General features: G+C 45.8%; 2 protein-coding genes and 1 pseudogene across 2 annotated transcripts; 2 read left to right on the forward strand and 1 right to left on the reverse strand.

Moving 5' to 3' along the window:
• Window positions 1-91334: 91334 nt before the first annotated feature.
• On the forward strand, window positions 91335-219877 carry FRMPD3 (FERM and PDZ domain containing 3). Its single transcript, XM_058536461.1, is given in 16 exon segments — window positions 91335-91382; window positions 91744-92274; window positions 161532-161634; window positions 165276-165321; window positions 175127-175231; window positions 179720-179827; window positions 182451-182582; window positions 184047-184166; window positions 190237-190373; window positions 190709-190835; window positions 192954-193043; window positions 194774-194953; window positions 204829-204973; window positions 213571-214392; window positions 215963-217638; window positions 217640-219877. Coding segments are annotated over 11 exon segments (4890 nt in total). The 5' UTR covers window positions 91335-91382; window positions 91744-92274; window positions 161532-161634; window positions 165276-165321; window positions 175127-175231; window positions 179720-179722; the 3' UTR covers window positions 218996-219877.
• Window positions 219878-233969: 14092 nt separating this feature from the next.
• PRPS1 (phosphoribosyl pyrophosphate synthetase 1) lies at window positions 233970-255333 on the forward strand. Its single transcript, XM_058536462.1, has 7 exons — window positions 233970-234210; window positions 245128-245311; window positions 246430-246528; window positions 248251-248375; window positions 251003-251176; window positions 253174-253333; window positions 254232-255333. The coding sequence occupies exons 1-7, from the start codon at window positions 234089-234091 to the stop codon at window positions 254322-254324; spliced, it is 957 nt and encodes a 318-aa protein (XP_058392445.1). The 5' UTR covers window positions 233970-234088; the 3' UTR covers window positions 254325-255333.
• Window positions 242908-243764, reverse strand: LOC131401307 (large ribosomal subunit protein uL22-like; annotated as a pseudogene).
• Window positions 255334-288358: the final 33025 nt, after the last annotated feature.

Consider the following 288358-nt stretch of genomic DNA (forward strand, 5'->3'; position numbering starts at 1 on the left):
GGCCATATGGTGCAGCCCTGCCTCTGGACAAGTCCTCCCAGGACCAGAGACTCCTGACCTTCAATCCTACCCAGCACAGCCCCTAAAGCAGTGGTTCTCAAAGTGTGGTCCTCATTACTACTGACCTTAGAGAAATAGAAAGGATTATAAGGAATACTATGAACAACTGTGTGCCAATAAATTATATGACTTACATGAAATGGACAAATTTGTAGACCTAAACTACTGCAGCTGACTCAGAACAAAGAGATAATCTGAATAGACCTATAACAAGTGAAGAGATTTAAGAGATTGAATTAGTCATTCAAAAACAACTCACAAAGGAAAGCCCAGTAAGAGATGGTTTCACTGGTGAATTCTATCAAACATTTACAGAAGAATTAACACTAATTCTTCATAAACTCTTCCAAAAACAGAAGAGGAGGAAGCACTACCCAACTCCGTCTATGAGGCCAGCATTACCCTGATACCAAAACAAGACAAAGACAGCACAAGAGAACTACAGACTGATATCTCTTATGAATATGGATGCAAAAATACAGAACAAAATACTAGCAACGTAAATCTAGCAAAACGTAAAAAAAATTAGATACCATGGGGGCCGGCCCGGTGGTGTAGCTGTTAAGTGCGCACGCTCTGCTTTGGCAGCCCGGAGTTCACAGGTTCGGATCCTGGGTGCGGACCTACACATTGCTTATCAAGCCATGCTGCGGCGGCATCCCATATAAAGTAGAGGAAGATGGGAACGGATGCTAGCCCAGGGCCAATCTCCCTCACCAAAAAGAGGAGGATTGGCATCAGATGTTAGCTCAGGGCTAATCTTTCTCACGCACACACACACAAAAAATTAGATACCATGACAAAGTGAGACTTACCTCAGGGATGTAAGGTTGGTTTAATATCTGAAAATCAATTAATGCAACAAACCATATCAATAGAATAAAAACTAAAAACCAAATGATCATCTCAATAGACAAAGAAAAAGCATTTGAAAAAATCCAACACCTTTTCATGGTAAAAATACTCAACATACTAGTAAGAGAAAGGAACTTCCTCAATCCGATTAAAGGCATTTACAAAACACTCACAGCTGACATCATGCTTAATGGTGAAAGACTAATGCTTTCCCCCAAAGATCAGGAACAAGACAAGGATGTCCACTCTCATCACTTCTATTCAACATTGTACTGGACATTCTGGCCAGGACAATTAGGCAAGAAATAAAAGGCATTCATATTGGAAAGGAAGAGGTGAAAACTACCTTTATTTGCAGATGACATGCTCTTACATATAGACAATCCTAAAGAATACACATACACACACACACACACACACACACATACTCTGTTAGAGCTAATAAATGAATTCAGCAAAGTTGAAGGATACAAGATCAATATATAAAAGTCAATTGTATTTCTAAACACGAGAACAATCTGAAAAGGAAATTAAGAAAATCCATTTACAATAACATTTAAAAAATACTTAGGAATAAATTTTAAAAAGAAGTGCAAAACTTCTTCTCTGGACACTAGTAGACATTGTTGAAAGGTATTAAAGAAGCTCTAAATAAATAGCAAAACATCCCATGTTCATGGATTGGAAAACAATCTTGTTAAGACAGCAATACTCCCCAAACTGATCTACAGATTCAACACAATCCCTATCAGAATCTTAGCTGACTTCTTTGTAGAAATTGACAAGCTGATTCTAAAATTCATATGGAATTGCAAGGGATCCAGAATGGCCAAAACAATCTTGAAATGGAAGAACAAACTAGAAGAACTTACACTCTCTGATTTCAAAGTGTGGTCCCCAGACCAACAGCATCAGTATCACCCGGGAACATGTTAGAAACACAAGTTCTCAGGCCCCACCCCAGACCTACTACAGGTGATTCTGATACAGGCTCAAGTTTGAGAATCACCACTGGCTTAACTGCAAACTAGAATAACAATACAGGATGAACTTAATTTGCTTTTTCAACCTCCCCATTCTCTGGATACTTCTTTCTTCCTTACTACACAGAAGATAAAAAGACAAAATCATATTGATGGGGAAGATATATAAAGCCCTGCTTCCTAATTAGAGGGAACTCCCTTTCTACTTTAGTCTTTGGATTTGTCTGTTCTGACCAGTCATTTCGAATGGGACCTGTGGCTAGTCTAACTTGATTTGCACTTGATACTTATTTCTCCAATGGTTGTTGCTACTGGTAAAAGCTTTGGCACACAAAAAAGAACATTTGGGATACAATATGAATAAGTGTTTTGAGCAGAGATTTAGTTTCATTACAGCCACTGGCATGGTGTGTTTTACAGCTCTTATTTTAGTTCCAGTTGTGAAGACTCAGGGAAGGCAAACAGATTTCAGAAAATAAATAAAGAAAATAAAGGACAGGGGGAGGGGGAGAGATATACTCCTCAACTGGCAGATCAAGGCCAGAGAGCTAAATTAGTCAGGCAGTTTTATAGCAAGGGAAACAGGGAAACACAGTACTGGAGCATAATTAAGCTGTGGTGCCCTCACCGGGGAAGGAGGGGGCTGGGGGACAGCAGGGCTGGCTTCGGGCCTGGATAGGAGAGACGAGGGGCGGGAAGGAGCTCTGTGGGAGAAGCCCAGAGGGCATATCAGGGCTCAGGGCTCAGGGCTCAGGCCTAAGGCCCGTGGCATGGACCGCTACAGGACTTCCCTTCCCAGCCAGAGTGATGGCTCCATGAAAAGCTTGCTGGGAGAGGAGTTGGCACTCACCTGGTACCTGCTGGTCCCAGGGAGCTAGAAGGAACCAAGTGTTAAATGAGCCCCCTGTTCTCCCTCCCAGAGCTCTCACGCCTCCTCAGGGCACCAACCAGGCCTGCACGCAGCTCTCTCTCTTCCCAGTTAGAGGGAACATGGCCCCTCTCCTCCAGCTCAATGCCAGGCGTAAGGCCTTCCTACGGAAAGCCACTCTCCTTCCTGGGCTTTGTTGGCTTTTAAATGAACTCTTTCTCCTTCTTTCTCTTCTCAGGGTCTTGTCAGGGGCCTGAGTGGGCTTGCCCTGGGACTGATGCCTTGGTCAGCACAGAGCATATGTGCTCCATGATTTCATTTTCCCATCGTGACAAATCTGGGCAGCCCGCCTCCTGGCTCCTACCTGACAAGAATCCCAGAGCATCTCAGGGGGAAGGAGAGGGAAGCTCCAGCTCCCTGGAGGGATGGGAAGCGGGGACCTATGGCGGGGGGCGGGCGCTCCAGACCAGGCAGAAGTGAGCTCACTGTTAGCTCCCAAAAGCAGACTCTCCCTGGGAGAGCTCTTGGTGCCAGCTGGCCACAGAGCCAGTCTCCAGCTGTGAGTCAAGGAGATGTGTTCCCTGGGGTCAGAGGAAGAAGGCATCTATGCACAAAGGACTAGACGAGTAGCTCGTTAGCTCACCCAGGTAGGGTTAGTCCCAAGTGTGTGTGGGTGTCAAGGGGCACTTACATCATAAGATCTGCGGGTGCTTCAAAATAGGCCAAAATGCTAAAATTCTCACCATTGGAGTTTACCCTTTGGATTAGGCATTGAGAACTTCGCTTAAAGTGCACTATCTGGGAGAAGTAACAATTGTTTCCCAAACTTCTCAGCAAGAATTAGTAAATTAGGTTAGTGGGCAGGTTCTCTTGGCCCCTCCCATGAAACAGAACCTTGAAAAGTACTCCTCTGCATGGACACATTCTTGAGATAAGAGAAACACTGGGTGTGGATGAGGGGGTGTGGACTAGAAAACGTAGCCGTGGAAGGGGGAGACAAATCAGAAGTTTTTCAGGGATGGATGTAAGGAGTGTGGTGCCCTAAAGTAGGAGGCGTGGGCAAGGGAGCTGGCAGGCAAGTTGTCAAAGGCAAGCCGTTTTCCATGGGAGAGTGGAACAAACATGGAAGGCCTCAAACGGCCTGAGTTCTAGCCTGGCTGCTCCACTTAAGCGCTCTATGAATTTGGGTAACTTAACCGTTCTGGGCCTCGGTTTCCTCATTTGCCAGAAGGGTATGCCAATCCCTGTTCTACCTGCCCCATAGGGTTGTTGTGAGACTCAGATAAAAAAAAAAACGAATAACAAAAGTTTCTGTAAACTATACAATGCAATATGAATGAAAGGACTATAATTATTTTATTTCACAATCTTGTCTAGGGCTTTCTCTTATCGAAAGTGAATATGAAAATGAGCAATTCCAGACTGTAAAGTATGAGACTAAGTGTGACTTTCTCACCTGGTTTTTGGTAGGGATGAGCCATGTCTATTAATGCTTCAGGGTCTAAGGTTCCAGAATTCTCCAGCTTTACCTCCTGATAGCCTCTCCTTTCTCCAGCCAAGCCCCAGCACTGTTTCTAGGTCTGGGGCTTTTTGAGAGTCTTTCAGTGGAGGGCTCAGATTTAATATTTGCAGGAACCTATAAGCCCACTCTCACCCATTTCCCTCCTGCCACAGCCCCCTGCTAAAAAGACCTCTTCTTTGCGTTTAGCACATGACCTTGTCGATATTCTCAGCCTAGATTTTTAAGAGTTTTCTGGAAAATTGGGAGGCTAACTCCTTTAGGTCACTGGGTCACACAACTCCAGGAGGCACTGTTTATATCATAGGCCAGAGTGTGAATGGCATCCCCTGGATTTGTGCAACAGGATCACCCCACTTGCAGTATCTAGTCACCTCCCGACCCCAGCCTGCCCCTCTTTAACTCACTAACTTCTACTTCTTCAGGACTGAGCACTTCATCTTCTGCTTCTCTGGGAAGCTGCTCTGGCTGCCAAGGCCAGTTGAGATACCCCTCCTCTGCTTGCATAGTTCCCTGTGCCTTCCTCTGCCAGAGCACTGATCACTGTACTGAATTATCTGGCTACCAGTCTTTCTCTGCCACTAGACGATATGCTCTTTAAGGGCAAGAACTATGCCTCCCTCTCTGTCTCTATTGCCAACTTCTCCTTCTGGGCCTGGTCAATAGTATGCATTGAGTAAATAGTTGCTTAATGAACTAGCACTCTGGGATGTGGAGAATTGTACAGCTTGAGAACTCGGGTAGTGTAGCTATGATTTCCTTGCCTTACCCCCAAAGGACACTGTGCTTACTTAATTACTTGTGTTACGGGGTGAGGGGGTTCAAACAGATGTTGTAAACAGCTCACTTAGCAAAGGACAGTGATTAGGGTTTTCTTTTATTAACTAAATAGATAGCACCCAAGTGGAATATTAAAAGCCAGATGGCACAACTTTCATTCTGTGTATATGCAGAAGCAAAGCACTAAAGTGCCAGCATTGTCCTGTTTAACCTTAAGTCCAGTCTCAAAAGATACTCTCTACCCACTTCTGGGTCGAGGCAAATGCATTGAGTCACGTAGGCCTAAGCTCCCAGGGTAGGTGAACAAGGCCCTGTGTGACTCAATGCATTTGCCTCCACTCCACACCCATTTCCCTCCTACCCTAGTGGGGAGAAAGTCAAGGGTAATGGAAGATGAGGTCTGTTATGGGCTGAATTGTATCCCCCCAAAATTCATATGTTGAAGCCCTAACCCCCAATACCTCAGAATGTGACTGTATATGGAGATAGGGCCTTCAAAGAGGTAATGAAGTTAAAATGAGGCCATTAGGGTAGGCCCTAATCCAATCGGACTGGTGTCCTCATAAGAAGAGGAAATTTGGACACACAAAAGAGACACCAGGGGCGTACATGCACAGAGGGACAACCATGTGAAGAGGCAGCAAGAGGGCAGCCATCTGCAAGTGAAGGAGAGAGGCCTCAGAGGAAACCGACCCCGCCTACACCGTGACCTTGGACTTCCAGCCTCCAGAACAGTGAGACAATAATTTTCTGTTGCTTAAGCCAGCCAGTCTGTGGTATTTTGTTACGGTAGCCCTAGCAAACTAAGACAGGGACCAATCATTGGCAAAACTTGGGTTCCAGTTCAGCTTTGGGATGCTGGGGTAACCTCAGACCCATTCCTGAGCCTGAATCATCTGGGCCTCTGACATGGAGCTTGACCAGAGTTGTGCTTCTCTCCATAGCTTCACCCCGGACCCAACGTCCAATCCTCTTAGTTGAATTTATTTATCTTTCTCCTCCTTTATTCCATTACTTCTTCACTCACTGATTCAACAGTTGCGGAAGTGCTACAAGTGATGTAGCACCTTGCCCTCAAGGAACTTAATGTCTTATAAAGGATACATATCTACCCTGTAAAGTTAGAGATGAAGTAGGTGTGTGGAATCACTTCTAGCTGGGGTGATTGGACTGGTCAGTGGGGAAGGAGGAACATTAGTCTGCGTAGAGAAGGATCTGAGACTTCCAATGCAATGTGACGTAGCAGTTAAGAGCTTAGACTCTAAAGCCACTCTGGCCTGGGTGTTGCAGTTAAGAGGACAGGCTCTAAGACTAAACAGTCTGGGCTCAAATCTGGTAATTACTAGCTATAAGACCTAAAGTTACTAAACCCCTCTGTTCCTCAGTGTCCCTATCTGTAAAATGGGGCTATCTAGTAATACCTATCTCATGGGGTTATATTAAGATTAGGTAAGTTACACACAAAACTCTTAGAATAGTGCTTGGCACATAGTAATCACCACATAAATTTTACTGTTATAGAATTTAGTGATAAGAGACCTAAGTTTCACTCTGTCACTTACTGGGTATGTATCCTATGGCTAATAAGTTCTGCCCCAGCTGGTTGCCTTTCTATCTGACAAGGTGCTTGGGAAGATCAAGTGACAATATCAACATTTAAGGGTGTTGGAAACTGGGGGGGGGGGTATTATTGTTGTTATGATTGAGTTGAAGGATGGTGAAGATTTAATATGGAAGCTGCCATTCACTGAGCACTTAAGCATATACCAGGAGCCAGGCTATGTATATATGTGGGAAGCAGAAGAGGCAGACACTCCCTCTTCTAGTTCCCTGGCTCCTAGAGCACAGGCACATGGCAGATGCTTGACCATGCTGATGTTCCTGCCCAGAACTTCACATGGTCAGAATCTTGAGGGAGTATCAAAAAGACAGAGGGAGGTTAGGAGTCCAAACGTGGTGCCAGTGGCATGGTGGCATCACCAGTGGCATTTGAGCTAGACTCAGATGTGAGCTAGTTGGGGGTCACCCTGCCCAGCTTCCCCAGGTCCCCGACCATTTTCTGAACTGGATCGCCGTCTTTCAGTTGATTCTGTGAGCAACCTGCTATCCTATCAATAAATCCCTCTTCTGAACATAACCAGAGTTGGTTTTTGTTGTTTGCAATAAGAGGCACTGAATAATACTTTTTAAAAAATTATGGGGCCGGCCCCGTGGCTTAGTGGTTAAGTGCGTGCGCTCCGCTGCTGGCGGCCCGGGTTCGGATCCTGGGCGCGCACTGACGTACCGCTTCTCCGGCCATGCTGAGGCTGCGTCCCACATACAGCAACTAGAAGGATGTGCAGCTATGATGTACAACTATCTACCGGGGCTTTGGGGGAAAAATAAATAAAAAATTAAAAAAAAATAAAATAATTAAAAAAAAATTATGTATTTCTCCCAACAGCCCAAATGGAATTGTTTTTATCACCATTTACTGATAAGGAAACTGAAGCTTAGGAGAGGCAATATAACTCGCCCAATATCACACTGATAGTAAAGGACAGGGGCTGGACTTGACTCTGAGTATGGACTTAGCAGCACTTACCACTGCCGTGTCCTGGGGGAGAAATTGGAGAAAAGCATTCCAGGTGGAAGGAATCCCCCAGTCAAGCCTAGATGTAGGAATGTATAAGGGGAGGTTCAGAGAATCGTGAGTTTCTAGATTGGTAGGAATAAAAGGTTCATGCTGGAGATGGTAAGAAACAAAATTGGAAAGAGAGCTTGGGATCAGCAGTGTGAATTCCGTTTGTTGGACATTATGGAGCTACTGAAGACTTTAGGCTGTAGGAGGCAACTGTGTTATGTATTAGCCTGAGTGTGAGGTGATAGGAACTTCACTGGAGAAGGGCAGAGAGAAATTTTATAGAATGATTAGGCAAGTCTTGACTAATTAATATTAATTAGTGAGGAAGAACCTGGTGACTGAGAGGCTATTGACGCCCTTGACAAAAATGGGAGATCCTGGCCTGCGTGTGGTTTGGGGATGACAGGAGAATGGAGGAGCAGTCTGTCCAGAGAAAGGGCCTTCTTTCTGCTTCTGCTAGGATTGGCCTTCCTCGAGTCCAGGCCACACTGTCATAATTTCTAACCTTTCAGTCTCTTATTTCAAAGCCCTTGCCATTTGTCTTTTGTCTATGTGGTTTAAAATCCAAGACGCCTGGGATTGGTTGATAGGACTCTGGCTTCATTTTGGGAACCGCACCATTACCCACAGATGTGTGAAGCAATGGCTTATTTGAAAAGTGGAATCCTGGCCAGTTGGAGGCAGTCACCTCTCTGGGCCCACACGGCCTAGTTATGGTTATTAATAACTGATGGCTCTCCCATCTCTGGTTCCAGCAGCCCAGCAGGACCTCATCCTCTTACAGTCTGCTGCCCTTTTGCTACAGCTGTCAGCAGTGACCCAGCTGACAGTCCTTTAGCCTGCATTTCCAGCTATCTCCAGGGCTTCTTGTGCCCAGCCCTTGACACAGATCTGCCAGCTTTTGTGATTCTAGGAGAGGGGAAAAGGAGATGAGCCAGGTTCCAGCCCTCTGGCTAGTTTCTCTGAGTTAGGTCAAAGTAAAGTTGATTTTGACCCAGTACAGTGGTTCATTCTCCCTCTCTCTCTCTCTCTCACTCTCTCTCTCTCTCTCTCTCTCTCTCTCTCTCACTCTCTCTCTCTCTCTCTCTCTCTCTCTCTCTCTCTCGCTCTCCCTCCCTCCCTCTCCCCCCACCCCCATCTTCTCTATCTTCCCTCCCTTTTCCTCTCCTTCTCTCCCTCTCATTTGTCTCACAGCCTACTTATTATTGCCTCAGCTTTCTTTTCCCCTTCTTCTTTCATGCATTCAAAAAAAATGTTAACCCCTACTGAGTGCCAGGACCTATGCCAGCTGTTGAAAATATAGATATGAATAAGACACAGGCTCTGCCCTCTAAAGAGCAATACGGGGAAAATATACAATGATAGAAATAAGACCAGGACATAACGAGAACATATTCAGATTGGAAATGAGTGAGAAGACAGGGAAAGTTTCCCCGAGGAAGTTACACCTGAACAGAATCTGAATTATCCTGGCAGAGGTCAGGTCAATTATCCTGGGAGAAAAGAATGAAAGGAGGGTATTCCAAGGAGAGGAGGTCAGCAGAAGCAAAGGCATAGAGGTGAGAAGCAGCATTCTGTGTGGAGGAAATAAGCAATGTGGTGATGCTGGGATGTAAAATGAAAGGCAAGTCGTGGAAGCAGATAAGCTGGAGCAGAAGGAAAAGCAGGGCCTTGTATGTTATTTTAAGAGCTTAGTCTTTATCCGGTAGACAATAGAGAGTCGTACAAAGGCCATAAAACAGGGAAGAGGAATGGTCGTGGATGTTTTCAGAAATATAGATCACTCTATCAGCAGAGTGAGGAATGGGTTATAGAGGGACAAGACCAGAAAAGGGGAACCCAGTTGGGAGGCTGTTGCTGCCATCCAAGTGAAAGATGTTGGTGGCTTAATCTGTAGCAGTGAGTGTGAAAAGGAGAGGACAGAATTAAGGAAAAACTTTGGAGATAAATAGGCAGGGTTTGTGATCGATTGGATATGGATGATATATGTAAAGGAGATTTCAAAATGATAGATCTCTAACTTGGGTAGCTATGTGGATAGTAATAATAATAACAGCAATAAAAATAGTGGTACCATCAACTATGATAGAAAATTCAGAAAGTAGTGCTGGTTTAGAGGAAAATGAAGATTTCCCCTTTTGGACATGTTGAGTTTAAGGTGCCTATGGAGCATACAAGAGGTGACACCTAGCAGACATTTTGAAATTTTAATGTTTAAATTTTAATGTTTAAATCCGTGGGGAGAGTCTGTGCTAGAGACTTAGATTTGAGATTATATGGGGGCTATTTGTCATGGCCTGCCATGATCACACCACTTCTAAGGAAACTTGCTGCATCTACTGACTGCTGTCCAAGCAGCCATAATTTGTTCTGCATGATTCATTCTATCTACTCCCCGCACCTGCCTTAGCTGCAGCCAATGGAACTGAGTAGGCCCCTGACCCAAGTGCAGCCAGAGACTTATGACCTATGGCCTGGTGAAACAGATAAGTTGGGTTAATTAGAATCTCTCTCTCAAGATTTTGAACTAAGAACTTACAGAGACTCCAGGCCAGTTAACATTGGGAGTTAAAGCTAGAAGGTTGTAGAAAATTGGGATGTGGCAAGCTAAGGCTATTTGAAGCTGAACTAAGAAGGGGGTGGAAGCAACAGGTAAGCAGAGGATGTTGAGTGGTAGAAAGAGAATAACAGAATAGACACTGGAGAAAAGGATACAAAGAGAGAGCCAGAGAAAGTGAGCATGTGGCCCAACAAAAAGACGGAGGGACTTGCCCCTTCTTGAAGCTGCTTCACTACCTGATAGAGTTCCCATCTCGGTCTATGTGTAGCCTCAAATCAAAGCCCAACCATCTGAGGATAATTTGAATGAGGGTTTTTTCCCCCAACCAAAAGAGGAGTTACCAGCATGAGAATGAATGAGATCACGCAGAGAGAAACTAGCACATGATAAAAGCAGTGGGCTAAGGACAACAGTGGAGAATAGCAACAGTGAAGGGGCAAGTGGAGGAAGTGGAGTCCACACACATACAGAGGGATGAACACGGGATACTACTAGGAGAACAGGGGGCCAGGGAAGCCAAGAGAGCTTGTTTGTTTGTTTTTTTAAAGAGGGAGTGATCAGAAATGTCAAAAACTGCAGAGAGATTTGATAAGGACTGAGCAGTGCCCGTTGGGTTGGCAATAAGCAGGTGACTGGTGATTTTAGTGAGAGTACTCAGTAGAGCGGTAGGGGAGGGACAGAAGCCAGACTTCAGTTGATTGAGAAGTGAATGCAAAGTAAAAATGTGGAGATAGCAAATGTAGAATACTTTTCTGAGAGAATTAGATGAGGAGGAGAGGAAAAGAGGCTGAACGGTAGCTAAAGTGGACCAAGAGCCAGAAAAAGGTTTGGGTTTGTTTTTGCTTTGTTTCATTTTGTTTTGTTTTTTACAAGAGAGCCTTGAAATTTTAGGCTGAGAAGAAGAACCAAGTTGAGAGGGAAATAAAGAAGGTAAGGGAGAGAGGGGTCATCTGACAGAGTAAGGTCTTGGAGGAAGCAGGAGGGGTAGGTCCAAGCCCTAGCTAAAGGTGTTGGCCTTAAACAGGAATAGGGCAACTAACCCTCTGAAACTGGAGGAGAAGAAAGGAGGGATGGATGTGGATGGAGAGGGGATGTAGTTGGTGGGGGAGTGAGAAGTTGGAGAGATCCATCCTGATGGCCTCAATTTTCTCAATAAGGTCGGAAGCAAAGTTTTCCGACAAGAGTGAGGCAAATGGGGTCAAGAAAAGAGGTTGAGGTGGGTAGTGAAAAGTTTGGAGAAGTCATTAAGAGGAATGTGAGAAGGATTGGACCAAGGACAAGTGACAGGCCTGATGAGTGGGGCTGCAGGCCTAGCTGAAGAGACTGGACGTTTGTAGGGACAATAGTCTCCAGAGTTGTGGGATTTGCCTCCAGCAGTGCTTAGCTGTTCAAGTGCAGGATCAGAGAAGGTAGTGTTGTGCTGTTCCCCAATTGGGGTTTGATTGGTAGGGTGTAGCAGAAGGATGGGGTACCATCAAAGGGCAGGTGATGCTAGAGAGAGGGGTTCAGGTGCTCAGCCATGGGGTCCTGCTTGGTAGAAAAGGAAGGGACACCAAGAAGGGACTAACAGACTGGGAGAATGGAGGGATTATGAGACTGAAGGACTCTGTGAGGTGGAATAGCAAGTGTTAGAAGGCTGGGAGGCAGCCTTCCCTCTGTTTCACACAGAGGGAAACAGCCCAGCCTGTTCCAGGAACTGTTCATAGTCCTATTGGCCGGATTGTGGGACAATACTGGAGACCTGGAGAGAGAGGAGGCCAGAGAGGTAAGCAGGGCTTGGCACAGGGAGGCCTCAAGTGCCACTATTTAAGTTGAATATTGCAGAAGAGGCAGAAGCAAGGCAAGCTTACAAAGGTAGTTTTACAAAGTGAATTATGGAAAGAAATAGACCTCTGGAGTCCTGCTGGGTCTTTCCCTGAATTCTCGTACTCTGTTCTGATGATTTCTAAGGTTACTTTCTGATTCTAAAATCTGTGGTACAAATCATCCCCTCCTTCTTCCTATATAAAATCTGGGTGGTAGGAAAGTTAGATTAATTCTTAACCCAAGGAGAGCCAGTCTGTTGAAAGAGCCCTCAGTTTGGCATCTGGAACCCTGGATTCTAGTCCCAGATCTACCACCAACTAGCAGTTTGTGTGCACCTCCATCTCTCTGGGCTTCTTTTTCGTTACTTATAACAAGAGAGAAATATTACCTGTCCTGCCTATTTCGTAAGGTTTTGAGGATGAAATGAAGTGGTAGATGTCAGTGTGCTCTGTCAAGTTAAAAGTGTATGGTGAACAGGATAGATGGTTATTACAGGTGTCTCACCAGGTTTGCTTTGTGTCTTTTCTTCACAAACTTTTGATATCAGGGTCTAGCTCCTGCTTCCTTCCCTCATTCCCAGTCCTCACATGCCTGCCAGATCCCCCAGATGTCAGGTTGGTGCTGGTGGGAGCCAAAGAAACAGTCTCAGCAGCTCTATCTGGGATGATGAGCTGAGAAATCAAAGGCTCTTTCTTTGCCAAGGAAAGAGTTTTCTTTGCTTTTTCCCTCCTCTCTAATAAATCTGTCTGACTCCATCGTTCCATGACGAGGCTGATTGGCCTTGCCCTTGGGATGTGCCAGCTCAGCATGGGAGAGGGAGATGCTGCAAGATGTGATGCCTCCCTTCTCAATACATGTTTAATTCATTGCTGCAAAGACTTGGATAAGTAAAACACTAAGCTCCCTCCAACCCGGCTTCCTGGAGAGAGGGATTCCAACAGCTTTTAAAGGAAATGTCAAACAGTTAAGAGTTCAGGCTTCAGGCGGTTTAATGCTTTATAATGTTTTGGAGTGAATGTCTCATGGATTTGTAATGCTTGGGGTTGTTTAGAATTGAAAATAACTGATCAGTTTGTCAATCTGATGAACATGAGACAACCACAGTCAACTCTGGAGAAAGCTGAATACATTTTATTCATTGCCTTATAGCTTCTTCCCCACCAAACGTTTTAGCTGAGTTACTAATTAATCAATCAATATGAATTAGGCACCAAGTGTATGCTCAGCTCTATGCAGGGTACCATGAAGGTCGTACCAAAACAAACAAAAACAAAATAAATATTTCATATTTAATTCATATGGGCTGAATTGTGCACCTGCTCATTCATATTTGAACCCCTAACCTCTAATACCTCAGAATGCAACTGATAAGGTCTTTAAAGAGATAATTAAGTTCAAATGGGATCATTAGGGTGGGCCTTCATCCAATACGACTGGTATCCTTATAAGAAGAAGAGATTAGGACACAGAGACACCACATACATAGATGCACAGAGAGACGACCCTGTGAACACACAGCCAGAAGGGGGCTATTTGCAAGCCAAGGAGAGAGACCTCAGAAGAAACTAACCCTGCAGACACCTTAATCTTGAACTTCTGGCCTCTAGAACTGTGAGAAAATACATTTCTGTTGTTTAAGCCACCCAGTCTGTGGTATTTTGTTATAGCATCCCTAGCTGACTAATACACATACTGTTGTAGAGCTTGTAGAAAGATAAAAAAACAAAACAAAACAAAACACATGTAACTCTTTACTTATGCCTGTAATGTCTGGGAGGGTGCATAGATATAGTCTTTTCCCAGAAAGCCTTTTCTATCACCAATCACAATTAAAATATGGAGCTCAAACGATGGTATAAAAAATTTCTTGACTTTTCCCAAACTTCAGGTCCTCTACCAGGCCACACATAGGGCATCTGGAAGGAGTATCTGGGATCCCTTCTCTCTATAATTTTGCTTCCTCTTCTCCTCTTCCACAGACTCCTGGGTCTTCTTCTAGCCTGCTTCTTAGCACCAAATTCCTGGCTCTAAAGGATCTCTCAGAGATCCTTCAGGTCCTATGGGTTACTTAAAGAGACCTCCTGTCAGTAGTTCTCAGACTTCAGAACCATGAGGGGTGCCAAATGAAAATGCAGATTCAAGGACCTCACCATTAATAATTCAAGTTCAGTAGATCTGAGCAGGGCCTAGAAATCTACACTTAAAATTTTTCACTGTGAGATATGCACACAAAGAGTGTATATGATACATATGTATAACATGAAGAATCATAATGAAATGAACACCCATGTACCAACCACCGAGCTTTAAAAGTAGAACATTTCTTTGTGTACACCTCCCCAATTCCATTCCTCTCTTCCTCCAAGAAGCAAGCACTTTACTGAAATTTATGTTAATTACTTCTTTGCTTTTATTACCGTTTTCCACATATGATTGTATCCTTGAACAAGAAAATCCTGTTTAGCTTGCTTGTTTGAGGACTTTATATAATGGTGTCATACTATTTATATTCTTCGGCAACTTGCTTTTATCACTCAACATTGCTTTTGAGATTCATTCACGTTGATGTATTTAGTTGTACTTTAGTCTTTTTCGCAGCTATGCAGTATTCCGTTGTATGAATACATCACAATTTATCTATCCATTCGTCTGTGCATGGTCATTTGAGTTGTTTCTAGTTTTTGTTTGTTTGTTTGTTTTGCTATTATAAATAACACTGCCATAAACATTCTTATATAAGTTTTTTGGCTCAGAGAAATCTTCATTTTTGGGCCAGCCTGGTGGCGTAGCGGTTAAGTTCACACGTTCCACTTCGGCGGCCCAGGGTTTGCCGGTTCAGATCCTGGGCGCAGACCTACTCACTGCTCATCAAGCCATGCTGAGGTGGCGTCCCACATAGAAGAACTAGAAGGACCTACAACTAGGATATACAACTATGTACTGGGGCTATGGGGCAAAAAAGAAAAAGAAGAAGATTGGCAATAGATGTTAGCTCAAGGCCACTTTTCCTCAAAAAAAAAAAAAGATGTGGTTAAAGAGATACCTGAATTTCACTTTAAAAAAAGAAAAGAAAAGAAGTCTTCATTTTTTTAACCAGCTTTCCTGATTGTGTCTGATGTAAGTGGTCCAAGAAACACTGTCTTTGCTCCTTCATGTTCTTCAGAGTGATACATGTACAACGTAAACCTCTCTTGCTAGTACTGCCTTCATCTTGAATCATGACTCTAGTGCTTTATTTTGGAGGAGGAAAAAAACTCTGAATCTTTACTTTTATTTGCAAAAAGCCCACTCTTAGCAAGAGGGTAAGGTGCAAGGAAAGAAAAGGGAGAGTGGAGAAAGTGGGAAGAAACTTCCATATGTCTCATGTATTGCATTGGAGTAGAAGACCATATGTAACAAGTGTTTAACTATGTGGTACAGATTATAAGTATATGGATACTTACATATAGATATTCAGAGACAGCAATCAACTCTAGCCACAAAATAGGTGTCAACTTATTCATTCACTAATAAAAAAATCAAGGTAGATTGAAATAGTTAGAAAAGGCTTCCCAAAGGAAATGAGTCAAGAGCTGGGCTTTGAAGGATGGGCAAGCTGGAAATTGGGATGAGATGTGAAGAGGGTGTCAGTTGATGGCTAGAGTTTGCTTGAGAGAGAGAAAGCTAGAGGGACTGTGAGGCAAATCAGAAATGTAAATGGCTAGACTAGAGTGGAGTGGAGTGGGGTGGGGTGTTAAAAACTGCAAATCCAGCCCAACAAAGGAATGGCAAATCTAGTTCAGTTTTAGGAAAGCACTGAGATCCCAGGGGGATCCTATCTAGGGGAACTGAGGAAGAGGGCACAGCTTTGGAAGTACAGGGTGGAGATAATGAGAATATCAGAATCTGGGTACTCTGTAGAAAATAAAGCATGAAAAAGTGATCATAGGGTCAAGGATCCAGGAGAACAGGACTGGCAGAAATAAGGAGGGAAATAATTCAGCTCTAGTATAGGGTTCCTCACAGATGTCAAAGCCTTCTCCTTGCTCTTCTAGACATTAAAGTGTCTATCAATACCTTCTCTATTCTACATACAACCCTCTACTGTCAATCTTCATTCTCAACTGAAAACCTCACTTCCCACCCCACTGAGAAAAGAGAATGAATCAATTGGGAACTCCCTTACCTTCCCACCACCACATCTACCCACCTGCCTCTATCCATACCCTTGCTTTCTGATATGTTGAATGAACTGTCTCCTGTTAAAGGCCATTCCTTCCACTTGTGCACTGGATCCCGTCTGAATCAGTTAGGATTAGGTTCCTCTGAGAGAAACAGGGGTCCAAAACAATAGTGGCTTAAACAAGAGAGTTCATTTCTCTAACGCATAAAGAATAGAGGTAGGTAGTCCAGAGTTGATATGACCCTGCTCCATGAAATCTTCAGAAACCCAGGTTCCTCTCATCTCACCACATCCCTTGGGTGTGGCCCTTGTCCTCAAGGTCCAAAATGGTAGCTTGAGTTCTGGCCATTGCATCCAAATTTCAGGCAGCTGGATGGAAGAAGAGACAAAAGATGGGACAAAGGGCATCTGCCAACTGTCTTTCGAAGAAGGTTCCCAAGAGCTGTCACATGACACTTCTGGTTACATCTTATTGGCCAGAGATAGTTACATAGCCACATCTAGCACTAAGGAAGGCTGGGAAGTATAATCTTTATTCTAGTAAGTCATGATGACAGCTATGAATTACGGATTTTTATTTTTATTGTGGAAGAAGAGAGGACAAATATTGGAGGATAGCTAGAAATCGTTGCCACACCATCACTTCTCCTCCTTTTAAGGACTTTTGCCCTCTCTACTAAATAATTCTTAACAGCACACAAACTTGAGTTAGCATTTACTATCCCCAAATTAAACTCTTTCCTGACCCTACTATCCCTCCAGCTACTTCTCCACATTTCTGTACCCATTAACTGCAAACATTCTTGAAAGAATTGTCTACTCATGCAATTCTCTTCTTCCTCACCTCCTATTATTCTTCAATCTGCTCCAGTCTGGCTTCCATATCCATCAATCCATACCAAAATCAGTCTTGTCAAGATCCCCAGAGACTTCTATGTTGCTAAAACCAATGATCACATTTCTGTCCTGATTTTATTAGCCTTCTCATTAGCATTTGACATAGATGATCACTCTCTATTTCTTTGCAACTTTTCCCCTTTGGCTTTGTTAATACCATATTTTTACCAATCTTTACTTCTCAATGTCCTTTACCTTAACTCTAAATATTGGAATTATCCATAATTTGTCTTGAGCCCTCTCTTATCTCTTTCATATCACTCCTTAGGTGCTTTCGTCAGTTCCCGTGGCTCTCTAAATATCATCTTTATGCTGATGACTCCCAGTGAAGACCCTAAAAGGACTCTAAACTTCAGATTCATATATAGACCTGCCCATTTACAATCACTGCTTGGACGTATATTAGACATCTCTAACATGACACATGTAAAATAGACCCCTTGCATCCTCCTCCCACCCAATCTGTTCTTTCCTCATCATTTATCTCTTAGAAAATGACATTAACATATGTCAGAAACCTGGGAGTCATTGATTCCTCCTTCTCTCTCACTCCTCAAATTCAATACATCAGAAAATCCTGACCATTCTACATCCAATATGAATTGCTAATTCATCCACTTCTCCCACCTCCGCTACTACCAGAGTCCAAGGGAAACTCATCTCTTGCCCAAACTGTAAGGTAAGGTAATCTTTTAAACATGAAAATTAAATCATGTCACTATCCTGATTAAAACCCTCTGCTGGCTTCCCATCACACTTAAAATAAAATTCAAACTCCTACATGATATGGCCCCATGGTCTGGATGACTCTGTTCTATTTTCATTTCTCCTACTCTTTTGCCATCAACTTGCTATGCTCCATCCATACTGGCCTTCTGTATTTGCATTATGTGTCAAGCTCTTTCTGGCCTCAGAACTCTTTCATTTGTACTTCCCTCCACCTGAAATTCTTTTCCATGGGTTCTTCACATGTCTGGCTCCTTTTCCACTTTTAAATCTTGAATCAAATGTTACTTCCTCATAGAAGTGTTCCCTAACTACCCTATCTAAAGTAGTTCCTTCTTACTATTTTCTATCAGATTTTCTTCAATGGTTTTTTTCGTCATGTGCAAGTCCATGAGGTCAGAGACCTTGTCTTTCTTATTTACCATTGTACCCCAGCACCTAGCATAGTTCTTGGCACTATGACTGTCACCAGGCTCAATAGACACTCAACAACTATTTGTTGAAATGATGAATTAATGAATGGGAGTTATCTGAATCCCCTCTTAGTGATTGAGAGGGGAGGAGGGAAGCACTGGAGAAGAAGTGAAGTTGGATGGGCCAGCAGGGCTGCCAGTCCAAGACTGGAGCCAGAGTTGGGGTCCTGAAGGGGCAGTTAGAGGAAATGCTGTGCACATATATTTGAGCCAAGACTTTGAGGAAGAATGGAACCACTAGATGGCAAGAGGAAGATTGTAAAAGAGGATAGAGCCAAGAGTCAGAGGCAAAATGGAAACCTAACTATAAAAGGAGTGAGTGGGCTGAGAGCAAATGAGAAGAGCCCTAGACAACTGTCAAGAAGATTACTGGAGAGAGAGAAGTTTCTGCCCAACGACAAGCAAAAGGACTGACTAAAAGCTGAGAGCTCGAATGAGGCTGAAGACCATGTCAACAATCTGCAAACTTGGGTGATCTTCTCCAGCAGTCCTCGGGAGCAGAAAAGGTAGATTATAGGACTGACTTTGGGTGGAGGCTTATAGGGTAGTTGCAGCAAAGTCCAACAACAAGTATTGAAGGAGTAGAGAGCTGGTGAAGTGGAATCTTATAGTCTAAGAACGGAAATTGGAGTTTAGAGTTTCAGTGATAGAGCAGTTTTGGGTGATGACAAGGTCCACAGTGTGGCTAAGCCAATGGCTCATATGGAGCAGAGCTAAAGATAACTTGAGATGAAGGAGTCAAGAAGTCAAGACTTCCATATGGGGCCCTCAGGCTAATGACAGGATTTGGGGTAGGGGGGAGTACCAGAATCTCCCACGGATCTGGCGTAGTAACCAGGATGCCAATAAATGATAACAGTGAGGAGGCTAGAGACTAAATGTTGTGAGGATCAAAGAAAGAAGAAATGTTGCACGAGAGTGAAAGGGCACTAGGAAAATGCTGGTGGTGTCTCTTGCTCTCAGGCTTTTGGAGAGAGAACAATTCTCACAGGAGAGGGGCCCAGGAGAGATGTTTTAGTTTGGATTATTCCCAAATCAGACTCTGAGATAAGGATTCCAGCATAAGTAGTCTGTTTGGGAGGTGATCACAGAAAATACCCATAAAGGAGTGGAGGAGTGAGACAGGGAAGGGAAGAAAGCCAATAAAGGGATGTGTTATAAAGCGGATTAACACTGTGGGTAACTGGAGTTTAATCACGCGGGGAAATTCTAGGAAGTGGTCTGGAACATGCAGCTCAGAGTTATCATACCTGAGGGATAACCTACCCCTGCCAGTCATTGATTCAGAGCTGTCCTAGGGAGTTGTTCACCCCCTGGCACTTCTGGGGCTTCCTGTGTGTGCAGGCAAAGAGGGCTCTGGGGGCCGGAGTAAAACCTCCAGGCAAAGAGACACAGAAGCTGGCAGCTGGAAGTCAGGCTGGTACGGACAGAAATGGTAAGAACCCGGGAGATGTGAGTGGAGCACCAACAGTATCTGCCGCACGAAGCAATGTGCAAGCAGGGGGGCAGGATTCAGTCAGGGCAAAGAAGTGGAGAGACCATTCTGTAAAGAGGGTGAGAGTGAAAGACTTAATTTACTTTAGAATGAACATTTTAAAAATAGTTGTATTGGGGGCCGGCCCCATGGCTTACTGGGTAAGTGCACGCGCTCCGCTACTGGCGGCCTGGGTTCGGATCCCGGGCGTGCACCAACACACTGCTTGTCCGGCCATGCTGAGGCGGCATCCCACATACAGCAACTAGAAGGATGTGCAACTATGACATACAACTACCTACTGGGGCTTTGGGGAGAAAAAGGGAAAACAAGGAGGAGGATTGTCAATAGACGTTAGCTCAGGGCCGGTCTTCCTCAGCAAAAAGAGGAGAATTGGCATGGATGTTAGCTCAGGCATGATCTTCCTCATACACACACACAAAAATAGTTGTATTAATTCTTTACTTCAGTGTGCAAATTTCTCAATACCTTATAATCCTCAAACCATATTCAAATTTCCCCAATTATTCCAGAAATGTCCTTTATAGCTGGTTTGTCCAAATCAGGATGCAGTCTCAAATCATGCATTCATCTTGTAATGTTTCTTAAATCTCTTGAACTCAAGAATACTCTTTTTAAATTTCATGTTTTATTGAATTATCGAATAAATCGAGCCAGTTGTTCTGAAGAATGTCCTACTTTTCGGATTTGTCTCAGTACTTGTTTGTGGTGTTATTTTGCTTGTTCCTCAATCTCCTGTATTTCCTGTAAACTGGACGTTAGATCTAAAGGCTTGATCCATTCAAGTTAAATATCACTGGCTAGAATACATCAACATGGCATTGAGTCACATACTGCAGCACATCAGGAGATGCTGTCTGGTTGCTCCGCTGGTGGTAATGCTGTGGTTGACCACTGCATCAGCATGATGGCAGTCAGATCCACTGTTGAATTAAATTTGCCTCCTGATGCCCAGACTGTGGGCTGTTACTTTGGCACTATACATATGTCCAGCTCCCCATCAACTATTCACCGAATAGTTTTAATCCCACTTGACAATTCTTGTCTGAATCAATGAATTCATGACAGGCTTAAAAATGATTTTCTAACTCTATCACTTCATCTGTATTTACTAGCTGGTATGCTTTAGGAAAGTAGAACTTCCCTCATTCAACCAGGGCAGCCTAGTACAGCAGGTAAGAGCGTGGACTTGGAGCCAGACTGTGTGAATTTGAATCCTGGTCCCACCACTTGCTGGCTGTATGACTAACTCACTTAACATCTTGGTGCCTCAATTTCCTTATCTGTAAAATATGGTTACCATGAGAATTAAATGAGGTAATATCAGTAAAGCAATCAGAATAAGGCCCGGTGCATGGTAAGTGCTAGGTAAGCATTAAATAAATAAAAAGTAAAACTATGGCTATTTAATTATACTGAAATATAGTTCCTACTGGACAGGCAGGATAAATGCTTAATTCTTTCCCTTTAATTATCAAATCTCAAAGTAAGGATTTGGTTTAATAGCTACCATGAGGGGTGACAAATGAGCGGAATGAACATTAAAGAGTTCAGGGAAAGATTTGGGAGGGAGGGGAGCTGGGAGAAGAGCCCAGAATGAGGACATGCAGAGCAGTATGGGGCTGGGAGAAGGAGAGCACTGGAACTAGCCTTCCCCACCTTTTTTCTCCACTTTACAGAGCCTCAGTCAAAATCACACAGGGCCAGGCAACTAAAGGAAGCAGGAAACAGAGCTCCTGTTTAAAGGATAGGTGCCTGGCCATTCACACACATCTGCAACGGACATTGGTACTTTCTCTTCATTGGCGGTTATGATAATACTATTGCACTGTTTTAATATAATATACATTATATATAATACAAAATAATAATAGAAGTTTTCTATTTCACCATACAAAACTTGGAATAAAATAAAAAACTTATTTTAGCCCTATGTCTTGATCAGCCTACATTTGGGGATCTCCTCAAAAATGAACCAAGACAGGGCTGGCTTCATGAGTGTTGGTACCTGTGTAGTCACTTGAGGCCCCATGCTCACTAAAGCCCAGGCTTGGTTTAATGCTTTGCTGTCACCATCTTGAAATTCTTAATAATTTTTGAACAAAAGCCCCACATTGAGCCAGCCCCAGTGGCCTAGTGGTTCAGTTCGGCTTGCTCCGCTTTGGCGGCCTAGATTCAGTTCCTGGGCGTGGACCTACACCACTTATCTGTCAGTGGCCATACTGTCATGGCGGCTCACATACAAAAGGAGGAAGATTGGCAACAGATGTTAGCTCAGGGCGAATCTTCTTCAGCAAAAAAAAATATATATATATCAATGGAGTGAGACAAAAAAAAAAAGAATACAAAGGCCCCACATTTTCGTTTTGCACTGAGCTCTGCAAATTTATGTAGCCAGTCCTCTTCCTAGGGCCTCTCTGGGCCCCTGACCCTGACCCCAAGCCAGTGGCCAGCCTGCACCCTGCAGAACAGCATAGATAGATAGCCCTTTGCATTTCTAAGTTCTCTCCTTTTTAACTCTTGGGCTGCTCCAAGCCTTGCTCTTCTCACTGGCAACTTTTTGATTTGGTTGCCTGCGTGGATTGTTCCTGTCTTGGTTCCCTCCTGGGGTTCCTTTTCCTCTTCAGAACCATTGATGGAATGCATTTCTCTGTAGGCAGTGCTCCCTCCCCCACCCCCAGAAACACACTTTTACCAGAACTGTGAGGATTGTCTGTCTTGTCCTCTGTCCCCTCAGTCTCAGATTTCTCTGTATTGCTTGTTGCTTGTTGCTAAAATAAAACACATGGCCAAAAGAAGAAAAGAAACCACCTCGGCTCTACGAGGCAAGCATTTTATCGATGTGTGGACCAGCTCAGCTCTGAGGGTCTGGGACAGTTGAATACAGGTGGGGGCTGAGTTGGAAGAGAAGGGAAGCAAAAAGCGGAAGCTCCGAAAACGGTGAGATTATCCAGTTCTGTCTCTGTCTCTCAGTAGGAGCTGCCTCCATCTTTATGCTGCCAGGCAGACAATGAGGGGCTAATTCTTAAGGAGCTCCAGGGAAGGCCACGTCATGGGGTTTTTAATTATAAAAGACTTAAGATATTCTGCCCATTTACAGTTCATTTCTTGTCACCAAACACCTTTCCACAAATGATCAATATAACTTTTTTAACACACTGAACTCTACTCTTCATCCTTTCCCCACCTATTGTCCCCTAGCCTGTATTTCCTATATGCTTTTCCTGCTCTGGTTCCTTGCTATACCTAAATATTATACATCAGCACTCTCCCATTCGGATGAGGCTTTATGGCTAAGTTCATGCCTTTTGCCCCTCATCCTCTGGTTTACTCTCTTTCCTTACCATGAGAACAAAGATGTTTTCATTAGGGCTGGGATAACCCTCAACAGTGTATTTCGTGTGTTCATTTTACTTGCTTTACGTAAAGAGATGATTGAATAATAGGAAAAGTAGTAGTAGTAGTAGTAGTCGTAGTAGTAGTAATATTGAGTGCCTCCTATGTGCGTGGCACCATGCATGCATTGCTAATCCTAATGACAACACTGTGATTTGGGTTTTATTGTTCCCATTTTACAGACAAGAAAACTGAGGCTTACAAGTCAAGGGAACTTGCCCAAAGTAGTTACCTTTTAAATGACAAAACTGAGATGCTAATGCCACTCTATTGACACCAATGCTCGGTTACCACACTGCCTCAGCCTCCTCTCTGTTGAAAAGAGAGGGAGCATAGATAGCATCCTCTTTTGTTTTAACAAGGCCCCATTAGCCGAGTAGCCATAGCATTCCCGCTCTTTATGTACATGCGGACACCAAGTGCTGGGGTGCCCCCCACATGTGCACCCTTCTTTCTATCATGTCATATATTTGCTTCACTAGCTGCTTGTTATGTAAGATGTTCCACGTGACATCTCTGCTTTGCCCTCTTTCTTACATTCCCTGAAGCCTCTTAAAGATCTTTTTAATGCCCTCATCCCCTCATCCATCAATTTCTCTTTGATGGGCCTAGCTTTCCTTTGATATTTCTCTGTACATAACTTTCCTGCCCTTCCTTCTAAGTTTTTGACCTTTTTATTTCCCACTACCTCTTCTTTGTCATGCCCTTTCCCCAGGTCACCCTTTCCCGATACCCTACAACCTGCATTCAGTGACACGGGCTCCTCTTATTCGTTTTTCAGTGTTGGCAGAAGGAATTTGAAGCCTGCTCCCAAGTTGTCCTCTTCTGGTATCTTACTTTGAAACGCAAAAGCATTACATTGTAAATCAATTCTGCATTGATCAAGGCTGGCTCCCATCCGCACTGCCTGGCTGCGACCTCTGAATGCTCAAACTGTGAGTTTTCTTCTGTGCTCACTCTATTGTTGCACAAGGCCAAGAAAAGGTCCTCATCAATGAAGCTGCACACCCTGTTGGCAGGAGTCAGGCAGAAAAGCTGGCAGCCGAAACTTGCTCAGTTCTACCTTGCTTTTCTAATGATAACTTTAACCTTTCTAATTTGCTTCCTGTTTTATTTCCCTATTCCTATTGCATCTTACTCTTCTCCTAGGTGCACTCAGAGAATTCTTATCCCTCACATTTACATTTTTTTCTCTCCTTTTCTTCTGTTCTGCTCGCTTATCCCTTTGGTTTGACTCGCACCTCAGTCTATTTGGATTATTCTTTTAATAGCTTTAAATAATTCAACAAGCACTTATGGAGTGCCCATGATGTGTCAGCTCATAAACTAAGGGCTAGCACCTGCCCTCGAGGAGTTCAGTATTTCAGTGTGTGTTAAATACTTGTGTAACTCCAAGGTGGAAGGGAGAGAGTGATTGGGACAGCCTGTTAGTTGGTCACCCATATACATGGAGATCAGAACAATGTACAAAACAGCCTTTACTCCCAGTTTAAATCACATATTCCAACGAATATGAGTCAATAGGGCATGTCCATTTTCGAGTGGCTCTTACCATTCCACTCATTCTGAGTTCCTCAGTGAGTACAAGACCTTTGTTCTAGACTATTTGGAGCACTCCTCCCTCTTGCAGTCAGTGGGGAAACCTCGCCTGCCTCCTCTCCCCCCTCCCCCTTGACCTCTGAGACTTCCTTTTCTGATGTGACTGTCTAGATTGGGTAGTCAGTCATTGTCAGTCATTCGGCTCCATCCAGTTCCAAAGCAGAATGGTGATAAGGAAGTCCCTCCAGTCCTGTGGGTGGAGGGGATGGGGAGAGAAGAGTCCAAAGACTGGCCTGAGGGTGGAATATCTTTGAGAAAGCTGAACATTCCACACTGCCAATATTGACATTCTCTTAGCATGCCTTTGGTGGATTATGATGCTAAAAGAGTCTCTGCCCCTTTACCTACCTTGATTTACAGTAACAAAACTCCCTCCAATTAATATAGCTTGAATTTTTGCCAGGCCCTGGGGAGTTAATGAGAAAGGAGAAAAGAAATGTATTTACTCTCCTTCAATTATTGCCAGTGTGAAGTGCTCTGCACGAGTGTGTTTGGGACTCTCCTTGCTTCTCAGGAACCCCTGCTTTCCATCCTAACACTTTGCACCCCTTTGTTTGACACGTAGTCCCTTTCTGCAGACTTCTTCACATCTCCACATAGAGGTCTAGTAGGCATCTCAAATTTAACAAGTCCCAGACTAAACTCATGGTTTCCCCTATCCCGGATGGAACCCGTGCCTCTCCCATTCTTCCCCATCTCAATAAATGACATCCCAATTGACCTCGTTGCTCAGGTCAAAACACTTGTGGAGTCAGCCTTGACCATCTCTCACACTCTGCCTCCAAGCCATCAGCAAATTCTATTAGCTTTAGCTGGCTTCGCCTTTAAAATATATGCTGAATCCACCTACTTTTCACTGCCTCCGTTGGTGCCACCCTAGTTGACACCACCATCATCTCTCACCAGGACTAGTACAATAGTCTCTTGTCTGGTCTCCCTGCTTCTCCTCTCATCCTCTACAGTCCATTGTCTATACTACAGCCAGAGGGATGCTTGTAAAAGATCAATCTGATACTGTCAATCCCCAGATCGAAACACTCTAATGGCTTCCCATCACAATTCAGAACAAATACAAAGTTCTCACCTGGACCTCCAAGGCTTCCTACACCTTGGCCCTTGGCTACCTCTCTGGTCTAATTTCTTACCACTCTTCCTTTAACTTGCCTTACTTCACTGGCCTCCTTTGCTGGTTTTTGAACATGTCAAGCACCCATAGGCCTTTGCACTTTTTGTCCCCCTAGCCTAAAACAATTTTCTCCCAAATATCCACATGAGTCACATCCTCACTTCATTCAGAACTATTCACTCCTTGGAGGGCCTTCCCAGACTATACCGCCTAAAATAGCCCCATACTCCATAACTTCCTATCTTATTAACCTGCTCTATTTTTCTTTGTAATACTGTTGAGATAATATTATACATGTAATCATTTGTTTGTTATCTATTTCTCATCAGAATGCAAGCTTCACAAGGGCTGAAATGTTATCTGTTTTATTCACTTCTATATTCTCAGCTCCTAGAACAGTGTCTGGCACATAGTAAGAGCTCAGTAAATATTTGTTAAATGAGTGAATGGTTATGTGGAAGGGGGCTAACTTGGCTGCCTAAATTGGATTCACCCTAGGATTCACGTATGTCTTGTGTCTGTCTGGAGGGTCTAGGACGTGAGTCCACCGGGCAACTATTTGTTTAGAAGCCCAAGGACCTTCTCAGGAAAGATCTCATCCTAATGGAAGAAATAATGAACATATAAGGTTCCTCTTAGACCTCAGGATTGAAGAAAAGGGAAGATTTTGAGTATAGCTTTCAGTTTATAATTAATTGAGACATTTTAAAATAAGAAATAACAGAAACCTAACTTAACCCACCTTAAGCAGAAAAAAAAGGACTGTATTGGTTCAAAAGGTAGGAACGAGAGGCTCAAAGGAACAAGGGTTGGGGACTCAACATTGTCAGAACTTTCTGTATCTATATTTCATCTCTGCTTGTCTCTGCTTCTCTTTCCCCATTTATCTCACCCTCTCCTGTTGTGTTCTGCTCTTCTCCATATTGCAGGAAAGGTGGTGGCCAGCAGCCACAGCTTAGCAAAGAGAACTTCTGTCTCGCAGAGTCCATGGATCTATCCCAGGGGACATTTCTGATTGGCCTTTTTTGGTCATGTGCCCATCATTTGGTCCAATCACTGTTGCTAGAAGAATGGATGTTCTGTGATTGGCTAAGTCTAGTTCACATACTTACCCCTGAGGCCAGGAAGAGAGTCTACAACCAGTTGAAGGGGAGTGGGAAAACTTGCTGGGAAGACCAAAACCCAAATAATTATTATAATAATAGCAACAACAACAAAAAAAGAAATACCTACCAGAGGCCACTACCCTGGTTATCTTCTGATCCAGTTCCAAGGACTCATACCTGAGTCCTAAGTAGAGAGGGCTTTGTAAGATTAAGTACCAATTTAAAGGACTGTTTCACTAAAATCTCTGTGGGGCATTGAGTAAACAGGCCACATCAGAAGCATTGGCCTTAGTAGTTTCAGTTGGGTGGGAGGCAGCTTTATGACAGCAGCAGCAGCCACCTCAATGCATCAATGGCTTTGTTATGGGCATCAGAAGCTTGGCAGCAGATTATCACCCCAGGGAGCTAGAGAAGGAAAAGAGGAAATAGTGGAAGCCACTGGGGAGGTAAAAGGATTCTGTTAATGAACCTATGTGACAGACCTCTGGGAGACTCGCAGAAATAGTTGAGTTAGTGAAAGGCTTTGAAGAGGGGCAAATATAGGCAGGGGCAGAGTCAGAGAAATTGCTTTTTATGATTATCTTGTGAACTTGATTTTACTTCCAGCCTGTTTCCCAGGTCAGAAGAATGTCCACTGACTACAGAAATGCAAGGAACAGGGGCAGTAGATCGCCCAATGATGCCCCATCCCCCAGAGGCCCTAGCACTGTGCTGAAGTCACAAACATCTGTGAAACTCCACCTCTCTCTGAGAAGCTTCAAAACAGTACAGAGTGTAGATGGGTCCCACTTCCAGGATCCACTGGCACACCCTGGCTGAGCTATGGTGTGGACCCATCTAGCTGTTCTGATTCAGAAGATATTTTTCCCACTCTGATTTTATCTCCACCTATTTCCCTCTTCTTGGCTTGAAGCCCAGCCACAGGCCAACACCATCATTAAACTGGGATTCTCCTGACACCACCTTCTGCCTGGTTTGGATCTCTGCAGGTTCACTCTTGCCTATCTATTCAGACTCCAGACCTTGTCTCTGTCCTCCAGTTTGGCTTTACACCCTGTATTCAGACCTTGGCTTCACCCTCATAACTCAAGGTAACTAGCTCCCTGGTCATTCCTTCTAGCTTCCCTATTCACCTGCTGGCCCAGCCTGGCTGCGAGTCCTGGCTTGCGTTGTTTGGCAGCCACCCATGACCTAGCATTGACAGTGTCCTTCCACCTTACTCCTCTTGTCACTTGAATTGCTTTCTCTACCCACCCTGAGAATATAATGATGCCGCTCACGTTGATACATAACGTCTTCATATTTCAGCAGCTTGTCTGGCTGAAGGAACCTTCATAACCTCCCCTGGCAATCCATTACACTGTCTAATCATGCTGATAGTCAAAGTTCTTCCTTCTGTCATACCATTTAGTAGAAGCATGAGTGCTGCTGAACAATAATCATTCTAAATGTCACCCGCCTGGGAGAGATGAGCACAGTGATCCTCAGGGTATGTACTATTTGGAATGTGCCCAGAATGTAGAAACACCTGTTTGAGATAGAAACAATGGTCCCCTGAACACATGCCATTGATAGGCCCTGGGAACTATAATGGTTACCCCCAGAGCTTACTGGGATAAAATGAGGAACTAATGGGGTGACTTTGTGGCTCCTGGGCAATTGAGGCTCTTGAGGAAGAAATCCTCAAACCAGAAGTGGAGGAAGGCACTCTTCCGTGAGTTGGATGGAGGCAGTGAGACTGCCCGATTACTGCAGCTTGTAATATCCGGTCCAGTGCCTGGCAGAATAGATCCCCATTCATTCATTTTTACTTCTCTCCATTTCAACTGTCACTGCCTGCCCTGCTCAAGTCCGGGCACCCAACTCCTTCTGCCTAGACAACTGCAATGGCTCCTATCTGGTTTCTCTGCCATCACTCTTGCTCCCTTCCATTTTATGTTGCTAACAGCAGTAAAGAAAGATCACAGAGTGATCTTTTAAAAATGTAAATCAGATCACGTCACTCTCCTGCTTAAAACCCTTCAAAAGCTTCTCATTTCACTTAGAATAAAATCCAAACTCCTTCCCACGGTTCGTAAGGTCCTCCAGGATCAGGCCTCTACCCACCTCTCAGACCTTTTCTGGGGCTACTGTCTCCCTTGCTCACTCTGCTCTAGACACACTGAATTTATTTCATTTTCTCCTGTGTGCTGAGCTCGTCCTTTTCTTGAGAGTCTTTACATACGTGGTTTCCTTTGCCTAGAATGCTCTTTCCTAGACTTTTCTCAAGGCTGGATCCTTTTCAGTTTTTAGTTCTCAGCTAAAATGTCACCTCCTTAGAGAGGCTTTCCCTGCCCACCCTTGCTAAAGAAATTCTCTCCCCTACTGTTTATTTCCTTCTTTAGCACTTGTCACAATTGCAATTGGTTGATGTGTCTATTTATTTATTCAAAGTCAATCTTCCTCACTAGAATGTAAGTTCCAAGAGGGCAACATCATGCTATCTGCAGCTTTAGCACAGTACTTGGCACATTATAGGCATTCAATAAATATATGTTGAATTCGTGTTTTTAATAGTAAGTTCTCAATGCATAATGTTTAAATGAATGAACGGGTAAAAAGTGGAGAGCATCTCATGGACATTAAAAAGAAAATAAAGGAATATTATCAACAGCTCTATGCCCACCAGTTTGATAACTTAGATGAAATGGACCAATTCCTTCAAAGACACAGCTACCAAAAATTCATATAAGGAGAAACAGATAACCTGAAAAGGGCTATATTGACTAAAGAAATCAAATCAATAATTAATAACCTTCCAAAAGAGAAAGCAACAGGCCCAGATAGTTTCACTGGTGAATTCTACCAAACACTTAAAGAAGAAATGATATCAGTTCTCTACAATGTGTTTCAGAAAATAGAAGCAGAGGAAAACTTTCCTAACTTGTCCTATAAGGCTAGCATTACCCTAATATTAAATGCAAACAGACATTACAAGAAAGGAAAACTACAAACCACTATCTCTCATGAACAGAGATGCAAAGATCTTCCCAATTGTGATGTATAGATTCAACTCAATCCCAATCAGAATCCCAGAGAGTTACTTTGTGAATATTGACAAACTGATTCTAAAGTTTATATGGAAAGGCATAAGAAGACCCAGAATAACCAACACTATATTGAAGAAGAAGAAAAAGGGCAAAGTCGGAAGACTAACACTGTCCAACTTCAAAATTTACAGTAATCAAGATGGTGTGTATTGCAAAAGAACGGACAAGTAGACCAATATAACAGAATAAAGCACCCAGAAATAGACCCACACAAATATAGTCAACTAATCTTTGACAAAAGATAAGGGCAAATCAACGGAAAAAGGATAGTCTTTGCAACAAATGGTGCTGGAACAACTGAACATCCACAAGAAAAAAAAAAGTGAATCTAGACACTGACTTTATACTTTTCATAAAAATTAACTTAAAATGAATAGACCTAAATGTAAAATGCAAAACTATAAAACTTCTAGAAGATAACATAAGAGAAAATCTAGGTGACCTTGGGTTTTGTGATGACTTTTTAGAGACAAAACCAAAAGCATGGCCCATGCAAGAAAAAAATGGTAAGTTGGACTTCATTGAATTAAAAATGTTTTCTCTGTAAAAGACACTGTTAAGAGAATGAAAAGACAAGCCACAGACTGGGAGAAAATATTTGCAAAATGCATATTAGATAAAGGACTGATATTCAAATATAAAAGAACTCTTAACACTCAACAATAAGAAAACCACCCAATTAAAAAATGGGTGAAAGATCTAAAAAGACACCTCACCAAAGGAGATATACAGATGGAAAATTAGCATATAAAAAGATTCTCAACATCATATGTCAGTAGGGAATTGCAAATTAAAACAACAATGAGATACCACTGACTACACACTTATTAGAATGGTTAAAACCCAAAATGTTAACACCATCAAACGCTGGCAAGGAGGGTGTGTGGAGCAACAGGAATTCTCATTCATTGCTTGTGGGAAGACAAACTAGTACAGCCACTTTGGATGGCAATTTGGGAATTTCTCACAAAGCTAAACATAGTCTTACCACACAATCCGGCAACCACACTCCTTAGTATTTTCCAAATGAGTTGAAAACTTATGTCCACGTAAAAACCTGCACACGATGTTTATTGCAGCCTTATTCATATTGCCCAAACTTAGAAGCAACCAAGATATATTTCAATTGGTAAACAGATAAACAAACTGTGGTACATCCAGACAATGGAATATTATTCAGCAATGAAAAGAAATGAGACACAAAGTCACGAAAAGACATGGATATCACTTAAATACATATCTCTAAATGAAAGAAGTCAGTCTAAAAAGGCTACATACTGCACAATTCCAACTATATCACATTCTAGAAAAGGCAAAACTGTAGAGAGTAGAAACATTAGTGGTTGTCAAGGGCTGGGGGTGAGGGGGAGGCATGAATAGGTGGAGCACAAGGGATTTTTAGGACAGTGAAACTATTTTGCATGATACTGTAATGGTGGATACATGACATTATAGATTTGTCAAAACCCACAGAACTGTACAACACAAAGAGTGAACGCTGATGTAAACTATGGACTTTAATTAATGATAATGTATCCTTATTGGTTCGTCGATTGTAACTAATGTACCACACTAATTCAAGATGTTAATAATAGAGGCAACTGTGTGTGGAGGGAGAGGGGGTATATGGGAACTCTCGTGATCTCTGCTCAATTTTTCTGTAAACCTAAAACCACTCTAAAAGATAGCCTATTAATTTTAAAAAGTGGAGGAAATGTGTAAGAAATAGTTCTGGAAGGCGCGAGTGAAGAGACAGAAGCTCCTGGCATTGCACAGGAGGTGGAGGTTGATGGTTAAAGGGACAGTTAGGCTCCAAAAGAGCCGCAAAAACCCTCTTCTCACTAAAACCTGCAGCATGTGCTGGGCTCCCCACTGGTCTTAACCCCAGTTGGATTTCAGGCTTTACACAGCAGCTGAATCTCATTGGGACAGTCTCAGACAGGCACAGGAACCCCTCGGCCCCTCACAACTGCTCCTCTTTCTTCCACTAAAGTCCCGCTAAACTGTTATTTAACAGTTTGATTCAGTCTATTGAAGAAATTTCCCCTATAATAATTCTATTTTTATAGTCCTCCCGAATGGAAGGAGGGAAAGGAGAGAGGGAGGGAGAGAGAAAGGGAGGGAGGGAGGGAGGAAGGAAGGAAGGAAGGAAGGGAGGAAGGCAGGAAGGAAGGAAGGAAGAGAGAAGAAAAACAACTAATGAAGATCTAGAGTTCATTTTACAGCTACCTTTGGTGGAGTACATCCATTCCATTAAAGTGTGGGATATTTACATGTCTCTTGATTCATACCTTTCTGTCTTATTGGAAAAAGATATGGCAAACACATTAACACTGCAGTTTGAGCGACTGGTTCTATGTGTTCTCCCTATCAGAACTATTTGTAATTACCTAGGGATTCTTGGAGTCACATGCTAAGAAGAAATTAAACTCATGGGAGAATTCCAGGCACTAGTGAGTGGTGGGGCCAGTGGGGGAAATTTTCCCCCAGGTTTTTTGCTCAATCTCGTCTTCTAGGCCACAGGAAATCGAGGAACAATAGAAGGAGAAGCTCAGACAGGCTCAATTTCAAGAGTTTCTGTTGTGCTTAATTGGTTATAATTCTGACAGATTGGTTTAGGAGGGAGACAAGTCACATAGGCCAGATAGGAGGGGATGAGACCTAGTTCCGGTCCCACAGCCCTGAGAGAGTTGTATGGGGAGGAAGCTGTCTGCTCTTGGCTGCTGAGGCCCCACCAGAATTGAGGAGGTGACTGGAATTGCAAAGCTGGAAGGCTCTGCTAGGAGAAAGGCAACTGAGTGAGCTGTTTATTCAACAGGCACTAAAAATGAAGTTTGGCACCTCATTTGAGATATTCCAGCAGAGTGAAGGAAGCTGATTCATTTTTTTTCAAATAAAACTTAATCGTTGTACTATTTATTTAATAGTGAGATAATAACATCTTATGTTTATGAACTGTCTTACAGCCTGAGAGAGTCCACACCACTTTACACACTTCAAAATCTGAGAGAAGCTAGATAGGGACCGTGTCTTCCACCATCTCAGGGGCTGGGGCAAGGGTGGGGTGGGATTAGCTCAGGCAGTAGCAGTGGCTGTACAACAACAGACACTTCCTTAATTAGCTTCACAGTCTCTTTAGCCCAGGACTCTTGTCCCTAATGGGCAGGGCTACCATGAAGGGTTGGGCAGGCTGTTCAATGCATGACACTCAGGTGAGGAAGCAGGTAGAAGCTGACGCCTAACCTAAGGTCCACTCACCAAGCCGAGCACCCTGTGAGAGCCTGTCTGCATCTGCCTAGGGGAAGGGATAGCGTTTTTCTCATTCACAGAAAGAAGTGTTTCTAATTCTAATTAATGAAACATTTAATTCTGTGTATTGTCTAGCTGTGGCCCCGATGAAGGGGTCTCTAGGTGTGTGTTGTGAGAGAAGTGGGCTGCCTTTGATAGCCCAACCTCCATGGCAAGATAGTGTGGTAGAGGCAAAGTAAAGAGCCATTCTGACGTGAAATAGCTGTGCGACTCAAGTAACCCACTCATTCATATCCCCAGGCCTCCATTTCCTCATCTGAAAATGGGAGAGTTGCAGTAGCTGACTTTTGAGGAGGGCTGCTGAGATGCACAACTCCAGGAGGCACCATTCGCATTGTCTCTGAAGAACCTTGAGCTCTGATCTGACTCTGTAGGCCTGACTGGATGATGGCAGGGCTAACAGTTCCCCTGTTAGTGTGTTTAAGCCAAATGCTGCCACTTGCTTTAGGTTCTCTCACATTTGGAGGCCAGTGTGTCTTGCTCCCCACTTTCTTTGTACGCAGTACTCATCCCTTCTATAACCCCCCCACACACATGGTTTACCCTGTTGTGCTGTACATAAATTTGTAATATTTTTCTCACTTATTTATGTCCCTTATTAGACTGTGATCTCTTCAAGAGCAAGATGGGTTCTTTTTCTTAACCATCTTTGCATGTGTGCCCTCTGCCCACCCTCCAAGCCCTACACACAAAGAGTTTATGTGGTTCCTCTAGCTAATTAGAGGCTTTTAAGCCTGTTTGGTTCCTCTCTCTCTAAAACTTAACTTTGAAGAAACAGATTTGGGATGGGGGTGGGGGTTACTTGGGAGACCATTAAGAATCAAGCATTTCCCATCTAGTCCCTTCTTTGGCTTCAGGAGGCCCCATTCTGATGCCCCCTCACTGCAGAGGTGGGGGGAGGGGCTGTAGAGGTAGAGATCAGCTGATCCCTAAAGTCTCTTCTGTTTCCGGCTTCCTATGAAAACATCCTAGTTGCCCTCAGTAACCAGCTATGCATAAATTTATGAAAGCATCTAACCCTTTTCAAAAGGTATTTATACATACTTTCAGCTTACACTAGCTCTTGAGGATAATGAATTCCATACATTTGTTTCATGTTGCATAAAGTCACATTTATTTCTGTTTTTATAAACATACCTCTTTCAAAACCTCAAGTGGGCTCTGATAGAGTCTTCTACGTTTCATGACCGCACCTGCATTCCCTATCTCTGTGGGCCTCCCCCAGCTTTGCTGCGTCTCCCTGCATAGAGAATTCAGAGGCAGGTGTTCTTTGTGCAAGGGGAGGAACAGGTCTTACCTGAACACGCTCAGAATTTAGTTGCCTGCCTTGACCACAGCGGTAGGTGGCTATTTGGCTTTAAAAAAAAAAATCCTCTGTGACAGAATTCTTCTGTCAGCCTTTGCCAGTCGTTCCTCCCCAAATTCTTCCCTCTCAGCCAGCATTGAAGTGGGTTTTGAAAAGTTTTGAAAAACACACCCCAAATAAGCTAGGTAACGCTCATGGATCTTGGAAGGGTCTTTGGCTGCATTCCAAGAACTCTCAACTCTTGGGAGATGGTGTTTTCTCCTGGGATCCTAGAGAAGCATGGAGCCTAGGGAATAGCAAGAAGATCATCCACGATCCAGAAAGGATTCCACATTAGAATATGTACAGTTGGCAAGGCTGCTACAAAGAAAAGAGAGTGCTCTGAAGAAAAGAGAACCAGGCTGCTAGACAGAGGACTTGTGCCTGGTGATGAGCAACACTATTGGATTGCTAGGTGGTTATTACCTCAGTTTTTCCATCTGTGTTATGGGAAAGTATGAGGATAAATGATACCACAAAAAATGAATAGTTATTTATAATCCCAACCTCCTTTTAAAAAGGGTGGCTACTGGGGCATGGAAGAAAGGTTCTTAATTCTGTTGAGGCCTTGATGGATTGACCTGCTAGATGCTCTGTCTAATAGAGGGAAAAGAAATTGCACAACAGATAGGAACACAATCTAGGAGGGAGGAGGGTAAAAAGAGCAGAGAAGGGAGGAGAGGGAGAAGAACGCAAGGGAGCTGGCAGAAGTCTCCATGCTGTGATCCCCCTCTCTGAGGCCCTCCCCAAAAAACAGTAAAGTATACTGAGACTTGCTGAATACTGGAGATGAGTATATTTCTTGTGAAAATCAAAGAAAGGACTGAGGTTGTACCTGGCATCCCAAGGGAAACAAAAACAGCGTGCACAGATGCAGAAATTGGAAGCAGAGTAGGGAGCAAAGGAAAAGCAGCCCTCCAGAACTGCTTCCCTGGCACTGAGCTTCCATTGCACTGAGCTGCCCCTTGGGGCCTGCAGTGTCCTTTCCTGCCAGGAGCCTGTAGTTAGAGCTATCTACTTAGTCAGATTTCCCTAACCTGAAGTCTCTGGAAAGAGAGCCTGAGGTCCCATTCCCTTTCTTCCAGCAGCACCCCTCCTCCCCCACACACACCTGGAGCTCTGCTTAAGGGGAGGGGCTGGAGAGATATCAGGCAAAAGATCCTGTAATATCCTTTCTCTTGCACACAAGTGCATGCTGGCCTGCATTTACTTAACTAAGGGAAGCCACTCAAAGGATTTTTTTGCCACAATAAAATGAAATGAAATCAAAATAAAATAAAATAAATAAAAATCTGCAACCGGAGGTGGCATGTACATTTGGCTCCAATAACTTTTAAACGCCCACCTCACAAGCCCCCAAACCTCTAGGCTTGCCGATTTTGAGGCACCTCTCCCTTGGACCCATCTTTTCACCTACAGATTTGGTTAGTGCTGGGGGGCCGGGGGAGGCAGGATAGATGGATCAGCATTTATGAGGAGACCCCCATCCTGCTCCCTGGAACAAACAGACCCCTGAGAATCAGGCAGAATCTGCTGCTGCACTGAGCTCAAGATCTGGGCCCGGTGGGCCTGCTGACCTCTGTTTTCTCAGGGGCTGTGAGTCAGGTTCACTGGCAGCATTTCTTCACGCAAAGTCTGAGACATTAAAATTATGTAGTGCAGCCATTCCTATTACAGAAATCAAAAGGGAAGGGCAGTCTCAAGTAGGAAGGAGACAACAACAGCCTCAGCAGCCTGCCCTTCCCCTCCTCTCTTCCACTCTCCATCTGTCTCTCTTCTACTTCCACAGGCTTTCCCTAGAATCCTGAAACTAGATGGATGCTGTCACCCCCACACCTGGCCTCTGACAACCCAGTGTTTTCCTATTTAAGCTGGAAAGTCGTGGACAAATCCCTCAGTTCAGCAGAGATAAGGTTGGAATTAGAAATCAAGTGCAAATGCATAGAAATGGAGGGGTTTACAGCACAGGCATCTTTGGCCGAAGCCACAAAATCTATTCAGAGCTTATAGGCCACTGGGCCCCGGTTCCTTTTCCTCACTAAAGCTTTGCTTTGCACAAAGGGTGAATGCTAGGCCAAGCCACTCAGACTTCCAGCCCAAAAGACTTTAGTTTGTGCAGCAGGAATTACACAGGGAAAAGAGAAGGCCCACACAGAAAAGAGGTAAGGACACATATATATATGATCCCTAAGCAATATATCCACTCTATATCCACTGTAAATGAGCCGTAGTACCTTGTGATCTTAATGACCAGTTGAACTGGGAAATATTGTTCATTCTGACAGTTAAGGACCCAGTTGACTCAACTGGTTTGACTCTGTCCCTCAGCCTGTGTGCCATCTGGTTCACCCTTGGATTGGCTGATGGATGAGCATCATCATAGTTCCTTGGCCAGTTTTCAGTTTTGAGCTTTACCTCTACAGCAGAAGGTTTAATCTGCTCAGAAAGGGTTTGTTTTTGGCTTTTGAGACAGCCGTACTTCACTCCTCTGAGAATTATAGGTTGTTTCAGAAATGGGAGCTTCAAAGAAAGCTCTTATTGGATCCGTAGTTGGGCCACTCCTGGAACTGTTTGTTTCATCTGATCCATCATTCTGCTTGTTATCACCTACACTGATAGGAAACATCACCTGGAACTGAAATTTATAGGCCCCTTGCCCATCATCCAAAGTGCTAGATCCTGTTTTCTGGAAGCCAATGTCTACTGATATTTGCAATATTGAGGCATGCACACAAGATGCATAAATGCTGTTGGCCTACTGAAAATAGCCAGCCCCGAGTTCAGGGCTGATATGAGCCTGAAGAAGGTACTGGCTGTAACATGTCTACATAAAGGAAACCTAACACATAGTCATGGCTCAAAAATGAGCCGTGCAGGGGCCAGCCCGGTGGCGTAGTGGTTAAGTTCACATGTTCCACTTTGGCAGCCCGGAGTTCACAGGTTCGGATCCCAGGCGCAGACAGACACACTGCTTGGCAGGCCATGCTGTGAGGGGGCCCATATAAAGTAGAGCAAGATGGGCACAGATGTTAGCCCACGGCCAATCTTCCTCAGCAAAAAAGAGGAGGATTGGCAACGGAAATTAGCTCAGGCTAGTCTTCCTCATAAAGAAAAAAAACAGCCGTGCAGAACTAAGAGCTGTTGCCACATTTTAGTGTGTAAAAATCCCACGATCACTGAGGAAGAGGGAAACCAAGGTGAGTTCAGTGTGTCTCCTGAGAAACTAGTAGACAGACGTGTCTCTGAAATCTGCCTTCAGCCTCTCATGTGAATCAGGCAATAGCATAAGTGACCAGCAGGGAGGACAGTGTCAGATTAGGGGTAGAAGCTTGGGATTGCTGTGAGACTGCCTGGGTTCAAAACCCCCTTGAAACGCTTTCCAAGATTTCTTTTAGAAATTAAAGAAGGGAGTAAGGTTATGTCTCTCTTACTTATTTAACTTACTAAACCTCTTTGAGTCTCCATTTTCTCATTCATAAAATGGGCACAGTAATAGTACCTGTTGGGAGTTTCAAAGATAACGCATGTGAATATTTAGCATAGTTCCTGGCACACTGTGAGAGTTCAGTAAACGCTAGTTGTTATTGTTTACAGGATTCAGGGAACCCGTGAATCCATCACAGGTTTTGGGCCCTGCTTCTAATTCCAAAGAGTCTGACTCTTTAGGCTTTTAGAATCCAAACATAAGCTGATATCTCCCAATATGGAAATACAGTGCCCAGTCACCACGGGGCTAGATTTTCAAGTCAGAACTGGGGATATGTTAGTTAAGGTTCTCCAGAGAAACAGAACCAATAGGATATAGATACATAGATATAAATATAAACAGGTATAGATATCGATAGAAATTTAGTATAAGTAATTGTCTTATACAATTTTGGAGGCTGAGAAGTCCCAAGACCTACAGTCAGCAATCTAGAGAGCTGATGGTGTAGTTCTTGTTTGAGTCCAAAGACCTGAGAACCATGAGAGCTGATGGTGTAAATTCCAGTCCAAAACACAGCGGGCTCGAGACCCAAGAAGCGTCAATGTATCAGTGTGAGTCCAAAGACAGGAAAAGACGAGTGCCCTAACTCAACCATCAGGCAGGAGGAGTTCCCTCTCACTCAACTTTTTTGTTCCATTCCGGCTTTCAGTTGATTGGATGAACCCCACCCACATTAGGGAGGAGAATCTTCTTTACTCAGTCTGCCAGTTTAAATATTATGCTCATCTAGAAACACCCCCACAAACAAAACCAGAATAATTGACCAAATGTCTGGGTACTCTGTGGCCCAGTCATAAAATTAACCACCATAGGGGACATATGCTAAACTCTCACTAGCCAAAGTATAGTCTGTGGACCAGCAGCACTGCCACCCCCAGAAAGCCTGTTAGAAATGCAGAACCTCAGGCCCCACCCTGGACCTGCTGAATCAGAATCTGCGTTTTAACAAGATCCTCAGGTGATTCATATGCACATTAATACTTGAGAAGTGGTGAGATAAAACATTAAAAGCTACAGTTCTTGAAGTATCATCCTTGAAGAACCAGTAGCAATGGCATCACCTGTGAGTTTTTATAGATGCAGATTCATAGGCCCTACCTCAACTGAACTGAATAAGAATCTATGGGAAATAAGCCTAGGAAACTGACTGTTAACAAGCAAGTTAAAGTTTGAGAACCACTGAGTTACAAATAGGTTCCTTTCTCTATAAGGGTCAAATGACCTGAGGTCTGAAGACTAGGACATTCTTTCAGACCAATTGACTTGGTACTCTTAAGCTGATGGATTTGAATCCACCCTTATTCTCTTCTCTGAGCTTTTTCATGCTTATGACCTTCTTGCTAGTCACTTGTTTGGTGGGATACCGCCATGATGTCTTGCTGGATATCCCAGATGGTCCAACTTCCCATCAGACTCTAAGCTCTGCAGCCACCATTCCCACCTCACAGAGATGACCAGTCTCCACAAGGGATTTCCAACCTGGCCAAGGAAGGGTATTGGAGTCAGTGCTGGAAGGAGAAATGTATCTGGTATAGACATTTGATAGGAGCTGAGAGGATTCTAAGACTCTCTAACCTCTCAACTCAAGATAAATGATGCTCCTCCAAACACACACATGCACACACAGACACAAAATGGTTGTCTGTCCTCTGAATAAAACTGAACGGGTTGATTGTGACCCCAGCCCCTCCTACGCATATCCAGGTGTAATTCTATTAGCAGAGTTCATTCTGTCTCCTGTCTCTTTGGAGAAGAAGAGACCAACTTGAGTGACCTAGAAATGCCTGGATCTGGGGTTCCCTTTTTATTGGCCTGTAAAAGATACAGGACTTGGCAAGACTGAGAATTTTTCAAAGACTTTATTGGGTGTTTTGTTTTGTTTTGTTTTGTGAGGAAGATTAGCCCTGAGCTAACATCAGATGCCAATCCTCCTCTTTTTTCTGAGGAAGGTTGGCCCTGGGCTAATATCCGTTCCCATCTTCCTCTACTTTATATGGGATGCCACCACAGCGTGGCTTGACAAACAGTGCGTTGGTGTGCGACTGGGATCCAAACCTGCGAACCCTGGGCCGCCCAAACAGGAGTGCGTGCACTTAACAGCTGTGCCACCGGGCCAGCCCCGACGTTATTGTTTTAAGAATATAAAATATTGCTGTTGTTTGTGGGGAGTTGCTTAGAAATTGCCCTGATACATTTTTGACAACTGGTGTATGTAAATGTGTGTGTACGTATTTACATGTGTATATACCTATTTGTGTGTGTGTATTTCTTTAAGAATATTCATAATTTGCACTGTGAGTTAGTTTTTTCTGTTATGCATTCTCTTTAGGCCTTGGGAACTGTGAAAATCGAATAGTAATTTTAAAGCCACTGTTAGGCCCATAGGGTCATTAAATAAGTGGGAGAGGAATAGTGAATGTTTCCCCAAAGTTTGTGACAAATGTACCAGTTTACTGTGGGGAGATCTCAGGGGCACCAAGAAGCTGGCTAATCCCTCTGCCAATAGGTTTTGATCTCTACTAAAATTCAAATACTCCTGGGCTTTCACTCTTTAGTTATCAAAAACTCATATTTCAGAATGAATATATAAATCCATCCTTCAACAACTTTTTTTGCAGAGAAAGATTGGTCCTGAGTTAACATCTGTTGCCAATATTCCTCTTTTTTTTCCCTCCCCAAAGTCCCAGTGCATGGTTGTATATCCTAGTTGTAAGTCATACTATGTCTTCTCTGTGAGCCGCTGCCACAGCATGGCAACTGACAGACAGGTGGTGTGGTTCCATGACTGGAAAACGAACCTACCAAAGCAGTGAAAACACCATCAGGGCTGGCTCCAGCAATTATTTTTTGAGCTTTGTGCTAGGCACAAGGTTAAAGGAGAAATTGGAAATTCAAGAGGGAGAAGGATTAAGAAAGAATCCAAAAGAGGAGCTGGAATAAGGAAAAAGGAGGGCTGAGTTCCTAGGCTCCTTCTTGCCTGGAAATCTCATTTAGTCATTCATTCAACAAGTATTTTTTGAGTACCTACTATTTGTGAGACACTAGGCACTAGGCACTAGAGATAGAACAATGAATATGAACAAAACCGGCAAAAATCCCTGCCCTCACGAATCTGATATGATAGTGGAGAGAGATAGACCATAAAGTAGTAAGGAAAATGTATAGTATGTTAGATTGTTATAAATGCTATGGAAAAAAGTAAAGCAGGAGATGGGGATAGAGATGTCAGGAGTTGCAATTTTAAATGGGGTAGGGGCAGAGAAGGCCTCACTGAGAATGTGGCATTTGAGCTAAGATTGAAAGGCAGTGAGGGAGCGAGTCATGTGAATAACTTCAAAGGCAGAGGAAAACAGCAAGGGCAAAAGTCCTGAGGTGGGACTCTGGCTGGCATGTCTGTGGAACAGCTCAGAGGCCAGTGTGACTGGAGCAGAGTGAGCGAGGGAGAGAATGGCAGGAGACGAGGTGGGAGAGCTAAAGGCAGAGCAAGAGGTCAGATCATGAAAACCTTGCAGGCCAATGGAATGACTTAGGCTTTTACTCAGAGTGAGGTGGGAAGCCATTGGAGGGTTGTGAACAGTGACAGAATCAGAGTTTATCAGATCATTTCCCTAAATTTAAAAAAATGTTACTGTATGTACATGATGAAAAAAATCAAATGGTGCATAAAAGTATGGAATGAAAAGCAAAACTCTCCCTTCCATTTTTCCATCTATCCCCACCAGACCCTTTCTCCAAAGATAAGTACCATTTTCAGTATCTTGAATAACCTTTAAGAAAAAAAATACATACATATATGTGTGCGTGTGTATATGTGTGTGTATAGAGAGGTGTATTTTCTTTTTTATTTACACAAATGGAATCATACATTTTATATAGTTCATAGCTTAGAGATTTATCCATATTGGTCCATATAGCTGTATCTCACATCATTCTTTTTAATGGCTGCATAGTACTACACTGTATATCATAATTTATTAGACCAATTCCTTATTGATGGATGTTTAGTTTGTTTCTAAGGTGTGTTTTTTTTTTTTGCTACTATAAACAATATTGCAATGAATATACTAATAAATGCCTCCTTGGGCACAATAATAATAATGACAGCTAATGTTTATTGTGTGCTTACTATGTGCCTAGGTACTGTGTTAAGTACTTAAGTACATGCCTTATCTCATTTTATACTTACAACAACTCTATGAAGTAAGCACTTGCTATAGATTGAATGTTTGTGTGCCCCCAAAATTCATATGTTGAAAACCTAGTGCCCATATGCCCAAATGCCCTAGTGCCTAATGTGATGGGAATAGGAGGTGTGGCTTTTCAGAGGTGATTAGGTCATTTGGGCAGAACCTTCAGGAATGGGATTAGTGCCCTTCTAAAAGAGGCCCGAGAGACCCCCTGCCTCTTCCACCGTGTGAGGACATAACAAGAAGGTGGCCATCTACGACCCAGAGGAAGGACGTCACCAGAACCAGACCATGCTGGCTCCTTGATCTTGGACTTCCCAGCCTCCAGAACTGTGAAAAATAAATTTCTGTTGTTTATAAGCTACTCAGTCTGTGGTATTTTCTTATAGCACCCCCAACAGACTAAGACAGTACTATTATTATCCCCATTTTGCAGATAAGAAAACTGAGGCTTAAAGAGGTGGTGGAAATTTCCCAAGGTTGCAAAGCTAAGTTGTAAAGACAGAACTTGACGGCAGGCAGTCTGACTCCAGAGCCTTGCTCTTAATCACTCTGCTGTACAAGTGGAATTGCTAGGCCAGAGGATATGTACATTAAGAATTATAGTAGCTAAATTTCCTATTCCCCTATACTCTCATCAACACTGGATATTATCAATCTTTTTAAATATCTGCCAGTACAGTAGGTGAAAAAAGGACGTCTTGATGTTTTGATTTGCATTGCTTTGTTTAGGAGCAAGGTTTGAACATCTTTTTATATGTGTATTTGCCATTTGTATTTCTTTTCTGTGAACTGCCTGTTCATAACGTTTGTTTTTTTGTCTTTGGGTTATTGGTGTTTTTCTTGTTGATTTCTTTCAGCTCTTTGGAAATTAAAGAAATTAGTCCCTTGTCATAAGTGTTGCAAATAGCTTGTTGCAGCTTGTCATTTGTCTTTTGACTTTGTTTATGTATTTTTTGCTGTGCAGAAGTTTTAAATTTTTACATAGTCCCATTTATCAATTTTTTTTAATGATTTCTGGATTTGTGGCCTGCTTAGACAGGCCTTCTCCTTTCCAGGATTATATGTATTTAAATTCTCCTGTATTTTCTTTTAGTTCTTTTAAGATTTCATTTTTCACATTAAAATCTTTGATTTATCTGTAATTAATTTTGATGTAAAGAGTAAGTTAGAGAATTCAGCTAGCCTGTTATGCAAATATAATTTTTGAATAATCCATCTTTTCCCCCACTATTTGACATGCCATCTTTAAAATATACTAATTTCCCACATATATTGAGGATCATGAATAGACATTGGTTTTTTTTTTCTTGAGAACCCAACTGTTTTATTACCAACACGTTTTAGTATCTGATAGGCCCTTTTCCTCCTCAAATACTTTTTTTTCAGAATTTTCCTGACTTTCTATTTATCCTTTTCCCCTTAAGTTTCATTTTCCCCTTCTGCCATCTCTCCCCCACTGAGAATGGCAGCTATTCCATTAGCTTATCCATACTATCTGGGTATTGTTCATTCATTCAACAAATATTTACTGAGTGTTGCTGATTGACAGATACTGTTTTAGGGACTAGAGATATAATGATAACACAGTCTTTGCCCTCATGAAGCTCACAGTCTACTGGGAGATATAGATAAGCCAACAAGTAATTACAAGACAATATGGTTAGTGCATTTCCTGAGAGATGCCTGAGTATTGTGGGTCCGCGGCAGAAAAGTAACTAACCTAGACTTGGGAGGAGGGAAGGAGTCAGGAAAGACCTGGAGTAGGTGACTTACGAGCTTGAAAGACTAATAGGAGTAAACTAGGTGAAGCGGAAAGAAATAGAAGGGGATTCCAGAAAGAGCAAGCCTCTTGTGCAAAACATCAGAAACATGATGAGCTCGACAAATCACAAGGAGCAGTTAGTTGTGGCTAGAGCATAGGGTGTGTGGGAAGGGTTGGGTTGGGGCTGGGAGATGTGACATGTAGCTGGATATGCAGGAGCTGGGTCCCGTGTGGAGGGTCTTGAATGCTGTACTAAGTAGGCTGGACTCTACCCAGTAAGCAACAGGACTCCATTGAAATATTTTAATCAGAGGAGTGACATGATCACATTCTCATTTTAGAGTGATCACTCTGGCTGCAGGGTGGGAAAAGGGCAAAAATGGGAGCAGAAGATGAGTTAGGAGGCTTATGCAGTAAAGTAACCCAGAGGAGAAACGCTGATCGTCTGGACTAGGGTGGTGACTCGGAAGGTTAAGGGAAGTAGATGGCTTTGAAAGATGTTAAAAGTTAGAACTGACGTGAATTAATGATTAGTTGGACTCGAGTGGTGAGAGAGAGGTACCAAGAATGTCTTCCAGGTTTACTGAACTAAGAAAGGGGAGTAGGCTTGGGACGAATGTGAAAAGACAGTGGGTACTGATGAGTGCCCAGCGTTATGAACCTATTCCTTCTCCTTCCTGCATAAAAATTTATCTATCCTATGTCCCAGTCCCTTAAGAGCTCTGGGCTCCCTTTCTGATTTATGATAGGGTGCTGCAGGCTAGTTATTCTTACCATGCACAGGGAGCATTTTCATTTGGCAGTTACCTTTAAGGCTTTCATCTATAAAAGTGATTCTAATAATGAGAGTTTTGGGCAGGCCAACTGGGGAAAAGATTTTTGGCAAGAGGGCTTCAAATTATCCCATTGTCCATGGCCTGCCCCCCAAAAGCAGGTCCTAGTTCTATGTTACCCTGAAAGCAGATCTGGCTTTGTTCCATAGCATGGGCCAGTGTAAGGTGGAGAGAGGAGAGGTGTGGACCTTCAACTGGTCAGAGGCTGGCCCAGACATCAGCAGAAATGGGTCACACGCCTAACTGGAACAATCTGTCTGCCCTGGTCTAGTCTCCCACATGTCAGGCTCCCTCTTCACCCAAAGGAATGTGATCTTAGGAACAAACAGTCCTGGGAGACAGGGAATTATTAGATGAGCCCATCACTGAGCTTTTGAAAACAAGCACAGAATTTACTGCAGAAAGAAAACTGGCATTCTGGATTCCAAAGGAGGGGGGAGGGCAGCCTGACATCAGAGGAGAGGGATTCACGTTGTCATGGCAACCATAAGAGTTATACTGTATTGTTTGTACCCAGAATTTAAGAGATTATCCTTGGGCTAAAAAAAAGAAAGTGTCACCATTTCCACTTCAACATCACCACCTCAGGATACCCGCCACCTTCCTGTGAGGAATTTTTAGTTGTTCATTCGTTATAAGTCACTTGGATATTTATTGATTTACTAATCTGCCATCCTCCATTTTTTTCTCCTTCTTTTCTTCCTTGCCTGCATCTGACCAGCACAGCCAGAAGAGGCCATTTGTCTTTCCACAGATGGTGCCAGTAAATCAAACTTCTGGCTAGTGGAAACTGGGGCCCTGGAAAATCTCCTAAGTTGGGAGGTGTCCTTCCCACGCCTTAGGGCTGCTTCAAGTCTGCCCTGGGAGAGAGCTAGGGGAAGGGAGGGCCTCTAGGAAAGGGCTCTCTGTCCAAAAATGTGACAGAAAATCAGGCACTTATGGAACCCTGCAGAGGTCGTTTTCCCAGCTCCAAGCCCATATTGGGATATCGGGTAACCTTGGCATCTTCTCTCCTGCTCTGGCATAGTCTCAGTCTGTGGCTACTAGGTAGGGAGCTCACTCAAGTTACAGCCTTAAAAGTGTCAGAGCAGGACTGGGGACTGGGTAAGTGGGGAAAGGCCTTTTTTGAACCTTTACACAAGCAAGTAGAGATTTCCTCACCAGCATGTGTTTCTTCCTATGTCACAGAAAGGTGAACTGAGACAGGGAAGGTACACCCAGCCAGGTTTTTTTTTAAAAATGTGAATCAGGGGCCGGTCCAGTGGCGCAAGTGGTTAAGTGTGCGCGCTCCACTTCAGCAGCCCGGGGTTCGCAGGTTTGGATCACGGGCAGGCACCGATGCACCGCTTGTCACACCATGCTGTGGCGGCGTCCCATATAAAGTAGAGGAAGATGGGCATAGATGTTAGCTCAGGGCCAATCTTCCTCCGCAACAAAGAGGAGGATCGGCATCAGATGTTAGCTCAGGGCTGATCTTCCTCACAAAAAGAAAAAAATAAATAAAAAATGTGAATCAAAGAAGGATCTAAAAACAAAACAGTGCTTATTAATTCCCTGGCTCCAGCTAACCCCTCCTTCCATCAATAACACTGACATGACCTAGCTATTTAATCCTGAGGCCTAATTGGCATCCTGTTTATTAAGCTTTAAAAATCCTTTTCTTTCTTTCCCCTTCCTGGCTTAGTAACTCTCACTTTGGAAATCTCTGGAGATTTTAATTTCCCGAAGAGCCTCCTGTCATCTCTTACAGTGACTCTTTTCATTTCACCTCGTTTAAGTATATTGGCTGGTTTAAAGGCTTAATTGAGATGAAGAAGATTAAGTCCAAATTTAATAAGCATTAAGAGTAGAACAACATCCTTTATTTCCTCTGGCTTCAATAATCATTGCATTTGTTTTTTTATTTGGAGTGGAAAAGTTCAGATGACCCAAACTGGGGGAAGGAGGTGGGCTAGAGAGAAGGGCAGGAAGATGTCTAGCTAGCTTTTTCTAAAATCTGTGGTTGTTGCTGCCGCAGTGGCAGCAGACAAATGGTTGGAGGGTGATGGGTCTGGAAATGATCCGGGAAGAATGCAAGATAAAGCAGGCATCAAGGGAGGAAGGAGCGCCTCCAAGCTCTTTCCTAGTTTCCAAATGGGCTCTTTATTTCACCAGCATGATTGGCTTCCAGAACACTCTGGGTTCTCCAAGTCTCTTGGCATGGGTGTAGACAAATTTCTTTTCCTGTTAGTATAGCTAAGACCAGATTAGCATTTTTCAAAAAGAACTTGACTAGGAAATGAAGGAAAACACAAAACTAAAAAAAGAAAATGTAAATGCATAGAAATGAGCACAGAGTCTAAGATAAAGTCTAGCCCCAGAGTGGCTTGACTAGATAGACTACCACGCACCCATGTGTGCGCGCGCGCACACACGCACACACCTGGTCCTTTCTCCTCCTTAACGTTATTTGTGGTACCCTGCCTCAAAAAGTCCTCTCTCCAGCCTTGGGTGTTTTTCCTATGCATTGCAGTCTTGGCTCTCTCCTTTATTACATCCTTTATCCCTCTGTTTTCTGATGATCTCAATACAGATTTGTCTCTTTCTAGTGGACTGTAAAGCTCTGCAAAGACAGGGACTAATCATAATCATCTTTGTACCCACAGCGTCTGGCATGTGAAACCATCCGTAAATGATTGTGGAACTGAAGTGCACCAGATCAGATCCTAGCAACCTAGAATCATGTCTATCTTTGGCAAGTAGCTCCTCTAAAAGCAGGGTTCTGAGAGCAGACAATGCTTTAGACTTTAAGCTTAGGTCTGTTTGACCCCATGTAAACATACTTCTGGCAATTTACAAGAATAGTACTGCCTTATAATTGTATAGGACTCAGTGCTTTTCAAAACATGTTTCACACCATATCCCATTTGATTCACCTAACAATTTTGTGAGGAAATGAGAGTTAGAGGGGTTAAATAGCTAGCCTAAAGTCACAGAGCTATATAGTAGTACAGTTAGAACTAGATGCAGGTCTTCCAATACTTAATCCAGAAGTCCTTTTAGTTTGGTATGCCACATCCCAAAAGAGACCTGTTTTGGTTGGGTCATAGTAAACTCAGAGAACAATTCTAAGGCTTACCTCCCTCAATCCCCTGTCTTCCACTCACCTGATATGGCACTAGCCCAGGAAGAGAGTCCAACAATCATCTGGGAGCAAGCAGCAGAACCTTGCTAAATCAGAACTGAATGCCATGAGACTCAGCAATCCTATTTATAGGAATGTATCCTAACAAATCATCCAAATTCAAAATAACTTTTTTATTAAAAAAAAAAAAGGTGAGCTTCCAAACAAAACACATCTGTGAGCAGAAATCAACCAGTGGGCTTTCAGCTTACTACCTCTGAAATAACTGGACAGGTGTGTAAAGATGTATGCATAAGGGTGTTCATGACAGCTATGTTACAACGGGAAAACATTGGAAACTACCTAGTGTCTAACAATAGGGCACCGGGTAAAAAAAATTAAATCACATCCGTACTATGGACTGTCATGAAGTCAATAAACCAATGATGTGACATAGATCTATATTTATTGACATGGAAACATATCCCTGACACTGTGTTGCTTTTTAAAAAGCAAGATACAAATCAGCATTACAGTATAATATCATTTTTGTAAAATACTACACTTCAGAAAACAGTCTGGAAGTATATTTTTTAAATGTTAACAGTAGTGGAATGTGTGACCTTGAGATTGGAAGGTAAAATGACACAGGATCTTCATTTTTGCTCACATGTATTTTTCTGCAATGAACATGTATTACTTTTCCTTAAGAACGTATATAATAAATGATTTTCAAAGAAAGAACCAAATGCCAACCCTGCCATTTATGGTCAATAGATTTTCAACAAGAGTGCCAATACATTTAAATGGCTCAAGAATATTCTTCTCAACACATGGTGCTGGGACAAGTGGATATTCACATGCAAAAGAATGAATTTGGGGGCCGGCCCCGTGGCTTAGCGGTTAAGTGCGCACGCTCCGATGCTGGCGGCCCGGGTTCGGATCCCGGGCGCGCACCGATGCACTGCTTCTCTGGCCATGCTGAGGCCGCGTCCCACATACAGCAACTAGAAGAATGTGCAACTATTACATACAACTATCTACTGGGGCTATGGGGGAAAAAAAAAATTAAAAAAAAAAAAAAAGAATGAATTTGGACCCCTACCTCACACCATATACAAAAATTAATTGAAATTGAATCCAAGACCTAGATATAAGAGCTAAAAACTGTAAAACTCTTTGAAGAAAACATAGGTGTAAATCCTTAATTCTTTGAGTTTGGAGTATTACCTTTCCCTTGGTGATTTTTCAAAAATATCAATAACCTCAGGAAGATGTATAATTAGGCTTTTTAGACCCTGGTCTGTGGTAAGCAATACTTTGACTGCGTGTGTATGAATGTGTTTGTCTGTCTTTGTGTGTGTGTGTATCAGGAATAAGTGTGTACAGAGGATGAAGGCACCTCCACCATCAGCCTTTTCATACTGTGGCCATGAGCAAAGTGCCATTTTCTGGGCTTGGTGGGCCGGGGGTTTTTCATAAAGAAACAGAAGTGAGAGGTAACCTAGACTAGATGCATAAGAAGGGGCCCAGCTGAAATCTGCTCCTGAGCAGAGGTGAAATCTTTCTTAGCTGTGTCTTTAAAAGCATAGCCTTCCCAATTTATTCCCTAAACTGTAGCCATCTTGGCTTCCTTTGGGTAGAGATGCTCCATCTCACTCCACCCAACCCTATATTAATACTTGTCTCTTTGTATTAAATTGGAGTGTTGCCTCTTCCTCCTTTGCTCTTCCACGTAGGCACATTTTAATTTGTTATCTTAGGTCAGGTTTCCTGGAAACAGACTATGGTGCAGAGATTTGCATACAGGAAGGTTATTAGGAAGTATGCATTAGGAAGTATCCCCAATGCCTGTGAGGGAGTGAGGAAAGCAGAACTGTGGGAAGGGAGAAGTTGAACTGAAAAGCCATGGCTGTTCCCACGGGGAGCTCTGGAGCTGGGTTGTCCAAAATTCAGGCAAGGGGTGTGAGCCTTTGTACTCTCATTAGATGTGAGCTGCTTACCACACCCTACCCTGACTGAAAGGGCACAACCTTGGTAAGGCCACCATTGGCTAAGAGCAATGCCAAGATAAGGACACAACTGTGAGCCATCAGCAACCAACACTTCCAGCAGCTGGGGGAGATCTGGGTGGTGCACCACGACATCTGCTACAGTTATTTACCTGGCAAGACCTCAGAGAAAGCTTTGGAACAGGTTGTTGTGAATCCTTTTACTTTCACTTATTTTCCTACATTCTTTCACAGCTAGAATTGGCAATTAGGAAGAGAGGTATAGAACTCCCAGACTTTGATTATGAGAAACTGGGGAATGCAAAACATTTCCCTGGCTTGAGCAAATGGATGGATGCTTGTGCAGTTTATTGAGATGGATAAGGAAAATTCTTGGGGCAGGGAGAATCAAGATTTTAGTCTTAGACAAGTTAAATTTGAGATGTCTGTGAAACATTCAAATGGAGATGTAAATTTTGTGTGTGTGTGTGTGAGGAAGATCAGCCCTGAGCTAACATCCATGCTAATCCTCCTCTTTTTGCTGAGCAAGACCGGCTCTGAGCTAACATCTATTGCCAATCCTCCTCCTTTTTTCCCCCAAAGCCCCAGTAGATAGTTGTATGTCATAGTTGCACATCCTTCTAGTTGCTGTATGTGGGACGCGGCCTCAGCGTGGCTGGACAAGCGGTACCTCCGTGCGCACCTGGGATCCAAACTCGGGCCACCAATAGCGGAGCGCACGCTCTCAATCGCTAAGCCACAGGACTGGCCCTGGAGATGTAAATTAATATATGAGTACGAGCTTAGAGAAGTCTAGGATATTGAGGTAACTTGGGAGTTAGGATATAAATTGTGTTGAAAGCCGTGAGAATGAATGAGATCACTCAAGTTGAGAGTGTAGAAAGAGAAGAGAAAACCTAGAGCTGAGCCTTCAGGAAACCTTCAACATTTACAGCTCAAGTTGCTTACGAGGAGGATGAGGAGATAGAGATGGCATAGTCAGAGAGGTAGGAAGAATACTATGAGAGCGTCTTGTCACAAAATCCATAGGAAGAGAATGTTTCAAAAACTGAAGAAGTGGTTAGTGTTAAATATTGCTGGGAAGTGAAGCAAGCTGAGGATAGAAAATTTTCCATTGGATTTAACAATATGGGAGGCCATTGGTGATCTTTGTGAGAGCTGTTTTAGGAGAGTTATGGGACAGAAGGCCAGATTCCAGTAGGTTGAAGAATGAGTAAAACGTGAGGAAATAGAGGCAGTGAGTATAGAAAATTCAAGAAGTTGGCTGTGATAAGGAGGAGGAAAGAGATACAGGGTAGTTAGCTGAAAGGCCATGTGAGTTTGGGGGATTTTTTTTGTTTGCTTGTTTGTTTGTTTTTGGATATTTTAACGGAAGTATAACATACAGAAAAGCACAAATCAGATGTACTGCTTGATGAATTTCCACAATCTGAACACAGCCGGCAACCAGCATCCAGATAAGAAAAGAGAACACCTAAAGGCTACATAGTGTATGATTCCAACCATATGACATTCTGGAAAAGACAAAACTATGGAGTAAAAAAGATCAGTGGTTTCCAGGGGTTAATGGGAAGGGAGGGATGAATAGGTGAAGCACGGAGGATTTTTAGAGCAGTGAAACTACTCTATGATACTGTAATGGTTGGGGCCGGCCTCGTGGCTTAGCGGTTAAGTGCGCGTGCTCCGCTGCTGGGGGCCCGGGTTCGGATCCCGGGCGCACACCGACCCACCGCTTCTCCGGCCATGCTGAGGCCGTGTCCCACATACAGCAACTAGAAGGATGTGCAACTATGACTATCTACTGGGGCTTTGGGGGAAAAAAGGAGGAGGATTGGCAATAGATGTTAGCTCAGAGTCGGTCTTGCTCAGCAAAAAGAGGAAGATTAGCATGGATGTTAGCTCAGGGCTGATCTTCCTCACACACACACAAAAAAGAGTAATGTTGAGAGACAGGAGAGTAAAAACGTGAACAATAATGGTTTAATTCACATGCATGAGTCAATCATATTTAGTAAGTGGGTGGAACTAGAACTGGGTGGAAATAGAATGGTGAAAACTAGGGAGAAAAACCAGCAATAAAAAAGTAAGGGTCAATTCAAAGTTCAGATGAACTGTAAGTGCATCAGTTTGGATTCCTGCAAAGTAATTTACACAACGATCTGCCAGATATCAGGCTTAACATGATATGCTGCTTCTGGTATCCTTATGAGGAGGTGCTGAAGGCCCAGCATTTCGGTATTTTGTGTTGGTAATGTCAAGCTCTGTCACTCCAGCTTTTGACAGTAGCACTCTGGTTCTGTTGTATTTTGTCCTTTTGAACTTTTCCCACATTTCCCTGCTTTTGGTGGTTCTTGGTCCTTCTTGTTTTTATTCTCCATGGCTGGTACAGGCCACCGTCTCCTCCTGCCTACTCCCTTTCACAGCCACAGCGCCCCCACCCTGGCCACTGTGCCTCCCCAATGACAGTGACCACCACTGCCGCCACCGTCTGAAGACACCTCTGGCTTCCCCTTTCTCAGTCTCAGGGACTGCAGTGGCAGTGGCAGCCATGTGCATATCTTTTGGTAAACACATTTGCACTTCTTTTGGGTATATGCTTAGAAATGGAATCACTGGGTCACAGAGTATGGATATATATTTAGCTTTAGAAGATACTGCCAAAGAGTTTGCCAAATGTTTGTACCGATTTATCTTCCCACCAGCGATGAATGACAATTCTTCTCTTTATCCTCACCAACAGTTGGTATTCTTTTTTTTTTTTTCATTTTAGCTATTCTGGTGCATGTGCAGTGGTATCTTATTGTGGGTTGTTGTTGTTTGTGTCTCTCTTTTAATTATTTTGAAATAATTTTAGACTTATGAAAAAGTTACAAAAATAGTACAGAGAATTCCATATATCCTTCACTTAGCTTCCTCTAATGTTGACATATTATATACCCATAGTGCATCTATAGAAACCAGGAAATAATATCGATACATTATTATTAACTAATTTATAGACCTTATTTGAATTTTGCTGGTTGTCCCACTAATGTGCTTTTTTCTCGTCCTGATCCAATTGCATTTAATTATCATGTCTCCTTCGTCTCCTCCAATCCATGCCAGTTACTCAGTCTTTATCTTTCATGACTGTGGTATGTTGAATAATGGCCCACAAAGATGACCATATTCTAATCTCTGGAACCCATGAATGTTATCCTATATGTCAAAAGGGGCTTTGCAGATGTCTTGAAAGTCTTGGGATGGAGTGATCACCCTGCATTATGCAGGTGGACCCAATGTAATCACAAGGGTCCTTATAAGGGGGAGGCAGGCAGGAGATCAGAGTCAGTAGTAGGAGACGTGACAACAGAAGCAAGATCACGGAGCAATGCAAGGAAGGGGTCATGAACCAAGGAATGCAGGTGAGCTCTAGAAGCTGAAAAGACAAGGAAACAAATTCTTCCCTTAGAGCTTCCAGAAGGGACACAGCCCTGCTGACACCTTGACTTTGGACTTCTGACCTCCAGAACTGTAAGAGCATAAATTTGTTTTGTTTTAAGCCACCAAGTTTCTGGTAATTTCTTACAGCAGCAATAGGACACTAATCCAATGCCCTTGACGCTTTTGAAGAGTACTAGTTTTATAGGATGTTCCTAATTTGAGCTTGTCTGATGTTTTCTCATGATTAGATTGAGGTTATTCTTTTTTTTTTTTTTCCAATAATACCACAGAGGTGATATTCTGTCCTTCTCAGTGCATCATGTCAGCAGGTAGGTGGTGTCGATCTGCCCTATGACTGGTGACGGTAACCTCCATCACTTGGCTAAGGTGTTGTCTGCTAGGTTTCTCCACTGTAAAGTTGTTATTTTTCTCTTTGTAATTGATAAATATTTGAAGGGAGCTACTTTGAGACTATGCTAATATCTTGTTTCTCCTTAAACTTTTGCCCCCTAATTTTAGCATCCATCAATGTTTCTTGCTTGCAATAAATATTACTGTGGTGTTTGCCTCATGATGACTATCTATTTCCATCAATTCTTCTACACTTATTAATTGGAATCCTTCTGTAAGAAAGAGCTATCCCTCCCCACACTTTGTTTATTCAATTATTCACTTACATCAGTATGGACCAATGAATATTTATTTTATTCAATGGATTATAATCCATTGCTATCCTTATTTACTTTGTTGTTCAAATTGCCCCAGATTTGGCCACTGAGAGCTCCTTCAAGTTGCCTACTCTATAGTCTCCCAAGTTCTCTTCTGAAAGCTTTATTGTTATACCTTTTACTTTTATATCTGCAATCTACATGGAATTCATTTTTGTGCATGGTATGAAGAGATGTCGATGTACATTTTCCCCTGTGTGGATAACTAAGTGATCCAGCACCAAGCATTGAAAAGATTATCCTTTGCCCCATTGAACTGCAATGTCATCTTTGACATAAATCTGGTGACTATAGGTGTGGAATTGTTTTTAGAGTCTCTATTCTGTTCCATCGGTCTATTCGTCTGTCCTAGTGTCAATACTACATTATCTTAATAATTGTAACTAGATATAGCTTAGTTTCTGGTATTATGTCTTGTTTTGTTCTTCTTCCTTAAGATTGCCCTGGCTATTCTTGGCCCTTTGTATTTCCACAAAAATTTTATAATTGGCTTGTCAATTTCCACAAATGAAAAAAAAAAACTGCTGCGATTTGACTGGGATTCTCTTGAATCTGTAGATCAAATCAGCAAGAATTTACATCTTTACAATATTGAGATTTACAATCTACCTGTTTCTTTAGGTCTTATTTACTTTCTCTCAAACATGTTTTAGAACTTTCTGTTTAGAGGTCTTGAACAGTTTTCCTAGTTTCACTCTTAGATATTGAATGTTTTTCAATGCTACTGTAAATGGTTTAGGCTTTTTTGTTTTTGTTTTGTAGACTGTTTTTAGCTGTTAATAAACCCATTTGAGAATACAGATTTTTTAAAAAAATTTCTTCTGATAATGGCAAATAGAAGAAAATTGACAAAGGAGAGTGTTTCACAGTTGTTAGATGAATCAGAATGTGAATATAAAAAGAAAGATAACAGTACTCCAGACTCAAATGATTACAGTGAAACTGATTGTGTAAGTGAAATCTCAGACTATGAGTCTTCAGATGAAGATATATATCCTAGATGATTTTCTCAAACTCAAGAATTGATGAGTGAATATTTCTAAAGGCAGAAACGAATGACCAAAAAAACTACAAAGAAGCAAAAAGAAAAAGACACACAAAAAAAGGAATGACAGTCATTAACAGAAAGTACTTTATTATGCAGGACTTTGTGACATGGACCTGAACCATCTCTTTTTCCTAAAAGACATGTGACAACATTCTATATTGTTTATGATGTTTTTGTGCCAAAATTTACTTGATACAAATTACTTGTATTAAAATGCTTCCTAAATGTTTTTAGAAAGTTATTTTTCATTATACCGTTATTCTTACTTCTGTAAATTATTTGTAACATAACTTAAATATATAAAGATTGAAAAGGGTATATTGGATCCAGATGGTAAATGGGATGACTATTTTTGATGATACTCTAAGGGTTAAAGTGTTTTTTTCTTATTGTTATTGTTTGTTTGTTTGCAATTATTTTTCCCCTTAAGGTATATCCTACTGGGGATGCACAAATTACTGTTTTTAAGTTCTTTTAGTAATTCCATCACTAGATAGATATTTAAGTCAATTGATTTTATATTATTTTTTATTTTTAAGGATTGTTGTCTTAAAAAATAAAGTTTCTATTTTAATCTAAATTTAGATTTACTGAAAAGTTGCAAAGAGTAAGAGAGTTCTTATATACCCCCCATGCAATTTGCTGTATTGTTTACATGTTATATTTCTATGGTGTTTTTCTCAAAACTAAGAAATTGGCATTGGTATATTACTATTAACTGAACTCCAGATTTTATTTGGATTTTACCAGCTTTACCATTTATGTCCTCTTTCTTTTCCAAGATCCAACCCAGAGTAATGATATAGTTTTTGAATTTTCATTTTCAAATTGTTTGTTCTAGTATTTAGAAATACAATTGATTGTTGTATATTGACCTCATTAACAATGACTTTGCTAAATTTGCTTATTACTTCTCATAGTTTATCTATAGATTATTTTGAATTTTCTGGACAACCAGCCATATCATCTGAAAATAATGATGGTTCTAATTTTTAACCAACTTTATTGAGCTATAATTTACATAAATAAAAAGCACCATTTAGAGTGAACAGTTGATGAGTTTTGACAAATGTATACACTTTGTGGTCCTTCTCAATTAATCTCCATTCCTGGCCCCAGACAATCACTATAGATTAAATTTGTCTTTTCTAGAGTTTCATATAAACAGAATCATACAATATGTACTGTTTTGTGTCTGGCTTCTTTTGCTTGGCATAATAGTGTTGAGATTCATACAAGTTGTAGCGTATCAGTAATTGGTTTCTTTTTTAAAAATATTTTTAAACTTTCTTGTGGTGTAATTGAAGTACACTAAACTGCACATATTTAAAGTATACAATTCACTCAGTTTTGACATACATATACACCTGTGAAACCATCACCACAATTAAGATAACAAAGGTTTTCATCACCCCCCCCACCCCACCCCCGAAGTTTCCTTGTGCTCCTTTGTAATCCTTTCCTCCCTCCACCCTCATCCTCAGGCTTCTACTGGTCTGCGTTTTCTGTTATTTTATATTCATGGCCTCACAGAGTATGTACTTTTGTTGGCCTTGCTTCTTTAAGTTAGCATAATGATTTTGATATTTATCCATGTTGATGAATATACCAATAATTTATTGCTTTTATTGATGAGCAGTATTCTTTTACATTAATTTACCACAATTTGTTTTTCCATTCATCAAAAAATGAACATTTGGGTAGTTTCCAGTTTGGGGCTACGTATTACAAATCAAGCTGCTCTGAACATTTGTGTACAAGTCTTTGTATGGGCATAGGCTTCCATTTCTCTTAGGCAAACACCTAGAAATGGAATAGCTAGGTCATATAGTAGGTGTAACTTTATCTTTTTAAGAAATCTCCAAATTGTTTTCCAAATTGGTTGTGCTATTTCACATTCCCATTAGCACTGTATGAAAGTTCTACCTTCTCCACATCCTCGCAAACACTTGACGTGATCAATATTTTAAATTTTAGCCATTCTGCTGGATGAGTAGTGGTTTTAATTTGCAATTCCTTGATGACTAATGATATTAATTATCTTTTATGTTTATTTGCCATTCACATCTTTTTTTGTGAAGTGTCTGTTCAAATCCTTTGTCTATTTTTTAAATTGGGTTGTTTGCCTTATTGTTGAGTTGTATGTATTCTTTATATATTCTGGATTCAAGTCCTTTATCTATATATTATTTATGTATGGTGAATATTTTCTCCCATCTGTGACTTGCCTTTTCATTTTCTTTAATGGTGTCTTTTTTTTTTTTTTTTTTTGTGAGGAGATCAGCCCTGAGCTAACATCCGCCAATCCTCCTCTTTTTTTGCTGAGGAAGACGGCCCTGGGCTAACATCCGTGCCCATCTTCCTCCACTTTATATGGGACGCCGCCACAGCATGGCCCACCAAGCAGCGCGTCGGTGCGCGCCCGGGATCCGAACCAGCGAACCCCGGGCCGCCGCAGCGGAGCGCGCGCACCCAACCGCTTGCGCCACCGGGCCGGCCCCTTTAATGGTGTCTTTTGAAGAGCAAAACTTTTAAATTTTGATGAAGACCAATTTGTTAATTTTTCTTTTATAGTTTGCGTTTATTGTGTTCTAAGAAGCTTTTGCTTACCCCAAGGTCATAAAGATTTTCTCCTATTATTTTTTTATAAAGTTTTATATTTTAGGTTTTATGTCTAGATATATGATCTATTTCAAGTTAATTTTTGTGTCCAGGGTGAGGTAATAGTAGAGGTTCAGTTTTTGCATTAGGATATCCAGTTGTTCCAGCACCATTGGTTAAAAATGTTTATTTTCCCTATTGAATTACTTTAGTACCTTTGTCAAAATAATTTATATGTATACATATATTGAATTTATATATATTATATTTTGTATGTATTGAATATATGTGTATATATTGTGTGTTTGTGTGTGTATGTCTGTGTGCGTGTATATACATATATATATGCTATTCTGTTCCACTGATCTGTATACCTATTCTTACATCAATACCACACTGTCTAGATTAATATAGTTTAATAGTAAGACTTGAAATCAGGTATTGTAAATATTCCAACTTTGTTCTTTTTCAATATATTTTTTGATATTCTAGGTCCTCGGAATTCTCATATAAATTTTAGAATCATCTTGTCAATTTCTACCAAAAATCTGCTGGGATATTGATTAGGATTGCATTGAATCTATAGATCAATTTGCAGAGAATGGACATCTTAATAAGAATACAATTGAGTTTTATATATTGATCTTGTGCCCTGAAACCTTGCCAAACTATTTTGCCAAGGAAGTAGGTTTTTTGCAGAAGAAATGGAAGGCGTGAATATAAGCAACTCTGTCAAGACATTTGGCTGTGAGAAGGAGTAGGAGAGAGAGAGAGGGCAGTTAGCTGAAGGGTTGTGTGAATTTGAGGGATTTTTTTTTTTATTGTTTGGCTAGATGGTTTTCTTTTCCTTTTGTTTTTGTTTTATTTTATTAATGGGAGAATTTTAAACATGTTAAAAAGCTGAAAGACTCAATAAAGAGGGAACATTTTAATATAGAGAAGAAAAAAATCATCAAATCTTCAATAATTCAAGAAGGGGATAGAGTTTTGCTCTTTAAAACACCACACACACACATGCACACTCTTTCACACAGACTTCTCTACCCTTCATCCTTCCAGTAGAGTTACATCACAATTATTGTTTAAATTGATACTCATCATTTACAATTTTATGACTATGTCCATATCTTTCATTGCTGAGCCAAGTAGCATACTATGATTATTTCCTTTCTTCTGCATCCTTTATTCTCCCTAGAGTGAGTTTGCCCTTTTAAAAATTTTGTTGATTTTCTATTTGTCTATTATCAATATTCTTTTAATTTCTCTCTCCCCAGAATATTGGGGTTTTTTTTGAAGACTTTTTTTTTTTTTGGTGAGGAAGATTGGCCTTGAGCTAACATTCATTGCCAATCCTCCTCTCTTTGCTTGAGGAAGATTGTCACTGAGCTAACATTCATGCCAATCTTCCTCCACTTTATATATGGGATGCCACTGCAGCATGACTTGATGAGCGGTGCGTAGGTCCATGCCTGGGATCCAAACCCAAGGCATGATCCAAACCCACGAACCCCGGGGCTCCAAAGCAGAACATGCGAACTTAACCACTATGCCGCTGGGCCAGCCCAGAATATTGTTTTTTACATGGTCAAAGACATCTAGGATTCTGTCAGTTCCATTTTTTTAATGGAGACATCTGTCTTGCAGGCCTCCATCTTCTTGCTCCAATTTGGACTGATTGCCCTCTATGTCTGCTGCACAGCTCTCATCTTAGTGCTTCCTTTCATCTCCCTCCTATGATGAATCTCCTCTTTCCTGCGTCCCAAATGTTCCCGTCTCCTGGAGCACTGCCTCCAGTTGCTTCCTAAGAAAGGGTGCACAGGAGTTAAGTTTTCTGAGACCTTGCATGTCTGAAAATTTATTTATTTTATTCCAAATCTTGATTAATAGTTTTTCTAGATATAAAATTCTTATTTAAAAAGAATTCCCCCTTAGAATTTTGAAAACATTTTCCCATTATTTTCTAACTTCCAGTGTGGCTGTTGAAAAGTCTGATGCCATTCTGATTGCCCAATCCTTTGTATGTTACCTGTTTTTCCTTTCTGAAAGCTTCTACTATCTTTTATTTATCCCCAGTGTTCTGTGTTCTCATGACGCTTTGTCATAGTCTAGGTATTTTTTCATTAATTGAGCTGGGCACTTGTTGGACTCTTGCAATCTGGACTCTCTTGTCCTTCCTTCCTGGGAAACTTACACTATTTCTTTTATAATTTCCTCCTATTCATTTTTCTCTCTTTTCCTAGAAGTCCTATTAATTAAATTTTGGCCATCTAGATTGATTCTCTAATATTCCTTATCTTTTCTCTTTAATTTTCCATGACTTTTTCTTTTTGTTTTACTTTCTGGGTGAGAGTATTTGTCTTACAACTCTCCCAGTGATTTTTTAAAAATCGAGTTATCCTGTTTTGAATTTCTAATAGGTCTTTCTTGTTCTCTATTCCTTCTTTCTTTTTAAGGATCCTATTTCTATTTATTGTATGAAATATCTTCTCTCTCTAAGGATTTTATTATTTGTTTTTTAAAGTTTCTTGCTCTATGCATTGTTTCTGTTTCCAGTTTTTTATTTTTTTTCTCTCTCTCTCTGTTTTCTTTCTTTCATGTTAAAGGCTTTCCTTGGGCCGGCCTGGTGGCGCAAGTGGTTAAGTGCGCGCACTCTGCTGTGGTGGCCTGGGGTTCGCCGGTTCGGATCCGGGTGTGCACCGATGCACCGCTTGTCAGGCCGTGCTGTGGCCGCGTCCCATATAAAGTGGAGGAAGATGGGCATGGATGTTAGCCCAGGGCCAGTCTTCCTCAGCAAAAAAAGAGGATGATTGGCAGATGTTAGCACAGGGCTGATCTCCTCACACACACACAAAAAAAGGCTTTCCTCAAGTGCCTGGTGATCTTCTGTTGTCTATTTATATTTTAAAATGGAAGTTCTTCTAAGACTTACTAACTGGTAGGCTTCACTGTAGACAATTGGGCAGGAACCCAGACATTTCATTGGAGAAGTGACAATAGTCAATACCAGTAATCCTCATTTTGCATGATTCCTATATGAACAAATTTCACTTACCACCCGTCCCCCAGCAGCACAGTTCAAATTTCAGTTACCACAGTACATTAACTGTGAGTCATTGCATAAAGTACAAACTGCAATGCTAGCTCTTCAGCCCACAAATCACTATGTAAATAACAGATGTGCATCAAGACCATGTCACTTCTCTCAAAGTCTATGGGTAATTGGTTACTGTGAATCTGTTATTCAGTTCATGCACAGACAACAAAGCATGTACTATAGTTGTGTTGCATCCTTGTCTCCCAGTGATAAACCCACATGACATTTTACAAAAATGGATAATCAAAAGAGGGAATTGGCTAACAAAGATGAAAGTAAAGCAGAGAAATGAAATGTGAAAATGCTGAAAATGAAATTGGGCCTGATTTGAAAATGGTGACAGCAAAGCAAAAATGGGACAAGACCTAGGCCTGCATGAAGCTATGGTGCGAACAACGTTGGACAAGTTTGATTAATATGAAAAAAAAAAGAGGTAAATTTGCATCAATATCTTTTAGTTTAAATTGCACTAGGAACAGAAAGCTGCTTATGACTGAAACGGAGTGTTTACATCTACTTTGGATTAAAGACTGCAATAAAAAATAATCCCAATCAGATTGGCTAGTGTTCAGGCCAAAGCATTGAAGTCATTGCCAGTAAAGGCTGCTTTAATCATTTCAGAAATTGGCATGAATTGATTAGTGTTAATCTATCTGGTGAAGCAACTAGCATAGATGAAGATACTGCTGTATAATTTGCACCCAGATTCCAAGGATTAGTTAAGGCAGGTGGTTATGATGATCATCAACCATTTAATATTGATGAGACAGGTCTTTTTTGAAAGGCAACTCCATCAATAACTTATATGACAAAAGGTGAAGGATCATGAAGTGACCATAAAGGAGAAATTCTAGATACATAGCCAGAGAAACTTAGTGAAGACGAACTTATCAACATAAATGAGGAAAGTAGTTATGACAAAAAGGATGAAGGTGTCCCAGAGGAAGTGACGCTGGCAAAAAGCTTCACATTAAAGGAACTCTCAGAGATGTTTCACCAGATTGAAAGCACAAAGGATAAAATGTTGGAAGCTGATCCAAACTTAGAAAAGAATATGACAATTTCTGTGCCAAGGTGTAGAAAAGATGCTTGTTCCATATCATAAATTATACTATGAGAAGAAGGCAAGCACTGTTCAAACTACTTCTTGGTAAATTTTACAAAAAAATTAAGCATTTTAATTCTCAATGTTCCTAATGTTTTAAATTGCAATGTACTAAATAAGTATCAGTTTTAGTATTTCATCATTTCCTTATACATTTATACCTGACAGTAAGAGTTTTTAATGTTTTGATGAAATTTTTTTTTAATAATTTTATTTATTTATTTCTTTTCCTCCAAAGCCCCAGTAGATAGTTGTATGTCATAGTTGCACATCCTTCTAGTTTCTGTATGTGGGATGCGGCCTCAGCATGGCCGGAGAAGCGGTATGTTGGTGCGCGCCGGGGATCCGAACCCCGGCTGCCAGCAGCGGAGCGTGAGGACTTAACTGCTAAGCCACAGGGCCGGCCCGTTGATGAAAAATTTTAAAGATCATGAAATAATTATAATTTTTCCCATTGGTTGTTAAGATCACTTTGCATGGTTCCAGCTTGCAGTAGTCATTTTTATGGTTCCATCCTACTGTGAAAGCAAGGCCTGCCTGTATCTATAGATCTCTTCTCTGGGCCATTCAGTTTCTCTGGAGAGCAATACTCCAGTCCCTTGCCTGGTGACTACATATCTCGCTGCTAACATGCTTGGAGCTAAGTGGCACAAGAGGTATGGGGGTCTCGCCATTGAATCTGTAGACTTTTGCTTAATTTCACTGTTCTCAGATGATACCATGCTCTGTGCCCCATATCCTCAAAACCAAAATCTCTCTGGGTCATTTCCTCCAAGGAGTAAATCTCCTATCTCCTACCAGGATGGGGGAAGAGATTCTGGGCTGTAACTGTTTCTTATATAAGTTTTCAGCCAAACTCCTTCTTTACAGCTCTACTCGTTTCCCACCCCAACTTTATTCATTAACTAGCACTTCCAATTCCCTAGCCTCTCTGGACTTCTGTAGGTGAATTGGCTTGCTTCTCATCGGCATCGCCTTTTGCATGGTCTTGGTATTCAGCCTTTTCAGCTCTACTAACTCCTCCACCTGCTTTCCCTCTTCCAAAAATGTATTCACATCTTATTCTCTGGTTTTCTTTTCCGCTCTTTGTTCTCATGGGTTTATACGTTTTTAAAAAATTTCTTTACTTCAATTTTGATGGGGTTTAACGAGGGAATAGGTGTTCAATGTGCTGTGTTTAACTGGAATGATCTATTACCATAAATTTATAGTGACCCCAGCCTGTCCTATTTTGTAACTTCTTTGGCAGTGCTTTGGTGCTTGGGTTAAGGAATAAAGAAAGTAGATAAGAGGGTTCATCCAGAATTAATGTTTTACCAGGCAGGTGTAGCAAAAAGTCAGAGGGACAAGAGAGTTTGGGGCAGTGGGAAAATGTTGAAGTGATAAATCATGTAATATAAGCTGAATAAAAATTGACAGAAAGAGAGAATTGATGGACTGAGGGAAAATTAAGATGTCAATATACTGGAGGTACTGATGAGGTCAAAAAGGGTCATAGTGGTAATAGTTGAATAAGTAATCAAGAAGAAGCAGAAGCTATGGTCATACAGTGGGATGTTTGAGTTACTGATTTTGGAGATTGAACAGTCATGAGTGGCTGAGGTGGTATAGAGGAAAAGGTTATTGGAATGAGTTACCAAAGAACAGAGAGGCCAGTTAAATGAGTTGTCCACATGGATGTTGAAGTCATACAGGATAATGAGCAAAGGTCATCGTACTTCAAGTCTCTTAGCAAGTGGGCCATTTGGAGAACAACAACAACCAAAAAGAAGGAGGAAGAGGAGGAGGAGGAGGAAGGGGAGGAGGACAATATTATGTTTCAGTTAGGATTAGGTTCAACTTCTACTGACAGAAAACCCCAGATAACCATGACTTAAACAATATAGTTTATTTCTCTCTCATGTAAGTGTCAGACTCATGGTGGTTCTGTCCCACTATGTCTACAGGGATCGGGGCTACTTGCAGCTCAATGTTCTGCTATTCCTGCAGTATTGCCCTTGTCCTCATAGTCTAAGGTGATGATCTAGAGCTCCAACCATCACGTCTGCATTCTAGACAGTGTAGGATGAAGGAAAGTCCAAAGAAGAGGCAAAAGACATGGGCAGCTTTCTTAGAGAATGTTCCTAGAAGCTGACATGTAACACTAAAGCTTACATCCCACTGGTTATGTACCACTGGCTTACACCCCATGGGCACTTCTAGCTAGAAAGGAAGCTAGGAAATAGAAAATTGTTTCCGGGAAGCCATGTACCCAGCTAAAATTTCTATTAGTATGGAAGAAAAGGAGAATGGATATGAGGGGACAAACAGCAGGTTCTGCCACAGTACTTGAAATCAGGTATGAAGGCAGAACTGGAATAAAGATTTGTTAACTAGAGAGGAATATTCCCACCATTAAGTGATGTTCAAAAATAATCTTAAATTCTTTATGCTTCAATGTTCTTTCACTTTCCTTAAAAAAATTTGAGTAAGTCCTTGGTATTCCTTGAGAGAAAAGTCAGCAGGAACTCGAGATACACTGAATTAAATAATCAGCCCTTTAGAGTTACCAAGGTGTTTGTGAACTTGCACTCTCTTAAATAATAATAAAGCTACTGTGGTAAACTAAAAATGCTCCCCCAAAGCTATCCACCTCCTAATCCCTGAAACATGTGAATGCCACCTTATATGGCAAAAAAAAAAAGGGATCTTTGCAGATGTGATAAGCATCTTGTGATGGGCAGATATTTTGTTGCCCTCCTCTTCACCCCACTGGTGAAGGAGGGAGCCCCACTATAGGGTTCTGGGGTTGGTCAAATGCATGGCACCTGACACTAGACACACGAGCTAGATAGCAGTTTATTAGTCACATACACTCACAGCTCAGGGCAGGAAGACACCACATGCCATGCAGGGCCACACAGGGGTTGCGCTGGGGAATAGAGTAAACCAGAAAAGACTGTGGGAGGAAGGCTTTGTAGTAACAAAAGGATGAGGTACCCCTCGGTCCCCAAGGGAGGATGTGATTGGCTTGTTTGAATAATTCAAAGGCTGTCAGGGAGTTGAAACCCATTAGGGTGAGGACTTTACCAGGTGGGCTGCAGCTGATCCGGCAGATTGGGGATTAGCCAGATGGGGAGCCTTTCCTGCTGGATGGGAAACCTACCTGACAAGAACAGGGGAAAGCACAGTTAGGACTTTGAGGCCCTGTGAGACTCAAAGATGTCAAGGCAGCACATGAATCTTTAGGCCTTATACTACAGGAGATTATTCTGGATAATCCAGGTAAACTCTAAATGCAATCCTGTGTATCCTTGTAAGAGGGATACACAGACAAAAGAGGAGAAGGCAGTGTGACCACAGAGGCAGAGATTGGAGTGATGCAGCCACAAACCACAGAATGTTAGCAGCCACTAGAAGCTGAAGAGGCAAGGAATAGATTCTCCCCTAGGGCCCCAGAGGGAGCGAGGCCCTGCCGACACCTTGATTTCAGCCCAGTGAAACTGATTTTGGACTTCTGGCCTCCAGAACTGTGAGAGAATACATATGTTGTTTTAAGCCACAAGATTTGTGGTCATTTATTACAGCAGTGCTATGATCTGAATGTCTGTGCCCCCTCAAAGTTCATATGTTGTAATCCTAATGCCAACGTGATGGTATTGAGAGGTGGTGCCTTTAGGAGATGCTTAGAACACGAAAGTTGAACCGTCATGAATGGAATTAATGATCTTATAAAAAATACCCCACAGAGCTTTGTTGCCCACCCCTTCTACCATGTTAGGACACAACCAGAAGGAGCCATCTGCGAACTAGAGAGTGGGCTTTCACCAGAACCCAACCATGCTGGCACTCTGATCTTGGACTTTCAGCCTCCAGAACTGTGAAAGGTAAATTTTTGTTGTTTATAAGGCACCCAGTCCGTGGGGTTTTGTTATAGCACCCAGAGGAAACTAATACAGCTACCAACCACTGAGTGTTAACTATCTGCCAGGTACTATGCTAAATCCTTTACGTGCATTATCTCATTTAATCCTCACAACAGCCCAAAGAGGTAGACACCATTGTATCTACCTCATTTTACAGATAGAGAAACTGAGGTTTAGAAATGATAAATAACTTGCCCAATGTCACACACCACTCGATGGTAGATTGAGGGTGCTATCCCAAATCTACATGGCCCTAGAGTCCATGCTCCTAACCACAACCCAATGTTACACTTAGAATATCCAGTTTCAGGACCTTGAGAAAGACTCCCTGAGAGAATAGGAAACAGGATAGGAAAGTTTGGAAGGTAAAGAGGAAGCCAAGGCATAGAAAATACCTGGGAGTGAATAAGAAACTCTCTGAGTGTATAGACTAACAAAGCAACAATTGGTTTATTCATTCATCCGTTCTACAAATATTTACTGAGCATCTATTGTGTGTCTATTGAATGACTGAACTTCTCCTTTTTGAACGTCTCTTACTTCGTCTGCCCCAGAGTGAAAGACAAGTGGCTTTCTTGGGCAACACTGGCCGGAGACACTGCCCCACCTCCCTGCTGAGGGCCAGCATGAGCTTTGTTCCTTCCAAAACCCAGCTATCCAGCCCTCAAATCACTCAAGACTCCTGGTCAAGGAAAGTCAGAATCAAGGGCAAGCCTCTCTGAAGTGCTTATCACTCTCCAGCATCTCCTTAAACTAGGAATAATCCTAGGCCCTCTTTAAGCTTCCCTTCCACCTACTGGTCACATAGGCCCTGCATTGTTGAACTTTTCCAGCTTTGGAAAGGAGTTTTCTGAACAGAGTTTGCTTGAAAACTCTCTAATATCCAAGAAAGACACAGGAACCACTAAAAGGCAAGTGCTGTTCTTCACTGCTTGCCCTGCAGCACTGCTTTCTGAACACCTATACTTCACCCCTTGCTGCCTTTACCCACGTATTCATTAGTTTTTGCTGATGAAACCAATCAAGTTGGAAGAGATGAATACAGCCATGTGTATGCATGAGCTTGGTCCATTTCCCAGTATGTAGACTGTTTTATGATAAAGCTTCCATGAATACATTGTATTGCAAAAGCAGGAACTGCATACAAATTGACCTTTTATCGTTTTAAAAGATCTTCCCTGAGGACTTTCTAAGCATAAAAGCAATGGAAGAAGTCAAGAAGGAAAAACATAGTTAGATGTGACAAAGTCAAAATCAAAGGCTTATGTGCATTACAAAAAAAAAAAAAAAACATAGACACTGCTGGCGGGTAAGTAAATTGGTACAACTTTCATGGAGGGCAATCTAGTATACGTATTAAAAGACTCAAATGTGCTTACCATGTCACCCAGGAATCCCACTGCTAAGAATTTATCCAAAGGAAATAAACATGTATGGGCACAAAGATTTTGCTATGAGGATATTTCTCTGTTTTAATTATAATAGTAGAAATTTGGAAGCAACACAATTGTCCAATAATAAAAGGCTGATACATTGATATGATGGAATACATTGCAGACATTAAAGATCACATTTTTAAAGAATATTTAATGTCATAGGAAGTACATAGGAAGGTTATAATTAGGTAAAGAAAGCAAGATATAAAACTGTACACAGAATAGTTTTTTTAATTAAAATAAGTCTATGTACTCATTAATTCAACAAATACTTATTGAGGATCTAATATGTGCTGGGTATATTGACAGATTCTGGGGATACAGTAGTGAGCCAAACAGATACAGTCTTTGCCCTCATGGAGAAAAAGAGACTGGAAAGAAATACAGCAAAATCCAGATCATCAATAATACCTATCTCTGGGTGGGATTAAGGGTGATTTTAATTTTTTCTTGATACCTGTCTATATTTTCTGTAATTATGTAATGCTTTCATCGTCAGAAAAAAAAGTTATTCTTTAAAAATCTTCCTTAAAATTGAAGCCAGCTACTATGCCCTTGTGAAGCCTAATATGTAAAAACATCTTGTATTTAAAGAACTCTTGGCAATTTGGACCCCTCCCATGGCCATCACTTCATCTGATCCTCACAACAATCCTGTGGAGATAGGTAGGGAAAGCCTATTGTATGGATAAAGAGACTGAGGCAGAGAAAGCAAGTGATTGCCCTGGAAAATAGAGTGAGTTTGGGCTAGAATCATAGCCCTCATATCAGGTTTCAGCGCTCTCTTAGCTCTACTGTGTTTCCCTAAAGGTGTCGTGGAGGAAAGCGGCCTCTCTGGGCTTTGCCCCAAATTTGTTTCCAAACATTTCACCCACTCCCTAGGCCCTGTTGTCTTTCCCTGTTTTTTCAAGTGACTGGATACTATGGAATTCCCAAATATGCCAAAGAGGAATTGCTAAATCATTTTACCTTGTAGCCTCTCAAAAATTTAGAATCTCGGAAGAGAAGGGACCTTGAAAAGCATTCCAATCTGCCATCCAAGTTGAGAAGATTGCCTGGAGGGTACCCCTGCTCCCGATCTGCCTTTCCATCTCTCTCTGCCAAGTACAGGTACCTCTTCCTTCCCTCCCCTCCCACCCCTTTTGGGAAGCCTGCTAGGTGGCTGTTTGATTGAACAAATGAATTTGACCTAATGTTTTCTGGCTGGTAATGGACTCATGCCTGAATATCAAACTTCCCATGATGTTTGCATTTTAACTAGGAACTCAAAGGAACTGTGGGATTTCAAGCAGCATAGCAGGCTAGCGAGAGTGGTATCTCTGGTCAGGATCATGTTTTGACAGCTCCTCTAAAGATTTTACAAAACCTAGGCAAGCTTCCTCCTCCTATCACGTGTAAGATCAACCCCATCCTCAGGGAGCTGGCTCAGCCAAGGGGAGGACTGAGGTTCCAGGGCTACAGTGGCGTGTCCTTCTGGCCTCTGTCGGGGGTTAGGGGGTGCAGCCAGGCGTAGTGCCCGCAATCACTCAGGAGGAAGCAAGGGAACCTCATGAATAGGGAAGGAAATGAATTTCTAGTGGGAAGATTTCCAATCCTTCCAAGAGAAAAACAAATCCAATTCCTATTCATTCGCCTCCTCGTTCCAGCTTCCATCTCCCCTGGCTTCCTTGGGTCAATGGCAAATCTGAGCCCTTTGTCATCACCTTCTTTGCCTTGGTTCTGGTCTATACTTGAGCTTTCTGGTGCTACTGCTGCTGCTGCTGCTGCTGCCAAGGACAACCCTCCATCCATCAGCACAGCTGGCTCCCAGTTTGCTGCAAGGGAAAATTGAGATTTTGTTGCTCTGGTTTTGCTTCGCTGCTTTCATTTCAGGGCTTGCCCCTTGGGACATGCAGCTCTTCCCTCCACCTACCACTCTACCTGGATGGCTTCTCTCCAAACCTAAAGCTGTTTCCCAAAGCATCATTTTTGGAACCAAAGACACTGAAACTTGGACTTAGACCAGGCATAACTCAATGATGGCTGCAGTGGTCACCTGACTGGTTTGGTTTTCAACAGCATCAGAAAAAGATTCCCCCTCCAAAATTCTATTACCCAATTGCTTATCAAAGCAATAATAATAATAATAACTAATATTTATAAGTAATCAAATATGTGCCAGGTACTGTGCTAAGCAGTTTACATGCATAAATCATTTAATTTTTTAAAAAACCTAAGTAATAGGCACCACTATTATCCCCATTGTACATTTTTTTCAGTTCAAGATGGTAGGCTGAGCACAAACATTTAAGTCATCTCTCTCCAGAGACCTCATTAAAATAATAGTACAGAAATTTTAAAATGCATAAACCCACTACAATAAAGAGAACAGGAGGGGAGCCATCAGTGGATGGGAAATTTAAATAAATTTCTGAAGTCACAAAGCACCTGGAAGAGTGCTAACTGATGAAGCAGAGTGGAGCAAACAATCGGTTTAAACTACGTGTGGAAGTGCTGCAGCTAAAGAGGCAGCCCGCCTACCTTGCAAGCCATAGCAAGCTCTGGCCTCAGAGACTACAAGTATGACAAAGAGAAAGAGGGGGAAGTGAGGACAACAAGGCCTCCCAACTGAAGGTCTGTACAAAGAAGTGTTGACCCCCAACTCCTACATGGAAACAACCTGTCAGCCAAATAGTTGCTTGCCAGCCTAAAAACAAACAGTTTCTTCTTGACAGAAATTGAACAAAGTATCAAGAGAGAATTAGGGTAGCTAGTTGAGAGTTAGTGCTTCACAGTTAGGCCCTCAGCAGTCTGGTATTTGGACCCTTCTCCCCCAGCCCATGCCCCCACAAGAGATTCAAAACCAGCTCCCCTCCCATTGTCCTTAAGCAAAATCTGCCTGTTAACAAGGTCTGCTCACACCCCCAGGTCCCAGTCAGACTCTCTATTGCCTCACTTTAAAAGAGGAACAGGAAACAAAGGAGCATTAGACATATGAGGAAAGGCTGGAACATTAAAGAGAAATCGCAAGATAAATGGTACAAGCAGAGTTAATTCAGGGAACTAAAGGTACCTTTATATAAAACTCCAAGTAGTATCCATGGAGAAATTTGAGAACATATTACATCTGTAAAACAAGAATAGAAAGGTATAAAAAATAAGAATAGGGGCCAGCCCAGTGGCATAGTGGTTAAGTTCACGTACTTGGCTTCAGCAGCCCAGGGTTCGCAGGTTGGGATCCCAGGCACGGACCTACGCACTGCTCATCAAGCCATGCTGTGGCAGGCATCCACATATAAAGTAGAGGAAGATGGGCACGGATGTTAGCCCAGGGCCAATCTTCCTCGGTAAAAAAGAGGAGGATTGGCAACAGATGTTAGCTCAGGGCTAATCTTCCTAAAAAAAAAAGAAGAAGAACAAAGAATACAATCGAGCTCTTTGCAAAACTTTTCAATGTAAACCTTTGTACATTGCTTTGATTTTTGAACCATGTGGAAGGTATTACTTATTTGAAATAACTGATTTTAAATTTTTAAAATGATGAGTTCTTGGAAATAAAAATATAATTGGCAAAGTAAAAACTTATAGAAAGTGCATAAGTTTTCTATTGCTGCATAACAAATTACCACAAGCTTAAGCAACACACATTTATTATCTCATAGTTTCTATAGGGCAGAAGTTCAGGCACAGCATAGCAGGGTTCCCTGCTCAGGGTCTCACCAGGATGCAATCAAAGTGTCCCCAAGATGCATTCTCATCTAGATCTCAGTTTCCTTTTCCAAGCTCATTCAGGTTGTGGGCAGAATTCAGTTCCATAAAGTTGTAAGAAGGAGACCCTCAGCTCCTAGAAGTCACTCTTCTCCTTAGACAGTTCACAGGATGGTTGTTTTCTTCTTCAAGACCAGCAGGAGAATCTCTCTGACTTCTTCTGTCTCTGAAACATAGACCTCCTTTAAAGAGCTCACCTGATTAAGTCAGGCCCACTCAGGATGATCTCACTTTTGATTAACCAAAAAGAAACAGATTGGGGACCTGAATCACATCTGGAAAATCCCTTTACTTTTGCTGTATAACCTAATCATGAGAGTAACATCCCACCACACTCAAGGGGAGAGGATTATACTGGGCATGTACACAAGGGGGCAGGAATCTTGGGGGCCATCTTAGAAGTCTGTCTACTACAGAGGATTGGAAGACAAAGATAAGGAAATCTCCCACAATGAAGAAAGAAGATGAGAAATAAATGAGGAAGGAAAAACAACAAATAAGAAAAATTCAAGAGGTTCAATGTCTAATATCCAACTATTAGAAATTCTAAAAAGAAAGAAGAGAGAAAATTATCAAAGGGATACCACAATCAAATTTCTCCAAATTGATAGAAGACAGGAGTTTTCCAACTGAAAAAACCAACTGAATGTCATGTAGAATTAATCTTTTCAAAGCCACAGTTCCCAGCCCTGTGCAGGGTTATGCTGAATACTATAAAATACTAATGAAAGAAATCAAACCTAAGTAATGGGGGGATATACCATGTTCATGGACTGGAAGGCTCAACATAGTTAAAAATGTTGATTCTCCCAAATTGATCGATAACTTTAATGTAATGTCTATCAAAGTCCCGGGTTTCTTGTAGATATAGACAAGCTTATTCTAAAATTAATGTGAAAAGGCAACGGAATTTAAAAACCCAAGACAATATCTGAAAAAAAAGAATAAAGTTAGAGGAATCACACTGAATGATTTTAAGATTATGTTTATATAAAGTGAGGTAATCAAGACAATGTGGTATTGATGAAGGGATAGTCACATAGATCAATGGGACAGAAGAGAGAATATGGACAGAGACCTATAAAGGTGTAAACCCAATTCAATGGAGAAAACATAGTCTCTTCAAATGATGCCAAAACAATTGGATATCTGTATGTTAAAAAAAAAGAACCTTGATCTAAATCTCATATCTTATATAAAAATGAATTTAAAATGTATATTAAATCTAAATGTAAAACCTAAAACTATAAAACTTTTAGAAGACATAGGACAAAATCTTCATGGCCTTGGGTTAGGAAAAGAGTCTTTAGACATGGCTCCAAAAGCTTGACCTATAAAAGAAAAAAATGATAAAGTGGACTTCATCAAAATGTAAGACTTTTGCCCTGTGAAAAACACAGTGAAGAGAATGAAGACAACCTACAAACTGGGAGAAAATATTTGCAAATCACATATCTGACAAAAGACTTGTATCCAGAATATAAAGTCATGCACAGCACAATGATGTTTCAGTCAATGACAGACTGCATATACGACAGTGGTCCCATAAGATTAGTACCATGTAGCCTAGGTGTGTAGAAGGCTATACCATCTAGGTTTGTGTAAGTATACTCTATGATGTTTGCACAATGACGGAATCGCCTAATGATGCATTTCTTAGAACACATCCCTGTCGTTAAGGGATGCATGACTGTATAAAGAACTCCTACAACTCAATAATAAGACTTATAGAAACAAACCAATTTTTAAAAATAAGCAAAAGATTTGAAGTGTCACTTTACAAAAGAAAATATAAAAATGGCTCACAAACACATTGAAATGGTCATTCAGGAAATGAGTATTAAAAGTGCAAGCAATAATGTACCTCTACACAGCCACTAGAAATTAAATTAAAAAATATCAATACCAAGCTTTGGCAAGCATGTGGAGCAACTGGAACTCTGATTGATTGTTGGTGGGATTTTAAAATGGTATAACCACTTTGGAAAGCACTTTGGCAGTCTCTTATAACATTAAACATATACCTACCACATGATCCAGCCATTCCACTTCTAGAGAGAAAGGAAAGCATATGTCCACACAAAAGCTTGTACACGAATGTTCTTAAGAGCTTTATTTACAACTATCAAAAATTGGAAACAACTCAAACGCCCAGTAAAAGCAAACAGATAAACAAAGGATCTGCAGCCAAATAGTACCCCAGAAAGAACTCTAAACCTTCCCTAATGGGGGTGTGAACTGGGGCACATGGGGGTATGTGTTTATCCCTCTAGCACTGAAATCCTCTTAAAAAGAACATTAAAGAGTGCCTTGAAGGGGAAAAGAAATTCTAAATGGGCTTCCTGCAGCGACTGTAAGGAAGGGAGAGGAGCACAGGCACCTCTTAGCCTGGGTAATATGAGCCTCCAACATACTGACATCAGTTGGGGAGGTGCCTGGGCTTGTGCCTGCTGGCAAGCAGAGGCAGGCCTAGTAGATGTAGTTGATTTGATGGTCCTCCCCAGACAACTCTGAAGAGGAGTCTGGAAATTGCTTGGCGGCTGAGCTTTAGATTATCTTGGGGTCAGAACAAGAGAGTGTGGGGCAGGGAGCAAGGGAAGCAGGCTATCATAATCTTAGAAAGCCACTTCCCTAAGAACCTGGGGGATGCTAGAAGGAATGGTTGAGGCAGACCTGCTTACTTTCTGATTAGATGAGGAAAGGCGACCTGTGAGGCCTCCTCCTGACCTCAGCCCCACACCTGGCAGCTGGAAAGTCATGGATAGGGAGATTAAGGTTCAGACAGCCCCATGGAACCCGCTCTGGCTGGCTGGGCTTTCCTGCAGAAAATTTTCTTCTAATGAGGGGAACCCCAAAGATTAGAGCATGGAAAAAGGCCAATGAAAAATTATGAGCGGCGCTGCTGGAGGAGGTGGGTGAGAGGCAAGATGGCTCACAGGGGGAAGGTCCCTGTTTAGCAGGCCTAGAAACCCAGCACCAGAAATGGCTCCTCCCCCTTTCCAGGGAGGCAATAAATGGTTTCAGGGTTTCAGCTTTGTCTACCAGGTACCTGGAACCTCCCACTGGCCAGATTCCCAAGGCTGGATGTGTGTCAATAGGCACTGCAGTCACTCAGACTCTTTCTGGAATGAATAAGTCAAAGACAGGAGTTTATTTGATCCATTTTGAACTACTGCTGCACATAGCTCCGTCTTTGGCTCCTCCTCAGGAAACAACTGACAGATTCATTCAGGTGAAGGAAGGATTGACAGTTGTAAGTAGAGAAATGAACTCTGAGGCCATTTCTCATAAGTGGGGAGGGCTTGGAGTGAAAAATGCCCTTCCTACACTGAGCACGTTTCTCAGGGCCTGAGGCAAAGGCAGGACGTGGTACTCCTGCTCTAACAGTGATTTCAAAAGCTGGTGGTGGTGGCAGCACATTGCTTGCTGTTGGGCTGGCAGCTCATGCTGTCCTCACTACCACCCTCAATGGCTCGGCACACAGGTACTCTCAGTCCTTAGAATGCAGCTCCTCTGGATTCCTCAGCCCTCATGCATCAGGAGAGCAGCAGTGGCTACTTCACTCTGGACGGTGAGGGGTCTCTAAGCCGACAGGCTTAGTACATGCAAGTGATTCAGAGACTAACTTTAGTTTCTTTCTTTCTTTCTTTCTTTTTTGTGAGGAAGATCAGCCCTGTGCTAACATCTGCCAATCCTCCTCTGTTTTTTTTTTTGCTGAGGAAGACTGGCCCTGGGCTAACATCCATGCCCATCTTCCTCCACTTTATATGGGACGCCGCCACAGCATGACTTGCCAAGCGGTGCATCAGTACGCTCCCGGGACCTGAACCGGCGAACCCCGGGGCCACCGCAGCGGAGCACGCGCACTTAACCGCTTGTGCCACCAGGCCGGCCCCTAACTTTAGTTTCTTTCTAATGTCTAACTGGTTTCTTCCCAGCTCCTGCACTTAGCCTGGCTTCCTTTTCTCTGAGTTGGTCACCAAACACCCCAATGGAAATCCACATTTAACGTAATATTCCTCTCTTTGTCTCTAGAGGCAATGGAGGAGTTAAGAACACTCACTCTGGAGTCAGACTGCCAAGGTTTGCAGCCCAACTCTGCCATTTGCCAGCTATGCGGCCTTGCGTAGTTTACTTACCTTTTTTGTGCCAGTTGTTCATCTCTAAAATGAGAATGACAATAGTACTTAACCCACAGAGTTGTTGTGAGGATTAAATGAGACAGGTAATGGGCCTGGCACCTAGTTAGGGTTCACTAATGTTAACTATTATTATTTGGAATGAAAAGTCCTTTTATTCTCTTGCACTCTCCTGCTCTTCTAGTTTCAGATACCTGCTCCTCCTCTCCCCAACTAATTTCTCGATTCTTCTCCAGACATGGCAAGACTTTCAGTGCTACATTTTCTTAAAGAAGAGATTTCCCTTTGATCCTTTCCATCTCCCATAGACCCCAGCCCCAGATAATCATTGGCTATCAGAATTAGAAAGGCCATCTCTAAGTCATCTGGTTTAATTGGTTCTTTTTGCAGATGTCAAAAGTTGGAGCCAAAAACATAAAGTGACTTACTAAAGATCATGCTGAATTAGAACCCCAATCTAGCCCTACAGACATTAGCAATGTCAGACGCCAAGGCCCACCACATTTAATTCTAGTGGATTCAACATATACCTGGTAAGGATCTACCATGTATGTATGTGTTTGTGTGTGTATGTGTGGTAGTATGCCAGATGCTGAGAGGGTTGCAAAAATGGTTTCAAGTCACTTGTCCTATTGGAAAAGTCTGATCTCAGGAGGTTGTGAGGCCCTGTATGTCTTGGGAAGGAGGGAGGCTCTCCATTCCTTTGTTTTATATACAGATATCCATCTATAAATAGATCTAGATATAGTTTATGTATATGTTATTTTATATATAGTTTTGCATATGTATTGTTATACATTGTGTGAATATACATATACACATATACATATATATAATTGAAATTAGTTTCACCTGAAGAATTTAGTGAACCCTCCACCTTTCTAAATATCATTCTTCTGCCCTAGTACAGTGGGTATATCTATCCTAAATGATAGGGTTTGTATACACTTATAAATGGAGCCACAGTGTAATTGGTCTTGGGGACAGGTCCCTCTGGCCCTGAATGTAGCCAGCAGGTCCCCACCCTAAAAGTAGATGAAAGATCCCACTATTCTTGGTGGAAGCTAAGTAAAGGACAATTAAAGAGAAAAAACAAAGCAGTGTTGGTCTCTGTGAAACCTGGAAGGTGGAGGAAACCTATTGATTACTAAAGGAAGGCCCAGCATGGACCAGAGGCAGAAGATGCTCCTAGAAAAAGAACAGACTTTTCTTCGAGTTGACTAGTGACCAGGAATAGATTGGAGTGAACTAATAGTCCCAAATCAGGGAATCTCTGAGTAATACAAAGCTGGACTCAGGGTCTTCACTGTAAAAATGATGTACAGAGTGTATTTGTCTCCCTGGAAAGTCTTTATGTGTTGAGAAAGGCATGGAGGTAGTTGTTTATGGCTTACTGTGAAGAGGTGTCCAGCAGATTAGAAAGTGCCGTGCTCCTGAAGCTGTGGTCCCAGGAAGGCAGGAAGGAGGCCCAAGCTGCTAAGTTTGGTGCCAAAAATTTCCTTATCCTTAGTAAATTAGCAACACCCCAAGGCTGCCTTTTTCCATTGGACACCTTCCTCAGGTCAGGCATGACTGAATTCTCTCCTGTAACCTGAAACTGACTCTGAAATCCCTTCCAAAGCAAATACTAAATAGGATACAGTGAGATTCTAGGTCTGAACGCTCTAGTCACCTTCCATAGATTCTAGTACTGAAGTGGGCCTCAGTGTATTTGAATGGATGAAAGGATGAAGGGAGGGGAGAAGGAAAGAGGAGGGAAGGGGCAGTGCGTTACACAAGTTTTGGCATTAGCAAACATTAGGAAACTAGTCTTCCTTCTCTTCAACATTGGTCCCATCAATGTGCTTCCTTTTCTGTCCCCGATGTATTGGCCCTGTCAGCAGTACTGGACATGGTAGGCCTGAGACACCTTCCTTTCTAGGCTCTCATGATACTACACCTTCCCAGCTTGCCGGCTACCTTGTGTTTTCTCAGTCTGCTTTGCTGACTCCTTTTCTTCCACTCTACCTCTAAATGTTTAAGATGCTCTAGGGCTCAACCCTAGCCCCCTTGCTCACTTGCTTCCAAGATCATTTCGTCCAGTCCCATAGCTCTAAATAGCATCAATAAGATGAACATCCCCTCTTCCTATGTCTAGCCCTCACCTCCTTTTTGAGCTCCAAACTTATGGCATAATGGCACAGGGTCTGGAGGCGGACAGCCTGAGTTTGAATCCTGGCTCCACCACTCACTATGTGACCTTGAGCAAGTTGTTTAGCCTGTTTTGCCTCCATTTCCTCTTCTGTAAAGTGAGATGATAATAATACCTGACCTCACAGAGCTGTTGTGAGAATTAAATGATCTAATAGGTATAAAGCATCTGGGACATTGGGCCGGCAGCATGGCTTAGTGGTTAAGTGCACACGCTCCGCTGCTGGAGACCGGGGTTCGGATCCCGGGCGTGCACCGACGCACCACTTCTCTGGCCGTGCTGAGGCCGCGTCCCACATACAGCAACTAGAAGGATGTGCAGCTATGACGTGCAGCTATGACATACAACTATCTACTGGGGCTTTGGGGGGGAAAAATAAATAAATGAAAAATTTTTTAAAAAAATCATCTGGGACAGTATCCGGCACATAGTAAGCATCAATAAATGTTAGTTGTTGTTGTTATTATTATTGTTTCCAACTGTCTACTTGGCATCTCCTCTTAGGTGTCTCATAGGCATCTCAGACTTAACATAGCCAAAACAGAACTCTTGATTTCTACCCCCCAAATCGTTCCTCCCCCACTTTTCCTCATCTCTACTACATGGCACCACCCATCATCCAGTTGCTCAGGAAAAAGCCAAGTGTCTTCCTTTTTGTCATTATTTTACCTCATATCTTACGTCCCATCCTTCAACAGAGCTTGTCAAGTTCTCAGATATATCCAGAATCTATCCACTTCTCTCTGTCTCCATTGCTACCATCTTAGCCCAAGCCAGCATCATCTCTTACCTGGATCCATCCTCCACACAAATGCCAATGATCTATTTAAGGCAGTTCTTCAGAACATGTCACTATCCTGCTTAAAATTGTTTAGTGGCTTTCTATTGGATTTAGACTAGAATCCAAACCCTCAACATGGCCTGTAAGGCTCTCCAGGATCTGGCCTCTGCCTCTCTCTCCAAACTCATCTCCACATTCACTAGCCTTCTTTAGATTCTTAGTTCACATTAAGCTAGTTCAAGCCTAGGGCCTTTGCATTAGCTGTCCCTTCTACCTAGAATAACCTTCCCCCAGATCCTCATATGATTGACTCCTTTTATCGTTCAGAATTCAGGTTAAATGTCACAATGTCACTTCCTCAGAGAAGCATTTCTGGACTACTTAATCTAAAATACCTTCCCTCATCACTGTTTTATATTTTTCATATCTAAAAATATCGTATTTGTTCATTTGTTGACTAGATTTTATCTCTTCTCTAGAAGGTAAGCCCTATGGGAGCAGGAAGCTTGTCTGTTCTGTTCACCATTGTATCCTCAGTGCCTAAGAGCATCACAGGGTTAAGGAATTTATTCTTTAAAGGATTGCTTTTTAAAATTGTGGTAAAATATACATAACAAAATTTACCATTTTAGTAATTTTTAGGTTTACAGTTCAGTAGCATTAAGTACATTCACATTGTTGTGCAACCCTCACCACCACCCATCCAGAACTCTTTTCATCTAGCAAAACTGAAACTCTGTACCCAAAAAACAATAACTCCCCATTCTCTCCTCCCCCCCAGCCCCTGGCAACCATCATTGTGCTTTCTATCTCTATGAATTTGACTCTTCCAGGTATCTCATATAGGTGGAATCATACAATATTTGTCCTTTTGTGTCTGGCTTATTTTAGTTAGCATAATGTCTTCAAGGTTCATCCATCTTGTAGCATGTGTCAGAATCTCCCTCTTTTTAAGGCTGAATAACACTTCATTGTATGTATATACCACATCTTGTTTATCTATTCATCCGTTGATGGACATTTGGGTTGTTTCTACCTTTTGGCTATTGTGAGTAATGATGCTATGATCATGGGTGTGCAAATACCCGAGTCCCTGATTTCAATTCTTTTGGGTATATACCCAGAAGTGGAATTGCTGCATCATATGGTAATTCTATGTTTAATTTTTTGAGGAACCACCATACCATTTTCCACAGCAGCTGCACTATTTTACCCTTCCACCAGCAGTATATATGAACGTTCCAATTTCTCCATACCTTAGCCAACACTTGGTAATTTCTGTTGTTGTTGTTGTTGTTGTTTTATAATAGCCACCCTAATGGATGTCAAGTAGTATCTCACTGTGGTTTTGATTTGCATTTCCCTAATGACTAGTAATGTTGAACATCTTTTCATGCACTCATTGCCCATTTGTATATCTTCTCTGGAGAAATGTCTATTCAAGTCCTTTGCCCATTTTTTAATTGGGTTGTTTGCTTTTTTCTTGTTGAGTTATAGGAATTCTTTATAGATTCTGGATATTAACCCCTTATCAGATATATGATTTACAAACATTTTTCCCCCATTTCATGGATTGTCTTTTCACTATGTTAATAGTATCTTTTGGTGCACAAAGTTTTTTAGTTTTGATAAAAATAAGATTACTTTTTAAGGGCTAACACTTAGGGGAGGAATGGAACTCCGCACAAGTTTTGGGGTGGGAAGGTTAGTGTTCAGAGGAACGCAGTACACCAGTAGGTCTGAAAGGGTGCCATGGAGGGGAGTCCTTGGCAATCAAGGATGGTATGGGGTATCTGAAAACCCTGGGTAGTAGGGGCAAAAGAGGGGAGGATAATAATAGTTGGCATTCGCTGAGAGCTTACTATGCACAAAGCACTGTACTAAGCACCATACATCTATTTACCTCATTTAATTCTCTTAGCAATTCTGTGAGGTAACTATTATTATTAGCCCTAATTTATAGATGAGGAAAAGGAGGCACAGAGAGATTAAGCAACTTACTCAAATTCCCACAGCTAAAAAGCGACAGAGCTGGGATTTGAACCCAGCCAGTCTGGCTCCAGAGCCTGTGCTCTCATCCACAGGCCTTCTGTACTAGACAAGGAAAGGAGATGTGGGGCAGGAAATGGGGCACATTGTGGTTGTTAAAACTATGATGAAAAATTAAGTCACAGGGAGTAGCTTGAAAGCACACCTTGAAGAGTGTAGAGAAAGTAGTTAAAGGGTGACCCTTTTTTTTATATGCTGGCTCAACAAAGGCAGTTTTATTTGTCAGGGCAGAATAGAGTGGTGGTGAAGTTCATGGGCTTTGGCATCAGAGAGACATGGGCTTGAATTCCAACACTGCCACTTACTAGCTAGTGACCTTAGGCAAATTATTTCACTTCTTTGTGCCTTGGTTTCCTCATCTACAATCAAAGATAAAAGTACTCACTTCGTAGAGTTGTTATGAGGATTTAATGAGACCGCTGATGTAACCTGCATGGCACCGTGCCTGGCACCTGGTAAAGGCTCTTGCTCCCCACCCAACCAATGGTGTGGGCCCCTCCCCCAGCTTCTGAATGAAGAGATTTCTCAGGCCAGGCTGAAGTAGTTGTACTTGAATAACTTCATAGGCTATTAAGGCCCATGAGTAGATAGATAGGTGACTAAACACAATCCCTCCCAGAACAGAGACAGGTTCTTCCTTCCCAAATGACACATTCCCACTGCTCCCCTTTGAGCCCCAGGAAATGCATTTCTGACTATCTTAGAACAACCACTTTGTCTCAGCTTCCAGCTACCCAGGGTTCAGGAATTCAGAATGTCTTGCTAGGCAATCAAGTTTTCTTTTAAGTTATAAGAAGGACATTTATGTGCCTTTTTTAGTAAAGTTTAATCTCAGGGAACAGGAAGTGGAAACGATGGCTGTCTGGCTCAACAGCAGACACCTAGCAACCAGAGGAGGAAGGGTCGGATGAAAGACAAACTTCTCCGACTTCCCAGTTTTTTCTTGGCTGCCTCTGGATTGATTAATTTCAAAAAAACTGAAGAGGGTCCAAGGAAGAACTATCAAAATGATTAATAAAAGGAAGAAGCTCCTGAATGGTGCTAGGAGCTTCCCGTGAAGGACAAGAAAAGGGGATGGGGAGGGGGAGGCCCTGAAAGCTGAAAACAAAGCAGCCACCAGAGCAGGCAGAGCTGCAGGGAGCTATAGGAGGAAGGCGCAGGCAGCCTGGGCCCAGCTATCTCCTTGGCCCAGCATCGGGCCAGGCACTCTGGGAGATCAAAAGGAGCATAAGGCTTGGCCTATGCCCACAAAGATAGGGAGACAGAGCTATGCCCACAAAAGGACAATTACAGTCCAAGCCAAGAATACAAGTGCTGCGACAAGCCACTCGCTCTCTGATATGTGCCAAATGACTGTTGCAGTGAGAAGTGCTCAGCATTCCTAGGTAGATGGGACCTCCGCAGGTGATGGGGCTGGGGCCTAGGGGGAGGGATATGCCGTGACTAGGCAGAGGGGAGGGAGAGGAACAGCGGCCCAGGGAAACTGCAAGACCAAAATGCAGTAGGCAGGATATGGGCCAAGAAGAGTGAGGATCCATTTGTGGTGGAGTAAGCAGCTCTCACAAGGGACTGGTGGGAGACGGACGCTAGCAGAGGAGTTTGGATTTTATGCTAAAAGTAGAGGGCAGACACTGAAAGCACCTGAGCAGGAGAGTGTCGTGGTACCAGCCGCGCTTTGGCAAGATGGATCTGTCTAGACACGGTGGATTGGACGTGGAGATCGGGAGACACAGCCCTTAACCCTCCTGCAGTCGCAGCCACTGATAATGCGCTCAAGTGCAGACAGAGGCCAGCCCTCAGTTGACAAAGCCAGCCGGAGCCCAAGCGTCTCTCCAAAAGATGCAGTCTGGCCTCCACACGCTGAGACCACAGCCTCACTTCCCTCAAGCCGCCAAGCTCACGGTGCTGGTCACCATTCAAAGCACATCTCAGCAAGCTTAGGCCCTGACCAAGGACAGATTTCTGGGCAGATGATATCTCTGTTATAAATAGAGAATTTGACTCCAGGTGGGAAATTCAATTTGTGGGAGCAGATGAAATCTTCTGAAACCAAGATCTGATTTCCCCAGCAAATGTCCTTTGGTCTTAATGAACAAGAGAAGGAGATAAAGAAAAGAAGAAGCTATAATTAGGCCTTTCCTCTAAATAGGAGGCTGCTTGGATTACCAGGGAACTGCCTGCAGTGCCTTAACAAATGCATCCCACTTCTGAGCCATGGCTTTTGAGGCAAAGAATGCCATTAAATATCAATGCATCACTTAGGAATGGTTGCAAAGTGCTTTTCAGCCCTTGTTATTCATTAGCCATCCCCATCTCCCACCCGCTCTCCTCTCCCCCTCCTTTCTTCAGGCCCATCCCACCATGAGCCTGGCAAGGCTTATGCAGATTGAAAAGATGAGAACTTGCAGACAGAAAGGTTAATCGATTGACTCCGAGTCAAACACAGCAAGTTACTGACAGTCCAGCAGTGAGAATGTTCCAGTCAGGCCTATCTGGGGGCTATTGCTTTAGCTCATCGAGACATACAAACCAACACCTGCTTTTCCTTGTGATGGTGCTCAGGGCAAGTTACCCCAGGAAGCACCAGTCTGGTATGCGGATTATTTCGAGCTGAAGACAATAAAGACTCAGAAAACTCAGGAAGAACATTTGAATTTCCCCTCCCAAACTGCCTAAAGATTTTAAAACAAAAGATCTGTTTTAGGAAGGAATTATTATCATGATGGCTGTAATAATAATGTAAAATAGATGTTACAATAGCAAAGGCACCAAGCCTCTCTTATCAAAAACTCTGTCTCTATCTGGCCAAATTCTCTATAGATGGCCCTGAAAAGAGTTGTCAGACAAACATTTGCATTTCTATCTCCATGTGAATTGTCTTCTTCCCCTCTGAAATCCCAGACCACTACCCACCCCCAACACCTTCCTCTCCTTTAGCTAGATACTTAAGCTGCTCATTTCTGAGTTTCTCCCATGTATACATGTTATTAAACTTGGTATTATTTTCTCCTGCTAACCTGTCTTGTTGATTATTTGGCCAGCCATAAGAACCTTAAGGGAAAGGGCAGAGGGGGATTCTCCCTCTTCCCCTACACTTGCAAAGCTATTTTTTTTTCTCTGTCTGGTGAATGGCAGCCAGAGGAACAGAAAATGGGGTCCATAAAAGACAGAGTGAAGAAAAGAGAAATTAGTGACAGAAAAGTGGATGGGAAAAGCCAGCCAATCCCTCCAGGCTTGCTATTCCCGAGCCCTGTGCTCTGCTCAGGTGGAACAAGCATGGAAAAGAGTGAGGAACACTATCCAGGAATCAATCACTTCCCCTCTGTGTGGCCCTGGATGGTCATTTAGCCAGTCTGAGCCTCAATTTCCTCATTTGCAAAATGGGGATTATAGCAGCTCTACATACCTCACAGTGTTATTGTGAAGATCACATAAAAGGCAACTGTAAAGCCCTGTGCACATGTAAGGGATTATCTGAGGGTGAACCAGGAAAGGCCCCCATACACTCAAACTCGTCAGCCACCTGCCTCCATGTCAAACATTCCCACTATTAATCACATCTTTGGAGAAAGACATTGAAAGCTTAGCTCTGGACAAAGTGCAAACTGTTGGGAGGGGAACTCATTGGTCCGTAAGCACTCAACAGCACATTAGCAAGAATTCATTTATCAGATTAGTGGGGACCTCCAGGGCTTTGGGGGAAGGTGCATTTAAACACTCTTTCTTCCCTAGAGTCTTTCAGGGGACATTTGTCTCTGTGTGGTATTTTCCTTCCAACAAGCTACAGGTTCATCCTTCTGTAAGTCAGCACCCCTGTGAAAAGTATTATGCGGATGTTAGATTTTCCTTCAGATTTTTTTCCAGGGGGGGCTTAGGCACAGAGAGATTAAACGAAGTGTCCACAGCCACCAAGTGGGCTAATCAGGAAGGAGAGCCCATTGGAGGCACCCAGTCCCCTGCTCACCAGCCTAGGTACATTTCCTGTTGTCCATCCAATTTCTCCTTTCCAAATTTCACCCCCCCTCACCCCCCTCAGACAGAGGTGAGTAAGGGCGAGGAGGCGGGCTCCTGGCAGCAGTGTCCCAAGCACACACCTGGACTCCCTCGTGGGGAATAGCTGTACTGGTGTCAACAGCAGTGGCAAGCACTTGGCATCTGACAGGCTCTGTCAGCATCAATTTAAATTGGTGTTTTGCTTCCTAACTCCAGGAGGGCAAACATGCCTAAGATGCCAACAGGGGGGAGAGAAGGCAGGCATACAAGGAAGCGATGGGCAATTCCCTGGAGTCTGTCAATTCAGCTCCCACTCCAAGGCCTTCCTGAGACATTGGCTCTCTCTCCGCGCAGGGCTCCCTCTGTGTGAGGGAGGTGAGTGAGAAGGAGGCAGCAGCGCAGAAGCTCTCTCTCTAGAGAGAGACCAAAAAAAGAAAGACAAGGATGAAAAGAGGAAGCTCCAGAGTAGGGCCAGGGCAATGCAAAGCTGTGGGGAGGTCCTCTTAGTCCTGGCCCTCAGTGACTGCTCATTTGGCCCTGGCCCCCCAGCTCTCCAGTGCAGCATTCCTCTCCTCAGACCTGCTTTGGCTGTGCTTTGATGCAGGCTTGACCCAGGGGGCTTGTTAAATAGAGTTCTGAGGTCTGGGGTGGGGCCCAGAAATCAGCCTTTTCACAGCTACCAGCATGATTCTGATGTAGCCGGGTCAAGGCCCACAGCTGGGGAAATGCTGCGCCAGAGCTCCTTCACTCCACCCACCGCACCCCAAGGAAAGGTCCCTGGTCACTGTCTCATCCCCTCACAGCTCTGCCCTCCTGAGAGGTGACAGGCAATCTGATAGATTTATTCAGGCAAGTGCATTAATGGGCGCTAATGACTTAATGTGCTGTCCATTCCAGATAACATGTGCAATTTACCGGGACCTTCTGGAGACTGGGCCTTAACCCAAAGGAGAATTTCCGGCACACGCAGCTGGTGGGCGGGTGAATTTGAGTAAGGGGAAGGCTCGCATCACGCGATGTAGGAGGCTGCAGGTGCCCTCTGGGACCTAGAGGTGTGACTGGTTCTGCTGCGAGTCTTGCGGGGGAAATCGAGCTTAATAAGACAGGCTCTCCTCACACACCACTGCACCCCAACACTCCAAACTGTTCTAGTCATTCTTTCTGCTTACCACTGTCTTCAACAGAGATAGTGGGTCACAAGCAAGCAGGTTCTGGGATAATGCACTCATTCAGCACTTCTCAAATGGGGGTCTCTATACCTCCTATGGGGTACACAGAGCCACGGGATAAACACAGTGCAACTTTTGGGAGCTTCAATTTATGCAAGTATTTTAGAGCTATGTAATACTTACATGGTAAATCAAGGCACCAGTATACTGTGGAGTAGAATGTGAAAATTCACTTTTTCAAAATAAAATGTGGGACTGAAGAAATTTAATACTTTTGGCCACTTTGACCTTCACCTGCAGATTCTCACTCTATTCTGTTGTTAGGGATTCTGCATGCGCATGAGTGCATGCATGTGTGTGGTGTGAGTGTGTGTGTAAAGGTTGAGAAGTACTGCCAATTATGGTCTGTGTTTACCGAAGTATAAATTAGTTTATCGGATTATCTAGGACTAGGACAAGGAATGAATATATTTATTTAAATTATTTTATTGCGGGCATATTGCTTTATAACATCGTGCAAATTTCAGGTGTACATTATTATATTTCAGCTTCTGTGTAGACTGCATCGTGTTCATGATCAATAGTCTATTTTTTATCCGTCACCATACACATGTTCCCCTTTACCCCTTTCACCCTCCCCCTACCCCTTCCCCTCTGGTAACCACCAATCTGTTCTCCTTATCTATGTGTTTGTTTATCTTCCACATATGAGTGAAATAGCTGGATCATATGGTATTTCTATTTTGAATTTTATGAGAAATCTCCCCTAAATAAGCCCTTTTCTTCCTAGATCCTCTTTGAGTGCTCTCCCGTAGACAGCTCTCAGGCTCTGGGTGTTTCCTGAATACAATCTCTGTCCGCTATCAAAATATATTCATCCTGTCTAGGGAAGGGCACTCAAAGAGGATCTAGGAAAAAAGAGGCTTATTGAGGAGAGGTGTGCGGGGGATGCCAAAAGGAAATCTTGTTAAGCCAATACTTATTAGGTAAGTGAGATGAGCAGAAGCAGGAAAGGCTAAGGAACCAGCAATGCCAAAGAGGCCTGGGCTTTATCGATGCAAATAGTGTCCCTCTGACCCCAAGCCACAGAGAGGAACCAAGAACTGAGTAGCCTCATTCTGGTCACAGGTCACCACTGTGGGATGAACTCCAGTTCTGACCAAGGGATCCCCCTCCCATGAGTGGGCACTTCCCCAGCAAGTCGTGTGTGGAAGGGGCATGAACACAGACCTGGAAGGTGGGAGCTAGCTGGGACCCACAGAACTAGCAGGTGGCGGGGCCTGCTCAGCAGCTGCATTTGCGGGGAGAGGGCTGGCTGGCAGTTTGCAGCTCATCAGGAGTTCTTCCCTTTGGTGTCTCCCAGCCCACACAGGGTGGGCAGGCTCAGCCAGCATACAAAGGGCCACTAAAAAGCCCTCTTAGCATAATTGCCCAGCCTTTTGTCCTCCTACCTCCTAGTGACAAATCCTTTGAAACGATGCTTTCCTTCATTTTTTCTCTGGTGTTCTCTCTGTCATCCAACTTTCCTGCTAGCTCCCAGTTTCTCCAGTAGCTCGGAAGCTCAGGAGCTTCCTCTCCCTTTTCCTCCACCACACCCTGTCCCAAACACTAGGGCCCTGGTTGGCCCCAGTTGCTTTAGGATGGGTGCGTGTCTTGCTGAAAGGCAAGACGGAGAATAAAGGACTAGGGGCTGAAAAATTATAAAGTAGGTTTCCTTCTTGGTCTCTCTGATTATGCCATCCCTCCTTCTACAATCCTAGGGCCTGCCTAGCCACAGCCTTTTTAGAGACACTATAACTGTTGTAGTTAAACTGGAATGGGTCCAAATCCTGGATTAGGCCTTAATAGCTGTGTGACCTCGTGGAGATTACTTAACCTCTCTGAGCCTTCGTTATTATGAGGATTTAATGTGATAATGCATGCAAAATGCGAGTGTGGGGGATCAGAATTGGCCACCCCAAAATGTGTCTCTGGTTAAGGACAAAAGACTCTGAAAGAAACTTTGACCTTACCCCTAACTGCCTAAAAAAAATTAATATAGAAGGCCTGTCCCCAGGACAGGCCATCACCATAGATAACTCTGGGTGTTAATAGACTGTGAGGGTCCTTACTAAGCCCATTCTTATCCAAGTTCTGTCTACCAAACATTTGCATTTCCATCTCCATGTGAATTGCCTTCCTCCCCTTTGAAGCCCCAAACCACTACCCCCAACATCCTCCTTTGTCTTTAGCTGAAGATGGTATTTAAGGAGGCCGCTTTGGCCATTCTGGCTGAGTTACTCAGTTTTCCTGGGTTTCTCCCATGCATACATGTTATAAAGCTTTGTTTGATTTTCTCCTGTTATTCTGTCTCATGTCAATTTAATTCTTAGATCAGCCAGAAGGACCTAGAGGGTAGAGGAATTGTCTTCCTCCTCTACATTAGCACAGTACCTGGCCCATAATAAGTGCTGAATACAAGTTAGCAATCATAATTATTATTAATATTAATTGTCATTATGTGGTTAGAATCCATCTTCCACTACTTACTGCTACCCGAGTCTTGGCTTCCTCCTCTGTAAGATGAGGAAGAGGGTTGTGGTGATCCTGAAATGAGTTAATGCATGTAAGCTCTCAGGGCTGGCTGAAGGTCCTACCAAGGGAATGGAACTAATTGTATCCCCTGGGATAAGAACCATCCTCCTTTTCCTAGGAGCATTCACAGAGTGCCCAGCTTACGGTGAGTGATGGGCCGATAAATGGTAGTCAGTATTACTATTATTACTGGAGGCCAAAAGGTTCTCTGTCCATTTATTTCTATTTTTTTAAAATAATTTTATTTATTTATTTTTCCCCCAAAGCCCCAGTAGATAGTTGTATGTCATAGCTGCACATCCTTCTAGTTGCTGTATGTGGGACGCGGCCTCAGCATGGCCGGAGAAGCGGTGCGTCGGTGCGTGCCTGGGATCCGAACGCGGGCCACCAGCAGCAGAGTGCGTGCACCTAACTGCTAAGCCACGGGGCCCGCCCTGTCCATTTATTTCTGGATTCTCAGTTAATGGTGAGTTGGCTGCTTGGTTGTTAAGTGCTGATTACAGTCCAAGGTGCCAGTGATGCTGGGCTATCTCCATCCACTCTCAGTATGTAGGGGAGAAAAATAGTGCCACTTATTAGCTTCGTCTCCTTGTATTGATTTCAATAGGAAATAGACTTCCGGCTGGAAGATCTTCATTTGTCATCCACTTGTCATGAGATTTGAAGAGACCGAACTCTTACCCCGAAGAGATCTTCCTTACCAAATTTCAGTGTGACTGGATTGAGAGTTCCAGTTTTACACACAAGTGTTTATTTTGCTGAATTTTGGCATAAGGTTAAGAATGTTGAAGAACCTTCTCTGTACACTGCCTCCTGCTCTCCCCCCACCCTCATTTCTGACGAGCATAAGGAGTGCACACAGTTTGTCAAACAACAAAAACAAAAAAATCCTACCTACATGATTCTCTGGAGGGGGTGAGGGGTGGTTCTCCCTTTGGAAATGAAATCAGCCAATGTGCACGCAGTCTTGAGGATTCACTTTGACCAAGAGCAAGAAACAATGTAAATGCTACATCACTTCAGACTGGAATTAAGCAGAATAAACACAAAATGGGGAGCCTTTTAGTAGATGACTAGGAGACAGATTGGTCTTGAGAAAGAATGACAGCTACCATTTACTGGGACCTTTTACATCCATTATCTCATTTAATACCCCCAATAACTCCATGAGGTAGGTTCTGCCATCATCTTCATCCCACAGGTAAGGCTCAGAGAGGTTAAGTGACCTGCCCAGGTCACACCACTAATAAGAGGCAGATTCCAAAAGCTGTGCACTTAATCACTATTCTAAACTGGATAGTGCCTCATTGGTCACCCGGGAGCCCTCACACATGCAATTGTGCAATGACAGTCCCTCCTAATATTCTCTTCCCCTTCATTACCCCTTCTCTACTTTTGTTTACCGCATAGCAGATTGAGTGGAGCCCAGGTATATGCTTCCAGGGAGCTCAGCAAGCAGCAGCAGAGGGCTAATTGAAATTGTAAAATGCGTTTGTTTTAGTTATTAACCCGTGAGTCTCATTATAAGAACTGATACAAGCCAACTTGTTGGTAACTGTGTTATTAATATTAATATTTATAAGGAATGAACTGGGCAAGGATCAAGAGACCCTGGAGGAGATCCTCCCCCAAGACACCACCACAAGGAAACCAGCCAGAAACTGTCTGGCTGCAAATAGCATTATTCATACTGGACAGCTGGTTCCCGGCTCCCTCTCCAATCCCTGGAGACAGGAGGCCAACTCTTCCCTGCTTCTCTTCACCTCTCTCTTCTGGAAGGATTAGAAATCAAGTCTGAGTCACTTTTCTGGCTAGACTTCTCCTTTCTTTTTTTTTTTTTTGGACTAGCTCAGTGTGTCTGTGGCCCCAAGTGTAACTCGCTGTGTGTCCCTGACTCCGTGTGTATCAGAGCATCTTCTCGTGTGCGGGTCTGCCTGTGTATTTGCCAGGAATGCTGTGTGTTTCTCTCCCTGCGTGTCTTTACTTTCACTCACCATCCATTTTTTTAATAATTTTATTTATTTATTTATTCCCCCAAAGCCCCAGTAGATAGTTGTGTGTCATAGCTGCACATCCTTCTAGTTGCTGTATGTGGGACACGGCCTCAGCATGGCCGGAGAAGCAGTGCTTCCGTGCGCGCCCGGGACCAAACCCAGGCGGCCAGCAGCAGAGCGCGCGCACTTAACCGCTAAGCCACGGGGCCGGCCCTCACCATCCATTTTTAATAATTCCATCAGCTTGTTTTCCCAGCCTAGGCTACCCCCATCTAGATGCAGGGAATTTCCATCCTTTTTTTCACCATAGGAAGTGCCAGGAAGGAAGCAAAAAGTGTGCTCAGTGGACGGATGGCCAAATCTGCTAGTCAGCTCCTCCACTGCTGATCCCAGCTGCGGGAAACCACAGAGCCCTGCACCTGGAGCTCTTCTCTGTATCCTGGAAATTCCACGCAGCTTGCAAGACCATCCTCTTGCCCCATGATTGCCCCTCAGTAGCCCTCCAGCCTCTTCTGAGGCTTTACCCCAATATTTAAATAGAACTGAGGAAGAGATTCCAACTAGAATGGGTCTCCTTTTCCAAACAGCCTCCCTTCCAGAGTCCAGGCACACAGGAAGAATTCAGGAGGGCTCACTTTTCACCTTGGAACTGCTGAGGCCCAAATGTGCACACCTGACACTCAGAAATTCACCATGCATTTGGCATCACCAGAAGCTCTTCAACCCCACCACTTCCTTCTACTTTTCTCTTCCCTGGCCTCAACTTTGCCCTCCCAGACCCATCCAGCTTCCCAGTTCCCCCTGGGTCCCCACTGAGGCTGCCCTTTTGGGTAGACAGGGAGTGGCCTTTCTTCTTGGTCCCCTACTCCTCCAAAGGTGTCTGCAGCCATCTGGGAGACTGAGTCTTTCTTGAATCCGGCTGCTACATGTTTAGTATTCACAGCATGTTTCTAAAAAATGTCCTGAGATCATTCATTAGGCACTGTGCTGTGTGCCTAGCTACTCTCCTTCAGTGTGTGTGTGTGGCCAGGACCCTCCCTCCATCTGCTGGTGAACACACACACACCCCTTAACCTCCTTCCCTTCTCACCAAACCAACCGCATGCTCCAAGCGGACCTCTGCCAGCTGGCAGATTGCTCCCTTCCTGAGGTGGGCTCCCGGGCTGGGCCTGGGCTTGAACAGCTCGCACTCCAGAGCTGGGGAGAGGTGCTGCGAGTAGCAGCCGACGCCAAAACTCAAGGTGTGTATGTATGCTGGCAATGGTGACCAGAAGGGGAGCTGCGGGGAGGGCAACCCCAGTAGAAGGCGAGCAAACAGGGGGCGAGGGGGCACTCAGGGAGGCAAGGTCAGGGACCAGGGAATGGAGTCACCGAAGTGAGCGTTCCCGTTGCCCCTTCTCTGCAGTTCACCCACCACCACCACCACTTTCCCGGGTTCACTTTGGAAATTGGCTTTCCCTTTTATGTGCCAGCAGTTCCCGGCAAAGCCAGCCTGAACGGTCAGGTTCAAGAAGTGAGGCAGCGCCGGTCTGGGTGGCTGGCTTGCTCGGTTGAGTCTTGGGAGATTCTTTCCCCAATTGTCAATTTTGTGCTTATTTTTAGTTGTGACCCGAGCCGGGAGCTGTGCCTTTAAGCCGCGTTCCCATTCCGGGAAACCGACGCCAGCACTCGAGGGTCGGGAGGCGCCGGAGAGGCCCCTCATTCTGCACTCCCCTTTCCTCCCCCCTCCTCCCCCTCCCCCCGCCCCTTCTCCCCTCCCCTCCTCGGCCGTCCGGCAGCCTCGCCGCCATCCGTCACCTCGCCGCCTGCCGCACTCCTGGAGCGAGAGAGCGACGAGCGAGCCACGGCGATGGTGCCGCCCGCGGCGCAGCCATGGAGCCCGCCCGAGGAGCCCGCGCGCGCCGCTGCCAGCCTGCCCGCAGCCCGCCGCCTGCGCGCCAGCGCCCCGCGTCCCGGGCCAGCTGCTGCCGCCCCGCCAACCTCTGCCCGCCCCACCGCCCAGCGCTACTGAGCCCCACGCCCGTGCCGGGCTCGGGGACACGGGCGCCCTAGTCCCGCCGCTGTCGCCGTCGCCGCTGCGCCGCCGCCGCCGCGCCACCGAAGAGGAGGAGGAAGAGGAGGCGGAGGAGGAAGGTAAGAGGTGCGCTGTCTTCAGGGGGGCGCGCCCGCAGTCTCAGCCTGGCCAGGGGTGGGTCGCGGCGGGAGCGTGCCGCCCCGGGCTGTCTCGGGGGCGACCGGCGCTTGGGCGCCCCCGGGAGCCGGGGCCAGGGCGGGGGGCGCCGAGCGTCGGGCCGCCCGGAGTTTGGGCGGGCGGGGGGAGCGGCCGGCTGCGTGCCCACTGCCCCGGTGAGTCGCCGGCTTGGCGGGCTCGCCTTGGCCGCCGGGGGTGCAGGGTGAGAAGCCAAGCGCAGGCGAGTGCAGCGCGTTCATTATGGAGCCTTTGTGTGCGCGCCGGGGCCGTGGGCACAGTTGGGAGAGCTGGCGAGACGTGGGGCCTGGCTGCTGGGAGGTGGCCACTTAGCCGGGGTGCCCGGACAACCCCGAGCCTCAGGGCTGCCAGAAACAGCTGTCTGAAGCATGTGCGTGGTTCCCGGGGCCATGTTCACACGCGGACACGGACACACACACACGCACACACAGCCGCACCACATACCCTGCACTCAGCTACAGTCACCCCATCCAAAGAGGAAACACACACACACATACACACAGCTACACTTGCCCCCTCTCACCAGGATGCTAATAAAGCAGTCACCCAAACACATACAGCTACACGCACCCCCTCCCTAGCGCCGCTATAACATGTATACACACGCACACGCACACCCACTCCTCTACTCCCCAGCCTGGTGCTTTGGAGCTTGGAGAGTATCTGTGTGTGTTGTCTCAGAGAGTCCCTGAGAAACTACATGACAACTGCACATTACTGCAGATCCAGTACCTGCTCCTCCCTCCACACACAGCTAACCCCCATCCTGAGTTGCTGTAGACACCTCCACTAGGGCCCTTAAGAACTCCATTCTGGCGAAAAGCGTTCCCAACTCTTATAGTCCTTCACGTCTACACCCCAGCTCCTGGGCCTCCCGCACACACACAGCATTACACACACACTGAAACCACTGCAGGGGCAAATGCTTGACAGGTTCCCCCCAAAGCAGGTGGCACCTCCACCCTTGCAGCTGCCACCAGAGAGCCCTTGATCATGGTGTATGCTGAATTCTGCCAGACCTGCCCCCTCCCCTTGGCATCTTAGTCTGGCTGCAGAGCCCCAGAGTCCACTGGGTGGTCTTAGCATCCTGCAGCTCTTTCGGAGGGTGGGGCAGTCTCTGGACTTCTGCCCATTGGAGAAACTGCTATAAGAGCAAGGCTTCCTTAGGGGCAACCTTCTTGGGGTGGAGGGTAGGGGAGTCTGTGCTGACTCAGAGAGAAGGCCCAAGTGAGTTTTCCCCGCTGGAAGGCTGGGGTAGAAGGCGCACACTTTGGCGAAGAGGGCCCCGGGGTTGTGTGGCAATTCAGCCACCCGGGGCCCTCAGCTGGGAGACCTCGCCTCTCCCTCCCCTTCCCTGCCGGTCAAGCTCACTGCAGGAGAAGCCAGGGGAACCCAGTTCCCAGTTTCCTGGGAGCTGAGAGAGGCTTCCCAGGAAGCCTTTGCTGTTTCCCTAAGCAAAAGACTCTCAGCTCTCAGCCCCCTCACCCCATGCCCAGGGAGACCTCAACAAGACTTGGCCATGCCCAAGCAGACATGCTAGCTTCTACCCAATTTTGTGGCTTATTTTTTTCATGTGAGAGAAGCAGTTCAACCTCAGCAGCTCGGCATGAAGGTACCCCTGAGGTGAAATAAGACGTAATGTGTGTGTGGAGGGGGAAGCAAAATTGGGAGGGGGGAGGACTAGTGGGTTTGACTGGTTTAAGTAGAGACGCCGAGGAATCAGACTGTAGTTCTTGGTAGAGTCGTGACAGAGAAGGCTTCGACGTCAGAGCCCCTTCGCCGCACCCCTCCCGTCGGCTGCTCCAGGCGCCTCTGGGTCCCCTCCCCCGCACCCTTAGACCGTTTAGGCGGGGCTTTGCTCCCTGCTCCGTCAAGTCTGATGACAGAATCCCTGCCTGGCCAAGGTGTTAATAGCAGATAACGTTTTACTGCCCTCACCTCTCAGGTGACATTTGCATTTTTTTTTGACATTTGCATTTTTAAAGGAGGCAGAGGAATGGCTCTGTTGGTGGGGCTTTCAGGCACCTGTGGCAGGACCCAGGCAGGAGCGTTAGTGGACCGTGTCTTCTACTGTCTGTGTCTGGCCCTGAGTTACATGTAATGTGTGTGTGGGAGTGGGGATGTGGGAAGGTGGGATGTAATTATGGAGGGCTTTGAGACCCATAGAGAGGTTTAAATTGATGTAAGAGGCAATTGGGAGCCACTGCAGGATTCTGAGAAGGGAGGGGGTATGATCCAAGCAGGAGAGCAACACTCGTTGCTGCATGTGGAGAGATCCTCCCCTCTCTCCCACAGACACCCACCACCACGATTGCTTTCCAAGTGTGCGCTGATGGGAACTAGGGAGAGGAGTCTGGCCAGGGTAGGGTAGTGGGTGCCCCAAGTTCCTGGCTCTTAACATCTCCCAGATCTGAGGTGTCCTGCAGACTGGCCGGGCTGGTGGCCTGAAGCCAGCAAGTTCCCCCATAAACACAAGCTGGTGATGCTGTTGGTGCTGTGGCTTTGGACAGTGGAATGGAGCTTCTGCCTTCCTGGGTGAGGGGGCTAGGGACTCCTAAGAGGCCGCAGAACCCATTTTAAATGAGTCAAGGGACCTCTACCTCTGGTGAGTGGTACAGTCCCAGGGTCTTAGGAAATGAACTGTGTGGCCTGATTGGGGGATTTTGCCACCAATGAGGTCCTTTAGGAGCAATGGTAGGTTGAAAACGTGCAACAGGAAAGCCCTAGGATTGTTGATAACAGAAGCAAGCTGGGCAGAGCACAGGAGTGGGGTGGGGAGTGAGGCAACTGCAGTCCTGGGGTGTGGGGGTGGGTGCAGGGGCACTCAGGGTGTCATGGGCAGAGGAGAGGCATTGGTCCAGCACTGCCCCACTGCAGTAGTCCCCACTTCAGTCCTTGGAGGGAACACTGGTGGATGCAGGATAACAGAAGCACACTGTACCCACCCACCCCAACTCTACAGAAATGATTGGGCTCCGTGGCCAGCACCAGATAAGGCACCCTAAGAGGGCAGCACCAATGCAATAGAAGGAGGATCTCGGTTCTTTTGGAGCCTCTAGGCTGCCTGAAGCCATAAGAGACACACAGGCGCAAATCGCACACACGCACACACAAATTACGCACAGTACCTACCAATACACACACGTGCGTGCAGGCACACACGCACATACACATGTATACACCCACACCTGGAGCAAATTGTGGGAAGTGAGGCTCCTTCAGACAAGCTTGGGTTCTAGGGGTTCATGCCTTCACAAGGCTCTAGCAATCACTTTTAGGGGGGCTGGGACAGTCCCCATCAATACTGGGTGAAGACCCTTAGCTTGGACAGGCCACTGGGAGGAGGCCACACCCAGGTTAGCTTTAGCTGTGGTCCAGCCTTAAGGCTATTAGCATATGCAGCAGAAAACTCTGTTCTGGCTCTTCTCTCAAGGACTTCTGTTTTCCTTCTTACCATAAATTCAAAAAGAAAAACATTCTCTTTCATTATCAGCAGCCAAAACAAAGGACTCTCAAAATGGGCTGGACCTTGCGGCTCTGCTGAGAAATCCAAGGTGGGGGGCGGGCGGGGGACGGGGGGTGTAAGGGGAGGGAAGCACGCCATCTTCCCTCTTTTCCAGTCCCCCCTGAGCTGAGCTGGTAAGGAGAGGACAGGGATCTTGGGATTCTGTATTACTTCCCACACGTGACAGGCAGCATCCCCTTTTCTGAGGGCACCATTGTTAAAGTGGAACATTAACAGCCCAGTGGCAAGCTAGTGCCTACTCCCCTGGGTATTTAGAAAATGAGCTTGGAAATCAGAGTGTGTATATGACATGGGGGTACGGGGAGGAGAGGGGGGGCTGCCTGTTATATGTCTTGATGAACGTGAGACGAGCAGATTTCTCTGTAGGCATGCCATAGCTAGTGACCTTTTCTGAGCCTCACTTTCACTTTGGCATTAGCCACACTGCTAGCCATCCCTAGCTTTTTGAAGAGCTCTCTGCCTGGTTGTACTCTTTGGGTCTCCTTCCACCCCAGTGACCCATCCTTTTTTCTCCATTTTGCTAGTTCCTCCTCCTGCGCCTCAAATCCGGGTGTTCCTCAGCTCCTCTTGCTTTCCACTTCCTCTCTTGGCAAGGACATGCCTCTTACCCCTCTTCTGGCCATTCCCACTTCTCTGGCCCAAACTGAACCCCTTTCCTATATTTCAGTCCTGTATTTCCAGCTACTGTCTGAACATTTCCCCTTGGATAGTCTGCCATCATGTCAAACTCAACATTCACAGACTCATCTCATTATCTCTCAAAGATGGCTTGCTCTTCTGACTTCTCTGTTACCACAAGCCTTCTAGTTTCCTAGACTAGAAACCTCAAAACCATCTCTGACTCTACCCCAATTCACTCGGTCCCCTGCCACCACCTCATGTCTACACTACACCAGCCTCTTTCCTTTCCAGTCCATAATTCACACATTTGCTGGGTTAATATTCCTAAATATCCTTTTTTCATGACACTTCTGATCAGCATCTTTGAGGGGTGACACCTGACTGCCTGTGGGATAAATTCAGCCCCCTTGGCCTGGCATTCAAGGCTCTCGAGTGGGCCTAATGCTGTGTATTCTTCCAACCTTATTTCCCACTCTTTGTTCACATCATGGATTCTCAATTTTTGATGTGTCTCAAAATCACTTAGGAGAGCTTGTTAAAATGCAGATTCCCAGGTCCCACCACCTGAGCTTCTGCTTCAGTATGTCTGGGAGCTGGAGGCCAGGAATATGCACTTTAACAAGCTCCCCCAAGTGACGCTGATGTACTTGGTCTACTTGAGAAACACAGCTCTACATGCACCCTCCACTATAGCCAAATTTCTTTCCTCACGGTCTCCAAAACATATCGTTTATACATTTTTGTGCATCTGTGCTCTCGTTCATGCCGTTCCACTCACCAGGAATGCCCTGTCCTCTCTGCCTATGCTCCTCTCCTGTCCAATACCACTAAACCTGTCCTTCAACTCTACATTCAAATTCACCTCCTCTGTGAAGACTTCTCTGATCATTCTAGACTGAAGTGATCTCTCTCCCTCCTCTGAGCTCCTCCTCCAGTCGCTGTCTCTAAAATACATTTGGCAAGTATATCGCTGATAGACCCCACTATTATTGCTTGAATTATTAATTCATATATTCTTCACATACAAATATAACTTCTCATATGTGTATGTCTTATCTACATTTTAAGTTCAATAAAGGAAATAGCCTGGTGTTTTTTGTCTCTTTTTTATTCCCATTACACACGATGCCTTACCCATAATAGGTGTTCAATAAGCGTTTGTTGAGTTGGATTAAATACTTGTTGGTTCATATTAGACAGGGACTCTATCACATCTCCCCGTGCCCATCAGTTCAATAAACATTCATTGAGCACCTATTATGTGCAAGGTGCTGTGCTAGTTGCTAGGGAGGATACAAAGATGAAGGAGGCCCCTTGTCTTCCTCAGTCTCAGTCATCTTTGCATTTACAGCGCCTAGTGCATATAAGAGGTCCTTAGATATTTGTTGAGTAAAAAAAATGGATTAATGAGTAAGTGAAGGGATGAAGTTCAGACAGGACTCAGTTGAGCAAGGACATAGGGCAGCTGTGTCATAGAGAAATGAGGTAGGAGTGGAAGGTAAAGCTAGGAAGGTAGACTGGGGTATAGTGGATGACTTTTTTTTTTTTTTGTGAGGAGATCAGCCCTGTGCTAACATCTGCCAATCCTCCTCTTTTTTTTTTGCTGAGGAAGACTCGCCCTGGGCTAACATCCATGCCCATCTTCCTCCACTTTATATGGGACACTGCCACAGCATGGCTTGCCAAGCGGTGTGTCGGTGTGCACCTGGGATCCGAACCGGCGAACCCCGGGCCGCCCCAGCGGTGGAGCACGTGCACTTAACCGCTTGCACCACCGGGCCAGCCCCGTGGATGACTTGTTTTTGTTCTTTGTTATGAACATTTCTCAAAAAATAGAGAAAATAGTATAATAACCTCATATACCCATTATCCACATTAAGTAATTATCAGGACTTTGCCATATTTGCTATGTTTACTCTTTTTTTCTTTGCTGAAGTTTTTTAAAATAAATTTTACACATCAATCATGTAATCTCACCCCTAATACTTCTCTATGCATCTCTTAAAAAATGGACATTTTCTCATATAACCACAGTACCATTAACACATCTGACAAAATTAACAATAATGCTTTTGTATTTTCCATTACCCAGTCTGTAATCAAACGTCCTCAATGGTCTTAAAACATGTTTTACAGTTGGATTGTTAGAATCAAGATCCAAAGAAGCTCCACACGTTACATTTGGTCATTATGTCTCTCAAGGCCCTTTCAGCAGTCCCCCTCTTTGACTCGTTAGAGAAGTGTGGTTAGTTGTTCTGTACACTGTCCCACATTCTGGTCTGTCTGTTTGCTTCCTCTTGTTGTCATTTAGCTTGTTCCACTGTCCTCTGTACCTTTTATAAATGAAAGTTAACTTTAGGCTTGATTAGATTCAGGCTCATTTTTTCTTTTTTTTCCCCTTTGGCAGATTGATTAAAAGGGGGCCATCCTGGAGACATGAAGACATTAGGAGCCTGTTACAGTAGCTGGATGGGGATAGAAAGAAGGAGATGGATGGATGGATTTTGGAGGTAGAAGAAACCTGATTTACCTACCAGTTGGATGAGTGGGATGAGGAAGGAATAAGAGTCAAAGATGATTCTGGGGCTTGGAGCCTCCACGATGGGGAGAGTAATAATACCATCATATGTGAAGGATGGGTTTTTAATGAGAGCAGCAGGAATCATGGTCAGATTAAAGGAGGAACTTTCTCACAGTAATAAGTTATCTGCTCTGTTTTTTCCAGATAACACTATCTTTCCCAGAAAAATTTTGATTAGTGATATAGCTAGAATTTTGGGCCCTCCAGAAAAAAATTCAGAGAGAGTTCTTATTTTTTAACTGCTAAATAATTAAATTTCCAGCCCCAGAGCCTTGGGAGGAGGGATAATATGTACACCAGTGGATGGAGAGAGGGTAATGCTGATATAACCCTTGCAGATCAGCCAGCTGTCCCACATCATCATGAATATCAGAGTCACCATCCTTGGGTGGAGGACTGAAGGATGCCAGAGCTTGGGATTTCTGTAAACCTAGCCAATAAGCGTAGCTCAAGACCCAAGTCCTTCCTTAGGGTCCCCTAAAGTCTCCATTCCAACCCACTTCTCCATCCAGTACAGAGCCTGCAGCCTCTTAGGCAGGCCCGCAATGGACTGTGGCAACAGTGATCTTGCCAAGGCCAAAGATTGCCCAGCAGCCCCAGGATATTCATTGGGCTCTGAGAAAGCCCCAAGATTATTTAGTTGTCTCAGTAAGAACTTGCTTCAATTGTTGAATCAGATCAGGTGAGAACTACTCTCAGCTCCATCCTACTGTATCCTCATTCATAAAACCTTCTCTCCCTCTACCTTCCACCAGCTCATCTTTCCTCCTGCTTTCTCTTCTGCTCCTCCCTCCCTGCTCTGTCTCTTCCAGCATACATTTATTCTCTCGAGTTAATCAAACTCTGGCCCCTGCAGCCCATTGGGTCTCAGATTGATCACTTAAGCAGCATTATTGATTGCTCAGAAAGCCTTAGGAGGTGGCAGTGTACTAAAAACTAGAGATCCAACAGCCGATTGGCTGGATAGGCCTCTCTAGGCAGCCTCAGCTCCTCAACTGCCTGGAACATCTTTTGAGAAAGGGGAGGGAACAGACAGAGAAGATCCTCAGAGGGCCTTTATTCATCTTATCTTTCCTTCGTTTTGGAGTTAAGGCAAGAGAACAGGAGTCTTGAGCGCTCCTAGGTCTAGCCCAATGCCAATGTTATGGTGGGAAAGGGAGAGCAAAGGGCCTGCTCTTTAGAAATTCATAATTGAACAAAAAAATACTTATTCGTATGAAGCAACTAAGAATAATACAAGTTGGGAAACAATTATATACCACATTATGTGCTCTAAACAGTAAGCACTGTAGAGGTTCAGAGCATAGAGAGAGTGAGCAGCGTGGGCTGGAATGGAAGGAGAAGGCTTCCCAGAAGAGGTTGAACTTGAGTTAGATTTTGAATAATGTGTGAGATTGAGATTGTTGGCTGGAAAAAGAGCAGGCATCTGAGGGGGAAGCATAGTTAGGAAAAGGCCGGAGGTGGAGATGGTCATGGTATAATCAAGGAAGAGTGAAAAGGAGGTCTAACTAGAGGAGAGGGTGGGTGTCGAGGCACAGTGGGGAAAAAATGACTTACCACGTAAGGGGTACCTGGATTTGGAGGGCCTTTGATGTCCGCATGACGAATTTGGACTTGGGGAGACCCTGGAAAGCTATTGGACAATTAACACAAAATGTTTTAGGATGGTTAGCCGTGCCATAGGAAGCAGACTTGATTGGAATGAGGAGAGATTGGAATAAGGAGAGATTGTAAACTACTACAGCAAGCAAAGTGAGAGGTAATTAGGGTGGTGGCAGTGAGCATACAGAGGAGGGTCAAACTGAAAAGGCAGTTAAGGCGTTGGCGTGGCTGGTCAACCACCAAGTAGATTCTCTTGACTTGTTTTTGTCTCACCTACTCCCTCCTCTTACCCTCAGTACTTACACGTTCTTTGCCCCATGCCTTCAGGGCCTTCACGTGGCCAAATTTCACTGGAGCTAAGACGACAATGGGTTAATCAGTGAACCATCCCAAGTAAAGTAGATTTGCACCGGACCCTTCAATGTCACGACCTGAAGGAGTGAGCACTGGGGAATCGGGCTACAGAATCTGGTTGAGATGACAGCTGAGCCGGCGTGCTGAGTACTGCACCCCCAACAGGGAGGCTGGAGGCAGGGGCTCTGTTTCAAGCTCCCAAGACCTCTGAGAGCTGCTGAGAGCAAGGAGACACCTTTCAGCTTCCCTGATAGAATCAGTTTGAAAACTCCTCTCAGCACTTGGGATCATCCCAGTGGAGGTCACACCTGTGCCAGGGCATGGCGAGAGCTACCACAGCACTTTAATGCCAGCTGGAGCCCTGTTGTTACAGCTGGTATCAGAAATAAGCGAGGAGTCCACAGGTGGGTGGGAGGGTGATAGCAGAGGCCTCTGCCTGCTCATTTGCTTCCCCCACCAGCTCTCCCCTCGCTGCCCAGCCTGCTGAATTGCAGCCCTGGGCAGGTTTCTGGGCCGAGTGCCCCATCCCTGGGTTGGAGGGGAGTAGAGAACTGCAGATAAAGGCATATTTGTGAGATTTTAGCCCCCTTCCTCTTACCAGTTCTTCTTGTGGGAGGGAATGATGCCTTCTAAAGATGAATGAGTGGAGGGTAGTGCTGCCTAGGCTGTGGGCTTCTAAGTGCCAAGGGAGCTCAGCTCTGGGGGCAGGACCACCCAAACAGGCTTCTCTTTGCTTCTGATTCAAACCCACTGGGAAAACAGAGGAACAGATGGCTAGACTGGTGGATGAACACACACACACACACACACACACACACACACTGCATAGTCTGTCGACCAGCGGTCTCCAGCATTTCCCTGCTGAAGATTTCTATTCTGATTTCCAATCAGTCTTCTGCTTTGAGGTAGGAGGAAAGATGGTGGCTGGAAAGTGGGCAGGTGTCCCGAGTGGAAGATGCCTGTGGTGGTGGGGGATTGGGAAGAGGGCATGCAAGTCACTGACTAGGGAGGTTGTCTTATTTATGACTCTTCACATGGAAAAGCCCACTGAAAGCAGAAAGAAGAGGGCGTGGTGGTGACAACTGGCTTAGGAGTCAACAGGGTAAGTGTCAAGACCTCTCAATTTGGAAATCTTGCTGCAATCTGTGCTCACTCTTTCTCTCCCAAGTTTTGTCTTTCATCTATACATTTTTTCCTTCAATAATTGTTCTTCCCACTTCTAACCCAGACCCAAGCAAGTCAATTATAGATGCTTTTCCAGCTGACACAGGGGGAAACTGAGGTACTCAGATTATTATTATTTTTTAAAGATTTTATTTATTTTCCCCCCCCAAAGCCCAGTAGATAGTTGTATGTCATAGCTGCACATCCTTCCAGTTGCTGCATGTGGGACGCGGCCCCAGCATGGCCGGGGAAGCGGTGCGTCAGTGCGCGCCCGGGATCCGAACCCGGGCCGCCAGCAGCGGAGCGTGCGCACTCAACTGCTAAGCCACGGGGCCGGCCCTCAGATTATTTTTTTAAATGGACTTGCCTCCTATCTTGTATCAAGATGACCAAAAGTCTGGATCTTGGGTTTGCGGGCTGGGACTCTGAAAACAAGCCCGCTCGCAGGGCTGGTGAGGGCGCTGTGTGTCACACTGGCTCTGTTGCCACCAACAGTGAAATCACAGAGAATGCAGATATGATTAATAAAGCGAGTGTTGTTCCATATTCATCTCGTCGCCTACAGTCGAGCTGTAATCTTTCTAATATGTAGGGAAATCACTCACCGCCAGAGAAAAAGGAGGGGGATTTTTAAACAGACCCACCAGTCTGCTGTTGCCATGCAGTTTAAAGTCTGTCACCTGAAAATTCCAAATCAGAATTGGCTGTTAGGTCTGCTTTTTTCCTTTTCCCTCTCCAGAAGTTTCCACACTCGATCTAAATACAGTTTGTCCTGCTTTGGAATTCTGGGTGGTTGCTGGAAATGATAAAGCCTGGCCTTTAACCTGAGCTCCAGTTCCAATTCTTTAGTGCCTTTTAAGACATTTTCTCTTTGGAGTTGACCGTCACTTTAGATTTACCATGGCTAAAACCAAACTCAGGATCTCTTCTCCAACCTTACCCTCCACGCTGATCCCCAGCCCTGAGCCCTTCCCTGGATCTCCGTCTTTATTTGTGACACCATCACTCTTTCACTAGCCCATGGGCTGAGCTTTGCTTGCAATCAGTCACCCCCTCCCCACTCCTATCAGTCACCACCGTGTCTTTGCAGTTCATCTCTCACAAGTGCCTCATGAATCCATGCCTTCTCGACCATTCCCACTGCCGCCATCATAGCCCACGCTCTCGTTCCCTCACGACCGGATTACTGCAGTAGCCTCCTGACTGGTCTCTCTGCATGCTGCCTCCCCCTCCCAGCCAAGTGATCCTTCAATGCTGCTGCCAAAGGAATCTCCTTAAAACATCTTTCATCATGTCACTTCCCTGCTCAAGAGCCTATAATAGCTCCCTTTTGCTTACGATATCAAATAGAAACTCCTCTCCCTGGTATCCGAGGCCTGCCTTCCACAATAGCTGAGCTTCGCCATATATATGTATATAAATAATCTCTCTGACCTATTTCTTCCTGACCCCCAACCTCCACTAGTCTCCTTATTCTCCCTGCCCACTGTACCCCACTCAGAGGGTACTCCTCTCCCTGCGCTCATCTTCCTGCCATTCCCCCAGCTTGCAGTAGCCCCCTTTTCTGTAAATTCTCAATTTCTGTAAATCCTTCCACTGCATCCTCTAACAAGCTCAAGTCCAGCCTCTGCTGTGAAGCCTTTCCTGATCATTCTAGCCCTCGCTGACTGCCCTCCTTTTTTAATTATATATTTTCCCCAATTATGAGAGTAATACATATACATAGTAGAAAACTTTGAGAATACAGAAAAATATAGGCAAATAATTAGTCACCCACAGTCCTCCCTTTTCCATTTTGGAATCCAGACTGTTTTTCCACCACAATTTAGCGCTTGATTACACTGTCTTGTATTGCCATGACTTCCTGTGTTTTCACCTTTCTCCTCAGTTAGGGAGTGAGCTCTTCAGAGGCCTCTTTGATCCATGTGTCATGCAGGGCAGTGCCAGACACATGGACACACATTAGGGACTCAACAAACCCTTGTTAGTGGATGGAGGGAAGATGAGCTGTTCATCCTCCAGTCTGTACCCCCCCACCATTGCCCAGGGGGGCGGGGGTGGGGCCTGGGAGGCAATGGCTCTGCTACTTCCTCTTCCAAGTGAGGAATGCACCCGGAGAGAGGGGACTGCACATCCAGAGAGAGCTGAGAGTTCAGGGTTCGGAATGCCCTGGAGCTTGGCTGCCTCTGCTGACCCCTTGTGCTGTGCTGGATTCTTCCTCCTCAGGAAGCCTCTGGCTTTGAGGTGAGAGCTTTAATTCATCCTGGTGGCGAGAATGAGCTTTTCATAATATGTTGGCATTAACTTGCAGGAATCAATAATTGCCCCCTTTGCCCATTATATCAAATTGAAATCTCTCATCCTGGCCTTTGAAGACCATCTGCCAGTTCCCTTTCCCATCCCACTAAGGTATCTCTCACGGTTTCTCTAATGAACCACTTCACTTGAGCGAAGCCACCCAGTATGCCATATCCTCAAAAACTAACTTCCCTAATGTAAGGGTGCCCAACAGTAGGTTATTTGCTATCTATCACCCCCTGCCCTCAGCCCCAGGCCCTGCGCAGCCTACTCCCTCTACCTTGAATCCTGTCCCTCTTGCTCTCCACCACTGAGGTTCATGACCCCATCAACAGGTGCTGCCATTGACCTCGGACTCAGTGTGCAGCCTTCTCAGTCCTTGTGTAATCATTTTGTATGAAAATATTAATATGTGCTTGCTATTATATTATTATATCAAAGTGTTCGCCAGCTAGTTCCCCTCTGGGTTCTGTGAACAGCATTAGGCAGAGTGTGTACTCTGGAACTGGCCCTACCACTTACTGTATTTCATGGTTTCGAAGACACAATTTTAACATTTCTGAAACTGAAATGCTTCTCAGAATCTGTGGTGCATTGTAGTTCGGTTGGCAGCATCTTTTCTTTCTCGGGGAAACCTAGGAAAATGTTGCTTCTAACATCTAGAGTCAATGAAATACGGTACTAAGTTCCTCAACCTCTCTGAGGCCCAGCCCATTTATCTGCAAAATACTTACATCAGAGGGTTGTGGTTGTAAGAATTCAAAGATAATATTTATATAGCACTTAGCACAGGGCCTGACACTTCGGTGGAGGCTCAGTAAATGTCAGCCACTGTAATTCCCCAACTTTATAAACTATAAACCCCTCAAGGGCAGGGACATGAGTTTTCCTCTTCCAGCGGATGGTATGATGTGAAGGGTGGAAAAAGGTGTCCTTTTGAAAACTGTCTTCTTTACTGGACTGCCAAACAGCCGAAATTTCAACATTAATCACTCCTTTGAGTGAAGGCATTATCTCCTGAAGACCTCTGTTAAAATGCAAATATGTCACTTGGGAAGGTAACACATTAATTCATTAGCATTCACGATCCCATTAGTGCAGATTAGTTTATCAGATTAACTAGCTGGTGCCAAGCAAACCCTGAGAGCCCCAGTAAGGGGGCTAGTAAGATACATGACTTAAGGTGGGAGTAGAGGAATGAGGGGGACAGGCAGTCCAGAGCTTGGGGACACCTCCCATCTGCTCTTGCCTTTGGGGTTTGTTTGTTGGCAAGATTGTGACTCTGGGGCCAGCCCCATGACTTAGCGGTTAAGTGCGCGCGCTCCGTTACTGGCGGCCCGGTTTTGGATCCTGGGCGCGCACCGACGCGCTGCTTCTCCAGCGGTGCTGAGGCGGCGTCCCACATACAGCAACTGGAAGGATGTGCAACTATGACATACAGCTGTCTGCTGGGACTTTGGGGAGAAAAAGAGGGACAAAAAAAGGAGGAGGATTGGCAATAGATGTTGGCTCAGAGCCGGTCTTCCTCAGCAAAAAGAGGAGGATTGGCATGGATGTTAGCTCAGGGCTGATCTTCCTCACAAAAATAAGTAAGTAAGTAAGTAAGTAAGTAAATAAATAAAATTTTAAAATCTACCTTTAAAAAAAAAAGATTGTGACTCTGATCTGTGATAAACTAGGAAGGATCTCAGTGACAGAGACAGAAACACTTGGGTGAGAGGAAATGTGAGGTTGGGAAGTGGTCCTTAAAGATCTAGCTCAGTCTCCCCCTCAAATATTTACCTCTCATCAGCAGGGCATTCACTGCCTCCTAAGGTAGCCATTTCCATTGTTGAACAAGTCTAATTAGAACATTTTTTGATATTGAGCTGAAAGCAGTCTCTCAGTAATTTCTTTCCTTCCTCTTTCTCTCGGCAGCCCCTTTAAAATATCTGAATATAGCTATCACATTTCCTCAAGTCTATCTTTTGGACTTTCATTTTATTTTACTTTTATGACTAAATCTACCTAATTTGCTCAATGATTCCTTTTGTGGTATGATTCTACAGCTGAGCTTCTTAACCTAGAAGTCCATGAACCTCCTAGAATTATATGTAAAATGTTGGCCAAGTGCACCTACATGTCTTCCCCCAAGGTTAATAGCTTTCAACAGTGGTCCAGGATCTATAAGAGGCCTTAGCCTGTTGATCTTATAGCATCTTAGTTATTTTCATTTGGTAACACTCCAGTTTGTGAGGATGCCTCTTAGGGGTCTTGTCCAGAACTGAACCCAGTCCTCCTAGGGTGCTCTAACCAGCCCAGAGTACAGTGGACCCAGTGCCTTTATGAACAGCTTCTTATTGCTCAATTCTCACCTTTGGAGGCCTCTCAGTTTAATGGATGAGAACATCTTTTTCTCAGGTAACCGACCCTCACCAGGACTAAGTCACTTTTTTCAAAAGAGCAGCTTTCTGCCCACCCCTTAGCTCACCATGTTGAAGAGCATCTCAGTTCTTTGGACAGGAACTAGTGGAGGTCCCTTTGTGGGGACCCGTCTGGTCAGGACATTTAGTAGGCTAGCAGAAGAGCAGTGTGACCGGGCACAGCCCTTGAGTTCTCTCCAGTGCCCCTCGTTTCTCCAATTCTGTGCACTGTAAAGACATGCTTAGGTCACATATATACATGAGAAAACCCAGAGAGAGGATCAGAGCTCACAGCTAGCCCTTCTTGAGGCAGCAGGCTCAGGAGGCTTCAGAGGATGGAGTTTGGGGGACTGGTGGTATCAGTGGAGAACAAGGTCACAAATGTCAAATGCTTCAGGAAGGAGTAGCTCTTAAACATGTGTGTCATCATGAAAAATAGACGTGTCTTGGGGAGACAGGCTCCCCTCTATTCCCTCCATACTAGGTACCTAGACACAGCACAGAAAGGCTAAATATTAAAGACACTTGGAACTGTATGGGGTAGGGGTCAACTGGTAAGTGAAAATCACATATAATGTGTGACATGAGACAGCCATACCACCAGGGTCCTCTGGTCGAAAACATCTCCTTTATAGCCTGGTGGTTGATCCAGTCTAACCATCACTGCCTCTGCTAACTGTAAGGGTGCCTACTTTCCCACCATCACAGTCACTTTTTTGGGTGTAGGAATTAAAGTCTGTTGTGAAAATGCAACTATGTTATCCAAGAAGGGAAATACATTAAATAAAACACTAGTCCCACAAGTTACTCTACAAAAAAGAAAAAAAAAATTCTAGGACCAAATAAGTTTGAGAAATGCTATATCCCCCCTCTTAGATCTTCACATTGCATATTAGCATATTAAAGGCTCTGAGAAGTCCTGCAGTAGACAAACCTGCTAACATTGTTTAAGGTTTCCAGTATGTATTAGACCACAGATCACCACCCTTCTCTTTTTCTCCTCAAATACATTCTGTTAACATCCACACAACAGCGTTGGAGAACCAGCTTTCAGCCATGACCCCCCATTTCACACCTGGGTGCACAAATGACTTGATGCACTCAAAATTCTGCAGAAATGGGACAGGGATGTGTGAATTTTTTTGTGAGGAGGCTGTACAAGACTCTTGGGACAGAAGGAAAACTCTGGGAGTCTGGGAGAGGAGACCACAAAATGGAAAAGAAACCAAGACAAGGGATGTTGGAGACCAGCTCCCCTTACCTCACCATTTTGCCACTGGCCAGCCCGTAGATGCCACACTCTTGGCTATGATCCAACAGTGAGCAGAGCAGAGTAGCTTTGGCCGGGCCAGGACCCTGCAGGGCCATTTGTTGTCATTGGCTTCTCAGCTGGGGCCTTTCCACTTTCATTCCCTGCCTATGCTCTTCATTCCCTCCCTGGGCCTCTGGCGCAGTTTCAATTTCTCAGTCTACTAGTTGATCCATTTCATTTGGGTCTTGTTCTTTTCTCTTCCCATCAGTGGGACTGAGGAGGCTTTTGAGTTTTCTGCTGCCAAAAGGAGAAATGAGAGGATGGGGTCAGGGAAGGCGAGGAAAAGAACATGGCCTCTTCTGCAGGACCTGGGGCACGTCTGTATTTTCCCTGCACTCCCAGAGCGGGAATGGGCACTTCTATAGCCATCACTGGGCCTTGGGGAGGTACCAAAGATACCTCTGGGGGCAGAGAAACTCCTACCTTTTGCCAAGAGAGCGTAGGAGGAATTGAGGGTCAGAAAGGCAGGGGGTACCCTCTGGGAACCAGAGGGACATAAAGGTGAAGGAGTCCAGCTGATATCTGTTGAAAGTGGCTCAGGTTGGAGAGAGAGATTGAGGTTGAGATTGAGAGAGACAGAATGTGTGTAGAGAAAGTCCACAGACTACACCTGTGTATATATATATATATATATATATATATCTCCACACCTGTGTGAGGGTAAATCTGCAAGGTTACTGAATCTTTCCTGACTGAGGAAGCCTAGGGGACACCTAGACCTTGGCAGGGGCACATCAGGATCAAAGAAGTGACTTGTCAGTAGGGAGAAGGGCTAAAAAGTCTCCATAGTGAGATAGCCCTTTCATCATCAGTGAAACATGAGAGGGAGCAGGGTCATTTCCCTCCATGCAGGGTGCAAGGGTGTGAGTAGGTGTGTGTGAGAGCACGCCATGCGGTTGCCTCTGAGGACTGACCCTGCAAAGGGCCTCTCAGTGGATCCATTTGAACCCCCGCCACCTCCCCCACTGCCCGCAGCCAGAAAGAGTTTGCTGGTACTGATAACCCACTTCGGATCTGATCTCTGATCTCACTTGGTTTGTATGCCTGTGATGCCAGTGACTCAACCTCCTTGCTAGGCAGTTTATTCTGCTGCCTGACTGCATTAAGGTTAGGAAATGGGCTTTTTTCCCCACACAAGATTCTATTTTTAGATATGAAGACCCCAGGCTTTCTCTCTCTCTCTCTCTCCCCCCTCCCTCCCTCTCTGTCTCTCTTCCTCTCCTCTCCTCCCACACCAGGTCACTAAGGCCTGCAGTGATAGCCCATGTTTTTACTCACACAGAGACCCCCAGAGTTGGCTTTGAAGCTTCAAAATGTCCTGACCCCCTTGTAGTTTGGATACCGAATGCCCCCTCCTGCTCCAGGACCAAGATTTCCTTTTCTCTGAAATATGTGGGCCTGTCAGGATAGCCCCTTCCATCTTTCCTTTTGACTATACTGTACCTTCTCTCCTGCAAAGTCTCTCTCCACTACCCAGAAACTGCAGAAAACCTACCAAACTCCCCACTCCCACCTTGTTCCCCCTGGATCACCCCTTTGGAAAGTTCAAGACTAGAACATTGTGCAGTAAAAAAGCCCATGCCCACTCTGCATCTCCCTGTCCCCTGCAGCCCAGTAAGGCAGGGTAGTGTGGTTAAATGGATAAAAAAACTGAGGTGTGGGCAAGACGTCCCAACAACTTTACAAGTATGGTCTCAGGATTTACTTGTATCTGGTATTATGCTCGATGCCATGGAAAAAGGAAGACTATGACAGGGGCCTTGCCCTTAGGACACTTGTGCTCTAGATAGGGAAAAGCACACAAAAGAACTTCCAGGTGAAACATCTCTCATTCAACCAACAAATGTTTGATGAGTAGCTCCTATGTGTCCAGCCCTGTTATAGGCCCTGGGGACACAATAGTAAACAGGACAGACAGAATATTTGCTCTCATGGAGCATATGTTTCACTGGGAACACATGTTTAAAAAGCAGACAAATAGGGGCTAGCCCCAATGGCCTTGGTGGCTAAGTTTGGTACACTCTGCTTTGGCGGCCCGGGTGCGGTTCCTGGGCGTGGACCTACACCACTTGTCTGTCAGTGGCCGTGCTGTGCTGGCAGCTCATGTACAAAATAGATGAAGATTGGCAACAGATGTTAGCTCAGGGCAAATCTTCCTCAGCAAAAAAAGAAAAACAAAAAAACAAACGAATAAAGCATCACTCCTTGTATTGATAAGTGCCAGAAAGGAAAGAAACACGGGGCTGGGGTGGAGAGTAGCAAGGAGTTACTTCAGCTAGGGCAGTCAGGAAAGGCTTCTCTTCAGAGGTGACAGTTGAGCTGAGAATTGAATGGCCTGAGGACAGTCCACACTGTGCACCTCAGACAGAGAAACTGCATAGGCAGAAGGGAGGGGGGAGGCTTTCAGGAGGAGATAGGGTTTGGCTGGGTAGAGTGCATGGCACAGAGCTCTAACCCCTACCTTTGCAGCATTGGTCTCATTCTGGCAAAACTGAGAGATGCACTTCCACTCAGGTAGAGGATTCATAATCTTCTCCTTGGAATCTGAGAGGACCATTGTAAGAGGAAGGGTCTTCAAGATGTCTCCAGATGATTTGACTATAAAACCCTTTCTATGTCACACCTAGTAGTTTCCAATTAGAAACATTGAGACTTTCCAGTTAGGACAAAATCAGGAAGATAGCTTATGGGTGGGGGGAGGGGAGAGAATCAGGGGATTACTGTAGCTATAAGTAGAGGTTACATGGTGGAGAATAGAGAAAGATATGTAGGCTGGGGCCAAATTATGGTAAGGGTCATGAAGAGGACTTTGGACTTGATTCAGTAGGCAGTGGGAAGCTGCTGTCAGTTTTTGAGCAAGAACATGAAAGGAAGACAGAAGGAAAAAATGGAAAGATCCTGACTACTTTGGTAACCAAAATCCCTCCTTCTGCCCAGTACATGTAGGCTTCCCTGGAGGAACATGATTAGGACCATGAGCTCAAATCTCAGCTCTGCCACTTACTGACTCTGAACTTGGACAAGTTACTTAACTTCTCGGTGCCTCAGTTTCCTCCTCTGTAGAACGGGATTATTGTGGGGATTAAATGAGTTAATCATTGTAAAGTGCTTAGAACAGTGCCTGATATTTAGTTAGTACTCAATAAACTTTAGCTACCATTATCCAAGGAGGAAACTAGTATAAGGGGGTACGGTCTGGGTACTGCCATAAACCTGGAGTTATTTTGGTCACAATTTGATCAGCTGGGGGTTCTAAGAAGCTGTGAGCATTGCCTGGGCTCAGGACCCGATGTATACAAAGGACATGTGGGCTCTCTGCCCCAATAATCTTTTCCATTAGCCTTCTACCAGCATCTAAAATCCCTACTGTTCTTTAATGGCAATCCAGAGACTCAAGTGTTTTTAACTGAATTAAGGTATCCTCTTATCTGGCTGTTAAAAAAATTTGAACATTAGGTCATTGGCCATTGTCACCTGGGATAAAGCAGAATTTTTTGGGAATGGAACACAGGATCATGTATTAGCTATCTTTGCTGCATAACAAATGATCCCAAAATTCAGCCACTTAAAACAAACATCATCTTACAATTTCTGTGGGTCAGGAGTCTGGGTGCATCTTAGCTGGGTGGTTCTGGCTCAAGGCCATTCATGAGGTTGCAGTCAAGCTGTGGGTCAGGGCTGTAGTATCTGAAGACTCAACTGAGGCTGAAGGGTCTGCCTCCAAACTCACTCATATGGTTGTTGGCAGGCTTTGAGAGTTTCAGTTCCTTGCCATGCCTTGTGGGCCTCTCCATTAGGCTGCTCACAACATGGCAGCTTGCTTCCTTCAGTATGGTTGATCAGAGAGAGAGAGACAACGTGTGGCCAAGGGCAGGTCACCCAAAGCAGAAGCCTCAGTCTTTTTATAACCTTATCTCGGAAGTTATATCCCATCACTTCTGTGAAATTCTGTTCATTAGAAGCGAGCCAGTAGGTCTAGCCCAAGCTCAGGGGGAGGGGATGCACAAGGGTGTGAATATCAAGAGGTAGAGATTATTGGGACCCTTTTAGAGGCTGCCTACCACAGATGGATAAGGATTTGTGGTAGGTGGTAAAAAGGCCCTAGTGAAGTAGAAACTTGGAATACCCTGGCTAATTGGGGGTCAGCATAAATAGGTACTGGACTTAGTGGTAGTATTGGGTACCAAAAGGGCAAAGAGAGGAACCAAAAGGTAGGGTGGCTGGTAACTGAGAGGTGTTTGACCCAAATCTGAAGTTGCCAAATGTCCTGGAAACTTCGTCTGATCCAGGCCCAAATTTGTGCAGAGGGTCCAGCCTCCCCTGCCCTTGCCCACAAGCCAAGCCCTATGCGCGTGGCCAGGGAGAGAGGCAGGAGCTGGGATGAGGCCCAGGAAGTCCAGTGGCAGCAGAAGCAAGAGAGGGGAATGCAGGTTCAGCAACTGCATTTGTTTGCAGTTGGGAAAGTTGTTAATTTTAGCTTCGCACAAGGGTCTGAAGCAGGAGGGTTTGTCATTTCTGCTGAGCTAGCCCTTGGCTGCCTCCTACAGGCCACTGCCGCCGTGTCAGCTTCGAGCTGCTGTTTGCAGGGTGGTGAGCTTGGCTAACAGGACAGAAGGGCTGTGGGGGCTGTGGGAGCTATGGGTCCATTGGACCTGATGGGTCTGAGGCCTTGGGTAGGGGGGCCCAGCCAGCCCTAGGCAAAATAGTGCTGTGGGCTAGCAACTGCCTGCTGGTGCTGCCTCCTCTCTTTTATCATTCCTGTGTTCCCATCCTGGCTCTACCACTTGCTGATTTTGTGACCTAGGGCAATTCGCTTTATTTTTCAGCGCCTCCATTTCCTCCTCTGCAAAATGGAGATAAATAGTCCCTAGCTTGCAGGGTTGTTGAGAGGAATCGTGAGCTCATGGAGGTAAAGCACCAATAAATGGTAGCTGCTATTACTTATACACTCTGCTGTGACTCAGGGCACCCAGCCCAAATGAGGCAGATCTCTTCCAGCACAGGACCCTGCTTTCCAAACCAATCAGAAAACCTCTCTGAGTGCTGTGTCTTTTGCTGAGAGCTTTACATGAATTTACACGGGTTAGGCACTCTAAAATCTCCAGTTTACGTAGGAAGAAACCGAGGCTCAGAGAGGTGAAAGGATTTGCTCAGGGGCACACAGCTAATAATAAGTGGCAGAGTTGGGACTGTAACCCAGATCTGTCATAGTACCAAATCTGTCCTTTTTCTATCCTACCCACCAGTGGTTGGCCCTGAGCATGATTTCAGGATGTGATGGGAGTAGACAGTAGGGCCAGAGGTTGGCTACAAAGGTAGCAGGCTTTGGGTTCAGATCATATAACCTTTTGGAGCCGCACAAACTTGACTTTGCAGTGCAATTTCTACTCCATCTCCACATGACTGAGCCAGGAGTAGAGATTCTAATTTGCGTAACTACACTCTCCCACTCTCACCCCCAACACATGCACACACTTTTCTACCAAATGACTAATTTCCTTTCAAACACATTTCTGAGATCAAGAAACAGGGAAGTGAATGCAGGTGTGAGTGTTTGAGGACCTGTTCAAAATGCTAAGCTCTGAGAGCACAGTCATCCTCCCAGGAGGATGCAGATACCCTCTGCTCGTTACCAAGGGAAACCTCAGTCCCTGCAGTAGGAGGTGGTGATCTGGGCTGGCCACAACTTGCTCTGGCCTCAGCAGCTTAGGGCATACTCACCCTCTCCTTTATCTACAATAGCTGCAGAGAGGGAAGAGCTTGAAACCCTTGGAGCTTGAGGCAAGGAATTAGGAATGTAGAAGATTCCAGAATTGAGGCTTGGTCTGGAGAGAGGGAAGTGAGGTAAGGAATATGCAGATCTGAGAGGTCAAAAGAGGCTAAAGAATAAAAAGCACAAGGATTGAGAGAAAGGCTAAGGGAAAGGGAAGAGGAAATTGAGGAAGAGAGGAGTTTGAGAGACATAAAGGAATGGAGCAAAGATAAGGAGGGCAAACTCAGATTGCAGAATGCAGAGAAGTATTGAAAGAGTGGCTTCCAGAATTGTCATACAGGAAGAATGTAGGGGCAACAATGTCATTGGTAGAGGGTTTAGGAGACTTGTCTGGAAGCTGCCTTTGCACATGGTTTTAGGTTGCATATTTCTTGGGGGTAGCTTGCAGGGGGGTAGGTGCTTGTTAGAGGCTCATGGGGAAGGGTGGCTCCTCCTCCGGCCACCCCTTGGCACTGCTTCTTGATGAGCAACATTTATAAAGTGCCTACTGTGTGCCACAGACGATGAGATTGAAGAAAATCAAAGAGCAGGAAGTAGGGTCGAGGAAGGCTGCAACAGGTTAAACTGACCTTAAGTGGGTAGGAGGGCAGGGGTGCTGATGGAGGCTTTCTACTCAGCAGCCCGAGGAGGACAAGTTGACTAAATGAAGGCCTAGGATGAAATACTTCCAAAAGAGAATGGTTGTATATTCCAGAATCTTATTTTAGAGAACTATCAGGCCCACCTCCACCAACAGCAGGACTAGCTCTGAATTTAGAGTAAGGACACCAAATGTGTCTGAATATATATATATATATATATATATATATATATATATATATATATATATATATGTATGTATATCTGTGTGTGCATTCCCAGACAGGAACATTTTCTCTCCTGGTACACAGACACGTTGCCCACCCATGGATAACACACATGGTGTGTATGAGAGGGATTGTGCTCTGTCTGCTGTCCAGGTGGCAGTGGGTCTTCCCTTGGCCTGTGAAGGTCGTTTAATCCCAGCTTTCTTCCCTCCCTGAGCTCCCTTCAAGTGTCTGCTCTGCTCTGTGGAAGAGGGCCCCAGCTGGGAATGTGTTTTTGTTTTCTATGGTTTTTTTTTTCCTCTGCCCCAACCTTAGCCTGAGCTGCTATTTCCTCAACAACATCCAAAGGGGGAAGTAATCACTGGTTTGAGAAGAATCTCTGAGCCAATGAAATGTCAGCTCAGCCATTGTTTCCAGATGCCTAAAAGAGAATTATCCATAGATGGAGTGAAATCTCTGTTGACCAGAATATTTGGGAATGGGCAGATAATAACGCAATTTTCTGGCGGATCGAGGGTTTTCATTTCATTTCATTGTTGAAATTCTCTCTAAAGTCTGAGGCCTCTTTCTTGCCTTAGAAAGTAAGGCCCAGTGAAATGGATTCTGTGTTTGATGACTAAGGACCTTGCTTTCTAAATAAGAGCCCCGATGTTTAGGACCACAGGAAGATGGTATGCTATAGCAGTCAGAACACTAACTTCTACAAGTCAAGCGGACATGGGTTCCACTTTCAGTGCAGCCACATAGTAGCAGTGACTTTTGGCAGTGGCTTATCCTTTTTGAGCCTCAATTTCCTCATCTGTAAAATGGAGTGGTGTTATTTTTATAGGATAGAGAAAGTATAAGTGAAAATGTGTGCTGAACCCAGACTATCTTCTGAAAATTACTTGAATTATTCCCTCATGCAGGCTTATTTCATTATCCTTTGTCTCTTTTTCCGAACAGCTGAGTGAAGAAAAAATGTATGTGATCCATTGAGGTATTGGAAGATTGGACTTCTGTTGACTGAAATTGCACCTTTTGTCCCATTTCCTCACCAGAATGTTAACCCCTATGGACACACTGTGTCTGCCCCAAACCATTCAAATCTCTTTGCTCCCAATTTAGCTGCAAGCACCTCACCGATGCTTAGTCATGGTCGACAGTGGTGCCAGTGTGGATGCCTTCATTGCTCCACGACTGGGAAAGGCTGGAGGTTCAGACAGGATCCCTGCTTTGAGACCTCTGGATAGCACAGGGCCTAGCATTCAGTGCTTGTGTAATACATGGTAGCTGCTGGTCCTGGTATCATTATTCTTTGGGGGCTACCTAGAAACTGGGGAAGACGGTAGGAATGAACACAGGGTTTCCAATTCCATTGTGACTGCTGGAGTTGTATGCATAATCATAGCAAGGGGAATATCAGTGCTGGAAGAGACCTTAGGGATGAGGAAACGAAGGTCAGAGGCTCCTAAATCAGGCAGTATGCCAGAGGCAAGTCTAAGCACTCTTCAGAGCGGATGGGGGAAAGGGAGGCAGACAGGCAAAAGCTGAAGAAATTCGTGGTCTGGGCTCAACCCTTTCCTGGGCTCTTTCCCCTCTGCCCATTAGCTGAGATTACTTCACCTGGTTAGGCTGAGGGTTTGGGATAGAGGAGGGACTGGCCTCCAGGGTAGGAGTCAAGCCCTAGGTGACTTGGGGGAACTTAGGGCTTTGAGAGAGGAGAGCAGGGATGAGTGGGGCACCCATGCTAGAAGGACAGCCAGAGGGCATCTAACCAGGACTGGGGAAAGGGGTAGTAGCAGTTGCATACATGTCTTTCCTTAAAGACATCCAGGCTACTTCCCAATTTTGCCCCAGGATCCTGGAGGTATAGGGTGCTGGCCTTGCCCCAGGGAATCCCTTTGGGGCCCCAGGAAAGAGGAAGAGCCAGCTCTGTGCCCCAGGGCTGTTGGCATCCTGGCTCAGGGATTCTGCAGACAGAGCTGAGCTTGCGGTGGTGGTGGGGGGGTGAGGGCCCTGGGGGGGCAGCGCAGCACCTACTGCAGAGAGAACTGTGGGGAGAGAGGCCAGGCAACCGGCTCACCCAGGATAGGACTGTCATATAGAAATATCCCCATCTGGATAGTTCTAGAGAAGCAAGTCTGGGTAATGATAAACTATGAATTTTATGCATGAGCTGAACATTGAAAAACTTCAGCCCCAAGCTCCCGGCTAGCATCTGAGCCAAATCCCACTCGCACAGCATTTAATCAGCTTCCTGACAGATCCCAGTAAAAGGGAGATGAATTTACGAGATTGATTAGCTAATACCCAAGTGTTATGCTTACTCTGTGATCCAAGAGCACCAGGCTGGAGCCTCTAGATTTTCTGCTGCTCAGATTCTGCAGCTGCTTCAAAGGCAGGTGGGCCTGGGGGCTGCCCCCTGGGGAGGGGACTGAGCTGAGCTGTTCCTGCCCTTAGGCTCCCTCCTCAGCCTGGACACTCCCCAACCCAGGATGCATCTGAGCCTTGAGTAAGAGTTATTCTCCTCTTTGCCCTCCACCCTCTATTATAGCCTCGGCCAGTTTATTGCCCGTCACCACCTCATGCCAAAGATGCCCTCTCCTTGTCTCTACCAATCCAAAGCATGCCAGTCCTTCAAGACCCACCTGGGCTCTCACCTCCTCTGGGAAGCCTTCCCTGAGTATCAGAGCCCTCAGTGAGCTTTCTCTTCTCCCAACTCCAAAGGCTCAGTATTGTCTGAACCACGGATAATCACAGACCATGGTTAGAGCTAACCCAGAATTTAGCTAGTTCCATCCATCCCCACTTGTTAATGCTAGATTTATTTAACCACAAAAGTAATATATGATTATTATAACAAGTCAAAAAATACAGAGAGGCTTGAAGAAGAAATTTATCTTCCTGTCAAGCCTCTCTGATTCCATCCCCTCAGAAAACCAATATTACCAGCCTCTCTACTCTGTCGCTGTGCTCATATAGACATATATACACAGCCCCTTCATTTTACCAGGAAGGAAACTGAGGCCCAGAGAGGTGAGGTGACTTTTCCAAGATCACACAGCTGGCTAGTGGCTGAGCTGGGAGCAAGAACCCAGGTGTCCAAGCTTCCAGTTCCCAGGTCAGTGCTGTTGTGGTTTAGTTGCCTCCTAAGAGAGTCTTGTCTCCCCAAGTGAATTGTAAACTCAACTGAGAGTGAAAAAAAGAAAAAAACAAAAACATGTGTTCCTCTTGCATTTCCCACAACACCTAGCACAGTTTTGAGCATCTGGTCCAGGGTGTTTACTAAATGTTTGTCTCCTCGTTTTAAATCTTTCCTGAAACAAGACACAGTATAAATAAAATAAAAAAAGAGAGAAAATGTTTGACTCAGTGCCTGGTTGTGCTAGACTGCAAAGCCGAGCCATGAAATCATACAGACATTGATTGTTAAGACGGCTGGGAAAAAAAGTAGCCGAAAACTCAAGTGATTGGTGACTGTGTGCAGAAATCTGGGCCAGGTGGAGACAAATACGGACAGTAAGGAGCACACATGTTCGGCGGCCTTGTGCTCCAAGCTGAGCTAACAGAGCCGAGAACTTGGTTTGGGAGTGGGTAGGGACAGTGCTGGAGGTGGGGGTGAGGCCCCTCAGCACCCCACTTTCTTTGGAACCCGTCGCTCCCCACGCCAATGGCCACGTTGACTGCTACAGTCCTCCACATGCTGATGAAGGCCCCCTTGGCTGTAGCCAGGTACTTAAGGCTTCTTTCATGTTTCGAGTCTCGAGAACCTACTTTTTACTCCTCTGTGGAGTCAGTCATGGGCTTTGTATGGACTTATTTGATATATTTCTTAATTGCTGGTAAAGTATGAGAGTAGAAAAGACTGGGCTGGAATTAAGGCCAGTGCTTCCACTCATAGGAGTGTCTCCCTGCCTTAGGGAGCAGGGGAAGGGTTGAGAGCAGCCTCTGGCACATCAACTGATCTGGAGGCGGAACCCTTTGGAAAGTCATAAACACTAATTGAATTTTAGAGGTGAAACAAATGTTCAAGATCATCTAATAAGGTTATTAATGCCTCACATTTATATAGCACTTCATAATTTATGAAATGACTAGATGTGACTCATTTCCCTTATTTTACATGTAGAAACCTTTGTTTATTTAAGAAGACCCTAACAACTGGATAGTAGATTGTTGTTAATTATCTTTGGTGTGAAAATTGCAGTGTGGTTATGTGGGAATATTCTAATTTTTAGGAGATGAATGATGAAGTGTTTAGGGGTGGTGTCTTGATATTTGGAACTTGAAACTGACATAGTATTTAAAAAGCTAGAAATAGGGGCTGGGGACGATAGAGAGTTGTTTGATGGGTACAGAGCTTCTGTCTGGGGTGATGAAAAAGTTATGAAGATGAATGGTGGTGATGGTTGCACAACAATGTGAATGTACTTAATGCCACTGAATTGTACACTTAAAAATGGTTAAGGGGCCGGCCCAGTGGTGTAGTGGTTAAGTGCGCGCGCTCTGCTTCAGTGGCCCAAGGGTTCGTAGGTTCGGATCCCGGGCCTGCACCGACGCACCACTTGTTAAGCCATGCTGTAGCAGCATCCTATATACAAAATAGAGGAAGATGGGCACGGATGTTAGCTCAGGGCTAATCTTCCTCAGCAAAAAGAGGAAGATTGGCAATGGATGTTAGCTCAGGGCCGATCATCCTCACCAAATAAAACAAAAGGTTAAAATGGTAACTTTTATGTTGTGATATTTTACCAGAATAAAAAATATATAAATATATGCACAGACATAGATAGATAAAGCAAAAATGGCAAAAACATTAATAAATGTTGAGTCTAGGTGATGAATATAAAGGTGATTATTGTAGTGTTCTTAAGGCTACTTTAGGGGCTCTGTATATTTGAAAATATTCATAATAGAACATAGGGAATAAAAGAAACTCTTAATGTGAACAGGCTTATGGAGAAATGGACACATGGCTGTCTGAATCAGCCAAAGATTGTACTAAAGATGAGTCATAGGCCCCCTGGGCCTGTGGAAGATTGGGACACATGAGGGAGAGGAGGCAACCGATGGCTTGTTGTGTGGTTGGCTGTTGTTCGTCAGTTGACAGGTAAAATGGCAGAGTTGAGCCAATTGTCCTGTCTGGATGTTACCTGGGGTAGGTGATAGGAAAGTTGTTACATGGAGGGTCCTTAAATTATAGCACAACACAGCTCATAATTAGGGGTGTCTCACTCAGAGGCTGACTGTCCAGTTTCTGCTTCACACCTCCTCTGGGCCATGGTGATGCTTGTGAGTCCTTCATGATTGAATGAAGCAGAGAAATATAAGTTGCTGAAACTATCGTCACTTCATTTTAGTTGGGTTTGTGCCACTCAGCTCCACTCTTGAAATCTCATCAAACTGCACATCCTCTAAATGGGATGCAGAAAGGGTTGCTGAAAGGTGACCCATAACAGCTTAGTGGTCCAAGGTTTGGTGAGAGGAGAAGTCAAAAGGAAGTGATTGACTGTGATTCAGTCACCCAGCCCTACCTACGTGTGTTCTGTTGGCCATTTGAGCCTTTTCTAAGGAGAGGAAAGAGGAGGCTCTGGCCCAGTGCTAGGGCCCTCCACATATTCTCACTTGGAGTAGGAAGGTGCCATCCATCTCACTGCTGGCAGGGACTGAGGGTCAGTTCAGAACTCAAGCCATTAGGGTGGAATCTGTCCCCCCCAACCATGTGACAAGCTGTAATTTGTGGGGATCACTTTGTCCCCACTGTTGCTTTGCTAGACCTGCCCAGCTTCAGCCCTACCAGGGCCTCATCCCTGCTCAGCAGACAGAAGGGCTTTTGACTGACCCTCCTGGTGCACAAGGGAAAGGGACAGCGACTTAATTTACATTTTCCTTTGGCCAGCATTTGCCTGGTGTCTACATTAATCACCATAAAGGATAAAAGCCACCAAGAGAATGGAGCAAGCCAGGGAGAGTGAGAGCGAGAGCAAGAAAGAGAGAGAGAGAGTGTGCCTGAGCTAGCAGTGGGGCCTAATGGGAGGGGAGCAAGCTGATCTGGAAAAGAGCTGGCCAGAATGAATCCCTGGTGAGCTCTTACTTCATCTCCTGAGTCCCTGGAACTTCAGCCTCTTGAAAATTAGATCTCCTTCCAAGTCATGTTTGATAGCCACGTTCCAAAATAATGGAGTCTGGGGCTAAAGGAAATCCCGCTGTGAGCAAGGCCTGAGGCAGTGTCGTCATAAGAAATGAATGCAGGTGCGACATTGGACGGACTACTCTAGGATAGATTATTAGAGATTATTTACTAGTTCACTTTCCTTCCTAATTTTACGGATAAGGAAACTGAGACTCGGTGAGGGGAAGGGACTTACCCAAGACCATCCAGCTAATTAGTCCAGGTGGAGCCCCTGAATCCTAATCCAGTCCTCTTTTATAAATCATAACACATGTTGTGCTGGCAAGCAAAAACCCCATGAGCCTAGAGTTCTTTTTCTTAAACATCTTTGCAAGGTGGCACTGACAGAAACTCAGTCATGGAAAAAGGCTTGCCCTTCCTCCTTCCCTGTCTTACCCAGCAAGGTGGCCACGCTCTGGAGTCCAGCCAAGCTCCAGTAGGTCCTCGCTCTGTCTCCAGCTCACTGCCCCCTCCCTCTCCTTTGTCAGAAGAGGCTTACTGGAAAGGCCACTCTGAAATGAAGATAATGTCAGTGAAGTGCTTGTTAGTAGGTAGCTGCTGGCCGACTACAGACTTGGCCACTTCCCTTGGTCTCAGTCCAGGCTCTTGATCTGTGCTGCACCTGGCCCAACTCCTCTTACCTTCAACTCTGAGCATAGGGGTCAACAGATTCTGCCCTGGGGCCCATATTTTCCCCACCACAGCTTCTAGGGCCACATAATCCTCTGTTGGGTGCTAGAGAGGCTGAGTCAGGGAGCAAATCTTGGGCCAGGAGTAGGATGGGCTTTTCAGAGTCACAGAACAGGAAGGGACCTTGATCTCCCCCCAATATATAGATAGGGAAACTGAGGATCACTGTCATAATAATGTAGCCTAGTTTCCACTTTAGAGCAGAGCATGAGGACACAGGATCCCCAAAGAGTTTGTTTGCCTAGGAGTACCAACACTATTGGGCAGAGCAGTCAAGTGGATGGTTAAGTGGGGGCTCTTGGGGAGGAGAGTCCAAGGGAGAGGTTGGGGGATGCAAAAGACACCGGTATTGCTTTCACGACAGAATAAAACACAGTAAAAACAAAAGTTGCAAAGTTCCTGATGGGCAGAAGGACCTGGAAAATAACTCCCTCAAAAAGGAAAAGATAGGGGCCGGCCCGGTGTCTTAGCCGTTAAGTGCGCTCCCCTGCAGCGGCCCGGGGTTCAGATCCCAGGCGTGCACCGATGCACTGCTTGTCAAGCCGTGCTGTGGCGGCATCCCATATAAAGTGGAGGAAGATGGGCACAGATGTTAGCCCAGGGCCAGTCTTCCTCAGCAAAAAGAGGAGGATTGGCAGATGTTAGCACAGGGCTGAGCTTCCTCACAAAAAAAAAAAAAAGGAAACGATATCTCCATCTTGACCTCCCGGTGTAGCTTCCCACTGGTCTGGTGTCGCAGCTGGAGTCACCATTGTCCCTGTCCAGAGACCCAGCCCTTTCCTTGCTTTGAAACCAATGAGGACAGGATGCAGGCAAGGCTTTTTGGAGCTCAGTCTCCCTGAGCCTCAAGATAGAGCAGAAGGGGAGTTATTTGCTGTAGTCAGGGCTACCTCATACAGTTGTACAGGTTGTGAACTGCATAAAGGTGCTTGGCTAAGGAGGTAAGTAGGGGCAGAAATCCAGCCTATGCTCTTCTCCCCAAATCATGTGCCCTGGGCAGGGCTGAGTCCACCTAGATGAAGGGGTACATTTTTCATCTGACAAAGCCATACTGTTCATGGGGCTGTGTTCACCCAGACGGAGTAGATTTTTCTAAGCTTTTTACACAAAAGACCTGAATAGACTACTTGTGGGTCTAGCTGCTATCAGCCACAGGCACCCATGGTGCATCCCTAGGCTCCTAAGTTCCTCACTGAGGCTCTCTTCCTCCCTTTGTGCTCCCTGGTCCCAGGCTTTTTGTTCTTGCCAGCCACCTCTGTGCGTGAGGGCAGGAAATCCAGTGAGGCGGGTCTCTGGGGGCCTGGGACACACCTCATGAAGACTGCCAGATTTCTGAGCTCTCTCAGCCCTGCATTTTCTGCCCCTGTGCTCTGCCCACCTGTTTGGCTCAGCTGCAACATTTGGATGCCCGTTCCCTTCCTGGTAGTCTGGTGCCAACTGTTTGTCTGAATCGTGACTCTGACTGCTGTGTCCCTGGTTTTCTGTGCCCTGCCCTCCCAGCTGCCCCTCTGTAGTCAGCTGTCAGAGCCAGAACACATCCCTTAGGCCTATAGGGTCCTGATGTGGGGGCGGGATGCGGGTGGGGCTCCCCTCGAGCTTGCTTTTGATCCCTGCCTGCTCCCTGCCTGCCTGTCCGGATGGAGGCCTCCTGTTGGTGCTTTTCACTGCAAAGGAACATACATGCAGTGTGGGCAGGGAGGACGACAGTGGCCGGGGGCCCTCGGCTGGAGAGCTTTGTCATGTCCACATAGTGCTGTGTCAAGACCCCACCAGACACCCACCCTGTCCTCCCTGGGCTGCAGGGGAGGGGCTGTGGCAGGGCCAGGAACAGGTAGAAACCTGCACGGTGTGAGGGAGACTGGGACAGGTTAGTGCTTAAGATCAAGTAGCTCCTTCTGGCTATGCTTAAAGCGCCCCTCCCCCACTTCCTGATGTCACAGGCCCAAGGCTTCCAAATGAGCTCACTGGGCCCTCCCAGAGGCCAGCAGATTATGGTGCCAGAAGGGCCTGAAGCAAACTGCCCAACAAAGTGCTGCTGAGGAAGAAAGGGGCCTCAGGTCAGGACGAGCACTGGGACAGCCAGGGGCGAGATGGCAGGGAGGGAGCTGGGTTCCGTAAACCTCTCCACTCTGACAGGGAGGCCAGCGTCTTCTCAGCTCAGCCCCTTCAAGTGAGGACTAGGAAAAGCCCTTGAATCGAGAAGAATGTGAATGAAACAGCTCCCTCTCCACCTCCTCCCTCCTCCCTCCTCTCCAAATCCCAGAGCTGGAAGGAGCCAGACAGTGAAAGAAGGGCGGGGAAACAAAGCAGAGGGCCTGCCATCAATCTCCTGCCCTCACAAGCTGCGTCATCACTGGCTCCCCTGGGGGGGAGGGGGAGGGGAGCTGGGTGTGGGTCCTGGCCAGGAGGAGCAGGGGGAGAGAGGCAGTCCAGGTACTAGGTCTTAGAGCTAGGACCAGGGCCAGGGCAGAAGGCTGGGGTGCCCATCCAGGGGTACACAGAGGCCCAGCAAGCCAGGGTCCTTTAGGGAATATATAGACCAGGGCAAGTACAGCTCCTGGACAGGGAGCAAAGCTTTGTAGAGTCCAACAATAGTCCCTCTGCTGCCTCTCAGGGAATAGAAGCTGCTGGTTTTCCCAGTACCTGCTTCACCACCACCCTCCACATCTCACTTCTCATAGCTCAGTCCACTCCCCGGAGGTAGGTGCAAATCCCAAACGATATGGTTAGCTAATTGGAACGATCTGGTCATGCCAAGATGTTAGGGTTATAGGAGGAGGGAACCCCAGATCAGTTTGCTCTCAGTCAGAAATGTCTGCCTTCTGGTTCTTTGAACTCTCTTGGAAAGAACCACACACTCTGGAAGAATGTTTCTATTTAGTCATGCCAGTGGGCTAAGCCAACCAAGTACTTTAGTGAGGGGGAAGGAAAGGGGAAGGCACCCTGGAATGGAAGAGCTCGTGCCATGGAGCTTGGGTTCCGCTGCTGGTGAGGCAGTTCTTCTTCAGGAACCTGGTTTAGGACTGGCTGGGTCTTCACAGGGGCCCCACTGCAGGAACTTGTCAGTGGGATTTTCTTTGGGGGAGGCAGCAGATGCAGGGGCAAGGGGAAAGGTTGAGGCAGAGGAAAGAGTTCCCAAACAAGCATCTCCCAGCCTCTGAAAAGGATTCTGGACCAAATGAAATGTTTCGTCCTGTTCGGAAGTAGTGGCTGTTTAAATTTTGTTCAGTAATGTTAGAAAATATGCAGGTTTATTCCTGGGTTTAACTGGTTTACTAGATTTTAAAAAGCACCCTAGTTCTGTGTTCAATAAGAAAGGAATCTGAGTTCTGCGAAGGAAGAGTTTAGCAAATTAACAGATTTCATTCTGATTTAGAGTTTGCAGGCTGCTCAATTCAAGCTCCTGCCTCTGAGTAAGTTATCCTGGCAAATGGGAACTGTGACCACCACCCACTGGTAACCTCTGGGACCTCAGGCTCTTTGAAGCCCCACCTTATCCCAGGCTATCACCCCAGTCTGTGGGCAGGAGTGGAGGAAGGGAGGGGTACAGGGGAAAGAGAACTGTTCCTCCTTGGTTCCATCCTGCTTAATGTTTTTGCCACTAAAGAGCACTCATTTGTCACATTTAGCTTCGGGAGGTGTGACAGGATGATCCATCCCTCAGGCCTGGGCCTATAAAAACCAGGGAATTGGCATCCCCGATCTGCCATTCTCTGCCTTTGCCTTCTCTGGCTGCTGCTAATCTGCTGCTAAAATGCTGACTTCTACCTTGTCCATGATGGAGTGAGCTTTTAACAGGGGAGCTTGGTCTGTGAAGCTTATTTTATTCAGAGCTGCATAAAACACTGGAGGGGTAAAGAGCTAGAAGGGCCAGTGGAGGAGGAAGACACTGGCAGCTGGATGTGAGAAGAGCCCCGCGAGGCTGGGGTGTGTCTGGACCTTTCCTGGGTGCCATCTCCAGTCACACCCGAAGAATGGGCCCAGCTGTTCCAGACGTTTCTCAGATGTGGATCTCCAGTAATCAGCTTCATGGGTAGCCGTCTACCCACATGGTGTGCTTTGAGAACCTCTACAGGTCTCTTCCACCACAAAATATGTTCTCCATGCTTTGCCATCATCCCTGAAATTATTGCTGCGGGTCAAGTCATTGTCTTCCGAAGACCCTTGTTAAAATGTACATTTTTTTATGTCTGAGAAAAGTTTTCATATATTGGATTCATTGGCTTTTGCCTGTCAAAAGCAGGTTCACAAAGAAATGGGATCCAGGGCAAATCGTGCTTGATGGGAAGGGAAGAGAGGATATGTTTGCAACAAGATGAAGCATAATGGGCTATTTGAGTTAGGAGTCATAATTGCTCGGCCAGGGGGGGAGGACTGGACAGCCAAGGGGGAAATCAGACAACTGGCATCAGTTATCCCTGTCATCCGGGTGTCCAGTGCTCTCCCCTGCCCTGCAGATGGAAATAAGATTCCTTCCAAATCCATGTCCTCCCAGACCTCTGCATTCCCAGGGAAGGCCTCCCTTCTCCTCGTCCCCCCTCCTCCCCCCGCGCCCAAGGCTGCACACCCCTGGTTCTCCTGAAAGAGTTCCATCTAGACGGGCATTCTAAACCTTGGCTGCTTGTTCAGAATTACTTGTGGAGCTTTTAAAAGTATGATGCCAGGCCCCACCCCAGATTAATTATATTAGAATCTCCGAGGGGAGGCCCTAGGGGCATCTCGGGTGTTTAAAAGCTCCCTCAGGTGATTCTAATATGCAGCCAGCACAAACAACTTAAAATGTGAAGTTAGGAAGTCTGGACCTAAGGAGTTCTTGGTCATTTTCCCAGTCAGGCTCTAGCCTCCCATCATGTTCCCCAGTTTCCCTCTCTCTCCCCCATCTACTCCTCTCCCGTCTGCTCCCCCACAACCCCAAAGTTCTGTTCATTTTCACCACCCAGCATTACGCTGTCTCCTCTGTTGCCTTGGCTCCTGCCTACCCATGCTGTCAAGGCGAGCAGCTTATCAAAATCTTTTCCTAAAGACAGTCCTAATTCTCTCCTTAAGAGGGATTCTGGTGCCAGCTGGTGAGATGATTGAAATTTCACCCCAGATCCACATGGTTTTGACAAGGACCCTGGATGGCCTCATCGTTATATCTCTACTGGCTCCAAGAACCATCACAGACGCATGCTCTGCTATTTCCATCCAAAGAAGCAGGGCCCACATCTTGCAGGGGAGGCCCCAAGTTGGCAAAGCATTTGGAGATTGACTGTCTGTGTATCCACTTGAGGGAGTCTTTGTGTACTTGTGGGTGTCTACCCTTATGGCTAATATTCAAATTTGGCCCATTTGCAGACTGTCAGGACTTTCCCAAGTGCAGAGAAAAATGTCCTTGATTCATGACCTAAAAAAAATATATAGATACTATTGCTACGAAACTACTTTGAGATGAAAACATGCTGTTTTATTCAGTGGCTATTTATTGGGCACCACCATATGCCAGCCACTGGATAGGTGCTTCAGATTTGATGGTGACCCAAACCTGTGTGCCTGGTACTTACAGTCTAGTGGGTTTTAGTAATCTCTTTATTGAACTCCTTTTCTTGAACTAAAAGGCACTATTTAGAAAAGAACCAAAACACTTGAAGCTCTGAGTCAGGAAATTCTCTGCACTGGAAATTCTCCTTAGCAAACAGGTGGCTTTCTGTATATGGGCCTGAGCACGTTATTTCCCTCTTATGTGTGTGAGGGCACCTTGGCTCCTGAAACTTTGCTTCCCAGAGCTCTCTCAAGTTCTCAGACACTGGATCTCTAGCTAGCTGGCTCATGGTTCTCAGTGCTTACAGTGTGCCAGGCACTAGGCTTGTTACTTCCAATGCATCATCTCATTCCATCCTCACAACAGTGAGGTAAGTAGAATTATCGTCCCCACTTTACAACTGGGAAAACTACTCACCTACTCTTCGGTAGCAGAGTCAGGATTCAAACCCAGGACTGTCTGACCCCAGAGCCTTTCCAAGCTCACCACTTCCTGATGCCAACCACCAAAGCAGGGCTGAGGGAAAGCAAGCTCCCTCATCATCAATAACAACATCGTCACTGTCATCATTGTCATGGTCATTGTCATGCTGTCATCATGTCAGTGATCATTTGTCAAGCACTTTCTTTGTGCCGAGCAACTGCACTAAAATGCTTTTAATAATAATAAAAAAGAATAATACTAATAGCAGTTAACAGTTATTGAATTCCTTTTATGTGTCAGGTACTGTCCTAACCATCTTGTCAGGATCACCCTGATCATTCCTCACCATGTTCCTGTGAGATAGATCCTATGCTCAACCGTACTTTAGAGAGGAGACAAATGAGGTTTAGACAGGCTAATTTACCTCATGATCTCACAGCTACTGAGTAGCAGAGCTGGGGTGTGGTCCCTGTCTGACTCCAGAAGCTGAGCTCCTATGCTGTACTGCCTCCCACGTCAAGGGTTCCCATCTCTCCCTTTGTTCCAGCTTGGGAGCACTGTCTGCCACTGGCTTCTGATAATTGGAGAGTTCTCTTGGACACATCTGCTAACTGGGATAGGGGCTGGAGTGACGGGCCACCATGGATGTGAGCAGATGCCCTCCTACATAAACTGACAACCCAGACCCTTTCCATCTGGCAGCCAATGCCACGAGAATGAGAAATCTGCCCGGAATGGGCCTCCCAGACAAACAATTTGTACAGCAGAACTTTGGGAAAATACGTAGCTGAAACCTGTATAGGCGGAGGCCAGGTAAGAAAGATGACTTTTCGTATTTTCTTCCTCCTCATTCTATAGAGTCAGATTTTTTTTAGGGTATATATTCTCTCTTCATTGCACTTCCAGGACACACTGCACATTAGCATCTCTTTCTGATGCCTCCTTCTTCCTCCTCGCCCCAGCTAACCCCTGAGTCCCTTACCTCCCGGCTACTTTCAGTGTCATTTGCTCATCATCTCATTTCATGCCTCTTTCGAAAATGCCTGCTTCTCTCTGCTCCAAATCTCTTCACTTTTCCCTGCTTTCATTTCAGCTGAAGCTACATCAAGGTTGTAAAGTACTTTGGAAAGTGGTGAGTATGGCAGGATGGTAAATAGAGCTTTATGGTATTTTGCTGTCATTGAGCTTGGAGTCTTTGAAAACCAACAGCAATTCATGGCCCTAGCATACTTTTGGCTCTGCAGGGCTATTAACTAGCCCTAGATGAGGTCTATGGCCATGACCCAAAATGTATACCTTCTCAGATGGTGCAAAGTCACTCCAGGTAGAGTAGCATTAACTTGAGCAGCACTTCCCAAATTGGCTTCCACAGTACCCTGAGTGTGAGGGATTAATAGGTACCATGGGGAGAAAAAGGTTTCTGTGTACAAATGTGTTTGACAAATGCTGGGTTAGATAAGCTAAACTTTGCTACAGGGTTTCGCAGAGCCCTTAACGTATTAATGAGAATCATGAATCTCCAAGAGGACATTCAGAGCCTTGCCGTCCAAAGTGTGGTCTGAGGATTGGTAGTGTAGGCATCACCTGGGAGCTTACTGGAAATGCAGAATCTCAGGCCTCCACCCCAGATTTTCCGAGTCAGAATCTGCACTGTAACAAGATCCTCAGGTGATTTGTTTGCACGTTAAATTTTGAGAAGCACTGATTTAGAGTACCCGGCATTTCTCAAACTTTTTTTGTCCATGGAGCCTCTTATGAGACTAGAGTTCCCTGCAACGTACTTTGGGGAAGTACCAAGGCTAGAAAGCGCTTCATAGGAATTTCTCATTGTCCAGAGACTCCATAGAAAGACATCAGCCAAAGCAACATTTCAAAATTGGGGGGCTTATTCATTATACATTACCCAAAGCCTCACTTTACAGAAGTTTCAAGTCTTCTGAATCTTGTGTTACCAGAAAGTCTTCCCATACTCCTCCTGCCCCCAATTAACTCATTTCCTGGGGCATTTTTAAGCAGTGCCATGGCTGTGCTTTTTTGTCTGCTCTCTGGCCCAGATCAACGTGTTCGTGTCTTAAATCCAGCAGCTTCTCCAGAGTACTAGAGCTCAGGATCCGAGCCTCTAAAGAATGTTGCATGGTCCCCTGCCATAGAACATTAGAAAGGCAATTTTATAGAAGCTGGGCAACTTTTCTGTCTGGTGCGTTCTGTTCAGTTAAACTGTCGTTGTTTTACTTTTAGGCCTTTAAGCTATTGTGCCAAACATCAAAATAATGCTAGCTATTTTGTATTCAGATCTTGTGACTCATTTGGGGGCACTGTTAATATTTTATAAGAAAATTCTCATTTTTTTCCATTCACTTTTGTGATTTTCAAATATGTTGCTGCATTGCATTCATAAACATGATTTTTATTAAGTCTCAGGGCCCCGTTTTTCTTTTTCCTCAGAGAAGCACATCTCCAATTTTATGTTAAAAGTTAACATAAAATAGTTATGTTATAATAACTGTAAATATATATAGTTATATAAATAGTTAACATAAAATAGTTATTAAAAAGTTAACATGGAAAATAGGCTTTGATATGTGAAAATTTGATTTGCAAGAAACTTGTCCAGGATGCACCCGTTCTATATGGTAAGGTGCTGACATGCCCAAGCTCTGGTTAGGACATGGGCAAAGCTCTCAGAAAGGTTTCTTGGAGGTTGTCACCAAGCACCTTCTCAGTGGCCACTTTCTATGGCTGACCAGGATTATCTTTTCAGAGTGCAGGAAGGGGAGATGACACAAGCAGCAGGATGATACTTAGAGGTGTGTGAAAGTGAAAAGGAAATATGCCATTAGGCCCTCGAGCTGGAGGGCCTGCCAAGCCCAGAGGTTGCCCGCTCTGGGTTTGGAACCATGATTCTGACCTCTCCCTCATCCCCATCAGAACAGAAGCAACAAAGTAAAGAAGGAAGAGACTATGGAAGCACCTCCTCGTGCTGGATCAGAAGATTCAAGGCTTCATTTGAATTTCCCACCTGCTCAGTCATGGTGGCAGTGCTACTGTTCAGAGCCCCACTAATTTAAAGCTAAATGCAAACCCACCTGGAAAAGGTAACCATTGATGCCAGTGGTTCCTAACCTTTCTAAGTATCAATACCCATTTGTAATGTTAAGAATTTAGGACACTCTCCGTGATAGTGATTCTACTTGCATTTTTTTCTCTCTACTGACCACCCACAATTGCTGTATACAAGAATTTTCCTTGCAAGAAATCCACAGGCCTTTCAGGGGACCCAAGGCACACAGATTACTCTCTATAGTTCATACCTGGGTGTGAATGAATACTAGCAACTAGCACTTCTTGAGCAGTTACTGTGTGCCAGGCCCTGGTCTCAGCATTTTACATGCATTACCTCATTTAATCTTCCCAATAACTTATTCTCTCCATTTTAAAAGTAAGGAAATTGAGGGAAGTAGGTGACTTACCAAAGAAAGTCACACAGCTAGTAAGAAATGGAACCGGGAGGCAAGCCCAGATTTGTGGGATCCCAAAGTTGTGCTCTTTATTCTTCAGGCTGCGGGACTGGCTTTGCTGGCAGAGAGCACTAGAGAGGCCCCAAATTCTGCCGGGGCGGGGTACAAATGGGCTCCTGAGGAGGCAAAAGAAAGGACTAAGGGGTTGAAGAGTGGCAGACACGAGTGTTCGCCTCATAACTTTGCCTAGAGGTAGCCCTGTAAGCCAGCCAAGGTTAAGGTGGCCCTCATAGGCCACTTGGAGGTCTAATGACAGAGCCCACTCCTGAATCCACCTCTACATACACAGCCGTTCATATACATTCTCACAGACAAACTGTTGCAGCAATGCTGGCTTCCTTCACTGTCCTTGGTTACTCCAGGCACATTCCATCCCCGGGTCTTTGCACGTGCTATTCTTTGTACCTGACAGGCTCTTCCCCCAGGTAGCTACAGGGCTCACTCCCTCCCTTCCTTCAGGGCTTTGCTCAGTTGTCACCTTCTCACTGAGGCCTTCCCTGACCACCCTATTTAAAATTGCAGCCACTCATCCCTAATTCCTTGCTTCATTTTCTCCAAAGCACTTATCATTCTCTAAAATATCATAATTTTACCTATTTATTTATTGTCACTAGAATGCAAGTTCCATGAGGACAGGAATTTTTATCTATTTTGTTCACTGCAGTATCCCCGATATCTAGAACAGTGTCTGGCAGGTGATAGGAGCTCAGTAAATGTTTGTTTAATGAATGATTGAATATGCAGACAGCTTTAGACACGGCTCCCCACCCCTGTCATATCTGCAGAGACACACAGGTCCTTTGAGATAAAACAGAAGGTGCACAGATAAGAGAATGAGTGCCTTCATGGGTGAGAGGACACGGGGTGGGAGTACTGTATGCACAAAATGTCCACGGTTCTCAATCTGGCTAAAGCCAAAGACCCATATTCTGGACCCCTCTTGACAGCAATTTTATTCTTAGTATCCATTGATTGAGAAACACATAATGACCACAAACTAATGTGAATGTATGATATTTTAAAATGAATTTTGTTAATCATTATGACATCTGCCTATCGTTTGGAAAATAGTGGTACATATATGTGTGAGATGTTTTAGGATAGTGCTTAAATGCCTAGTCTCTGGCATCTGTCAGCCAGGGTTTGCTTTCCAGCATTGCCACGTATTACCTGTGTGATCTTGAGCAAGTTCCTTCAGCCTTGGCCTCAGTGTCCTCATCTGCAAAACGGAGCTAATGATAGTACCAAGTTCACAGGGTTGTTACGAAGATTCAATGAGATGTTGCATGTCAAGTTCACGTAAAGTGTCTGGCATGTAGTAAATGCTCCCCAAATGGGAGCTGTTCTCATCCTCCTCCTCCTCCTCATTATTATTATTATTGTGGGTTATTGACTGACATATCCACAGGCAATGCTTCAAAGTGTATGGATGTGCGTCTCTCTTGCAGTACACTGCAGCCCCCAGGGTCCTGGGCCCACAGTTCTGGGGGCCAGTGTGGTGGCCACTAAGTGTTGTTGGCAGTCAAAGAAGAGGGGTTGGTGGCTGGGTGAATCGGGGCATGGCGTGGTGAGAAAGGGAAGAGAGACGAGGGAGAGTGGCCACAGGCATCATCTTGGAATGGTGGCTCGATGTACGCATTCACAGAGGAAGCCGGCAGCTGCACAGGAGGCCTTCCAACACTTCTGAAATCCTGCCTTAGCTGAAGGTTGCTCAGGAAGACAGATCGAGATAGTTATTACCTAATGGCCCTGGTATAAGTTTCAAGTGTTTTATCACTGTGTGTTAGCTCTTTGAGAGTAGTGAGCCTGCTCTGATCGTCACCCTGTCTGGCCTTGCATTCTGGAGAATTCTGAGTTCCAGATGGTAGCCCATTAGTGGCAGGTTGGGTCTAGGTGACCTGGACAGTTTCTCTGCAGTATTTCCCAGCTCACCACCTACCCCCAAATGGGGGCTCCAGAAAGCTGTTTTCGAGACAATCTGTGGGGCTGTAGCATCAAGAGCAACCAGCTGAGGTCCTAGGGAGAGCTGAGCCTGGGAGCAGCAGTGGGTAGCCAGTGGACAAGGATACTCTCCTCCGTGACACTTCATTACCGTGCCCTGTGGAGCAGGAAGCACGGGGCCGATTAACCAGGGGGTTCAGGGAGCCCTGGTGGTTCAGGAGATCAAACAAGAAGGAGGTCAAGGATGGAGCTCTATTGGAGGGGGGTGTGGCCACCTCCTGAGGCTAAACATTATTAGATAGGAAGTAGTCCACCCTTGGAGAGAGCATGCAAACTGTGCCCATAGGCTGATTGATTTGATGAGGGAGTTGAGTACATTCTGTGATTTTTTGCTCAAAATAGGAAATAGAACCAATTAAACTTCACCTTCCTAGGGAAGAAAAAGGGAACCCCAGCATTCAGATTTATTTTAGGAAGCTGATCTTTCTGGAAAGACAAAAAACTCCAGTGGCACTTGGCAGCATGCCACAAGGAAGCTTCTTCTTCCTGACCTTCAGGTGGAAAGCTCAAACTCTTGTGCAAGTCAGGAATTTTTGTCCTCAAACCAAAGATCTTGAAAAGATAGCTCTGTCAGTCCTATGCAAATTGTCTGGGGCCCCTTCTCCATTTCTCCTGGAAGCCTTGACTCCATGCTTATCACCACGCAAGTGGACCATTTGTAATTGTCCAGTCCCGTTCTGGGTCTGACGGGGAGTTCTGCTCTAGGGCTTCATTTGCATAGACAAACGCAGACTGGCATCTATCAGCTTAGCACCTCAAGCCAAGGAGCTAGAGCAGCAACGGGCAACCTTCTGGGCAAATGCCCTGGATACTGGATTCAAAAATGACAGTGTCAAATTGGGGCTAATTTGCATAGGCTTATCAGGTTAATTACTACAATGTCTCCAGGAACTTGAAAATCCTTGAATTCTTATGCAACCAGAATGCTCAAAGTCTGTTGCTATGAAACTTGGAGTGTAAATTACCATGAATACCATTAATCTGTTCACTAGGAGGTTAATTTGCAATTTGTTGGCAAATCACATGTGGGTCTTATAGCAAGAGTGTGGGTGGTGTTTTTGTGCCAACGTGTGGCCCCGCCTATGTCTCTGGATATGTATGGGTGTGTGTGTGTGTGTGTGTGTGTGTGTGCGTGTGCGCCCGTACATGTGGCATTGGGATTGGCACTCTACAGGAGTTGACATCCTGGGTTTTCTCACTACTCCCCAGGTTTCACCTGGCTCTTCTGGCACATCCTGGGTCCCAGGGCATGTGTTCTCAGGGTTGGAGGACTGCTGTGCCGAGCAGTCCTCAGCCCAGTGCCAGCTTATGAGACATTAGCGCCTCCTGAGACACGATCACAAAGGTGTCCGTTAATGCTTTAGAATCATCTGGCTTTTCTAAAAGATGCTCTTTCCCATTAATGCCTTTCAAGTCGTTTTCGCACACAGGCAGGTTGCTCCTGGCAGAGGAACTCAGATTGTCTAGAGGAAACGGGGCAGGGAAGTTGCATTGGGATAGGAGATGGTGACAAGGACCACACTGGGTGGGGGTTGGGAGAAGGAAGACTGCTGACAGGGCTGGGGTGCTTCCGTGGCTGCCCTGTGTTATTGTTAATAGAAGGTGGCAGGGTCAATGATACAAATCTCACTCCAGCTGTATTAGCCTACTCTCCCACAAAAGACTGGTACTTACTACAAAGTGAGAAAAATCTCCTGAGTTAGGGGATAGGCTATAGGGTGTGACTGAGGGGACATTGGGACCCCACTCCCACTGAAATAGATCCCCAGCTAGCCTCCCTGGTCTGGAAATCCCCTTTGGACAGAGGCATCGGAGATTCAAATAATGTTGTCTGGGAAGGAAGACTTAGTGGTACTGTCATTATCATTATGCCCATGTCACAGATAAGGGCTAGGAAGCTAGACTAGGCAATTGGCCCTAGAAGGTATCTTTTGCTGCTGGGGTTCTCTGGGGACCCATTCCTCTTTCCTAACTCCCTGCCTGCCTCCGTGGACCAGAGGCCACCTACAGTCCCAGACACCTATAAGTGCCCTCCCAAACTGGTGCCCAGCCTTCCTTCTCCCCAAGTTAAAGAGGTAGTGGAAAGGAATGGGGTAGAAGGATCATAAGCTCAGATGCCTACAGGGCTAGACCCAAAGGTGTAAATGTATTCACTAGAGCAAGATCAGAAGTATGCCCAAGAAATGTTTCATTCTCCTCTTTATTATTCTTTTAATAAAAACAGCAGCACAACAGTACAAGAACGATATTAAATAGCAACTGACACTTGGCCCCATGTTGAGGGTACAGAAGGAGTGGTGGGGACTGGGGTGACCTGGAGAGCCCATCCCTCATCCAAAAGGGGCACTGCTACTTAGCTCCAGCTGATCATTGCCAGGTGGAACTTTAAGGCCCAGCGTTGCCAGATAGGATTTTTCAAGAGAAACCAGAAATCTGGATTCTTATATGAAATCTGAGGATTTTTATATGTTAGATATGAATTAAAGAATTTTTGAAAACAGTGTGCAGGCCAAACAACACACTTGCTTACTAGCTGGGTGATCTTTGGGCAAGTAACTTAACCACTTGAGCCTCAATTTTCTCATCTGTAAAACAGGAATAATACTAATACAGCCTTGCGTTGCTTACGACGGGGATACGTTCTGAAAAATGCATCGTTAGGTGATTTCTTCATTATGTGAGCATCCTAGAGTGTACTTACACAAACCTAGATGGAACAGCCTACTACACACCTGTGCTATAAGGTACTACTCTTATGGGACCACTGTCATATATGTGGTCCCTCATTGACGGAAACGTCATTATGTGGCACATGACTGTAGCTACTTCAGAGAGTGAGTATGAGGATTAAATGAGGTAATGTAAGTGAAATGCCCACCACATAGTAAGTGATTAATACATGATAGCTATTCAGATGATTATTATTCCTAGGAATTCCAGTCTCTTACCTGAGGAGCATCACTTTCTAGGTGATTGACATGAAAGTCTCTACCCTTCACCTCAAGAGAGACCCCATGCCTTACTCAGAGGAATTCAGCTCCACCCTTGCAGGCAGAAGATGCTAAGGATACACTTACACAGCAATTGGCCAGCATGTGTATATGGGGACGGGGGTGCATTTCTTTCTTTATTCCCCCTCACACAGCAAACTCAGTGCTGACGGGTTTACAAAGCCATTCCAGAGCTAGGGAGGGGCTAAGAAGGCCTGCAGAATGATTTCTTTCAGGCAGAAAGGGGGAAGCTGAGGCAGGGAGCTAGACCATAGTTCACATCCCTGTCTACCTTCAGCTTTTGCTGCAGATGCCTAAGGTTTTTAAGAAAGCTCTTGGCTGCTCAAGTTTTTATGCTCTCATCTCTTATTTTTACATCTTCCTTTCAAGCAGTGGTTCTCACCCCTGGCTGCACATTAGAATCACCTGAGCAGCTTTTAAAAAATACTGATGCAGGGGCCTGACCTTCAGAGGTTCTATGACCCCTCACAGATTCATAAGCGAAATTGCTTATGGGCGTGTGCGCATATGTGTACTTTTCTGGGGACTTGGTTAGGGCCTCAGAAGGCAGTGCCGAAGATGAATGACATAAGCGTGTGGGTATTATGGGAAAGAGCTGTGGTTCTACGCCTGCTTGGCCATCTCACATTATCTATCCATGCAGGTAGGCCTTCTCACCTCTCCAAGCCCTGGTTTCCTCACTGGTCCCACAGGGATCAGTATTCATGCCCGCTTTGTTTCCTTGGGTGGTTGTGAGGATGTACTGAACTACTAAAGCACATACAAGAAAGGGCTTTGAAAAAGCCCAACCCCCTCTCGACGGGAGAGGGCCTGTTATTACAAGGTTAAGGAGGGTGTGGGTGGGGAGGTAACAGAGGCGGCAGGGAGCAGCGCTACACATCGAGAAAAGGCCACACACGTTAACAAAGCAGCTCACAAATGAGAGCAAATTAATACAGGGCCCAGCGAGAACAGAACATTTGCACTGCAGGGGCAAAGCACCCATTGGAGCAGCTAGGCCTTGGCAGGGAGAAGGAAGTAGAATAGCAGAGGGAGGGGAGATAGGGGCCAAGTGAGGGGGGTTTTCAATGCTAGGGAGGCTTGCTCTGGCTAAGAGCAGAAGGGAAGAGATCAACCATGAAGGAGGGAAAGAAAATGGTGGCAGGCAGCGCAGGTGGGCCTGGGGAGCAAACAGGAGTGCCTGACAGCCCTTGTTGAGGACAGGGGGCAGTGAGGGGTACAGAATCAGTGCCCTGTTCAGGTAATAGCGGAAGGGAGTGTCCCTCCAACTTCAACACATTTGGCTTCACAGGGTAGAGGGTCACTAGGGCAGCTGCTACTAACTACAGAGCTAGCGCCCCATCCCCTGCTGCCTTCTTTTTCTTCCTTCTGTGAAAGCACCAGGGCCTCCCTGACTCAGAGGCAGGGAGTGGGGCATACCTCAATTCAGAAAGCCATTGACAGATCTTCACAGAGAAATGGCCTGGGAAGGGGGAGGGGCATTGGACTAGAGTGGAATCCTAGACTAGGATGATATTAAAAATATTATATTGCTGGTATGACTCGGGCATTGACCAGGCAGAATGAACAGCCCCTAGAACTAGAGAAGTGTTCTGGAGGGCCCCTACTGGGCCAGGCATTAACCCTTTAGCTGCTGGATTGGAAGGAGGTGGGGACAGTTAGAGGACACTCGGGGGGCTTGGAGCAGCAGCTGTTTATGATCACTAAGTCAGGAATGTGTGATGGTGGTACAAGTGTTCACCGGTGGAATGTCAGCCCTGTGAGCCCTGATTCTGGGGCAGCTGGGATCAGTCCTGGAGGGCATAGGGGATTCACAGACAGAGACCTACCTCTGGGAACCTGAGGGGTCCTGTCTGCAAGATGGGGTGGGGGCAGTGAACACATTCTTCCTTTGCTCCCTAGCAAAGATGGGTCAGACACTGGCTACACTGTGGAATAGCAGCGCCGGGTTCATGCCCATAGTGCCAACCCTTTGTCCCCCTCTAACTCCCGTGCATACACAGTGCCATGCCCGGTATCCCCAAATGGGGGCCCACTCTGGAGGGAACATCAGTCTATTTCAGTGCCAGATAGCCTACCATCTGAGTCTGTTAGAACAGGAAGGGACCCTGAAAATCAGCTAATCCAGTGCTCTCTTTTGACATATGGGGAAACTGACACCTAGAAAGGGAAAGTATAGGGCCATATACATCTAATTAGTGCCAGAGCCAGGATGAGCAGCAAGATGTCCCTACTCCTAGCCTGGTGTATTTTCTATTGCTTTCTTTGCTGTTATTCCAAGTCTTCATTATAATCGAAGGAAAATGCCAGAATATCCTCAGGGCCAGCCTTGCACATAGGTAAACATGATGTGATCAAATATGTCTCCTCAATTGCCTGTCATTGTGCCCGAAATTTCACCACCAGTGATTCATTCCTTTGGATCTTGAAGCTTTCTGGTCTTGCAGAGGGATATGGATGGGGGATTTATTGACAGTCACCGAGAGAAAGGCTTTTGCAAATTGGCCTCAGGTTATACAGCTGGGGGAGAGCAGCAGCAGCTGGTCCAGGGCAGAAGATGCAGGCTGAGGTAGGCATGGGAACTCAGGGTGGGACTCTGAATCCAAAGCCCAGGCCACCCTGAGGGGCCAAGGAAGGAGTATTTGATATACCCACACCCAGTACTTCTGTCACGCCCTGGCTTGGGCGCTCAGGAAGCATTTTTCCCCAGGAGACTGCTGTGACCCAGGAGGCCTGAATCACTTCTGTGTGGCCCACGCTGGGGAGAAAGGGCGGGAGAGTGAAAGATAACATCAGGCTGTCTGGAGTGGCCGCGGGGGCACTTTATTAAGAGGAGCAGCCTGGGCGAGATGGATGTGACAAGGGAATATATGAAGACATTGAGAGGTGCCTCCGCCACAAGAGAGGTGGGCTCTGAGACTGCCAAGGGAGGCTGGTGTGGAGTCTGTCTGTTCTGCACCTCCCCCAGGGACCTGCTGGCTGAAGGTGCCCTGGCCCAAGACCGGACTCCTTTCTGTCGCTGCCCCTAACTTCCATTCTGGTTCAGCTCCAGAGCCGTGCAGTGCAGCTCTGGGCTTGGCCGGCTATGGTGTCCAGGCTCCTGAGCCCTCCCTGTTCCGCATCAGTTCTACCATTTTTATATTGAAGGGGCTTCAGGGTGACAATCTGGTGGGAAGGGGGAGAGGCAGATTTACCTGGAAACTGTTTGCCTGGCAAGACCCTGTGTTTATCCTTAGAGTGTCTGTTTTCTTGAGGTAGCAGAGGTTACGGGAGAGTGCTTCTGGAAATTTGAGAATTTGCCTTGAATCTGCGTTTGCCTAACAAGCGTAGTATTATAATTTAGATTGTAGGTCTATTTAGGTGGCTTGCAGGGGTGAGTTGAGCAAGCTGAAGACCCTCTCAGAGGCTCCACTAGTTCCGTTGTAGATCTCAGCTAGCTAGGCTGAACCCAGAATGCCTAGCTTCCAAAAAAATAGAGCATCCACCCTCAGGGCCACCTTCTGCTGTCTGACGTGAGCCCTGTGCTTCCTGAAGGGGTGTCTCTGGAGGCCTCAAGTGGTTTCTACCAGACGCTTGCAGTCCTGGGCTCAGGTGGGCTTGGGTTGAGGGCAGGATGCTGCTGTTGCCAGGAACTTAGAGACCCAGAGCCAAGACTGACCTATTGGTTCCACTCAAGTCTCCCCAGCTTAAGGCCAGGTCATCACTAACCTGGATGTCATGGGCACTGCTGAGAGAAGACGATGTTTCACAGAGTAGAGACTCCTGCCCAGGTGCAGGATCAGTGATTGGGGAAAGATGGAATTCAGTGCAATCAATTTGGGAGAGTCAGCCAGGATTTCTGTTAAGCTTTACTTCCCAGCAGCCCCCTCCCACCTTGGAGACAGACTAATCCCTGACATTTGTCTAGTGGCTTTATACTTTTCAAAGCTCCTTCACATCTATTATCTCCATTGAGCCTCGCACACACCCCCGTGAAGTAGGACAGGAAGGTGTTATTATCCCTGTTTGACCAAGAGGAAAACCGAGATCCCAAAAGGATACATGACTCATCCAGGGTCACGTAGCTATTTAGTCAAAGAACTAGGACTTAAAATGTGTTCTCTAACTTCCAGCCCTGTGTGCTTTCCACCTCCTGTGGAGACTCCCTCACAGAACCATGGAGGTGCCCAGCACCTAGCACGGCGCCTGACACAAAGGCGAAGCTAACAAATATTTGCTAAATGAATGACTGAATGGATAAGCAGGGGCAAGGCAGGGAGAAATACCAGTTCTAAAACTGCCATTTCTTTTTGTGATCAGGGGAGAAGGGCAGGAATACTGTGTTATTTCATCATTTTGGCCAGGAAGGAAGAAGTAAGAGATCTTTCCCATTTCACAGATGTCATTGCCAAAGTAGGGGAGATTCACGTAACTCCCACAGAGAAGCCACAGGGCTTAATCTCCCAACAAGGCTGCTGTCCACTCATCCTTTAAAGAGGAACGGGTGGTGTGGGCCCTCACTCCAGTACCAGGAAGGAGTCAGAATCAGCCCGTGGGAAGAGCACCCACCCCACGCTGTCCCTGCAAGCCCCTTCTCTCCCCATGTCCCCACCAGTGGCTCCCCGAGGTTCTGCTGTGGGATGGGTGTCTGAGAACACTGGCTGCCCGCTCCTTTAGAGTTTCTGCACCCCCATCTTTAACCCTTCTAGCATAACCCAGACCTCACAGGCTCAGTGCCTGTCTCCTGGATCTCACCTGGGCCAAGGCTATCTCCTATTGCACTTTCTGTCTCCTGCAAGGCCTGGCACAGAGTAGATGAGGTAAAGAGGGGTGGCCACTCCCTGGCACTAGGCACTGCAGTCAGGATCCTTCCTCCCAGGGCCCCCACCTCCACCTTCACAAGCAGGCTGACCTGGAGTTGCCACTTGTCCCTAGTCCTGTCAGAAAAATGGGGAAAGAGGAGGTGGAGACACGGGTATTCAAATGTTGCTTTGCAGTAGCACAGAGTGGCATGTGGGGCAAGCAGTGGCGAATTTGAGATCCCTCTGGTTTCGAATCTTGGCCCCACCACTTATTACGAGCTCGTGTATCTGAGGCTTTTTGCTTTGCTCCCCTGAGCCTCGGTTTTGTTTTCTGTACAATGAGGAGGATGCTGGAATGAAATGGATGTAAAGCACAGTGCGCGGCACTTAGTGCGCACCCAGGGGCAGCTGGATTATCCACACGTCTCTGTACTTCGAGCCTCCCCTCCCCGGCTCCCCCGCGGGCCGGTCTAGTGAGGGAGGGGCTCCGCCGCGGCGGACTGCGGGCGGGCGCGAGGCGGCAGACGCCGTGTTTACCAGCTGCCTCGCTAGTTCGCCACCTCAGCCGCGGCTCTGGGGCCGAGCCAGTTCCCTCCTTCTTTAAGATTCTGGTCACAGCAGGGGCTGGGTTTCTAAGGCAGGCGTGATCTTTCTCTTTCTACAGACGCCGCTGCCGCTGCCGCTACCGTCGGCGCTGCGCACAGCCAGGGGCAGCGCGAGGGGCCACGGCCAGAGGGTTCCCGGGCCGGGCAGCCGCCCAGCCCCGGCCCGGAGAGGGCCCCGACAGTAAGTACCGCGCTCCGGGCAGCCGGGTTGGGGCTTGCCTGGGAAAGGGCCAGAGAGCGGGGCGTCTGGCCGTTGAGGCTGGGGTCAGCGGGCTTGGGGGGTCGGCAGCCGAGTGCTAGGGTCCTCGCCGGCCCCTCAAAGTGACTCCGGGCGGCGCTGGCACAGCCCCCGGTCCTGGGTGCGCGCCGGCTCAGCGCCCGCAGTCGTTGGACGGAGTTGGTGCGTCGGGAGCCACCATCCGTCCACCCCCACCCCCCACCCCGAGCCCCCAGGGAGCCGTTCGGGTCATGAGGCCGCCCACGGGGCCCTTCGCAGCATCGTCCGCGAGGAAATTGGAAGACAAGATGCGCGGGGCTGAGGTTTTGGACGCCCATGGAAAAGTGACGGCTGGAGCGGAAAGTTTTTGCTGGAGGTGGGGGAGCGCGAGGGGGGAGGGGGAGAGAAGGAGCTAGGAGAGGGAGAAGCCCAGAGAGCAGCCGCCCGCAAGGGTTGCGGGGAGGCAGGGGCGAGCCCTCCAGGGGATCCGGCCTCGCCCTCCCCTCCAGCTGCCCGGGGCTCCTGCAGCCCCGAAGCTCCACCCCCTGGCAGGGAGCCCCCTGTTGGAAGTGGGGGGGAGTGCTTCTAGGCGCCCTGCCCCCAGCGCCTTGGCTTCCCCAGGGCCGGGGCACCCTGGCTGGCCTGCCCTTGCGTGGCTTCAGCGTTCACAGAGCATTGCAGGGCTGAGGAACAAGAAACCTTGGCAGGTGGGAATATGCAGGTACATACCTGTCACTTTCTTGAGCTGTGTAAAATTCAGGGGGGCAGGCGGTCTGAGATCACAAAGCGGAGTTTATCCTAAGTCACTTAGTCCCCTTCTTAGAGAAGACCTAGATCTCCCTTCTGCTCCTCTGCCCCCAGTCCCTCATCTGTACCGAGAGTACTGATGATCACAGTAGCTACTATTCCTACGTGCCAAGCATTGTGCTAAGCTCTTTATGTAGTAATAAGAATTCGTGTGCAATAATAACTGTAGCTGGCATTCACTCGGTGCTTTCTGTGTGCCAGGCATGTGTTATTATATTTAATATTTGCAACAACCCTGTGAGGTAGAGCCTGATATTATCCCCATTTTACAGATGAGGAAATTCAGGTGGTGGAAATTGAGAGGTGGACAAGCCCAAGGTCCCACAACTAATGAGAAGCAGAGCTGGGATTCCCACCAGTCTTACTTCAGCACCCCCACGTTAACCACTAGAAATATGTTGAGAAGTTGGCTTTAATGAAGTAGTAAAATAGAGCTTGTTTTCCCCACAGCAAAACTTATGTATTCTGTAGATCTGAAGTCAGTGCCCAAGGTCCAAAGAGATTTGAACCAATTTTCAAATCACCCCTATTACACTCTGTGGAGAAAGGCAAACCGAGTGGGCTATAACAAGACAGCAGATCTTATTAGGAGGTACCTAAACATAACAATGATAATAATTGCTAATAGCCATTATTGATTGAGCACTTACTATATATATTTAATCTTCATGTCAGTATTTTGAGGTAGGTGCTATTGTGAGCCCCATTTTATAGGTGAGGAAACTGAAGCTCAAGAAGTTAAGTAACTTACCTCACAGTTGGGGTTCCAGCCCAGATCCACTGCCTCTGAAGCCCAGGTTGCAACCAAGCTGTGGCAGATTTGTGCAAGAGGCAGAGGTTCCCCCATAGCCTTCTTCACCTGGGCTCCTAGAGCTGTCCTCTCCCCAGCCAGTTGCCCAAAGCTCTGCACTGTTCCCTCCTTTCCGAGCCTCCGTTTGCGTTAAAGAAGGGATTGTACAGGTTGGCAGGGAAAGGGCTTCCTAGAGAACATGGAGCGTTCTGCATGGATTTGGGTTTTGTTGTTGTACTAAGTGCCGTGCCCATAACATCAATAAGTTGTTCTGCTTTATAAGTTTTATTAATTAGACAAGTGTCTGGTCTGCTGCCTTGGAGTTGTTAATCCGACATTATGGTTCTATCTGAGTACCTTTGTTAGGAATTATTTTCTAAAAAGTTTTTAGAGCCTTACTTGCCATGTTAAAGCCATCTTCTGACCTCCTGGAGAGGGGGAGGGGGCTTGTTTCTTGGCTAGGACTTCGGTAGCAGGAACTGCAGCTGCTACTATTGCTGTGTCTATTGATGTTCATCCCTCCTTCGCCCAGGATGGCCCCCGTGAGCTGAACAGCAGGTCCCGAGGGGCGTCTTCCTGAGTCACATCTGGCCCTGCAGTGGGGTTGTTTGTCATTTCACACCTTTGGCCCTGGCCCATTAATTAGAGCTGGCTCCCCTGGACCCTCTTCAATGTGGGCATAACGGGGGCATTTGAACTTCGTGGCCTTGGTCTCCATTACTATGGCTGGATCTCAATGCAACTACTGGCAGTCTTCCCTTCCCACCTCCTTCTGTGATGTGAGGGTGGCCTTCCAGGTATAGCTTTTGGGTGGTGCATAGGATGTGTGGCTGGTAACCCTAGTGCTAGGCTTAGTCCCTGGTTCTCTCTGTGGCTTCTTCTGAACCACTGCATCGTCCCACAAGGCCACACGAAAGGGGCCAGTGGCTAACACAAGTCCTCTGCCCTCATTCCTGCAACGAGAAATGAAAGCTTCCCTTCAGTTTCACCTGAATTTGTTCTATGATTTCTGTTTTTAATTGAAGTGGCTTAAATACCTAGAGGTTTCCCTCTTTACTGAATCTTCCTTATTCGTTTGTGTCATGTTTGACATTCCTTTCCTGGAATGCCCTTCTCTGCCTTGTCCATCTGCTGGACTTTTATTCACCTTCACCACTCAGCTCGGGGGTCTGCTGGGAGTCATGGGAGGGTGGGAAACACGCCCTCCTCTGTGCTCCCATAGCATCTTTTGCTGCCCTCTATGGTACCTGGTGACACATGGTTTTATATCTGTTTACATACCTGCCCCCACCTCAGGCTGCAACCTCCCTGAAGGGAGAGACTGGGTCTATTTTACCTCTATGTCTCCAGTACCCTGCACCGTGCCTGGCTCACAGGAGGTGCTCAGTAAATTTTTGTTGCATATATGAATGAATGCGTGAATGAATACTATCTAAATGCTGGTGGAGGGAGCCTATGACTCACAGCAAGGGACTCTGCTATTGTTCCCCTTACAAGAAAGGAGATGGGAATAGAGCTTGCATTATTCTGTAACAGAGGCTCAGCTCTGTGGATTTTAATCACTGAAAAATACAAATATACTGTAATGCCGAAACCTGACTGCTTGGGGAAGGACTTTTCTACTTAATAGAATGTTCTGGGTAACTGAAGGTCAGGGAAAAAAAAAATCATTTTTCCTCACCCATTTTGGTTCTTTCTAAAATGTCTGGGTCTGCTTTTCTACCTTAGTGAGTCAAGTCTGGGGTCCATCGTCAAATCTGTGTTGCTGAGTAGGGAGCTTGTGGGTTCTCAGGACCCCCTAGGATTCTGTCTCCCCTGAGCCTGGTTGCAGAGTAGGGTGCAATCTGTTTACCACCCCCACCCAAAGACAGGCCCACAGGCCCCTTTGAGGTTTGTAATTTTACTGCCACTCACCTGTAGGAAACAGACAGGGGGGTCCCAACCAACAACATGGGGGAGGTGCAGAGTGTTTTGGTGCTAACTCATGCCCTCTGAGGCAGTAGTTCAGTACTTGCTCTTGCCCTTGGCTTTTATTCTTAAGTGGAGGGTTCACCAACCTTATTCTCTCTTTTTGATCCCATTGGATCTTCACTTTTCTTTAGGAAAGACCTTGTATTCCTTCCTCCGTCTTAGCAGGAAGATGCAGTTAGGCAGAATGAAAGGTGTCTCGTTGTCCTGAGGCTGTAGTTGGCATTTCTGGACACCTCCAGACAGTGACGTGAGTTTACTAGGCCTCTGCTCACATAGCCTCTTTTGTCAAGTTGCTTCTTGGCCTGATTTCTTCCCTGCCCCCACCCGGCACTCCTAGATGGACAGCTTGGAGATGGTACACGGAAGGGAAGCTGGGGGTTGCTCCTGTTTGCTCCCTCACAGGAGGTCAGCCTGGTACCTGCTGGGCATGGTGCCTGGGCTTCAGATACTACCTGCATCATCTCAGTCAAGGAGGGGGCAGATGGGCAACTAGGTAAAGCAGCAGGATAGATATGCCTTTCTCTGTCCAGCTATGACTAGACTGGCTTGCCTGTCTCCTCGCAAGCTGCCCGAGGGGGCCCTGGGGAGAGGACCTTATGCCCTAGCAGGGCCAGGCATGAGAAAGGGAGTGAGAAAAAGGTTTACTCACTGTCTCCCTGGGTGGGCTCCCTAGCTAACCTCTTCCCAGCACCCCCTCCCCACTCAGGCTGTCATCTTCATGCCTCCTGCCACAGACCCCCTGCTCCCTTCTGTCTCTGGGCCTGTTTTCAGTGTCCTCGCTTTCTACTTGCCCAGATATGGCCCCTCTTGTAGTACCCAGCTGCAGTCATCCTCTAGAAAGCCTTTCCCTGCTGCTTCTGGAAATCATCAGAGGGTGGACAAGGGTGAAGTAAATAACTTCCAAGGTCCCTGCCAACTCTGAGATTCTCCGGCTGTTTGACCAGAGTCAGGGGTTGCGGGCATCCCAGGCTGGTGGCCCAGGCCATTGATGCCTGGCAGCCTCACAGAGAGGAGGGAAACGGCACAGTCATCCAGCTGAGTAGGACCTCATTTGGCTTCAGGAGGCTTTGCCCAGAGCCCTGTGTAGCAGGTGCCTGCCAAGCAGCCCCCAGAGGGGTGCTATTTGAGCCCTTGGTCTTTGGCTGCGGGAGGCAGCTACTGGTTGGGATGTTCCCAGCAGCTCCTGCCCACACCTGCTCCCCCTCTCCGGCCTCCAAGCCTTGTTTACAGTTCAGCCCTTGGCAGACTAGAGGCTAGGATCCAAGAGGAGAGAGAGATCTGGGTAGCCAAGGACCCTCTCCTGGCTTAGCACTCTGTGTCAGAGCTCTGCAGCCCAGCCTGGCCTTGGAGAGATGTGTTCACTGAGGGGAAGAATTCAAGCCTGCTGCTTCCTTCCCTGCCAACTCCACTTTTCCCATCATGACCATTCACTCTCACCTTCTGGAATTCTCTCCCCTTCCTATTTTCTCCTCTTGATCCCATTCTCTTTCATAAGAAAAATATAGCCTCTGGTGGCTGGGGAATTGGCCCAAGTTGGGATAGTGTCCTGGGTTTCTTCCTTGGGCTGTTTCAGATTTGCCCCTTGCTCACCACATCCCCATCTGTAAAATGGGGAAAATGCCCTCATGCTGTCATTATGGCATAATAGCAGTGGCCCTCCGTGAAGAGCTTGATCACTGGAAGTCCTATACCAGAAGGCTCTCATTACCATGTGGAGCCTGAGGGCAGAGCTGGGGGCAGCTCAAGGGCATTTAGAGAGCAGGCAAAGCACTGGAATGGGCCTCCAAAAAGCTAATGCAAACCAGAGTTGGCATGCACAGGTTCTCTGTAGGGTTTGTCTTCCCCAAGCTGTCCTTTCTCCTTCACTGTCTCTGAAGCCTGCCTCTTGTCTCATTTCTCCACTTCTGTCTGGTTTTCTCTGCCTCACCTCGCCTCTCCTCTCCCTCCTGGCTCTGTCTGCCCCCCTTTCCTGCTCAGCTGTCTTCCCCTCCATTCCTCATCTCTCCCCCTCTGGCTCAGTCAATCTCTGTCTCTGCCTTCCTCAGAAATACTTGGTGTGGTACATGGACGGTGGGGGCTGGGGTGCCCAGGGCTCTTTGGAGTGACATGACATCTCTTTTAAGCTCCTGTGAATATTTCATTGCTCTAGTTCCCCCCCACTGCCTCTGCTAGTGACAGGTGAGTGGGGGCTAAAATGCAAGGATCTCCCCACAAAGTCCACCACAGCTCAGTGGCAGCAGTTTCAGACCTTGTGACCCACGGTGCCATATGGCATCAGCCTCACATCTGGCACAGCCCTCACATCTGTCACCAGGCTGGCAGCCCCAGCAGGGAGGGTTTAGGAGCATGTCTGGACCTATTAGACAACATATCTGAGGCTATTGGATGGGTAGCCCCTGAGGGGAGAAGTAGGAGGGGAGGCGGTGGCTGCCAAGAGGGTCCTCTCAGGGAGTGCAAACTGGTGCAGCCACTATGGAAAACAGTATGGAGATTCCTCAAAAAATCAAGGATAGAACTACAATATGATCCAGCTATTCCACTGCTGGGTATTTATCCAAAGAACTTGAAAACACCAATGTGTAAAGATACATGCACCCCTGTGTTCATTGCAGCATTATTCACAATAGCCAAGACTTGGAAGCAACCTAAGTGCCCATCAAGGGACGAATGGATAAAGAAGATGTGGTATATATACACAATGGAATACTACTCAGCCATAAGAAACGATGAAATCCAGCCATTTGTGACAACATGGATGGACATTGAGGGTATTATGCAAAGCGAAATAAGTCAGAGGGAGAAGGTCAAATACCGTATGATTTCCTTCATTAAGTAGTAGACAATAACAACAATAAACAAACACATAGAGACAGAGATTGGATTGGTGGTTACCAGAGGGGGAGGGGGGAGGGCGAAAGGGATAATTCGGTGCATGTGTGTGGTGATGGGTTGTAATTAGTATTTGGATGGTGAACATGATGTAATCTATGCAGAAATAAAAGTATAATGACGTACACCTGAAATTTATACAATGTTATAAAGCAATGTTACTGCAATAAATAAAAAATTTAAAAAAAAGAAGCATCATAGGGTTGATCTTCTGTGAGGTGACTCCAGGTTCCCAGGTATTTGTAGAAGGGCAAAAGGCTTTGGTCTCTCTACCCGCTCCCTCATGACCTGCTAGAACAGGTGATAGGTGTCTCCATTCCAGCCCACTGGGGAAAAGCAACTGTTTGGACAACCAGAAAATGAATCCAGACACCAGCAGGTTTTCCAGAAGATGCCTCTCCAAGCTCAGCTGAGGAAGAAGTTGCAGAGCCATGAAGATCTGGAGGGAAAGAGGGAGGCAGCCCTCAGAAAGTAACCGGGTTGTCTTCTCAGGAGTGGGAAGGACTATCCAAAGTCATCCTGCCCACCCCCTGGGCCCTTGGCCATTCTGAAAGAAGAGTTGTTTGCCCTTTAAAGAAACATTGTTTTTCCCTGAGGGGGAATAGCCGTTAGATTGCCCACCCCCAGTCCCTAAAAGGACTGGAGCCAATCCAGCTCCCATTTCTTCTTAGGTTGTAGCCCTCCTTGTACTCTTCCTTTCACTCCATTCTCTCCTTACCTTTGTCATTGGCCAGAGGTGTTGAGGGATTTTTCCCACGGACCAGACTCCCCATCCAGAAACCTGTCTTTTACAGGTGGAGACAGAGCTAGTAGGCATTTGATAATGAATAGCATGGAATGGCTAGAGGATTATAATCTGTGTGCCTCAAAATCACTCCTATCTGTGCTTCCATCGAGCCATTTAGAAAATATTTATTAAGCACCTACTATGTGCCAGGTGCCATACTAGGTGGTGGAGATACACTGTTGAACAAAAGAGACATAGTCAATACTCTTATGGGGTTTATAGCCAAATAATCAGATAACTGAATATATAATTACAGATTGTGATGAGTCTCATGAAGGAAATGAACAGGTTGCAGTAATAGGGATAACCAGGGCAGAGTTCTCAGGGAAGACCTCTGTGAGGAGGTGATATTTAAGTGGAGACCTGAAGGATAAAAGATCAGCCATGTGAAGAATGGAGAAAGAGGTTTCCAGGAAAAAAGGAATCCCAAGTGGGAAGCCTTGAGGCGGCCAAGAACTTGATGTGTTCAGAAACTGAAAGAGGGCCAGTGGGGCCAGATTGTACTAGGCATAGTAAGAGTAGCATACGAGGGGTTTGGCAAGGAGGGCAGGAGGAAATCACCAGGGCCTCGCAGGCCGTGGAAAAGGAGTTTGGATGTTATTCACTTGCAGTGGGAAACGTCTGCAGTGTTTTAAGCAGGAGAGTGACAGGATCTGATTTGGGCTTTTGCAATGTCTGTAGAGACAAGATTTAGAAGGGGACAGCAGTGGCTACAAGGAGACCATAAAGGAGGCTGCTGCAGCAATCCAGAGGAGAGATGATGGTGGCTTGAACTGGGTGATGGCCGTGGAGACGGAAAGTGTTGGTCAGATGCTGAAGGAACAGCTGTGATGACTTACTGAGGGATTAAATGTGAGTGGTGAGGGAAAAGGAGGGACAGGACTCAAGAATGACTCTGAGGTTTCTGGCTTCACTCATTGAAGAGATGATGGTGCCGTGTACTGAGATGAGGAAGGCTGAGGGAGACCTAGGCTTGAGAGGAAAAAAATCAAGAATTCAGTTTTGGACGCATTAAGTTTGAGATTCCTGCAAGATGTAAAAGCAGAGATGTCAGAGTAGATAGTTGGAATATAGGAGTTTGGGAGCTCACAGAAGAGGTGTGGGTAGAACGCAAATTTGGGAGTTGTCTGCATATAGATTGTATTTAAAGCCAGGGGTCTGATGCTATCACTTCAGGAAAGAGAGTAAAGAGAGAGGAGAAGGCCTGAAACTGAGTTGGGAAGAACTGCAGTATCTAATGATTAAGTAGAGGAGGAGAAGCCCGCAAAGGAGACTAAAACAGAGTGGGCAGAGAGGTCGTTAGAGAGTCAGGAGATAGTCACAGAAGCTAAGAGAGGAGAGCCTTCCAAGAAGGAGGGAGTGATCAACTCTGTCCAAAGCCAGTGAGAGGTTGAGTAAGATGAGGACTGAGAGATGACCATGAAGGCCATCGGTGACCCTAACAAGAGCGAATCTGTGGAGTGATAGATGTGGAAGCCCAATTATAGTGGATTGAGGAGCAAGTAGGAGATGAAGAAGTGGAGACAATATGTGTAGAAAACTCTTGAGGAGTTTTGCTGTGAAGTGGAGCAGGGATTGTGGAGTGGAGGGAGGTGGTTTATGTTTGTTTTCTTAAAGATAGATGATTTCCATCAGCGTGCTGGCACGATTCTGGAGAGCTGGAGAGATTGATGATTTAGGGAAGAGAATGAATGCCCAAAGGAGGCCAAAATCCTTGAGAAGATGAGAGGAGATGGTATCAGATCATAAATGAAGAGATCTGCCATTGATAGAAAAAAAGAAACATCCTCCATTTTAATAGAAGGGAAAAGGGAATCATGGGTACAGATGCAGGCAGGGTGGGTGTAGATTTGGTGGTGGTGGGATGATGGAACTCTCGTTTGATGGGGCTTCTCTTTTCTCAATAACATATGGGATAAGATCATTAGCTGAGACTTGTTGGGACAAATGGAGAGGTGAGGAAGATTGAGGAGAGGGGAGGAGCTATAAAATAGTTATGTTAGAGAGTGAGAAAGTGGTGACCAGACAGTGTTGAGAGCCCGTACGAGGTTTAAGACTGCAAATATAAAGTGAAAGCCATCTACCCAGTTATGTGGTTTTTCTGCAGCTGCCTTGAGCTACTTGGATGCAGGCATGGAGAATGCATATGGTTGAGTTCTTCATGGAGTGAGGTTTTGCAAGGCAGGTATAGCAGAGGAAGAGGAATTAAGGGTGTTGAAGGTGTTTGCAAGAGAATGATCATAATGGTAGATCGGGAACTCTAATCTGGACATCAAGGGAAGTGAAGATAAGGAGGAGGTTGAAGGAGAGTAAGAAAGCAAATAATTAGTGGAAAGGCTTGGGGAAGGCCTCTCTGAGGAGGTGACATTTAAATTGAGACCTGAAGGATGAAGAGTTGGCTCTGCAAAGAGTGGAGGAAGAGATTTCCAATAAAAGAGAATACCAAGTGGGAAGTGAGTAGGTGATCATGATGCATTCTGATTATTCCTGCAGTGGGAATCCTTGTGAAGGTAAACTGGCAGCACAGATGGGGAAGTAAAGTGGGATGTTGGGAAGGGAGATTGGGAGATGGTGCAATATCTGATGACCACCAAAAGTCTAGGTGTGATGATGAAGTGACTGAGTGAAGTGAGGAAGCAGTTGTTGGAGGCCTCCTCCTCACAGTGTGGATATTGAATTCACCAATGATGATATCAAGGGTTGGAGAGAGCAAACCCATTAGGATGACTATGATCAACAAAAAAAAATAGAAAACACAACTGTTGGCAAAGATGTGGAGAAATCAGAACTCTTGTGCATTGCAGTGAAAAAATGTAAAATGGTACAGCCACTGTGGAAAATAGTATAGCAATTCCTCAAAAAATTAAACATAGAATTACCATATGATCCAGCAGTTCCACTTCTGGGTATATACCTGAAAGAAGTGAAAGCAGGGGCTCAAACAAATATTTGTACACCCATGTTCATAGCAGCACCAAAAGGTGGAAACAACCTAAGTGTCCATCGACAAATAAAATTTGGTACATATATACAATGGAATATTATTCAAACTTAAAAAGAAAGGGAATTCTGACACATGCTACAACATGGATGAACCTTGATGACATTATGCTAAGTGAAATAAGCCAGTCAGAAACGGACAAATATTGTATGATTCCACTTATACACGGTTCCTAGAATAGTCAAATTCATGGAGACAAAAAGTAAAATGGTGGTTGCTAGGGACTAGGGGAGAGAGGAATGGAGAGTTAGTGTTTAATGGGTACAGAGTTTCAGTTTGGGATGATGAAAAAATTCTGGAGATGAATAGTGGTGATGGTTGCACAACAATGTGAATGTACTTAATGTCACTGAACTGTATACTTGAAAATGGTTAAAATGGTAAATTTTATGTTATGAATATTTTACCACAATAAAATAAAAAGAGTTGGTTGGGATAGAGGGGAAGGTCACATGTGACTAGGAACTAAAGTGAATGTGGGGACTACGCAGGAAGTCGTAGATAACAACGAGGAGAGAGAAAGAGTGATAGAAGTGGGTGGCAGGCATGTTCCTCAAAAGAGCAGGATTTTTGCAGAAGGAGTAATGGCCTGGAGGCAGCATTGGCAAGGAAGGAGGACACCTACCCTGCCTGCAGGTTCTTGAGAATTGAGAGGGGAAAAAAAAACCCAGCTTCCACAGGGCTGGTTAGCAAGTGATGTCCTCGAGGAATAAACCAGGCCTCCATTGGGAAAGAAGGTGAAGGGCACTTTCAGAGAATCAGTTAAGGATATAGGGGAGTTTGCTGTTGACAGGGTTCCAGAGGGAACAGTGGAAGGGTTTGAAGGGAAGAGAAGAGTGGCATTAGGGTATGAACAGACCACTGTGGGGATGAGAGTCTAGGCTCTGAAGGATGACCAGAGGCAAGTGGACTTCTTTCTGGTGGTGACTGAAGTTAAAAGGCATGTGAGGCCTTATGGGCTGAGTCTCCCATAGGGGAGGGTGGACTTGGAGGTGTGAGGGAAGTCAGTTCTGGGGCTGGGATCTCCAAAATGTGCCCTCTGGTATGGTGACTCCAGGGAGACTGCTCTGACAGACAGCACTGGGGCAGCCCTCAGTTTATTGTGAGGCAGCACTCTGCTGAATTCTCCAACTGGGTCTACTCAGAGCCTTCTGGGCAACTGCTTGGTCCACAAGTGCTTGGCAAAAATCGTGTAGGAAAATTGGCTCTAGAGTCAGGCAGACCTGGGTTAACATTGTGGTTCCACCACAGAGTATACAGGTGTGTGTCCTGGAACAAGTTACTTAATCTCTCTTCCCAAATTTCAGTTTTTTTATCTGTAAAATGGAAATAATAATGCCTTCTCATGGAGGTGATATGAGGCTGGAGTGAGGTAATATGTCGATAGCGCCTGGCGCACAGTGAGTCCTCAATAAATGGCAGCTATTGTTTTCTGCATTGTTCTCTCTTTCATCATCTTCCTCGCCTTACTCCCAGATGTTGTGAGTCCTCAGACTGTCCTTTTGCTGACCAAACTCTTCAGTAGGACTAAGTCATGCCCAATCTATCCAGATCTTTCTCTCTTTTTCACTAATGCAGCCTTACCTGTCTTATTTCATATCTGTTTATAGCCCTCCCTGTTCTCTCCTGGGATAAATCTGATTCAGCCAGTGAGTCCTTTGTTTGCATGACTTTATGTGTCCTTTCTCCAAGAAAGCATTTGTGTTTTAACTGGGGCCTTCAATACCATAACCCGACAGAGTAAAAGCACCTCATTCCTCCCACCTGATTGTGGCCCTCCCGTTGTCTGAGAATAGTGTTCTTTTAGATCCTTGCTTCTCGAAGTGTGGTCTGTGGACCAGCAGCATGGGCACCATCCTGGAATTTGCTAGAATCTCAGACCTTACTCCAGACCTACTGCATCAGAATCATTCCAGCAATACCCCCAGGTGATTCGTGTGCACATTCAAGTTTGAGCAGCACTGCCAGAGTAAGGAGCAGCTAGCCGAAGTGAGGAAGATTTGTGTACAGGCTCCTTACAAGAGGGCACCCAGAGCAGCTACTTCAGAGCCTTGGGGATGGGGCTCCCATCCCTGCTACCAGGAGAAGATGGCGTCTCCTAGGGGCCCAGCTGCCATGCTGGATCTCTGGAGCTTCCAGGAGAGTCAGGCTCCTGTGATTGGAATCAGAAGGCTAATTGGCTCCACATGGCTCCAAATCCTACCAGTTGTGAGGGGAATGACAAGACTCTCCAAGGAGCCAACCAAGTGTAAAGAAAAAGGAGCCACAGGCAAGGAGGGATAGAGCACTAAAAACTGATGCCTGGGAGTCTAGCTGTTATGTTTCTATCTTCCTGCCCAAAAGTGCAAGGGAGAGAGCATCAGCTCAGAGCCAATCCATATTCTTTTCAGTTCACTTGTCCTTTAGCCACGTCCTGCCTAGCAACAGCTGTCAGCATGAGCTCCAGCTACCAGTCCGTCTTTGGACAGCAAAGGGGGATCAGTTTAGCCCACAGAGGAACTGGGATCAGGGTGTCCATAGGGAGCCAGGTCATCTGATCATTGGGTCAGGGAAAGTGCTGCCTGGAAAAGGAGGAGACAGAGTGCCTTGTGGGGCTGCCTTTTAGAGGCAAGAAGTTGATGAGGGAAGGGCCTGGTTTGTGCGAAGCAGGTGAAGTTTATCTTCAGCTCCCGTTCTCTGCTCCTCCTGCCACCCGGTGAATAATGCTACCAGTAATATCGCCACCTCTACATCTTTGTGATAGATTTAACCTTCCAAATTGCTTCTGTAGCCATGATCTCATTTCATTCTCCCAACAACGCTGAGTGAACGGGATCAGAGACAGGTTAATTAAGATGTGGGCCGGCCATCCAGACTCAGCCAGGACGTGGAGTGCTGCTGGCTGCAGGGTTGGGGCAGTCCTGCGATGAAGACTGAATAGCCAGAGGGTTCAGGATCCTGAGTGGGTATAGGTGGGGGTGCTGGGATTGTGGGCCCTGTCCAAGAGATTTGGCTCCAGCTGGGCTGCTAATGTGCTTAGCGTCTATGGGTCACTTCTTCATTGCCCACCTTGGAGGCTGGAATGGAAGAGAAGGAGTCACCTAGCCTATTTGGCAGGACATTTAGAGACTATGAGAAGATAATGGATGTGAAAGCACCTTTTCTCAGATGAGGTAATGGGTGTAAAAATGAAAAGAACCACACGGCTTTAAAGTGTTGTTATCCTTAGACAGAAGAGAAAGGCTAGGCCTTTACCAGGGTCACTGATTAGTGACGGCAAGTCTGGCACAAGGTGAGGGGATACCTTTGGAGGCCTTGGGTAGGAAGGGGACAGAATTAAGGCATTGAGTGCTTTGGGGCAAACAACAGAGGAAAATAGCAGGTCCCAGAAACAAAGCTGGGTGTTGGGGGAAGACCATAAGCTTTGGCTGCTTCCCAATTTTGTTCAGGGTTGTCCTGTTTGAAGGGATCAGAAGCCAAACATCTTTCAAAGTCAAATTGCCTATTTCCCTCAGGAGAGCAGTCATGTGACCCATGGACAGCTGAGCTCCTGTCATCTGTCACTGCTTGCCTTCAGTGTCACTCTCAAGTCTCCAGGCACTTAGCGAATTTCAGAGGGACTGAGCTGCAGACACTGAAAGATGCAAACTCCAGGAGGGAAGGGACAACCTCCATTTGCATTGTAAAATGGCCTTCTGGCCTGTTAATGGAGGTGTTTCTTCCCTGACCACAGATACCTGGAAGGCCCAAGTAGTGTGAAGAAAGGGCCGCTTGCAGAATTGGGGGAGGGTCTAGTTAGGGACAGATAGTCCAACTCAGTTAGGGACAACTCAGGGACCAATGTGCTCCAGTCACACCTGGAGACATGCCTGTGACTGTGGGAGAAATAGCTGGGTACCCTGTGAGAAGATGGGAGCCCCCATGGACAGAGCTTGGCTTCTTGTCTCTCTTCTCATCTCTGCCCTTTCCTGGCCATCCAGCACAGTTCCCACCTGCTCCACGGAGCCCTCTCCAGCTCCTCTACCCCCTTCTCTGAACACATAATTCGGACTTTAATTATGGACTTCATATGCTATTTTCAGTTACCACTCTAATTCTCTTGTTCAGTGTACACTTGTCTCTTCTCCCCTCTGCTAGACTGGAAGATCTTTGAGGACAGAGATCTGTAACTTCTCTCTTGTCTCATGAAGCTGTGACTGTCTGAGTAGGCACTCGATAAATACTTGTTGATGGATTAGCGTGGTCACAACGGTAAAGCAGAACACTTGTATCACAAAATGCTTTTAGCCCATTGATTCCTCAGGCACCAGGAGTGTCTATTTTCATCAGTATTGGTGGTGCCTCAAGGCCTAGTAGAGACTGAAGTGGCCCCAGCTGCTGAAAAAGAAAAAGGTGGCAAAACCGAGGCTGTAGTGGCCAAGGGTTCCTGAGTGCAGGACAACATACCGAGCACTTCCATGGATATCTGGATCTTCTTTGCCAGTATTCCTGCTTTGCATGCTACAGGCTGCAAGCCCAACAGGCTCTCATCTTCCAGCCTGCCATGGCTGGTGCCCATGTTGGAAATGAGCTGGTGTCATCCCAAGAAGAGGCCCTTTTAGCGCCCATGAGGTCGGATGACAGGAGGCAAAGGGCTCATTTTGGAATTAGCCCCAGGGATGAGGCAAGACAGCAGCTGCAGGAAGATGTTCTCTGGGTCCCTTCAAGGCCAAGCTCCTGCCTGCCACCAGGAGCAGAAATGAGAGAGGTGCCAGCCTAAGGCCACCCTCACTGAGTGCCTGTCCTGGGAGGGTATCTATCCAGGACACCAGCCAGCCCTGTTCCAGCTTCCGAGTAACTTCCCATTGAAGAGCCACCATTTGTCTTACCAGTGTGGAAGGGAAGGAGCCAGTTTCTGAATTCATCTTCAGAAGGCTTGACCTCATCCTAGAAGCCCCTTCTGCCTCCCTAAGAGGTGACAGACCCCAAGCCAGCTTGAGTGCAGCCAGAGTTGATGTGGCTAGATTCGGATCAGCCATGGTCTATCTTCCTTCCCAAGTTCGTCTATGAGAGAGAGAAGACCAAGACTATGAATTTCCCTTTTATACAATTACTCTAAATCGTACCCCACCATAAATAGTCCTAAAGCTTCTCTCTAATTACGGAATTTGTGTCCTGATAAACAACCTAATTGGTTGAAACCATTTGCTATTGAGAAATTTGGTATTCTTAGCTAGTCAACAATAACTCTCAGAGTGTCAGAACCTCCCACTTCTTTTACAAACCTTATACTAGTTTGATTAATTAGCTCCTGGCCCTCTGGATCTTGTTCGGAAGGGCCCTGACTGGAACCTTAATTTTTGAGAATACACACACTGAGGCTAGGGAACTCAACCCCATTTATTAGGCCAGAAAGCCTGGGGGTAGAGTGGTGCCAAGTCAGGGAGCTAAGGCTCTAGTCCCCTCTCTTCCACCTCCACCTGCGCTGCCCTACTGGTTGGCTATTCATTCCCCTCTTTACCTCCTTCCTTGCCCTTGGCACCCAGGGACCTCAAAGCCCCAGGGTCCCCACGCCCTCACCCCTCAGGGCTCTTCATTTGAATACTGCGCTCAGACCCATCCTTGCTTGCAGTATGTGTCACCCTGGCCCTTGCTGTAGAACCTTTATCAAGTCCTTGTGTAATTCCTAAGCTTCAGTAACTTAAGTTGTGGGCATCAGGAGAGCCATCTGTAATCTCTCTCAGGTATTGGGGCAGCGATTTCTCTTCTCCGGCTCATCTGGGGTTCAAGGCTGCTGGCAGCCACAGGATACAGCTCCCCTTCTTGCCCATAGGAGCCGTTTTCCAGTTGTCCCATTAACAGAAATAAATTGGCATTATGTACAATTGTGTAAGGTAATGGTCCTCAACATTAGCCCATTTGTTTATGTATGCCATCTAAATAGTTTATTTTTATATATAACCTAAGGGATGTTAAAATTGTAAATTGCACAAGGACTTCATGAAGGTGCTTGAAATTCTGAAACGATTTCACGTTTCTTCCCCACTTACTTGCCTGTTTTGTGATCCCTTCCCTCAAGGTTTTTGTTTCCCTTAGGGAGTTAATAGCCAATTCAATGAGTAATACCAATTAACCTTCAGATAAGCCTATATTTGCATTTAGGCTTCTTCTCAAGTCCCAGCATCTTAGACGAAAGGACTAACTCCAATGTCAGGCTCTGTGGCACCAATTTCCTCTCTTGGCTCTGGCCCTGTAGACAAGTGGCTTCTCCTTTCTAGATGCCTATTTCTCCAGTCTAAGATATGAGGTGGTCATCGCCTCTTCTGGTTCCAGAAGATGTAGGAAGCTAAGCGTGTGAACTCCCCATTGCCATAGCCAGCATCTTAATCAGTGTCCCTCCAAGCTGCTTCTGAGGCTTAGTTGCCTTTGCATCTTGTTTTGCTCCCATCTCCCCCACCCCCAGTCATGTGATGCAGGAAGAGAGCGCAAATGATATGGAATGTGAGCAGCTGCCAACAGAGACGCTGCGACAAGTGACCATTCATCGGGACCCTATATATGGCTTTGGCTTCGTGGCTGGCAGTGAGAGGCCTGTGGTGGTGCGATCTGTGAGGCCAGGTAGGTGTCCCTCAGAGTGTCCCCCTGGCTCTGGCTCCTGTCCCCCAACATCCACACATCTTCCCAAAGAGCAGAGCTCCTGAGCACACTGTGTTGCCAAGGAATTCATGAAGAGTGGGTGAAGACTTGCCAGCCAATAACTATGTGAGGGAGCTGGTCTTTTAAGACTGATCGACATGAACCATTGAGGCTGCTTGGGGCCCTAGACTGAGGCTGCAGTTGATGGTTTAGTTGGATCTGGGTCTTAATACAGCTTCCCTTTGCATAGAACCTTCATAGAAGAGCCATACTGCCTTGGATGAGAAATACCTATTCAAATCAATTCAACAAGTATTTATAGATTGCCTACTCTAAGCCCAGCAAGGTTGTAGGAAAGTACAAGACACAGTTCCTGTCCCCAAGAATCTAACCATCAGGCTGTTGAGGCTGGTACACACTCATGAAATAGGTCATCCGTTGAAGACTGGAATCAGGATACAGACCATAGGTGGGAGAGGAGGGGAGAGGAGAATGAAATCTCTGAATGCCACCGTGGCAATAACAACAGCTGTCGTTGACTAAGCAGCATCAACTGTGTGCTTTACTTCATCTTGTTTAATCCTCACAGCCAAGCCTGCAAAGTAAATAATATCATTCCCATTTTACAAATGAGGAAACTGAGGCATAGAGGAAGAGAAATGACTTGTACAGGGTCACTCGGCTAGGAAGCAGCAGAGTCCAGGATTTGCATCTGGGCCTGTCTGATGTTATGCAGGGGAAGCAGGACTTGAATGGGACCATGTGGGATGGACCAAGCGAAAGCTCCACCTGAGCTGTGAAACCCTGCCATCAGGAATGAAATGAGAAAGGGCCTAAGCACTGTTTTGTTCCAAATCTGCTAGGCATTGACAGAAAAGACAGACGGAAAGGAGCTTTATTCCCGACTTGCTGGGCCTGAGGCTTTAGATGTTTACAACAGTTTCTCGCTTAGTCAAGAGGAGCAGCCGGAGTACAAACTGGTCTAGCAGAAATTTGATGAATTTTGCAATCCTCAAAGGAAAAGAAAAAAGATTTTTGTAAGCTCTCTCTTCAACTACAGGGCATAGAGAAAAAAACGATTCAGTACAAGAGTCCGTGGCCGACCTAAGGCTCCCGAGTCAGTCATGCGGTTTGGCAAAAGGTTTTTGAGTCTCTGATCAGAAATCTAATTTGTCCTGGGAAAGAAGGACCAGATAAAACTTAATAACAGACCACCAGGAGCCCCTGCCTTAACTTCAAAGGAGACAGAATTCACAGGGCCGCTACAAGTGGTATGAGAATGAAGAGGAAGGAGTTGGAGGAGTGGAGAGAAGGAAAGCCCCAGGCAAGAGCCACAGAATGCCAAGGGCCTGGCATAAGAAAAGACAAGAAGTATCCTATAGAGGAACAGTTATGGTTGAGCAAGCCAACAAGCCATTCCGTGAAAACAGTACTTGATTGATGTTTCCACCGCCATCAGGGAGCCAAGGCCCGTGAAGGAGGTTGAGTTCCATGAGGACCTCTTCCATTAAAAGGAAGGAAGGAAGAGAGAGAGAGAGGGAAGGAGTAGGTAGAGTGGCCTCCACCTAAAAAAATGGGCATTTTTGGCAGAAGTAGATAGAAGGAATGAAATGAGTTGAAGTAATTGTCCCTTGGAGGATATAATAGCTACCATTTATCGAATTCTTGCCAACATCAATCAACTCTTTTAAGGTCTGTACATTTATCATCTCTTTTATCCTCCCAACATTCTTATGATGTATAAGTACTGTTATTTTCCCATTTTACAGATGAGGAAAGAGAGACTCAGAGATTCGGTGTCTCATCCAAGGTCACACAACTAGTGAGTTGTAGGTTTGGGATTAGAGTCCAGGTCTGGCTGGCTCCAAAGAATGGACTCTTCACCACCAGGCTCTCCGCTCCTGAAGTCACTGTGCTGTCGGGAGACTTGACTTGAGTGGGTTGAGGGCCTTTGCAGTTGGAGTGGTGAATCCTGCTGGCTGAGCCATCCTAGCCACCCTCAGCACACAGGCCCCACGCTCCAGAGTCGTTGAGCTGTGCTCAAGTGATGCAGTTGCTCTGTTTTTGTCCATGTTTTTGGAATTTGCGCAGCACACTTCTTTGTAGAGAGAGGGAGCAGTTGGGATCTGGCCCTTTAAAGTGGACACAAACAAGAGTCCATGCTGGTTTGAGAGGGGAACATGGCAGTAAACACTTTTTTCGGGTTTGAGTTAGGCTGGGTCTGACTTCTCATTCTCCCTGAGTCTCTGAAAAGCTTTTCTCCAACAAGTCTTTGCTAAACACTAGAGGCAACATAGGCTATGGCACCCCTCTACCGTACTCTTTACCTGAACCAAGCAGGTAAGGCCCTCAGACAGATCTGCTTTCTTAACCTCAACAGTAGAGATAAGAAGGAGAGAACAAATTTCCGACTGCCCGTGATTTAGGCTCAGTCACTTGTTTCCCTCATTTATTGGAGAGTAGCATCTCGGAGTTAAAAGAAAATAAACCCTTTATGTCTTTTAGTCCATCCTCCTGTCTCCGGGCAAGTGAATGCCTAAATCATTCCAGACCAGTGAGTATGAATAATGTTCAAGTAAGAAGATTCCTCTCCCTCTTCCCATCACCTGTACCATCTCCAATAGTCTGGAAGTCATTCCTTGTGCCTAAGCAGATCCCTCTTGGTGAAATGGAAGTCTGTGTTCCTCTTTAGATCCAAGCCAGGAAAGCACTTGTTTGAGTGCCAGGCCTTTGCTATCACACCATTCCCAGCCAAAGGAAGTCCACTCCATTCTCTTTCTTCAGTCTTCTGCCCTCCATCTGCCATAGGCAGCAGCGGCACAGAGCTTGAAAAGCACCCCTACCATTGGCACCACTCAGCCCCCACCTCCTGCAGGCCTCAGCGCTCACTTCAGCTCCCTCAGGCACTGCGGAGTCCCACCCAGACCTGTGCTGTCCCAGCAGTGGCCCCAAGCCCTCATGCCTCTCTCCTCTCCTCTGCAGGAGGCCCCTCTGAGGACAAGCTCCTGGCTGGTGACCAGATTGTGGCTATTAATGAGGAGGACGTGAGTGAAGCCCCCAGGGAGAGGTTCATAGAACTCATCAGGTAACAGGGGCCTTTTGGGCCTTGGCAGGAGCTGAGCACTGCCCCCTCTCCTGTCCCACCAGTGGCATAGGGCTACCATGGTCCTTCTGGCCCCAAGAGAGGAGCCCTCTGAGGAAGAGCAGCCCTAGCCAGGGCTCCTGGCTACCCAGGACTTCCAGGGCCAGCCCTTCTGGGACCCCAGGGGCCCTCACACACTCCAGCTTAGCCTTTTCCAGTGATGTGAACAGACACAAGGGAGAGCCTCCTGCCAGAGCTCACCTCACCTCCCTCCACCCAACTACTCCCCTCACCCAACCCCTTGGTTTCTGACTTACTGTGCGGTGGGACAGACCAAGTGACCAATGAGAACCAAGCGAGCCATTAAAAGAACACTCAGATAAGCACAATATGAGCAAGACATTGTTTCCCACCTCCCTGCCCCCCAAAAAAATCACAAGGAGGAGAAAATCCGAATCCCTGGCCAGTGGGTTTAGGACTGGAACCTGCCATTGTGGATTTTGCTCATGACTTGTGTGACCATTTAGTGCCCTCCCCAGACTAGGGCAGATGAGAGAAAGGAGTGTCAGGGGGATCACCACCATCTGATGTGGGAGTAGTCACATTGACTTTTCCCCTCTCTTACCCCTACACCATGCACACTGCATGCCACACACCCTACACACATACCATGAACACCACATACCGCACACACACACCATGCCACCACATACCACACACACACGCCATGAACACCACATACCACACACACACACCGTGCCACCACATACCACACACACACCATGCACACCACAGACCACTCACACATATATCATGCCACCACATACCATACATAAACTATTCACACCACATGCCACACACCCTACACACACACCATGAACACCACATACACACACTGTGCCACCACATACCACACATACACACCATGAACACCACATACCACACACACACACCATGCACACCACATAACACACACACCACATACACCATATACCATGCACATACACTATGCCGCCACATACCACATGCTATGCACACCACATACCACATACTACACACACACACTATGCCACCACATACCACACACACACACACACACACACCATGCCACCACATACCACACACACACTCTATGCCACCACATACCACACACAAACCATATACCCCCCCCCACACACACACCAGGCCACCGCATACCACACATGCACACCATATACCACACACACATACCATACAACCCCACCCCGCACTCACCATGCACACCACATGCCACACACACACCACACACTACGTACATGCCTATACCCACATGTGACACGTGCTCACACACACATACATATACCATACACACTTCCCTACCCCACACTCCCACCACATGCACACACACATATACCACCTACATGCCTCCTTGCATAGACTTGATGATAAGGAATGAGAGGATAGAGGTGAAGGCTCTAAATTCCATGGGCTAACCTCAGTTTGGGGGACCTTGGCTATCTCCCCCCAGATGGAACTATGTGCTCTCTGTCTTGCTTGCTCTCTCTGTCTTGTATAGTCTGTTCCACTTCTGCCTCCATAATCTTCAACCTTTCTTGGTTTGGAGTGTTTTCATACCACTGGTCTTTCTTGTTCTCCCAAAGCCCACCTGCCCCCAGTGCCCCTCCCTCTCCTTCAAAGGCAGATTCAGTGCTCTGTGTGTAGATCAGCACCCTCTTGCTAGCTCTGGAGGGGTTTGGAATGCTCCCTCCTGAAGTCCAGAGCAGGTCTTCCTTGACATACTCTCCCTTCCACTCAATATCTTGGAATATGTCTGGTCCCTAATGACATTTAGTTTGTTTCCTTCATGGTCAGTTGTCTGTTGCATTCTCCACCCTTTACCCTTCACCCTCCACCCTTCACCCTCCACCACCACACTGATATGGGGTGAGTTCACTCAACCCCATCAGGGCCTATTGGGGTTTTTTCAGCTTGGCCCCTCAGAAGTCTTTGCTTTGCTTCTAGTGGCTATCTTTGCACTCTAGAACAAGGTAGCACAATTTTGTGAGGGAGTCCAGAGCTCCTTCTACGTCAAGACAGAGCTCACTCATCTGATAACCTCAGGAGCTAGCATATTATTCATTCATACATTCATTCAATGAATATTTATTATCAAGTGTCTACTATGCACCAGGCACTGTTCTAGGCACTGAATATACAGCAGTGAATAAGACAGACAAAAATCCCTGCCCATTGGAGTTTTACATTCTAGTGAAAGGAGACACACCATAAGCAATGAACATGATAAATAAGTAATTGTACAGTATACTAGAAGTTGATGAATGTTATTGAAGAATAGAAAGTGGATCAGGGTAAAGAGGTTCGGGAGTGCTGGGCACAAAGTGCAGAGTACAACTTTAAACAGCATGGTCAGTGTTGGCCTCACTGAAAGGTGACATCTGAAGAAAGACTTGAAGGAGGTGAGGGTGTTGGAGAAAGAGAAGAGCCAGTGCAAAGGCCCTAAGGCAGGAGTGTGTCTGGCATGTTTGGGAAAAGAGGAGAAGCCAGTGTGTGGAGTGGGGTAAGGAAGGGGGAGAGTTGTAGCCACCGTAAGGACTTTGGCTTTGTTCTACATGAAATGGGAAGACGCGGGAGGGGCTGGAGCAGACAAGTCACGTAATCTGACTTACACGATGCCCCTGCCCTGTTCAAGAGAAGGAAATAGTTGTGTTCCAGGGAAAACACCATGGAAAAACCTGTCTTCCCAGACTCTGGAGCAGGTTCCTCCCTGGACTTCACCTCACCATATATAGGAAATGTTCCAAGTCCTTGAGCAAGGGACCTTGGCCTTTCTTGAATATGCAGAACCAAGGCCATCTTGACTCTGCTTTTTGAATACCTTTGTTCCCATAAACATTTGAAAAAAGCCAGCAAGGAGAGGGGAAGCTCCTTCAAGGCAAACTCTTTCCATTTCTTTTAGTTCTTTTAAAGGATAATGTATTCCTGGGAGAGAATTTTCATACCTCACAGCCTGTTTGATCATTGGCATAATTCTTGTCGGAAGAGTTTCAAATTCTTCATCCTTTTGAATATTTGCTATCTGGAGAGTCTTGGCTTCCATCTGTTGCTCCCTGGCTCTCATTTTTTTGGTCCTTCAATTAAAACAAATCTGCTCAGTATGAGTCATGATGACCAAATGACCTCCTTTGGGTTTTTCCTTTGAATTTCTCCTTTTGCTTAAATACCAAATTGCCAATAATCATGGTACGTGGTTCCCAGGACTCTGACTGTGTGCCCTTTGAGTTCCACAATTCAGGTCTTTAGTTTTCCTTGAGAATTTTCTAGTCTACAGATAAAATTGCTCCTAAGGTTTGGGGATTTTTATGGAGAGAATGTGAGAAGGAATATAAAAAGAAGACCTGAAAAATGACAAACTCAGAGATAATGGTAATACCATCTTCAGATGCCTGTGTGACCCTATGTGGATAGTTTATGGCAGCCGCCACAAATGATGGAAGGCGAGGCATCCATGCAGATATTCAGATTGCCCTCTGTCCCAATCCATATACCTGAATGCAGCACAGGGGAAAATTCTGGTGTTGCTTCTTGTGCTAGATGAATAACTAGTGCATGATACACTACTCTCCTGTTCCCTCTTCTCTCTGTAGGAGCGCTAAGGAATTCATCGTTCTTACAGTTCTGCACACTCATCAGGTGAGTGAGCCTCTTTGCCATCTGCCTGTCCTCCTGACTGAGATGAGAGGACCCCATATTGGAAAGCGACAGTGATAGGAGAGGGGGTGGGGGAAGAGACTAGGACCAACATGCCAACTAGCCAAGGATTCAGGAATGAACTTAAGGCGTACCTTCTGAATATCTTGTCTACTATCACGTCCAAAGCTTGAGAATTTTGAAGGGCTACACAGTTCTATGTTTTGCCCTGTGCCCTATGCTTTACCACACTTAACCTGCTCACTGCCCCAGTTTCAGACATATTTTCCTCCTTTCTTTTGCTGTGCCTCATCAAAATTTACCTGTCCAGTGTCCAACACCCATAAAGTTCTTGCAGATGGTGGGTGCTAGTCCTGTTCATTCATTCATACAGGTATTTACTTAATGGCCTACAATGTATGAGACGCAGCATTGTATGTAAGGGATTTAATATAAAGTTGCTGGGGAGGTACAATTGGACAAACAGTTCATCTTTGTCCTGGTACAGTCACTAACTGGCTCTGTGACCTTGGGTGGGTCAGTTCCGTTTTCTGAACCAGTTTCCTTTCCTCATCTGTGAATCGATAGGTTTAGATTAGAACAGTGTTTCCCAAACCTAGCTGATCATAATAGTACCAGGACTGCTTATTAAAAGTGAGAATCCCCAGGCTCCTCTCCTCAAGAGTTGGGTTCAGAAGGCCCAGTGGCCATTACTAGGTTACATCCTTATAGTAATCTTAACTCAAATGCACAAACCCAGGTACAAAACTTCCATGTGCAAAACTCAGAGCCCTCTTTCCACCTCCAGCCTAGTTGTCCATTCCCAATGTCCCCAACACTGCCCTGCACCTCAGCACTGATGTCCCACCCCCATCCCACAGCCACAGGAGAGGTCACATCTGTTGGGGGTGGGAGACATGAAATCAAGGAAAGCTTCACAGAGGAGGCTGTACTTGAGCTGGACCTTGAGGGATCGGGTAGGATTTCCCAGGCAGAGACGGAGGGAAAGATTTTTCAAAGAGAGATGACATTTCTGTGCAAAGCCAGTGATGGTGCACAGGTGCGAGGCATGGGCTCACAAGTCAGGGGGACAGGGTTCAAATCAAGCTCTGGCACTAGCTTCTCCCAAGGGCCCCCAGCCCTCTTTTCTGTCAGTGTGAACCTCACACACACTCACACATGCACACACACACACAGACACACACAAGCACACACACTTGCACATGCTCCCCGGCAGCTAGGCCTTTCTCATTTGCAATTCTCCTCTGTCTCTGGGCAGGCAAGCCCCACCCCTCAGTGAGTGTTACCAATAGGCCCCTCCCTCCCTACCTTACTGCATATGTACAGTTGCCTGGTGGGCAGTGGGCACTTAGTCCCCACTCCCCAATCTCCTGTCGTGAAAATGACCACCAGTTGTCCCCTAAAAACATGCTTATTGTGTGGTTAGAATTTACCGCTCTGATCAGAGACCCATTGTGGGTCACTTTGTTAGTCAGATCTCCTCAAATGTCACCTCCTTGTAGAAGCCTTCCTCAACTACCCTTTCTAAGATAGCATCTACCTGTCACTATCTCCTGATACTGCTTACTTTTTCCATCAGAACTGAAATATTATATTTTTTAACTTTTGGTTTGGAAATATTTGTAGATTCACAGGAAGTTGCAAAGCTAGTACAGAGACATCCCTGTGTACCGTTTACCCTGTTTCTCCCAGTGGTTATATCTTACATAACTACAGTGCCATATCCAAACCAGGACATGTACCTCAAAATAATGTGTGCGTATGGTTCAGTGTCAGTCTGTCACGTGTGTGTTTGTGTATCCACCAACACAGTCAAGATACTGGACAGTTCTATCACTAAAAGGACCCCTCACCCACCTCCTCCTCACCCCCAATCCCTGTCAACTGCTAATCTGTTCTCCATTTCTGTAATTTCATCATTTCAAGAATATTATATAAATGGAATAGTATAGTATGTAACCTTTTTGGGATTGGCTTTTTTCACTCAGCATAATGCCCTTGATATTCATCCAAGTTGTTGCGTTTATCAATAGTTTGTTCCGTTTTATTGCTGAGTGGTATTCCATGATATTCTATGGTGTGGATGTACCAGCGTTCCTTTAGTCATCCACCCATTGAAGGACATCTGGGTTGTTTCCAGGTTTTGGCTATTACAAATAAATGTTCGTGTACAGATTTTTTGTGAGCATCTGTTTTCATTTCTCTAGAACAAATGCCCAAAAGTACAATTGTTTGGTCATATATTAAATGTATGTTTAGTTTATTAAGAAACTGCCAGACTATTTTCCAGAGTGGCTGTACCATTTTACCTTCCCATGAAATATTATATTTATATGTATTTATTGTCTATCTCCCTCATTAGAATGTCAGCTCTATGAGGGTAGGGACTGTGTTTTGTTTGCTGATGTATCTCCAGCGCCTAGAACAGCACCTGGCTCGATAAATAGTTTGTTGAAGGAATGAAGGAAATCCAACTTCCAGCCATCATAGCAACCTAAACTGAACTAAACTCGTGTCCAAACTTACAAGCAGAATGAAGAGCCTAATACTTCCCCCATCTCTGTCCCAACTCTCATTCCAGTGCCCCTAACACCCCTTTGCCCCCCAGTTCTGATGCCTCCACATGTCCCATTGCATGGCCTCTCTGCTATGGCCAGTCTGCTTTCCTTCTCCTCCTTGTACACTTCCTAGTTCTTACTGCCCTGCAGACTTCTGTCCTTGTAGTAGTCCACATATCTTCTAATACGTGTCTGTTTCCTTTAAGACCTGGCTTGAGACTCATGTCTTCCAAACAACTTTGCCTGACTCACCTCAATGAGAGTTTCTAATTCATTCATTCATCCATCCAACATTTTTTGAATACCTACTATTCTAGGCACTCTTCCAGGTTGGGAATATAGCAGTGCACAGGACTGACATGGTTCCTACCCTCACAGAGCTTACATTCTAGTTCTTGGCCTTGTGTTCTCTAAACCCTTGGAGCATAGAAGTGGGTGAGCACATACACCACACAGGGGTAATAGTCAAAACAATTAATAACCTGTACAGTAGGTGCTATCCGATCAGAATGTAAGCCAGCCATAGGCACTGGAGCAGAGTCTTGGAGGCCTCCTAACTGTGCCAAGTATTAACCATTTAGTTGATCATTTGTGAAGAGGTCCTAGAGGAGAGGTCAGGTGACACCCAGGAAGCTTAGGGCAGTGGCTACTTACCAATCAGTGTGAAAGAATTCCTCAGTATTTTACAACAGGTACGGCCGTACCAGTGCATCCCCACTGAATGTCAGCCTTGCATACATGTGCAGTTGATCCTCATTATTCACATATTTCATATTTGCAAATTCGCCTACTCCCTAAAATTTATTTGTAACCCCAAAAATGAATACTCACAGTGCTTTCCTGGTAATTTGCAGACATAAGCAGCACGTGAAAAATTTGAGTCTCCCAAAGCACATGTTCTCAGCTGAGGTCAACAAGGCGACGCTCTGTCTTCTTGTTTCAGCTGTCATACAGAGGTGTCCAGAAGATGGAGATGGTAGGGGACAGTGCAATGTAGTACGAGAAGCTCTGGCTCTGGGGACAGTTGGATGGGATTTGAATCCCAGCTCTGGCACCTGTTAGTGGAGTGGCCTCACACAAGTCACTTAACACTTCAGAACCTCATTTTCTCCTAGTGAAATAAACAAAATAGAATCTACCAGGATGAGTTGTTTTGAGAATTTAAGGTTATAATCTATGTGAGATACATACACACACACACACATTTCCCCTAAGAACAACTGTTCAGTATTCATTAGTTCCGTGTTCGAGGTGACTTTATAGACCATAACTACCATGAATAACAAAAATCAACTGAGAATCTTCTCTCTTAAGCTATAGTGAAAGCTTCTTGAAGATCCCCAGCATACGTTCAGTGTTATAGCCCCTGCATCACAGAACATAGTACTGCGTCCACGGCAGGCGCTTGGCATCTCATGGGTGCATGGAGACTGCTGCTCCTTAGCAAACTCTTGTCATGTTCAAGCTTGATTACCACTTCTTCCAGAGACAATTTCCCAATAGGTCCAGGATGTGGCCCAAGAATCTGTATTTTTAATAAGAGCCACAAGTAATTCTGATGCTCAGTAGAATTTGGGAAACATCAGATCAGACAATCTCTAAGGCTCCTGCCAGCTCCTACGTTCTGTGGCTGATAATACAGTGGTTCTCAACTCTGGTTATACATTAGAACCAGCTGAGAAGCTCTTAAAAATATTTATAGTCAAGCTCTAGCCCTGATCAATTGAAATGGAAACTCTGGGGATGGAGCCCAGGTATTGGTCTTTTGAAAAAGCTCCCAAATGATTCTGATATGTAGCCAAAGTACCTATCAAGAACTACTGGTCTAATATGTAGTCTCTTTCAGATGACATTTTCCTTTTAACAGAGTGATTCTTACTATGGAAGATCATTGGGGGGTATCTTGGGCAGTCAGAGGGTCCTTTCCCAGGGCCCCTCAAACCATATTGCATAGATAGCCACTTATTAAACCTATATGTATTTAAGGGTGTTCCTTAATCTTTGAGTGACCAGCTATTCCCCATGACTGACTGAATATGTATTAATTTGGGTACCCTTAGACCTGTGCACACAGTGTGTCCTCAACAAATATTTTAAAGTAAATAAAGTACTGTGTTGTGACCCAGAATGGCCCTGGTAAAGCAAGCAGACAGTCCCTTCAAATGAAATCTTAGTTTGCTGGTTCTGAAAACTTAGCCTGTAACCTAAGACCCTGTATCTCCTCTGCTTGGAGCCACTTGGTCAGAAAAAAAGCCAACATAATGGGAACCACTGCAAAAGAAGTGTTTTTCCACAGAGTTTCTTGAGGTATAGCGCTTGGCAGATGGTAGGTACTTAAAGCATATATGCTGCACTGATTTACTAATTTGTTATTAACTTTAGCAATCAATTAATATATTTTATTCTCTGCCTACTCTGTGCTTGGTTCTAAGGGGAGACATGGTAATATAAAATGTCATCTCTTCTTTTACAGCCTGGTTGGGAAGATGAGCTATGACAGTGTGGATTAACAAGGAGTCCTATAGGAAATCCAGGGAGGGGAATGAATGGAGGAGTTGGGGAAGGATTCAGGACCAAGGTAGAATTTGAGCTGGGCTTTAGAGATGCCATTTAGCTGAGCGAAAGGGACCCTGGGGCACCTGAAGTGTGGGGATGGCAAAGAGACAGCATGAGGTGGGCACAGAAGAGAAGAAGCCCAGTGTATCCAGGGACCTGTGGGCAGAACCACCCAACTAGGTGATAGATGGAGAATGAGAGTCATATGTGGCTTGCGGCTGGAAGCGGGGGAGCTTGGAAGCTGGGGAGATGACATGTTCACCTCTAAGCAGTCCCGAGTGAAGGAAGGAAGGCCCCTTGCATCCCTTATCAGTGGGCCCATGAAACCAGGATGCCCCTCCATTGTCCCAGGCTCCCACAGTGGTTGCTATGGGAATTGCTTATGAGTAGGCTCAGGTGTCAGAGACAATGAGCCAACAGAAAGGAGAATCAGGAGGCTGTCAAAGCTTCAGGAACCTGAGCTCTATCCTCTTAAAATCCTTTCACACTTATCGAAGTGGGGCCCCATTGTGCACTAAAATGTTTGGCCATTTACCCGACTTTGGCCAAGATATGAGTGAACACAACCCTGAAATCTGTACTAATAGAGCCACCAAATTAAAAAATGGTCAAAGAATCACCAGCTGCTGAATTCAGTCCTGAGGGAGAGGCAGGCTCTCTCCTGTATTGCTTATTCCACTGAGCTGCTGGCTTCATATGTGCTTCAAGGGGCTTTCAGTGGCCCTGGAGGTACTTAGAAATTCTAGTCCAGTGTTTCAAGCCAAAATTCATTTTAGCCAGAAAGGGTGCCTGTTGCACAACGAGACTCCCAGCTGCTTGGAGGAAAAATGGGTCAGTGAAATGCTCAGATGTCCCAGCTTTAAGGTACTCAATTAATCTATGCTTAATGGGTTAGGACATTTTCAACACTATAAATTCCTGGGCCCTACCCTCTCAGAGACTATGACTTTGTAAGCCTGCTGTGAGCTTAGAAATCTGTGTTTTAACAAGCACTCCCCAGTGATTCTTATGAGGAAAGTTTTAGAAACAGTGGGTAAGTTGATGAGTTAGTGCAGGGGTTGGCAAGCATTTTCTGTAAAGGGGCATATAGTAAATAATGTAAGCTTTGTAGGCCATACGTGACAGCACAAAAGCAGCCATAGGCAATACATAAATGAAGATCATGGCTTTGTTCCAATAAAGCTTTATTTAAAAAAACACGTGGTGGGCAGGATTTGGCCCATGCAGACCCATAGTCTGCTGGCCCCTGAATTGTGTTCATTACTCCTCCCTGGTACCACATTTGCATTTTGACCAGGGCCTTCCCAGTTCTCAATATTTTAATTCAAATGAATGACCCTAGTATTAAGAACTCAAGGCCCCATAGCTGAGCATTGAAGATGCTTTGGGACAGGGCGACCTTTGAGAGCCCCTCATATCACACTGTAAGGCAGGTGTCACCTGTGTCGAAGCATAAGGCTCAACATGACTCTGTGACATATAGCAGAGACCAACTGGCAATGTGTGAGTCACTATCAGTGATCAAGGCTGAAGATCAAGAATAGGATAGAGTCTTAGAGACCTACAGGACAAGGGTCAATGAGGAATGAGGCACAAACAAGCAGAAAATAGCTCTACAACAGATACTGGAAATGATTATAATCCCTGAAAATAGTGGCAATTCCACTTGCTCCTTCATGATTTTGCTCCTATAAATATGTGAATCTTTTATCTGTAGTGGTATCTCTAGGACAGGATCTAATCTTGGACTTTTGGTAGGGATAGAAAGGAGGCTGTTCCCTTCCCATAGGTGAATACATGAAAGAATACCAGTTGGGGTTCTTCATATATTTGAATCCATTCAGTAGGACCAAGGTAGAACCAGAACCAGTGGATGAAAGATCAGGAATGGACTTCTAGCTTCAGCCTGCTATAGTGAACAATCCCTAATCCAAGACTCAGGAAATCTGGGTTCTAGTTTCGGCTCCACTACCAAATTATTTTGATGCTTTGAGTAAACCATATCCTCTTCCTGGGCCTCTGTTTCATGTGTAAAAATGAAGGGTGGACTACATGGCCCATTCAGGTTTCTAGAAATGCCTCGTTCCACACTATGCATGGGGCATCCAATGACAGATGATCACAGATAATGGAAAAGGTGACTGTCAGGTGGAACAGAGATTTCACCTGCTTCATGCCTGTGGCACCTCGGGTGAAAATTTGGACTGCAGTGGAGATGGAGTCAAGCAGAGCTGCCTGAACATACCTATAGATCTTTCTATCTGCCCCTTCCCTTTTCTCCTGCCGCAGGCTGCAGCACCCACCCAGGATTTAAGCACCAAGCTGTGCAACACACAAAGGCATTTCTCAACTCCCATGAACAATCAATACTGTAATCACTTTCTGCAACGATCTCCAGCTCTGGATTTCACTGTGCTATATTGTCTGCTGCCAACAAATTGTCCCTATGGCTCAGGATGAGAAGTCTAAGGTTTCTTTAACTCAGTGGTTCCCAACCTTAGCTGCATTTCGAAATCATCTGAAGTTTAAAAAATACTGAGACCTGGGCCCCATCCCCAGGAATTTGACGTAATTGATCTGAGGTGGGGCCTGGGCATCGGGGTTTTTAAAAGCTCCTCCAGTATTTCTGTGGTGCACCCAGGACCGACACCCACTGCCTGAGGTTCTGCTGGACTCGGGTTGAACAGGTGGCTTTTTGCAATCTGCCATCTGTGGGGAATGAGATTGCTGGCTCTAGAAGAGAACACAGCTGGGACCAGGGCCCAGGACCTGATGAGGACGTTTGTTTCTGGTGTGTCTTTATCTTAGGGCCCTGCCCTCCTGTGGCTGATTGGGTGAATGAATCTTAACCACAGAATTAATGGCAGAAAATAGCGTAATGTGTTGCCTTACCAGCTGGGAGGGACATTCAGGGCCTTAACACAAAGGAATTCTTGATTGTAGAACTCGCAGGCTCCACAGCAAGGCTAGTAAGGGAGGTGGTTTGAAGGAATCCCCAACCCGATTTCCCCCCTAGTCTTCCTCATCTCAGTAAATGGCAACTTCAATCTTCCAGTTGACTCCTCTCTTTTTCTCACTTCCCACATCCAATCCATCAACATATCATCTTGGTTCTATCTTCAGAATTTATCCAGAATTCACTCACTTTTCATCATCTCCATTATTACCATCCTAGCCCAAGCCTCCATCATATTTTGTCTGTATTATTGCTCCTAATTGGTCCCGCTACTATAGGCTCCTAACTGGTCCCCCAACTTTGGCCATCACCCTCCTAAACTGTCTTCCACACAGCAGCCAGAGGTGTCCTTTTAAAAATGCAAGTCAGACCCGTCTGCTCAAAACCCTCCAGTAGAGTAAAATCTAGAATACTTGCTATGGCTTACAAGGCCCTACGTGACCCAGCCCCCAGCTGCCTCTCTGAGCACAACCCCTCCGAATCCTCTCTCAGGCCTTCTGTTCTGGCCACACTGGGCTTCCTTGCTGTTCCTCATGCACCCCAATCCTACTCCCACCCCACAGCCTTTATTGTTTTTTCTGCCTGGAAGGCTCTTTCTTCAGCTATCCTCATGGCTGGCTCTCCAGCACCTCCTTCAGGTCTCTGCTTAAATGTCACCTCCTCAGAGAGGTCTTCCCTGACCTTCCTGTCTTAAAATAACAGCCCCATCACTCCCATCCTCACTCGCTCATTCTCTCGTATGGTCCCTTACCCTGCTCAATTTGTCCTCATAAGTCCTTATTTGCTGCCTAAAAGAGATTTGTTTATTGTCTGTCTGTCCCTGCTAAAATGGACTCTCCTTGAGGTGAGGGAGTTTTGTCTGTCTTGTTCACTGCTGAATCCCTCATCACGTAGAACAGTGTCTGGCACATAGTAGGCCCTCCCTAAATTTGTCACATGAATGAATAAGTGCCCCCAAAGACATGACGGTGCCCCTCACCAGGACTCCTGTATTTCCTCGAATCCAAGGAGCACCCAGCAAAGACTTAGTTTCCAGTGTCTGCTAACCATTCGTCCTGCTGAATTTGTGGGAGAGTTTTCAAGAACTAGAGAGCCTAGCTGATTCTTGGGGCATTTCTTATACAATTGGATGAACAAAGTGGTGGAGAGCCCAGACCTAGAATGTCAGGACACCTGGGTAAAATCCCCAATGCTTCTATTCCAAAATAGTGTAGAAATTGTGGATAAATCATTTTGGAGTGCTAGGCTTCCTCTCTCCCACATCTAAAATAATATATTCTATGAGCCTCCTTCCTAGGGGTAGGGCATATCTGTGAGATGAATAAGATAATTTCTGTAAATCCTTTGAGATGCTTATATTCAATGTAATAAAAACCACCATTTAGGTATATCTCACATTAAGAAAACCAAATATATAAAAATTCAGTGTATGCTATTACTAAAGAATTTTTGCAAACTCCCCTAGGCCTAGAACATTAATAATGGGATTCAATTTACCCAAATTCGATTCATGCTCTGCTCTTTCAGAACACACCAATCATGCAAGGAAGCATTTAGCACATTGCCTTGCACCTAGTAGGGAATCGATACTTATTTATTGACTTATTGATCAGTAAGGCCAAGTGTACCTGCAGTGAGACATCTTAACTCGAACGTGGCAAAGGTCAGGTTTTTCCCAGGAATGGAGAACTCACCAGCCCTCTCTTCTTTTTTCCAGTCCCCCAAATCTGCCTTCATCAGTGCTGCGAAGAAGGCCAAGCTGAGATCCAATCCTGTGAAGGTCCGATTTTCTGAGCAGGTGGCAGTTGGAGAAACAGATGCAGTAAGTGCAACTTCAGCTCCCTCTGCTTGGCCCTTGGCCAGAATTGGCCTGGCGGTCAAAGTCTCACTCTGGAGCAGTTGCTCATCTGCTGCTCCTCAGAGTGAACAGCATTACAAAGGAGTTGGAGGGGGGACCTCAGGACTCTGAGTGGGTAGTGAGGGGTATGTGGCATCCAGAGAAGCCGTGGGCTCTGTGGGGAGGAGGAATACAGGGTGCCAGGATCCTCATGGTGCTTAGAGAAATTTGCATCTCTAGCACAGTAGCTTATACTCAGAACAAGTGCTCCATGGACATCTTTTGGCTACTTGATAGAAGCAAGAAGGAAGTAGTGGTTTTCTGAAGATCCGGAGAAAGAGTGGCTGGTGAAGTTGAGCTCTCTTCACGTTGAAGTGATCCTGTAACTCCTTGTCTTGACTGAAGAAGACTGTGCAGTGAAGGGTGAAGCAGCCTGGGGAAAATGATACAGACTCGCATTAAGTCGCAAAGCTTTTATTAGGCACTTGCTGGGTTCCCAGCACCACAAGGGATGCAAAATAAATACCTGTTCCCTACCACCGGATACCTCACAGTGATGTTGGGACAAGTGGTTCAGATTGAGACAGTATAGAATCCGTCACTGGGTGGTATGGTTTTGAGGAGCAGGTGATGCTTGGCAGCCCATGCCATATAGCTGTCAATCTGGGGGGTCATGGCCAGCCCACTGTCTTTCTCACTGCTTTGTGGGGTTTACATGAGCTGAGCTGTCTGCTCCAGATAAGCAGATGAGAAGATGTGGGTGGAGAGCAGAAAGATGTATATTAAGCAGTCATGGATTATGGCCCAGAGTCCCCCAGGAATCTGCAGAAGTTGATGATATCCCGTGGAGGTGGGGGTGGGGTGGGGATAGCCGAGCTAACAGGCATTTCTGTGCTTTTGCAGGCTGTCGCAGGCTGGGCTCTCCAGAGGCACAGCTGCAGTTGAGAGAAGCTAGCTGGCCAAGCCTGAGTGGGGAAATCAGCGAGGTGCCAGGCTCTTCCCTAGTTCTCTGAGGCAGTGCCATTCAGAAGAAGGGATAGAGGACACAGGTGTCTTCCGTCTCCATTTCCCTGACTCTTATCCCCAAGCTCAGCCCAAGCCCTCCTCCTTCCCTGGTCAAGGAAGGCAGCAAAACCCAAGGGACTAAGGGTCCTCACTGGGTAAGCCATCTGAATAATTGGTGATTGGATTCCATGTCAGTCCTAGCAGAAGAGGTTGAAGAGAAGCTGGGAGTGATGACAGAGAGAAAAGGGAGCAGTATGGAGTCCCTGCAGATCAGGGTGAAGCAGACCCTGAGGTCCAAGTCACTAAGGGGACATTTGTGTCCTGAGCCCTTGAAACCCAGAGGAACTGTGACTTGAATTTGGAAAGTACAGACAGGTGCAACCTTTCTCAGCATTACAGAGTATAGTAGTCTACCCTTATCTATGGGGGATATGTTCCAAGACCCCCAGTGGATGCCTGAAGCCACAGATAGTACCAAACCTTATATAGACTATGTTTTTTCCTACACATACATATCTATGATAAAGTTTAATTTATAAATTAGGCACAGTGAGAGATTAACAACAATAACTAATAATAAAATAGAACAATTATAACAATATACTATAATAAAAGTTACCATAGATCTTAGCAACCTCGGCATATGATTTTTTTCTTTCCTTATTAAGTCTAGAACTTCTACCTTTTCACTTAAAAGAAACACTTATGGCTTCTCTTTGGCACATCCAGATTGCCAGCATCACTACTCTTGTGCTTTGGGGCCATTATTAAGTAAAATAAGGGTTACTGGAACACAAGCACTGCGATACCATGACAGTGGATCTGATAACTGAGATGGCTCCTAAGTGACTAACAGGCAGGTAGCGTGTACAGCATGGATACGCTGGACAAAGGGATGATTCATGTCTCGGGTGGGGCAGCGAGAGATTTCATCACGCTACTCAGAACAGTGCACAACTTGAAACTTACAAATTGTTTATTTCTGGAATTTTCCATTTAATATTTTCAGACCACAGTTAACTACGGCTAACTGAAACTGCAGAAAGTGAAACTGTGGATAAGGGGGGACTACTGTAATCAACCAAAGCCAAGCCAGCCAGTGAAGAACTCTCTCCCGTCCGCTCTCCTCCCTATTTCCCCCTCCTTTTTTCTCCCCTCTTTTTCTCTCACTTCCACTCTCCCTTCCCTACTCTCCCCTGCCTCCACCACAATTCGCCCGGCTATACTTCACAACTAGCCACAGGCAGAATCAAGCCCTTGCTCAAGACCAATCTGCATACAAATCCCCCAGAGTAGCTAGGACCCACCCAGCGTTACTTTTGTTGCTCCTGGAGAGGCCACCAGGTGTGGTGTGAGGCTCTGGTCTGGGGGAGAGACTGGCATCAATCTTCCCACCCTAGCTGTGCTCAGGAAATTACCTGATAACAAAACAGCATCCCACCTCACCACCGCCACCAGTATGGACCGTAGCAGCCTCACCATTGGTCGGGACCAGGGGAGTCCAGGCCCAGGTGACTTCAGGCTGTCTTATCATCCCTTTCCCTTTGTATTCCAGGACTTTATTAAGCAGCCAGAGCAAAAATAAATCCTGTGGGCGTTCCTTGCCAACTCTATTTTTAAACAAAATCAATTAAGTAATTATCTGAGTCCAACCCAGTGTGCTAAATAAAACTTGCCACTGCTGAGCGTCACCAGCCTGGGGATCCGGGGCCTCTGGGCTTGGCAGGAGCGAGGCATCTTGGGATTAGGAAGAGAACCAGGGAGTCACACTTTTCCAACTTTTTATCCCATCACTTCCCACCATGGCTTGAGTCCTGGCTCCCTACTGCTGCTAACCACAACTCGACCCAGGAGGACTTGCTTGTTCCTATTTTCATACTTTGTCCATGATAGTCCCTAGATCTAGACTGTTGTCTTCTGGCCTCTCTAATAGTCTGCACTCACCATCTCCTTCAAAATCAAAATCCAATTCACCTCATCTAGAAAACTTTAACTATCTTATATTTGTTGGTTTGTTTTGGTTTTATAATTGTTCTCTAGTAGATTTGTGCATGTGTGCCAGGTCACCATGAGAAGAGTGTAAGACTAGACCTGGGTCCTCTGTTTCTGCTGTAGCCCTCATGGGGCTTAGCCCAGTGCTGGGCATAGAGTAGAGGCTCTATGAATGTCCACCGAATTAAGGAATCTGGCCATCTTATGCAGCTTTTTGGTTGCTATAGAACTGATGATCTTGGCCCAGGGAAATGGTTGGATTCTCCTGATGAGTCTAATCATTCAAGTAAGCACATATTAAGCACCTACTGCTCATATATTAAGCACCCATTTATTGAGCATCAACTGTGTGCCAGGAACTCTGCTTAATGTCGGGACTACAACGATTAAATAGGACATGGTCATTGTTCTCTGAGTTCACCATTTGATTGTGAAAGACAGACATCTTCAAAAATATGATAAGAGCACTGAGAGGGGTGTCTATAAGTTGCTGTAAGAAGACATGGGAACACCAGGACCAAGTACCTGACGATATTGAACCGGTCTTTACAGAATTCATATTTAAGCTGCGTTTTGAAAGATGGGTAAGAGTTTGCCAAGGGGAGAAAGAGGAAGGCAGAAGGAACCGTCTTTATGTCACAGATATTTTTTGAGAATTTAACATGCACCACTCTATAAGTAAAGAAACGCCTGGGCCCGGAAAACTCTTGCTAAGGAGTTATCAGGTGTTCAAAAATGGGCTCTGCCGATGGTTCTCAGTCAGGGTCAGCACTGCCTACTCTCAGAGAGCTTTGGGAAGTGTCTGAGAGTGTTTTTGGTCATCCCAACAACTTGGCGTGCTGTTGGCAGTTAGTGTCTCAGGGTCACAGATGCTAAGTGTCCTGCAGGGAGTGGGACAGTCCCTGAATGACAAATTGTCAGAGGTATAGAGGCATGAAAGAGCAGAGTGGGTACCTGGAATGGCAAGACATGACTCTGGAGAAGTAGGCAGGGGCCAGGTCAGAAAGGACCTAGGATGCCATGAGGGAGGGGGAATGGCAGAGCAAAGGCATGGATGTGGAGGTGATCTCAATGTGTGAAGGGCCTGGTGGAAAGGGCGGTGTCAGAAGATAAGAGCAGGTGAGTGAGGTGGGCTCCTGAGGAGGCCATCCATCAGCCCTTCAGTGTGTGGTGGTCTCTATGGGCCAAGCACCGCCCTAAGCTGTGAAGCTTTGAGCCACAGTAGACTGTGGGTACGCTATGACATCAAATGAAGGGTGAACTTTTGACATGGCCCAATGTCTTCTTGGAGAATTTGGTTCTGGTCTCCATATAACGTTATTATTGATCTGCTCTTTCCTCTGTCTCTTTGTCCTTCCATACCTTTGGCTTCCTGTCTCCTTCCCTTGCTCCTCTCTCTTCCTTTCTACACCCCTCCTCTGGCTTCCATCCTTCTAAATGAGCCCCTCTCCTTGTCCTTTCCTTGCCCGTTCACAGAAAATGATGAAGAAGGAAGCTCTTCTACTCATCCCCAATGTCCTGAAGGTTTTCTTAGAAAATGGGCAGATCAAGTCATTCACATTTGATGGCCGGACCACTGTAAAGGTACATACAGAGTCTCCTACCTTCACTGGAGCACACACAGCTGCTGGTCTGCAGGTTCCTCTGAGTCTGCACCAAGCTGCTTGCTGCTGGAGCAAGGTGGCTTTTGAGCTCCCGCTGCTGTGAGCACGAGGCTGCAAAAACACAGTCCTCGGATGAGGATGGTGGGGGAATAGTCTTTATGTGGGGGAAATTTGTGTGCCCAGCTGTGTGCTAGTGATTGTAAATGTGTGTGTGTGTGTGGGCACGCATGTGTGTGTGTGCAGGTGCGTGTGCACACATCTACTTGGGAACTTTGTGTCTGTGTTACGCTGGGCCCTTCAAGACTCTTAGGAGCTAAGGAGTGTGAAGATCATTAAACCATTTATAAAGCAAAAGTGATTTATATTGATACAATAACACCTATGCAAATTTACACATAGAAATCAACAAACACAGTGTCTTGGGAGATTAGCTTAGCCATGCCTTGCTTCTTAAATAACAACCATATCTTAAGCACTGAACCAAGATTTGAAAAGTCCAGCAACAGTCCCTTTGGCGATTCCTTTCACAGGAAGAGCAATTACTGAGCTGTGATTCTTAATGGCTCAGCCAGGCATCTAAAAGTTGTAGTGATACCCTTAGTCCTGAGGAGGAGAGGCGATGATATGATTAACCCCCAGGTTCCACTTTGCTGTGGGACAGAAGTATCCACTCATGCTTCTTCTAGACTCTTTCCAGAAGGAGAGTGCTATCCCCAGAATGAATGTTTCCATGCAAACGATGCTGCCCAGGTGTTCAGAACTGGCCTTGCCAATGGTTCTCAGCCAGGGTCAGCACTACTCTCTCCCAGACGGCTTTTGGGAATGTCTGAGGGTATTTTGGGTCATCCCCACTGTTTGGCATGCTACTGGCATTTAGTGTCTCAGGGTCAGAGAGGCTAAGTGTCCTACAGGGAGTGAGACAGTCCATGAATGATGAAGAATTGTCCTGCCCAAAGTGCCAGTGGCACCTGAGTTGCAAAACACTGGGCCTAACCTGTGTTGATTGAACTGAGAGTTTCTTTGGAAGGCTTAGGCCTGGGTGGGTCCCCCAGGGGATCTAGGACAAAAACACACCCCTTAGGGTGCCCTGGGATGGTCTCTTGGCTATTGAAGGTCTCAGTTTATGGGATAGGCATGGAAATGGAACTAGGCCACCCAGGGATGTCCACGTGCCCCTCCTCTGGATGTGGATATCTCTCTGTGTTAGAATCCTCCTTGGTTTTTATTCATGGGTTGGTATGCCCGTTGCAGATCTGTCTCCACACTGGAGCATTTACTCCTCTCTTTCCCCTTGGAGGCTTCCCTGAGCGTTCTCCTACTTCGCAACATCACCACCATTGTTGCTTCCAGGTAGCCCCAGCCTTCCAGGACAGCAGTGTCCCCTGACTTGTGATCTCACCCTGACTTCAGGGGGTGCAATGACTATTCACTGGAACTTGGACAGGCTGCCAAGCCACTTGTCTCAGAGAGATACCTGGGTGAATTGACAGCCTTGGCACGGGGCCGTTACACTTGTAACACCAGTTGGCAATCACCAGCTTGGCTGTCCACAATCCCAGTGCAGCCGAACTGCAAAGAAAACCTCATTTGTCCCTGCCAGAGCTCCAGCAACACTGGCGCTCCTGTGACTACTTGGATAATACAAAGAGATACTCTCAAGTACCCACCAGTTTCCATCCTAACATTTGAATGGCTAAGCGTCTTTTAATGTTCGCTGAGGGGCTTGTTTGGCAAGCCTGGCTGTAAGGGAGCTTCTCATTCCCAAGCCTGCTTCTTTCCAGCCTTTGGGGGCTGAGCGATGCTGACTCCACGAACACACACACTGGAGCCCAGTGTGCGCCAAAGTCACAGCAGATAGATGGCAGGAGTCTCAAAACTGACGTTTGGGCAGCCCCCACGGATATGTTTCCAGACACCCTAATATTAAAAGTAGGGCAGCAGAGCAGACGGAGCCCAGAAGTAGTCAGATTTATGACTGTACACAAGACATGTGACATAGTTCCTCTGCCTGGACACATTTTTCAAGTTGCTAAACTGATCATCTCTAAAAGCCATCTACAATCAAAAATGAACATTTTGCCAGTAACTCAAGTCATTCAATTTAGATTATGAATCCAGAAATAGTCTACTTTTTATTTATATAATTGTGGATTTTTCTTTTTTTAATTGCTAAGTTGATGGACAAACCAGAGTGAACATTGTGACTTATGCGAGAAGGTGAGGGAAGAACTAGTACAGTGCCTGGCACATAGTAAGCACTCAGGAAATAATTTGTTGAATAGAAGGAGAGAGGGAAGGCCATGACTTCTTTTGCCATATGCCTAGTGAGGCCAAGTGCAGAAACACCTCCTCCAGCTCCTGCTCCTTTGGTGTTCCCCAGGGCCCAGGCCTCTGAACAGCACTGATGGGTCACTCTCCTTATCCTGGAGCACAGTGCCTGGGCCACCATAAAGGCCGGTGTCTGTCTGGCCCACTTTCCCAGCCTCAGCCTTCTCCCCAGGACTATCTTTCTTGGTATTCAGTCTCCCTCTCCCACATTTAGTGCTTAGAGTAGCTTAGACCTGGAATGGATCTCCCTGTCAAGGCTCTTTTTTCTTCCACAGGATGTGATGGTGACATTACAGGACCGTCTTTCCCTGAGATACATTGAGCACTTTGCTCTTGTCCTTGAGTATGCCGGGCCAGAACAGAAACACAAGTTCCTGCTTCTCCAGGACAAGCAGCCCCTGGCTTATGTAAGTGACTCCTTCATCCTGGCTTGATACCTTTGCATGTGGCCTCTACATGAGAAGAGGACTTCAGGCACTCTCTTTCTGGAAAATTCATAATAGTATGCCCAACCAGTTCCCAGAAGTCACAGTTCTCAATCAAGTTCTGTTCTTCCCACCTCCAGAGGGCTTTGGGCAATGTCCCTTGTGACCTAAAATGGGCATGAAGATTGTCAGTTTTGGTCTCTACTGGGAAAAGTGTGGGGTGGTGATTCACTGCACTGCTCCCGGATTGCTGAGTTGAAGGGCAGTGTCAACTCTCCTGCCTCCTGGAAGCCCTGCCTGCTAGACTTTTCTGCCTCTGAGAGGAAACGTGGCCCTCAGGTGAAGGCTGTAATATGGAAGGGTCGGTGAGTGGAGTCTATTGAGCCCAGTGAGGCGAGGACAAGTATGGGCTGGGAATGGCCTGAGTGGAGCCAAGAATGGGCAGCATGTCACCCACGTCAGCTTTCAAGGCAGAGTAGGAGAAAGAGTCTTATCTCCCTAGCCTTTGCCATATGGAAAAGGGCTGGGGAAATTCAGGATTGCTGGATAGTATTTCACCAACGGTGAAGCACCAAGAAGAGCCAGAGAGGCAGCCACGGTCAATCAGTATTCCTGGAGAGGGAGGGGGAAGAGTTAGAGAGGGACAGTTAGGAAGAAATGTCTAATGGAAGCAAAACAAAAACCAAAATCAGACACAAAAAATGAAAAGATTTTAGGAAAGAAAAATTCTTCAAGTGTAGCTCTCAGCCAAATGCTGTACAGAGACTTACAGGTTCCCACCTGTGAAGGGAAGGTTGTGGATGTCCTGCCTGGAGGGAGGCCTGAGCGCCTCCTGGCCCCTCAAGAGGCCTTTTGGGTCCAATTAGTCTCTTGTTCCAAATGGGATTTTAAACTTTATTACAAAAAAAAAAAAAAAACAAACAAACCTCAAACATACACCAAAGTAGAACGAATTGTATAATGAACCCTCATTACCCATGCCAGCTTCAGCAGTTACCGAAATATTGCCAACTTGTTTCAGCTCTACCTCCAAATGGGATTTTAAATCTTTGATTTGGCTTCTAATCAGCAACTTACTTTGCTTGAGGCTGAGCCCCTCTGCAAGGTAAAGGCATTAGCCCCACAGCAAGAAAAGAGTTGGGGAAGTTCCCAGAAGCCCTTTCTTCCTACCTAGTGTCTTGGGCCTTAGATTGTTGATAAAAGGCCAAGTCCTGGATAAGTGATTTGAAAATTCTAGTCACTTTGGGTCAGAAGGCCAGAAAAGAGCCGGCTCCTCATCACTTTCCCCTAAAGGTAACTAGAATCAGCCAGGCAGGAGACAGAGTGGGAAACAGCATCCCACTTCTGCCCTAAACCCCGCCTTGAAGAGCCACTGCGCTGGCTCCCACCACCTCAGCCATTGATCCCAGATCTCTTTTCCTCCCACCTCTTGTCCCTGCAATTCAGGTGGTGCAGCGGACACACTATCAGGGAATGAAATGCCTCTTCCGGATAAGCTTCTTTCCCAAAGACCCTGTGGAGCTGTTGCGTCGGGATCCTGCTGCTTTCGAGTACCTGTACATTCAGGTAGAGTCTGGCTTGGGGATACACAGACAGACAGACCAATGGACTAACAAGCAGGCAGGCTGTTCTGCCATCACAATGAAGTCGCTATGTAAGTTTTCCCAATCTCCAGGTGGCTCTGAAGGTCCTTTCCTTTTCTGCTACCGTTATAGGCCAGGGCCAAGTTGGTTGGCCTGGTGACCTGAGCTGACTGTGGCTCCAAGTCTTGTCTGTTTGTCTGGACTGACAAACAGACTGATCGCATCAGTTTTCAGGAGCAAGCGACGCCACTAACTCTGGCACCATGACAGGATCCCCAGGTTTAATAAGCCCATTTGGGTAACAGAGGGTCCCAACCCCCAATGCCCAGATCCAATAAGGAGATGATTCCCAATTTAGTTCATTGAGAAGCATTTGCTGAGCACGTAGTCTGGGCCAGGCCCTGTGCTAGGTGCTGGCAATCAAGGTGAACAAAGAACTGTTCTGGCTCGCTAGAGCTCCTAGACAGATATGAGCCCAAATGAATATAAGACAGTGTGACAGGCACTGTGATGATGGCAGGGTGCAATATCAGTAGGGGCACCCAGGAGTTTGCAAACTCTCCATGGGAGGGGCATAGTGAAGGCTTCACAGAGGAAGTGATACATGCACACTCTTAGCCTTGAAGGATGAGTGGATGTTTGCTGTGTGCAGAGATGCAGTGGAGGGGGCACATTCTAGGCAAAGGGACTTGCATCTTCAAAGCCTTGGTGGCATGAAACAGCACAGCGTGATGAGAGAACTGTGAGTAATTTATTAGGGATGGAGTGCAGAATGTGAAGTAAGGAGCAGCAGGAAATGGAATAGGGGAGACTGGAAGCAGGTGGTAAAGGTCATGGCAAGCACAGGCTTTAAAATGGTTTAGGCTGGGCAGTGATTCTCACAGTGTGGTCCCTGGACCAGCAGCATCAGCATCAACCAGGAACTTGTTAAAGATGCAAATTCTTGGGCCCCACTCCACTCCTACTGAATCAGAAACTCTGGGGGTGAGCCCTAGCAATCTGTGTTTTAGCAAGCCCTCCAGGGGATTCTGCTGCCTGATGGTGTGTGGCAACCACTACTTTAGGGCAGTGCATCTTAACCCTAGCTGCACATGAGAATTATCTGAGAAGCTTTGAAAAAGAAGGGTTCTACTCCACCCAAGACCAAATAAAGCAAAATCTATACGAGTGGGGTCCAAACATTGATATTTTAAAAATTTCTCAGGTGATTCTAATGCACAGCCATGGTAAAGAAATTCTGCTGTAGCATGGGGGCAGAGAAATGTGGAAAGGTGAATAGCCTACTCAGATGAGCAATTTCAAAAGATCACATAGTGCTGAGGAAGCACACCAGCTAGGGAGCTATTGCAGTTACCCACAAGAGAAATGATGGGGGCCGGAACCAGGGCAGTGATAGTGGTGGTGGGATGGGATTCAAGAGATATTTAAAAGGTAGAACCGATAGGCTTTGACTCAATGAGTGTCTGGTAGAGGTGGTATCATTCGCCGAGTTAGAGAACACAGGTAGTGGAATGGGTATGGGGAAAAGATGAGTTCACTTTGAGATATGTTGAATTTTAGGTGCCTATAGGACATACAGAGTGCTTGATGAGAGGGAAAAAACTTCAAAACTCATCTCTGATGATGTCTCTGATAGAGATACCTGGAGATGTGCTATGAGACATCGTGATTGTCCTTTCTGCCCCTTCTGACAACGCCAAATGTTAGGAACATTTCTCAAACAGCCTCAGGTTCCTTTACCAGCACTCTAGGGGGCAATGAGTTGTGGTTCCTCTATGAATTTTATAAATTTAGTTCTTACTTTGCCCTAAATTTCTTCATTCAAGTTTCCAGGGATCATCTTAGTTCGAATATTTTGGAATTTGGTGACAAGACCATGTCCACCCTCTCTCTCCCCTTCGTGATGATATGGACTTCAGCTTTATTCCTTCTTGTTTATATTGAACAGCTTGATTCAGGTCTAATTGACACATAGCACACTGCACATATTTAAAATGACAATTTGATAAGTTTTGACATATGTTTATACCCATGAAACCATCACTGCAATCAAGATATTGAACATATTCAACACCTGCAAAAGTTTCCTCAGGCTCCTTTGTAATCTGTTCCCCTCTGTCCCCAGGCAACCACTGACCTGCTTTCTGTCACTGTAGATTAGTTTGCATTTTCTAGACTTGTATGTAAATGAAATAATACTGTATGTACATTTATTTTGGTCTGGCTTCTTTCACTCAGCATAGTGATTTTGAGATTCATCCATGTTGTTGTGTGTATCAGTAGTTCATTCCTTTTTATTGTTGAGTAGTATTCCATGGTATGGATGTACCAACATTTGTTTATCAGTTCACCTGCAGTGGGACATTTGGGTTGTTTCCAGGTTTTGACTACTACAAGGAAAGCTTCTATGAACATTCATGTACAAGTCCTTGTATGATGTATGCTTTCGTTTCTCTTGGGTAAATACCTAAGAATGGAATGATTTGATCATACAGTAGATCTACCTTTCTTTAATTTCTTAGAGGAACTCCAATACTGTTTTCCAAAGTGGCTGTACCATTTTATATTCCTACTAGCTATGTATGAGAGTCCCAGTTTCTCCACATCCTCATCAATACTTGGTATTGTCAGTATTGTTTTTTATTTTAGTCATTCTAATAGTGTGCAGTGGTATCTCCTTGTGGTTTTCATTTGCATTTCCCTAATGGCTAATGATGTTGAACATCTTTTAATGTGCCTATTTGCCATCATGCATCTTTTTGGTAAAGTGTCTATTCAAATCTTGTAGCCACTGTTTTATTGGGGTGTTTGTTTTCTTATTATTGAGTTTTGAGAGTTATTTATATATTCTGGATGCAAGTTGTTTGTTGGATATGTTATTTGCAATTATTTTCTCCCAGTCTCTGGCTTGTCTTTTCAGTCTCTAAACAGTGTCTTTTACAGAGCAAAAGTTTGAATTTTGATGAAGTCTAATTTGTCAATTTGTTCTTTTATGGATCGTGCTTGTGGTGTCATATCTGAGAAATCTTTGCCTAACCCAAGGTCACAAAGATTTTTCTCCTATTTCTTCTAGAAGTTTTATCATTTTAGGTTTTACATTTAGGTCTTTGATCCATTTTGAGTTAACTTTTGTTTGTGGTACAAGGTATCAATCAAAGTTCTTTTTTTTTCTTTTGCGTATGGATATCCAATTGTTCCAGCACCGTTTGTTGAAAATACTATCCTTTCTCCACTGAATTGCCTTTGCATCTTTGTCAAGAATCAGTTGTCTATATATGTGTAGGTCACTTCTGAACTTGATTCTATTTCACTGATCTACTTGTCTATTTTTATGCCAACATCACACACTTTTGATTACAGTAGCTTTATAATAAGTCTTAAAATCTGGTAGTGTTTGTCCTCCAACTTTGTTCTTTTTCAAAGTTGTTTTGGCCATTCTAGGTCCTTTGCATTTTCATGTGAATTTTAGAATTAGCTTGTCAATTTCTACCAAAAAGCTATTGTGATTCTGATTGGGATTGTGTTGAATCTATAAATCAGTTTGGGGAGAATTGACATCTTAATAATATTGAGTCTTGCAACCCATGAACACAGTATATTTCTACATTTATTTAGGTCGTCTTTAATTTTTCTCAGCAATGTTTTCTAGTATTCAATGTATAGGTCTTTCACATATTTTGACTAATTTATCCCTAATTATTTCATAATTTTTGGTGCTATTGTAAATGTGTTTTTTGTTTGTTTTTTGTTTTTGTTTTTGTTTTTTGGAGAGGAAGATTGGCCCTGAGCTAACATCTGTTGCCAGTCTTCCTCTTTTTGCTTGAAGAAGATTGTCCCTGAGCTAACATCTCTGCCAATCTTCCTCTATTTTTTGTATGTGGGACGCCACTGCAGCATGGCTTGTTGAGTGGTGTGTAGGTCCACACCCAGGCTCCAAACCCATGAACCCTGGGCCACCAAAGTGGAGTGTGCAAACTTAACCACTACACCACCAAGCTGGCCCCCAAATGTTTTTTTTGTTTGTTTGTTTACTGCAGTAACATTGGTTTATAACATTGTAAAAATTTCAGGTGTACATCATTGTACTTCTATTTCTGCATAGATTACATCATGTTCACCACCAAAATACTAATTACAACCCATCACCACACACATGTACCGAATTATCCCTTTCACCCTCCTCCCTCCCCCCTTCCCCTCTGGTAACCACCAATCCAATCTCTGTCCCTATGTGTTTGTTTACTGTTGTTATTATCTACTACTTAATGAAGGAAATCATACGGTATTTGACCTTCTCCCTCTGACTTATTTCACTTTGCATTATACCCTCAATGTCCATCCATGTTGTCACAAATGGCTGGATTTCATCGTTTCTTATGGCTGAGTAGTATTCCATTGTGTATATATACCACGTCGTCTTTATCCATTCGTCCCTTGATGGGCACTTAGGTTGCTTCCAAGTCTTGGCTATCGTGAATAATGCTGCAATGAACAGAGGGGTGCATGTACCTTTACAAATTGGTGTTTTCAAGTTCTTTGGATAAATACCCAACAGTGGAATAGCTGGATCATATGGTAGTTCTATCTTTGATTTTTTGAGGAATCTCCATACTGTTTTCCATAGTGGCTGCACCAGTTTGCACTCCCACCAGCAGTGTATGAGAGTTCCCTTCTCTCCACATCCTCTCCAACACATGTTGTTTCCTGTCTTGTTAATTATAGGCATTCTGACGGGCGTGAGGTGATATCTCATTGTAGTTTTGATTTGCATTTCCCTGATAGTGATTTTGAACATCTTTTCCTGTGTCTGTTGGCCATCTGTATATCTTCTTTGGAGAAATGTCTGTTCAGGTCTTTTGCCCATTTTTTAATTGGGTTGGTAGTTTTTTTGTTGTTGAGATGCATGAGTTCTTTATATATTTTGGAGATTAAGCCCTTATCAGAAGTATGGTTTGCAAATATCTTCTCCCAATTGTTAGGTTATCTTTTCGTTTTGTTGATGGTTTCCTTTGCTGTGCAGAAGCTTTTTAGTTTGATGTAGTCCCATTTGTTTATTTTTTCTATTGTTTCTCTTGCCCGGTCAGACGTGGTGTTTTAAAAGATGTTGCTAAGACCGATGTCGAAGAGCGTGCTGCCTATGTTTTCCCCAAATGGTTTTGATTTTTAATTTAAATTTCTCTTTGTTGCAAGCATGTAGAAATACAATTAGTTTTTGTATATTGATCTTATATCCTGCAATTTGCTAACTCATTATTTCTAGTAGTTTTTTTGTAGATTCCATTGGATTTTCTAAATAGATGATCATTGATGAAGCATTCCTTTCCACTCTCTCCTATGCTGTAGTGATACCACTGTAACTCCCTAATACCATAGCTCGTCCTGGTTTCACCTCAACACAATGGGCAACTGGTCTAACCAAGGCTGAATCATTGATAGCTGGAATTCTGACCTTCAGGGTTTGGGAGTTGTCATACCCTTGGCCAGTAGTTCTAGGGGACCCCTTTTAGGATAGTATTGAGAAGACTGACTCATCATTGCTTTTGACCTTCAGACCCCAAGGAACAGAATATCTGCCCCATCCCTGCAATCCATCTCTCGCCCTGGACTTCTGGGCCAGAAACCTGTAGAGAGCCCCTCCCAATGTCTCTCTTCCTTTGTTTCCATCTGAACTAGTAGAGGAGACTTGTATGGCTGGGGAGTGAGTATAGGCCCCCAAGAAAAGGTAGATAAGCCTCTTGTAATGGGAGGAAAGAAAGGGAGAGGTGCCATGTCTCACTTTTGCAGAGACCTAGATGTGCCTTGTGCCTTGACATTGTGTGCACCTGTCACTGAGAACAAGGCTGTCCAATATCTGCTGAATGAAGTAAATAGTATCTCTGAGACCCAAGGTTCCTCTGTTTTTTATTCCCCAAGGGCAGAACCTTCCTCTTCTCCTTGGTCTAGAATGTCTTACTGACACCATGATTCTTTTCTGGGATGTAAGGGAGTAGATCAGGGGGGTATGGAGGTATTGTCTCCTTTAACTGACAGATTTGGACTGCCTTCTCTCACAGAGTCGGAATGATGTTATCCGAGAACGCTTTGGAATGGACCCCAGGCCGGAGATGCTTTTGGGCCTTGCTGCCCTCCACATCTATATCACTGTCTCAGCCACACGACCTAGTCAGAAGATCTCACTCAAGAATGTAGAGTGAGTTGCGCCGGGGCCCTTAGGGATGGGGGCAAATAGCTGTGTAGGGAGAAAGTGCAATGGTTGAACTGTGCTATGCTTTTCGGGAATGTAGCTCTGGGATGGGAGTGAGAATTGGAGTTCCTCACACCTAGACCATGATGCCCTTGAACTACAGCTTCTACTAGGAAACTGTGGCCAGTGTTATTCTCCTGCCCCGACCCTCTTTCTCTTTCTCCTAGGCTCCATTCCTCCACCTTTGCCTCTCAGATTCAGTCAGTTTCTGCCTTACCATCTTCCTTTCTCTGTCCTACTTTGCCTCTCTCACTAATTTCTTACTTTTCTTCTGCTTTTAGGAAGGAGTGGGGCCTGGAACCCTTTCTTCCCCCCTCCCTCCTGCAGGGCATCAAAGAGAAGAACCTCCGGAAATCTCTCTCTCAGCAACTGAAGGCCCACCAAATACATCCTTCCAGTGGCACCAAGGTACCCAGAGTAGGCCATTGGGTACCGTGCTCAGGCACTAGCGGCCATGGGGGACTCTTGCGTGGTTTCCCAGCAGGTCTGGTCTTCCAGGGATCCTCCCCGCTGTTTTTGACTTGGGTACACATCCAGCTTGGCTGGATATGGGGGACGATTGTGGAGAGGAGTTTTCCCTAAGCCTGAACCTCTCCCAGAGACCGTTTAGTAGCCAGCCATGGAGAGAGCACAGGGTCCTCAAAGTAAAGGGGCCAAGATGTAGGAGGAGAAAATTCTGGGGTCATTTCACCCATTTAGTCTGTGCTGATTGGGCACCTACCAAGTGGGCAGCACTGGACATTGGGGAAGCACATGTTTTCCATGGAAATGACTGCTCTGTCCCTCATCAGCTTTCTAATTCATCAGTCCTGGGATCGGGAATTCTGGGAGATAAAAGTCTAGCACAGTGGAACAAGGCCTGCCCTGGACAGTGGGTCACTGGGCGGTATGCTGAGGCCTTAGGTCACTGCTGTGCTCTCCTGCACTTTATCAGGTGCCCTCAGAGGTACTCCTACTCCCTGTTCCCCCAACTCTGCAGGCCCTTCTCAGGCTTGTAAGGCTCAATCTGCTTGTGCTTCCTGCCCAGGAGGCAGGAGCGTGGTGAGAGGCACTAGAATGGGCATGCAAATGTAGACACAGGACACAGTCGCCCCCATATATTCCACCCATTCCAGCTTCCTTGCATTACCAACTAGCTTCTCTTTTAAGATGCAAATTTCCCCAGAGAGTTAAGCCATTTCTACCTTGCTGTGCATATTTAATCAGATTATTTTCTTCCCAGTGGAGAGCATCAATGCTCCCAACCATCTCCTCAGCAAACATTTTTTTGAGGCTCCCCAGTGTTCGGGCTGGAGATACAAAGATGGAGAAGGCCTGGTCTCCGCCCTCTAGTCAGGCACAGGGCGGTGGGGAAACATGACAGTCAGTCACAACATAGTGTTCCAGGCATGGGTGCTCTGGAAGCACGGAGGAGGAACACCCAGCCCAGCCCTAGGGAAGTGGAAAAGGCCAGGAATTGGTGCATTTGATGCCAGAGCTGCGTCTTGAAGGACAGATGGAGTTTGTCTAGATGAGTTGGGGGTCGGGGGAGAAAGACTTTCCCAGGCAGGGTGATCCATCTGTATAAAGACCTAGGGATATGAGAGAACACTGTGCATGGAAAGAAATGCAAATAGTCCAGCATAAGCAAGTACAGAAAGTGCTAGAAACATGCCTGGGGTGGGGTAGGGGCAAGAGAGAAGGCCAGAGAGGTTGGCAGGAGCCAATTCATGGAGTGCCTTGTGTGCCATGGAAATGGGTTATACTAGGCATCAGGGAGCCATTGAGGGGTTTAAGCAGGCAGCTGATGTAATTAAACGGATGTTTTAGGATGCTCCCTCTAACTGCAGTGTGGAAGGGTTGAGGGAAAGGAGTGTCAATACTGAAGGTAAGCTGACTGCCACCCTGACACAGGTGGGGGACATCAAGACAATGACTGTAGGGCTAGAGAAGAGGGATGGATAGGCTGGAGAGGGAGTTAGGAGGTAGACTCAAGATGATTTGGTGACTGGTGGCCCTCAGATGAGAGGACGAGAGAAGAGTCCAGTGTGACTCACAGGTTTCTGGCTTGAAGGCCTGGGGAAGCCGGTACTACCCATAGAGATTTTTCTATAAGGGGGAAGAGCAGGCTTGGGACTTAGGGGTGCTCAGGATTAAAGGTATTGAGTGGGACCCCTAGCTGGGGATAGACAGTACCTACGTGGCTATTGGGGATCTCAGGAAAGAGCTATAGATGAGGTAGGGTGTCAGAGTTGGGGAAAGGTGTTGGAATTAACCTAACAACAAAATGAGTAAGCTGGATTCTTAAGGAATGAGGATCAGGAGGCAAAAGAAGAGGTTAGAAAGGGAGATGGGATGCTAGGGGCAAGAGCTATCCAAACTGGAACCTTCTTGCAGTTTTTCCGAGGGTCTCCTCCCACAGTGTGGCTTGCTGAATAGTCTGACTAGTGCCTGTCCTAAGGTGTTGACACTCCTTCCTGAGAACATGGGTATGCGTTTCCTGTGCAACTCAGGTGTCTCATATTTCTGGGTGGGTTGTTTCCACAGGGCTCTGCAATTCAGGCAAAGCTCCAGTATCTTCGAATTCTGAATGAACTTCCAACCTTCACAGGCGTTTTGTTCAACACTGTGGGCCTGGTCAGTGAGGGCTGTGGGGGGGAGGGAGCCCTTTGTCCTTGGGTTGGGGGATAGGAGGGATTCCAGTAGAACTTTAGAGTAGCATTCTCTGTCAGCAAATATTTCTGAAGGCCTTCCCTCCTCTTCCTCCTTCTCCCTCTCCCCTCCTGTGATGCTCTGGTCCTACCTCTGGTAAAATGGTAAAGTAAGAGGCAATATTTGTTTTTAGTATCCCTCCATGATCCTTTTGTGTCCCCTTTCCTCGATTTCAGCGGTCAGCAAACTTTTTCCATAAAGGCCCAGATAGTAGTAAATATTTTAGGCTTTGCAGGCAGGCCATGCAGGTCTCTGTCCCAGCTACTCAGCCCTGCCATTGTAGTGTGAAAGCAGCCATAGACAATGCATAAACAAGTCAGCGTGGCTGTGTTCCAATATCTCTTTATTTATGGACACTGAAATTTGAATTTCATGTGATTTGCACATCTGACAAAATATGGTTCTTTTGAATTTTTTCCAACCATTTAAAAATGTAAAAAACATTCTTAGTTTGTGGGCTGTACAAAAATTGGTAGTGGGCCAGATTTGGCCCCATGGGCCAGAGTTTGCCAACCCCTGCTCTTATTTCATTGCCCTTCCCGATACCCCTGCAGCCCCCCACCTCAGGCTTCCTGAGTCCACATACTTCCCCCTGCCTGTCCAGGACCTCCACTGCAGCAACCCCCCTCTCAGGCAAGTGGGGCACAGCTGCCCCCCCTAAGACTTTGCCTTCTGCTAGTTTACCCTAGTGAGCTGTGGTGAAAGGAAATTCACATCATCTTGCTGACTGGATCCAGGTGCTTCTCATGCTCTGGGGAACACGCTGTCATGCTCGTGGGGTACACTGATAGAAAGCCGCTTATCAAAGAAAGTGTCTATAGCAGATGGAAGACGTTCCTTAGGGTAACGCTAATGCCAGGGAATGGGCCCGCATAGGGCTCTGGCTTGATGGCGCCAAGGAGCCTGTCAGGACCACTTAAGGGAATCCAGTCCCTCAGGCACAGAGGTAGCCATTTACATACTGAGATCTGAGGATCACTGAAAGCCCACTGCCCTCTTCCTCCACCCCCACACAACCCCCCACCACTGCTGAAATTCTTATAGGCCATTCCTGTGGGTTCAGATTGCTGTGGTGCCTATTGAAGGGCAAATATCTTCTTAGGAAGGGAGATCCCTCCCCCCATTAAGCACCCAATCAGCCCTTAACACCTTAGGCAGAGTTACTTTGTCAGTTGGGCTTTTGGCACTGATGAGAAGTGCAAGTTTGAGTGGCTGTTGTGGGAGAGGGGAGGTGGTAAAGATCAAACACAGGATGCCACTGTTCAGGCACAGCCCTGGGTAGGGGCCTTGAGAGGCCTGCAGCAACAAATGGAAAGTCCCCGGGGCTTGGTAGGAAGAGGGTGCTGCGAAGGCACCAAAACAAACCTCACCTACTTCACAATTTTGCTAGAGCCAGCCCTGCTGCTATCCACTTCACTCGACCTGCTGCTGAGGCTAAGGTGTCCATTTAGACCAATGATCTGGGGCCCTGCCCCAGGAATAAGGGTGTCTCAGATCATTTTTGCCTCAAGGTTGTCCTCCTGCCCTGGCACTGAGCCCCGGATGTTTCCAGACCTCCCAGCAGAACTGGTCCAATGCCTGTTTTCTATTTCCTCCTCTCCCCACCTCCTCTGCCCTTCTTTCTTTGAATGCTGCCCACCATGCTTGGGCACCAGGATGAGAAGCAGTCTGCCACCACTCTCCTGGTGGGACCCCGTCATGGCATCAGCCATGTTATTGACCTCAAAACCAACCTCACCACTGTGCTGTCCGAGTTCAGCAAGATCAGCAAGATCCAGCTGTTCCGGGAGAACCAGGGCGTGGCCCGGGTGGAGACCAGCATCATGGATGCCAAGGTAAGCCAAGCTTTGAGGGCTACTTCTCCCCAGGGATGGGCCTTGGGAACAGAGGAAGAAGTAAACTTAAGAAAGAGAGTTTGAGCCTGTTAGGTGAGGTTCAATGGTTTAGACCCTGGACCCCTTTGGGCTCATCTTTCTTTCCCTTCTCAACCCTATGGGACATGCTCTCTTGACCACATGTTAAGGTCAGCCAGTGCTAGGGGAGGCTGGGAAGTGTCAGATGAACTCACTAGAAGTCTTCAGCAGAGGACAGGAGAATTGGAGAACTTGGAGCTGCCCTCAGGCCATCTTTCTTGTGTCGCAGCACACACACATAATTACATTCATGTGGAACACTGGGGTAAATGGACCAGCTCCAGAGACTCTGGCCACCCCAGACCATGCCTGGCTGCCCCAGAGGCTGAAGGAATATGTGCACACCAGTTGGAGAGTCCCGCCATAGACACACACACTTGAAATCATGGAGGAGGTGTCTGAGTATGTGGACAGAACCGAGGGGATCTGGGGACACACGGAGCAGGCAGAGGCTAGTCCTCATTTCACCTCCCAGACTCTGGCTCTTCCAGAGCCTTATAACCTTTCCCACAGATCAGCTCCTTCAGACTGGCAAGCAGCTGTCGCCTGTGCGGAGTCTGGCAGCCGTGGTCAAACGCCCCCTCCGTAGCTCTCCTGTTTGAACACCCAGTGACCAGTGTGGGTGGGGGGCAGGCCCGCCTGCCAGCTGGCGGAAGCTGTTAGAGGAGGTGCAACTTTCCTTTCATAAAGGATTTCCCAGGGGGAGATGTCGTTAGCAGATTAAGTGGAGTGTTTGCTATTTCTAAAAGAGCAAATTATTTACTTTATTTTTGTCTTTGTGAAACCCAGAAAGCTTTCATATGTTAATTTTCCACCTGTGATTCACAGGATTCCCATTGGTTTAGGAAGCTGCCTAGAGCTGACGTTTAATTGGTTTGTGGCCATTTCCTCAGCCAATGATTGCTGCCCTCCTCAGATGTTGTTGGGTGAAAAACCAAATGGACAGGTAGGGAGGGGGGAGGAAAGACAAGACAAGAGAGGGAGATGTGGCTTCCTGAGAAATAAAAAGGGTTTAAAACAGAGAAAGAGCTTTCCAGGTGAGTCTCCCTCTGTGTTCTACAAGTGATTCTCAATATTGGTAGCACAATAGAATTTCCCTGAGAGCTTTTTAAAAATACAGATGCCAGGGTCCTGCTCCCAGAGATTGTGATTTAATTGGTTGGGGTGCAGCCTGGGCATCATGATTTCCTTATTTTTCAGTTCCCCAAGTGATTCTGTGGTACAGCCAGGTTTGAGAACCACTCATCTCTGGGACCAGAGCTCTGGGAGGAACCAGGCCGAGCAGGGGGTTGGTGGGTATTGCCTGAGTGAGGAGCACTATTCTCATTTCTAGTAGCAAGCCAGCCTCAGTTGTGGGCATGAATGCTGCCTTAGAGGGGCTACACACTTACTGGGGAGACTAGCCCCCCAAAGACACATGACCTGCCTTAATAACACAACATCAGAACATGTATGGAGCTCTGGAATCAGACAGACAATGTTCAAATCCCAGCTTTACCACTTCTTAGCTGTGTGGACTTGAAAAAGTGTCTTAACCTCTCTAAACACTGATTTCCTCAACTGCAAAATGAAGTGCCCATCTCAAAAGGCTGTCGTTCGGGATTAAATGAGAAAATGTACATAAAATGTCTTAGCACACTGCCTGACACATAGTAAGTACTCAACAAATGAGAACTGTTATTTTTTGAAAAGCAAAACAGCAATGAAAAAAAGTTAATATGAAGTAAATTTTGTAGACAAGTATGGTGTAGAACATGGAACAAAAGAACATGAAGGGGTAGGGCGGGCCCCGTGGCTTAGCAGTTAAGTGTGCGCGCTCCACTGCTGGCGGCCCGGGTTCGGATCCCGGGCGCACACCGACACACCGCTTGTCCGGCCATGCTGAGGCCGCGTCCCACATACAGCAACTAGAAGGATGTGCAGCTATGACATACAACTATCTCCTGGGGCTTTGGGGGAAAAATAAATAAATAAAATTAAAAAAAAAAAAAAAAGAACAGGAAGGGGTTAACCAGAACTGGCTTCCCACAAGAGAGTGTTTTAAGCTGGATCTTGAAGTGATAGGCATGGATTAGCAGAGAGAAGTGGGATGTGTTCACAGGCAGAGAGCAAGCATGGAAATAAGCAAGCCATATGTGCAGGTCGATAAGTATAGTTGCTTGGCTGGAGAGGAGAATAACGAGAAAAGAGATTGGAGAGATTGGGGTGGGCAGAACAAGCTGGATAAAAGCTTCGAAGGCCAGTCCGAGGAATTTAGATGCAATGTGATAGAATAGTGTAAATCCACTGTAGGCCCTTGAGCAGAGGAGTGAGAGAATGAAAGCTGACTTGGACCAGTGTGCCAGATGGATGGGAGCAAGGCTAATGTGAAACTAGGGAGGCGAGGAGGGGACCATGGTGCTAGTGCAGGGGTGAAGTGATAAGGGCAGGGCATGAGCTGGATGCAGTGGTAATGAAAAAGAGTGAATGTGAAACATATAGAATCACTAAGTGTGCACATGTATCCCCACACTCATTCCTCTCTTGCACATACAATGTACACATCTTATCATACCTAGCCCTTATTGCCTGGTGCCTGTATCCTGAGTGCACTGAAGAATGATGCTATGAGCGCAGCACACAGAGGGTCCAAATCACAGGAGGGTGGAGAGGTGAGAGACTACATTAGGTGATAAATGGGAGATCATGTTGAGGAATGGCGGGGGCTTGGAGAAGGTTGCGCTTTGCTGAGTGGGAAACAGCGAATGATTAGGTAGGTGATACAACCATCATGTGGTAGATAGTTCAGGTATGCCCTACTTTAAGCAATTGATAAAATGCATATGAAAAAATCACAGGAGAATTATCCACTTTACATTAGAATGTTTCTGCTTTGTAAAAAGATTTATCGTGTGCAGTAAGCAGAATAATGGCCCCCCCAAAGACGTCCGTGCCTTAATCCCCAGAACCCGTGAATATGCTGTGCTATATGGCAGGAGGAAATTAAGGTTGCAGATGGAATTAAGATTGCTAATTAGCTGACCTTAAATTAGGGAGATTAGCCTGGGTCCAGTGTAATCACAGGGTCCTTATAAGTGGAAGAGGGAAGCAGACGAGAAGGTCAGTGTGATGCAGTGTGAGAAGGACTCAGCCTGACCTTGGTGGCCTTGAAGATGGAGGAAGGGGCCATGAACCAAGGAATGAGGGTGGCCTCTAGAAGCTAGAAAAGGCAAGGAAACCCATTCTCCCCTAGATCCTTCAGAAGGAACATAGCCCCACCTACACTTGATTCTAGCCCAGTGAGACTCATGTCAGACTTCTGACCTCCAGAACTGTAAGCAAATAGATATGTATTGTTTAAGCCACTAAGTTTGTGTTAATGTGTTACAGAAGCAAGAGGAAACTAATATACCATGAGATTCCTTCAAGTAGGAAGCTCTCCTACACTATACTAAAGATATGATTTGATTGGTAAATGGTCTACTCACATTCAACTTTTGCTACACAAAATCAGGCACATCTGTAATCAGAGATGTCTGCTATGTGCATCACTAGTTAGAAGTCAGTGCCCTATGAAACGGGCAGGGAAGTATTTATCCCTTTCTCATATAAATTGGCAGAGGCAGGATCAATGATATAGTGGTGGGAGGGAAAGAGGAAGATTGAGGGAGAAAAAAGATCCAGATTTCCATTTGACAGTCATTTAGTAAGAACCTACTGTTGCCAGAAAGCATGCTAAACTCAGTGGGAGATACAAAGATGAAAAAAAAGAAAAGAACGTGGCTCCTTTCCCCCTCAAGAAGCTTACTGTCTTGCAGGAGAGAAAGACGTACACCAATGCATGGCATACTGAAGGAGGTATCATAGGAGAGGTACCAAGAGTGTGTTAGAGTACAGAGGAGAGCAAAATTAATTCTGGCTGGGGGATTAAGGAAAGCTCCCTGGAGGTGCTTTATATCAGCAATATCTATGGTTACCGAGGGGTGTCTCTCCCCATATATGTGCACAATGGGAAGGATTTGGAAGGACCGAGTCTGGGAAGCTCCTTACTAGAGAATGGCTTCACTGGGCTCAGTGGGAGTCTATCCTTAGCATCACTGTGGTGCTGTAACCAGTTCGCACAGGAGCATAAGAGCCAGTTGGGTGCATCTCTCCTAACTCTGCATTCAATGATATCACACTGATAACTTGAAAGTGTCCGTGGTGGGAGTATATACACCAGGGAAATTGGCAAACACTACAAATCAGAGAACTGGTTGTTAACGGTTGACCAGCACACCACTGCATAGGGTATACTGAAGACTGTCTGAATTTCCTTGACAAGGAACATGGAAGTCAGAAGCCAGACTTGGCCCATTTCCCCCTAGATATGCCACTCTGGTCTGGGAATATTCTGGAAGGGCTTGGTGAAACTAAGGTTATTTCCTTAAAACAGTAGTTCTCAGCTCTGACTGCACATTAGAATTATGTGTGGAGATTTAAAAACCACTGGACACCCAGGCCTTTCCTCTCAGACCATTTAAACCAGAATGTCTGGGGGTGAGGCCAGCAGTATATAGATTTTTAAAGCTTCCTAGGTAATTCTGATGTGCACCAGCCCTGAGAACCACTGCCTCGAGGTGATATTCTGCCTTGCCCCTCAAATTGGCTGCCCAATTAGCCTTTCCCAGTGCTGTGGAGGCAAAAATCCAAATGTACCAGTCCCCTGGGACTCAAGGACCATCATCTTGTACCCTCGCCCTTCTGACCCCCTGGATTCCCATCCCTTTCCTGTTTTCAGGGATGCTAGAGTGAGCTGAGGCTACCACAGGGCCAGTCCACTCAATAGTTGGCATCCCAAAGTGCTGGGTGCCTTCAAACTCCCAAAGCACCCTGGGAAGGAGATGGGGCTGGAGCATGTCAGATTAGCCCCTGCTATACCTTCTCACAACTGGCCATGCCTCCAACTCCATTCTCCTTTTCTCTTTTGCCATTTGAAGATGGCTTGGGCTTATTTAGTTACAGTTCTCACTCAGCTTACTTGCTCTTAGTGGAGTGAGTGTAAGGTAGTATGCAGATATCTTTCTCCAAGAGACAGCAGTCTGAGACTGAGGTACCATTGGGCCATTACCATACCCCGTTACCACAGAAGCACACAAGAGGAGGGGGAACAAACCATCAAAGGAACGTCCCAAGGGATCTCTTGTGGCCCAGTGTGTTTCCTATTCTCATGTTTGAACTTGATTACTCTAGTGCTTTCTGTGGGGACAAGTATTACATTAGATGTCATGATCATTAAAATCCTATTTAAAATAAAATGTTGTTTTTGAAGGTTTCTAAGAAAACCTATTCAACCTCTTTGCTTGCCTGCCTTTGATTTGGTTTTTACCCCCGCTGGCAAAAAGCGCATCTGGGTTCCTTTTACAAGCTGCATTTGGCCCATACTGGGGCCCAGTTGGCTGTATGGGGAAGCAGAGAGGCTCCTGATGTGCTGTGCTGAGCCAGCTGAGGCTGCACTTAGCCCTCTCTGTGCACAAGATTTTGCCTTCGTGCTCCTTTATTACCGACATTGGGCTATATTTCGGGTAAGAAGTAAGAGGGGGAATTGAAGTGAAGTCACACAGTTAAGTCAATAGCCAGTTAGTCACTCACCCTCCAATCTGTCCATTAGACAGCCACCCAGCCAGCCAGGCAGCTAACCGGTCAGGATATCAGGCTGTCAGGCATTCTGCCTGTCCTGAAGCCAGCTTGTCAGCCAGGGCGTCAGTGAGTCAGACTGCCCTGGAGCCAGCTAGTTGGTCAGTCTGTCCATCAGTCAGCCAGCCAGTCAGCCTGTACTGTGGTCAAATGGTCCCTCATTCTATTTGTCAGCCAATGCCATTTTCTCAAAGAAGCTCCCTCTAGCTTCTGAAACCAAATTAGTCACACATGCATATATTCACACCCACCCACCCACACATCGATCCAGAACATTCTATGTTATGATAGCTCTCTGTACTTTTCCTTCATAGCGCTTATCATACCTTGCACTCACGCTCATTTGTGTGATTATTTGGTTTGTCTTGTTTCCTGCTAGATTATAAGTTCCATGAGGTCAGGAACTGTGTTGGCTCTGTTCTGGGATGAATGGCTTCATCTCTCAGTGGGTCTTGCCGTCCCTGAGCCATCTAGACACTGTGTAGCAGCTTTCTGGGTGGACAGAGCAGGGCACAGGAGCATTTCAGCCAGAGAGAACAGCATAGGTTAAGGTATGAAGGGGTAAAAGAACATGACATCCCTGACAAACTGTAAATGATGTGTCATTGCTGGAGCATAAGGTGAGGGTGGGAGGAGGGCACAGGCAGAGTTAGTGGGAGATATGCTTGGAGCTGTAGGTTGGGGCCAGGTCCTGAAGGGCTTTGTGTGACATTGGAAGGCAGTGGGATTTAGGTGATGAGCTATTGAAGATTTTAAGTGTCAGGGAGAGTTGTGTTTTAGAACACAACTCAGGCAGCAATATGGAGGTGAAGTGGAATGAAGGAGGTAGAGACTGGAGGCAGGGATGCCAATCAGGAGGCTATTCAAGATCCTGAGGTTAAGTGTGTCCCTGCTTTTTCCATATCACGAAAAATGCTATGATTTGTGTGGCACACTGGAATAAACAGATGAGGCAGCTTGTGGCCAGAGGCAACAGGACCCAGAGGCTGAGGGGCTCAGGATCTCATCTCAGCACACTTGTCACCCATTCATACGCACTTAGAGAAATTTTGGTCTTGAAGGAAGATGTTGAGGGCCTGAAATAAAGCAGTGGCAGCAGAGATGGCCGTGATGTCTGTGAATGTTCCTGAGGCAAGCCTAGTGAGTCTTGGGCCTTCATAGTAATGGTGGTAGCAGCTATCCACACCCAAACCTCTGTGTATTCTTCCCTGCCATTGGTGGCAGGGATTGAGGCAGAAAGGGGTATCTCACTCTCTGCCCTCACATACCCTTCCCCTTCTGTCTCTACTTTGTTGTACACAAGGTTGACCATTCTGTTGTGACTGAGAAGTATCCATTAACTAAAAGTATAAACATCCCCTCTGCCCTTTCCTAATAATGACCCAAAGGTAATATCTCATCCCTGGTCCCTTTCTCATTGGAGACAGGAGGCATTGCTCATTGGTTATAGATAGTTCCTTTTCTACCTGATGGTATTGCGTGAGCTCCATAGGAGTATCACTAACTCATTGCCTGAGGGGCAGAATCCAAATGCCTTACCATGGCATGCAGTGTAATTGGATGTACAATAACTATTAAACAATTCAAGATAGGATTCAATCCAGCACAAGCTTGTGTGATATAGACACAGCACTGTACGACTTCTGAGATAGATACAAAGTTTAAGCAGGAAATAGACTGGAGATGGTGATTTTGGAATCCCCAGCACAGAGGTGAAAGTTGATGCCCTGATGGTGAAGAACTGAGGGTTGGGGACTGAGCCTGAGGCATGGATCGGGCAGGGAGGTTGTGCAAGAAGAGCGGGCCAAAGAGAGACCTGGAGATGGTCAGAGACTGCAGAAGTAGAACACAGTATCACCTCATGGAAACGGAAGCCAAGAGAAGAATTTCCAAAGGAGAAGAGGATTACTATTGGCAAATGAAACAAACTGAGAGGTGTGAAAATGAATACAAACTATTGCATTTAGCTGGAAATAAGCTTCACTCGTAGATGAGGTAGCAAACTACTGCCCATGAACCAAACCTGACCCACCACCTGTTTCTGAAAAGAACGTTTCCTTGGAATACCATCACACCCATTTGTCAGCTGACGGATTATCAATGACTGTTTTCACACTACAGTGGCAGAGTTGTTGCAACAGAGCTTGTATGGCCCACAAGGCCTAAAATATTTACTATCTAGCCCTTTACAGAAAGAGTTTGCCAACTTCTGGTCTATATGAACTACAAAATATTCAACTCAAGCTATGTGTCAGGATCCTGGAAGATAGCAAAGAAAACTGGTGCAACTTGAGCTAAAAGCTAAGCTGGTTTGGATTCAGAATTGTTCCCAAGGTGATGATCCAGCCAAAGAAGGCTAGTCTACTTGGTGACCAAGTTCCATCAAGTCTTCATGATGTCCTTTTTTACTACCACTACCCTAGTGGAAGCCCTAATCACCTCTCACCTGGACTTTTGCAGTAGCCTCCTCACTGCAGGTCAGAGAAGGGACTCATTCCCCTCTTTTAATTCTTTTAGCTCTTAATGCTTGGTCTGGGAACCCCCAAAAGTCAAGGTGACCCACAGCCCCATGGCTCCCTCTTCGGCCAGTGGCTTCAGTGGTCTTTATCTGGAGGTCACTGCCCTATCCCAGGGAGAATCTTCCCATGGCTGACTTCAATCTGACCCAAACTTATTTTCAAGCCACACTTTTAAAATTATAATACAGATATTGGAAGGTTTATAGAAAAGGTGATGAGTTTTTTATTATATCATTTTTTTTGATATATCATTTCCAGTTCTCTGAAGCAGTCAACTAGCTAACTCCAGGATTAATTTGACTGATTTAGGGTCAGGGACAGAAGTCAATAGAGTATGCTAGTATTTCCCAAAGTGGGTTAAAAAAAATGAACAACTCTACTACCATGAGATGTTCTATGAAAATAGATTTTTTGGGGCCGGCCCCGTGGCTTAGCAGTTAAGTGCACGCGCTCCACTGTTGGTGGCCTGGGTTTGGATCCCGGGCACCCACCCACGCACCGCTTCTCTGGCCATGCTGAGGCCGCGTCCCACATACAGCAAGTAGAAGGATGTGCAGCTATGACATACAACTATCTACTGGGGCTTTGGGGGAAGAAAAATAAATAAAATTATTAGAAATATATAGAGAGAGTTTTTTTTTTTTTTTTTTTGCTGAGGAATAGTAGCCCTGAGCTAACATGTGTTGCCAATCTTCCTCATTTTTTGCTTGAGGCAGATTAGCCATGAGCTAACACCTGTGCCAATCCTCCTCTACCCTATATGTGGGTTGCCGCTACAGCGTGGCCGACAAGTGGTACAAGTCTATGTCCAAGATCCGAACCCGTGCACCCGGGCTGCCAAAGTGGAATGTGTCAAACTTAACCACCATGCCACGGGGCCGGCCTCCCGAAAATAGATTTTTTGATGAAATAATTTGGAAAAGATGGAATACTAAAGCCCCTTTCTTAAAGTTTCGCAGTGCACATTAATAGATTAAAGGATCTGAGAATTCCCATAAGTACAACTATCTGCATAGCCTTGTTTAACCCCGTATTTCACACATGTATTTGATCAAAGAACTCTTTTAAGGAGCACCAATTAACATCTCCAGGACACTTCGGGAAATAGAGGAAAGAGGAGAGAGCATGGAGGTCTGAGCGGGGCCAATGGGGACTTGATTGCATGGAATGTCCATGTCTGAGAAGCTGTTCTGTGTATAGAGATGGGCAAGAGATAGTTTGTGCATTTAAGGAACTTCCTGTCAAGGATGTTGCCCAGTCTAGCCTAGACTCCCAGTTTCACTCCACTCTCCCAGCTGGCCCATATGTCTGCTGAGCCCTGACAAACCCAAATATAGTCACACAGCAGTCATGTGATATTATATGAGTTTAGTCTTTTTCAGTAAAGGTGCTTCATTAACTGTGTAATTAAAGGTTGATTTAGTTTTGATACCTGGGTAAGAGTTTACTATAAATAAATTCTCAAATAAGAAGAAATTGTCAGGCCATGTTCCTCCATTTTTGGTTCAGAAAGTGTGGTTCCTGTACCTATACAAGTCATCTTTTCTTCACTGTCATCCTCCAGGAATTGAACCCAACTTCCTCCTTCCAGTGTCCTCATGTTTCTTCCCATCTCTCCCTCAGCCTCTGGTGCTGTTGATGGAGTGGCCCGAAGCTACCAACTTTGCCTGCCTGATTGCGGGGTACTGCCGCCTCCTGCTGGATTCCAGGAAGATGGTCTTCTCCAGGCCCGCCAGCCAGCCTCTTCCACCTCCAATGATCAAGGCAGGTAGGGCTCAACCTCGGTTTTCAGTGTGCCAGAGGCCCTTTGGCCCTGGAGACATGGAGGGAGGGGCTCTGCTGCCTTTGTGCTCACCCCATTCCACCAGCACATGGTTTACCAGGAGCCGATGCTGTACCACCACGTCCTACCTGGCATAAGCCAGTGGGAAAGACAGCCGGCCTTGAGATGGGCCTGTCCCACAAAGGATGCCTGTGACAACACATTGTGATCGAGTCAGTGAATGACTGTAAGATAAAAATAGCAAACAAGCAATAAATAGAACAAATTAAAGAATCACATTGGATCTAAGGCAAAGCTTTAGAGGTACAGTGATCTAGAAGCATGGATGTTCTGGCTAAGTTGAAGTGCAGGTTGAAAATGAAGATAAAATCTTTCCTTTGTTATCATAGGGAGGATTGACAGAGCTGTCTAAAGTAAGAGGCCATGGAAGGCTGGGGTAGAAAAGACTGTGCAGGCCCAGAATACAGTCTAACAGGAGGCTTGGAGACAGGAGGGGACGACCACTAAGAACAAGGTCAAGTGCAGCCCCCAAACAGAAGGCGTCCCAGTTAGGCAACTCAGTGCAGCCACCCCTTGGAGCTGTCCTGGTGATGGCACAAACAGGGGCTTTGGGAAAAATCAGCCCAGTCCAGATAATGTTGTCCCGAACCAAAGTGGGAGGAGGAGGAGGAGACCCAAAGAACAAGTTCTCCACATATTAGACCTAAGGCTCACATATATGCAGCAAGTGCTCCCCCACCTCAGAACCCGAACATCATGGGCGGAAACTGAGACTTACCACCTGGCCATCATCCTCCTCACATGCTAAGGACTCTCCATCCGCTTGCCTTGCTGCTTGACTATTTCTTCTCTCTTCAAGGCTGCCTTCGTTTGCAGTGTGGTCACATCTAATCTAGATTGAGGAGTTTGAGAGTAGAAACACACTCCTGATGGATGACCCAGCACCCAGTGGGCTGTGTACCCACACACACCCTCTCACCTCATTGTCTCCTCATCACAAACATCATGGCAAGCCCATGTTTACATCTCATAACATTGTCCACAGGAATTAGAAGGCAATCCACCAAACATAGACTTGGGAAAGGAGAGGTGGCCCCATGGCATAAGAAGGAGCCTCCACACAGAGAAGCAAAGGAACTGACTTGGAGTAGAAAGAACCCAGGGAGCTGAGTTGCCGCACGTCTCCAGGTGACTAGCTCCAAAGTGGGCAGCCATACATACTATCAAACCTATGATGGCCAAATGATGGCAAAGCCAGTGTTAGCATTGTCACTGTCACTTGTGTCATCATACCCAAGTAAATTATACCTCTTACTGAGCAGGATAGAGAGGAAGAAAGGGAAAAGGGCAGGCAGAAGGAAGAGGCTGGAGCCCAGCTGAGGACGAGATGTGGAAGTGAGGGTTGTCCGGGGGAGGTTCACTTTCGGAAGGCCCTGGGGGTAGCGCTGTAGTCCCACCCGTCCTGACAAAGGGTTTCTGTTATCCCGTCAGCACCCTAGCTAGTGCTGTCCTTAAGCATTCCTCTTGCTGTGGGGACAGTGGCACCAAGTGAGGGACACGGGCTTCCTGTGTTCCATCGGTCTCACTGAACACATTGCAACGTTGCATCCTGTTGCTTTTCCAAAGGCAAATTGATTTCATTGGATTCTCTTGGAGATGTTGCAGCTTGGAAAGGAGGCTACTATAAATGCTAGGCATGGCTTTAGAGCCCCTCCCTGATTCCTGAGAGCCCCCTTGGGCCTGCAAAGTGATGGGGGCTCAGGCTGCTTCTAGCACAGGTTCATGCAGGAGCTAGATGGACCACGGTGATGTCCCCACTGTTTGTAGTGCTTCACCTCGCCAAGGGCTTGGGTCCATGCCTGGGCCCAGCTGTGTGGCCTTTTGTACTGTTAGATGCTAGGTCAGCAGCAGCCACCAAGTGCTCTTGGCAGGTAGGGCAGGATGAGCCTCATGGCTCTGCTTGTTGGCTGCTGGTGTGCACATCATATTCCCATGGCCCCAAGGATGGGAAAGGGGGACAGCAAGCAGCACCACTGAGGAGCCTTCTTCCCAGGTTACAGTGAGGGGCCGTCAGTTCCTGGTACAAAGTTGAGATCGATTTCCTGCATCAGCCCCCACTTTCATCCCAGAACAGAAGCCCAGCGTTGGCTATTGTTTAGCGAAGGCCTGTAAGGAACAGGTAACCTGCCAATCTCATCTGGGCTTTTCCCTCAGGGGCCAGAGCTCCAGCCCACTCAGGGCCTGGGATCTCTAGCCGGCTCTATATCCTTGTCCCACAGCAGCTGCTGGCTGCCAGCTAGCCCAACTCAATGCTTAACTGACTGGGCCTAAAAGATGCTGTTAAACCAGCAACTTGGAAAAAGAAAGCATCACTTCTACTCTGAGACCCAGAAAAAAACGAAAATGGGGATGAGGACGTGAAGGGAGTACCTCTTGGGCTTTAACAGTAGTTTCCCCAAAGTAGGTATTTCTTATTCACTAAATAACTACTTCTCAAGTTCTCATTATGTGCCAGGCACTGCGGATAGAGCTGTGAATAACAGACATGGTCCTTGCCCCCATAGAGCTTACAGTCTAGTGAGGAAATATAGATTATTAAAGGGTAATGCCAATGCAGTAAGTGCCTTTGCGTCTCTATGGGGGACATTCAACTGCTACAACAGAACAATACCTGGGCTTGAGGACACGGCTTAGAGAAAGACTCAGACAAATGCCAATTCTCCTGTACTGAGCTGGTGAGAAATCCAGAGGCAAGTGCCATGTCTCTCCAGCCTTGAGCTCCTTGTATCCTGGGGGAATCGAGGAAAATAAGACTTTGGGGACCCCAGTTGGGGCCACAGTTGGAGGAGCTCACTCTACATTTTCTCCCATGGTTAGAAAACAGTTTGGTCTGGTGAATCGAATATTCTAGTTAATGGCTTCTATACATCTCATGTTTACTTACTGATTTTCATGTAGTTAAAACTCAACAACATGCACAGAGTACTAAAGCTAGACTGAACATAACAGATTCTTTTTTTCTTTTGATGATGATTCAGAAAGAACATGAGTTCCTTGCAAGGCCTCTAGGTTGTCATCATGACCAGTAATGATCATCGGACTGTGGAATACAGCAAGGCCAAGTAATAGAAAGCTGGTTGAGTCAATGTCATGCTGACTGTATATTTATGTATATAAAAATAACCTGCATATATTTTTGAACATAGCTCCAGTTGGATCACCATTCTGTTATTTGCAAGTATTTTTTTAGGTCAGTCTTCTGAGAAGCTGAGTACAGAGGGATAGACTAGGGCATCCCCACTGGGGAAAACTGATACGCAATTTACAGCAGATTTGTAGTCTGAGAGGCACACTGTCCCAGCCATCAGCCGACTGCACCTGGCTTTACTGGCATTTCTAACCTTCTGTCTGGAAGAGATTTGGGCTTCTCCAGGCACATTTTTCTCCTTCACACAGCCTGATGCTGCTCCTCAGATCTGGAAATCACAGTACCAAGTGGTGGGGCTGTGAATCACCTGGCCTTGACAGCCTGGTTTTGGGAGATGTTTCCGTCTTACAGGGAAGGAAGCCACCCTTAGACCGCCAGACCTTGTCTGAGAAAAGTCACCAACTGCTTATTGGACATGCCCCTGGGAGCCACCTGTGATGGCAGCTTATTGCCAGGCTGGCTACGCTGATTGTTCAGCTGTTTCAGGTAGTTAGCACCTGGTGCACGGCCAGGACCTGTGGACAATGCCTCGAGGTAGAGACCTCCTGAACTGATAGTTTATGCTCCTAGCTCAGTGTTCCTCTAGAGCGCTTATTCCCTAAGGCTCAGAGGATCATTACATACTATTCCCCCAGCTGATCCAGAGTTCCCTAGATACAGCCACTAAGGTCTGAATTGAACCCACTCGATGTAGTTACATTGACTGTATATTTAGAGGGGCAAAATGGTCGATGGAAAATGGCAAGGGCTTGGGATCTGAAGTCACAGAGACTTGGGTTCCAGTCCCTGCTGTGCCATATCTTAGCTGTGTGATCATGAGCAAGTTCCATAAACTGAGTCGCAGTTTGCTCATCTGTACACTGAGGATAATAATAGTACCCACCTCCTGAAGGATTGACAGGATCAGGTGAGATAAACCCCGTAAAGTCCTTTCGAGTGCAGAGCACATTTTTGCTCTTTTTATAATGATTGAGAGTTCATCAGGTGCCCAGTGCTGTGCTTTATTTTTTAAGAAACAGCTTTGTTTAGATATAATTTCCAAGCCATAAAATTCACCCATTTAAAGTTCACAACTCAGTGATTTTGAGTATATTTAATATATTCACAGGGTTGTACAAGCATTGCCACAATTTAATTTTAGAACATTTTTGCCCCTCCTAAAACAAATTCTGTACCCATTAGCACTTGTTCCCCATTCCCCTCCTAATCACCACCCAGCCCTAAGCAACTACTAGTTGACTTTCTGTCTCTATAGCTTTGCCTATTCTGGACATTTTGTATAAATGGAATCATACAATATATTGTCTTTTTGTGTTCGGCTTTTTTCACTTAGCATAATGTTTTCAAGGGTCATCCATGTTGTAGCATATATCAGTACTTTCTTTCTTTTTATTGACTAATAATATTCTATTGTATGGACATACCACATTTTGTTTATCCATTCATCAGTTGATGGACATTTGGGTTGTTTCTACCTTTTGGATATTATAAATAATGATGTTATAAACATTCATGTATAAGTTTTTGTGGGGACGTATGTTTTCATTTCTCTTCGGTATACCCAGGAGTGGAATTGCTGGTCAAATCGTAACTCTATGTTTAATTTTGAGAAACAGCCAAACTGTTTTCCAAAGTGACTGCACCATTTTACATTCCCATCAGCAATGTTGTAGGGTTACAATTTTACCATATCCTCACCAACACTGGTTATTGTCCATCTCTTTTATTACGTCCATTGTAGTGGATATGAAATGGTACCTCATTGTAGTTTTGATTTCCAATTCCCTAATGATTAGTGATGTTAAGCATCTTTTCATGTGCTTATTGGCCATTTGTATATCTTCTTTGGTGAAATATCTATTCAAATCCTTTGCCCATTTTTAAATTGGGCTATTTGACCATAAATATGAGGGTTTATTTCTGGGCTCTCAGTTCTATTCCATTGATCTGTGTGTCTATCCTTATGCCGGTACCATACTGTTTTGATTACCATTGCTTCATAGTAGGTTTTGAAATCAGGAAGTGTGAGTCCTCCTACTTTGTTCTTTTTCAAAATTGTTTTGGTTATTCTGGGTCCCTTGTGATTCCATATGAATTTTTGTATTAGCTTGTCAATTTCTACAGAGTCAGCTGGGCTTGTGATAGGGAATGTGTTGAATCTATAGATCGATTTGGGAAGTATTGCCCTCTCAACAATATTGTCTTCCAATCCATGAGCATAGAATGTCTTTCCATTTATTTCAGTCTTCTTTAATTTCTTTCACAAATGTTTTGTAGCTTCCAGTGTACAAGTTTTACGCTTCTTTTGTTAAATTTTAAACTTTATCGTGTTAATGAAGTTCCCTTTTATTTCTAGCATGTAGAGTTTTTCATGAAAGGGTGTTGAATTTTGTCAAATGATTTTTCTGCATCTATTGAGATGATCTGTGGTTTTTGTCCTCTATTCTATTAACATGGTGTATTACATTAACTGATTTTTTTGGATGTTAAATCAACCTTGCATTCCTGCAATAAATCCCTCTTGGTCATGGTGTATAATTCTTGTTATATGTTGTTAGATTCAGATTGCTAGCATTTTGTTGAGGAACTTTGATTCTATATTCATAAGAAATATTGGTCTGTAGTTTTCTTGTGATGTCTTTGTCTGGTTTTGGGATCAGGGTAATATTGGCCTCATAGAATGAGTTAAGAAATATTTCTTCTTCTTCTGTTTTTTGGAAGAGTTTGTGAAGAATTAGTATAAATGCTTCTTTGAGCATTTGGCAGAATTCACCAGTGAAGCCATCTGGATCTGGGCTTTATTTTTTTTGTGTGGGGGGAGGGATTTTTAATTACTAATTCAGTTTCTTTTTCTGTTATTGGCCTATTTCTGATTTTCTGTCTTCTTGAGTCAGTTTTGGTAGTTTGTGTATTTCTAGGAATTTGTCCATTTCATCTAGGTTATGTAATTTGTTGGCATCAGCTTATTCATAATATTCCCTTATAATTGATTCTTCATCTGTAGAATCAGTAGTGATGTTCCTTCTTTCGTTCCTGATCATAGTAATTTGAATCTTCTCTCTGTTTTGCTTGGTCTGTACAGCTAAAGGTTTGTCAATGTTATTGATCTTCTCAAAGAACCAACTTTAGTTTCATTGATTTTCTCTATTGTTTTTCTGTCCTCTATACTTTACTATTTCCTTCTGCTCGCTTTAGGTTTAGCTTGCTCTTTTTCAAGTTTTGTAAGGTGGAAGGTTATGTTATTGATGTGAAATCTTTCTTCTTTTTTAATGTAGGCTTCTTTTTTAATTTACAGCTATAAATTTCCCCCTAAACACTACTTTAGCTAGATCCTGTAAGTTTTGGTATGTTGTATCTTTATTTTCATTCATGTCAAAGTATTTTCCAATTTCTCTTGTGATTTCTTCTTTGACCCATTGGTTATTTAGGAATTTTTTATTTAATTTCTACATACATAAGAATTTCCCAAATTTCCTTCTGTTATTAATTTCTAATTTAATTCTGTTAGCTCAAAAAATATACTTAGTATGATTTCATTCCTTTTAAATTTATTGAGGCTTATTTTATGACCTAATATATGGTCTGTCCTGGAGAATGTTCCAGGTGTGCTTGAGAAGAGTATATATTCTGCTGCTGTTAGGTGGCATATTCTATGGATTTCTATTAGGTCTAGTTGGTTTATAGTGTTGGTCAGATCCTGTATTCCCTTGTTGATCTTCTGCCTAGTTGTTCTACCCATTATTGAAAGTGGGGTATTGAAGTCTCCAACTATTGCTGTTGAATTTTGTATTTCTCCTTTCAATTCGGTCAGTTTTTGCTTCATGTATTTTGGGGCTCTGTTGTTAGGTGCCAGCACCATGCTTTTGTGATGGCTGTAAGCTCTAGTGAAAAGCAACACTGACACACTGACCCTGTCAAACTGGAATTCGAAAGGCATTTTGAAGTTTTGTTTTCCAGCATTTTGACCACCTTGATGAACTATAGGGTAATGGTTAAAAACATGGGCTTTATGGTCCCTCAGACCTGGGCTCAAATCCAGACTACCATTTATGACTCCTGTGACCTTGGGTAAGTCACATAACCAACTGAATCAGTTTCTTCCTCTGTAAAATGGGGATAATGATAGCACCTACCTCATTGGGTTGTTGTTAGGATCAAATGGGATCATGTGTGATGACCTCAGCTTAAGTTAGTGCTTACCTGCCATCTGTCTGTCTATCTGCCGATAGCAAAGTAAGTTGGCATTGTCTAAGTATATTCTCACAGATGACATGGGGTGGGGCCCCAAAACAGACTAAGAGAGAGAAGCCATTCAGAAATAAAGCATTGGCTATGGATAATTCTCAGATGCACACACTTACCATCATTAAAAACTGTTGACTAGAACATTTTGCCTCATGTATGTGTAGCAGGCAGGCTGGCCCTGCATGAATGCAGAGAAGTAATATGATTTGAGGAATTGTAAGAATGCCCTTCCCCCACATATACACATCCCAGCATATCTCTCATACACTACACATTCAGATGCCCAGAATTCTACTAGTAGAGCTCTATTCTTTTAGAGTCCCTCCATCGACAGTCCTCTTTGAAATGCAAACTCTTGGGTATTGTACATAGCCTGTTTTACACTTTCCCACTAAAGCACTAGTAACTTGTCAGATTTATTTCCTTCTGCCAAAAGATTCAACATAACACAAGAGCAACAGAGCACCGGGGGTTGGAAAGGCTCTGAAAAGGGTGGGGAGGGGGCAGGGACAGTTCCAAGGGGGACATAAAACAAATCTCACTTGTTTTTTTTTTGGTGAGGAAGATCAGCCCTGAGCTAACATCCATGCCAATCTTCCTCTTTTTGTTGAGGAAGACTGGCCCTGAGCTAACATCTGTGCCAATCTTCTTCCACTTTATATGGGACGCCACCACAGCATGGCCTGACAAGCAGTGCGCCAGTGCACACCGGGATCCGAACCCGGGCCGCCAGCAGCAGAGTGCGCGCGCTTAACTGCTATGCCACGGGGCCAGCCCCACAAATCTCACTTCTTTAACTATGATTACAGCTGACTCTTAGACCAGACATACCCATGTAGGAGACCAGCCGTACCCAGACACCAAGGTGTTCACCCCATGCCTTTCCCATTTCAGAAGTGATGGGGCTGTTAGCAGCCCGGACCATTTGATTCTTCTTACTCTACTTTCAGGGTCAGCAATGACATGGCCAGTTGACTCCCCTTCCCCTAATCTCTAGCAGCCAGATAATGCTCTCTCTCAGTACCTGCCACCCAGTTGTTTGCGAGACGTCCGGGCCAGAGACACCAAGGTTGCTCAGCCACAGTCCTCAGCACCAAGGCTCATCTGTTGATTCTCTTTCTGGGTTTAGATTACATGCACAGCGCCCACCGCCCTGTCACTGGGGGCCACCTGGGGAAAAAGGAGAGTAGTTATGTGGGCAGCATGGGCACCAGCCCCAGGAAGTCGAGCCGCTGCACGCCTCCGCCTGCCGACTCTGAGCTTGTCAGCTTTTGCTACCTCCACATGCGGGAACAAAGGAAGGAACAGGAAAGCCGGATGGATGTCAACGAGAACTTAATCTTCTTTGAGGAGACTAGGCCCCGGACCAAGTCTGACCCCACGTCCAAAAGCTCTGGCCAAGGTTACAATGTGGTCCCTGATGACTTTGATGCAGCCAGCCTAGACCACGAGCCTTGTGCCAGCAGGGCCCGGTCCTACACCTTGGACAATTCCCTTGGGGCTGAGGCCCTGAATTTCTACTGTGACTCTTGCAAAGCCAAACTCCAGGAGCAGCTGGGCCCTCGCAAAGGTGGGAGGCCTGGCTCCTCTCGTGACAATATGGTAGACTTGATGTCCCTCCCACCCCCTGGGAGTGAAGAGGAGGAAGAGGAAGAAGATGAGAGCACTTCTCTGTTGCCTGCCATTGCCGCCCCACCTCCTGGTTTCAGAGACAACAGTTCTGATGAGGATGACTCCAAGCGCCGGGCCGTCCAGAGCCAGGATCAAGGCCGCCACCTGCGTGGGCTCCTGTACGATGAGATTCCAGTGACATTGATTGACAGCGTGCAGACCCGGACAGTCAGAGATCATGCCCAGGAGCTAGATGATGCCCTGGTGTCCACTCTGCAGGCTCTGGAAGCCCTGGCAGCCTCAGAGGATGGACCACACCCCCCACCCCCACAGACTGCAGGTAACAGCCTGTTCCTCCTCCCTCTTGCCTCCCTTTTCTTCTCCTGGCCAGGCAGGGCCAGCAGGTGACATTGCTTCTTCCTAAGCAGAGGTCAAAGTCACCACAGCATATCAGGGCAGTGGATGGGCCAGAGGTAGTTCAGATAGGGTCAGGGGAGCAACGACACTGCAGCAGGGATCGGCTGCTCAGCTTCAGCTAAAGCTCTGGCTCTCGCCGTTCCATTCCTGAAATGTCTTGCAGGTGGACCCCAGGGATTGGGGCTGTGACAGCTACGGAGCCAGGCCAGGATGGAGGATCAGAGCAAAATTGTGAGAGATATAGAAGACAGGCAAAGAACGTCCAGCATGCACATGACTGGAAGAAAAACAAAACGACCAACTAACCACCTAGTGACCTGGGATCAGGGGAGCCAGGAGCCATCACTGCTCAGGGCTGAGGTCTTTATCCTACCTAAGAGCATGGGTTTTCAGGCAGACGCACCCGAGTCCTGGCTTCTTCACTCACTTTCAGTGTGACCTTTGGCAAGGCACTTCCTCTCTGAGCCTCACTTTTGTCATCTTAAGTGGGTTTGATAAAAATTGTCATATGACATCGGGTTGTTGTGAGGATTAAATGAGATCATTCATGCACGACACTTACGCACTGCCTAGCACATAGTAAGGACTCAGTAAGTGGTAGCTATTATTATAAATTATTGTTTGGTGGGAGAACCATACAACACGCATGCTATTCCCTGTTATAGACACGTATACGTCCATCTTGTAGACAAACACACATGTCAGACATGTACCTGTAATCACACATACATACACATGCACCTTAAAAAGAAGAGGGAAATGATACAGCAACAGAAGAGGACTAGGGAGGAATAAGGTGTATGAGAAAGCATGTGAGGCAGGGGAAAGTGTGGACAGAGAGGGTGAAGAGATTGGGGTCAGAGGGAGCCTGGCTGACCAGGCAGAATACCAGCCCCCCTTTTCTGTATATGAGGGCATCCTTGGTGTCGGGCAGCCCCCATGTGTTTGGCCCTCGGGGCCGGCATTTCTCTTTGCTCAGAGTTTGGAGCTCCCAGCACTGGCTGCTCCCAGGCTGGAGGCCCATGTGGTAGCCAGAGAGAGGACAAGCTCAGCTAAATGGTCTCAGCTGCAAGGACTGTAGGCAGGCCTGGCCAGATGTGGAGGGCCAGATAGAGAGGGACCTCTCTTTGCCAGCTGTCTTCAGGACAATTAACAAAAATTTCCTAGCTGTTGAATCTAAAAATAGTGATGATTAGCATGTTGTTTTGCATGTGATTTGCATGTTAATTTGCCATCAAACTGCCCAGATCTTCTTTGTGCCTCTTTTATTTCTCTTTTGGATTCCAGCCCCTGAAAACCCCTCTCCCACTTGCCTGTCTTTGTCCCCCCGCCTCCCCTCCTCCCACCCTCAGCCCTGCAGTCCCCCCAGGCCTGACTGGTTTGCCCCAGCTTGAAATACTGCTGGCTAACCTCGGCCCCTATAAACTCTTGACATATGGTTGGAAAAGGACTTGATCTGAGTAAGTGCAGCAGCCGTATCCCTCTTCCCCCAGGTCTGATTGTGCTGGCCACAATCACCCCTGAATCCTCGCTGGACTCAGGCCACGAAACCAACTCTTCAGAGCTCACGGACATGTCGGAGATGATGTCTGCCATGAAGCAGCACCAGAACACCACTTACTTCCTGGCCCAGCACCTCAACAAGGACAGCCTCCTGGCCCGCAAGGACCTGCCCTTCCGGATCCAGAGTTGCGCAGCCCAGGCTGTTCTCACAGCCCCTTATTCTCTCGGGCGCCCGGATCCCAACTCGTCCCTCCAGCCAGCTGTCACAGGCCAGAGTCCTGCCCCCACTGGCGCTCGGAGGAAGCTGCCCCAGTCAGAGGCCCAGTCTCAGCGAGAGCGAACATACGCCCTGGCAGTGCACCCAGCACTGTCCCCACAGCTTAGTGAGCAGAAAAATCTGAGCCTGCTGTCCCCAGTTCCTGAGGACAAAGGGCCTGGCCAGACTAGGGCAGGTCTAGAGATGTCACTGAGGGCAGCCACACCAACCCTTAGTGAAGAGCAGGTCTGTGAGCTAAGGGAGAACCTGCCCAAGGAAGTCAGGTTGAGCCCCAAGCTTATCCTGGACCCAAAGGGCAGTATCACCCCAGCCATCATCTCAGCCGCCCTACAACAGGTGGTTCACACTAAGAGTCTCCCTGCCCCTGGTGGGGCCTTGGGGAACACCCCCAGCAGTGGGGAGAGAAGGCTGGAGGCCAGCGTGGGGAGGCCGGAGGTCAGCATGGGAAGGCAGGAAGTTAGCATGATGAGCGGCAGTGCCAATAAGAATCTTAAGTTCAAAATGAGCCCTGGTGCTCCAGAGACCTCACGGAATTCCCAGCAGCAGCTGAGCCCAGAGGTCTCTTCTGGCTCCAGAGCACCCACAGGCAGCCGGGCTGACAGCCTGCACCTCTCCCCACAAGAGGACAGGCTGCCTGTTCAGAGTTTCCCTCCCAAAAGCTATGTTTCACGAGCAAGTCGAGAGACAGTGGGCCAGCAAGCTACAGGGGAGGTGGCAGGCAAGGGCGGGCCAGAGGGTGCGAAGCCCTCCCTGCACAAGCAGGGCACCGTCTCTGGCCAGGGGGAGAAGGGGCAGTTGGAGAGAGCATCCCAAAGCAGCAAGCTGGAGGAGACCAGCCTGGTCCCCCAAGCCAGCTACCCCATGGCTCTGCAGAGCCCCAGCTGCCAGCCGCGAGGCCACAGCCCCAGCTGCCAGCCCCGTGGCCAGAGCCCCAGCAGCCAGTCCCGAGGCCAGAGCCCCAGCTGCCAACCTCGAGGCCAGAGCCCACTGAGGTCCCAGGCTGCCAGCCGGCAGGTGAGCACCATGCCCTCCAGGAAGCTTGAAACAACCCTGGATGGCACCCACTCAGCCTCTGAAGGCCCGACAAAGGCCAAATCATCCCGAGGTCCTTTCCGGCTACGCAGTTTATTCTCTGCCACCTTCCCAACCCGCCAGAAGAAGGAGACTGATGAGCGGCAGGCCCAGCTGCAGAAGGTAAAGCAATATGAGCTGGAGTTCCTCGAGGAACTTCTAAAGCCCCCAAGCCAGGGGGAGCTGCCGGGCACCGAGTACCTGCAACCTCCGGCCCCAGGCCGCTGCAGTTGCCAGCTCCGCAGCAGCCCTGTGCAGCAGGGGCCTGGTATGTCCCGCGAGCAAAGGCGCAGCTGCGATTGCAAGCGCATCTGCCGGGGGGGGCCGCCCTCAGGCCCCCCAGACGCCAGCGCCTGGCCTTCGGGGGAGGGAGAGGGACAGGGTCCCCCCGACCCAGAGGCAGCCAGAGGCCAGCCCAGGCTTGAGCCTCAGCAGCCCCACCCACATCCGGCGCATCCGCTCCACCAGCCTGGAATCCCGAGAGTGCCGCTCAGAGCCCGAGAGTGGTGTTTCGTGCCTGAGCACATGTGCCTCGGGGGGCGAGTGTCTGGGAGCACCCAACTACAGGAAACTGATGCGCCGCTACAGCATCAGTGAGCTGGACCAGGGTGACAGGGCCTCGCTGACCTCAGATGTCTACCCACACCCACCCCTGGGCGTGCTTCCCAGGGAGGCCAAGGAGGTAGAGGCAGGCCTCCCCCTAGGCTTGGGTCCCAAAAGCAAGTCTCTGGAGTCACCGACCCTGGGAGACCCCTCATACGTCCAGGTTGCCCCTGAGACCAAAGGCCCCAGACAGATGGCCGTGTTCTCACTGCCAGAAGAGGTGTACCGGAAGCCTGCCGAGCTGGACGAGGACAGTGAGAGCAGCAAGTGCTGCTCCATCCGCTACTGCTTCTACTACCGCAAGTGCGACATCGCTGATGACACCAGCGATGGCAAGGACGAGCTCTCCTACTCCATCCCCATGAAGATTCTGCCTGGCATGAAGTTGGACGAGCAGGTGGTGCCTGTGGTAAGCAGGACCCTGCAGGTGCTGGATGCCGCCACCTGCAGCAGTGGCAGCCCCGAGGCCTCCCGCACCCAGGAGATTGACCTACGGGTGTCCACCTTCGAGGGGAGCCTGGCCAAGATCAATGCCCTGCGGGCCCATGCCTATGGCCTGCCTGATGGCTTCCTGGCTGCCCGGCTGGACACCAATGAGCTGCTGACAGTCCTGCGGCAGTGTGTGGCCAGCCCTGAGGCCCGGGCCCCCAAACCCTATGTCTCCCAGATCTCTGAGTACAAGCTCGAGCTGGCTCTCAAGTTCAAGGAGCTCCGGGCCTCCTGCCGCCGCGTGGCCAATGTGGACAAGAGCCCGACTCACATGCTGGCAGCCATCACGGGCAGCTTCCAGGTGCTGAGCAGCCTCATTGAGACCTTTGTGCGGCTGGTGTTTATCGTGCGCTCCGAGGCCCAGCGCCAAGAGCTGCTGGCCAAGGTAGAAGAGGTGGTGAGGAACTACACCTTCCTGCTGCGTGCAGCTGAGGAGTCCACTGCCCGCAACCTCAACCAGCAGCAGCAGCAGCAGCAGACAGCAGCAGCTATAGGGGCGGCCACAGGGCACCCACCAGGCTCCCCAACTTCAGCGACTGTTATGAGCACATTCACCCGCTCCTTAAAAACCCTTATTAAGTAGGGCATCTGCCCAGGCCTGCCCCCTTCCCCAACCACAGCCCCAGGTTTGAGCTTTGTGGTCCTTGCATCTTGTGGTGAGTGTATGTGTCTGCTGGGCCAATCAGGGTCCAAGAGCCTTCAGTCTCCAGGGAGTGAAAACTCCCTGCGTTGAGGCTGTCCCTGAGGGCTCCAGGCAGCTGCCACCCTGGGTGTCCTCACCCCTTCCCTAGCCTCTGGGCGTCACTGTGAGGGCCAAGGCCCCTCTACGCCTGCCGCAGAGCTGTATTTTCTCTCTTTTCCAGGGCTGAGAGGTGACATCAGGCTCACTTCCTGCTCCATTTTGGGGGCCGGAGGAGCCGGCGCCTAAAGCAGGCAGGCCCATGGGCCTTGACCTCCTCCTGGCATCTGCTCCCTTCAAGGGAGCAGTGGCAGTAGCAGCAGACCACAGCGCCGAGTGGAGAGGAAGGGCACTCGGCCCAGACGTGCCCGCCCACCCTGGGCTCACACTCACTCGGCAGGAGCCACCCCAGAGGGCCCGTGCCCGGGTGGTAGGTCTGCAGAAGACAGCCACACAGGGCTGTTTGCAGCCGGCCCAACAGGCTGGCAGCCTCGGGAGCCCTCGCCCCCAGGCCTAGTAGCTCCACACCAGCCATCCCCAAAGTGCCCTGCCCCTCACTGACGGGCAGGGAGGCTCAGTCCACTAGGGCGCAAGCAGCTGGGATCACCCCACTCGTTCTGGGTAAGGTACCTGGTGAAAACGTCTGCCCTGGGGAGACCCAGCGCAGGCCTTGGAGCCCGCCTGGGCCAGCCCAGTGCAGGGGCTGTCGCTGCAGGCGTGCGGCTCCTCTCTCAACATCTCTCTACCAGACAGACTGTCCTTAGGAGTTTGACTTAGCTATGGATTGGGGGTGGGGGGTGGGGGGTGGGGGGAAGGGGTATGGGGTGGGGGGCATTGATGACTATATCTTAAACTTCTGGAAGCTAGCGTGATATGTTAATCCTGAGTATATGCTTTTGGCTGTGTATTGACCCTGTGGATTTGTCTCTCTAAGAAAAGAAGCTGAGCGCCTTACCCGGTGCAGTCCTGCACCTCTCTCTCTCTCCGGAGTCATCTGGAAGGGAATTCACACTGTTTAGCATCCTCCTTGACACACATCTGCTGCCGTCACCGCCCCCCTACAACTTTCCTGGGAGTGAAGACACGGAGTCCCTACCAATTGTCCCACTGTAGGGAACAAAGAAAGCCAATGTTTTTCTCTATAGATTGCTTCTCATCCACCTCTCCATACCTCCCCGTTTCCCGCCCACTTGTGCCCTGTGTCTGCCTCTCTTTCATCATTACGTGAGAGGTCCATGTGAAATCCCCCATTCTTATGTGAGTTTTATAAAGATGTACACTGTGCTTAACCCCCACCCATCCTTGGTACCCCCAACGCAATAAAGCCCCCCTGAGTGGCGATTTCTCCTGGCAAGGATTAGGGAAGCTCCTTCTGCAGAAGCCAGCCCCCCTTCCTTGCCTCCCCTTCCACAGGACCAAGTTGTTCAATGGGCCAGAGATGCAGCCAGTGGGGACCCCTTTCCCCCGTGACCACTGCCAGCCTGAGTGCTGACGTGGTCTGCCTCCTCTCCCAACTTCTTGATCCTGCGCCTTCACCACTCAGCCCCCACCTGTGTCATTCCACCACCATCCTTCACCTCTCCCTCAGCCTCATGGAGAGGACACATTTTCTAATGTCTGTATATAGTATATATACTACATAAAATATATAACTTATATATATATATACTAATTTATGTCTTGTTTTTCAAACAAGAATGATTAAATCTGTTCATCTTACTATCCCAATAAGTCTTCACGGTGCCTCTTTGTGGGTATCCTGGAATGGTTGGTTGGTGGCGGCCCCCTGAGTGCTCTGCTGGGCCTCTGCTCCCACCTCCCTGGGCCCTAGTGGGTGACGAGAGCTGAGGAACCTGCTCCTCTTGCCTCCTCTTTGCTGCTCTCAGAAGCCTCCTGTTGGTCATGGGAGTTGGATACTGTTTACTCCTTTCACTTGACCCTGGGGCCTCTGGCTCACTGGGCCACCATGGCTGTGACCTTAGAGTTAAAGGGGGTTGGGGGAGCGGGGTCGGGCAGAAACACAATGTGCTCAGTGCCTAGTGCATCGGATAGCCTGGTAGTTAGGAGACAGGGTTTCAGGTCAGCTCTTGGGTTGGGGCTGGGAAATGGGGCCTCTCCCTCTGAAATGGGCCCAGTCGCCTCAGAGTATAGCCTGACTCTCTTGTAGCTTAGGGTAGTGAATCCCTTGCAGTGGGCTCTGGCAATTTACTGGGAGGGGTGTTGGATAGGATAGAAGAACAGGACCCTAAGTAGGGCTGACCTCTGGCTTTTCAGAGAGTTACTTAATGGTGAGAAATGATTCTGTTTCTCCTGTTCTCCTGTTTCCTTCTGGTAATCACAGGTCCCCACTAGCCTATGAGGCGCATTTGTGCCAACTAGAAAAAAGTTCTCCCTGCTGCATCCACCCCCTCATGATGAATTAGAAAAAAACTCTATCCTGTAGGTGATGCTAGCTAGCCCTGTGGGTACATGGCTTGGTAATTTCAGCCACACTTGCCTCGTCAGCCAGGTGCACAAACTATACAACCATGTACAGTGGCCTCCTCGCAAAGATTGGGCACAGACTCTTTCTCGTGTCTGCAAAGGCCATGGCTAAAGCAGTTTAGAATCTAAGCATGGAGGAGGAGCCAAGAGACAGCACAGTCAGGCTGGGCCGCTCTGCATGCTCCCCAACACCAAGCCAGAGCCTCATCTGCATGCGGAAGGCCACCAGGGGTAACAGGCCTAGCCCTGGTGGCAGAGCTCTTCTGAGAGCTGCCCGCCAGGGATACTGTCCCACAACACCAAGGTCGGGACTCATGGAAGTCAGTGCCAATATAAAGTGAGGCCTGCTACTGCCTAAAATGACCCGACTGGATAGTCCAGAAACTTGGGCTCCCTCTGGCCCTACACTACACTAGTAGCTCCTTATGGCCAGAAAGCATTCTTATTTGGTTCTGTACCCTGGGTGCCCACCCACACAGTACCTGGCGCGTAGTAGGTCTTCAATAAATATTTGTTGAATGATTGAGTGTTGAATAAGATGACTGCCATGAGAGAGCCCTCCCATACCTCTGTACCTCTGGGAATGGCCCTCTCTCCTCTGGGAGTGGTTGATCCAGGTCAGTGGAGTTGGACGAAGCCAAGCAGCCTGGCATCATCCTATCAGAGGAGTTGGGGCCATCATCCAGCGTCCCAGTGACTCAGCTGAGTTTCACCAATTACTTAACAAAAGCTTTGGAAACTCCTGATGTGACCAATGGTCTCCTCTTCTGTGGGCCCAGGGCCAGTCTCTGCAGTAGCTGGGAGCATTGGGAAAGGCCATCTTCCCACCAGCATCTTCCTCGCCATCTTTGGCCTGAGCAGGAACCTGAAGCTGATGCTCTCCAGCCACCCCATAACAGAAGCGAGTCCCCAGAGCCTGACTCCTGCCTTTCTGACTTCAGCCAATTAAAGGAAAATGGGTTCACACTGTTGGCATGGGCTCAGGATGTCTGTGGCGCTGGCATAGTCACATTTTTTTCAAGCTGTTGTCAAGGCACTGTGTATAAAAGGCAATTTCATCAGCAATGAATTGAAAGGATCTGCCTCAGCCAGAACTTTTCCTGCCAAAGGGGCTGGGGAGGATCAGCTGCCAGTACAGGGAAGGGGCATATATTTCTGTCTTATGATCAAATTCCTCCAAACAGCCACTAGGATGAGAGTAATAACTGCATCCCATTCCCCACCCTGCAGGCTGGAAGCCAGACTGTGGGTGTGCATCTGGAGCAAGGATGAGGTCCTCCATGGAGTGGGAGGAAATGACCTCTGAGGGTTAAATCCTGGGCCCTGGCAAAATGTCCTGGACTCCAGGTGGGTCTCTTGGTTCCAATGCCCCGACCTGCTGGAAGCCAGTGGAAATGATTGCTTGCCCTCTCACAGGTACAAAACTGCTTGTTTCCCTTCAGTGTTTCAAGTGACTCCTTCCCACCCATGCCCATGCACCCATACACCAAGTCTTTGGGTGCTGCCCATGCTCCCAGCATCACAGGGACATGCTCTGGTGCCCTCACTGACGTTTCCAGCTGCAGGTTCTGGACCTACCACTAGGAATGGGCTCAGTTTTTGCTTCCCTATCCTCCTGTCTGTGATGTCTGTCCTTCCCTCTGGGTGTTGATTCCTCATTCTTATTTTCACGGCTTTGGCCAAAGGGAACATGCGTCTGTACTATGTTGGGAGCCTTCCACAACACAGAAAAATTGATCCCTGCCCTTAAACATGCAAAAACAATTGTGTATGAGCACTTGCCATATGCCAAGCACTGTGCTAAGCACTTTACACACATGATCTCATTCAATCTTCCTAACAGTCTTTTGAGAGAGATACTATGATTGTGTCCATTTCTCAGAGGTGAAAAGTGAAGCCTAGAGAGGTTAAGTCACTAGCCTGAAGTCACACAGCTGGCAAGTGGGAAGCCAGTCAGTTTTCAAACCCATCCCAGGCTTTCAGCTGCTACACTACAGTATTCAGCCCAGCCCCACCTTTGAAGCACTTCCCCTGGAAACAGAGGCATGGATGCAGCCACACTCATCAGAAAATGAGTAATCACCTGTAATTATTGCTCAGGGTCCAGGCAGCGTGTAAGTAACAGCTCATTAGTAACATTGGGGTATGAGGTGTGGGATACTGCTAGCCCACCTGCCCCTCCCGCCACGTCTCTTCACCAGGCATGCCTCTCTAAACCAGGGAGTGGAGTGGTATATGTGTACAGAAATTTGTGCGTAGGGCAGTTGTGTCCAAAAAGCCACCATCAAAATTATGGGACCCCTCATATGCTCTTCAAAGCGAGGTCTGAGTCTCCCAGGGATGTGGCCCATATTCCTTATGTATTTGCATTTTTCTCAAAGATTTGGGAGGAAAAATCATGGAAATGATACACTAAATATTTTTATGTAAAAATATCATGGAGAGGCATGCAAAAGTTGCATGCCTTGTAAAGAATACATATTTCAGGGGCTGGCCTGGTGGCATAGTAGTTAAGTTCATGTGCTCTGCTTCAGCAGCCTAGGGTTCACAGGTTTGGATCCTGGGCGAGGACCTACACACTGCTCATCAAGCCATGCCGTGGCAGCATCCCACATACAAAATAGAGGAAGATTGGCACAGATGTTAGCTCAGGGCCAATCTTCCTCACCAAAAATAAACAAACAAATAACAAAAAAAATATTTAAAGAATACATATTTTAAAGACACTTGAGACTCATGTCTGATACTTTTGGCTACATTCCCACGCCCACCTCCCCAGCGTCCAGGTTCACTCTCCTCCTCCACTAGACATGCTTTGGTGGAAAGACTGGACACGCTCAGGGCCCATCAGATGAGCTAACTGGTGTTGTGGGCTCCAAGGGGAAGACATCTAGGATGGCCTATTTCTGTGGGTCTGGGCACAGGTGAGGGCCAGGCACTTCTTCCGGGACAAGAGACCTGGCATGACAGGGTGCCAGGAAGGGACGCCAGGAGGAGATGGGGCAGTGTTATCAAAGCCTCCCTCCCCTCCCCTGTCCTGCCCCAGTGTTGCCTGTTACACACTTTAGCACAGGGTCAGCCCCAGACACAGACTGAGGGGAGCCAGATTCCCTGCAAGCCAGAGATTTCTGCATCTGCAATAAGCCAGCAAAGCAGGGAGGTCATGTGGGCTAAGCTCAGTGGTTCCCCCCAGAATCAGGGCTCAGTTCTATTTTCAGCCCAGGCGTTGACTTGCCATATGATGAGGGACAAATCATTTCACCTCTTTGGGCCTTTTCTCTAAAATGAAGATGACTGAGTCTTCAGCCTCCCTCTGCAGCTTGGAGGATTAATGAGGTGGTGCTGAAAAAGCAGCTATAAAAATCCTGAGTCCTAGCTGTATGAGCTTAACGAGTGCAAATCAAACTGCCCTGGTCGCAGCTGGTCCACGGACACTAATTAAGCTTGCAACAAGAGCCAGCAAGTAGAAACTTGAATGCCTGTTTCCTTCAAATAGCCATTGTTCTCAGTCAAAACCATCTTCCAGTCAGTTCTCCTCAAAAGGACCTCTTGCCCTTTGGGCCCTTCTTTTGAAATGGAGAAGCCCTGCCTGCTACCTCAGTGGAGAACACAGTCAGGTGGACCCAAGGCTCTTCTTGGCCTTTGGCCAGTACTCTGGCTTGTTTTGCTGACATCCTCCTATTCCTTCTTCATTCTCATCCTCCTCGCTAGAAGCAGCTATAATTGAAGGAGGCTTGAACTTCTAATTTTTCTTCAACATTTAGGCTTAACTCATAGGAAAGGGCTTTCAACTCCAAACTCTTAGCCAGCTTCCTGGTGACAGCTTCAAGTTCTATCTACTGTGCTCAGTGTTTAGTTCCTGTGCACCTCACTCCCACCCTAGCTGTTTGCCAACCTATGGCAGCGTGCCAAGGGCAGCAGGAGAAATGATTTTCAAAGACCGACAGAGGAGAGGGCGGTTCAGCTCCAGGATCATGGCAAAATGGCCTAGAAGGCAAAGTTGGCTTTGGTTCCCACCCCCTGGTTGTCTTCCCTACCCCTTTCTCGCCAGGACATCCTGGGTCCTCATGCATTCCTCTGGCTCAATGCCCTACTCTCTAGGCCTGCCCTCCCTTCAAAATGACCTCTTTCTCCTCTTCCTCTCTCAAAGCAAAAACTGATATTATGGGCATATGTTAGGTTTTGAGCCATCTGATTAACAAATGAAGCAATCTGTGCTGCACCTAAGGGCTTCCTGTGAAGTTAGAGATAGTCATATCCAATACAGGATGCAACGAATCTGATCTTTTAATTTGTGTGCATGCTGTGTGATCTTGGTAACAGGGGCTGTTGGAAATCTCTTCTCTCAATTACGGGATTATGACAGTGGGAAATGTCCAAGCCATTGAGGTAAGTGTTCTCTCTGCCTTTTCTAGAACCCTAATCACTCAATCCCTCGGCCTGCCCACTTGTAAACTGAGAAGCCCATCTGCCCCTCCCTCCCTCACATAAATTTGAGGATAAATCTGCAGTATGGGCAAGGTGTTTGCAGTTTCTTGGAAATAATTACAATTCTTGATTCATAGTATGATTTATAGGCAAAAAAAGAAAAGATATATGGCAATGGCAGGACTCTTGGCCACCAAGGACAGAGGACTTGGTAGGAAAGTGAGAGCAAGGACAAGCATTCCTGCCCCTTTTCTAACCTGGCACAGCGGGAATGTACAATGCCTCCAGGGACCAGGAAAATAGACAGATTTTCCCCCTGCTGAACAATGAAAGAGCCTTTGATTTGACTTGCAGATCCTGCAGCCCTGAGCCCTTGTTAACTTGGCTCTGTAACAGAGCTGCAAGCAAGAGCCCTACACCAGGAGCCAGGAGAATTTGGTTTTACTTGCAACTCTTCCAAGAACTAGCTGTGTGACCTAGGGCATTCAGTTCCCCTCTCTGAGTATCAGTTTCTTGCATTATAAAATGAGTGAGTTGAACTAGAGCCTATTAACTGTATTTTTTTTAAATTTTATTTATTTTTTTCCCCTCAAAGCCCCAGTAGACAGTTGTATGTCATAGCTGCACATCCTTCTAGTTGCTGTATGTGAGACGCGGCCTCAGCATAGCCAGAGAAGCGGTGCGTCGGTGCGCGCCCGGGATCTGAACCCGGGCCGCCAGCAGCGGAGCTCGCACACTTAACCGCTAAGCCACGGGGCCGGCCCAGGCCTATTAACTTTAAAAAAAGCACACTTTCTCTACGTTATTTCACTTAAGCATTTTTTAAACAAAGGCAAGTACTTCTAGCATCACCCAAACATTCCCCAGGTCAGTACTTAAACTGGGAAAACTCCCCAGCTCATAAAAGTTGAACACCAAAACAAACCACAGACCCACATGGCCCTGCCATTTTCATCTAATTCTCTTCTGTCAAGGAGGTCTGAAATCTCCCCTCTCTTAAATCCTTAGATGATTCTAGCTGCCTGGGATACTGATCTTGTACAATAAAGCCTACCTTCACGGGAAAGCAACTCCCAGGAACCCTAGGAGAGTGAAACACATCTAAAGGGTCCAGCCAAATCCTACCTAAGGTAAAAACAGCAAACTTTGCTTTATGAGATAAATCTGGAAAAGGACTCGTTTTAGGATAGGCTTTTGTTAATAAAACCATGATTGGGGGCCAGCCCCGTGGCATAGTGGTTAAGTGCACTCACTCCACTGCTGGCGGCCTGGGGTTCGGATCCCAGGCACGCACCAGCGCACCGCTTGTCAGGCCATGCTGTGGTGGCGTCCCATATAAAGTAGAGGAAGATGGGCACGGATGTTAGCCCAGGGCCAGTCTTCCTCAGCAAAAAGAGGAGGATTGGCATGGATGTTAGCTCAGGGCTGATCTTCCTCACAAAATTAAAAAAAAAAAACGTGATTTACATATATGCACTTTGCTTTTTCAAAGGACTCCTGCATTGAATTCTTTTGAAAAGCCATTAATTCTCACCTCCTAATATATCTTCAGTGTTAATCCAGATTTTCAATTCAAATCCTTAAGTGTTTAAAATGCATCCACTCAGAGGGTCTGTGATAGGGGCTGCAGGAGATACATGGTCTCTGCCCTCAAAGAGCTTGCATGCTCACTGAAGATAAAGAGAACGAGTTTGGGAGTTCAGGGCCCAATGAAAGGGACGATTCCTGAGAGCTAATGAGCTCAGTGTGGGCTGCAGCACATCAGGCAGTCTCTACAGATGTGATGCGCTTTGTGGTGGCCTTTGAAAGCCCTCTGGTGTGCTTACAAAAGTGAGACACCCACCTGCCATCACTTTGGCACTGAATTAGGAGATGGCTGAAAAAGTGAAGGCGGGGATATGAACAATGAGGACAGGTCACACTAGCCTGGAGAGGGAAAAGTCAGAACATAGGCAGGAGATAGAAGAGATAAAATATCTTGAAAGAAATGCTAATGCCCAGAAGGAGCAGGAAAAGCTGCTTGAAGATGACAAGGAAGCCCAGCTAGTCGAAGCTGACGCTGGAAGAAGTCCAGCGCGCCAGGATTGAAGTGGCAGGCCTAGAAAAGGGAGGTTTTATCATAGCTACTTATTTCTAGTCCTGCAGGGAGTGGAAGGAGAGAATGAGGACTTCTTTCTCTCTGTCTGCTGTTAAAGTAGTCATTTACAAGTTTGTAAAGCTTCTTGAGGAAAAGGGCGGTGTTTAATTCATTTCTATAATCCAAAAGCTGAGCACTGTACTTTGCCCATAGTTGCTTCCCAAGAAATGCCTGCAGAAGAAATGACTGATTGAACAAATGGATGAATTTAGACTCTCCTATAAAGCCTGAGATCTCGGAGGGAGGCAAAACCAGACCTGCCCTACGGGGCAGCAGGCGGAAGGGAGGGAGCCCTTCCAATGAGGAGAGTGTTTACAAAATTCTCCCAGTGGTCCTGAGCTTTAGAGTTAGTTGAAACATGAAAAGGGCAAGAGGGCATTCCTCAGCCTTTTCTAGAGCAAAATAATTGGTGCTCTTCCCTCTCCCTTTCTCTCCAGCTCAGGGATCAAATTCCCCCTCCTCAGGACTCCAGCCCTTACTCTCAACACCCTGAAATTGGCATTCAAAGCCCTCCACAATCTGGTTATGTATGGGTCAGGATCGACCAGATAAAAAGACCCAGTAGGAGATGTATATTAGGGGATGTATTGTAAGGAATTGGCTTACACGATTGTGGGGGCGGGCTAGGCAAGTCTGAAATCTGTGAAGCAAGCCATCAGAAAGGGCAGGCTGGAATCTTCAGGCAACAGCTGAAACTACAAATCACAAGCAGAATTCCTTTTTCTTCAGGGAAACTTCAGTTCCAGTCTTAAGACCTTCCAACAGATTGAATCAGACCCACCCAAATTGCCGAGGAAAATCTTCTCCACTTAAAGACAACCCAGGGCCGGCCCCATGGCTTAGCGGTTAAGTGCGCGCTGCGCTGCTGGCGGCCCGGTTCGGATCCCAGGCGCACACTGACGCACCGCTTCTCTGGCCATGCTGAGGCCGCGTCCCACATACAGCAACTAGAAGGATGTGCAACTACGCCACACAACTATCGACTGGGGCTTTGGGGAAAAAGAAATAAATAAATAAAATTAAAAAAAAAAGACAACCCAGACCGGGGCAGGCATAGTGGTTAAGTTCACGTGCTCTGCTTAGACAGCCCCGGGGTTCACGGGTTCGGATCCCGGGCGCGGACCTATGCACCGCTTATCAAGCCATGCTGTGGTGGCGTCCCATATACAAAGTAGAGGAAGATTGGCACAGATGTTAGCTCAGGGACCATCTTCCTCAAGCCAAGTGAGGAAGATTGGCAACAGATGTTAGCTCAGAGCCAATCATCCTCAAAAAAAAAAAAACCCAAAAAATGAAGACAAGCAATTATGAACATTAATCACATCTACAAAATACCTTCACAGCAACACCTAGATTAGCATTTGATTCAATAACCAGGTCCACAGCCTAGCCAAGGTGACACAAAATCGACCAGCACAGGATTCTAGTTGCCTTTCCTGTCTGAGCTCTCAACACACCTTCCCTCACCTCACCTCGCCCCACATTTGCCTGCCCTGAGCCTTTGGTAAAGCTCTTCTCTCAGCTCTCTATCCCCAGGTTGCAATCCTTGGTCTTACAGGCCCATTTCCTGCAAGACCCTTCCCAAATCATCTCAGTTTGATTGGGTTTCTCATGCCTTCATACTTAACCTTATTTCTGTAAGTATCTGTCTCACCTGCTAGCGGGAAAGAATTGTGTACCATTCATTCCCTGTAGGCCCACCCTCCAGAGGCCCTGGCATATTGAAGGATCTCAGTACATTTCTTTTGAATTATATCAAACTTATAGAACCCACCACCATTTACATGTAACTCAATCACACTCTTTTCAAAACCTCATTTCTTAGGATCTTTTAGCCTGCCCACACACTTTGTCCCTATTCTGATGGTCTAATTTATCGACAGTCATCCATCCCTAAAGGTCTGAGGATATTTTTTTCTAAAATATTTTAATTCAAACCTCCTTTAAATTTTTCCCTCAGGACTATCTTACTGTAGCTATTGCCTAAGAAGGCCCACCTGCCCCTAAAGGGTAAGCCCTTCCCCCATGCCCTGACACTGGTTACCTCTCTAGAGAGAAAAAAGGAACAGGGATAGCAGCATTATTTCCACAGACATTTACATTCTGGAATTCGCTGATCAGATTACTTAGTGTTTGCCCTAATGGGATGTTTAGTTTTAATCTAATCAGTCCAGGGTTCAATGATCATTTATCTGGAGAGACAATCCATAGTGCTCATAAAATTCTCAAAGGAGTCCATGATCTCCAAAAGGATGAGATTCACAGACAATGTCTCTCCCATCCCTCTTCATAAACCCTACAGCTACTGGCCCAATAAAGGACATTACTAACTTACCCTCCCAATCTGGTTTGCCTGCCTCCAATCTCTTCCCTGTTATTCACCCTACACAGATAAATTTACCTAAAGCACAATTATGATCATATCCTTCCCTTACTCTAGAGTAGTCAATGGCTTCCCATGGCCTGCAGAATAAAGTCTCAACATGGTACCTGATACTCCAGCCAAAGTGACTACTTCTCTTTCCTTAAAACCTCTCTCTACTTCCTCACCTTTGCTTCCTGCCTGGGGAGGCCCACCTCCTCCCAATCATTGTCTGTCAAAACCCTCGCCATCCTTCAAGGCCTAGCTCATGTGCTTCTACCTCCAAAAATACTTTCCAGGATACCCCGTGCAGAGGTGATATATTTTACTGCTAAGTCTGCATATCACTTTATTTGGGTCTTGTGGCTGATGTCTAGTCGTACCTCCAAAACACATTTTCCTCTTCTTCCTGGGTGCAGGGCAACCTAACAAGACATTTCCTAGTCTTTCTCGCAGCTACGAATGAATTGCAACTAAGCTCTTGCCATGTGACTAAGCTCTTGCTAAAGGGATGTGACAGAAAGTGAAATGGACAAATTCCACTTGATTTGCTTAAAAGGAAATCCCTGGCCTGGACCTCTTCTCTTTCTTCCTTCCCATGAGTTGGAATGTGGATGTGCTCTTGACCTAGCATGAAGCAGAATTGTCCCACTGGCTTAGACTGGCCAGCATATTATATAAGAGAGAAATAATTTGTCTTATTTGAGCTGCTGTATTTTAAGGTCTCTGTTACAGCAGCCTTCCCTTTACCCAAACACAGGATTCTCTATGGTAGTGTATTAAATTGTACTGTGCCTTAAAAATACTTGTATAAATATCTCATCTTTTTCACTTGGAAGCCAACTCCTAATTGGTCTCCCTGCTTCCTGTCTTTCCCCCTACACTCTATTCTCAGCTGGGGTAATCCTCTTAAAAGGGAAGTCAGATCATGTCATTCTTTGCTAAAAACACTTACTCAGTCAAAACAAAAATCCTTAAAATGGCCAAGGTCCTGCATGATCGGCACCCTCCCACCAATAGGTTTTATCTCACTGACCTTAGTTTCCTTATTTTCTCTTACAGGTGTACTCCACCCCCAACACTCACTCTGCACCAGACACACCAACCTCCCTACTAGTCCTCAGATACGTTAGATACACTCTGCCTTAGGGTCTTTGCACTTGTTGGTCCCCTCTGCTTGTCCCAGATATCAACATGGCTCATTCCTTTATCTCCCTCAGGTCTTTGCTCAAACGTTACCTTCCTAGATAGGCCTTCTCTGATTACGCTACCTAAAATTATGCTCCCCCTCCCCTCCATCCCACCCTGGTACATTATTCCACTCCCTTGCCTGAGTTTTCTCCACAGCACTTATCACCATGTAACATATTATACACTTTCTTTATTTACATGTTTATTGTTTGAAAATGTAGGGCCCTGTGGCTTAGTGGTTAAGTGCGCGTGCTCCACGGCTGGCGGCCCGGGTTCAGATCCTGGGCATGCACTGACACACCGCTTCTCCGGCCATGCTGAGACTGCGTCCCACATACAGCAACTAGAAGGATGTGCAGCTATGTCATACAACTATCTACTGGGGCTTTGGGGGGAAAAAAAATAAATAAAATCTTTAAAAAGAAAATGTAAACTCTATGAGAGCGGGGTTTTTGATTGCTTACTGCTGTGTTCTCAGTGCCCAGAAAAGGGCCTGGCACATAAAAAGTATTCAATAAATATTTCTTGCATAAATGAATTTCTTTGGGGCAAAGACTTTATAGTCCCCTCAATGCTTAGCACGCTGCCTTGTATGCAATGAAGCACTTAGTAAATATTCGATGAATGAACTATGAGGGAAGACTACTAATATTCTGCCTTGCAATTTACTTCCCTCTCCAAGTATTCCTATACACCTGGGCCTACATTAAATTTCTGAACTCATTAAAGTATGACAAAAGGTCAGAAGGAGACGTCCTATAGGGAAACTGCTGAAAATGGCAGTTCAAGAAAGATAGGATGCTGCTTTGACTGTTTTCTGCCTTTGCCACTTGGACAAAACCTTTCCCCTCTTTAGGTCTCAGTTTCGCCATATGTAAAATGAAGCTAGTAGACTAGATGATTTCTGAAGTTCCTTCTATTTTTACAGCTTGTAGTTATGAGCACTATGGTGTACATAACTAAAATTGTATGATTTTTTTAATTTTAAAATTGTATAATTTTTCTTACATCTTTTTTTGTGTGTGTGTGAGGAAGATCAGCCCTGTGCTAACATCTGCCAATCCTCCTCTTTTTTTTTTTTTTTGCTGAGGAAGATTGGCCCTGGGATAACATCTGTGCCCATCTTCCTCCACTTTATATGGGATGCCGCCACAGCATGGCCTGCCAAGAGGTGCGTTGGTGCGCACCCAGGATCCAAACCCGTGAAGCTCAGGGCACCGCAGCAGAGCACGTGCACTTAACCACTTGCACCACCGGCTGGCCCCTCTCTTGCTTCTAATCCACGGTTGGAACATGCTTAATGAAAATGTGGTGTAAGAATAAAGGTTCTCTTTGGTGCAATTAGTAAGTATCATCATAAAAGTAATAAAACATGGTGTAAAAGGCCACATTAGCAATATGCAGATGATGATGCTGAGGCTTACATGAGTCAGATAGGGCCAAAAACCAGGTTTTCTGATTCCTTCAGGGCTCTTTATCTGAAGTCCCATAAGTATACTATACTTTATCTCCTTTCCCTGGGTTAGATAAATCAGACCTTTACTGCCCAGATATTTTGGAAATCCCATACTCCTTCACTTGTTTGAACGTACTTGGTTCCAGCATTAGAAATAAAACACAGCTTTCTCTTGCAATGTCTCTGGATGATTCAGGCGGCATGCCCTGAGTCACTTTCCCCTTGGGACCTGTCTTCCAGGCAAAGGCGACACTGTGCAATTGCAAAGAGCAAACAAGCCCTTTGGATGTGCCTGTGCTATGGGTGTCTATGATGTAAAAGTGCTTTAATTCATCCCCGTCCTTATATTCAGATAAAAATCATGTTCAGAAACATGCAAACTCATGTTCAGAAATTTCCCCTTCAGTCTAACTGTGGCTGCGATCCTGATAAACAGATTTTCTTAAAAGAAACTGTAAACCAGAGCTAGACTTACTTTCTGGTGCTGAAAAAAAAAAGTGTGGCTAATTTCCCGCTTGCGGGAAATATCTGGCCCTGCGCGTCACCAGCATCTCCCCACCCCCAGTCAAGCGCGGTTTATCTCCGCGCTCTTGAGCCAGCTCTCCCCGACTGCCTAGCTGCAGGGGGCGGGGCTATTTCTTAGCCTCGCCCCCTTCATGGCCTCCAGCCAATACCTGAGAGAGTCGGAGGCTGGCGGGGCTACAGTGAGAACCCGCCCACTGCTACCGCTCAGCTAATCGGGACTGGCAGGGGGTGGACCTCCCTGCTGACCCCGCCTCTCCGGCGCTGGGCAATTTAGAGCCGCGCGCCGGGCGGGAATGTAAGATGGCGGAGTAGCAACGCGAAGTGCATAATACTGAGTCTCTGGGCCGACCTCGGTTCAGGTCTCGGCAGCAGCAGTGATCGCTGAGCGAAGAGTGCCTAGGGTAGTTGGCCAAGATGCCGAATATCAAAATCTTCAGCGGCAGCTCCCACCAAGACTTGTCCCAGAAAATTGCCGACCGCTTGGGCCTGGAGCTAGGCAAGGTGGTGACTAAGAAATTCAGCAACCAGGAGACCTGGTAAGGGCGAAGTTGGGACTCCGGCCGGCCTCACCTGCCCGGGCTGCGGGGGCGATGCTTGGGCGGCAGAGGCTAGGGGAATGGGGCTGCCGCGTGAGTGTGAGTTCTGAGGGGCTAGGATGGGGAGGAAGGGGCAGCTCTGTGGCGAGCGTGCCCCATGGGCTGTTTCCGTTATTTTACCTCTCGCGGGAGGGTCACGTTCATTCTCACCGTGCGGTGGGGTGGAGTCAAGATGGAGCGTGAGGCGAAGCTGCTAGGTTAGAAGGCTAGGGCTAGAGGACCCAACGCGAGGATAGTGGCTGCCGAGAGCGACGGAAGGGATAGCCGCTTAGCCTCGGCCGTGGGGACACGTGGCTTCGTCGCTTCGCTGTTGAGCCATCCAGGCCGGACTGGGTTCGCTTCAGCTCTTAGACCCGCTTGCGTGGGAGAACCTACTGCCTACTGAGCCCTCCTCGTGTTTCTCCTAGAGTCTAAGCAGCAGCTTTTCGATTCGAAATGGTGTGGGTCGAGTTTGGCATTGAGGGAAATTGACGTTATATACTGAGGGCGCCAAAATTATTACTGAGGACTTCCCTTAGATTGGCAAGCGTTGCCTTTTCACATGTTTACAATCACATCTTTAGAATCGGAGCCATACTTAAATCCAGTTGATCTGATAAAGTGATTTACCTCTGCATCCTGATTCCCAGCATCTCAGCTTGAGACATCCAGAAAATCGTAGGGAACCTTAATTATGGAATCTTTGACCTTCCCCATTGCAGCTGCCGGTACAGATAATACAAAAGCATATTTTTCGGTAGCAAAGTCTTTCCTGAACTTGTCCACTTCTCTTAGCAGTGTGTGGGGAATTTAAGAAACAGTTTTATCCCTGAATGTTAAGATAATTGGGAAAAGATGGTGGAGTGGAAGACCGAGATCACGTATTCGTGCATTGCAATTCGAATTTTTTTCAGTGCCTTGCGAATGAAACTTGTTCCCTTCCCCCACTTCCACCCTCCTCCTGCACCTTGGGGCCATGTTAGAGATAACTTGATTACCTGATCCTTTCAATACCCCTTCTATCTAAACATAGACCCTTCTACCTAAACATAGAATCTTCTGGTTGTGATAGGCTTACTTTGTGTTTTGTTATTACCGTGTTGATCAAATCAGAGCAGTGCCCACAATCTTACAGATACAGTTATCTTCTGTTAAGGGACAAGTTTACACCAAACGTAGTGATCAGTTAAATTAGTTAAGGTTACTTTGAACATTGTTTTCCGAAATGCTTTTATTTCCTTTTTTCATTCTTTAAACTGATTACCACAGCATAACTCCCCTTATACTTTTTAGATCCTGCTGATAAAAGCATTCATCTGTAGCGGACAGCTTCCTTCTGGATGCTTGATTATTGTGCCTCTGGTTGTGATGCAAATGATAGTGCAAACACTGATGCCATCTGTAACCAGGCAATACCTTATTCAAAAGAGGCTAGCTAAGCTGCTGGCTTTAGCTGTGACCACACCATTATGACTCATGGGCCATGATAAAGAAAATAAAACAGGACCAGACTTTGCAAGTGGCAATAAAGCTAGGGGACAAGAATGATTTTTCATTTAGAGGGTTTTTTTTGACCCCCTTAGAGAACTGTGGTTATTAAATCCTCTTCCTGTGCCTCTAGGAAAAATACAAAGACTTTGTTTTTCCTTGTGTTAAGCCTTCACCCTCTGCATAATGCAACACACCAGAACCTGAGGCTATACTGGGGGAGAGCAACTTAGTTTTCTACTGGCTGATTTATCGGAATTCATCAGCCACCCCAATCTACTTCTGAGATATAAGGCTGATTTCAATTTTATACAACTGGACGTTAACATGCTTGGAAACATTGGATAAGATTAAGCCCAATGTGGAAAATTGCTGTCTGGTTAGGTTTCCTTGTTTCTGGCTTAATCATTAGCTTTTTGGTTCCTTAGATGTTCTGAAATCTTCATTGAACATAATTGGATATGTTGCCTATGGATCTTCCCCCCCATCACCCCCATCAACCTTTGGCTTTTCTGTACTGCAGAAGTGGTAACTGCTGCCCAGCGTGGCTCTTGGGATCTAAAGGTCATGGACAGGGCTGCTCAGTGGGTGCTGTGGGTCGTCAGGTGGGGAATTGCAGGGCCCATCCTCAAATGAGATAGTTTTACCACTTGCTACAGTTAGGCACAGTCTCAGGGGTGATGCACTCTTGATCAAAGTGGCTTTTCTTCTGAATTCAGGATCATCCTTTGCTGTCCAGTTATTTAGGAAGCATACTACATGTAGCTGGGTGTGTCACACACACAAATAGATAAGAGTGGTTAAAAGCTCAGGCTCTGGAATCAGAGAACCTGGATTTGAATCCTTAGCCTTTCTTTGCCTCAGTAATCTCATCTGTAAGGTAGTATCTACCTACCCATAGAGTTGTTGTGAGGATTAAATGAGGTAGGAGTAAAGTTCTTAGAACATTGTCCAATGCAATGAATGTACAATAAACATTGGTAAGAAGGGGTGGTGATGGTATTGCAGAAAATTTGGAAAATATAGAAGAGGACAAGGGGAAAAAAGACATCCCTAATAATTCTACTACCCAAGATAAACTGTTCACATTTTGATTTATGACCTTCTAGATGTTTGTGTGTTTATATACTTTTTTCAAATATCTAAGACGTGTATAGCTTTCTTCATCAGCAATATAATTTGAATAGTTTCTCCCCTTAATATTTAGTCTACATGGTTTTAATAGCTGTATAGTCTTGTCTTATGGTTTTACCATAATTTTAGATAATCAAGTTCCTATTATTAGATATTTCCAATTTTGTATCTAATGCCTTTATATGAAAACCCTTCAACATAAATCTTTGACCATTTCTGATTATTTCCTTAGGATAAATCCCTAGAAGGCGAATTACTAGGTTAAAGGGTATACATTGTTTTTCAGGCTTTTGATACCTATTGCCGAATTGCTCTCCAGAAAAGTTGAACCAATTTCCACTCTCATCAGCAATAATAACAATATTAATAATAATTAATGTATAGTGAATGCTTAAGATGTGCTAGTTACTATGCTAAGCACTTTATACACATATCATATTTAATCCTCTCAACACTGATATGAGGAGTTCTTCTTACTATCCCCATTTTATGGATGAAGGAGCTAAGATTCAGAGGTTAAGTAACTTGACCAATTCTGGGTATTATTGTTCTTTAGAATTTTTGCCGATACAACGTCTCATCTGGCTTTTAAAACTTTTGAATATACTAAAATGTTTTACCCCAATCTCTTCAGTATTGATAAATAACTTTGGTTTATCTCGTTACTCTGGATAGGCTGAGAGGGGGAAGACTTTCACTTTGGTTGCCTAGGATTTTCCTAAGAACTATATCCTTTGGTTGGTTAATCCCATGTATTTTGCACATGCCAGCATCTCCGTCTAAATTCTTGAGATTTTCTTAAGAATACCGCCTGCCTTTTAGATTCACTTTTATTTCCTTTTTGTGTTTCTTTTTTTTGTGAGGAAGATTAGCCCTGAGCTAACATCTGTTGTCAGTCCTCCTCTTTTTGCTGAGGAAGACTGGCCCTGGGCTAACATCTGTGCCCATCTTTCTCTACTTTATATGGGACGCCGCCACAGCATGGCTTGACAAGCAGTGCTTCGGTGCACGCCCAGGATCCGAACCTGCGAGCCCTCGGGCCGCCGCAGCGGAGCGCAGGCACTTAACCGCTATGCCACCAGGCCAGCCCCACTTTTTGCGTTTCTTAACATTCCATGCTAGTCGGATGCACTTATGCCTGATGCTAAAGGAAAGGGTAAAGGAGAAGTTCGTTTTCTCGTTGGATGGACATAGCCGGTTGTCTGGCCTCTCTAGAATAGGAAGGGAGAATGATTGGCCCAAAGTCATTTGGAGAACAGGCCATTAGCTAGAGGGAAAGAACAAGGAGTGTTATCCTTTAAATTGCTAAACCAGATCTTTCTGCCTGATAGATTATATTAAGAGCAAACAGATTTTAGTCATAACTGTTCTACCATCAATCACTGCCTAACTTATCATCTCTTAGACTTAGAGGAAACCATAAGAATAATATTAAGATTTTTTTGAGGATTCATTGAACTGTTTATTGACAAGCTGTATAATCTGAGTGTAGTTCATGGGCTTTTTAAGGCTTTCTGGAAGTCTGTACATTCTGATACTACTGGAGGGAAAGATTGGTCTTGATCGGTGAGATTAGAATTATACACAGTAAAACAAGGCAGTGTCCTAATTTACTTGCATCACTTTATTTTTAATATAGTAAAATAACTTTTTCAAGTTGTTAGGTGCATGCGTGGTCATAACATCCTTCTAGGCTTGAGGGTAAGTTTTAGTCCTAAGTTTGGCTTTGGGAAATGGCTGAACTGTTGGTTGATTATCATCAGGTAATATAATAACAAAAAATGGTACTAGTGATTGTGTTGGGTGGTGAGCTGGTGTTTTTTTTAAGAGTTAATTTTCAAACCTTAATGTGATGCTAGAATATAATTTTTAAAGGAATCGCCTCTACTAAAGCTGTGTATTTAGCAAATATTCTCTGATGTTTAAGTTGGCAGTGATAATTTAATTTTATAATTAATACCTTACCTGCTTTCAAGAAAGGATTTGAAGTGTGTTTCATGATAGTCACATGTACAAAAGATTCGTTAAGTAGATACATCAGAAGCCTTATAGAACAAAGGACTATAGTAATTGTGCCAAGAATTTGGCATAAAGTGATTACTGAAGTTTAGTGTTACTTTAACTGTATCCCTTGACTTCCTGGCAGCCAAAAGGATAAAGGCATATGCAATGGATTATGTAGTTTTTGTTTTCATAAAACTCTTGACACTTCCAGGCACAACATTCTAAGAACTTGATAGGTGGGATCCTAAAATAATAATATTGAGTAACATAATGAACCATGTAAACAATTTTGTGGGTATTTTGTGTGTGTGTGTGTGTGTGAGGAAGATTGGCCCTGAGCTAATATCTGCCTATCCTCCTCTTTTTTTGCTGAGGAAGACTGGCTCTGGGCTAACATCCATGCCCATCTTCCTCTACTTCATATGGGACGCTGCCACAGCATCCCATAGCATGGCTTGACAAGCGGTGCGTGGGTGCACGCCCGGGATCCCAACCAGCGAACCCCGGGCCACTGCAGCAGAGCGCGAGCAGTCAACTGCTTGTGTCACCCGGCGGGCCCCTGTGGGTATTTTTTATACTGACTTTGATAGTTGAGGCATTTGTAAAGAGAGATAAGCCACCATGGTTTAAGATGTTGTTTTTTGGTCTTACTTGATAATAAGAAAGCTGTAGAATAGATAATTAGCCCGTCTCCTCTACTGTCTTGGATCAGTTGTCAAACTGCTGTTCCCCAGCTCCTAATCAAACAATCTGACTCTGGCAAGTGAATGTCTGGAGCACAGATGATAGTCTGTGTTCTTGACTGAAACAAGAGCCTTAGGCCTCAGATACCAGATGTAGAGGGCAGAGTTGCCTTTTTATTGGAAATCAATGTGAGTGGCTTTCATTCTCCCCAGGGAAATGGAGATCTTGGTCAAGGAGGTGAGGAATGGGGCTCACCCCATACCTGTGGGCGGCGTTAAAATTTTCTTGAGTTTTGAAGTTGCTCAAATATTTGAAGTATTTGGTCAAGACCCAGAGTTGTGCACCATAAAACACAGAAGGGGGACGGCCTGGTGGCTAGCGGTTAAGTGCGTGCGCTCTGCTGCAGCGGCCCAGGGTTCGCGGGCTCAGATCCTGGGCGGGCTTGGATCCCTGGTGCGCACCAACACACCGCTTGTCAGGCCATGCTGTGGCTGCGTCCCATATAAAGTAGAGGAAGATGGGCACAGATGTTAGCCCAGGGCCAATCTTCCTCAGCAAAAAGAGGAGGATTGGCAATGGATGTTACCTCAGGGCCAATCTTCCTCACAAAAAAAAAACAAAACAAGACACAGAAGGTACTCTTTTAGCCTGGAACCTCTCAAAGAGCGGGCAGTGTTAGTAAAGGATATCTGAGAAGTCCCTTTAAACACCCACTGCCTCTTGTTTGGGCCTACCATAATGAGGAACTGCAGAACGTATTCTCCTCCAGGAAGGGTTACTTAGTCTTGTCCATTTGCATTTTTAAAAATTTTAATAATATATTTTGTTTATACCAATATATCCAAAATATTATAATTTTAACATGTAAGCAATATTAAAATTGAGATATATTTTTCCTTTTATTTATACCGTCTTCACAATTAGATGTGTATTTTACACTTACAGCGCCTGTCAATTCAGTTCCTCAATAACCACCCGAGGCCAGTGACTCATTCTGTTCTGTTGAGCAGTGCCATTCTAGGACCTACACTTTGGAAAACATGGAAGTTGCTCTTCCAGAAAGTCTTCCGTGGCTCTCTCCTGCCTGTCCATTTGAATTTTGAAGAACATCTTCAGAAAGCAGTTTCGGCATTGGCATAGTTGACGTTGTCGACAGATTCAGTTGTTTCTTAAGCTTATCTGGTGATTAATAGATGTCAGTTCAGTTCAGGGGTCCACGAAAGTGCTGTATTGTTCGTCATGTTGCTCACTATCACTCTTTCAGGATCCAGCCAGAAAATTCTTTGTAGCTATCACATCTTGGTGGGCCCATCAGGTTGTAGTTCTACCCAAAATTAAATGTCTGTGAGCTGAGTATCTGTAAAAGGGTATGAGCAGATTTGTCAAAACCTTTTAAAGAAACATGTTGGACCCACTTGCGTCTAGTGTGTAGTGAGGTACTTTGCGAGGGATAATAAAAATCAAGTCTTCTAAATTTTCACAATAACAGGCCTACAGAAGGGTCACATTCTGTCTAAAGTGAGTGGATGCAAGAGGCAGCCTAATCCTGAGAGGTATTCATTCATTCCTTCATTCTTCGTGCCATATTGGCACTGGCTGGCTGGGGATACAGGTGAGCATGACAGCTCTGGTCCCTGCCTTCATGGAGCTTACATTCTAGTGGAGGAGACAGACAATAAACAAGTGCATAAAAAATAAAGTGATAACAAATTGTGATAAGCGTTCTGAAGGGAATAACCAGGGCGATGAGAGTATAAGTGGGGAGGGCCACTTCATTTAACTTTATTTTGGAACATTTCAAACATATACAGAAGTAGAGAGAATAGTAGTGATCCTTCCCACCCATGTGCCCATCACTGAGTTCAGCAGTTACCAATTTATGGCTAATCTTATTTCATCTATTATTACCCTTCCCCACACACATTCACAATTGAATTATTTTGAAGCAAGCCTAGATATTATATCACCCATATATATTTCAATAACTGCAATACCATTTTCTTGCCTAAAAAAGTTAACAATAATCTCTTAATATCAGATAACTAGCTAGTGTTCAAATTTCCCTGTCTCATAAGTGTGTTTTTTCACAGTTTTCTTGAATTGCTATGCAAATAAAGTTCATATAGTGCAATTGGTTGATATTTTTTTAAGTCACTTTTAATCTTATAGGTTCTCAGGGAAGTCACTTTTAATAAGATGGGCAGGGAAGATATTTTGATTGGAGACCTGAGAAATGAATGAGCTAGTTGGAGAAAGAGCATTCCAGGTAGTGGGAAGAAATGCAAAGGCCATGAGGTGGGAAAGGGTATATTCAAGGAATGTAAAGGAAGACAGCATGACTCATGCATGGTAAGCTAGGGAGGAAATATTTTGAGATGAGCTATTTCTCAAATTAACTTAAAAACCAGAGTTCTCCAGATTCTCTCTCAGTCTTACATAGTTTCTCAGAAAATAATGCAACGGGACTAGGTTCTTTTGACTTACTACAGAAGTGCCTTTGTTTTTTTTTTTTTTCCCTTTTTCTCCCCAAAGCCCCAGTAGATAGTTGTATGTTATAGTTGCACATCCTTCTAGTTGCTGTATGTAGGACGCCGCCTCAGCGTGGCCCAACAAGCGGTGCGTCGGTGCGCGCCGGGATCCAAACAGGGGCCACCAGTAGCGGAGCGAGTGCACTTAACCGCTAAGACACGGGGCCGGCCCTGGCCTTTGTTTTTAGTTATACTTTTATGACCTCAGCTTTCACTGAGAGCTGAAGTAATGGCTTACTCAAGTATACACAAGATATAATAATGCACTTTTTGTTAAAATTGAATTTTGAGATAATTGTAGATTCACATGCAATCGTAAGAAATAAAAAAGAGATCCTATGTACCCATTACCCAGTTTTCCCAAAGTTGCCAACCATAGTTTTTCCAAACTACAGTTTTCTTGCAAAGCTGTAGTATAATGCAGCAACCAGGATATTGACATTGATGCTGTCAAGATACAAAGCCATTCTGTCACCACAAGGATCCTTCCTGCTGCCCTTATTGTAACCACACCCACCTTTCTCCTCCTCCCCCTCTGTAGTTTTCTTTTTTATATTGCCTTTTACCTGGTTTTGGTATCTGGGTAATACTGGCCTCAGAAAATGAGTTGGAAGGTATTCCCTCCTCATCTGTTTTCTGGAAAAGAGTGTGCAAAATTCGTGTTAATTCTTTAACTGTTTGGTAGAATTCTCCAGTGAAGCTGTTTTAGGTCAGTCTTCCTAGAGGTTTGTCAATTTTATTGATTCTCCTACCCCCAAGAACCAGCTTATGTTTGATTGGTTGTTCTCTATTATTTTACTGTTTTCTTTTTTTTCGCTTTTACTTTTATTTGCATTTAATTTACGTTGGATTTATTCCTGGGCCATAAGTTTTTGTTTCTTCAGTTTCTTCCGGCATATCTTTTTCTTCTGTGCAACATCCTCTTCTGGTTTAGGAACGATCTGCTCTTTTTCAGTAAGGATCATCTCAGTGTGGCAGGGCGAGCTCATGTAGGGGTTGACCTGCCCATGAGCTCTGTACGTCCTGCATGGCATCTTGGGGGCTTTGTTCACTGGATGTGCTCAATGACCAGAGGTTCTACCAGGCCCTTAAGTTCAGCATTACTCTCTGCATTTTTAAGCATGTGCAGTAAAAATTCAGCACTCTTTTTGGGCCACTGACCCTGTGTCCAGCCCCACTGTTTGGCCTGGGTACACCTACAACTCCGCCATTGTATCAACGGAATGGCACACACTGCTTCTTTTATTTATTTATTTATTTTTTTTGAGGAAGAGTGGCCCTGAGCTAACATCCGATGCCAATCCTCCTCTTTTTTTGCTGAGGAAGAGTGGCCCTGAGCTAACTTCCGTGCCCATCTTCCTCCACTTTATATGGGACGCTGCCACAGCATGGCTTGACGAGCGGTGCATCGGTGCGCACCCAGGATCCAAACCTGTGAACCCTGGGCCTCCGAAGTAGAGTGCACGCAGTTAACCATTTGGGCCGCTGGGCCGGCCCCCACTGCTTCTTTAAAGTGACATCCTTCAGATACTTTGTGGCTTTTTGGATATGCATACCCTTGATAGCCTGGGCAGTTTCACAAGTGTTCTTAAAGCGAACACAAAGATTTGAACTTCTTGCATGATTTTGTGGGTTTTCTGGGTCAAGTGAGTAGCGAACCATTTTCAGAGAGCACCTCAGGCCGCTTATGGGAAGAGCTATTTTACTGTTTTCAATCTCATTGATTTCTGCTCTTATGGTTATTTTCTTCCTTCTGCTTACTTTAAGTTTATTTTGCCCATTTTCTAGTTTCTTGATGTAAGGACTTAAGATCATTGATTTGATGCACTTTTAACATAAGGATCCTTAGTATAAAATACTTCTTGAATTCAGTGCCAGAAGGTTTATCTTCAGATACTGCAAACTAACGTGTTTTCCACTTTGTTCTCTCTACCAGGAATCTCAACTTCCCGGTTCTGATTGGTTTCTGGTTTGATTTTTACCATTTGCTTTTATTTTTCTTGCTTTGCGATATCAACTAATCCCACTCTTTTTAAAAGTAGGATCCTTTCAATTGTTACTTGGATTGGAAAACAATAAATATTAAATAATAATTATCTCCTATATCAGCTTCTTCTGGCAACGGAATTATCTCCTATTGGAGAAGTTTTTCTCTTCATCGCTAGTGGTTATCAACCATTCTGTTTTACTCCTCGTCTATACACACTACACACGTATGCACGCATGCACACCCACCAATACCCCACCTCACCTAGAAGATTAATTGGGGAAATGGTGTTGCTTTGAGGTGTCACTGAGGTTATTATTTTTTAATCATAATTTATTCTTGGTAAGGATCGAAGAATGGATATTAAAACTTTCATTTTGTGGTAAAATATAGCCCTACTCCATAATTAGAGTAACTTTCTATGAGATTTTTTTAAACAAGACTTACTAATTGGACTGGAGTACAATTAGCATAGAGTGAGAGCAAGGACCACATGTTTTATTCTCCATGGTGTCCCTGGCACCTAGCACAGTGACTGGCCTATGAACATTCAGTATTTGTTGAGTGAACTGCCAATATGGTAGATGTGCCGCTGTCTTCTGTAGAAGGCATCATTATAGAATAGTAGTGATTCATTCCTTATATGTTCTTTCTGTTTCTTTTGTTACGTATGAATTGTGACAGTCCCAGATGCTGTATCAAATTTGCATTCACAGGTCACGTATCTATATGAAATGAGATATGGGCTACCTACTGAAATTATGGTCCAATTACTTATAAGTACTTTAGCCAATCTTTTTCATGTCATGTCACATGTAAAAATAGGTAATATTTGTATAGTACACTGGAGCAAACTGAGGCAGTAAACCACTTCTGGTACAGGGGCTCCTCCAGGGGACCTCCTCAAGTCTGAGGGGATCAGTGTCGACATGCAGCTGTAGCCCATTCATAGGGTACTAGTAGGAAAGCTGTGCTTTTGAGATCTTACTATCTACAGAAGTATATATAATGCTTTAAAATCTCATCTTTGTTGTCCTTTCTTTCCCACTGTAGTGTGGAAATCGGTGAAAGTGTGCGTGGAGAGGATGTCTATATTGTTCAGAGTGGCTGTGGTGAAATCAACGACAATCTGATGGAGCTTTTGATCATGATCAATGCCTGCAAGATTGCTTCAGCCAGCCGGGTTACCGCAGTCATCCCATGCTTCCCTTATGCCCGGCAGGATAAGAAGGATAAAGTAGGAACAGAATCTCTTTTTCTTTAATTTTTTTTTTTTTTTAATCAGGGGAAGCAGGAGCACTTGCCCAAAGTCACCAAAAATTTTCTTAATCATCAGATATATATTTAGAGGGTATTATTTTTGTGGCACATTCTCTTAGGTATTACTCGATCTTCAAAACAATTGACGTGATTGGTTTGTATAAAGCAACACACTTGGAGTCTGTATATTTTTTTCTAGTCATACCTCTGTGACTTTCGGTTAGCTCACTGCTGTTTTTAATTGTATCAGTAAGACTAAGCACCAGCTCCCATGGAGTAGACTATTTTTTAAACTGTGACAGATCCTCTGGGATGCTCTGGGGGTTCTAGTTGTGACCTCTTCATAAAACTTGAAGTCTGTTGTATGAATACTTGGTCTTATTATACACACACACGCTGCGCATTATTTATCTGGCATATTAAAATATAAGACATATACATATAACTTTACAGGTCTATTGTAATCAATGCCTAAATTTTACATACAATGCTTGGGAGAAGGCCAGATATTTTTATTCCAATTGAGTGTGGTGCTCCTACAGAGTATAAAAGGCATGGGCTATGCTATTTCAGAGTGCAGCAAGCGTGTTTACCTGTTATTTAAAGGGGTTGAGGTTGCTGGAAGGTTGACCTCCAGATGAGTAAGGGGGTGGTGTAATTTACAAAGCTACAATTTCCATTCTGTGATATGTTGTTAAATTTTGACATGTTAGGTGTTATACAGGTTGGAGTATATATGTGTTGAAAGAGATTTTAATAAAATTCTTTTGAAAAAAATTTTTCTCTGCCTAATTTAAATAATTTAGCATTGGAAACACTTGAATAGGCTGAAAATATGTACATTAAGTTAATAAAATGAAAGGTAGGAAAGTATTTTCTGAAATATGTATCCTGAGTTGGAAAAGTGATATTGCACTTTATATTTGTGCTAGGTAGTGATCTACTCAGAGTCAATGGCCATGTCACTTTCTGTGAATTTCTTGGTAGCACAGCGCCTTAAACATAGTAAGTATGTAATAAATAAATGCTTCTTGAGCAAATGAATTGTTTCTCAAATTGGCTTTTTTTTTTTTTTCTTTCCTCCCCTCCATTTAGAGCCGGGCTCCAATCTCAGCCAAGCTTGTTGCAAATATGCTCTCTGTAGCAGGTGCGGATCATATTATCACCATGGACCTGCATGCTTCTCAAATTCAGGTATCAATGGAACCTAAATATTAGCTTAGAAATTATTAGGGGTTAGAAAGTGGGGAGGAGAGGACTGATAATGCTGAAGACTTCAGAGAGGCAAAAAACTGCCCAAGTACAGCTCAAATAAACTAGATACTGGCGACATTTTGAACATCCTCACCTTAAGCAGAGTTCATGATCTTAGTCACTTGGGGTGGTTGGATAGGGAGGCAGTGTGGTATTCTGGGAAGAGCGTAGGCTTTGGGATCAGATCTAGTTTGAATACTGGCTCTGACACTTACTAGCTTTGTAACCCTTGCAGTTTATTTAACTTCTCTGAACATACACTGCTTTGTTATTACGAGTATTAAAAAAGATATTAAATTCATAGTATAATGCCTGGCTCATGACAGGCACCAAATAAATGGGAGGTGTTATTGTCATCATTAAATTTAGAGCCACAGATTTGGAACCTACTTTCTTTTTTTTGTGTGAGGAAGATCAGCCCTGAGCTACATCCATGCCAGTCCTCCTCTTTTTGCTGAGGAAGACTGGCCCTGAGCTAACATATGTGCCCATCTTCCTCCACTTTATATGGGGCGCCGCCACAGCATGTCCTGACAAGCAGTGCGTCGGTGCGTGCCCAGGATCCGAACCCGGGCCGCCAGCAGTGGAGCGCGTGCACTTAACCGCACCACGCGGCCGGCCCCCGAGGAACCTACTTTCTAGCATAAACCCAGAGTAAGGGGAGTGGAATACCATCTTATATTTTATACTTGTTTTTTTTTTTTTGAGGAATGTTGGCTCTGAGCTAACATCTGTTGCCAATCTTCCTCCTTTTTTTTTTTCTTTTTTTCTCCCCACACCCCAGTAGATAGTTGTATGTCATAGTTGTACATCCTTCTAGTTGCTTTATGTGGGACGCTGCCTCAGCATGGCTTGATGAGTGGTGTGCAGGTCCGCCCCCAGGATCCAAACCGGCAAACCCCGGGCTGCCGAAGCAGAGTGTGCGCAGTTAACCGCTATGCCACCAGGCCGGCCCCGTTATTTTATACTTTTTAAAGAGACTTTCAAATCATTATCATTGGAGGCTTATGGCAATCCAATGAGGTACATAGGACAGGTGATTGGTTATACCAATTTTATAGATGAAGAACAAAGTTGAAAAACACAACTAATCTGTAGCAACTAGTATTAGAACACAGATCTCCTGACTTCTAGTTACTCTCTGTGACCATTTATTATAAATACCTTCCACTAAGTTTATATACCATAGCATTGCTAACTGGTTTACCAGTTAGTTTTTGCTCCTTAACAAACCAGCCCAACATTTGGTGGCATAAGGCAGTAAGTATTTATTGTCTCACGGGTCTGCACGTTGGCTAGAAGTTCTGGTCTCGGCTGAACTTGGCCGTTTTTCCCATTGGCTCACTCATGTGCCTTTGGTCAGTTGTGGGTTAGCTGGGGGCTGGCTTTGCCCATCATGGCTGGGCTGTCTTACACAGTCCAGTTTCAAAGAGGGCATTTTTACAGTCTACCACACTGGGCATGCCTTCTGATCAGTTTGAGTGTTGTAGTAAGGTATTCTTTGGGCAAATTACTATTCTCTTTGTGTTAGTCATTTATAAATGGAAGAAAAGGGTAAACCTTAAACTTACACAATGTTACATGTCAAATTGATTCAGTTAAAAAATAAATAAAGAGAAGAGAAAGAAAACAAAACAAAATTGACCTAGCTTCTTTCTACAGGGCTTTTTTGATATCCCCGTGGACAATTTGTATGCAGAGCCAGCTGTCCTGAAGTGGATAAGGGAGAACATCTCAGAGTGGAGGAACTGCACTATTGTCTCACCCGATGCTGGTGGAGCTAAGAGGTGTGGTTGAAATTTGTACTGTTCCCAATGTACTGGGAAGATCTTTCAGACAGTTGTATCAGAAAGTGATGTTTTTCTATCCAGTGACAGTTTTAAGTACTTCAGAATGGATGCGCCAGTAGCTGGGACGTGGGCTGGATATAGTTTTACTCACTCATCTTTTACTGGCCTGAGTCACTACCCGAAAGACAAGACAGCAGCCAAGGAGCCCTAAATAGTCTGGTATTGTGGGCTTGACTGTAACCCAGTAGTAACTTAGCACTGCAGGGCTAGCAGACTGCTGTAAACCTATCAGGAAGGGGAGGAAATTTGGTTTTCTAATGAATGGCACCTGCTATCGAACCACATGCTAATAGCAGACAAGTAAGCTTTTACACACCTCTTAATGCTGTGGTTAGACCATTTGGATCCTTTGGATTAAAATATTAAGCAGGAGGGAAAATAAAGTGTGGTAATTTTATTTAAAGCCAAGACCATAACATTTTAAACAAACTGATTGCCAGGGATTGCCGGTTGCCGTGCTTTGCAGCTCATGTGGTGCCGACTAAGAGCTTTTGATTTCCCTAGTGGATCACTCGTTAGTGATGCATTCAAAAGTATGACATGTTCTTCTTGTTGTGGAAATAGAATGAAGAGCGACAAAACACAGATGATTCGGAAAAGCAAATTCAGATCTTTCTAAAAGCCATTCAGGGGCTGGCCTGGTGGCACAAGTGCTTAAGTGCGTGCTCTCTGCTTCAGCAGCCCGGGGTTTGCCGGTTCGGATCCTGGGCGCACACCGATGTACCACTTGGCAAGCCATGCTGTGGTGGCATCCCATATAAAGTGGAGGAAGATGGGCACGGATGTTAGCCCAGGGCCAGTCTTCCTCAGCAAAAAAAAAAAAAAAAAGGATGATTGGCAGATGTTAGCATAGGGCTGATCTTCCTCACACAAAAAATTAAAAAAAAGCCATTCAAAGTCTTCAGTAACTTTCTCAACAACTTCTTTATTTCAGTAACTTCAACAGAACTGATGAGCTGAGAACTTGAGTTCTATTATCCACCCAGGTGTGTGGTTTTGTGGGTCCCACGTAATCGCTAGTTAGCCCCTGTAATACTAGAGAGAGCACCTCAAAAACATCCTTCTAATGGTAGTTGTCATACTTGTCTTAACCTGTTGGGCATTATTTTCACATCTTGCCATGGAACTGAGAAATACTCATGTTTGAAATAAATAATCAAGCAGGATTTTCTTTCCAAAGTTGGGTACAAAAAAACTGCCTTCAGTAGATGACTTATCACTACATGATTTTTTGTTGTTTATAATTTTTTTATAGTGGTGAAGTATTTTCACAGTGAGTGGCTTGGCTGGGTTCTTCTGCCTTGGCAGGGTTTTTGGAGTAGGTAGAGATCCCTGTGTGATGTGACCTGCACATAGTTCTCCCCTCAAGAGTATAGGCAGTGACTTTTTCTGGCTGTTTATGCTTTGTCACTCACTGAGTTTGTTGGTGATTGAGTATGGACGGTCTGGGATGCTAGAACTAATTGATCATGCATTTGCCTCCGACAAGTCATCATTCCAAGCAGATTGGTTACTCTCGATGTTATGTGCCCACACAGTAGTAATGGAGAGCACAGGGTGTGGTCATTTAGATCAGGGTACACATTTTGCCTAGGTTGTGGTTCAAACCTTGTGTGTTCTCTATTCTATGGTCACAGGTTCCGCTAGTCAGCACAAACTCAGGTATGTGACCATAGTCACAAAGGAATCAGGACACAGTGCTCTGCTTGGACCAGTACTACATTAAAAAGTAAAACCCAAAGCACAGGCCTCTTCACATATGATGAGGATGGCACAGTGGAGCACGGACACGCCTGTCACTGGGGCAGCACACTGTCATTTACACCAAACAGATTTCTGTTTAAATTATATGGCACTTTGTCACCAAATAGATTTGTCTTCTATCGTACCTTCTAGTCTGGTTTGTATTATCTTGTAACAAAAAAAAAAGAATTCTGTTTTGATTTGGAGATACTTTGGGCTGTACAGTGAGATGCCCAGTTTGCCTGGTTAATTGGTGTAACTTTCTTTCTAGCAGTCATTAAAGGAACTCCCAAACTTGGTGTCCAGGTACAGTTGACATCGACAGTTGGTGGATCACTGAGGGCAGTGTGATGAGGGCACGGGCATTGGAACAGGCTGGGTACTGCTCATCTCCCGCAGGTTCAGGCTCACTTCTCACCACATCCGCATGTGCAATTGGGACAGTCTGCACTCCAGGGCGTTAGTTAACCAAGCCTTCTTTCTCCCCTTCTGCTGCCAATCCATTAAATGAACGTGCCTTAGTGTTATACTGCTTCCCAGAACTGGTGAGGGTGTCTGTCTATCCCCTACTGTAACCCAGAATGAATTATAACCTAAATTTGACTAATATATTCATAAACTCCTCTCAGGATATGGAGGCATCAGTCTATAAAACCCAGTTTGTGCTGTCAGTCTATTATAGTTGCTTTCTTCCAGCCCTGGGAAGGTTTCAAGGAGTATTTGCCCCCAGAAAACAAGCCCATTCTTTAGTCCATTTCTTTTGTCTTAGGATCCCCCCACACACAAACACAGGTTTTAACTGTGAACACCCTGTTTTGCAGAGTGACCTCCATCGCAGACCGGTTGAATGTGGACTTTGCCTTGATTCACAAAGAACGGAAGAAGGCCAATGAAGTAGACCGCATGGTGCTGGTGGGAGATGTGAAAGATCGGGTGGCCATCCTAGTGGATGACATGGCTGACACTTGTGGCACAATTTGCCATGCAGCTGACAAGTGAGTGCTCAGCGGTGGAGCTGGTGGTTAGAAGTCAAAAGCTAACTGCTGGGGCCGGCCCGGTAGTGCAGTGGTTAAGTGTGCGTGCTCCACTTTGGCGGCCCAGGGTTCCCAGGTTCAGATCCCGGGCGCGCACCAACACACCGCTTGTCAAGCCATGCTGTGGCGGTGTCTCATATAAAGTAGAGGAAGATGGGCACGGATGTTAGCCCAGGGCCAATCTTCCTCAGCAAAAAAAGAGGAGGATTGGCCTTGGATGTTAGCTCAGGGCTGATCTTCCTCTTCAACAACAACAACAACAAAAAGCTAACTTTTGTCCGAATTCCTTCAGCCTGCTGATTCTCTTTGGAACTGAATTGAGGGGATGATAACTAGCTGTGGGAGTTTTTCATCACCCTAGGCTTGAATTGCAGTACATATGATGAATTGCAGTACATATGAATTGATGAGTACTTTATTTTTTCCCAGATTTCCTTAGTTTTTTTTCTTTTTATTGTGCTAAACTATCTATAACACAAAATTTACCATTTTAAGTGTACAATTCAATGGCATTAGTTACATTCACAATGTTGTACAATTATCACCACTGTATTTACAAAATTTTTTCATCACTCTAAATACTCTACTTTTGATAATTTTTTTAACAAGTTAAAGTGGAAATCCATTGGCTTGAGAAGACAGAAATATAGTCTCCTATTTATAGTTTACCTGAGCCAGAAACCCTGATCTTAACTCTTGACGATCCATTTTAGCTGCTACTATCTTTGTTCATATCGCTTCTCTTCTCTTGCCTGCACCGTTCTAAATTGCCTTCCCTCTGTTCTCTCTGCTGCCAGGCACTAGTCTCTTACCTCCCCAGTGCATCTTTCACATTGCCTTTCCACATGCTAATCTTTCCACAACTATGGCTAGATCCCATCACTCCTCTCCTTTAAAACCTTAAGTGGCACCCCATTGCTTACAATCCAAGTCACTATAGACAGCATTGTCTCTCATAACTTTTCTTTAACTTCGTGAGTGTGCCTTGCCCAGGGCCTGGCATATAATAGGTGCTAAAAAAACTTATGTACTGAATGATTCCTGATTTGGATCCTGGAGTATACATTTATAAAATTCATTTTGTCTTCATATTAGTAAGGTAATGCTAATTGCTATAACAGATCAACTCCCTGAATTGTCAGTAGCTTAACATGATAAAGTTCCTTTCTTGTTCATGGCATACTCCAGTGTGAGTAGTCCTCTTTCAGTCTTGTGGCACTGCATCTTTAACATGTGGCTTCCAAGATTACTTTGGGAGATATTTCCATTTTGGCCAGCCAGAAAGGGAAAAGAGCATGGAAGATCACCCATGGATAATTTTTATAAGCCCAGCCAAAAAGTGGTGTACATTGTATCTGCCCACGTTTTGATAGTCAGAATTGTCACGTGGCCACTCCTAACTATGCAAGGGAGGCTGGGAAATGTAGTCCAGCTGTGTGTCCAGGAAGAAGAGATGGATTTTGTTGAGCGTAGCAGTCTGTGCTACAGTCCTTTTACACTAATACGAATGTATTCAGATAAGTTCTTAGTCCAGTTCTCTCTCCTTGCTATGGACTGAATCATGTCCATCTAAAATTGATATGTTGAAGCCCTAATGCTCATTGTGATGGTATTTGAAGGTGATACTTTTGGAAAGTAATTAGGTTTAGATGAGGTCATGATGGGATTAGTGCCCTTATAAGAAGAGACACTAGAGAGCTTGCTACCTCCTCCACATTGAGATGGCATCCACTAATAAGCCAAGAGAAGAGACCTCAGAATGAAACCTACCTCGCCACCACCTTAGACTCAGACTTCTCAGCCTCTGAAACTGAGAAATAAAATTCTGTTGTTTAGGCCACCCAGCCTGTGGTATTTTGTTATGGCAGCCAAGCTGACTGATAACACTCCTCCTTCCTAACTCATATTCTATAGTGACAAGTAAGATTAATCCAAATCAACTCTGCTTTTTCCTGTAGACTTCTCTCAGCTGGAGCCACCCGAGTTTATGCTATCCTGACTCATGGCATCTTTTCTGGCCCGGCCATTTCTCGCATTAACAATGCATGCTTTGAAGCAGTAGTAGTCACCAATACCATACCTCAGGAGGATAAGATGAGGCATTGCTCCAAAATACAGGTGAGGATGAGATTCTTGCAAAACACAACTCCACTAAGTATTTAGGAGGTGGTTACATATGTTGAATTAGATGTCTGGGTTCTGAAGATTTCTTCCTTTGCTCTTAAGGGTTTAGTCTGGCATCAGGATCTGTGATCCAAAAGTAAAAAATCACATGTTTAAAAATTCAAATTGCTAGACCTCAGAATCTCTGGAGGATGGAGCCCAGGATTCTATATTTTAACAGGCTCTCCCAGTGATTGTAATGCACACTCAAGTTTGTAGGTCCATGCTTTACAGTATGTGTGTGTCACTCTTAAATGTTAGCCCCTGCAGACCTAATGTGAAAGCTGATGGTGTGCTCCTTAGAACTACAGTGTTGTTCCAAGTGTGCTCTGGAAACCACCTAAATTAATTACCTGGAGTTCTTGTTAAAATGCACATTCCTTTGCTCCATCCAAGACCTACAGAACCAGAGGTCCTGGGACCAGTACTTTAGAGTAATTCCCCAAGTAATTATTAGACACTGAAGTTTGATTGCTGTGACACTAAAAGAACAAGGCTTTGCTTAATTAAAAATGTGTACAGTAATCCATTTGCTATCTGAAATATGTAGACCTGGAGGGTTGATGTCATTCTTAAAGATTTTTTTTCGGCTTAAATATTGTTTGTTTGTTTTTATTCCTAAGAATTTTTGAGTGTGAGTCAGGGCTTTTTCACCATTAGCATTCTGATTCTTTCCTAATGCTTATATTAAAAATGTTATGAAGACTAGCTGGGTGTGGGCTTATGAGGGGAAACAGCACAATGCAGCAGTCTCAAGAGGAAGGACCCTCCTCAGGCTGCTCATCAGTGTCTGCAAATTGGCTGGTCATCTCTGTCCCCTGATACTAACCTGAGGATTTTCTTGCCTTTGTAGGTGATCGACATCTCCATGATTCTTGCAGAAGCCATCAGGAGAACTCACAATGGGGAATCGGTTTCCTACCTATTCAGCCATGTCCCTTTATAATAGAATAATTTCTGAGGCTTTTTAAAAATAAAGTGGACCCCGCCCCTTGTTTTCCCTTGGTATTTGATGAAAAGTTCAGCAGAAGACCCAGCTTGCTCCAGTGTAGCTTTCTAAATCCCACACCAGGTATAATAGTGTTTCTCCTAAAATTTAGGGCAAGACAGATTGAGATTAACTGCTGGGATTTCCTTCCTACATTGTCTCATTCTGGCTTCTTTGATTTTGTGAGCCTTGCAGCTTTAACTACAGCTCAGCTGCTGCAGGATTTCAGCCTTTGAAGGGTGTTGTGTAGGGGTGTTGGAATGTGATTGGGGAAGCTCAGACTCCTTTGCATATGAATGCTTCAGGGTTTCCTTGGTTCAGAACTACTAGCAACAAAGCCAACCCAATCCCCCCACCCCCAACCTGTGACAAGTTCTCTAAGGTCTATGCTAAATGACAGCAAGAGCCCTCGCAGCCATGAACCCCGGCTCTGGTTGCTGAGCCCCCTGTCAGGCGAGGGGGACAGGCAGCTCTTAGCTCTGCTGCACTCAGGCGGGCGGGGCCTGAGGGGAGGCAGCATTCGGTGCAGCAAATGCTTCCTGGGAGGAAAAAGCCTGATCCATCACCCTCTGCTTGGGGACTGTAGTGCTTGGATTCTCCTTCGTACCTGTTCCTTTCCATTTGGCTTGATCTTCAGCCATCTTGACCTTTTCCTGGCCAAATATCTTCTTGGGCCCAACTGATCATTGTACCATAGTGTTCTGGAAAGCAAACTCGCTTCTTGCTCTGTATTCTCTAACATTTACACGAGATTATTTTGCTGTAGCTTAATCTTCCCTAGCCCACTACCACCGTGGTAGTAGGCTTTAGGTGGTGTTATAGTGCCTTTTGATTAATTTAAGTATTTGATTTTCATCTTCCTTCCTTGGATCTATTTGGCCTCTCAAATGACCTGAGATTTCTGTTAAAAAAATTGATGTTACTGTCTCTTGTAGAGGAAAATAATAAAATGTTTGTTTGCGTGTGATCGTGGGTCTCTATCATATCTGTAGTGGTCTCCCTGCCGGAGGTTTGGTTTAGGTGTCCTGCCGCCCAATGATAGCTCTTTGTTTCCACAGCATTAGCTGCATTGTTAAGCCAAGAGAAGACATTGGTAGCAGTTTTTTATTCAACTGTAAGACCTTAAGATATCTAGGGTTTACTAAAAACTAGATATAGTGTCATTCTATGCATTATACCTGAATTTCAGGATGTATAATGCCTGCTGGATCTCTAGTTCTTATTCCTGAGGATAGGAATTAGATATTTTCCTACAGGAGGAGAGTAGTTTCTATAATTCATTTTGAGCCAATTTTGCCAAACATGGTCAAATTTCCCTACATCAGTAGTTGACACACATTTGGCATTTAATTTCAGCCTTTCTAAATAAAAACTATTTGGAGAAGGCAAATGTGCAAAATTTTAGAATGGATTATAATGCATTGCAAAATTTTAAGTGAGTTTTCTTTGTGTATCATCAAATAAGGGTGCTCTTTTACTCTGGGAAGCTACATGCTTCTTGAGCTTTGTGAAGAGTGCTCCATTATCTTTGAAGCCTGGTTCTGCTTTCGTTTGCTTTGGTTTTGCTTTATGTTGAGTATTGGGATATCTACTTTACAGTGAGTCTTTTGAAAAAAGTGATTCAAAACGGACCGAAGTGAGCTCTGAAATGTGTGCCTCTGACCCTCTAGCCCTTTGTCACCTCAAATCTCTGCTCTGAGAGAAGCTGCCGTGGAGCATTGATGCCTTAACTTGCTGATTATCCTGTTTTCTGAAGTGTTGGATCAGTTGATGAGGGCTTGCCACGTCAGAATGTTTTGACATAAAACCTCTACAGCGGGCCCCGTTGGGTAATCCAGTTCTGAGGATAAGGTTTTGAGGTCATCCAAGAAAGGCCCTCAATCCCCATCTTTGATCCCTATGCCTGAGAGAAGGGCAGTATTCAATTCCCTGTGACGCTGAGCAAAATGCCGTAAGTACCTCCAAGGCCATTCTTTTTTTCTTCAGTGGGAGAGGCCAAGTGTCTGAGATGGCAAGCAGTTCTTGACTAGGGAACAGTAGCCGGAACAGACTTGGTGGGGTGTGAGGAGGCGGCATCCAAGCTGAATAGAGTTGCAGGGGGAGCACAGTTGAAAGGAGACTGTACCTGTGACAGCCATATGATCACTTCCAAGCAAAAGGCCCCACCAGGTTCTTTTTTTTTTTGCTGAGGAAGATTCGCCCTGAGCTAACATCTTTGCCAGTCTTCCTCTATTTTGTATGTGGGTCACCACAACAGCATGGCCACCAACGAGTGGTGTTGGTCCGTGCCCGGGAACTTGAACCCGGGCCGCCAAAGTGGAGCACACCAAACTTAATCACTAGGCCGCGGGGCCGGCCCCACTCGCCAGGTTCTGTTTCACATCCACTCCTGGCCTTCCACTCTCAGAACCAGAGAAAAGGAGATTACTTGGACCAAGGCTGAGCTCTCAACTCCCAAAGCTAATGCCTTTATAAAAGATTTATTTCATCTCAAGTTGGGGCTGCTAGTCTCCTTTCCGGATTTTGAGAAGTGTTTTCTGCTAAAGAGTTTATTTAGCTTGCCCATTAATAGCACATAGCACTAACCTCAAGGTTATTAGAACTATAAGCTTGAACTTTAAAAAAAAAAGCAAACATTGCCTCTCCTATTGACCGACCCTCCTACCATCTCCCTCCTACTAGCTCTTGGTTGTGGGGGCAGGGGAAGAGCCCTCCAGAAAGGAGTCAGGTTATTGGTGGCACCTCCCCCACATAGAACTCTCCAAGTGAGGATGAAGGAAGAGAGCTCACACTACTGCCCCAAGGCCTATCACTCCATAGAGACCACTGAGGGACTAGGGAGTAAAGGCCCTGTTTGTGAAAACAGCCAGTTCATTTCGTCAGGAAATGGAGCCAGCCTCCTACATTTGCTTTAGTCTGTCCTTCCAGTCTTTAGCCTGAGACATCTCCAGTTGATTGGCTCCTGGAGCTCTGAGCCCCGGCTTCCTCTGCCTCTGGTTTTCTCTTGCCCTGTCTTTGTCAGGGATGGACTTTCATTGACCGTGACAAGGCCTTTTGCAACCAGTGCATAATGTGACCAAAAGAGGTTCGGTTATAAGAGGGCCATGTGTCTTTGGAGTCCTCTAGAGATGCCAAAGCAACCCCCCATCACATGGTAACTGCAGTCACAAGGGTCATCTATACTATCCTCTCAATAGCTGCAAATGGGAGAAGGGAGGATTAGAATTAACACCACCACCATGGGGTGGAAACACTCCTCATTTCCAGGTGGAGGATTGACCAATCGTGTGCCTATTAGTCATTTGCTGCCTCTTGCCAACTTCTGGCTCTCAGATAAGGCTGTTCTTAAAGGCTCAGCCTTTTGCAAGTGATTATTCAAAAGCACGCTGGGTGGTATCCCTCCCCTCCGAATCAGTCATTGGCTCCTGGACACTGCTGCTTGAAACAAGGGGTTTCTGCCCTGAGGGTCATGGTTTAAAGGCAAAGGTGCTAAAAGCTAGAGACTCACCTCCTGCTTTGCTCCTTCACCATGTTTTGAGCCCTGTTTTTCTCTTGCAGATTTTTTGCCAGTCTGAGACTCCTTGTTTAAGAATAAAGCAAATTCTACCCTGAACCATGACAGAGAAGGCTCAATGTTCCACAGAATCTTGGTTCAAGCACTTCTTCTAAATCACCTTTTTCAAAGTCTTCTAGGTCTTTTCTGGAAAACTGCAGGGCAGCTAAGATGTGAAGGGGTGTATTCAGCTCCCATGTACTAAAGGCATGAGGGGGTTGGGATCGGGCCTTGCCGTTGGTTCTCAGGTTGTCCTGGGATCTCTCTGCCGGTGCCGGCATTGGTAGCTGCCTCAGAAGACCTTATGCTGTTCAGAAAGGCCTGTGTGAAAAAAACGGTTATTTCAGGGATACGTTTGAACTTAAGGTTAGTTGTTAGTTGTCAGATCTGAAGGAAATTCCAGTGTAAAGGCGGTTGCTGAGGGCTTGCCTACAGTCTGTTACCCGGGAAAGTGACTTGCCGTCACTCATGTTTGGTGCATTCAGAAGAGAATGTTTAAGTCGGGGGAGGGGGGTCACCATTTCTTTTGAATGTTTCTTATGGGGGAATCCGAATGGGGGGGTGAGGGCTATGAGGGGTAATAGGAAGAAGCGATGGTCCTTCCCTTCAAGTTCCAGGAATTTGAATTTGACCTGGAAGACCGGTGGCAATGATTGTTTAGTTGCTGCTCTGCATGGCCCCTAGGATTGCAAAGGTAAAGGGCTTAGAGGGCTGGACAGATTCCTGTGGCCTTGCCCTGCCTGAGACTGCTCTTGTGGCTCAGCACTGGGGGCCATGAGAGAGAAGACACTTCCTGACCACCACCTGCCATTTCCGTCTCCCCCCTCTCTTCTGCCTGGAAGCCTGGATGCCCTTAGCCTTTGATGTTCCTAAGTAGATCTTGCCATGAAGATTCTTAGGCTCTCCGTTCTTTTTGAGGACGTTCCCTTAGTTTTTTGCTTGCAGAGTGAAAGGGAAGGAGAGACAAAGGGGCAGGGGAGCTTTTTCCATCCCAGCCCTTAGTAACCTGACCAGTCCCAGAGCCTCAGAAACCTAGCTGTCTTCTTGCTGCAGCTGCGCCCATGTGGGTGTGAGCCTCTTTGTTGCTGGCCTGTTGTATGCCCCTCAGTGACAGCCTATTGTCCCTGCCCCGTGCCCTAAGGGAGACCAGAGGATCTCCACTGGCCACCAGAGTCAGACTCTTCTCTATCTTTTCCCTTTCCCGAGCTCTTTTTTTTTTTTTTTTTTGGTGAGGAAGATTGTCCCTGAGCTAACATCTGTGCCCATCTTCCTCTATTTTGTATATGGGACGCCGCCACAGCATGGCTTTATGAGTGGTACATAGGTCCACACCCGGGATCCAAACCTGAGAACCCCGGGCCACCGAAGCGGAGCGCAAGAACTTAACCACTATGTCACCGGGCTGGGCCCTTTTCCCGAGCTCTTTTCCTCAATATAGTCCTCCAATAGCTCAGGTACCAACTGTAAAATTAAAAACAGGGGGAGGGGAAGCTCATTTTGAAGCAAAAATATCTGAAACAATGCCGAGTGACAATAGGCCTGACTCCCATTCTCCTCTGCCCTGCTTTGTTTTTCCAACTGTCTCAATTCTTCCATTCTCCATGTCTCCACTGCCACACTCAGCGTGTCCACTCACTGTGGCAGCTGGGGCTTGTTGCTTCACCCATGTAGTTGCCACAAGCTCACTCACTCCTTGTGGTTTTGATTCAGGGTTTGAATATAAACAGAACAGGGCAGCCAGGCCTGACCAATGTATTTCACCTGGGCAATACACTGCGCAGAGGTTTCCTACTCCAGCATATAAGTCAGCCTGGAGCTACACTGCCCAACTTTAGTCATCGCCCTCAAAGTTCTTGGGGTAGGGCCTCTGATGACATGGTGGGTGGAGACTTTGTGGTGTGGGAGGGGCTGCAGCAAGGAAGGGGAGGAGCACGATGAGGGAGGGCTGCCCAGTGGCTGAAGTCTGGCTGATAACACTTAACCATCATTATCCCTTTCCTGCAGCCACCCCCTGGCCCAGCTGCACTAGGGGGAGCCAAGCAGAGGACAGAGGGAAGAGACACCTGCGGAAAATGGCTCAGGGCTTGGGGAGTGGCATGAGCGCCAGCCTCAGCACCTGTCACTCCTCCAGGTCCCCTCTTCTTCCCCTTTATGTCCCCAGCAGCCAGGGTGACAACACGCTGTTCAGTTCCCACTCATTCAGCAGACAGGAAAGTTCGTCACAAACAAAGCACTGTGCTAGGTGCTAGGAACGTGGAAACAGGTCCCACATGGCCCTCGACTCTGAGGCGCTCTTGTCTAGAGGGGGAAACAGGACATTACAATTTGGTGTGAAAAGGACTATCGTGAGAGAAGAACCAGGTGCGACAGGAGCACGGGAGGAGGCGCCTAAGCCAATGTTGGGAATCAGGGAAAGCTTCGTGGAGAAAATTATTTTGACTCTTGAAGCAGTTGATTAGAAGTTGGCCAAAGAGGGAGGAGGAAGAAGAGTGTTTCAGGCAGACAGAATAGCACGTGCTTCCTGGACACCCAAAAGAATGCGGCCGGGGCGTGTGTGTGTGTGTGTGTGTGTGTGTTTGGGGGTAGGATGGAGAACTGTGATGACGGGTGGGGCTGGTAAGACCAGATCATGGAGGATCTTACAAGTAGAGTGACCATATGCCTCTTGTACCAGCGTCTTTATTAATGGCACCCCTTTTCACTCTCAAAAGTGTCCTTGTTTGGATAATATGGTAACCTTATTATATGGTAACCCTACTTGTAAGACATACTGAGGAGTTTGAACTTTATCCTGGGAGCAAAGAGCAGCCACTGACGGTTTTAAGCAGGGTACTCACAGGATCAGATTCACGCAGTTAAAATAGACTGGCAGTAACGTGAAGAACGGATTGGGTGGGGGCAAGAGCGAGGAAAGGGAGATGAGTTAGGAAGCCATGCAGTTGTCCAAGGGTGAGATGAGGGTGGCCGAGGCAAGAAAAGTGCTGGTAGAGAGAAGACCAATTTGCAATATAGATTGGAGGCAAATACAACAGAACGTGGTGATGTTCTGATGTAGGGATTTAGGGAGAAGGAGTCGTCCAGGACAACTTCCATCTCTCTGGCCTGAGGGCCTGGCGGACGCTGGTGCTGTGGAGTTTGGGGGATGATGCTGAAGTTCCATTGAGGACCTGCTAAGTTTAAGGTGCCTGGGGGGCCTCACCAGGAGGAGTCAACGGGCAGCTGTTGCAGCCAGAAGAAAGGTTGTTGTGGGTATTGATACAGTTTTGCCCAAATACCCTTTCCAGATGGTCGTGAAGCGCTGGGGCTGTAAGCTAGGCCAGCCTTAAGGATCCTCGGTGTTTGAATCCAAAGGACAAGGAAAAGTGGGGGAGGCTATGGAATGGGAGGAAAGCTAGGGAACAATGAAAAAAGTTAAAAAGGGTTTTAAATGCACAAGATAAAAATCTGGGTTATAGGTTATCTAAAGGAGAGAGATAAATAGAAGCCAACAAAGAAGGCTCTAAAAGAAAGAGGTGTGGATTTTTTTAAAATTATAGACAGTTTACAACAGCATTACAGACAATTTGGGAAATGTGTGTACAAAGCCTTAACCTATAATCTGCCTCCCCATCACAATGATGATTATTTTGGTGTATTTTTGGAGGTATGCACAAGTGGAGAGAGCAGCAGCAGCAGGTTAACTCAAGAAAATCTACGGTAACAGTTTAACAAGGTCCACGGCCAGACTTAGAAGGCTGTATCAGTAACCCAGATGGAGAATGGCAATCAGACTCATTGAAAAGGCGGGCAAGGGCATCAGAGCCTTGTGTCCGTGCTGAACAGAGTCCTTATGCCCCTTTTTTTTAAATTAAAATGTTTATTTCGAGATAATTATAGATTCACATGCAGTTGTGAAAAATAATACAGAGAGATCCCATATGCCCTTTACCCAGTTTCTCCCAGTGGTAAAATCTTGCAGAACTATAGTGTAGTATACAACCAGAATTGATACATTGATCCAGGCAAGATACAGTGCCATCACCACAAGGAGCCCTCGGTTGCCCTTGTGCAGTCAAGTGCCACATAACGACGTTTCGGTCAACAACAGACAGCACGGTGGTCCCAAAAGATTAGGACCGTATAGCCTCGGTGTGTAGTAGGCTATACCATCTGGGTTTGTGTAAGTATACTCTATGATGTTCGCACAACCACGAAATCGCCTAATGACACATTTATCAGAATGTATCCCTGTCATTAAGCGACGCATGATTGTCCCTGGTCAATGACTGTCATTAATCCCTGGCAACTACTAATCTGTTCTCCATTTCCATAATTTTGCCATTTCATGAATGTTATGTAAACAGAATCATACAGCATGTAACCTTTCGGCTTTCTTTTACTCAGCTTAATTCTCTGGAGATTCATCCAAGTTGCGTGTAGCAATAGTTTGTTCCTTTTTGGTGCGGAGTACAATTCCATGGTATATATGTACCAGTTTGTTTAACCATTCACCCATTGAAGGACATATATGTTTCCAGTTTGAAGCTATTAAGAATAAAACTACTATGGACATTCATGTACAGGTTTTTGTGTGAACATAAGTTTTTATTTCTCTGGGATGAATGCCCAGAAATGCAGTTGCTGAGTTGTATGGTAGTTGCATGTTTAGTTTTTCAAAGACACTGCCAAACTGGTTTCCAGCGTGGCTGTACCATTTTACATTCTCACCAGCAGTGTATGAATGATCCAGTTTCTCCACACCCTCACCAGCATTTGGTGTTGTTGCTGTGTATGTTTTTGTTTTTGATTTTTAGCCCTTCTGATAGGAATGTAGTAATGTCCCATTGTGGTTTTCATTTGCATTTCTCTAATGGCTGATCATGTTGAACATCTTTTCATGTGCTTATTTGCCATCCTTATATCCTCTTTGCTGAAGTGTCTGGTCAAATCTCTTTGGATCTTATTTAAACTTTCTGTTTTAGCTGCCTCCCTCTGACACCGCTCCAGCATGGGAAGGGGAGATGGGGCGCCACCTCATGACTGCCAGCTGGGGGTCGAAGTACAGGTCCCCATTCAGCCTCCATTGACAACCAAGTAGGGAGCCTCCCGGTTACTGCTGAGTGGGGATGGGAGTTCCAGCTCGCCACCAGGCCTCCACTGATCCCTCCTGTCTGGGAGGGGTAGGAGTTCCTTGTTACTGCTCCACACAAGGCTTCTACCAACACCACAGAGTGGAGAGAGTGTGGCCTCGTTACTGCTGGGTGACAATGAAAGCATTACCAGTTCACTAGATCTTCTAACACCACCCAACCAGGAATGGAAGGGTCACCTCATTATTGCCTAGTGGGGTTGGAAATCCGGACTCCCCAGGAGGTCTCCACTGATACTGCTGGAGGGGTAACCTCATTACTACTCAGCGGAGATGAAAGTTCCAGCTCCCTTCTCAGCCTGTTCTGACACCCCCTGGGAGGGGGTGCGGCCAGGGGCTTGGGAGGCTTGGGGGGCTCATTACAGCCTCAAGTTGAAGACTCTGCTCCCCACTCAGCCTTTGCTGGTGGGGGTGGGGCCACAATTTTTTCCTGTGGTGTTTAGCTACCGTAGAAAGATTAATATCTAAAATTTTCTGTCTTCCTAGGCTACCCCTTTCCTAGAGAGACGACTTTTGCTGGGGCTTTTTTTGTCTGCACCCATTGGCGTTTCCAGGTTGTCAGCTTCTTCAGCTCCAAGTCTGGAATATATGAGGCAAGATGAAAATCCAGGGAATTCAGCACCATGTCATTCCTTGAGTCTGAAACTCCTAGCTGGTCTGCCTTCTCTCCACCTTTCAGAGTCTTCTATGGTTGTTTCATGTATAATGTCCAGTGTTTTCAGTTGTACTTAGCAGAAGGAACAGGCAAAATGACGTCTACGCCATCTTCCCAGAACTCCACATGCCTTTGAAAAAAACAAAATTTTTTATTGACATATAACATATCAGAAAGTGTACAATTCATAAATGTATAGCTCAATGAATTTTCACAAACTGAACATACCTAGCACCCAGATCAAAATACAACAGCAGCCCAGAAGCCCCCTCTCGCCGCCTTTCAGCCACTACCCTCCACACTAGAGTGGTTGCTACCTCTGTGGCTGGCCTAGCAGAAGGGCATCGACAGCTTGAGACTCCTCTGACTGGCTTAAAACTCTATCCAGTGTATGTGCGTGTGTGTGTGTGTGTGTGTGTATGCCCCCTCACTTAGGCCTGTGGGTTTTTGCACACAACTTCTATCAATCTGACTTCCTCATCTAGTCACCTTAGGTTTGAAAGTTCTTCAAAGACCTGGGTTCAAATTTCACTTCCATTATTTACCAAAAGTACAGTGTAGTGACTAAGTGCATGAGCTTTGGGGTCAAACCTGAGTTCAAATCCCAGCTCTACCACTTCTCACTGTGTGGTCTAGAAAAGGATGACAACAGGACCAACCTGTGACGTTGTGAGGATTAAATGAAACAACTCATGGGAAGTGTTTAAAACAGTGCTTGGCACATAAGCCAACCCTCAATCAATGGTAGGTATTATGATTATTAGTATTAGTACTGTTGTCAATGGTTAAATGATATCAAATGACTTATGTCATTATAATGACATTAAATGACTTATGTCAAGTACCTGATACAGTTCCTGGCACTCAGTGTTAGTTCTCCTTCCTCCCTGCGGGGGAGCAATAAGGAGTGTGTACCAATTGTAAGTTTGTTCTCATGGGTTGGAGGGAGGGAGGGAAAAGCTTCAGTAGGGAGAGGAGCTATGCTGTGGTGTCCTTCTTAGGGCCTCTTGGGAATATGCAACGTGCTCCCATTTGACAGGCTTCCTTCCCCTGCTGGGGAACAAGGTCAGCTCCCACTGCCTTCCTTCACGCCCCTACTCAGGACTCTTCTCAGTGAAGGCCTGGGTGGAGCAGAAAGCAATGTTGATGGGAAAGCCAGCCCCTCTCCATAGGCTGAGGTCTGCCTGGCCCCCTAACTCTAATGCTATTCTAATTCCTTCTTAGTATGGCGGAGTAAAGGCCCTGGAGGGTTTCGGGCTAGCACAACTCCATGTCCTAGCTTGGCCCCTGTGAGTCCTTTCCTCCCTCTGGCAAATAGTACTGGCTGCCATGCCCAGGCCTGCCTCGGTGAAGCCCCAAGGTGGCTCCCAGAACCCCAATTTGGGAGTCAAGGGAAGAGCCTGTCACTAAATGTCCAAAATGCAGTTTGACATAAGCTTCATTTTCAAACTATGTCACTACATATTTCTGTGAGGAAAGAAGGGAAGAGTACCTTGAAGTTACACAGAGCTAGGGCATTATAGCTTCCCAAAGTTGGGGGATCAGCTACTCTAATAACTGAATGCAATTTATGAACTCCTGATCCGCCTTGTTCAGCTGCAGAGAAATTTTCTACAGACTCTCGATTTATGGCATTGTCCTTCTCTCTGCAGACAGCAGAGGGCCTCATTAGCACAAACTCAATGTCACTGGCAAATATATGGGAAGGGAAGTTGCCAAGGTTCTAGAAGCATAGTAAAACTTTCATTAACAGAAGTGTGCAAGAAGATTAGCTATTCAGCTTAATTCTCTCTCAGAAAAACAAAAAAGGATATTCTAAGTTAATAGAGGTTAAAACGTTAAGAAGAACCTTCTTATTGTTTCACTCCTTATGGTTGAAAATTCATCCCAAATTCCCAAGTCATCTTCACTGCCTCAACTAGTAACAAGGATCCTGAGTAGGGTTGCCAGATTTAGAAAATAAAAATACAGGATGTCAAATAACGACCCTGGACATCATATATTTGAAAAAACAAGACTCTGAAAGATGGAGAGAGGAAAGCAGAGCAGCTAGAGTCCTCAGGAGCTGAGGAACAGCAAAGCGGTGAGTTCCCTGGATTTTCTTTTTGCCTCATATATCCTGGACCGGGTGCTGGAGAGGCAGGCAACCCAGAAACGCCAATGGCACAGACCAAAAAAGCCCTAACAAAATCCAGCTCTCTCTAGGCAAAGGAGCAGGAAAGAGATAGCCTAACGAGACAGAAAACATAGACAATAACTGCTCTACAGCAACCAAACTCCACATAGAAAACCAGCCCTGCTCGCCCCACGCCAGCAAAGACCTAGTGGGAAGCCATGATTCCACTCTCACCAGGCTGTAAGGAGGTGTTCCAAACCCCTACCAGGGTGCTTTCAGAAGAGGCCTAGCACGGGGCGGGGCTTTCATTGCCACCAGATGGTAACAAGGCCTCTCACCTCATAGTGTCAGTGGCAGTACCCCGCCCCTCCCAGTGGGGGCCTAGTGGGGAGCCTGAACTCCCACCCCTGCCCAGCCTCTAGGTGTCAACCAAGGCTGAGTGGGGATCCTGGACTTCCATCTCACATGGCTGTTATGAGACCACATCCCCCTTCTCCCACCAGCATGGTGTCTGAGGAGGCTGGCTAAAACAGGTTTAAAGCAGTCTCATAATACCCCAAATGTCCAAGCTGCAATCGAAAATTACTCATCTTTCCAAGAGCCAGGAGGATCTCAAACTGATTGAAAAAAAGACCGTCAATAGATGCTAACACTAGGATAAGGAAAATGTTAGAATTATCTGACAAATATTTTAAAGCAGCCATCAACAAATGCTTCAGTGAGCAAATACGAACATGCTTGAAACAAATGAAAAAATAGAGAGGCTCAGCAAAGAAATGGAGACATAAAGAGACAATTGGAAATTTTAGAACTTTAACTCACACAAAAATAATGGATGGGCTCAACAGCAGAAAGGAGAGGCCAGAGAAAAGTGTCAGTGAACTCGAAGATAGAATAATAGACATGACCCATTCCGAACATCGAAGAGAAAATAGATGGAATGGAAAAAAAAAAAGAATAGAACCCCGGAGACTTATGCAACTATAACAAAAAAATCTAACATTCATGACATCAGAGTTCTAGAAGGAGAGGAGAAAGAGGATGGGGCTAAAAAGGTACTAGAAAGAATATGGCTGAAAACTTCCTAAATTTGGCAAAAGGCATAAACCAACAGATTCAGGAAGGTGAGTGAGCCCCAAACAGGATAAACTCAAATAAAATCCACACTGAAAAAAAAAAAAAATCCCCACCAAAACACGTCGTAGTCACACTTCTTGAAACCAAAACCAAAAAATCGTAAAAGCAGGGAGAGAGAAACAACACCTTACCTATAGAGGAAAAACAATTCAAATGACAGCAGAGTTCTCATCAGAAACCATGGGGGCCAGAGGAAGTGCTGAAAGAAAAGAACTGTCAACCCAAAACGCAGTGAAAATACTCTTCAGGAATGAAGGGGGAGACGCAAAACATTCTTAGATGAAAGAAAACTCAGGCCAGTTTGTCACCAGCAGACCTACTCTGAAAGAATGGCTAAAGGAAGTTCTCTAAACAGAAAGGAACTGATAAAAGAAGAATTCGAATCTTGGAACAGCAGGAAAGAGGAAAGACACAGTAAGCAAAAGTATGGGCAAATACAATAGGCTTTCCTTCTCCTCTTGAATTTTCTAAATTATATTTGATGGTTGAAGCAAAACTTATAGCCCTGTCTGACGTGGTTCTCAATGTTTGTAGAAGTAATATTTTAAGACAATTCTATACTTGTCAATTGTGTTTCAATAAAGCTAAAATGAGGAAGGGTACATAACTTATCACAGCCGACTGGTGTGGACATTTTACCAATAAAATGGTGGTCTCGATCTCCATCATATCTACCAAATAATTACATTTGATGTATATGGTCTAAATACATAAATTAAAAGTCTTTGATTGACATAGTGGATTTAAAAAACACACAAAAAATACTGGATGGATGTGAACTAGACTTATTGTGGTGATCATTTTGCAATATATATGAATACCGAATCATTATGTTGCACACCTGAAACTAATATAATGTTATATGTCAATTATATTTCAATAAAAAAGTTAAAAAGTACTGGACACCCAGCTAAATTTAAATTTCAGATAAACAATGAATAATTTTTTAGTATAAGTATGTCCCGTGCAGCTGCTGTCTTAAATTTCCCATAGCTACTTGTTTTCTTCCCAATTGCTCATTTCTCCTAAAAATCAATGGCAGGAAAAAAAATAAGAAGTATAACTCATGTGTCTTCTCCAAGGAAACTGAGTTGATTGTCTATGAGGTAGATTTCTCTCACAAGAATATTGTGTGGATTAAATGAGCTAATGGAAATGAAAGCCCTTAGCACCCAGGAGTTGCTCAATAAATGTTACTTTCCTTAAAACATCAAGGAGAACTTTCGGACATCCTCAGCCTGGCTGTGGCTCAGCGATAAAACCCAGCTGACCCTCTGAACTCTGAATGTCATTATTATTTTAGTAACTAATGCTTTTATTGAAAAGATAAGATGTGGTTAACAAAAATCCAAGCAGTACAAAATGGTATACGATGAAAAGGAAGTCTCTGCTATCCCAGGCCACAGTCCTCCATTTCCTCTCCCTAGAGGCAACCGCTGTTACCAATTTATTCTTCCAGAGGAGTTCTCTGCATATGTATGCCTATATATAACCCTCTTTTTTCCCACCAGTGTGAACATACTAGACGCACTGTTCTGCACCTTCACACGCTATTTTTAGCTTCTAATTGCCTGGCTGCAGTGGGACACAGGCAGTTGATCCTGAGGGTCCTTATGAAAAACAGCTCTTTGAAACTTGTTGCTACCGCTATTGTAAGGACGTCGTCAAGGATGTCGTTCATTGTATCCCACAGCATCCTCTCTGAGGACCCCCGGGAGGAATTCCTGTCTGATCTTAGTCCTGAGAACAGTTGCCCTTCTGAGCAATGAGTTTGTTTTTATCTCCTGGACATTGTGAATCGTGTAACAGCAAGGTTTCCCCTTTCCTGTTGGCTGCTGGAGAGCTTCGAGCCCACCGTGGGGCCCACGCTTTGTGGGAGCAGAGGTTGTTATGGTGTGCATTTCTACCCTTATTCTTGGCTCCGCCTTCTGCCCACCTTTGTTTTTCTATCTTTAACTTATGCTGCCTTGACTTAGCATATATGTCCTTGTAAGCTACCTGAAATCTTTTCTGAGAAAAGGCGAAGTTGGAATAATTAAATAACCACCTGGCTTTATTCCCTCCCTCAGTCCCCACCCACCGCTCCCTTAACCCCCTCACATCCTTTCAGCAGCTTCCCACAGCTCCCCTCTGGCCTGCTTGGCAATTACTCTCCCTTCCAACCTTTTATCTCAGCTGGCCTTCGTTGCTTTTTGCCCTCAGGGGGCCTCTCTTGCTTGTCATTGCCCCAACCTCCCGCCTCGCCACCGTCTTTACCTCCATATGCATTGTGGGCAGCCTTTCGATGCTTGATTTGATCATTCCAGGACTGCAGACTCTGGCACCTGGCCACACACTCGAAACATCCTCCATCCACCGAAGGTTCCAGCTTGCGTCCCTGGCAGCCGGGCCTGTGTTTGATAGTGGCAGGAGTGTGTGCTGTAAGAACAGAGCCATCACAGGCTCAGGTTACTTTTGTGGACCAAGCTGGGCAAAGCTTCAAGGCAGGGTTACATAGAAAAGATGAATTCTTTTTGAAAGCAACTGCATCCCAGGGCAGCTAACCTTGTTTCCCAGGTGAAGGGTTTGAAGGGCCAGGGAGGCAGAGTGACCTCTGGATAAGAGCATGAAGACCCTACAGAAAAATCAGGAGCCCGAGTTCTGTTCCCAGACCTGCCAATGAGTGGCTAGGCAACGTTGGACAAGTCCTGTCCCCTCCCTAGGCCCCAGTTTTCTAATTCATAAAGATAGAAAGAGTAGATGATCTCTAAGGGCCCTTCCAACTTTGACAGTTCATGGTTATATGCATCCTACCACTCTTCTCATGGCCTCTATCCACTCCCTCCTCCCCCAATGGTTTCCTAGCCTCTGTTAGCCAGTCTACAGATCCAAGCAGGTCACCTGGTTCTGCTCCTGCTGGTCGATGTGCTCATCCCCTCTTGGCTACTGCAGGTCTGCTTGTACTGGGCTTGCTAATAAGATGCTTCTACTCCTGGGCCAGAGAAGAGAGGTTCCTGCAATTACCAATCTTCTAAACTGGCGGAGATGCTCCTATGGACTAAAGTAGTCTGAATTCAAATGTAACATAGTAAGAAGTCAAGGGAAACCCAGCTGCAAGGGCTGATAGGTCCACTGCTTTGCTAGTTGCATTTTCCTTTCAACACATCTACAGTATTATGCATTCACACTGTAGCACCACGTCTAGTAGATGGTCTGGATTGTAAGGAATGTCATTTCACCATGATACTGATTAGCACAGTGATCACTCCCATCAGAGCAGAAAGTGCTCAGAAGTTAATAGTTGCCTTTTTCCATGGAGTGGCTAATTTTGTTTTTAAATATATATTTAAAAATTTTGGAAAACTTTCAAACATACAGAAACAATAATAGCTGATTCTAATAGTTCATACTGGAGTGCAGTAATGTACCAGTCCTGTTCAAAGCACTTTTGAAGAATTAACTCATTCTTCACAACAACCCAATGAAGTTGGTACCATTATAATAAACACCTATGTAGCCATGACTCAGATTTAACAAATATTCACCTTGGATCCTTTAAAATTATTGACCTTAGATCCTTTTTTTAAAAAAAGGAAGTAAAACATTGCAGAAACAGTTAACACCCTCCCTATCCCTCTTCTACCCTCCCCATTGGCAACTATTATTCTGAAGTTGGTGGTTGGGGAGGGTCTGTCCTGTTTATGTTTTTGTACTTTTACCACATAGTGTATATCCATAAACAGTACGTAGTATTGATTTCTGTTTTTTTATTTTACATAAATAGTGTCATAATGTACATTTCCTTTTGAAATTTGAGTGGTTACTTTTGTATCTTGCTATAGTGGATGGCCTTGTTCATGCAGTTTCCAGATCACAAAATGTCAACAAGTAGGGCCCGTCTGGATTTGCCTTCACTATAGAGCTCCTAATTACCTCACAGCCTTGGGCTTCAAGAGGTCTTTCCATCAGTCTTCCATGTACCAGCTTTATGTCCCTTAGAATAGAACCAAGTCAACTACCTCCTCTCAGGCCACCAGCCAGGAATTTCCTCAACTTCCAACCTGCCCCCCACCAAATTATCTGTATCTTTATTCGCCACCTTAACCTTCTTCCTTTCAATTTCGTCAGTCCCTAGAGTGTCAAGGATTATCTACTAAATGATTGACTCACAAATCTATATATACAGCCCAGACATTTCTCCCGATCTCCAGGCCTATATATCCATCTGCCTAATTGGACACTCTGTCCAGATGTCTTAAGGACACTTCAGATTCAGCTTGCCTCAAATTGAACTTATTCCCACCCTCCTCTCTAAAACAAAACACAACTCTTGAAAGAATTGTCCACGCTCATGGTTTCAAGGTCTCACTTCCCATTCACTCTTCTTTTTTAATCCATTCGTTCTTCAACCCATTCCCATCTAACTTCCATCCCCACCACTTCACCAAAACTGTTCTTGTCAAGTAACTTGGTTCCCCCCAAGTTACTAACTCCAACGGTCAATTGTCTGTCCTCAACTTATGAGGTCTCTCAGCACCAGCTGTCCCAGTGATCACTCACTCCTTAAAACTCTTTCTTCACTTCGTTTTTGGGACTCCTCCACACTTTTCTGGTTTTCCTACCTCCCAAGTTGCTTCTTCTCAGTCTGCTTTGCAGGCCCTTCTCATCTTTGTGATCTCTAAACATTGGAAGGCCCAGGGCTTAGTCCTCAGAGCCCTCCTCTTCCCTACCTGCACTCAGTGTGTAGGAGATCTCATTCAGTCTCCTTGCTGATGAATCCCGAAACTACAGCCCTACTCCACACCTCCTCTCTGAGCTCCAGACTCATATAGCCAACCACTTACATGGCATTTCCCCTTGGATGTCTCACAAATAGCCCCAACCAATGTGACCAAAATTCAGCTCAAGTCATTGCCCAAATCAGACCTCCTCACCTCAGGAAATGGTCCTAAGCAGAAACCTAGAAGTCATCCTTGACATCTTCTCCCCGACCTCCCACACCCTATCCATTGCCAACTCCTGCCAATGCTGCTTCCTAAACCTGGCCCTATTCCCACCACATCTCACCACCTCTACAGCTTTCACCCCAGTCTAAGCCACCATATTCTCTTTCCTGGACTTCTAATTGGTTTCTCTGCCTCCACTCTTGCCCTCCTATAATCCATTCTCCATATATATAGCATATATATATATATAAACTTTGATATTTGAAAGCTACTGGTGTGGACAACAGGCAGATATCAAGGGAGTTTTGAATAGGGAAGTTGAAATATTTGATTTATCATATATATACACATACATACGATAAATCAAATACATATGATAAATCAATCAACCCCTCTACTCCAAATCCTTTAATATCTGCCCATTGTCCACAGCAGTAGTTTTCAAATTTGTGTGTAGGTCGTGTTGTTTTTAAAACAGAGAAACTAAAAAAAGGTTTTTTGAAAACAACGAAACAAAACTTTTAAGCACAGGTAAAAGTGGAGCTATTCTAGGGGCCAGCCCAGTGGCACAGCGGTTAAGTGCGCGCGCTCTGCTTCAGCGGCCCAGGGTTCACAGGTTTGGATCCCGGGCACGCACCGACGCACCGCTTGTCGAGCCATGCTGTGGCGGTGTCCCATATAAAGTAGAGGAAGATGGGCATGGATGTTAGCCCAGGGCCAGTCTTCCTCAGCAAAAAGAGGAGGATTGGCAGATGTTAGCTCAGGGCTGATCCTCCTCACACACACACACACACAAAAGTGGAGCTATTCTAGTTGGAGAGGGGCAGAGATCCTAAAGCTCCATCTGTGCCCAGTGTCCTTCCTGCCCCTTCCCCCCCTCTCACCCCCAGCAGCTACTGGGGTAGCTCCATGGAAGCCGCTCTGTGGAACTGTAGTACTCCAGGAGACACAGCTGGAAAACCTGCAGGATAAAGTCCAAACTCTCACAACACAGAGAAAACACCGACAATAAGAAAATACTTCAGGCTCTGGATCTTGCTACCCTGCCTGTCTCGTGTCTTGCCGCCCTACTGTGCTCCTTATGCTCCAGCCACAGCCAACCACTGGCATGTCCCTGGGCACTCCCAGCAGTCTCAGCCCTCAGGGCACAAACGTCCTGTTCCCTGGGAGAATACCCTGCCCTCCCTGCCATGCCTCATCTCATTTGAAAGAGAACAAACTTCTCTTTCAAGAGTCAACACAAAAGTCAGCACTGCCTCTGCAAGGTGTCGCCTAACTCCTCCAGGAGGATTTAGAGGGGCCTTCTTCCAACTCTCTCTGAGCACTTTGAGCATGCATTTTCTCAGCCTGGGTGCCTCAAGAGCAGGGATTTACTCTACATATCTCTGTACACCACATCACCTGGTTTGTAATAGGTGCCCAATCAATGTTTGGAGAAGGTCCGAGTAGACTGAAGTGATGGTTTTGACCCTATTAATAGACCCTATTAATATGTCGCTTTAACTAACAGGACTGACTAGATAGGGCTATCTTTCCTGATAAGCATGAAATACACCGAGCCTAGTTTCTTCTCTCCCACACTGGAAGCCATAATCAATGTATCCTGTCTGTCGCAGGTTCCTGAGAGGGAAGACAGGTTTCTTAAAGCCAGCTGCTGTTGACAGCTTTCCTGAGCCATATCTGCCTGAGTGGAGCCCCATAGGACCTCTAGGTTATGGAGCACACAATGGCTCCAATGTGCTGGGCTGCAGAAGTGAAGAGAACAATCTCTATAGTCTCTATACTGTTTACACTAACTTAACAAAAGCATTTCACACAAGTGGAGGGGCGCCAGCCTGAGAAGACTATCAACACAGGGAAAGGGATGGGGGATGGTGGGGAGGGAAGTCTATAATTTCAACACCAACTCTTCCTGGAAAATGCACTGAGATCGCTCCCACTATCTCCCTGATGGGTTTTTTTTTTTTTTTTTTTGTCACAGAGGCAGTGAAGGGGACTTCAAATAACAGCTCTCATTTATTTAGCGTTTACTATGCACCAGCCATTGGACTGATGGCTTTGTATATATTGTATCATTTATTTCCTCATAACCCTTTGAGATAGATACTATTATTGTTCCCATTTTACAGATGGAGAAACTGAGGCACAGTGAGGCCAAGTAGCTTGCCTCAGGTTACACAAGGAGCAAGCCAGGATTCAAATCCGGACAGTCTGACTCCAGAGCCCATGCCCTTAACCAGTGCACCACACTGTCTCCCACTGGTTGTACAAAGGTCATCGCAGCTGTGGTCTTGGTCCTTGGGGAGCTGACAAAGAGGACAACCAGAGACTGACATGATCTTCAACGGGAGAGAATATGACCATAAGTACAAAGGGCAGAAATAGAAAATGAAGCCCAGAGACGCTCACCAGCATTGGTGCTGGAGATCATTGGCAACAGGGCGAGGTAGGATGAGGAGAGTGAAGAGCTCTTCCCAGGGGTGCTGTCAGATGCACTGAGACAAAGCAGACTCAGGGCAGAAAGTTGCGAAGGCGGTTTCCCCCGAGGAGAGCCAGGCCACTGGCCTGCCGCAGGGAATGGGTGAACAGCCCCAACATGCCCTCCTACGTAGATACCCAAAAAAAGTGAAAGCAGAGACTCGAACAGATACTCGTACACCCATGCTCACGGCATTATTCACAATAGCCCAAAGGTGGAAACCCAAATGTCTACCAACAGATGAATGGATAAACACATGCGGTATATATTCATATACAGTGGGATATTAGCCTTAAAAAAGAATGAAATTTTGCAGGCCAGCCCGGTGGCATAGTGGTTAAGTTCGCGTGCTCTGCTGCGGCGGCCCAGGGTTCACAGGTTCAGATCCCGGGTGCAGACCTAGGCAGCGCTTGTCAAGCCAAGGGCCAATCTTCCTCAGCAAAAAGAGGAGGCTTGACAACAGATGTTAGCTCAGGGCTAATCCTCCTCGCAAAAAAGAAAAACAGAAAAGAGAATGAAATTCTGACACACGTTACAACATGGATGAACTTTGACGACATTATGCTAAGTGAAAGAAGCCAGATGCAAAAGGACAAATACTATATGATTCCACTTATATGAGGTACCTAGAAAAGGCAAATCCATAGAGACAGAAAGTAGCATAGTGGTTATCAGGGGCTGAGGGGAGGGAGGAGTGGCGAGTCATTGTTTAATGGGTGTAGAGTTTCAGTTTGGGGTGATGGAAAAGTTCTGGAGATGGATGGTGGTGATGGTTGCCCGTCAATGTGAATGCACTTAATGCCACTGAACTGTACACTTAAAAATGGTTAAAATGGTAAAAAATAGAATAAAATAAAATAAAAACAGGCCCAGCAACAGCCTGGTCCACTGAGCCTGCAGCCCGCAGGGAATGCTGGTGGGTTTGGTGGCCCAGGGACAAAGCGTCAGATGGTAGAAATTGGTCACCCAGAGAGGAGCGGCAGTGAGTGTGCATTGCCTGAGGAGGGTGCTAGAGAGCTCTGGGATGGTGCGTTTCCTCAGTCGCCCCACCCCGCCACCTCCTCATCCCCGCACCGCACCCCACCCCGGTCTGTGTCTGTATGCGCGCACGCGCGCGCGCGCGCACACACACACACACACACACACACACACACACACACACGCTCACCTACCCCACTCCAGAGCAGACACTCCCGCCCGGCAGCCCAGCTGAAGCAGCAGGTGGGTGTGGCCTGACTCCCAGGGAGTCCTGGGGAATCCCTATAACTGAGCTAAGGTCGTGCCTGCCTCTCCCAGCTTCTCCAGGGAGCACCTCCTCCCCTCCGAGGCCCGAGCCAGTTTCTTCTCCAGTGAAAAGATCGCTAAGAGGTGCTACTGTCCAGTCCTCAGGACTGTCGTGGGGGGAAAGGAGGCAGTCCAGTCCAAGTGGAAAGATCCTGCACTCTCGAGTGCAACAGACTTGGGTTCGAATCTTGATTCTACTTCTTGGTACTGTATGACCTTGGGCACAGTATATAACCTCTCTGTGCCTCAGTTTCCTTGTCTGTAAAATGCAGTTAATAATAGCACAGGGACTTATCTTACACTTGTGAGGATTAAAAGAGATATGTCAAGTGCTTACAACAGTGCTTGCACAGAGTGAGTGTGAAATACGTCTCGGCCAGCATTCCCTCACAAAGTGGTTGTGATGATTAGATGGGAACGGCTGAAAGCACCCAGTACCATATGAACCCTCGATCCGTGGCAGCTAATAATAATAATAATATTAATACCAGAGACCCAGGACCCTGAGCAGTCGGAGCAATGGCCAGAAGAACGTGGAGATCCCGAGGGCTGCTAGAGAAAGGAAAGCCATGCCAGGCAGTCTCCAAAGAGCACTGCCTTGGCTTCTCGTCTAGGCAGTCGGTTGCTTGGTGCCTCAGGCGGCCATTCAGGAAGGCATGGGGAGGGAAGCAAGGAACCAGCAGAAGAGAGCCAGCGACACTGTTGGCCTTCCCCTCGTGGGACGCCTTCAGGGAAGGGGAAGGGGAAGGGGGCGGGGCCACCTAAGTCTCCAGAGACCAGCTGTACAGTAACAGCCTCTGTTTCTATTCCTCCCCTCTTGGTGTCTAAGCTTGTTTTTGTGGCTGGAGAGGAAAGGCATGGGCGGGGCTCTGCTTCACAGCACCAGGAACCACAAACCCGCCCCCAGAGTGAGGGTACAGAATGTACCCAGACTGCAAACCACACCCTTGTGGCTTGGGGAGGCCCCTGGGGCGGGCTGGGGAACTGTCACACTACATTGTTTGAGAGCCCTGTGCCTAGCAACTGGCCTGGGATTCCACAGCACTCAGACAATGGGATGTCCCAAGGGGGCAGGACTGAGTTAAAGGACCTCTTGCCAAAGGGTCGGCCAGGACCGAGGATCCCTCTGATCTGAAGAAAGGTCCATGGACCCTCCCGGGGCCAGATTAGGTCTGGAGCTGGCTTAGGAGAGCTTCCAGCCTAAGGCCACCCTGAGGGGACACTCCCAGCTACAGCCAGACTCTCCTCCACCTCCAACCAAATTTAGGGGAACAGGTTCTGCCTCCCTCCACCTGCCTGCACCATCCCCCAGGAGGCCTCACTAGGGTTCTCAGAGCAGTGAAAGGAGGGAGACAGATGGGCCATTTGGGGAGGGTGGAGACAGTTTCCTGAAGCCTGAAGTAACTTGAAAATGAAAGAAGATTGGGAGGGGGCCAAACCCACAGGAGACTGGGGAAGAACTTCAGGTCGGAAGGGCTGGAGGAAGAAGGTCCTGTGAAGCCAGGATGAAATTCAGCAGGGACAAGTGCAAGGGGTTCGTTAGTGACAAAACCAAACAACATAATTTGGCTCAACACAAATAAACAAGAAAAACACCAAGTGAAGGAGGGAGTTGACCACAAGTTGAATACGAATCAGCCTCAAAATAGAACATGGCTCACTTCTGTTGGCCACATTTTCCAGACCAAAGATCAGGACACATAGTTGACAAGGATGAGTGTACTTATGGGGAAACAAGCCTGAGGGTGTGGAATTGAAACTCTCCCCAGCAAACCTCAGTCCTAGGCCCACTGAGACCATGCTCTGTTCCAGTCTAGTCTTCATCAGAGAGCTACGTCCAGCATGTGGGGAAAATGGAGAAGGTTCAGAAGAGGAAGAAAGACACGAAAATTGGGGCACCTGGGCAAAGACTGGTAAAGTAGAGGCAGCGTGATGAGGTGGAAAGAGCTCAGGCACCAACGTCTGGCAGCTAGACACTTAGTGACTGTGCACCATAAGGAAAGTTGCTTAACCTCTCTGAGCTCCAATTTCCTTGTCTTTAAAACTGGGATAATAATATCTGCCATAAATATTATTGTGAAGATTTAACTGATTCCAAAAATGTAAAACACCGAACACATAGCAGGTCTTCAATAAACGCATAGCTGTCGGTTTGGAGAAGGGAAGAAGATGTGAGAGGATTTTATGAGGAGGCTACTAAGTAGTTGTTCCCCCACATCCGTGGAAACTGGGACAAGGAGAAATGAACTAGGGCTGGAGCAGGGAGGATTTTGGTGGGCGTGGACAAGAACCTGGTGACTATCAGAAGTTGCAAACTGGCAGCTGACAGGCTAATTCCAGCCCTCAGGCATGTTTTGTTTGGCCAGTGTTTTCCAAAAATTTGAATTAGTTGCCAACTTTTTAAAAAATGGAAGATTTCACATAAAAATCCAGATTTCTGGCTTCCCTTGAAAAAGCAAAAAATCTAGCAACTCTGGACCCACGTGTCCCCATCACAATGGTCGTGGGAGGGGAGTGAGGGCTGCTTCTTTTAGAAAGTCTCTCACATCAGTGCTTCTCAAACTGCAATACATGGAGGAAACCTGGGAATTCTGTTAAAATGCAGATGCTAATATCCAGAATAGGCAAACCCATAGGGACAGAAAGTATAGTAGTGGTTACCCAGGCTGGAGGGAGGAGGGAATGGGGGCTGAGATTGCTAATGGGTTTGGGGGTTCTTTTGGGGTTATGAAAATGGAACCAGGTAGAGGTGATGGTTGCACAAAATTGTGAATATAGTAAGACCCACTGAATTGTACACTTTAAAAGGATGAATTTTATGGTATGTGAATTACATCTTAATAAAGTAGTTACTTAAAAAATGCAGGTGCTGATTCAGTAGGGCTGAGGTGGGGCTGGAGATTCTGCATTTCTGAGTGCCCCAGTGCGCTAGTCCCCGGACCGGCTCGGCGCAGCTCTTACATTGCTGGTTTTCAACCTCTGCTGCACATTGGAACCACCCGGGGAGTTTTAAAAACTACTCATGCCTGGGTCCCACCCCCAAAGATTCTGATGACATTGGTCTGGGGTGAGGCCTGGCCATCAGGATTTTTAAAGCTCCCCAGGTGATTCTACTTTGCAGCCAAATTTGGGTACCACTGTCTTACACCCTGGCCACTTTCCCCTTTCCCTTTACCTGCCTGGGCGCGCCCTGAGGCATCAGACTCCTGCTCTGCTCCAAACCCCGAAGCTTGGCTTCCCAAGCTGTGCCAGGCAGGCCCACTGCCTTAATCCCACCCTAGTTCTGGGATTCTGAAGCCAAATATTTCCTCCTCCACTCCTCCCCAAGTCCCTTCTTAGTGTAGGTTGTTTTGTTTTCTTGGGGCACTTCGGGTGAGGACCTTCGTCAGAGGCTTTTGGAAAATCTAAAGAACTCCGCTCCTCCTCTGGTAAGTAACCCGGGACTCGCCGGGAGCCTGCAAGGCTCCGCCTCCTCCCGGCTGCCCTCCCCGCCACGCCCTCGTCCGGCGGCCGCATGGCGGCCCACATGCCCTCTCGCTTCCCCTGGCGGCCGCCGCATGGGAGGACATGTGCGCGAGAGGCAAGTGATGGCGATCTTCCTGGTCTTGGAAGCCGCCTTAGAACCAACCACAGCGACTCTTCAAGTGGGACGAGGAAGACAGAGGGAGGGGAGGGAAGTGAGCGGGGCATGGGCGGAGACCTGCCAGTGGGACTCACCCGGTAATTCATTATTGCGTGAGAGCCTCGTAGAGAGGCAGCCCTGAGCAAGGTCCAGACACGCGCAAGTTATTCCAAGTGAAAAGAGGTTATAACCACAAAAAGGCAGAACATTTCGTTCTAACTGAGTGGGAGGAAGACAGCTGGGCAGGGCCAATGGAAAGGCCCCCCAGCCGGCCCTGCTTTTATAGGACTGATAGCATTTCCCAGATGGTTCCATCATAACATCTCAATTTTTTTCCCCCACGGACTACTTCTTTTCTCTGTGCAGTCGGCTTGAATGCAGCTATTCGTGTCCTCTTTTTCTCAAGTGCTTGCTTGTTTCTTTTCCTGGAGATTGGAAAGGATTTAATGAGATTCTACCTAGAAGGTGCAGTAAAAGCTGGGAAGAAGCTGGTGTTAAATGAGGGCTTGATTGCTAAGGTGAGCCTAATTGATTCAGCACCAGGGACATTTTCACACTTGCTCTCGATAACTCCTCTGAGGCAGTGGGCGAGTAAGTGCCTTAGGAGGCCTGGTGTACAGTTTGGAGAGCCAACGGTGGCAGATCACTGCCTGGCCCTCCCGGATCCCTTTTCTTTTCAAAACTAGCTTTGCCTCTTGGGTTTTTGGTGTGTGGTGTGAACTGGGGCACATGGCAAGAGAGCAATGGAGGATGACAGCGCTGGGCTGGGCTGAGGGGCCCCTGGAAGGGATCTTTCGAGCTCTTTGAGTTTCCTGTTCCTTCCTTCCACCCAAGAGATCAGAGAACCTGCTGGGAGGGGGCTGTAGCCCTGGACAGGCTTGCTTTGGACAGGAGCAGAGTTGCATTCTCAGAAAGCCCAGTCCCTCAGCGGCAGCTGGCTCCCCACACTGAAAAAGCACGGACAGGACAGACTTGCAGCATCTTCTCCGCCTCACTCGCCTCACCAGCTTGCTCTCTGCCCTTGCCCTTTGCCCTTGCCCTTTGCCCTTTGTCTCTGGCTCCTTCTCCAACAATGGCACAAGAGATAAAAGGCAAAAGGCTGAAGTATAGAGGGCAAGTGGCTCTGAATTAGGATGAGGGGCCCCGGGAGAACCACCATCTGTGGAGCAAGGACTGAGTTCCTCAGAGAAGGATCCTCTGGGAAGGCTCTGTGGCCAGGCAATGGTACCCTGAAGCAGGCGGTTCTGAGCTGTGACCTTGGGAAAAAGAATCTCCTGAGGGACGAAGGAGAACAGAGAGGCAATGATGATAAAATCAAAGGGGGATAATTATACCAGCTAACATTTATTGAATGCTTACTAAGTGCCAGACGCAAGGTTGAATGCTTTACATGGATAATCTCATGTAATCCTCTCAACTACCCTAATTACCACCATTTTACACATTGGTAGTAGAGATTCAGGCTCAGAGAGGTTGAGTAACCTTGTGCAAGGTACACAACTAGTAAGGGGAGAGTGAGGCCTAGAACTGAGGTCCATGTGAGTTTAGAGCCACTGCCCTTAACCTAGGCAGTCTCCCCACTGATGGCATAATAGCCTCAGAGGTTACCAACGAAGGTTCTGGCAATTCCAGCCCAGGCCCTGTGGGACCACTGCATCACACAGATCCTGGGGAAAGAGAGCAGGGATCGTGGGAAAATTCTCACCCCATTCTCTGTGCCCACCTTTTCGGCCTGTGAAGAGCACTTCCTTGCTGTCATCCTTTAGTCCCTACCCGAGCCATGTGCAGATCCATGTGCAGCCACGAGGATCATGGGATATGGGCAGGACCTGTTGGCGCCTGTCAGGGCTACAGCAGAACAAATCAACACACAGAAGCAGGCTCTGCCTTCTTGGCTCTTGCATCCCCAAGGAGTGCTAGGCTTGAGCTAGGAGAGTGTTCTAGTTGTTTCTGGCCAATAGGGCTAAGAGGCGGCATCTCTTTCATCAGCTGTGCTAAAAATTGCCCCAGAAAAGGCCAGCACTGTTTAGACACCTATTGTTTTCCCCTGTGCAAACCTTTCTGGAAGGGTTCGCACAGGGGGCCCTTTGGAATGTTTTTGGGGGTTGCCTGGTCCTTGCCCCAGCAGCCGGGTCCTCCTGGCCAGAGACAGTCAATCACCCAGAGCAGAAGGCATACATCTGCTTAGGAGGACACTGTGTGCTCTGGGCTGGGGCCAGAGCCCAAGGGGAAAGGGAAATGTGCAGCACTGACCGGCCAGGGGAAAGACTGGGAGGGGTTTCTGCTATGGCAGCTGCTCAGGCTCCTCCATCTAAGCTTCCCCAGTGCGCACCTCACCCCCTTCCCTTGGGTGGCAGGAGGTAGTGGGAGAAATCACCTGATGATCAGTCCAGCCCCCACTTGAAGGCTGCTCCCCCACGGGCCCTGGGCATTGAGTTGAAACCTCCATGCCTTACTCCCCCAACACGTACTTAGCGGTAATGTAGCATCATCGGATTTGAGCTGGGTTGCTCCTGGTCTCTCCCCTCTTCTCTATGCCCACCACCTCTGCCATGACTCAGGCCTTGATCCTCTGTCCCCTGAATTACTATCACAGCCTCCAGTCACCACCACCACCCTCAACCCATTCTCCTTGCCACTACCTGGGCCATCTTTCTAAAAGGCATATCTGACCATGTCAGTCCTATAGTTAAAACCCTTCAGTAGCCCCTCATTACACTCAGCGCATAGGGTAGACATTCTGGCATGGCATTCAAGGCTTTCGTGGTTTGGCTCAGTCTTGCTCTCCACTAGTGCAGGGGTGATCAGTTAAATGTGAATTTTGGATACACAACAAATAATTTTTTAGTTTAAGTATGTCCCTTGCATTGTGTCCTCTGTTTTTATTTGCTAAATCTGGAAACCCTACTCCAGCCACATAGCCATTCCTACTGATCCCACTGCACTTCAGGCCCCTGTCATCACTCTCTTGGATGAAGTCACCGGCCTCCACGCTGATTCCTTTGTCCTTAGGCTCTCCCTCTTGCAAACCGTCCTCCCTTCTGCCCCAAGCTGTTGCTCAGGCCATTCTCTCACTGCCATGAAGAATGCTCATTACGTTTCCCACTCCTGTCCAAATCCGTCCCTACCCTCAAGTTCCTCCACCATGACACTCTCTCTAAGAGTCCCGGCAATAGTCATTCCCCTCCCTTCTGGGCTCTTGACACACCCCACTGTCCCACCTAACATTTAGTTATGTCATTTTTGCATTGCAACCTGCTGATCTGTGGAGAGTGTGTCTTCTCAACTAGATTGTAGGCTCCAAGAGGGCAGGCATCATACCTCGTCCTTTTTATTCTCTCTATCCTCCCACCATTGCCCAGTGGGGCCTCAGAAATTGTAGGTTGGTTGGTCAGTGGTTTATTTGCTCTCTCTCAAGACTGTGAGCTCCTCAAGGGCAATTTCTAGACTAACTCGCATCCAGTTCTGTTTGGTTTAACGAACATTTATTGAGCACCCATTCTGAGCCAAGGTCTATTTCTTTTTTTGTGTGTGTGAGGAAGATCGGCCCTGAGCTAACATCCGATGCCAATCCTCCTCTTTTTGCTGAGGAAGATTGGCCCTGGGCTAACATCTGTGCCCATCTTCCTCTACTTTATATGGGAAGCCGCCACAGCATGGCTTGACGCGATGCGTCGGTGCACGCCCGGATCCGGGCCTGTGAACCCTGGGCCGCCGCAGAGGAGCGCGAGCACTTAACTGCTGTGCCACTGGGCCGGCCCCGGCCAAGATCTGTTTCTGATGTGAGGATACAGAGGTGACTAGCATCGTGCCTCTGCCATCAAGGAGCTCACAGTCTAGCTAGGGAGTTCTGATGTGTGTGGGTACTTACAAGGCAACGTGAGCTGTGCAATGAATAAAGCACGTACAAGCTGCAAAGTGCTTACAGAGGTGGAAATGATGAACAGAATTTGGGAAATGGGATGTTGTAGACATTATAGCAGAGGTTATACCTCCTTAGGGGGAGGGTAAGGGCATTCCAGGCAGGGGAACCATAGGCACAAAGGCATGGAGGCAAAAAAGGGCATGGTGTGTGTTAGGGAGCCATAGGAAGTTCAAGAGCAGGTCAGGTATGAAGGATCTTGAACAGTAACGTGAGGTATTTGAACGGTGGATGATGGGGAGCTGTTCAAGGTTTTTTTTGTTTTGTTTTGTTTTTTACAGCTTTATTGAGATATAATTGACATATAACATTGTGTAGATTTAAGGTGTACAATGTGATGATTTGATACACATATATTGTGAAATGGTTACTACAGTAAGGTTAGTTAACACATCCATCACCTAGTTACCATTTTGTTCAAGGATTTTAACTGAGCAGACTTCTGTATGAAGAGAGGCAATCAAAGCCAAACATAAAAGACCACATATTGCATGATTCCATTTATATGAAATGCCCAGAAAAGGCAAATCCATAGAGACAGCAAGTAGATTAGCGGCTGTCTGAGGCTGGAGGTGGGAACAGGAGGTGACTGCTAATGGGCACAAGGGACCTTTTCGGGGTGATGGAAAGGTTCTAAAATTGGATTGTGGTGATGGTTACACAACTCTGAATATACAAAAATCATTGAATTGTACACTAAAAACAGGTGAGTTTTAATGGTATGTAAACTATATCTTGTTAAAGCTGTTTAAAAATGAGACCATCAGTCTGGCCGCAGTGTGGGAAATAGATTGGATGAGGCAAGATTGGGTGTGGCGAGAGCAGTGAAGAAACTTCTGCAAAGGTCCTGGCAAGAGTTAGTGAACTCTGGTGCTAAGACAGCAGCAGAGGAGCTGGGGGAGAGGATTGGAGTCAACAGACATTTAGGAGGTCATCAATGAGGTTTGGTAAACAGATTGCCTCGAGGGGATAAGTAAGCAAGAGGGAAGAATCTAGGATGACACTCTGGTTTCTGGCTTTGACAGGTGGGCCGATGGTGGCACCACCAAACCTCACAGCACTTAGTACAGTGCCTGCTGCTCAGCACACATTTGTAGAGTGAATAAATGATTGAATGAATGAATGAAGTGCATTCATGTCCTCTCCCCCGCTCTGTTGCTCCCTCTCACCTGTAGGTTAGGCCATTGGATCCCAGTGTACTTCTTTCCAGCACTGCCCATTTGGAGGCATGGAGGGACCTGGAGATTCTGCTATTCCCGGGTTCACCTCTAGGAAACCCTCATCTTTCTTCCCTTCTGGCCCAGAAACCACCTGGGCATGCAAGAGATCCCTGGTGGGGGGCGCACTCGGGAATGGACGGCCACGAAGGCCCTGAGGACTCTTGTCATGGACTCAGGACTCCTCTCTTGCACCATTAACCCCCGCCCTCACGAGGCCTCTGTCACTCACCCACAAACCCACTCCCCCCGCATCAGTCAGTGCTGCATCCCAAATCCTCAGGGTGCACTGTAGTCCTAGGCTTCCACTCAGGTTCCCACTTGCATCAGTCACCTGCCAGTCCATGGGACCAGTGTTCCTCTGAGTGTTCTCTTTGGACCACCTGCCTCAGAACAATGTAGGGATGTTTATGAAGCATGCAGATGGCCGGACCCCATGCCTGACCCACTCAATCATAATCACCAGGGCTGAGTAGGAGGAAGGAGTGGGTTCTTCATGTTTTAGAAGTTCGCTGGGTGTTTCCAAGACGCAGTAGTGTGAGAGCTGCTGTGGCAGAGATTGAGCATGGATTAGGGGTGCTTGTGGGCCTGCCACCCCAGCATGCAGCCCCTGCTGGTCACTAGATGGATGGAGAGCCCTCCCCAAAATGCTCCCCCAACATGGGCGTCCTTCCCTGATGCACATCTTTCCATCGGGAAACGCACTCCTGCCCTGCTGCTAATTGGATTACCCTCTTGCACGATCTTCCGCCCCTCCTCCTTCCCCTACTAAATTCCCACAGGACAATCAGTGCTCAATTGCTCTTTCCTCTGTCCTCCCAGGCACTTAGCACAGGCTGATGTGCATGAGAATTTGTTGTTTGCATGTGAGCTTTTGTAGAGCCCAGACCAAGTTTGGGAAGACAAACGGCTTTAGACTAGCAGCATCTAGGACAGGGCCAAGCATACAGCAGGTGCCCAATAGATACTTGGGGGATTGAGTCACTAATGAAAGGAGCAAGAGGCATGAATAACATAAACGAAAGTCTTTTGCATTTGGCTTTAGGAGTGATCTCATTCCAAGTCTTCCAACGACAGATTTGCCCTCCTGGCTTGCCTGACGGTGAGGTGAGTTGGTCAGCACTGCTGCATTAGAGCCCCAGAGAGGGTGGGAACACAGTGACCATGCTGGCAGGGAGCTTCATTCATTCATTCATTCATTCAACCAATTTTTAGCGAGCTCCTCCTATGTGCCAGGCACTGTACAAGGTACCAAAGATACAATGTTGAACAGAACCGACAAGCTTCCTGCCCTCACGGAGCTTATGGTTTAGTGGGGAACACAGACATTAAATAATTACAGGAAGAATTATAGTTTTAAGAAGTGCTATGAAGGAAAGAACAGTGTCCAGTGAAAGCGTATACAACACAAGACCTGAATTAGCCTGGCGGGAGTGGAGAGGGGACACTGTTCAAGGAGGGTTTACCCAAGGAAGTGACCTTAAGCCAAGACCATGAGCATGACTGGGAGTTAAACAGGCAAAAAAATGTGGGAGAGCGTCTCAGGCAGAAGGTACAGCCATGTGAGGAGCTGAGGCGGTTGCAAGCTTGCCATGTTTGTGGAATAGGCAAAAAGGCTGGTGTGGCTGGAACAGAGGGAGTGAGGGGATGGGAGGCAGGAGATGAAACTAGGCAGCCGGTAGGGGCCTTGTGGATCACAGTAAGGAGTTTGCATTTTATTTAAAGTGGGATGGGAGGGGTTGAAACCAGGGAGTAGTGCGATCTAATTTGTGTTTTAGAGAGCCCCTGGCTGCTGCATTCTTAATGGAGTGAAGAGGGACAGGAGTGGAAGCAGAGAGACAAATTGGGAGGTTTGAATATGACCTGGCCTAGGGTGGCGGGTGCGGAGACCTCAGTGAAGGAGTTCAGCCCACACATTTTACAGAAGAGTAAACTGAGGCCCACAGAAGGGGAATGACTTGCCCAAGGTCACCCTGCCTCCTAGTCCTGTTATTCCACAAGAGGGAGGTTAACAGAGAACCACGCAGAGAAGGCCAAGTGGATTCTGGTAGGATACATTCAATGATGACTCGTGGCACATCTGGGATTCTGGAAGCCGATGCAGACGCTCAGAGTGAGAAGGAAATGAAGTGACTCTGCTATCCATTATTCAGGGCACTCTGTAGTTCCACTGCCTGGGGGTGCAGTGAAGCCGGCATCAGCCCTCAGATGCATATCCCAACCCTGTTTAGTCTGGCCGTTGCTCAGCCAGGAGCTAAATACTTACTGGCCAGTTCCTTCCTGCTTCCATAGTATATCGAACTGCTGAGCTGGGCAGAACTCCCAGTGCTCCCTGGTCTCAGAGCAAGCAAGCAGCAACCTCATGCGGGGCCACGTGAGGTCAGTGGGGAGGGGCCCGCGTGCCTGAGCTTGCATGAAATTGGCTGCTCTTTGACACACCACTTCCGTGGACAGCCAATCACAAGAGCCACAGCATCCTCGCTCTTTTTTTTTCCTCTGCACTTGTCCCTGTGAAAGCCACAGAACTTCCCACCACAAAGTGAGCTGGGGAGAGAAATTCCTTCCCTACCCTGCCCCACACCCAGCCCAAAAGGCCTTGGGGAGAGGTGCCTTGCTTACAGCCCAAGGAGGATGAATGCTCTGCTTCCCAAAGAGAAACATTTCCTCTTTGGGGAGAACTTAGTTGAGGACCAATTAGGGAGAAATGACACCAAGTGGATGGTCAACCAAGGCTTTTCTGCAATAGCCTTGCATGTAGGTAATCATGAAAATAATTCTAGACGGGAAAATTCTCACAAGGCCTCACTTGCTAGTCAGCATTGGTGCCCACTTCCATTGCACCAGCCAAAGTGGCATTTGCCATCTCTCCCATCTGGGCTCCAGCGGGTCAGGCATCACTCCACTTCCTACCCATCTGCTTTGGGAGTGCCTTTCTTTGGGCAAGAGGCGGCATGGTGGATTGAAAAGTGTCAGGAAAGCTTTTCTAATCCTGGTTCATTCATTAAAGAGTTGGTTAACCTCCCTGTAGGTCCATTTCCCCATCTAGAGAATGAGGGGTCCAAGTAAGTGCTCTCCAAGGTCACTTCTAGTTATGACATGCTAGGAGCCTAATAGCTGCTATACAGCAGATATCAGGCTAAGCATTTGACAGTCCTCACCTCATTTAATCCCCACAACTCCTGTGAGAGAGATACTATTGTGCTCCTCCCCACCCCCCCTCACTTTACAGATGAGAAAAATGAGGCTCAGAGAGGTTAAGCAACTTACCCAAAAACACACAGCTAGCAAAGGGCAGAGCCAGGATCTGAATTTGGGTCTGTCTGATCCCACACCCCACACTTGTAATTGCTTCCCTAAGCAGCAACTTCAGGCTCTGCACCATCCAAACTACCCTTGAAGCCCTGACAAGCTGGGAATGCTCGAGAGAGAAAATGACCATGCCTCCCCATTTTACACTTTGAGTGCCAGCCTGACATGTTGGTAGATGCAGGTAGACACTTTGCTGCTGTAAGGTGAGGGGTCAAGCGAAGGCCTCTTTCAATTATCTCCTGGTAATGGTGCCATGGTGGGGGTCCTGGGCCCCCAGAGAGAAGCTGGAGGGCACTGTCAGCTGGGAAAGTTGCAGGATGAATGCCTCATGAGGGCCTTACCTGCTTTATGGCCTCGGATCCCTCTCTTGGGTTCTGGGATGTCTGACAAATTCTGGACAAGTTCTCAGGTCTCTACTCTTAGGGCAGGGGAGCCTAGTGAAAATTTAATAGACAAGTATAAAAAGTTTCACAGACTCTGTCTGCAGAAATTCTTTTGAAGGTCTGCACAAAGCTGCAAGGGCTGCTTGGAACTCTCCGTCCAAGGAAATTATTAACCTTCCTCGTTTCTGGAGAACGATGCAATCTGTTTATTAAACGCCTAAATTAAAGGGAGAGGATACAGCGCAGTTGGGGGTTTTCCACC

This window comes from Diceros bicornis, chromosome X (genome assembly GCF_020826845.1).
Source record: "Diceros bicornis minor isolate mBicDic1 chromosome X, mDicBic1.mat.cur, whole genome shotgun sequence".
Taxonomy (NCBI): Eukaryota; Metazoa; Chordata; class Mammalia; order Perissodactyla; family Rhinocerotidae; genus Diceros; species Diceros bicornis.

Coding starts and splice junctions, on each gene's coding strand:
- PRPS1 (XM_058536462.1), top strand. CDS start 234,089: ATGCCGAATATCAAAATCTTCAGCGGCAGCTCCCACCAAGACTTGTCC. Junction 234,211..245,127: donor TTCAGCAACCAGGAGACCTG/GTAAGGGCGAAG, acceptor TTCCCACTGTAG/TGTGGAAATCGGTGAAAGTG. Junction 248,376..251,002: donor GATGCTGGTGGAGCTAAGAG/GTGTGGTTGAAA, acceptor CCTGTTTTGCAG/AGTGACCTCCATCGCAGACC.